The 220,644-nt window shown below is 34.7% G+C and overlaps 2 protein-coding genes across 7 annotated transcripts; both read left to right on the top strand.

The window, feature by feature from the left end:
• The first annotated feature begins 6,906 nt into the window (after positions 1-6,906).
• On the top strand, positions 6,907-100,583 carry LOC126975823 (dual oxidase). 3 transcript variants are annotated; one of them, XM_050823848.1, is made up of 29 exons: positions 6,907-7,055; positions 25,629-25,716; positions 53,876-53,947; positions 58,311-58,472; positions 59,044-59,231; positions 64,574-64,657; positions 66,770-66,884; positions 67,415-67,581; positions 68,859-69,095; positions 69,970-70,166; positions 71,277-71,410; positions 72,548-72,662; positions 73,534-73,735; positions 74,640-74,793; positions 75,809-75,978; positions 77,091-77,246; positions 78,976-79,122; positions 80,246-80,377; positions 81,016-81,219; positions 83,278-83,465; positions 84,756-85,023; positions 85,626-85,854; positions 87,334-87,551; positions 89,235-89,349; positions 90,994-91,177; positions 94,661-94,820; positions 95,880-96,035; positions 97,270-97,398; positions 99,333-100,583. In XM_050823848.1, exons 2-29 carry the CDS (start codon positions 25,653-25,655, stop codon positions 99,459-99,461), a joined length of 4,476 nt encoding a protein of 1,491 aa, XP_050679805.1. In that variant the 5' UTR covers positions 6,907-7,055; positions 25,629-25,652; the 3' UTR covers positions 99,462-100,583. The 3 variants fall into 3 exon arrangements, with proteins under 3 accessions (XP_050679805.1, XP_050679807.1, XP_050679806.1); XM_050823850.1 differs by lacking the exons at positions 6,907-7,055; positions 25,629-25,716; positions 53,876-53,947; positions 58,311-58,472 and having other exon boundaries at positions 59,205-59,231; positions 64,574-64,647; XM_050823849.1 differs by lacking the exons at positions 6,907-7,055; positions 25,629-25,716; positions 53,876-53,947; positions 58,311-58,472; positions 59,044-59,231 and having other exon boundaries at positions 64,595-64,688.
• A 20,661-nt stretch (positions 100,584-121,244) lies between these two features.
• LOC126975837 (dual oxidase maturation factor 2) lies at positions 121,245-218,431 on the top strand. 4 transcript variants are annotated; one of them, XM_050823875.1, is made up of 11 exons: positions 121,245-121,378; positions 141,981-142,158; positions 206,098-206,274; positions 207,929-207,986; positions 208,737-208,874; positions 209,510-209,735; positions 211,115-211,326; positions 212,064-212,244; positions 213,966-214,124; positions 215,193-215,309; positions 216,638-218,431. In XM_050823875.1, the coding sequence occupies exons 3-11, from the start codon at positions 206,110-206,112 to the stop codon at positions 216,684-216,686; spliced, it is 1,305 nt and encodes a 434-aa protein (XP_050679832.1). In that variant the 5' UTR covers positions 121,245-121,378; positions 141,981-142,158; positions 206,098-206,109; the 3' UTR covers positions 216,687-218,431. The 4 variants fall into 4 exon arrangements, with proteins under 4 accessions (XP_050679832.1, XP_050679833.1, XP_050679834.1 ...); XM_050823876.1 differs by having other exon boundaries at positions 121,265-121,410; XM_050823877.1 differs by lacking the exon at positions 121,245-121,378 and adding an exon at positions 121,469-121,650.
• Positions 218,432-220,644: the final 2,213 nt, after the last annotated feature.

Below are 220,644 nucleotides of genomic sequence, written 5' to 3' on the forward strand. Positions count from 1 at the left end.
GTGTGTGCTTCTGTTGATAACTGGCCTCAGTGTATAAAGGACTATATTGCAGACAATGGAGATCACTTAAACTTTAAACTAACATAATGTGATTTTATTTTTCTTTATTTCAGTATTTATGGCAAGACTTATAACCCGCCCCTATCAGACGGAACCCGAGAGGCGCGGGTTCGAGTCCCGCCGTTCATAAATTTTGGTATAAAAGTTTAACTTGTATAAATATGCATAGAATAAACAAACAAAGTAATGATTGATTAAAATAATTATTAAAGTTTTAATATATTGTCGCGTAGCAACGCTTCGACGTATATGGCGAGAGTTGTCAAACGTCATACCGTGCAGCAACGTACATGACGAGAGTTGTCAAACTTCAATACATTGATAATTTCAACAGCTCCGTCAGAAATACTCGTAGCTTTGGCGTAAAAGTGTTTTCTGTAGACGCTGTATCGAACCCTTGTTCGATACACCGACCAGTGTATAGAATTTTTTGGGATTTTGTAAAGTTAATGGAAATATCTAGTAAGTTCAAGATCAAATCGAACAGAAAAAAGGGATGGAAAATGTGTAAGCAGGATAAAAAAAAAGGTTAAAAGAATTTTCTAGTACAATTTAAATTAAAAAATGGGAGAATCATTTTGAAAATAGAACAGATCCGGGGGTATATAAGCTGTACTAAGCGTGGCCTACGGCAGTTCTCGTTATGACTCGAAAGTGTAAAGAAGAAGAAAAGAAGAAGTAGTGATAAGTGGAAGTGTTCCAAGAAGAAGAAGATAGAAGAGACTTAGTGTTCGGTGCGGTGTGACGCGTTGAAGGTTCCGCCGCCCACAAGAGGAACAGCGGCAGACCGGCGAAGTGCAAGTTCAGAAAAAGTGAACGCAAATAAAGACTCGTTCCTATAAGCGGAGTATTATTTCCAATCCCTGACCCACTCTCGTGTGTATTACAGAATTAAGCATTCCTTAAGTAATCCTTCAAATATTTATAAGATTGTACCAGACTGTCTGCTCTGCCAAGAGTGTAACGAAGGTGAAGAAGCATATATAAGATTATTGTATGAAGATAATACGTAAATTATATTCGTAAAGTAAGTTTCTTAAAGAACAGTTAAGTATAAACAATTTGTTGTGTTTAAAGTCTAACCCTCACTTCTAGGATTCTATGGTTAGAGCACCGGCACGAAACGCCGGAGGTCGTGGGTTCGAGACCCGCATCGTTCATAAAATTTTGTTTTTCAAATCTTAACAGATAAGTAGTTGTTAAAGAAGGTTTTCATGGCCAAATAAATAGTCAGGCTATGTTAGAGAATAGAAACTATATATTGAGCTCGTAAAAAAATTTATTTACCGACTTCAAATGTAATTTTTATGTTTTGTTACCACAGAAATGGCGACTTGGTGAACCGAATTTGACGATTCTTTTTTAGTTTGAAAGATGTCCAGATCTGAAAATGGCATCCATAAGAAAACCATAAAATTCTGAAAATTGCATTATGTATTTACGCCACAGGTGGACGAATAACTGAATATCACACCAACCGATTTCGATTATTCTGTTTTTATTAGAAATCGAGGGCATTTTAATGACAGTTTGGTGAGATTCTGAGTATCCTGAGTGAGAGGGATCCATGACAAAGTAACGGAACTCTTCAATTCTTAGGGGCAAATTAACGATATTCAACCATATCTTACCATCATATGATACCCGGATATTTAAGTCAACTACTGTAACGTCGTTATGGTCAAGTAATTGTCGTAGTCGAATATTATCCAATTCACCAAGTTTTCTTACAGTTATGGTAACTGACACAGTAATAGGTAAACTATATTCTACAGACGTTTATTTACCTCTAATTCACCAAGTTTTCTTACTCTTAATCTAGTTTCCAGTACATCTCTGATCTGATCCTGAAACTTCCATCCTCATCCGCTCTCTTTCTGCTGTCAATGTACCTACTGTTGAACATCTTTTCTACCACTACTTAAGCTAGACGCAATGCGAAAAGAAAACCCTTTCTTTTTATCTCTGAGCCTTTACTTTGTGGGTATTGAACGTAACCGAGTTATGTACATTGCTTTGATAGTCTTTTGCTGTTAGAGAACCGATAAAAACAGGTCAGTTTTAATACTTTGGCATAAAGGCATTTATTTTCTCAAAATTGATTCCTTTAGAATTCTTTTTGATGTAATTTCTAATAACTACTAGATACTACTACCGCTTCGGAAACAAATGGCGCTCTGAGAGAGAAGAAGGGCACAAGAAACTCCCAGCATTCTTTTTTTGCGCTCTTTTCAATAAACATATACAATATTGTACAGTCATTTCTATCGCTATAAGATAATCACAATCTAGTCCCAGGCTGTCCGATCATTTAGATATTCAGCAGTGGAGTAATAGGATTTACGACAGAGCCATTTAAAAAAAAAAAAATTATAGATAATGCCTGAACAGTGGCTGGTAGTTTATTATAAAAGTGTATACATTTACCCTTAAAGCTATCATGTATCTTATGAAGCCTACTAGAATTAGTTACTAGCAATCCCTTATTTCTAGTGTTATAATAATGAAAATCACTATTAAGAGCAAAAAGGTGACGATTTTTGTGAACGTATATTAAATTTTCATAAATGTACTGATAATGTACAGTTATAATATTTATTTCTTTAAATTTTTCTTTGAGAGACTGTCTATAACCAAGCTGATATATTTGGTGTGCGTGACAAGCTACGTCTTACACTCGCGATTTGTATGTCACTTTTTGTTAGTGTGCGTGCATTGCTCTAAATAGAGGTTAACTGTCAACTTGAATTAGTTTGAAGTTTTCACCGCTGTCACCTTCTATTTAGACGTATAAATGATCTAAAGTATATTGTAAGTATATGTAAAGCTTCTTCAGGGAAAATTCAAAAGGAGTTACCGGTGGGAAATAGAATACAATTGATTTAATAAACTTGAATTAATTGTTTCTTATGCTTTCACGCCTTAACTAAACAGTCAATCATTAAATTTTAGATACACCTTGGGTAGGAAATTCCAGAGGGTATATTTAAGCCTGGTAAGTAGAATTTGAGTTAGTAAGTCAACGTTTATTTATAAATTTATATTAGATTTATTAATATAGTGTTTTATGTATTTACTTCATTAAATAATATTACGACTCGTCACTTGTCGCGACAGTGTGGTCGCATAGACGGAAACCATTTTGAATACAAACATCATTGACGTATTGGTTACAATAGATAGGTACCTGTTAGTGCGCATTGACAGAAACACTTACTATTCTCTCATATTATTTCCCAAACACGCCATAAGAAGTATAACTTCATAAATTGTAGTGAAAACAAATTTATAAACAACTTACTAAGTTTTAACTCGTAATATATAATATAAAGTTATGTTATGAAACATTAAGTACTTACAGTATATTTAACGTGCAAAAAATCGATATCTTATGTATATATATTTATATATATATATAATGAAAATGGTCTTTGTTTGAGGCTCAATCACGCCTAAACCACTAATCGTATCGACATAAAACTACCACCATTCGATGCGAAATTTCTCCTAGATGGTTTATGGCTCCATATTTTTCGAATTCTATCGTTTCTTCGTTAATTTATTTTCTTTAAAAATTCGCGCAGCGAAGCGGGCGGGAACGGCTAGGTATAAAATAAAAAATAAAGTCTTTTGGCGTTCAAAGTACAGGAGTACTTTAAAGTAAAGGATTTTACGAAGTTTATGCATATATCTTTTTAAGATTTGTCTTTTAATTTTAAAATGTTTCATAATATATGAATATTTACTAATACCAAAACGTTCCTTTATAGAGAGTTTATCACACACAATATCATTTATATAATATTATATGACAATTATTCCTACTAAGTGCTCAGACCCATTTTCGACAATGTTTCCAAAGGTCTGTTAGGTGTAAGTTTTCGCATAACGCAACTTTCAATATAGAAGAAGTGAGGAAATGTAAAAAAATACTCTGTTATCAGTGTTACAAATTAATTTAAGAAGTTCGACCATCTTTTTTACAATGACAGATAACAAAATTTTGTATTTAGGGGTCAGTTTTTCTGGTATCGATAAATAAAAACATTTATATCTTAAAATAATAAGAATAATGGTAACCTTACGACCTGTACACCATACTACTATAGATAATATACTTTATACTAGGTAATAGAAACAGAAATATATTTATTTACCATAGGGAGTGACAATAACATAACATGTTGCACCAACATTTATATATTTCTCGTACGAAAGAAGCATACTTGAATTCGGTTCAGTTGTGTGGAGCCCGCAATATCAGCGTGTATACAGAGTTGTTGGCACAATGATAGCGTCTTACATTAATTCAAGAAAACATAATGAATGGGATAAACATTTGCAAGAATTTGCACACGCAATACGTACATCAGTTCATGAAACTACCGAGTACACACCCTCTTTTTATTCTTTCAAATCAAAATAACTTTATTCATGTAGGTCACGGGAATGACACCTATAAATGTCAAAAAAATATTTTTCTTATTGAATCTCCAGGTTCTAGACTTGAGAAAGTTCAAAATAAATTATTGAAACAACTTGATTACCGCACGGGAAAATTATACATAGACTCTCATGTTTCAGCCAAACGTCATAATATGCTATCACTCAACAGTCGGCGTAGATATTTACCCCCTTATTCATAATGGTCCGCTAACTTTAAACAGCCGCTAAGGAGTGTTTTTTCCTATTCTGACTTAGGTCAATAGAAGAAGACAGAGTGTGAATTAGCAATGCTTTAAGTTAGCAGAATATTATGAGTAAGGTGGTTAGACACGATATTCTTATATAAAACATTAAAATTACATTGTCGACTAAGCCTCTCTAACAAATTAAATGAGCTTTAGAATTCCAAGCAAATCATCTCGTTCTCGCAATTTAATTTTCATAGATATGTCTCATACCAACTTTGCAAATAATAAGCAATATATGATAAATAATATTCATAATAAGAAGAAATATTAACTTGTACAACAGCACTCTTTTAGAAGTTGATATATTTCATCTTTTAATTGGTAAACTTAAGATACATATTATAAGACAAATATTGGACTCTTTTTCGATAATTGACAAACAAAATTGTGATATGTCTATACACTGTTTACAAGAGACGGAAGATATGAAGGTGATATTGAAAGGAGAGTGACTGCGGGAAATTGTGTGAATGGAGCGCTGCATGCCTTTATAAACGGTAAGACTGTGCCAATAGAAGCGCGAATGGCTGTACATAATGGAGTGCTTGTCGCCACGTTAATGTATGGAAGTAAGAGTTGGGTATGGCAGAAGAAGCATAAAAGCAGAAGTAACGCAGTTGAGATGCAATCACTGCGTAGTATGTGTGGGGTAATACTGACTGATTAAGGGTAAACGGTAGACTAAGTAAGAGTAAGAATTCCGAATGCGGTAATACGAGCGCGCTGTGGTTTGAAAGAGGATGTTGTGACAAGGACTGAAAAAGGAATGCTGAAATAGTTTGGACACGTGGAGCGAATGAGTGAAGAAAGAATGACGCATCAAATATATAAGGCAAGTGTGTGTGGGCAAGTCAGTCGCGGGAGACCTCGTAGAACATTCGTCAATCAAATTGGGGACGTTTTGAGAAAAGGAGAGGTCCGAAGCACCCGCAACCGGCGAGCATGTATGAAAAGAGTAATGAATGTAGAGGAAGCACGTGAGGTTTGTAAGGATAGAAGCAAATGGCATTCTATTGTCTCTGCCTACCCCGACGGGAACAAGGCGTGAGTATGAGTGTGTGTGTGTGTGTGTGTCTATACACTGTCTATACTTTAAAAAAATTCTTATTCTGTATGGGACTCATTGTCGAGATTAATTTTACCTATATCATGTATATAATTTGTTAAAGACTGAATGTTCCCTGAAAATAAATAAATAAAAAACATTAATTGGTAAACGTCATGAAACTACATCAGTTCGGGGCTTTGATATGGGGAGAAGAACTATTAACAAACTCCCAGCCCATCTTTTAAATCATATACTCACACTCACATTACTCCACAGCTGAATATCTTTTACTACACAGCTGAATATCTAAGTGATTGGACAGCCTGGGACTAGATTATGATTATTTTATAGCAATAGCAATGACAGTACAATATTGTATATTTTTATTAAAAAGAGCGCAAAAATAGAATGCTGCGATTCTCTCTCAGAGTGCCATTTGTTCCGGAAGCGGTAGTAGTATCTAGTAAATTAGAAATAACATCAAAAATAATTCTAAAGGAATAAATTTTGAGAAAATAAATGCCTTTCATGTCTTTTTATGCCTTTATAACAACTTGATATCTTAATATAAATAACGTGACACGTTGTTTGTCCGCGATGGACTCCTAAACTAATGAACAGATTTTAATGGGGATTACTTCATGGAGTGAAGTTTAGTCCAACTTGAGAGAGATACTTTTATTTCGATTTGGTACCCATATTTATTTTTATTTCCAATATTTGTTTTGTATGTACATATTTTCTATGAGAGAATTTAAAGACGCACGTTTTTACAGTTCCGCTGTGAAACAATTTCATTATACCAACAGGGAGCATTTTTTACGAAATAATGCAAGAAATATGATATTTTGAAATAAGTATTTATTTTTATTATCTACAGAACAACGACTGTCGGGTCGGCTAGTAATATTATGAAATTTAAGTGGCCTGTGCAGAACCAGACAAAAACCATGCATCAGTAACAGTATGTGTCAATCGAATGAGGATTCCCTGCAGAATGGTGTATCAAGAGCTACGGACGTGAGTACGCGTCCCCACCACTCACCAACCGGTGACTCCACAGTACTTTCTCCTCGTGACACCTCCACCAGAGAACGGTACTCACCGACTAGCAACAGTTAGCACACAAACCGCGAACCAGTCGAGCGACTTCGACGTAATCCGTACAAACATAATCGCTACGTGAACATAATACGCGTTTTTAAACAATTTATCAGTGATCTTCTCACGTTTGTGTTGCGATGTCCGAATAGGTGAGTTTACCGTTCTCTTGGTTACGTGGTCAAGTTCGATGATGACATTTAGTGATAAGGAGTACGAATGCCGCGTGGTGAACGCAAGGACATTAACCACTGTCCATTCGACGGACGAAGCCTTCTTCATGTTACATGTTCAATTATTTATTGTTGATATTAATTAATAGTGTTGCATCATTACTTGTTTTAATTAAATTGTGTTTTATTATGTATTGCATTATAACATTTTAAGCTTGATTATTCAAGCCAATATGATTTACAATTGTGGTGAAGTGTTGTCTAATATTTTATATTATTTAAAGAGGAATTCTGATTTAATGCTATAATGACTTATATATGTCTTTTACGTATATTAAGTGAAAGCTAAAACTAACCTTATCAATACACCATACGTTTTAAAATTCGCAAGCAAATTTTTAGGAGCTGAGTTTCTAATTACAGACACTGTGATTTTATGTTATAATAACCTTTTTTTATATCATTATACTTATTGAGAGCAATATTCATAGAAATTAACATCTTGACTGTTGCTTCTCAATATATTCTTGATAATGTAATGTATGTTCATAGGCACATAATTGAATTTGCTAGAAACTGTCATAACCATAATGTTAACACCAGGAACAGACATAAACTTATAATGCCTACTACTCGGTAAAGTCGAGTAAGTAAGTCTTTTGTGGGGCGATGTATATGCTTTTACAACAAGATCCCAGAAAATTTTCAAAACAAAAGTTTTACGTTATTCAAAAGAACTGTTAAAAACGTTTGTGTGGTAAATGTTACTATAACATAAATGACTTTCTTAATGATACCACAGATTGGAAATGGAGTGACCGCCCTCAGGCTATTAAATAATAACATTAATCGTACAAAATTACTTTGTAAACATATTATTTGATGAAAAAAAAAGCCCGTTGAGTTTGTTACGCCCGTTCTTCTCAGGCCTGATGCATTCATTTTGGATTGGGTGGTAGTTTTCTTTGACTTTAAATAAGTGATGTCACATCCTATTTTGAATAAAAATATTTGAATTTATATTAAATGAAAGTTGTGTAACTAAAACTCACATAACTATTAGTTCTAAAATCCGCAATAAAATCAATGTCAAATATGAAGAAATTGTTTACGGATTTACTGAACGGTAGGTAAACTTAAATGAAGAATTGTAAAACCAATGATTCACGTAGGATTCAACATCCTGCCAATGACCGCTTACAATGTACAACACGAGCCTCGTCGTGTACTGTTCATATGGTAATACCTCTCAATGAATCAGTTTTGCTAGTTGACATTTATATCTAAATGATCAAAATTGCAATTGTTAATGACTATATTACGGTATGTTTTTTTACTTCCTTTTCCCTACTAGGTGTAGAATATATAATATAATATTGACACACTTTTTACACAAATTATCTTGCCCCAAATTAGCCTGTGTTATAAGACATCGATATATATTTTAATACAATATTCTATTTACTTAAACATACATAAATACATATTAACATCCATGATTCGGAATCAAACATCCATATTCATCATAAAAATGCTTTCACCTACCGGTATTCGAATCCGGGACCTCTAGCTTAGTAGGTAGGATCGCTAACCACTCGGCTATACATGTCGTCGGAAGAAGTCGGTGTCTATTACACAACCTGATTTAAACGCATCTTATCTTCAAATGACATCCTCACGGCCAGCTAGATATCCAGGGGTTCAAGAGGGGTATGACCTCTTCCTCAGGTATAATAATTTTAAAGCATCCTGTTATTTCTAACAATGACCTTGATTGAGCATTGCTTTCATCTCTTGTCTGGTGAACATTAACTCGAGCAATCCAACGTAGATTACTTTCTTCTTCGTCGGATTAGTCTTGACAGAGCAGTCGTGGTCACGTCGAACGACGAACGATTCTACGCCAGTTATCCCTGGCTGTTGTTTCTCTGGCACATGTTTTGAGGGGAGTATTGGTTAGGGCTTTGATCTGGTCTGTCCAGCGCATAGGGGAGCGTCCTCTTGACCTACTGCCGTTGACCCTTCCGTGAACAACAAGTCTATGGCACGTAGATTACAGAGCTACTCAAATTATCCGGGATCCAATGCCCTGTAAATTGGATCTAGGTGGCTTCTTTGTGTGTCAGTGTGTAATACTGAATACCATCCATATATTATCTTGAGATGTTATTATCTTCAACATGTGCATGTGGTGTTCCTGTGCAGTATGGGATTCAAGGGGCTATCTGCAACGTACAACCAAACTATGCAATGAGCTTCCTTGCGCACTGTTTTCAGGACCACACGACATGGCTACCTTTTTTTTTAAATGAAAATAAAGGATGAGACGAGCAGGACGTTCAGCTGATGGTAATTGATACGCCCTGCCCATTACAATGCGGTGCTGCTCAGGATTCTTGAAAAACCCAAAAAATTCTGAGCGGTGCTACAACTGCGCTCGTCACCTTGAGACATAAGATGTTAAGTCTCATTTGCCCAGTAATTGCATTAGCTACGGTGCCCTTCAGACCGAAACACTGTAATGCTTACACATTACTGCTTCACGGCAGAAATAGGCGCCGTTGTGGTACCCATAATCTAGCCGGCATCCTGTGCAAAGGAGCCTCCCACTGGTAAAACCTTCAAAAGACCACTTATCACGTACACATATCTTGCTAGCTTGTTATTTCTTGAAATAAGGTCCGCTGTCCACTTCCTGTCAGTCCCACTCCATCATTCCGCCTCTTTTAGGGGAAGTTTTAGATACAGTGCCACCAAGTTCTTGAATGATTTACCACCACCTTTACTCAGCTTGAAGACATATCATCTTTTATAAAACAAATATCAATAATGGAACGTTTAAAAATTTTTTTACCGATAGTAGTTACTCCATGGTTCACCAGGGGGCTGCACCAATCAGCGCTCTGTTGATATTATACCAACGCAGCATGACACTGAGTCAGCTCCTTTTGATAACAATAACTGCTACACAGTACTTTTAAATTAAGAACATCACTATAATATTTTGCATTGCAATATTTTTGTTTCTTTTTTCTCAAACCTCTGTAACTCTTTTTTATTTGTAATATTCTGTGTGGTTTGTTTGTTTCATTCATATTTATAAATGGATGTGTCCTGTGATTCCTTTGATGTTGCAGGAGGGTAATAGCAGTAGTGATCACTTACCACCAGGTGACCGGTATGCTCGTTTGCCCTCCTCTTCCATACAAACAACATAGTTAAACTGTTCTTTGGGCTATTTACTATCAAGTAACACATGCCTAATAAGACATAAAAAATATTTTTTTTATTCAAAATAGGAGTTAAAATCACATCTTGAACGTCAGAAAGTAGCCATTCAAAATAGTATGCCTCAGAGAGAAGAACGGGCGCAAGAAACTCAATTCCAATCAGCTCTAGAAACTTAACTAAATTACAGGAATAGCAGTATAGTAGATGATATTACGGATAGTGGAATAGCTAATTAATTTGAATTGAAAATAATATTATATTGAAAATGGTTTGAAGAATCCCTCCCGGTTAATTACCTTCTCTAAAGTTTCCAGCGTTGCCCGGTAATAAGTGACATAAAAAACAGGCTAGAAATAAAAAAGGCTAACTTGCATAAAAAATAAAATTAAACTGAACGGACCACTTAAATTACCCAAAATGTAAACAAAAGGTACCATCGATAAAACCTATTGTTTAAATTTTGAGACCATCATTATATAGTCAAATTATTTTATTGACATAAAAATCAAAAGATTTCTCGTCAACGTCAATGACTAAATAAACAAGTTAGATATATAGTAATTACATAATAGTTTAAACCACGGATGAGTACAAAAATAAGGACTCCGTGTCACCTTACATAACAGTGAGGCACCAAAACAAGCCGGTAAACGTATATATACATAGCCCCATGCGTACACTTACACTAATACAAGCCGATCGGCCGCCATTATGAGATTTTAAGCCATCGTGTGTGACAGATCATTTTGCGTCGCAATAAAATATTTAAAAAAAAGCCGTTGTGCTTAAAAAAGTGCGAAAACAATAATAATAGTATTTGTGGATATATGATTATTGAAGGGAGAAAAAGTTGTGTAACTGGTATACCCCGTAACCGTACATACACTAGCATAAAGGTGCTTCACTTGCTAATATCACGGCGAGAAGTCCTTCTTTTTTTACTAGTCCGTGAGTTTAAACATATACATATTTTTAAAATAATGCAATCCAGTAAATTAATACAAGGCTGAACCACAAAATTCATAAAAAAAGAACTATAGTACATATTCAATTCCACATTGTAATATCGTTTACGTAATCTTCAATACTGTAATAAGCCTTCGAGATAAGTCTGCGTTTAAAGATTTAAATTTATTTATTGATAATTCAGATACTTACACTTTTTGATAATTTATTGTAAATTTAATACCATTGCATGCAATAGAATTGTTTATCTTACAGAGCCTAGTAGGGGGTACTATAAGCTTGTAGTTATTTCTAGTGTTTAAATTATGTTTGTCGCTTATTTTACTGTATAAATTATAATGTTTATGTACGTGCAGGAGATTGCTTCAAACATATTGGCCGTACATGGTCGTAATATGAATATATTTGAACTTTTCCGTTAGAGATTCTCGTGGGCTCATTTGGTATATGGCACGTACAGCTCTTTTTTGAAGTATGAATATATTATTTACATCCACTGCTCTGCCCCATAGTATAATGCCATACGACATAACGCTATGAAAATAGCTAAAATAGACAATTCGTGCTATATCTGTATGTATATGTCAGTAAGTTTATTATATATATCTATCATCATAGTTATTCAAATATTGTTATAGATTGTTTACTAGTATGTTTTAATAGCTTTTGCCTGCTAGTTCGTTAATTTACATAAACACATGCTCCAGACCCAAAGAGATAGCCCAGTAATTATACTAATTAGCGCGCCTTTCAGACTGAAACACAATAATGCTTCACACACATTCAAATTAAAATATTTTTATTCAAAATAGGATTTTAAATAATTTATTGAACGTTAAACACTACCACGCATACAAAGTAGTATGGCTCAGACCTGAGAAGAACGGGCGCAATAAACTCAACTCGAAATACCCTACTCGTTGTACTCGAAATACCCAGCGACCCGCAGCCGGCATTCTGTGAAAAGAGACCCACTAGTAAAATGCACATAATATAAAACTTCCAAACGAATAATTTACATTACTTCTATAACATCGAGGACAGAAAGCTTGGCCCAGTTCCAGCCAGACATGTAATACGAAATAATACACGCAATTAAGTTGGAATCGAAGCGAACCTGCAATATGTTAACATATTCAAAATGTACTTATTGGGATTGCCACGAAGATAAATTAGCGATCGGCGTTTTAATAGCGGAGATGAAGACAGCCTTCGTGTCGATGTATTACTCACAACTGTAATCATAAATTGGTGCAATTAAATTAATTTTATTATAAATGTTAAAGAATTATCGACAATGTTTATTTTATTCATGAACTTAATATATACTTGCGTAAAGATAAACGTGAGAGAGACAAAATAGACGTGTAGCACTCGGGGACTGCCGCGGTAAAGCTATTGTATCGCATTTTTTATCAACTTGTGCAATAATAATTATTTATTTATTGTATTTATGCAGTATTTTTTTTTTGATAAAATTAATTAAAAAAAAAGAAAACGGGTTGTGAGTAAAATTTAACTTGCAAGATTTGATTACAGACAGACAACGAGACATGTGAAACTAAATAAAAATGCTTGTCATAATAATAAAAATTAAAAAAACGTGATAAAAAAATAAAGAACTTAAAAAAAATCAAGACGTACCCCAGGCTCGAACCTGGGACCTTCTACACAAAAAGCATACGTGATAACCGCTGTTCCATGGCAACTGTAATGACTGTTGCGAAATATCTATATATACATCTAGTAAGTAAGTGTTAGGTTATTTTCGTTACGGAATTTCTAGATTCGGTCTCCATGCTCAAGGCCCGCGATAGAATCTATGCAATAGCTTAAAAAAACGTAGCGTAATGAGATACAAAAAAGATGGAGAAGGAAAGATAATCTATTGTTATTATGATATTATCACTGATTTTGCCCTGTGCTGCCCCGGGGCGTAAAAAGAATAGGGTAGTCCCAGGTCCAAGGGTGTCGTAAGAGGCGACTACGGGCTTTTTGAAAGTGGGAGAGTCACGCTGCTGTCTTATGACGTCAGCACAATCGGGCCAGACTCGTCCGGGTTACTTACCACACTCGCACCGAATACCGGCGTGAAGTAGCGGCCTAGTGCCGCTATGTTTCGCATAGGTTAGTGTCGAGAACAGGGCAGCAACACCACGGCACCCCGCTCCACGCTTAATGTTGACTTTTGTAACATCCGGGGAATTCACTCCAACTTAAACGCCGTCCACCACCACCTTGAGATGGCGCAGCCGGCCTTGAGTTTCCTTACGGAGACGCAGATATCTCGACCTAGCGATACGTCATATTTAACGTACCCCGGGTACAAAATTGAGCATAATTTCATGCCTCATGCCGGGGTATGTGTGTACGTTAGGGAGGATATCTGCTGTCGCCGTCTCGGCAATTTTGAGGGTAGGGGCCTGTCTACTCTCTGGCTCCGCGTAGATTTAGAGGACCGCGTCCGCATCTATGCGTGTGTCTACAGGTCCTATAGTGGTAACGCAGAAACGGATCACCTCATGGGCTGCGTTCAAGCGGCATTTGATGACGTGCTTGCTCAGATCCCCTCCGCTGAAATCGTAGTCTTGGGTGATTTCAACGGGCACAATGCCGAATGGCTTGGATCACGTACCACAGACTACGCAGGGCGATCTGTGCATAATTTTGCATTGGCGTATGGTCTGTACCAATTGGTTGAGACGCCGACGCGGCTCCCGGATGTGGATAGCCACATGCCGTCCTTATTAGATCTTCTGCTGACTACACATCCCGATGGTTACCAGGTCTATGTCCGCGCCCCTCTCGGAACGTCCGACCACTGCCTGGTCAGGAGTGTAGTGCCTATCCGACGCCAACGTCGCAGACACCAGCGACCCGCCGCGTTTGGCACTACAAGTCAGCAGATTGGGATAGGATGCGTTCCTTTTTTGCATCCTACCCTTGGGGCAGGGTTTGTTTCCCTTCGGATGATCCTAGTGCCTGCGCCGTTGCAGTAGCCGATGTGATACTGCAGGGCATGGATATTTTTATACCAAGCTCTGTAGTACCGATCGGTGGCAGATCACAGCCCTGGTTCGATGCGTCAGTTAAAGCAGCATCTGACTGCAAAAAACAGGCGTATCGAACTTGGGTTGCGGCGCTGGGCTCAAAGGATCCGAACTGCAAAGTTCTGAAGAAGAAATATAACCGTGCCTCCAGATTTTTTTAGTGGCAAATCGCCCGTGTGAAATCGAAGCACGTCGTCAAAATTGGCGAGCAGCTTTCCAGTTACCCGACCGGAACACGCAAGTTCTGGTCGTTGTCGAAAGCTGCTCTTGGTAACTTCAACCAGCCGTCCATGCCGCCGTTGCACATGAGGAATGACACCCTGGCCCATACGGCAAAAGAGAAAGCCGATCTCCTGTGCACTCTTTTTGCCTCCAACTCGACTCTTGACGACAACGGAAAAACACCGCCGACCATCCCGCGGTGTCAGAGCTCCATACCTGAAGTACAGTTCCGACAGAAAACTGTTAGGCGAGCTCTGTTTTCGTTGGACGTCAGGAAGTCGAGCGGGCCGGATGGCATTTCTGCAATAGTGCTTAGAACGTGTGCCCCTGAGTTGACGCCGGTGCTAACGCGTTTATTCCGGCACTCTTATTCAAAAGGCGTAGTCCCTGATTCATGGAAGTCAGCCCTTGTCCATCCGATCCCAAAAAAAAGAGACAGTTCGGATCCGGCAAACTACAGGCCTATTGCTATTACCTCCCTACTCTCCAAAATCATGGAGAGCGTAATTAACCGCCAGCTCTTGGTCTGCTGGTCAGCTGAAGGTCTGGCAGTTGGTCTGGATATAGCGAAGGCCTTTGATCGTGTATGACACAAGGCGCTCCTCGCAAAACTTCCATCATTTGGGCTTCCCGAGAGCTTATGCAAGTGGACCTCCAGCTTCCTCACTGGGCGCAGCATATAGGTCGTTATCGACGGTTATTGCTCGAATCCCAAGCCCGTGAACGCTGGAGTGCTCCAAGGCTGTGTGCTTTCTCCCACACTGTTTCTTCTGCATATCAATGATATGTTGGACACCGCCAACATGCATTGCTATGCAGACGACAGCACTGGTGATGCCGTATACACGGGCCATGCAGGTCTCTCTCGGGATAACGTCGACCAGTGCCGGGAGAAACTTGTGTCTTCTATCGAGTCCTCTCTCGAGAAGGTCGCGGAATGGGGTAAGTTGAACCTTGTCCAATTTGACCCCCTGAAGACTCAAGTTTGCGCGTTTACCACTAAAAAAACCCCATTTGCCGTATCACCGCTCTTCGAGAATACTTCCCTTAAAGCCTCGCCTAGTATCGGAATACTGGGTCTCGAAATCTCGAGCGATTGCCAATTTCGTGGTCATCTGGAGGGCAAAGCTAAATTGGCTTCAAAGAAACTGGGCGTCATTAATAGAGCACGGCAATACTTCAAGCCGGCCCACATTCTAGCGCTCTACAAAGCGCAGGTCCGGCCTCACATGGAGTATTGCTGTCATCTCTGGTCTGGCGCACCCCACTATCAGCTCGATCCATTTGACCGCGTGCAACGCAGAGCAGCTCGAATTGTCGGGGACCCAGTACTCTGTGAACGGCTGGATCACTTGGCGTTGCGTAGAGACTTCGCTTCATTGTGTGTCTTCTACCGCATTTATCACGGGGAGTGTTCCGAAGAGCTGTTCAAACTGATTCCTGCCGCCGAATTTCACCTTCGCACGACACGCCACAAGTTACGATATCATCCCCACCATCTGGATGTGTGGCGGTCCTCCACAGTGCGGTTTTCAAGGAGCTTTCTTCCTCGTACCACGAAGCTGTGGAATGAGCTTCCTTGTGCGGTGTTTCCGGGACGATACGACATGGGTACCTTCAAGAAAAGCGTGTACACCTTCCTTAAAGGCCGGCAACGCTCTTGTGATTCCCCGATTCGTAAAAGTCGTAAGATTATAGTGTCTGTTTTCATTTTGGGGGATTTTCTATCATAATCGCCACGCTTGGCAGGCGGGTTGGCGATTGCAGTAGATGTTGATGTTTTTCGGAAGGATGCTGCTGCCCATCCTCTGTTCTATGAATCCCTCAGTCACCTCTTACGATATCCACGAGAAGAGATGTGGTGGTGCTATTCTGGTGCGACACCACTCGCACGACAGTTGCCATTCAATAAGTGAGTTGAAGTGATATATAAGTTGAAATAAAATAAACAAACTATTATCAAACACTTTTTGTTGATTCGATTATGTTGGAATTCTATTATTTCAATAAATGTTTTACATTGCTGCTTATTGACCAAGAATATTTTAAACAACTGGAGTAAATGCGGCAATGTATAAACAAAACAGTCGAAGCTTATTATGTTGTAATGTGTGGCATGTTCCATATTTGAGCTTTGTTTTTATACGACGTGATTTGTCTATGTGATTGTATAGAATGACATTGCTATATATACGTATTACTATATATATTCTAAGTCTATTCAGATAGTTCAAATCGCCAGCGACTTACGGCCGTTCCCAATATTCAGTCTATCTCTTACTTGAGATAAAAATCGTAAGTATCGTTGACTTTTCTGTCCCAATAAACTTATCGATGGTAACTCGCCTTATCCGTACACGCTGTCTGTCAATGGGACGACGTAAAGCTTACCAGCAATAGAAGTTTGTATGGAAATTGCAATTCAGGCGTCCCAATATAAGGCGATAAGAATGACTTATCAGGTGTATTGGGACAGCTTCAGATTATTGATAGCTAATTACTGACAGTAGAAGGTAGTAATTAATCTCTATCTGTATATAGTATATTGGGAACGGTCGCTTGTTAGTAGTTGATCAACTAAAATTGCTACATGTGGATACGTCATTAGTTACATAATACGGACAACGGTATTTTTTTCTTTTAATCGAAAAAACACTTAACACTCAGGTGTAAGCCAAGGACCATTAAGTGTCTGAATTGCTGTAAATTATTTACTTACAAATACATTTTTATATTCATTATGCAAATCCACTTTCATATTCAAATTTAGATTCATTAATTTAAAATAATTTATTGAATGTAATAAAATTGTGGTTCTTTCGAAAATTTATGCCTTAGAGAAGAATGCACATAAAACTTCACTACAACAAAATTTAATAATTAAATATCCCAAGTGCGATAGCTCTATTCTCAATCTGTGGCATCCTTAATGATGTGAAGTCATAAATTAAAAGAAGATGAAAGTCATAAATTTACCACATAAAAGTGTTTTAACAATTCTTTTGATATCGTAACACATTTGTTTTGTACATTTTCTAGGATCATGTTGTAAAAGCATATACAACGCCCAATAAAAGACTTACTAACTTGACTTAACCGAGTAGTAGGCATGATAAGTTTATGTTTGTTCCTGGTTAACATTATGGTTATGACAGGTTCGAGCAAATTAACTCTATATGTACTCGTACATAGATAAAATTTATTATATCGTGAGCACCCGTCATAATAATTACAATGTTAAAGTTCCGCCATGATAAAAGTTTAAAAACATATTATAGTATCAAGAATATATTGAGAGGCCACAGTGTTTATTTCTTTAAATTTTGCTCTCTATGTTTCTTTATGACCTAGGTTATAAAAAGCGCAAATAGACCTCTTCTGCAGCATAAATATTATATTAATATCGGCGTGTGAAAGTGAAAGGTCTTATATTTTAGTTCACTAGCAATAATGCTATTTCAATTCTTGTATTTACATTACTAACGATGTATTCTTAAAGGTCGGAACGCATTACAGCGGCGCTGCGCTGCGCGTCGCTTCACATCGCTATACGGTACCTATCGCACTACAACTGCAGTAAGCGTCATTTCTGTAGCACTTTCGCGCGTGCGAGCAACATTTCAAGATGAGCGATAGTGACGAGAATTGGTCTTTATCCCTTATTGTGAGCAGTATAAGAAATTATTAATGGAAGACAAAAAAAAATTCAAAGTCAAATAAATTTTTCTAATTAGGTTTCAACTAAGCGCTTTTGAATCGTCACTATAAATTTTTCTTTTAAATTACTGAATCTATAAAAAACAAAGGACAAACAAGAAATATAACGGCCAATTTTTTCAATCAATTTAGTATTTTACAATGGCTGTAATATACAAAATAAATTAGTTTGTAAGGGTATGCATCCAATCCTATTAATATTATAAATTTGAAAGTTTGTATGTCTGGATATATGTTTGTACTTCTTTAACGCAATAACTACTGAATGGATTTTGATGAAATTTTACAATAATATAGCTTACACACCAAAATAACACAAAGGCTATTATTTATAAAACTATCGCGTGAATTATACTTTATATGGCAAAACAACGTTTGCCAGGTCAGCTAGTATATAATATGAATAAAATAATAATTAAATTATTTTTATTTAGTTATTAAAATTAATTAAATTATAAGACAAAATTCTATAAACTTAACAATTAACAGTATGCATGCTGAAGCGACGTGCCGCGTGCTATAACTAAATAAAAACATTTTAAGTGATAAATTTATTACTTTAATTTAATTAATTATTAATTTTATTTTATTAATATATTGGATGCATAGGGCATAGCATTTGTAAGGGCAAACTAATTTATTTTGTATATTACAGCGATTGTAATACTCTATTTATTGAAAAGAGTGGCCGTGTGTTTCTTGTGTGTTCTTCTCAAGAGCTCTACTCTTTCCGAATATGGTGGTGGATTCAGTAATTTAAAAGAAATATTTATAGCGAAGATTCATAAGCGCTTAGTTTAAGCCTAATTGAATTAAGTTTTTTTGACTTTGAGTTATTTTTTTTTCTCTTCCTTCATTGATTTTTCTTCTGCACACATTAAAGAAATAATGACCAAATCCTCATCACTATAGCTCATCTTGTAATGTTGCTCGCACGCGAACTGTTAGAATAATACAATAGAAATGACGCGAGCTGCTGCTTACTGCAGTTGTAATGCGATAGGTACCGCCTAGCGACGTAAAGCGACGCGCCGCGCATCGCCGCTCTAGTGTGTTCCGGCCTTTAATCTCACGCGTAGGTTTTCGTAAGCATTGTCATCTTAAGCAGTTCGCACGTTTTAATAAATTTTCCAAACAAACAGCACGTAAGTCTTGGAGACGATGAAGGCCAGATTCAGATTATAATAATTAAGGTATAGAGATCTCTATAGAGATGTCACATGTCGATATATACACAATATCTTCTAGGCGTGATATTTGAGTCTATAAAACTACAATAAACTCGCGTAAAGACCAACGAAGCATACGAGATAGAAGAACATATCTAACGGAAATATGGCAACATAGAAAAGGTAGCGAATGTATTGTTAATGTAACTGATTTTGATTCACAAGTCGTAAACAGTCAGCCACGCTTGACATTAGCTGCTGAGGATTTTGTTAATTAAACCACTAGCTAAAGTACAGAATGACAAATATAAGTACACACACACTATTGGGCTGTCAGATCGTCTAAACGATAGTATATAACAAGTGTACGCTTGAAAGCCAAAATTGAACCATTAAAGTACGAATCAGACACACACATAAAGGTTTCCGTAACATCGTAAAAGATATAGCACTAAGTAGGTAATTTTAATTTTGATTTTAACATAAATATATGTTCTTTTTAATATTTGAATGGCACTCGTTTTGGTTAACGCCATCTGACTTTTCATTGTTTGTTGTTAATGCGGGTATACTAAAAAACACTATTAAATTTGCATCTGTCTAACTGAAAATATATTTAAAGCATCAAATTCAAATTCAAATTCAAATATTTTTATTCAAAATAGGATGTGACATCACCTATTGAAAGTCAAAAACTAGCACCCGTTTTAAAATGAATGCCTCAGACCGAAGAATGGGCGCAAAAAACTCAGCGGGCTTTTTGTTTCATCGAATAAATATGTTTACAAAGTAATATTGTACAATTAAACTTATTATTTAATAGCCTGAGGGCGGTCACTCCATTCCCAATCTGTGGTATCATTAAGAAAGTCATTTATGTTATAGTAACCTTTACCACACAAACGTTTTTTAACAATTCTTTTGAATAACGTTATACTTTTGTTTTGAACATTTTCTGGGATCTTGTTGTAAAAGCATATACATCGCCCCACAAAAGACGTACTAACTCGACTTAGCCGAGTAGTAGGCATCATAAGTTTATGTCTGTTCCTGGTGTTAACATTATGGTTATGACGGTTTCTGGCAAATTCACTTATGTGCCTATGAACATACATTACATTATCAAGAATATATTGAGAAGCAACAGTCAATATGTTAATTTCTTTGAATTTTGCTCTCAATGATTCTCTGGGATCTACGTTATAAATAGCGCGAATAGCCCTCTTCTGCAGCACAAATATTATATTTATATCGGCAGCGTTGCCCCATAGCAATATATCTATCATCATAAATCTAATACTGTGTTATTAATAACGGCAGTTACTCCAAGTTTAAAATTACTGGTCCCTGTCATATAATGCTGTAGTGGGAATGGTAAGATAAAAAAAAGGTTTTAATCTTGGAATAACTTTACTTCGCGTCTACTAAAAACACGATTTTGAAGTTGGTTGTTTTTTTTTTTTGTAAAAAATCAAATTTATTACGATATGATAACTCAAATTATAGTGAGCTTAAGCTAAGACAGGCCAAATCAAAAATTAAGTTTGCGTTTTATCACACTAGCTAAGTTTTACGTAAGTAAAGTCGACGCAGAGACTATGTATGCATAGGTCTCCGCCTCAGCACCAAATATTTAGTTAAGGCGACACTAAATGCCAGCGACCTTGAGCGATATGAGTTCACGGCTGCCGGCCCGCCATCTATGTAACAAAGCCAATATTTTCAAAATTCTTGGGTGGAAAACAGTTTATATGCTTACAATCCTCGTTATTCACTACTAATCTGAATAAATGAACCTACACAAAAATGTACAAGCTATAAGAATAACTTTTCTGAGAGAAGTACAAAAAAAATTCGTCACGCCATGCCAAAAAACTTGTTTAACTTCAAAGAAAAGTGGTAGTTCAAAAAGGATTGGCAGTGTTAACTATAACCAACAGCAAGCATTAGCAACCTACAAATAAGACTTAAGGATATGTGTAACAGGTTTAAATAGTGTTCATAGCTCGAAATGCTATACTTTCACCACAAAACTTGGCTAAAAACACCATGTTTGCGTGTTTTCTACTTACTCTTCGCCTTAAAGCATATTTTAAATGAAATACTTTGTAAACTTGGAGTTAATCTGAGTCATGAAAGAATTAACTCTAAGATAAATCAAGTCTACCGGATATGATAGATAATAATCCGTCGGACAGTGGTTTGGTAAGTCGGCCTCGCGTACTAATTATGGGTCAAATCCACGGGCTTGTTGCACAACACTATCGTGTGAGATTATGTTATAATTATTTACTGTTATTCTAATGAATAGTCAACTGTACTCCGCGGCGTTTTAGATTCTACGAGTACCATCAGACAAATGCGGCTATTTTTCTCTATTTCTCATTATGTTATTTGCTTACGGCCATTCCCAATATTCAGTCTATCTCTTACTTGAGATAAAGATCGTAACTATCGTTGACTTTTCTATCCCGATAAACTTATCGACGGTAACTCACCTTATCCGTACACGCTGTCTGTCAATGGGACGACGTAAAGCTTACCAGCAATAGAAGTTTGTATGGAAATTGCAATTCAGGCGTCCCAATATAAGGCGATAAGAATGACTTATCGGGTGTATTGGGACAGCTTCAGATTATTGACAGCTAAGTACTGACAGCAGAAGGTAGTAATATATCTCTGTATCTGTAGATAGTATATTGGGAACGGCCGTTACACGATAAGTATTTATTTATATAATGCTGGAAATTACTTACAGTCTGTCAACATCACTAGGAAGAGGAGGTTTGGCCAGGATGCCAGCTAGATTATGAATAGCACAACGGCACCTTTTTCTGCAATGAAGCAGTAATGTGTAAGCATTATTGAGTTTCGGTTTGATGGGCGCCGTAGCTAGTGAAATTACTGAGCAAATGAGACTTATGTCTCAAGGTGACGAGCGCAATTGTAGAGCCGCTCAAAATTTTCGTATGGCGTATCAAATTGTCCTGCTCGTATCGTCCTATAATGTCATAAGAAAGCTGTCAAAATTAAAATAAATCTCGATAGTAAAACAGAAAAGAAATCCTTTACTGGCCGTTTTATTAAGAAATATGTTAATTTGTAACGTATTATATAATATATAGAGATATATATAGTTATATAGTAGTACGTGTAAATACAAAAGACTTATTAATAGACAGAGATATAAAGACCGTGGAATATCTTAATATATATAAATTACGTGACACGTTGTTTGACCGCGATGGACTCCTAAACTAATGAACGGATTTTTATGGGGATTACTTGATCGAGTGCAGTTTAGTCCAACTTGAGAGATAGGATAGTTTTTATATCGATTTGAGACCCATAATTATTTTTAATTCTAATATTTGTTTTGTATGGACATATTTTCTATGAGAGAATTTATTGACGCACGGTTTGACAGTTCTGCTGTGAAACAATTTCAGTATAACAACAGGAAGTATATATATATATATATATATATATTTTATTTAATGGATCACCAACATAAGAAATAGTAGTTACAGTTTTAATAATTACATTGCATTTACTTATAAAATTTAACTTTTCCTACAATTAAAGGTAATCACAGCATACTTTGTGTTACAAAAATTATTAGTAAGGAGAAATCAAAAGAAAAAAAAAATAATTAAAATTAGTAAATTACGAGCTATTTATATTAATTACAAATCTGTGAATGCAGTATTCCAATCAATTTATTATATAAGACTATCTAGGTATTACATTCTGAGGCTGTAGATAGGTCACACTTAATAAGCTTTATATAAATTATATTTTACGATATAATTCTTGATGTTATGAAATATTATTGACAAATTCATAAAAAATCTGTATTTTATTTATTATGACGAAGTGACATACAAGAAACTAATTAATAACTAACATAATTACATTCTCGCTTATATGTCTAGAATCTAGAAAGACTGTGATAGCTGTGAAAATCGAAAAAATAATGGCGAAGTGTTAACCTCTATTTTCAGCAACGCACACTAAAACAAAGTGAAATACATAGCGCGAGTGTAAAGTTATAAGCCTGGCCTATTGCAATCCATTGCCTAACAGCAAGAGGCTCTATCTAGTCAATGTTCAAATGTTAAATGTTGTTCAAAAACTCTTCTACTCGACAAAAGGAATATTCCTACCATATTTCAAGTCTCTACGTCTTATGGTTCTAGAGATATCGCGATAAGTCAATACATAGGTGGAAATCTCTTAAATCTTATCTTTAAACGAGCAATTCTTGTATAATATGTATACATATATTTATTATGATTATATATATATCTATATACATATATATAATCTGAATCTCGGAAACAGCAGCAAAACACAAGTATTACGATATTCAAAAGAATTGTTTAAAAACGTTTGAGTAGTAAAGGTTACTAAAATATAAATGACGTTCTTAATGATTCTACAGATTGGGAATGGAACGACCACCCTCAGGCTGGTAAATAATAAGTTTAATTGTACAATATTACTTTGAAAACATATTTTTTGATGGAAAAAAAAGCCCGTTGAGTTTGTTGCGTCCATTCTTCTCAGGTCTGAGGCATTCATTTTGGAATGGGTTTTTGACTTTCAATAAGTGATAATAAGCCACATCCTATTTTGAATAAAAATATTTCAATTTGAATTTGAAATTTTTAAACAGATTTATGCGCTTATGTTTGCTAATGATTGTTTTGATGATATGTGTAAGAGTGTATGTTGCGATCACAACGAAAGTCTTGAAATACGATGCTAATTTGAACATCAAATAGATATTTCTCGAATCTATAAACAGCGTTGCACAACACTACTCGACCAGTGTAGGCGAGGTCTTCACGCTCAAACATTTTGAATGTCCTTGCGTGTGAGCATTGGCTATCGATACTTAGATACATACCTACATTCCTGGCGTTAATGAGAAAATTATTTTCGTTACTAGCGAATTTTACCAGTGGGAGGCTCCTTTGCACAGGATGCCGGCTAGATTATGGGTACGCACCAAGGGTTAGCAGTAATGTGTAAGCATTACTGTGTTTCGGTCTGAAGGGCGCCGTAGCTAGTGAAATTACTGGGAAAATGTAAGTCTCATCAACATCTTATGTCCCAATGTGACTCACTCAGATTTTTTGGGGTTTTTGAAGAATCCTGAGCGGCACTGCATTGTAATGGGCAGGGCCTATCAATACCATCAGCTGAACGTCCTGCTCGTCTCGTCCCTTATTTTCATAAAAAAAATATTTTTCGAATTCCGTACCTCAAAAGGATAAAAACAGAACCCTTATAGGATCAATTTGTTGTCCACCCGTCTGTCTGTCTGTCAAGATCCTTTATCTCGGGACCGCGTGGAGGTATCGAGTTGAAATTATAACGATATACTCAAGTCTATAGTGTCTTTAAGCTGCAAAAAAAGTTATCTGTTAAAACTTCTAAGTTAATGTAAAAACGGCTGTTTATGCCCAATATTGCGACACTCTTTAGGTACCCCTTCAAAGATTCGAATGGTCCATGCATCAACTCGTGAACGGGTGCTGCTTGTGGTGCCAGGTCGTCCTGTTATACTTAATAAATCTGTGTATTTGTTGGATGCAATTACCAATTGTGACAGTAATCACGACCATCATGTTCACGAAGCATCCTTACACAAACAATGAATTCAAGCTCTAAAGGTAGATGCATCCAATATACGATAATTTATTTTTATACAGTTTATTCTTTATTACTTTTTATGAAATTATTTATATTATTTGAACTATTTCACTAGCTACGGCACCCTTCAGACCGAAACACAGTAATGCTTACACATTACTGCTTCACGGCAGAAGTAGGCGCCGTGTAGTGTAGTGTATAATAAAGTGTATGTGTGTATGTATTATGTGCTGGGTCATCCTAAATTGGAATCAAATAATGCTTACTGATTAACTAATATAATTATCAAGAACTGTATCTAACGAAAACGGATTGATATATTCTGATAAGACAATATTCAATATATTATATAAATAACCTCTTATAAGAAATATCACAGAAGTCATGTTGCCAATACAAAGAATTGTATATTTTAATAAAAGGTACTAAAATTATGATTTAAGTAATATAAAATATATAGTTTTTATGTACATATAGTTTCTTAATTTTTTTCTGTACGGCCGGGCTTAGATAATATTTACTAAAATTGTTTACAGGTGACATCTATATCGAAGTGAGCTATGACTCGAATTGGGGGATCCTTCGTGCTTCTTCTCGCCTTGGTGTCATGTTCCTGTGATCCTGGTAAGATTATTTATAATCTCATAGTTTGTAATTTACAATACGATAAGAGTGGCAATCAGTTTCTTGCCACTTCTTCTCATTAATGCTCAAATTTTTCGAAATGGTGGTAAAATCTTTGGCAACCATGTGTCAAATGTTGATTATGATTTTTCTTTCTTTCTTAATATTTTTTAATTTTTGGGCTACCTGTTAACTAGGGAACATGTATACGATTTAAAAGAAAATAGTCAAACATTTTTATAAAATTTATAACTTTAGAATAATTAATATTGAGCATGAAATCAGTTCAAAGAAATTGCAACAATTTCTTGAAAAGTCAAATATTTAGCAATGCTATAATTGGTTAGAGTGTCAATTTTCAACCAATGTTCGCTTGTTGCGTGCCAAAATGATAGGCGTTTGTTTCAAAGTGTCAAAAATTTTTTAAGTTTAGAAAGCCATGCAGAACCAATTTGTATATCTATAAAAATGAATTGCTATTCGTTAAAACTCGAGAACCGCTGGACCGATTTGTCTAATTTTGGTCTTGAATTATTTGTGGAAGTCCAGGAAAGGTTTAAAAGGTTAATAAATATGAAAATGCTCGGAATTAAATAAAAACAACAATTTTGATTTTCATTTGATGTGTCCCCCGTCGTTCAGATATCAAATTGAAAGAATAGTTTAAAACGAATAACTAATTAGATTTTTTATATCTTTCTAACTTTCTCAGGAGGTAAAACATAGACTTAATTTTAGCTAACTATAATTGGTAAATTAGCTACAGTTGTTAACTATCTATCAGATTATGTAGACTGCTAAATCTTAAGTTTTGTCACAAATTAAATTTCTGAACCTAGACATAATATTTGACATTTGACAACCAATATCCATCATCTATGTCGATCGATACCTTAGACAAAGAGTGCATCCTTCTGTCGTTGTAAGTGACGATTACCGCTACGTGCTTTTGTTGATCTTTTGTGATTGTTTTGTTGAACTTTTCTCACTTTGATTAATTACAATCAAAGATGCCGAGGAGAATTTGACATGAGTTAGATCGTCGCAATCAATCAAATGTGCGAAGAGCTACCTCACGTGCTAACCGCAATGATGACCAGAGAGAGATAGATAAAGAAAATAGTCGTATTGCTATGTCAGAATTGCGTTCTTTAGTAAGTGACAATGAAGTAGATAGGCTTAGAATGCACAACGAGTTTGTGCACATCAAACACAACTACAGTGACCATGACATAATGAAATTGTAAATAAAATGATAAGGGTGGACCCCTAAATTTAATTTTTATTTTTTTGGCAATTTTTTTAATTTATATTTTAGTATTATTCAGCATTAAAAGTAATGGATGAATGAACACCAATTTTTGTATCCTGATTTTAATATTATTCTATTCCAACCACAGTCTGAGAATCGGTCGTCATAAATTGTTTATACCCCAAAAATTTTAATTATTGATTTTGTTTTATGACTTTATATGGCAATATAACGTTTGCTGGGTCAGCTAGTATTAAATAAAAATGACAATCCATAAAAGGCATTTATTTTCTCAAAATTGATTCCTTTAGAATTATTTTTGATGTCATTTCTAACATTACCACCGCTTCCGAAACAAATAGCGCTCTGAGAGAGAACAAGCAGCGCAGGAAACTCTCCCAGCATTATTTTTTTGCGCTCTTTTTAATCAAATATACAAAATTGCACTGTCATTGTTATAGCTATAAAATAATCAAACAATAATGTAGTTCCTAGCTATCCGATCACTTAGTTATTCAGGTGTGGAGTAGTAGCATTTACGACGGAGCCATTTTTAATAAAACATTTAAATTTATTTATAGATTATGCCTGATCAGCAGCTGGGACTTTATTATAAAAGTGTATACATTTACTCTTAAATCTTTTATTTATTCTATGGTACAGTATCGTCTCAGACCAATCAATGTTCTTGGGGTACATTTATATAATTCTGATGAAAGCTAGTTATCTTATGATCGTGCGCAAAGTTAGATTTTGCGCATGCATTTGCGTTCGCAAAGTTCGTTGACAAGAGCGTGTGGGAATGTATCTGAGCGTGCAGGAATGTGGTGAGCGTGCGGGAATGTTTGAAAATAATTATACTGGTCGAACTTTGCGCAACTTAATAGGAAAAATTGTATATGATACTCGTGCGCCCGTAGGTCATCCTGCACTCGCTACGTTCGTGCGGGAACGACCTACTTTGCGCACTTGTATTGTAGTGTACTATTCCTAGATGCTGGCTGCTTTTACAATGGAACGCACTACATTAACTGAGCATATGAAAAGGTGTTTCAACCTTTCTAGAAGACCCTTTCAATGCACTTTGGAGTTTCTTTATACCTCATTATTTGACGTTAGCCTATTGACATTTACTGAGTGCTAGGGGTTTATTGAATGATGGACCATGAACATCACTTGTCTTTTATTAACCATTGACGAATAACTGCACTCCTAATTATCCCTATTAAAAGGTCGCCAAGAAATATCTGAGCGGCGTTATATATACATATACATTAACTTATACATATAACATTAAAACATTCATTCAAATTAATACCTTATGGCGTGGCAGTAATTTTCAAAGTAGTAGTATACGCTAATTTGAAGTAGTAATACTACATCAATCACGTGAATTGAAATGTAATTATTTAGTAAGAAGATTGAAAACGTCAACTTTGTTACACAAATTTGATAATTTATAGAGTACTTACCTGAAATACGACACTCCATCCTTTATAAGTGTGGATATAATATTATTTGGACAGTTTTTCACTGAACACTTTTTCATTGCGTGGCGTTGTATTCAAAGCGCGGTCGAAACAACTGAACGAAAACTCTGTATAATAGACGCGCAGGCAGAGTTTTGCTTCAGACAATTTTTGAGCGTGATTGTGAGAGTGTCAATAACCAAAAAAGGGATGTCTATTTATAAAACGTATCGTTAATATGCTACTGACGTCTAAGTCAGGTTTTTTTTGGTTGCTGGAAAACAACAGGACTATTCAAAAATCATGCCGAAAATCATGGATGATTATTAATGAAATTATTACAATGTGGGAATCCTATCTGTGGCGGAACGGGGTAGCGCGGGGCGAGGTACTAGCGATCTATGAATTAAATTGTGAATTGATCGAAATTAGTCAATGATTTGCTGTTTTCGTGGAATAATTTTCACAAATGTGTTCGATATACTTTTTTTTGTAATGATAAAATAACAAATATTGAATGTATTAGGGTTTGTACAATTAAATATCCACGTAAAACTTATCGGTAGGAAACAATTTGCACGGACGAGTAAAAAAAGAAGGACTCCTCGCCGTGATATTAGCAAGTGAAGCACCTTTATGCTAGTGTGTGTGCGGTTACGGGGGATACCAGTTACAAATTTTTGTCTCCCTTAAATAATCATATATGGCCACAAATACCTTAATAGTATTGTTTTTACACTTTTTCACAACGCACGACGGCATTTTTAAATATTTTAATGCGACGAAAACTGATCTGTCACAGACGATGGCAAATCTCATAATGGCGGCCGATCGGCTTGTATTAGTGTAAGTGCGTGGGGCTATGTATTTACACGTTTACCGGCTTGTTTCGGTGTTTTTTTACTCGTCCGTGACAATTTGCTTAAAAGAACTACAATTAGCGGATGTTTACTTATTGTATCGTCATAATATTACATACATATAGGTATAATATATGACAACAAGGATGTGAACTCGTTTCTAAAGGTGATTGATTGTGTCTTGATCACGAACAGAACGTACCATAATTATAATAATTACTGTTGCTATGAAGTAAAAGTAACATATTTAACCCCATCTTACTATAACGGAGGACAATTTCATTCGTTGGTGTTAATGAAAGTATGTGTAGTAAAACTGTCCTCAGTAATTGCTGTCGTAAATCAGTTTTCGAGTACTTACTACCACACAAAAAATCGAACTATAAGATTATTTATCGGTTATTAAATACTTATAAAAGTGCTTGTAATCTAATTAATAAATTACCTTACTGTAGCAACAGCAATTTTAAAAAACTTATTCCTAAAACCCTACGTCTTGAAGGATAACATATAACTATGTAAAATGTTTTAAAAAGCCAAAAACGAATGAAATTTAAAACTAGCTGTAAATATGTTTATATAAAAAAATTCACAAAAAAAAGTGTAGTGCAGGGTGTCGTGATGAGATAAACAGTAGAGAAAGACAGGAAGAGGAAAAGGAAGCTTGCTGTTAGACAACCGATAAAAACAGGCCAGGTTTAATACTTTAGTGTGCGTGACAAGCTACTCGCGATTTGTATGACACATTGTGTTAGTGTGCGTGTATTGCTCAAAATAGAGGTTAATTCTAAAGTAAATTTTTCTCGACTTTCTCACACCTGTCAAAGTCTATCTAGAATACATCAATTACGTCTGTTGCATCGATCTATTTTATCTCAGTGATACAGCTCTTACATAATAATCGACAAAAAACTTACTACCCTCACTTTTAGCTCTGACTTAGATAAAGTTTTTTTTATTTGACATAATTTTATGCTATTTTTTTTAATTTTTGAAACACGCTAATATCGTTTCTTTAATGTTTCCAGTAAAAAGTATTTACTTTGCAGTTAATTATAAGGTATTTTTGTTTAGTTATCAAATGTAATTATGTCGATATTGTTCTTTCTTTAATAAATAAACAAATAAATTAAGATCAAAAATAGGAGTTTTTTTTTTTATTTAATGTATCAGGTTATTTTAAATATATTATGTCTACGCTACGACTTATATACATTATACTATCGTATAGATACTACTTTCTACTTAAGGAACTGTCTTCGACGAGCAATCAAGCTGTGGAATGTGCTACTTTGTGCAGTATTTCCAAGACAATACGACATAGGTACCTTCAAAAATAGCATGACACCTCTCTAAAAGTCCAGCAACGCTTCTGTGATTCCTCTATTGTTGCAAGAGAATGTGGGCAACAATTATCACTTAATATCAAGTGACCTGTACGCTCGTATTCCATAAAAAAAAAAAAATTTCTTTCATAAAAAGCCAAGCTTGTAAAAGAGTGAAGAAGATCTCTAACGGAGATTCACCAAGATAGAAAAGGAAATCGAATCTATTGATACTGTAACTGATTTTGATTGACAAATCGTAAACAGTCAGCCACGCATCGGATTCACTCCTCATTTTTTTGTATATTGAATTATCAAAATAAATCACGCATTTTGGGTCTGTCAAGCATATTGATTTCTTTGTAAGAGTTCGCTAAGTAGCAGGTAGGTCACCTGCTCGTTTCCTCCATGTTGCAAATGAACTCTAGATAAATAAGATGTTAATTTAATGAATATGTAAAGTTGTTGTTAGAAGAAGGTACATCGGCGCGTCATCGTTTGCAATTTAAATTCAAACACGGAAATGCTGGCTCATGTTGACTTAAGGTAACGAACTCAAGACAATATTCTTCAACATAATACAATGATTATATTCAAAATACGATGTTGAGTAATAATAATAATAATAAGTTTTTATTAAAGCCAAAATTACCCAGTATACATATTATGAAACAAATAAGTAGGAACTAATATTCTAATATATTATATAAAGATAAAAAGTAAAATATACACAAAACTTATAATCTATCTGGAAAGGTTAATAAAACTCTTCTCAGGCGTCTTGGTCCATGCAACGTCATTTATTTACTATTTTTGTTTTTATGCACAGATAGCCAATATGAAAAAAAAAATTAAAAAGTAATGAAATAAAAAGTTTAATCAAAATGTAAAAACTTACTTCACACATCATCATCATCAGATCAGGTGGAAGACGTCCACTGCCGGACAAACGCCTCCGCTAAAGACCATGATCGGTCCTGCGCTGCCATCATCCAACGTATTCTGTCCTCCTTGACCAGATCATCGGTCCATCCTGTGGGGGGCCTCTAACAAAGCATCTGTACCGGAGTACATGGTCGCCGTTTGAGGACTTTACTGTCTGTCGGACTATATGCCCTGCCCACTGCCACTTCAGTTTCGCAATCATTTGGGTTATATCGGTGTCTTTGGTTTGGTTTGTTTTTATTTAACTCACGGTATGAATAAAAGTTACTCAGCATGCTATGAAAATGGCTTAAGACCCCCATGACTCGTGAGTAGAGATCGGAACACAAATTATCTACGAAGTTCAAAAAATTGAAATAGAAGCTGCCGGAATAAAACCTATTAAAATATAATCAGGTCCTAACAAGAAAAGAATTGTTATAATTTGATTAAAAGTTTTTAATCGGCCCTACTTACGCCGTGTTACCCAATATGTTTTCAATGTCTTTGTCATGTTCTGATCATATAAGCTACAGAACAGATAGCCTCCGCTAGGTGAATGATAATACGGAGAGTAGCTGGCAGCATCTGGAAGAGAACAATTGAACGTAATTCCAGAAAAACGTTCCAAACCACAATCACGTCGAAAACAAAACTGGTCATGTGATGCTGTCACTCTTTAAATGATATCATACTCAAATCTTAGTAGCCCAACCCACATGACGTATGGAATACACTAATATTTATTAAACTTTAAACACGAATTCCTTAAAATGTGATGTTTGTGGCTTGGAACGTTTTTCAAGAACTACGTCCAATTGAAGATCGGGTTCATTATGTTGCATTGAGAGATACCTATGTCTAGCAGTGGACGTATACAGACTGTGTATGATGATTATGAAATTTAGATAAAACTAGGTAAAATCATTTCGTTCGTCAAAAATTATTACAAATTGATAAATGACGGAATTTCATAAGATGGACTCTTCTCTGGTTTGGTGCAGTATCAGCTTGAACCAATTGACCACATCCGACACAGAGCTGTTTGAATTTTCATAGATTCAGTACTCTGATATCGCTTCATTGCGTGTCTTCTTGACTTGTTGACAGCTGTTTGACCTTACGCCTGTCTCCGAATACACAGACAACATATCATCTTCTACATCAGGATATGCAGAGTTCCTCCAAAGTGCGATTTTCCAGTTTCCTTCCATGAAATTCTTTGCGCGGTGTTTCAGGACACGACGAAACGACATAAATACCTTCAAAAAAGTATATACTAATATTAAGCTGACACGCTGGCTTCTCATCTGGTGCAGTAAGTGTGAGAAGCGGTCACGCCAGTTTATTATCCTCTTTCACGAAAAAAATGAACCGAATAACGCAGATAAATTTGTGGGTATAACTATCAAAGATTACTTCGAAATCACCTTCACCGGTTTGGTGATCGTATGATAAGAAAGTTATAAATTAAAATCAAACAAAGCCAACAGTAGACGCGGTGCTAAGTTCTTGACATTTGTTTCGTTTGTGTCAAAGTAGTCAACGATTATGTAAGGGCAAAGCCATACTAAGCGGTTGATGATTTCTCATCAATTATGTTATTAGAATTTTATGATCATTTTTCCTAGCCAATTTCTTATAAATGCAATGCCTTCGTTGGACATTTCAAGCAATAGATTCACATCAGCGTGAAGTGCAGAATAAGGTGGATACGTACGTGATGACATCTGTATGAACAGAATAAGTGTTGATATCAGCGATATTGACGTCATTACATTGAAAAAAGGTACTTTAAAAACAATATTTACTGGCAGTGGATAAAGCGATATCTCTTAGTCCTTCTTATATAATAATAAAAAATTTTACACTTGATGCTAACAGTCCAAATTATTTTATTTTATTTGGACATTAATTTATTAAGCAACGCTACTTCAGCGATCAACATAAGTCCTAAATAAATCCCCTTGTAATTAAATAATAAAAAATATATATATCACAGCCATTGTGTTTATAAAACACATTCTATTATTATATACCGCTTAGTGTGGGTGAACCTTATTCGTGAGACAAGCTAGGAACATTTCGCTGGTGCCCTTGATATTATTTCCGTTTCAGATAAGGTTAAGGTTGCTATTACAAGTAATTTGATACATTTTTCAAAAATAAACAACGTTATAACTATAACAATAACAGAAAGTGATAAATATCATTTACAAAACAAACTTTCACTTTTAATCAAGTGAGTGACTTACCTTACTTACGACTACCGTTTTCCCGTTATAATATATAAAAGGTCTAAATAGCGTATGATTAGCTAAAATAAATTGCTATTTATTGTACAATTATAATAAAAGAATAATATATCGTCTTCCAGACGCCCGTGTCGGGATTATATTATTTAATATTCAAAACTTGGTTATTGCTACTACTTGGTTCCAGGTATACTGAAATATCTGAGATATCTAGATACTGAGAAATTCTGTACTCAGTATTTACCCGAAAGTGTTTTTTAAGTATCGCATTTTCACCACAATCTGAATTTAGAACTTCAATAAAATCATGAAAAGTGTATTAAACTTACACTCTCGTTCGAGACTCCGAAATTTATTAAAAATTCGATTCTAATATGTCTCTATTTTCCCCGTGGACTACAGCCAAGGCGAGGTTCAGTATCGCAGGAAACGCCTCTGTATTGTGCTTAAAACATACTTGGCAATTCTTACTTACTGTGTAAAAAGCTATCTTGTGCTACCAATCAATTCCAAATATAAAGCACCAACCTACACCTATAAAAATTAATAATGACAAACCTGCTGTAGTAGAAACGACAACATTCCTAGGCATTACATTACATATAGCTACAATGGGGCGCTCGTGGTAAAGACTTAAGGCGCTATAGTCCTAAAAAGTAACATTTTTAAAAATCTACTTAAAATACTTTTACAAATACTACGGTTCCAATTTTTTGACATGTTTATCTTCATTTCTTTATCTAAATTATCGCTGTTTCGAGAACACGATTACTAAAAAAAATCTCGATAGATTTATTTTTTGAAAAATAGTCTTTTTTATTTGAATTGTTTATATTATCATAAAACTATGATAGCTATAAACACAAAACTTATTTCATTCGATAGTTTACTAGTATTTATCAGTTATCACTGTGGGATTTATCAATACGCTTTGTGAATTATTTTATATTATTTTTTTTCGTAATAAACCAAACGCGACGCCTTGGTTGCATGCTCGCTCAAGCCAGCAGTACGCCCGTGACCACTGTCAAGGAAGGTATTGTGTTCGTGTCTCTCGGGTTCACATTACGTAAGATTTTAGCAAACAAGTACAAAGCGGGAATCATAGTAAAAAAAATAATGATGATGCGACAGCGTATTTGTTGAAATATATAGGTAAATGTAAGTCGGAAAGTACTAAAATAAGATTTACGTAATATTATTTTGAATATTATGCCACGCGGGATTTTTGTATATATGTACTTTACGGAAGTTAGATAAATCCAAGATGACCACGGCACAAAATTATGATTTCAGCAATATGGATATCGTGTCCGAGGTTCTCGAGGGTGCAGATAACGATTTTGTGATCATTTTTGCAATCCAAGATGGCCGCCGCACAAAATTATGATTTCAGCAATATGGATATCGTATCCGAGGTTCTCGAGGGTGCAGAGAACGATTGTGTGATCATATTTGAAATCCAAGATGGCCGCCGCACAAAATTATGATTTCAGCAATATGGATATCGTGTCCGAGGTTCTCGAGGGTGCAGAGAACGATTTTGGTATCATTTTTGAAATCCGAGATGGCCGCCGCACAAAATTATGATTTCAGCAATATGGATATCGTGTCCGAGGTTCTCGAGGGTGCAGAGAATGATTTTGTGATCATTTTTGCAATCCAAGATGGCCGCCGCACAAAATTATGATTTCAGCAATATGGATATCATGTCCGAGGTTCTCGAGGGTGCAGAGAACGATTTTGGGATCATTTTTGAAATCCAAGATGGCCGCCGCTCGGTTCGTTCTCAGCCATGCCCGACGCCCGAGTCCATGCGTACCTATCGAATCTAACGTTCGCGCAATTTTTACCTAAAGTGTTGGGAAAACCTCGCCTTAATGTAACCCTGCAGTACTTGCGATAAAAAAATTAGGCAGCTGACAGATATTGAAACGGCTAGACTTGATTATAACAGTGTCATATCGTACGGAATTATATTGTGGGGTAGGGCCGCAGATAACAATTAACAACATATTTGTGCTGCAGAAAAAGGGCAATTCGGCCAGTCTATAAGATGCGTTCAAGGGATTCATTAAGAGAAAAGTTTAGTGAAATTAATATTATGACAGTACACTGCCAGTACATATACGAGAACCTCTTATACGCTCATAAAAATATTAATAAATATAAAATGTAAATTTATTATAAATTGGCGGAGCTGTTTACTGATAGTACTGATCACAGTTCTAACCACCAGAATCCTATCCCTAAAAATAAAATTGGCCATCTCTCCAGTCTCAAAAACTTTAGGCCAATTTCGCGAGGTACAATTATCCCCTGAGGTGCAAAGCTGCCACACCGCGCGTGGCGCCCTTGCCATTCTTGTTTACCGCCGCATGACGCAACGGGCTCGGATTACAAAATAATTTATTGCTGTTCAAGTGTTTGGGTTTGTTTATAAAAACGAACGTCGACGGTTTTGTTTTTAAACAAGCTAGCGCTTTGTTAGATAACATTAACAATAGATACTGCATAATTTGAACAAATTTCGTATGAAGTAGGGCTGTCATGCTTTTTTTATGATTTTTTTAGATTTATCTACAGATTAAATTTCGATTATTACTAACGATTGTAGTAATTTTTTATAACTAAACATACTTCAAAGTTACTAATTAGTAATAGAATAGTTAATAAAACATCATAGATAATACAAAAAAAAATCGACTGCTACAGATAATTTTTACGGCTGACCGCATTTTGACGGCTTGTCGTATTTTACACAGCGATAAAGTTTCAAAATTTAAAAAAAAAATCTTTAATAGTCTGTTAAAGGAAAACTGTAGATCTTTTGAGATACTGGTATGAAACCAAACAAATTATATAAACTGGGGCGACGCTATCTCTAATGAATTTGGATAAGAGTGCGGCGTGCGTCAAGGAGGGTTTACTTCTCCGGACCCCTTTAGTGTTTATTTTTGTATCGCGATTCTCATATTATTCTGTTCCATTCACAGATCTGCAAGAGGGTTGCAAGATGGCAATTGAATATAATAATTATACCATATATTTGGTAGGTCTGAGAATCTTTTTATTTATATTGCAATACAACGTTCGCTGGGTCAGCTAGTTATTATTATATTAGCCAATTTAAAAAGAATAGTGATATCCATAATGTCAATAATCGAAACTAACATAAACTCGAATTTGCATCTATAAGGTTCAGTAAAATTGCTGAATGTTTTAAAGTGGATTGTGCTATATTTTATAGTAAACTATCGGATGATATTAAAATATTACCAATTAAATACATTGTACAAAATAATTTAACATGTAAGGCCTATTAAAATTTGAAAGATTATTTGAATGATATAATTGGGATTAATGTTTCTAAATTTATTGTTAATGAATTTTATTTGTCACTCATATGAATGCAATTTTTTTAAGTAACTTTTGTACTTCATCCTGACTTATGAATTTAATGAGTCATTTCAAATAAATACTTGGGTTCCATAAACGTGGGATTTTCACCATTATATTATAGAATCTAGTATGAACTAAATGAATTTTAATATCTTATCCAGTCCCTACTGTTTAACTAAAATATAAGCAGCGTAATTTGCTTAAAAAACGTGAGCTGTCTGCAAATATCACGCCAAAACCGATCCAGCTGTTTCAGAGATTAAGCTGGCACGAAAAGGCTGACAGTATTTTTAATGTTCTAGTGTGTTTATTATGTTATTTTAATATAACAAACAGTGGCTTAATACAGTAAACAATGAGCCAACAGCTATCAACGTGTCAGCCGCTAATATAGCGAGTGTTGCACATGAGGCGGTAGAGAAAGTCACCTCAAGGACCGTGTTACGACACGACGCCTGCACGTCTGTTAGCTTAGGATTGCTTTACTAAATAACTGCTCTAATAAGTTTCCAAATATTGTAAACAATAGTGTAAACATAAGATAATACGAATTACACTAATATAAGATAGCTAATACCAGCTGACCCGACAGATCTTGTTCTGTTCATAATAAAAAAACTCTCGCGGGTGGAATTTCATAAATCACCTCTACTCGGCGACAAGAATATTCCTACACCTTTCTTATTAAAGTCTGGCCATAAATACTGTTACAATGAAAAATGAACAAAATACTACATTTGAATTTGGAATCCATAATTTTTATATGATTGCTCATTGAGTTTTCACATTTTGGCGTCAATAAATGAAATGAAATGAAAATCAATTTATTCACGTAGGTCACGGAAATGACACTTATGAATGTCAAAAAATTTTTTTTATTGAATCTACCGCTACATTAATACATTGTACAATACTTAGCGATATTATAATGGAATTTCGAATCGAATCGCTGTGATTGCATTACACAAAATAGGTATGGAGCCAAATGCAATTTTTAAAACTCTCCATACGCCATGTATTAGTAAAATGTTTGTGTTCCGGGCTATTAGTAGGTACAATGAGACCTCCTCTGTTTGTGACAGAAATAGATCTGGCCGTCCAGGCAGTGTTCGTACGAAATGGGTGGTCAAAACAGTAAAGGAAAGAATTCGATGAAATCCTGTCCGAAAGCAAACGATTTTATCTCGGGAGTTAAAGATGGTAGCTAGAATCATGTCGCGTATTTTAAAAGATGACTTAGGACTAGCAGCCTATAAGAGACCGACATAGTGGTCATTTCTTAACTGAAAGAAAGAACAGGGTGGTAAAATTGAAATAACTACTGAAGCGGTAAGCAAAGGAAGGTCAAAGAAAAATTTTGTTTATGGATGAGATTTTTTTTACAATTGAGCAACATTTTAACAAACAAAATGACCGTGTTTATGCTCAAAGCTCTGAAGAAGCTCCCCAATTAGTCGACACAGTGCAACGTGGGCACTATCCGACTTCAGTGATGGTTTCTTAGGGTATTAGCTATGAAGCAGCGACTGAACCATCCTTTTGTGAAAAAGGTATCGAAACATCGGTACAAGTATATCAAGATTCTTGAAAAGGTAGTGAAGCCCCTTAACAACACCATGTTCAATTACCAAAAATGGTTCTTAGAGCAAGACTCGGCACCGGATCATAAAGCTCGGTATACGCAGTCTTGGTTAAATAACGAACGTTTCGGACTTGTGTTGAAGACTGGCCGTCGTCTAGTCGCGATCTTAATCCGCTGGATTATGATTTATGGTCAGTTTTAGAGAGTACGACTTGCTCTAAACGTCATGATAATTTGGAGTACCTAAAACTTGAGATTGAAGAATTTTCCCATGGAAAGAGTGCGTGCTTCTATTGATAACTGGGCTGAACGTTTAAAGAACTGTATTGCAGCCAATGGAAACCACTTCAAATAAGCTTTTCACATCTTAATTGTTTTATATTTATGTATTAAAGTAATACACTGTTAAAGTAATAGATTCTTTTTTTATTTGTCATAATTTATGGCAAGACTAGGTATACCTAGCTATCGAACGATTTAGGATTATCATTACATATAAATATTTGCATATAATATAAGAGTGTATTTTATTACAAGAAGCGCCAACAGATAATATTTGTATGTCTGAAGAAATTAAATTTATATATGTATGAATTAGTAGGCCTCATAACAAACACAACATAAATATTTCTTTTAAATAGTCGCAATGGCTATCTTTGGGCCTTATCCCCAGAACCACATGGGTCAGAATGAATTGTTTTCATTCCCTTAGTTGGATGCGATTACTAATTACGTCAGTAATCACGACCATCATGTTTACGAAGCATCCTTACACGGTTCCTTTAAAGGTTGATGCATCCAATATAGGATAACTAACTTATTTATACAGTTAATTCTTTATTACTCTTAAACCGCTTTTAACATTGAACATCATTCATAATATTATATTGGATGCAGCACCTTACAAACTAATTTATTTTTGTATATTACAGGCATTGTAAAATACTCTATTGATTGAAAAGAGTGGCCGTTGAGTTTATTGTATGTTATTCTCACGAGCTCAATTTTTCCAAATAGATTGGAGATTCAGTAATCTAAAAGAAATATTAATATTGAGGATTCTAAAACGCTTAGTTTCAGCTTAATTGAATAAAGTTTTCCCGAACCGATACGACTTAGGGACCTTCAAGAAAAGAGCATTTTAACATCATACCTTAAAGGCCGGCAACGCATCTCTTGACACCTGTTGTTGCGGATGTCCATGGGCGGATGCCTCACCTCTCCCCATCCCGTGAGCCTCTTACCCGTTTGCCCCCTCTTCTATATAAAAAACAGCTGCCTTCTGTATCCGACCCTTAATCCAGTTATTTAGCGAGAGCCTCTAGAGATGATGGTCGAGACTCTTTGCTACAAGACCGTTTACGGAAGCGACTATCGGGAGAATTTTTGTTGAATCATCATCCCACATGTCAGTAACCTCGTGTGTTAGGTCTAGATACTTCCACAATTTATATTTCTCAGCTTTTACGATGTTGTCATCACACGGAACGGTGATATCAACAATAAATGCCCGACGCTCTAACCGATCTACCAAAACAATATCAGGCTTATTGGCAATGATAGTTGGTCCGTGATAGTAGATGGGTCCCACTAGAGCTTGGCACGGCTACGGGACATGATTATTAAATAAAATAAAGAAATTATTATTATTATTATTGATTACTCCAAATATACGCAACCAAGTCTAAGCTCAATCAAAATGATCTTGTCATAAAGTCCTTATTTTAGACCAATTATTAGTAATTGAATCACACACATATTTTTTAAATTCTGCACGACCCATCTTGTAGTAGTTTGGGGAAAAAGTTTCTTAGTATTTTATTTGAAAATTAAAAAAATCAGTTTCTTTATTTACTTACAGAATATAATATGTGGCATTTTGTTCGATGACCATTTGCCATCTTGTAGGTATGAGCCCGTTGCTGTAGATTTTAACAAATCGACATATATGTAGATTTTATCAAAACAAATAGAAGAAGACTCAAAATGGCTTTGATTTTTACTTTTACATGCAACTTACATATGACACTTTTCATAAGAAAGTAATAAACTCTGGAGCACCACTCCGGGCTTAACACATTCCAAAACCCAAATCCCCAAGCATTTAACAAGATGGCTGCACATGAGGCACTAGAAGTAGGTAGGAAAACTGTACGCATTTTAACCAGGGCAGTAACAGGACACTGCAGATTTAACAAATACCTCTCAATCTTAGGCTTCAAAGATTGTAGATTCTGTATTAGTGCAGATGAAACCCCGTTACTTGAACCACTTGAGATACGTCAGTTCACCGCAAAGTATATACCGAGATTTATGAAAATAATCCATCTTCTTAGGGAACTATAGTTAACAGTGGCTATCACAATAGATGTCATTGGCCGCAGTGAAACAGGGCTGAACTGAACTATACTAAAGTCTCTTCACAAACCATAATCATACATAGGGCAGTGATATTAGACCACTGTAGTTTTTCAGTTCAATCACGTTTAATCACTACAAACAGTTTTCTTGAAAGTGATTATAAATAAAAATGTAAATACACAACAATAAAGGGTTATAAGTAAGCACAAAAGGTTCTCTCGCCCTTAATCACTTTCATTCTAACTTTAATGACTCGAGAAAGCCGTGTACGTGTTGTAAGCATTTGAACTAAAGCCTGCCATGTTAAGTCCTATTTAACAAAAGACAAATTACTCCAAGCTGAATAAAATGCACATTATGTTTATAGATACAGTTGTATTGCAATCATTGACTCAAGTTTAAGATGTGTTTAGTCAAAGCATACTTGGTTGTATAGGCCATAATAACCATAATAATTTGTAAAGCTTCAAGATGCCTTCAAGGTTCTGTGGTACGGAACTAGAGACGGATGTATGACAAAATAATGAGAGCAAAAAGTACATCATTGATAATCTGTTGCGTGGGTTGGTAATGGCGGAGGATCTTTTTGTAGGTTCACACCAACACGACTATAATTATTTTAATGCATCTACAGGAAAATAAATCAAAATCTTTGATTGACTACAATTATAATATCCCCCTTATTCATAATAGTCTGCTTACTCAAAGCATTGCTAATTATCACTCTGTCTTCTTCTATTGACCTAAGTCAGAATGAGAAAAAACACTCCTAAGCGGCTGTTTAAAGTTAGCGGACCATTATGAATAAGGGGGTAAGTCTTTTGCGTTTCCTTTGAACTTCGTGGACCCACATTGGTTAGGTTTATTGTTCTTAAGTAGGCTTATTTGGTAGTTTTTGATTTTATTATTGGATCCCCTAGGGAAAAGAAATATCCATTTGTTTTTTTTTTCTTTTTCCAATCGTTCGCCAATTTTTGACCTCCAATTTCTACTATGTCTTCGATCTGTCTTTTATTCAGCTTACCAAAGACTCTCTTTCCATTTAATTTCTTCGATTTTATTTTTATCGTCAAATTGTGTTGTATGGGATATGTCTAACGTGGTACTAATACTGGGTTAAAAATAACAAAGTTATTAAAACCAGTAAAGATTATTATCTCGTGATGAATTTCAGAGTGTGTGAAGTGAAAATAACATAGTTTTTTGTTTATTCTTATACTTAAGATTAATTATTTTCTTAATTTAGTACAACAATAAATTATTACTGTGAAACCATATTAATCTACAAATTAATTCAATGGTTTTCAGACCATTTCCAAACCAAGCAAAAATAGGTACCACAAAACTTTTCACTTTTAAACCAGTCTGACTGGAGGTTTAGCAACCAAATTACTGTCCGGAAAATTAATTATGGGTTATTAAATACTTAAAACACATTCTATCAAAATCACAGTCTTATAAATTTTGAAAAAAAGTAATATTTTGTGGTCTTGTAAAGTCTTAACAATGATAAAAATATCTGGTAGATAATAATTTATTCATTTTTTTTTATTCATGTATAGGAAACAAACAGTATTATGATAAATTTTAACAAATCTTAACTTAAGTATTAACACTTTTAGTTAAAAGGTAACCAACGATTTATTATACAAATTACAATAATACATTTATGATTAAGAAAGTTTTAATAATAACAAAAATAAAACCTTAAAATTATTTAAAAAATCAATATTTTACTTGTAAAGGTACACATACACAGACACGCGCGAATTTATTTTATTTTTATTTTGTACTAATATAGGGAAAGAGACTGGACCTCACGACACAGGGAATACTAGTGTGAGGCCAGAATACTTGTAAAATTTAAGTAATTACTTTGTACCAATGTATACTTTGTAATAGATATTTTGTAACAACTATGTAATGGGAGAGTGGGAGAGATAGAATACCAAAAAACTCGCAAACCTAAAACTTATATTTCCTGACGTTGTTAGCTCTCACACTATTAAGAGATTTAAGGATTTAAACAAATTAACATAAACATTTTAAATGCTGCTGTTTATTAGTTAATGTAAGTGGAAAACGTGGTAATCGTGCTGAAGCATATTTGGCCATTAATATTTGTAAATATCAAGCTCAACACGTACAATCTCTTTAATGTAATTGCGTTTGCGATGACTTCCTTATATATAAATACGAGAATTTTATATATAAGATAATCTTACTTGAACATCTACAGAAATATTTCTCGTCACTGAATTTCAAACATACTTAAGAATTATAAATAGAAACGAAATATTTACTTCTAAAATGTTTAATTTACTTTAAAACGAGGTAGCTATAATGGTATATACAATATTATAACTGATATTCCGGTGAAAGGAATAACGTGCAAGTCAGATATCTATACATCTTAATCTTAATATATATACATTACGTGACACGTTGTTTGTCCGCGATGGACGCCTAAACTAATGAACGGATTTAAATGGGAATTACTTCATGGAGAGCAGTTTAGGCCAACTTGAAAGATAGGATTGTATTTATTTCGATTCGGGACCCATAATTATTTTTATTTCCAATATTTGTTTTGTATGGACATGGTTTCTATGAGAGAATTTATTGACGCACGGTTTGACAGTTCTGCTGTGAAACAATTTCATTATAACAACAAGGAGCACATGTAACGAAATCTTGATGTTATGAAAAATTATTGGCAAATTCCTAAAAAACAGTTTTTTTATTATCTACAGAACAATGTCTGTCGGGTCAGCTAGTCTAATATATATAAATTACGTGACACGTTGTTTGTCCTCGATGGACTCCTAAACTAATGAACGGATTTTAATGGGGATTACTTCATGGAGTGCAGTTTAGTCCAACTTGAGAAATAGGATTGTTTTTATTTCGATTTGAGACCCAAAATTATTTTTATTTCCATTATTTGTTTTGTATGGACATATTTTCTTCAAGCCGGCCCATATTCTAGCGCTGGTCTTATCTCTGGTCTGGCGCACCAGTATCAGCTCGATCCATTTGACCGCGTGCAACGCAGAACAGCTCGAATTGTCGGGGACCCAGTGCTCTGTGAACGGCTGGATCACTTGGCGTTGCGTAGAGACGTCGCTTCATTGTGTATCTTCTACCGCATTTATCACGGGGAGTGTTCCGAAGAGCTGTTCAACCTGATTCCTGCCGCCGAATTCCACCTTAGCAGAACACGCAACAAATTAGGATATCATCCCCACCATCTGGATGTGTGGCGGTCCTCCACAGTGCGGTTTTCAAGAAGCTTTCTTCCACGTACTACAAAGCTGTGAAATGAGCTTCCTTGTGCGGTGTTTCCGGGACGATACGACCTTCAAAAAAAGCGCGTACACCTTCCTCAAAGGCCGGCAACGCTCTTGTGATTCCTCTGGTGTTGCAAGAGTATGTGGGCGGCGGTGATCACTTAACACCAGGTGACCCGTACGCTCGTTTGTCCTCCTATTCAATAAAAAAAAACAGTATTTTATTTATTACTAGCTGACCCAACAGACGTTGTTCTGTATATAATAATGTTTTTTTATGAATTTGTCAATAATATATCATAAAATCAAGAATTACTTCTAAAATATGCACCCTGCTATCGTAATGAAATTGTTTCACAGCAGAACTGTCAAACCGTGCGTCAATAAATTCTCTCATAGAAATTATATATGGACACATCAAAGGAAAAACAAATTTGTTGTTTTTATTTAATTCCGAACATTTTCCTATTTATTCACCTTTTAAACCTTCTCTGTACTTCCACAAATAATTCAAGACCTAAATTTGCCAAATCTGTCCAGCCGTTCTCGAGTTTTAGCGAGACTAACGAACAGCAATTCATCTATCTATATATAAATATAGATAGATGTATCTATCTGTACATCGATCTATATATATATATATATATATATATATATAGATGTACAGAACAACGTCTGTCGGTTCAGCTAGTATAATATAAAATGTCGGAAGTATATAAATAAACTAAATGTCATTATAAAAACCTGAACAAATTATTTTATCATTAACAAAATCTTGTATATTATAATATGAATTAGAACATAACAGATCTTTTATCACATTCATAAATTTATTTTCTGGCAAGTATATCTATCCGTGATAATGTTATAAAAGCGAACACCGTTCACAAAAAAATTGTGGACCCATGGACGAGTAAAAGAAGAAGGACTCCGCGCCGTGATATTAGCAAGTGAAACACCTTTATGCTAGTGTGTGTGTGGTTACGGGGGATAACATTTACACAATTTTTTCTCCCTTAAATAATCATATATGGCCACAAATACTTATATAGTGTTGTTCTTATACTTTTTCACAACGCGCAACGGCATTTTTAAAATATTTTATTGCGACGCACACTGATCTGTCAGACGATGGCAAGTCTCATTATGGTGGCCGATCGACTTGTATTAGTGTAAGTGGGGCTTTGTATTTACTCGTTTACCGGCTTGTTTTGGTGCTTCACTGTTTTCTTATTCTAATTAAACGTTGTGTCACCAACCGTTTGCAATCTGTGCAATTTTTTTACGGAGATTTATTATATTTTCATAAATATACTAGCTATATATACTGTTAGAATGTTAACTTCCTCAAATTTTTCTCTTAGAGACTCGCCCGAATCCAAACAATGAATACAGCATATAAATTTTTTTTGGACAATGAATTTTTCTAATTAGAATCATATTTCCGCAACTATGTATGGCCCCAATTGTAATGACTACTTCCAATTCTGTAAATTGTCAATCAACAAAATCTTCTGTTCAATATTTTATTCAAAATATATTTCTGTTAGAATTATGGGTATAAAAAATGGTTGATGGCTTTGATGATTGCAAAAATCAATTAAGGTATCCATATAACAATTGACATGACCTCATTTACAGCAAAAAGGTTTTATTCGTGCAAAAAGTAATGATGCGAACATATTGACGTTAAAATTCATACCGGACCTATGTTTTATGGCTGGTTTTTAGGTTTTGGAATGTATATATCTATATATTACAAAAAGCGCAAACAAGGAGTTGGGAAATTTATTTTTTTTGCTCTTAATAGTTATTTTCATTATTATAGCATAAGGGATTGCTTCCAACTAATTGTAATAGGCTTCATAAGATACATAATTGCTTTAAGGGTAAATGTATACACTTCTATAATAAAGTCCCAGCCACTGTTCAGGCATTATCTATAAATAAATTTAAATGTTTTATAAAAAAATGGCTCTGTCGTAAATCCTATTACTCCACTGCTGACTATCTAAATGATCGGACAGCCTGACACTAGATTGTGATTATTTTATAGCGATAGAAATGACTGTACAATATTGTATATTTTTATTGAAAAAAGCGCAAAAAAAAGAATGCTAGGAGAGTTTCTTGCGCCGCTTCTTCTCTCTCAGAGCTCCATTTGTTTCCGAAGCGGTAGTAGTATCTAGTCGTATTAAGAAATGACATCGAGAAGAATTCTAAAGGACTCAATTTTGACTATGTCAAACTAAACCTACTACTGGTTAAGTTAGAGCTCATCGAGGTGAAATTCAGCTTTCCACAAATCCCGTGGAAGTCATGAATTTCTCCGGGATAAAATGTAGCCTATGTCCTTTCCCAAGCTCTAGTCTATCGCTGTACCAAATTTCATCAAAATCCGTTTAGTATCTCTGACGTAAAAGCTTAACAAACAAACTTACATTCACATTTATAATATAATTAGGGATGATAGATGATATCTCGCTCAGCTCCAGAAACTTTTTTTAACCCCACAGGAGCTACTGGGGGGGAGGCAAATGAGACTTAACATCTTAGTCTCAAGGTGACGGGCGCAATTGTGGTGCCGCTCAGAATTTTTGAGTTTTTCAAGAATCCTGAGCGGCACTGCATTGTAATGGGCAGGGCGTATCAATTACCATCAGCTGAACGTCCTGCTCGTCTCGTCCCTTATTATATATTATCATAAAAAAAGAAAAGCTACATTCAGAAACCACAACCTCACCACTCGCCTGACGATTACCAATATAATTTTGACGCGATTTAGACAAGCTTTTATTATGGTCAATATTTCTCCTCTCAACTAACGAAATATGTCTTCACAGATTTTTTCCGTCCAGTTCCCACAGTTGCAAATGGAAATGTATTAAGTAAGTTTACCAGTGAGAGGCTCCTTTGCACAGGATGCCGGCTAGATTATGGGTACCACAACGGCACCTATTTCTACCGTGAAGCAGTAATGTGTAAGCATTGTGTTGTACCGGTCTGAAGGGCGCCGTAGCTTGTGTAATTACTGGGCAAATGAGACTTCACATCTTATGTCTCAAGGTGACGAGCGCAATTGTAGTGCCGCTCCGAATTAATGGGTTTTTTCTGAATCCTAAGCGGCACTGCATTCAAATTCAAATATTTTTATTCAAAATAGGATGTGACAGCACTTATTGAAAGTCAAAAAAAAAACTACCACCCATTCCAAAATGAATGCCTCAGACCTGAGAAGAATGGGCGCAACAAACTCAGAGGGTTTTTTTTTTTCATCGAATAAATATGTTAACAAAGTAATATTGTACAATTAAACTTATTATTTAATAGCCTGAGGGCGGTCACTCCATTCCCAATCTGTGGTATCATTAAGAGAGTCATTTATGTCATAGCAACCTTTACCACACAAACGTTTTTTAACATATATATTTATACATCACCCCACAAAAGACTTACTAACTCGACTTAGCCGAGTAGCAGGCATCATCATTATGATGGGTAGGCCGTATCAATTATCATCAGCAGAACGTCCTGCTCGTCTCGTCCCTTATTTTCATAATAAAAAGTAATACCTTGCCTTGAAATGGTACAAATCGGCAATTTCTTTAGCATGACGTTTCATTATTAAGTTTAGTGTGTTAATGTGTTATACGTATATAATCGCACTTTCGATGTTGTAATCAATACAATAATGACGTACAATCTCAACAGTTTTTGGGAGCTTCGACACCAGATTTAAAAAAGCGTGGCGCTAATTACCAATGTAATGCGATATGTTCTACTAAGTATACCTTATAATGCATGCAGCATTCTGATGAGACTGCCCAATTATTGCAGTGCGTCGGGCATGTTTGCCAACGTCAGAGTCCCCGATTATTTCGCAGTGATAAGATCACGAGATGCTGCTTTTTGGCCTCACATTCGCGAATCCGACAGCAAAATTCTCAGTGTATGCTCTGAGCACCCAGAGAATCATATACTCCATTACTGGCTTTCGGTGCATCGTGTCATTAACCGTAAATAGTTTTATCAGTACATTACTTTTTGTACGAACTCCCCTTGGGGGCAATTTTATTTTTAAGTTATTTTATTAAGTACTATCATGTATAAAATTTTATTGTTAAGTACATCTTATTCTATTTTATTCAATTTATTGAAATGGGTTTTAAATGACTGAAATAAATGACATATTATTATTATTATAGAAGTCATACTATGCGTTGTTGCTGTCATAGACCGAAAACAGCATTGAACTAATAAAATAAACTATGCATTTGTCATATGTTTTGCGATCGTATCTTAGAGCAATTATCATTTATAAATTATAACACTCACGCGCGTCGCAATACCGATCGTTCGTATATTTTAAATCAATAATTTGAAATACATGTTTGTATCAATTTAACCTAGATTTGCGATGTCAATAACTAAACTTGCGCTGTGCGCACGAATGAAGGCTTCTTATGCCATTGTTAGGTGCAGTACACACTGATTATTTCATTAATATTATTTCTCTTTATTAATAATATTACATATTGAAAGTACTTGTGGCTGTGTAATTGCAACGGCCGCCTTTTTGAAGTTATCTAGTAAACTGAGTACGTAGCAAACCTGTTAGAAACAAAATACTGTATTTTTATTATGGTGATCTAGAATTAACCTTACTTTAATTATTTGTTTTGTGATTAATATTAGATTTAATTAGATTAGGCATGTACTTATTTTATATTGATATCTAGATACATTTCTGAAGTTTTGTTCATATATGTTTGTAATATTTTGCAAACGATACCCTGTATTGTATCTATGGTGTTCATCCCAAATAATGATAAACTTTACTTTTTTCCCTTGTGAGATATTTAAAAAATAAGCTTTTATTTTCTTCTGAAAAGTAACACTTGTTATATTGTATTCCTCTGGCTTTGCCGAGGCAGCGGTGATTTCTTAGGTCCAAGGTATAGTAAAACTATATATAATCCCTATGTGATAGCCTTGATTTCTAGCTTCAAGGGCATGGAAATTGATAGGAAGTGCGCTTTACCCCCCCAATTCATCCACGAATTTAAGTGCTTCAACCCAAACATACTAAAATGTATGTCATATTATTAATAAAAAAATACAACTTGATTTATAAAAATAACACCAATTAGTCCTTTTAAAGTGATACTTTTATTACATCCTCTCAAACTTTTTCGTTTGTGCGTTGCATGTCGCGTGACGGTCGGGCGACGCATATAGTTCGCAGCAGCTGACCGTGTAGTGTATAGACTATTACTTATTTGTGTCAGTGCTCCACGCTATTTTGTTTGGTTTTTAGTTGAATGTCAATAACGTGAAAAAAAGTTTCACTTTTACCGTGGATTCATAAAACCACACTTTAATTTAAAACTGAATTCCTGTTTTTTTACATATAGCAACGTATTTATTATAAACTAGCTGACCCGACAGACGTTGTTCTGTATATAATAAATAAAATAATGTTTTTTTATGAATTTGTCAATAATATATCATAACACCAAGAATTGCTTCGTGAAAATGCAACCTGTTGTTGTAATGAAATCGTTTCACAGCATAACTGTCAAACCGTTGCGTCAATAAATTCGACGGGGGACGCATCAAAGGAAAAACAAATTTGTTCTTTTTATTTAATTCCGAGCATTTTCCTATTTATTTAACCTTTTAAACCTTCCCTGGACTTCCACAAATAATTCAAGACCTTAATTAGCCAAATCGGTCCAACCGTTCTCGAGTTTTAGCTTGAGTAACGAACAGCAATTCATTTTTATATATATAGATAGCAAGCCAAAATCAGTACATTTGTACTGTTATATAAGTGAAAGTTCATTATTTAATTTATATTTATGGCAGAACATATGAGACACGTGATCTTGTGTTTTCTGAACAAGTATTTCGTAAGTGGAGCGCCCTCGTAACTCGGACGCTCTCGTCACACCCACAGTCTGTCAGTACCTCCTATTGATAGATCGTATCTAACAACTGCATGCTTTTGTGTATCTTGATCTTATGTCACTGTGATATTGACTTGTCATCTGTATTGAATGCAACACGAATCATTTTACCGACATATTAATTGTCAATGTGTTTTATTGTTTTAAGCTTTGAAATAACGACACAATTGCAAGTGCCATCCATCTTACGACCGTTCCCAATATATAGTCTATCTCTTACTTGAGATAAATATCGTAACTATCGTTGACTTTTCTGTCCCGGTAAACTTATCGACGGTAACTCACCTTATCCGTGCACGCTGTCTGTCAATGGGACGACGTATAGCCTACCAGCGATATAAAGATGGAAATTGCAATTCACGCGTCCCAATATAAGGCGATAAGAATGACTTACCGGGTACATTCGGACAGCTTCAGATTATTGACAGCTAATTACTGACAGTAGAATGTAGTAATTTATTTCTATCTGTAGATAGTATTGGGGACGGCCGTTAGTAAGTTGTCTATCTATCGTACATAACTTTTTTTATGACAAGTGATAGTACAAGCAAGGGGTTAACCTGATGGTGGTGCGCCTATCTTAAGATTCAATTAAACCCAATATTCTGATATCTTAAATTATAAACTCATACCAACTTATCCGACACAGTTTGTTCGGTACAAATAAAAAAAAACACATAAATTATATTATCACTCATGAATAGAGGTTAAAATTATTTGTATTTTATTTTAAACATGAGCCAACATAACTCTCTATTTGAATGTCAAGCAATTTCTGTTTTTTTTTTTCTAAATATTATTATCGCAGATCTAAATTGGTGATTCGAGATTTTGCTATATTAGTACACGATCCATGGTACGTTCAGGTGATGTCTTTATTCAATCCATGTTTGAAATGACGTATTGGTATTTGTATGTATGTATTTCTAAACTTTAAGGTTTTCGAAATTGAGACATATTGGATTGCAGAAGCATTAACATAAAGCCTGTATTTTACCAAATGGAATACTGAATATGTCCGGTAAACTACAATTTAAAAAAAATTAAATAAAAATTAATCAGAGTTACATTGTGTACACACGACTTTAATAAATCTTTTAAATACCCGTAAATAATTGCAATTTTATTGCTGATTATAAAAACATATACCTCAATATCGAATGACACATTTTCTATTGCCATAAGCAATTTAGTTATTACTTGTGATAGATAAATGAATAGGTATTTGTGTGCGGCAGGTGGTTAATAACAGAGTCTAACATCCGGTTGAAGTACACAAAACTGTTTATTGCCTTTGCCAATGACCGTAGCGAATCGTGACTTTATTATCTGCGAGAATGTCTTCTTCTTAATTGTGCTTCAATGCAACTTAGTTATAACTTAACGATTTCACAATAAACCATCTATAGTATGAACAATGTTAAATCATTATACATATAAGTATAATAACTGGATTAATCGAAATATCTACGACTGTAAATGTGGCACAGTTAACTAAATGTCTTTTGAATAGACTTATAATAAAAAAGGAAGTTTCTAGCACCACTAGGATGTAACAGTGGACGGAATCACATATTTATAGAACAAATTAGCATTGAATTAATTGAAAAGGTAGATAGATCTAAGCATACAATCCACGTTCACTTTAGATTTGTAGTAAGAGAGATCGTAATGAAAGGGCTAAAGTAAGTGGTAGAAGACAGAGAAATACGCTAGGACTAGAATCAGTTTAATACCTACGGAATAGCGCTAGTGGTTTGGGCACGTTAAGCCAATTCCGTTGCTGGGGCTTTTGCTTCAACCGAAGACAGCAAACGTCGCTAATATTACATCTTCGTACTGTTTGGTGTCGAGACACTTTAGTCGTGGGCCCAAGAGGCGCGGAGAATGTACAAAGTACTATCTACGCGTTGGCAGCTATTTCGGTCCACGGATCAGCCTAGCTATCCAAAGTTGAAATGCTGCCAGTATTTTGGTACAATTTAGGATAATTTTTACTTCACGTAATCATAATAAGTATTTTAATATAGTTAATTAAGTAACGTTTTGTTTTAAATAAAGTATTTAATATAAACTATTTGTGTTTATCAAAACTGTAAGCAATAAAGATGCATCGTGCTTGCTATACAAGGTCTGTCTGCAGATGAGTGGTAGTGATGGTACAAGTCAAATAACTTTTAAGACAATCACACACTTGACGACAAATATGGAAATCAGCTATCTTAAATATTTTGATTTAAATCTGCCTACATAACATTAAATAAATCCACTATATAAATAATATATGTTATGGCTATTTCTGTGAGGTATTTAAATGATCGTTCAATAAATATTTTTTTATTAAAAAACGATTCATATGATACAATAATAATATATAAAGTTATCATAGAATCAATAAAAAAAATACATAGCACAAACACGCTATAATATAAGGGTACTGATAAATATTTTAAACTTATAATCTAATGCTAATACGAAATATTATATTGGTCTCAGATATTTATTTATTACCACCAATATCATGTTAAACATGGAGAAGCGGTACAGTGAAAAAAAGTCGAATTTCGGTTTCCCTGCTTACTAGGGATCCCTAAAAACTGTTCAAGTATTAATTTGACCTTAGACTAAAGAAATATTTGTTCGAATTCCCCAAGTTACCAGAATTTGCAGCAGTGCCATCACATTTCTTGTACCTTATAACGTATCTCCACGACAATCGGTCCTGCACTGCCTTCATCCAGCGTATTCCGCCAATCTTAACTAGATCAACGGTCCATCTTGTTCCAACACTGTGTCTTCCAGTACGTGGTCGATATTCGAGGACCTTACTGCCGTCTTCTCATTTCTGATTCGATCACGCAGGGAAACTCCAAGCTTAGCCCTCTCCATTGCTCCCTGAGCGACCATCAGCTTTCCCATCAGGCCCATACTGTAAGTCACCACGGGAAACATACACTGGTTAAAAACCTCCGTCTTTAGACACTGTGGTATTTGGGATGACAAGATTTCACAGAGCTTTACGAACGATGACGCGGACCTCTTTCGCGAAATTGGACCTGCCTAGCTGGATTGTTTGTCCAAAGTAGACGAACTCGTCAATTATAACGTATACAGGAATAATATTACAGTTATCGTTATTATGCCCTAAGACATTGCTAGGTCAATATTGGTTACATTCAACTAACCCTTACCACATGATTCAACCTTCGTAGTTCCTAACAGGTTTGCCTGTGCTTATTTTTGTTTCTAGTGCAAAACGGGACGATAGAATCGGCATACATTCATTATTAATTATATTTATAGATTGACTTTTATGGTCACTTTTAGAAATCATATATAAATATAAAAGACACTAAAATAAAAAAATGGAGCTGAGAAAGAAATCTGGGTTTAAATATGGTCAAAGCTTCTTTTATATAAATTATTGTAATTTTTTATAGTATTTGAATGTTTATTTTATTTAATTTCAGAAGTTTACTACGAGAAGCAACGTTACGATGGTTGGTTCAATAACCGAGCCTATCCTGAATGGGGATCTGCAGGTAAGAAACAAATCTTTTTAAATACACGAACATTTAAGGCTTTCCAGTCGTTGCAAGCTAGATCTGTAGAAAACTACTTAGGTAATTTGTTTCCTTAAATAACTACTTGAGAAATAGGATAGTTTTTATTTCGATTCGGGACCCATAATTATTTTTATTTTCAATATTTGTTTTGTATGGACATATTTTCTATGAGAGAAATTAGTGGCGCACTGTTTGACAGTTCTGCTGTGAAACAATTTCATTATAACAACAGGAAGCATTTTTTACGAAATAATTCTTCATGTTTTGAAATATTATTGGCAAATTCCTATAAAACAGTATTTTTTTATCATCTACAGAACAACGTCTGTTGGGGCAGTTAGTATGCTTAAATAAGTGCATGCATTTTATACCTAAATTATATCAACCTGAAATGGCGTTTAATTCTAATAACTATAAAACTAGTCTGTTTTATAATAAAACAACAATAATCTTAGCAAGTACTCTGACAAATAATCAAAATTTTTTATATTATGTAATACATAAAACATTAGACAGTTACAAATTTGAATCTCTAGTTACGGATAAATTCCTATGACCGTTTACGACGAGATCTAATATATCCATAGTTATGTCTAGTATAGGTTAGATGTTAGACGATAGGTTATTGAAATGTAAGTAAACGTAAAAGGATAGATTTACCTTTAGTAAGTTAAACTAAGGACAGATAGGTTATTGAAAACGGCCGTAAGTTGGGATCAATCCAGATTTCAACGAACATCTGTTCCAAACATCTCAATGTTCATTAAGGCTCTAATTTAGGACCATTATTATTAACACTATTTTATATTTATATAATGTTTGAGGGATTTATATAATTATTTTTAATTTGTATTTACTCAGTCTGAAATGTGTCAATAACTAAGAGAGCCAACTGCTTATTTATTTGCACAAATAACATAAGCCTTACCTTCAAAAAAACAAGATGCTATAATATAATATTTCCGATTTTCTACCATAGTTCACATGAAATATGGACATTATTAAAAATTATTTTAAGATACTTGTATGTAAGATATTTGTGAACACAAAGTTTCAGAATAAAGCTAGTCCATAAAATAAAGCTTCACCTAGAGAATCAATTAACGCTTTAATAATTTATCAGAGTTTATTGAAAGAGCAAGGATGTTTCAAACATTATTATAATTTCACGCAGTAATAACATTTAAGTACAAGATATTAAAAGCGATAACTTTAATATACTTAACTAATTATTTATACATATTAGATTAACATGTTAAAAATAAAATATTATCTGTTTTACTTTAATTTTGTTGCCGAATCTGAGCACACCACCACATATCAGTTATTATCCTCGTCATCATAACTGTCATCTTCAGTTTGGGTTTCAATGATCTTACTTCCAAAGACCATATATATATAGGAGTTTAAAACGGTTACTGTTTGTTATACCATCAAACGCATGTAGCCCATGCTCCAGTGATGCATAAGATCATAGATAGCAGTCTAATGAAAAAAGGTCCTGAAAAGTTCTGCCAACCTGTTATACTGCCTTTGAATTTCACCGCTTGTCGCTTTGTTTCAGGCACATTTCTATATTTGTGTCGTTCACAACCGTCTATGTTATCTTTGTTAAAAGCGAAGAATTCAGTTTAGATTCCTTAGATTCGATGTTCAATCTAAGTCCTTATTCAGTTTTTCTTACGTGTGAAAGTTTCTGCCTGCTTATGCCGATGATACGACAAAGATGATTGACCCGGATTCACTGCGCTCATAGCTCACCTCTTTCAACGAATTGCAGCTAAGCTGCAGGTATGGGGAATAGGTAGCTTCTCAGCACCTTTATTCAGAAATATTTACTGGGGCAGAAACCTGAAAAAATATACGAAAATCGACCATACGCACCTGGGTTTCAAATGGGCTCGTTACCTTTTCTAAATTAATAGTTAATAAATATTTAAAATTTACAATTTTATTTTTGATATAATTGTTTTATTTATCTTCCATTTTCAATTTTAATTGAATTTCAATTGGCAGAGTCATAATATTGGACGAAATTAAAAGAGCACGGCAAAACTTCAACCTGGCCCACATTCTAGCGCTGTACAAAGCGCAGGTCCAGCCACATATTATGGAGAATTGCTGTCATCTCTCGTCTGGCGCACCTCAGTATCAGCTTGAACCATTTGTCAGGGACCCGGTGCTGTGTAAACGACTCGATTACCTGGCGTTGCGTAGAGAAATCGCTTCATTGTGTGCCTTGTATCGCATTTGTCACAGGGAGTGTTCCGAAGAGCTGATTCACCTGATTCCTGCCGCCGAATTTCTTCTTCGCACGACTCGCCACAAATTGGGATATCATCTTCACCATCCACAGTGCGGTTTTCACGAAGCTTTCTTCCACGTATTACAAAGCTATGGAATGAGCTTCCTTGTGCGGTGTTTCCGGGACGATACGATATGGATAACTTCAAAAATGCGCGTACCCTCTAGTGTTGCATAAAAATGTTGGCGGTGGTGATCACTTAACACATGCTCGTTCATTTGTCTTCCTTTTCCATAAAACAATATTATTTCGACCTGTAGTATACAGAGGTTCCTTATGCGGGTTACAAAGTGTATTGGTACACCTAAAGGATTATTTGTAGGTCTCAACTAGAGTTGATATAAATTACTTACCTTATAAAGACGAGAACTGTAAAAGTCATTCTAAGTTAACTTAGTGCCTAAGACTCCAATTATGTACAATTTTTTGTGTGTTATTCTGGTGGTGGTTCTAATAAAATAAAAATAAAAGCACGCTTTCCGATGTCTGTGTAAAAAATAAAGATTGAACAACAATTTAGAATTTACGATTCAACATGATTTTTTAAACATCATGCCATAAATATTTTTCTAGATAACATCGATGCAAACGTCAAAGTTAATTACGTACGACTTACGAGTATCATTGCGTAAAACACACGCTCATATCCTGACCTCAACAGTTCGCTAGATCACCTTTGCACTATCAATCACGAATTATCCAACATTTATTTCAATTTAATAATGGATTTGCTCAATATAGTGTGGGTAATTTGATCGACCGATAATTACATAGGATGCGTTAAAGCAAAAGTTATTTTAGAAACTTTTTTGTGAGCGCGCATATGGGTACAATAATAGATATCTTTTGCATCAACTTACATAATTACTAGCCAATTATGCAAGATACGTAATCATTCTAGTTTTTTATTTAAGGCTATTTTTAAAAGTCATTGTATAAATATAAGGGACGAGACGAGCAGGACGTTCAGCTGATGGTAATTGATACACCCTTCCCATTACAATGCAGTGCCGCTCAGGATTCCTGAAAAACCCAAAAATCTGATCGGCACTACAATTGCGCTCGTCACCTTAAGACATAAGATGTTAAGTCTCATTTGCCCAGTAATTTCACTAGCTACGGCAACCTTCATACTGAAACGCTCATTTCTGCTTAGCGGCAGAAATAGGCGCCGTTGTGGTACCCATAATCTAGCCGGTTTCCTGTGCAAAGGAGCCTCCCACGGTTAATACAGTATTAATAAAGCATCTTTAGTGCAGTAGGTGGAACCGTTGACTGTTACCACTCTGACCCTGGTTCGGTTATTAATTTCGTGTGTATGTTCATTAGTTTGACGGTTTATAAGATCGGCAACGCTTTTGTGGTTTCCTCTGGTGCTACAAGATATTAGGCTGCATGGACCACACACCAGCAGCTGATCCGTGTGTATACTCGCTCGTCCTCATCAGTTCCATCAGGATAACTGGAAAAATACAATCCGGTTCAAGAATCTTACCGGGACAATCTATTTATTTATACATGTATAGGAAACAAACAGTATTTTATTTATTTATTTTTATTAGGCACTTCAACAGAATACATATTAATACATTTACAAATATAAACTTAACATTATTTACAATTCTAATATGCACACCTATGAAAGAAATGCACAGCATTACATATAGAAGTTAATTAAAAGTAACAGTATTATGATAAATGTTAACAAATCTTACAACTGACACTTTCACCAGTGAAGCTCCCAATAATTGTACGACTCTTTTAGTTAAAAGATAACCAACAGTAAGATATAAACAAGAAAACAAAAGTAATACAAATTAACAACTAATTACAAGCTATATGAGTTACACAATACTATACACGCCTATTATACAATACTATAATGAATTAGTTACAAGTTACAATGAGTTAAGGATGCAGAAAAAAATATAAAAATGGGGTTAAAAATACAATACATATGGGACAAAATAATGCAGCGTTTATGATTTTAAATATATAAAAAAATCCTACTAATCATTTTACTTTTCCCACCAGGTAGTCGACTCACAAGGAAGACCCCTGCATCCTACACGGATGGTGTGTACATGATGGCTGGTGCAGACAGACCTGGTGCGAGAGCTCTCTCCAAGCTCTTCATGAAAGGACAGGATGGTCTACCTTCGCTAGCCAATAGAACTGCGCTTTTGGCATTCTTCGGTAAGCATGAAATTTACGCAATAATCTTCCATGACTAAGTATCTCATCAGTGCAGACGGCTCAATATATATCAACTAGCTGTTACCCGCGACTTCGTCCGCATTTTTCAGTGTTACCATATGAGTTGCTGTTCCAATGCTGCCACATACATATATACAAAATAATAATAATATACCTACCTCTCATCGTGCAGACAGCGTCCGTAAGAAACCTTTTCTTTCGACCATTTTTTCTCCGCCTTTGCAAATCCAAATACCACGAAAAGCTCTTTTCATTTTCGTGTTAGAGTATAGCCTTGATATAGGCGCAATTAATAATGAGGCTTTCTATTGGTAAAAATTTTTTCATAATCGGTTCAGTAGATCCAGAGATTACCCCCTACAACTTCACAAACTTTACCTCTTTATAATATTAGTATATATATGCAGCATATCAAAACAACTCCTTTATGGATACGCAAACGAAGGTACAGCAAAAAAAGATCCTTGGCCTGTAGCATTATTTATAGTAAGACTTAGTGACGTGAAGGAGATTACTCAAAAACAAATTATTACTTATTGTGTAATTTTAGGTCAAGTTGTGACTGGCGAGATAGTCATGGCATCGGAATCTGGGTGTCCGATAGAGCAGCATCGTATTCCTGTAGATAAATGCGATCACATGTACGATCCGGATTGCGACGGTGTCAAGTACATGCCATTCCATCGAGCTGCGTATGATAGAGCGACTGGACAGAGTCCTAACAGTCCCAGAGAACAGGTATGCTCATCTTACAACTTTTTGATTTATAACCATTTATTTCAAAGAAGACATTTACAACAATATTTCAACCACATTATATACAAACACGTTTTACACAATTGTGCCACCCAAATACAATACGCAGCGTCTCTAGACTAGACGACAAGTCTTTTCTGCTCAACTAAATAACTAAGAACTTATCCTCTTTGAGTCTAGCCAATCACATCATAACTCACTACCTACCCGGACCGACTTTGTTCCGCCAAAAGTTAATAGTAAAAATTTAATAAATATAAGGTGTTTCGAGTGATCACGTTATTTTTTTTTATGGAATAGGAGGACAAAAGAGCGTATGGGTCACCTGGTGTTAAGTGATCACCGCCACCCACATTCTCTTGCAACACCGGAGGAATCAAAAGAGCGTTGCCAGTCTTTAAGGAAGGTATTCTGTGCCCTCCCTAGAATACGACGGGCAGCCCGAGCGAGAATAAAAACTCTTGGAGTACCGCTGTCATATTTTGGTGGAGGGGGGTGGGATGGCCTCCAGTCCTCGACACTAACTTATGCGAGACACAGCGGCAATAGGCCGCTATTTCACGCCGGTATTCTGTGCGAGTGTGGTAAGTAACCCAGACGAGTCTGGCCCGATTGTGCTGACTTCATAAAACGGCAGTGTGACTCTCCCACTTTTAAAAAGCCCTTAGTCGCCTCTTACGACACTCCTTGGGCCTGGGACTACCCTATTTTTTTACGCTACAGGGAAGGACAGGGCAAATATAGGTAAATATATAGGTTTATTACTTTAGTGTGCGTAACGAGGTACCTCTTACACTCCCAATTTCTATGTTACTTTGTGTTAGTGTGCGTGCATTGTTCAAAGTAGAGGATAACTGTCAATTCAATTTTATCGACGTTTTCACAGCTGTCATAATATATCTAAACGTATAAATGATCTAAGCATTTATGATATATAACGTATATCTACTGGGAATCAAACGCGAAAGACCTACTCCTTCGTCAGCACTAGTAAGGGTCACCAACAACTGGACTATATGGATCATCATTGCCAGAAACTGTCATAATCATAATGTTAACACCAGACACAGACATAAACTTATAATGCCTACTACTCGGCTAAGTCGAGTTAGTAAGTCTTTTGTGGGGCGATGTATGTGCTTTAACAACAAGATCCCAGAAAATGTTCAAAACAAAATTATTACGTTCTTCAAAAGAATTGTTAAAAAGCGTTTGTGTGGTAAAGGTTACTATAACATAAATTACTTTCTTAATGATACCACAGATTGGGAATAGAGCGACCACCGTCAGGCTATTAAATAATAAGTTTAAATGTACAATATTACTTTATACACATATTTTTACGATGATAAAAAAAGCCGCTAAGTTTGTTGCGCCCATTCTTCTCAGGTCTGAGGCATTCACTTTGGATTGGGTGGTAGTTTTTGATTTTCAATAAGTAATGTATCATACTATTTTGAATAAAAATATTAGAATTTGAATCAATCATGATTCATACACACGCAGTAAATGAATGCATGTATAAATAGTCCACGCCTCTGGATTCTAAGCTGAGTGTCTGAGCGCCATATAAGACACATCGAAAAGTTTTAACGGTTTACTATGTTCGACATTCGATGCAGCAGCCTGTATATGATTTATATTTATATGTAAAAGGATCGCCGGTGTAAGACACAAGGTCAAGCAAAACCAATAAAATTTAATGACACCATCTAACCTAGATCTCCGAGCAGGCAGAATATATTATTAACGTATATGTCTCTACGAGTAACATATAAGATATAACATTCCTAGGTGTACATAGCATTTAATCGGTTTCAATTTCCAAATTAAGTTGTTAACTTGTAAATTGATTTTTGATTGCCCATTATAACAAAGTAGCATTTTTGTTATGTTAGGCGATTCATTTTAAAGAAAAGACAATTATTATATTGCTTGCATGTTTGTTTTAATAAATATAGCGCAAAAAAAGAATGCTGGGCGAGTTCTTGTGCCGCTCTTTCTCTCTCAGAGCGCCATTTGTTTCCGAAACGGTAGTAGTATTAGAAATGACATGAAAAAAAAATTTTGAGAAAATAAATGCGTATTAATGTCGAACATTCACCGCTCGAGGAAAATAAATCAGGCGAGACAGTAGGGCTGCGGATTCAATTCGCTCTGTGACATAATATGATCTTAAGTCACATTATGGTGTATATTATATTGTATCATATATTCGCATGTCAGGATTTTAGTCAATCGTTCTTACAAATAAACTTGGTATTAAGTTAAACCTAAGAATAAGCCAAGAATATGCAAAATGCTGACTATATCGCTGACAACACTGTCAATGTAATGATAACTCTGCAGTTTTCTGAATGTCAAGCAGCCTTGCAAATAGACGCGGTAAACGTTATACGTCCGAATAAACCAATCATAACCAAAAGTCTATTTGTAAACATTTTACATATTATTGGTTTATTATCGAGTATAACTTTATAGCAAGTTTATTTTTAAGGCCGGATATGTTCCGGCGAAGCAACGAACCATTGCAAACAGTGAAATTCCAATTGATTTAAATTCCGCGGTAATCAAGATTACAATTACTAATAACTTGTGATGTAAATAAGGCCCTGGTCGAATACTGCAGAAAATGTGGTTAGTTCTGCTCATCGATCAAATATTTATTAGATTTAGCTTTGCACATGTGCACTGTGCAAGAAAATAGCATGTGTTAAGTATGCTTTCTTATAAAGATACACAGATATACAAAAAATTGTAATGTTATAAAAATATTTTAATAAAACTTTATTGAATTGTAAACAATTTGTTATGTTTTTTTTAAAGTGATAACCCTCACTTTTAGGATTAATGCACAAATAAAATTTGAAATCAAAATTTTATGAACGATGTAAAGTAGATCCTGTAGATGAAGCCACAACCTGAGAATTGAACAATGCATACAAGATTTTATGACAATACGTCACTCGAACGGTTAGCTCAGTTGGCAGAGCACTGGCACGGAACGCCAGAGGTGGTGGTTACGAGTCCCGTATCGTTCATAAAATTTTGTTTTCAAATTTTATTTGTTTAATGCATTGCTTTGGTTTAGTTACAACTAGTTGGTAATGAACATGTGACTTGTTGCTCCGCGAAGATTTTATTGCCGTCCATTGATTGGCAGATTGTTGAATAAAAAATATTGGCAAATGGACGTAATATTTGTTTTTAATTGTTAAATAATGAAGACTTATATAACCCAGTGGGTAGTGACACTGCCTACTAAGCTAGAGGTCCCGGGGTCGAATCCCGGTAGGTGCAAACATGATGAATATTGATGTTTGTTTCCGAGACATATATTTTTTTATGTATTTATGTGAGTTTAAGAAAGTATGACGTAATCAAGCAAGAGTTGATCAATTGGCTCAATTTTAAAATAAATATAAATAGCGCGTGCTAATTTAGAATAATTTTTAATCATATTTGTTTTTAATTATAATAATTGAATCAAGTCGAAATTCAAAATTCTGTCTCGATAATAACCTAGAAAATTTCTAAAGCTTTCTATGAGTTCAAAAATTTAAAAAAAAATTACCAGTCTTTACGAAATGACCAGTTCTTAAAAAATCCAGAAATAGCCGAGAAACAATCCGAGAAATCCATTGGAGTAACCCGGCGGGAGCTCCGCTCAGCTTCGCTCAATAACACATTGTATATTATTTTTAGGTTAGGTAGTTACCCGGGTACATTATGTTTTAGTCATGGATTTGTATGTGGGTGTTCGATGATTACTCAACATCATGTTAATAATATCACTTAGCTACTCAAGTCAAGTCAAGTTAGTAAGTCTTTTGTGGAGCGATGTATATATATATATACATCCTTTTAACAGCATGATCAGAAAATGTAAAAAACAAATATGTTACGAAACTCAAATGCATTGCTACAAAACGTTTAGGAGATAAAGGTTACTATTACCAAAGAATATAGAATAGTACAATGCCGATTAGGAATTGAGCGATCACCCTCAGGCTATTTGTTAATAAATTTTATTGTACAATAGTATATATTGACGAAATTATATAAAAAAAAAAGAAGTCTGATGAGCTACTTGCGTACTTCTTCACATGGCTCAGGTGTAAATATTCGAATAGTGATAGGATGTTCAACAAGTGATTTAACATTCTATTTTGAATGAAAAATTTGAATCAGAATGGTTCAGGGCAATAAGAGCACAAAGGTTTATTTGTGCTCTTATTGCCCTGGCTGACTTACTTTTAATATAATACATATTTGATGAAAGGCTCTACTACAACTGAATACGAAATACATTCATACATACTCACGCTTTTTCAGAACGCCACTTGCTTCTATCCTCACAAGCCTCACGCGCTTCCTCTACATTCATTACTTTTTTCATACATGCTCGCCGGTTCCGGACCTTTCTTTTTGTAAAAAGTCCCAAATTTAGTCGACAAATGTCCTACGAGATCTTCCACGATCGATTTGCCCACACACACATGCCTGAGGTATATTTGATTCGTCAATCTATCTCCACTTTTCGCTTCACGAGTCCAAATCTTGTCACAACATCTTCTTACAGACCACAGCGTATTCGGAATTCTAGCAATCAGTCTCATTCAAATTTAAATTCATTTATTCAAAATAAGATATGCCATCACTTATTGAAAGTCAAAATCTATCACCCATTCCAAAAAGAATGTCTCAGACCTAAGAAGAATGGGCGCAACAAACTCAGCGGGCTTTTTTTCCATCAAAAAATATATTTTCAAAGTAATATTGTACAATTGAACTTATTATTTAACAGCCTGAGGGTGGTCGTTCCATTCCCAATCTGTGGAATCATTAAGAAAGTCATTTATGTTATAGTAACCTTTACTACACAAACGTTTCTTAACAATGCTTTTGAATATCGTAATACTTTTGTTTTGAACATTTTCTGGGATCTTGTTGTAAAAGCATATACATCTCCCTACAAAACACTTACTAACTCTATTAGCCGATTAGTACGCATAACAAGTTTATGTTTGTTCTTCGTGTTAACATTATGATTGTCACTGTTTCTAGCAAATTCCTCAATGTACTTATGAACATATAGAACATTATCAAGAATATATTGAGAAGCAACAGTAAATAAATTATTTCTTTAAATTTTTCTCTTAATGTTTCTTTAGAACCTAGGTTATAAATAGCGCGAATAGCCCTCTTCTGCAGCACAAAGATGGCATTAATATCGGCTGCACTGCCCCGTAACAATATACCATAGGACATAATACTACGAAAATAACTAAAGATTACATACATTACGAAATACATTGTTCCAGATCAACCAGATAACGTCGTGGGTCGATGGCAGCTTCGTTTACAGCACTAGCGAGGCGTGGGTGAATGCAATGAGGTCATTTCAGGTGCCACCCTGCAGCCCGCCTGCTCCCTTGTGTACATTCGCATACATAATAACTTACATACCTATTGCTAACGAAAAACAAACCATCTATTTTTTTTATGAAAATAAGGGACGAGACGATCAGGACGTTCAGCCGATGGTAATTGATGCGCCCTGCCCATTACAATGCTCAGGATTCTTGAAAAACTCCTAAAATTCTGACCGGCACTACAACTGCGCTCGTCACCTTGAGACATAATATGTTAAGTCTCATTTGCCCAGTAGTTTCACTAGCTACGGCGCCCTTCAGACCGAAACACAGTAATGCTTATACATTACTGCTTCACGGCAGAAATAGGCACCGTTGTGGTACCCATAATCTAGCCGGCATCCTATGCAAAGGAGCCTCCCACTGGTGAGTAATCTATGATCTAATGTATTATACTAAAGCCAACGACACGAGATAAAGAATGTTAACAAACGGACCGTTACTGAATAACATTATACTAAGTTACATTGTCATAAATACCGCTGATTCGGACTCTTCACGATCTTTGTCTACTATAACAGATGTCAGCGATTAGAATAGGGAACCCGTAATTTATACACGTTGTTACAAAACCAAAGCCGAAAGGAGGTTAAATGGGGCCTTATAACGAATCAAATAAAATAAAAAAAATATTATTATTTTCATTCATGTGCATACCCTATTTCAGTAAAATTAAAGAGTAAACTACGCAGACTTACATTTCTACCTAATTCGCGGAACGACAAAAAATTTAAAAAACCTATCCTAACGAAACAATCTAAACGAACACTTACTTTTTCATAATAAACGTCAAATTTACAGAAACGGCTTAAAGCGTGCTCCGCCTTGCTCAATACACAACCTCGCTCGTCGGGTTATGGCTTGTGTGGCATTTCGCACCATCGTCCGTGTTGATGCTAAAAACAATCCAACACGCAGTTCCATCTCGGCTACATTTGGGCTATCAGAGAAATACACTCTTCACATATTTTTTTCCAACTTGACATTTTTGAAGCCAGTACTTGAGTATGACATCCTAGTATTGAGGTAGCAAACATTTATAAATGAAAAACTATTAAAGTAGACAATTATTAGGTAAAATAGGTACATTGGCCTTGCTGTTTCAATAATCTAGTTCTCTGACATGACAGCTAGGACTAGGTTTGACAATATATTAAATATGTTTTTACTGGGTATTTTGTAACACATTGTAAAGTTTGTGGAAATGAAAATGTTTAGAAGCTCTACAACTTTGTTTACATTCTTTATCTCGTCTTGAAGACCTTATTATACGTCATTATCTTCTTTATGAGAATAAATGACGAGACGAGAGAATGCAGTGCCGGATTCTTCATAAATCTTAAATTATAGGAAGCATTCATAGAAGTGCAATAAACAACTATTGTGTTATTAAAATATGCGAAGTAAAATAATTCCAAATTTAAATCTTTTTGTTTTTGCCTAACCTATGTCACTACAAAATTACATGACAGGAAGACGTGAATTTAAACTTGGAGTAACTTTACACGGTGTTTATTAATAAGGCAGCAAGAGTCTATTTTTTATGAAAATTAGGAACGAGACGATCAGGACGTTCATCTGATGGCAATTATTGATACGTCCTGCCCATTACAATTCAGTGCCGCTCAGGATTCTTGAAAAACCCATCATTTCTGAGGCACTACAATTATCGCTCGTCATCTTGAATTTAGGTTAAGTTTCATTTGCCCAGTTATTTGAGTAGCTGCGGTGCCCTTCAAACTGAAACACAATAATGCTTACACACACCGCTTCACGGTAGAAAAGGGCGCCGTTGTGGTACCCATAATATAGCCGGCCTCCTGTGCAAAGAAGCCTCTCACTAGTATATGTTTTAAGTCGCCTTTTACGACACCCTTGGGCCCGGGACCTCCCTATTCTTTTTAGGCCCCGGGGAAGCAGAGGGCAAAAAATTTAATTACTTATTATAATTTTTATGTGGATGTTAGAAGATCCAAGTTACGAGGCAATATTGTATTGAAATAGATTTCTATAAACGTACATAAAATCTTTGGAATTAAGACATTATACATTAACTAAAAATTAAAATTTATGTTAACATTACAGAACGGTACTCTATTGAGTGAAGGAGGGTTGCCACCGCGGAATAAAAAACGCGTGCCACTCTTCAATAACCCGGTCCCGCATTACATGAGAATGCTAAGCCCTGAACGATTATTTCGTAAGTATAATTTTATAAGTATTACTAGCTGACCCGGCAAATGTTGTTTTGCCATATAAATTATTTTTAGTTTTTTCTCCGACTTCTTTCCGATGTCATTTGTTTTCCGCCGATACGGTCAACTTTTCACCACAATGAGGCGCCTGAACGATTATAAATCAGCACACCACACGGACAATTTCAATCACGGCTAGAGCTTCCAATAACTGCTACACAACTTCATCATGAGATTTAAAGTCTTATTTTCGGCTATGTTCCACGTTGAATGACTGCCATCATTGCAATCAATCACGATGTATGTCAAGCTTGTAGAGATCATGAGTTTCATTGACAGGTCACAATTTAGCTATTAAACATTAACAATAGCTCTAACCGGCGAAGATTGGAAGGTTACGGTTAACAGTTTAAGGTTAAGGTTATGACGTCTTCCAAAAATTGTCAAATACATTCTTTGCTTGACCAGTACTTTACCATGTTTGTTAATGTTAAGTTTGTTGGTGCAACCCAGACTTAATGTCTTATTATTTCAGTTCTAGGTGATCCAAGAACTAATCAAAATCCAGCAATGGTCACGTTCGGGATACTTCTGATGCGGTGGCACAATGTGGTGGCGGCTAGAATACACAAACAGCATCCTGACTGGACCGATGAACAACTGTTTCAGAGAGCCAGAAGAATTGTCATAGCTAGCTTACAGGTACGTTCATTAGATGCCATTTTAATTTAGAAAAACAGTAGGCTTAAGGTCATCTTTCAAATGATTTTTGTCGAGTCTTTAATACATTTAGTCAATCGAGATTTTAATCTCTTTGGAGCTACGCAAAAAATATTTACATATTAAAAAATAATCGTAAATCTATAGCAATAATAGAAGAGAACGATCAACCTCTTTTATCAAATTTGTACAGCTATATGTATTATACAGTGGGTTTCTTAACTGGGACAGTATTATCCAAATCCAGAAGACACACAGAAACTTGATTAGGACTTCCTCATAATTTCCCATTTTACTCTCTCTGTATATCGAATTACAGACCTAAATTACTAAACATGGACCTATGAGTATAATTAAGAAAAGAAGAAAGTCATGACCAAATATTTTAATAAGATAATTATTATTAATTGTTACCGTGTTCACTTTTAGAATAAGCTTTAAGGAATTTTGCGAAATGGGGAAATATTTATCTTATTCCATTATTGCCAGATACGCTTTGCGCGTCAACTTCAAAAAGGGGCTTCCATTTCACGAGAGTATCACCGCTCATGGACTACACTCCTCTCGTAGTATCAGGATAGTTCGTCTCGAAATTTCGAGCTATTTCCAATGACGGGAATTCGGCTTGGATGAAACTGGAGACTTTTTTACGATATTGAGGGACGAGGTGAGCAGGACATTAAGCTGATGGTAATTGATACGCCCTGCCCATTACAATGCAGTGCCACTCAGGATTCTTGAAAAACCCATAAACGCCAAGTTGCACTAAAGCTGCGCTCGTCACCTTGAAACATAAGATGCTAAGTCTCATTTCCCTAGCAATTTCACTAGCTACGGCGCCCTTCAGACCAAAACACAAAAATGCTTATACATTGCTGCTTTACAGCAGAAAAAGTCGCCGTCGTGGTACCCATAATCTAACCGCCGGCATCCTGTGCCAAGGTGTCTCCCACTGGAAACTGGGGATCATAACCACATATGGAGTATTGCTGAGATCTCTAGTCTGGTGCAACCCATTATCAGCACCTACATTTTGACCGCAACACAGACCTTGTCCAAAGGTGGGTGATCGAGGGCCCTGTACAGGACTCCAACACTTGGCGTTACACAGAAAAGTTGCTTCGCTGTCTTCTACCGCATATTTACGGAGAGTGTTCAGAAGAGCTGTTTGACCTCCGTTTATATCAACCCCACTATTTAAATTAGACGGCAAGAATATCCCATTTTAAAATTATTATTACTCTTTTCTGTTTCCACAGAATATAATCTTATACGAATACGTACCATCATTCTTGGGCACACCAGTTCCACCCTACCAAGGCTATCGAGCAGAAATGGCACCAGGAATCACACACGCTTTTGCCGTTGCAGCCTTTAGATTCGGACATACCCTCGTACCTCCAGCGATTCTACTGAGGGACAGAAATTGCAGATATGGCAGAGCACCGGGAGGTCATGATGCAATAAGGCTGTGTCAGACATGGTGGGATGGAAACGTAAGAACATTTATTGAAACTTTTCCCCAAAGATCTCCACGATGACCGGTAGTGCTCTACCCTCATCCAACGTAGTCCAGCGATCTTTATCAGATCATCGGTCGCTTCAATAAGCACTTTACTGCACCAACGGTCACCTGTCCATCGGACTATGTTCCTTGCCCACTGCCACTTCAGTATCGCAATCATTTGGGCTATTTCGGTGACTAATTAATTAGTAATTAATTTCGAAGCCAGTTAGGGTTTGAAACGAAATAATTAGCAGCATACACCGCAACGATAATTTAATTATAATAAAAATATTGCCACATTCTTACATAAATTATTTTGCCCCAAACTAGGCATAGCCTGTAAGTATGGGCACAAGACAACGATATTGAGATATTGCATTTAATACAATATACATACTTAAACAAACATAAATACTTATATACTCTATGACTCAGAAACAGACGTTCATATTCATCAAATAAATGTTTGCACCTACCGGGATTCAAACCCGGGACCTCTAGCAGGCAGTAGGCAGGGTCACAAACCACTGGGCTATAGGGGTTATTTAAACAAGAGTCATAATAAAACGCTACCTTCCTGTAGAAGTAAGCAAGGATAACAATTCTTAAATAGTTTTGACATTCTTTTTCTTTTTAATAAATCTGTTTACTGACCGAAAATAAGTTATCTCTAGCTCTCCAAGGTCCACAGGTCCACACCTGTGCATGACTATACTCAGATGGCGTCTAAGTAACTATTACAGAAAAAATATGTGACAACTTTATGGAAAACGTAGCAGCTAAGGAATCAAAGTGATCTAAGTAACCTTAATTTGATTGGTGGTAACAGAATCATCTTTTGAAGTTTACTTTTGTAATTTCAGGATGTTATGTCTCAAGTTCCAATAGAAGAAGTTCTAATGGGTATGGTGTCACAACTATCAGAGCGCGAAGACGCATTATTGTGTTCAGATGTCAGAGACAATCTATTTGGTCCGATGGAATTTTCTAGAAGAGATCTGGGAGCTCTCAATATAATGAGAGGTAGAGATAATGGACTGCCTGATTATAATACAGCGAGGTATGATATATGGTTTATACTTTTTTATGGAACAGTCGGACAATCGAGCATACATACGTATCACCGGATGGCATATGAGCGGCATCGCAAGTGGGATCGTCCCTTTGAAACATAAAAAAGGCATAAAAAAGACATTTATTTTCTCAAAATTGATTCCTTTAGAATTCTTTTTGATATCATTTCTAATATACTATATACTACCGCTTCGAAAACAAATGGCGCTCTGAGAGAGAAGAAGCAGCGCATAATACTCTCCCAGCATTCTTTTTTTGCGCTCTTTTCAATAAAAATATACAATATTGTACAGTCATTTCTATCGCTATCTGTCCCAGGCTGTCCGATCACTTATATATTCAGCTGTGGAGTAATAGGATTTCTTATTTCTAGTATTATAATAATGAAAATCACTATTAAGAGGAAAAAGGTGACGATTTTTGTGAACGTAATTTAAATTTACATAAATGTTCTCACAATGAACAGTCATAATATTTATTTGTTTAATTTTTTCTTTGAGAGACTGTCTATAACCAAGCTGCTATATAGCACGAATTGCTCTCGTTTGCAGAGGAAACACTATATCAATGTCAGTAGCATGACCCCACAGTAAAATACCGTACGTCATGATGCTGTGAAAATAACTGAAGTACACTAATCTAAGATAAGATGCTAAGTCTCGTTAGTTCAGTATTTTCACTAACTAGTCGTAACTACGACCCCCGTCAAACTGAAATAAATAAAGCATGCCCATTTTTGCTTCACCGCCGACAAAGGTAAAACTTATCAAAGTAGCATCCTGTCCGGAAAAGCCTTCCACTGATAAACACATGAAAGAAAGTTCCTCTCTAGAAGATGGACATCCAGATGGTGAGAAGAAAGAAAGTAATTAGGTCGAGCTGCTTTTCGGAACACTTCTTGTGATAAATGCAAAAGTAGATACATAATGAAGACATATTTCTATGCAGTACTAAGCGTTCGAGCAGTTAACAGAGTAGCAGTAACACAGACCCGATGTCTGTGTTGCACCAGGATAAATGATTCGACTCGCTCGTGTCAACAAAATGTTTTAATTTCGTGTATAATATATACAATATTATTGATGATGTCTTTCAGAACATATTTCGGCTTGCCCAAAGTAAAAACATTCAATGAAATCAATCCACGACTGTTTGAAGAAAACCCAGACTTACTGCAAAAGTTGGTTCAAGTGTATGAAGGAAAACTTGATAATATTGACGTTTACATTGGTAAGTGTGCTTAAAAATTTTTATGATAAAAAAACTACCTCTTATCGTATACTTACCTATGTCGATAAGAGTCAATTGATGTCGCTTTAGAGATACTTTAAAAACATAGACGATTAAGTAAAAAACATAATTATATATCTATAATATTGTATATACAATAGCAAAAGCATGGACATTATTTTTTTGTATTTTATACCTTGTCTAAAATACCTACAAACAGACTTAAACAGGGCCCACCCCACTCCTGTCATTCGTCAATGCGAACATGGTCGAAAAGCTTGTTGTTTCATACAATGCTTTCTATTTATATATTATTAATATTATTCTATTAGTATATTATTAATATATTACACGGTTCCTAAAACTGTTCCACGGTCTAAATTCGTATTAAAAGCATGGATCACTTCCGGAATTAAATGTCGAAAAATGATCCCACTAATCTTATCAAAAAAGTTATATATAATAGATATAGGAATTTTTAAAAACCTACTTAATAGTTCAAGTCTGATTAAAATCACAATAAATTGATAAAAACAAGAATAATCGTAAGTTCTGACAATTCATAAAAATAATTCTATAATAATAGATATAATAATAGCTCAAAATCTATTGTAAGATTCGTTGTACTCCAAGGATTCTTCCAAGCGTTCTTGGACCCCTACTCTTCTTAATTTATGTAAAGGACATGTGAGATTTATTTAGAGCTAGCGATGACGTTGCCTCTTGGGTTAATGCTACTAAAACGACTCTTATTTAAGCAGAGCGGGCACAAAGATCTGTTTTAAAGGTATTGTTTCGTAAACTCTTCCGTTTCAATTTAAAAAATTCAATATCAGACGGACACATAATAATATTATGACATGTAGACATCGTAGTGAAAGTAAACGGTTACACTTATTGCACCGCCAACGCTTCAAAATATTTGGTATTGTTAAAATAAAAATTATTTATGTCTAGATGGACTGTGACAGCTATGAATACGTCAAAAAAACATACAAATCGCGAGTGTAAGACGTAACTTGTCACGCACATTACAGTAAAAAAACCCTGGCCTGTTTTCATCGGTTGTCTAGTAGCAAGAGGCTCTATCTAGACGCATAAATTATGAAAAGTTAAAAGTTTACATTGATTTGGTAGGTGGGATGCTGGAGTCGACAGGACACCCGGGAGAATTATTCCGAGCAATCATTATCGATCAGTTCACGAGGATCCGGGATGGTGATCGGTTTTGGTTTGAAAATGAGGCTAACGGGTGCGTACATTAATTATTTTAATAAATAAACTTTCACCTCTCATTTCTGTCTATCATACATAAGAAACACGAATTGATAGCGGTTAAAGAATTAATTCCTCAACAAATTTACAAAATTCATATTTCGAGGAAACAGTTGGCAGGTCTTTATTTTTATATTATCTACAACTAAAATACGCCGTAGCTAGTGAAATTACTGGGCAAATGAGACTTAACATCTTGTCTCAAGGTGACGAACGCAATTGGACGTAATTCCAGAAAAACGTTCCAAGCCACATCCGTCACATTTTAAGGTATTCGTGTCTAAATTTTGATAAATATTAGTGTATTCCATACATGTGGGTTGGGCTACTAAGACATGTAATTTACAGAGTGGCAGTAGGGCTGCCATTTTTCGTCAGTCCGTAAATATGAATCACGTGACCAGTTTTGTGTTCTTAACTCAATTTCGACATGATTGTAGTTTGGAACGTTTTTCTGGAATTACGTTCAATTGTAGGGCCGCCCAGAATATTTGGAATTTTCAAGAATCTTGAGTGGCACTGCATTGGTATGGGCAGGGCGTATTAATTACCAGCAACTGAACGTCCTACTCATCTCGTCCCTTATTTTCATAAAAATAAATAAAATAAATAAGGCTATATTCTTAGAGCATACAAAATACTAAGGAGCTATTTCCAAGTGTGGCTGCCTGTTTACGACTTCTCATTCAAAATCGGTTACAAGAACTATAGAGTCGCTTTCTTTTTCTCTCTCTCAGGCTTTGTTTCTCTATATGCTAGTATATTGTGAGTTGAGCTATTACAATCCTATGTTAGGAGCATGTTTGGCTTTTAAGTCATATATTTCATAAAGTCGTTTCATTTTGCAGTATATTTACGCGGGAAGAGATAGCAGAGTTACGACGTATAACACTGTGGGATGTGATCGTGAACAGTACTGCTATCGGTCCAGGTGACATTCAGCGTGACGTCTTGCACTGGCGCGAGGGCGACCCATGTCCGCAGCCTTACCAGCTCAACGCCACAAAGCTGCCCCCTTGTAAATACTTGAAGGGATATGATTATTTTGAGGTGGGTTCGCATAACTTATTCCACAAACTTTGTATCTCTTTTTATCTTAGCGCAACTGTTATGTGCAGTGCTCCAATGAGACCAGAAAAAACTCATGCGAAAACGCCCAAAGCTATAATTCAAAGTGACCCCAATTTTATCGCACACAAGTAACATCTGCCATACTAAAACATTAAGATGGAGACAAGTGCCTATAATTTCACCCGTAGCTGCATGCAGCTCCTAAATACAGCTATCACGGCAAGTCTTCCGAATACAAGCCTTAAACTAAATAACCTACCTCTCTATGTGGATGAGCAGCGTTCGCAACATATTAAAGTTCTTTAACAATTTTCTTTATCGCGCAGCCAAATTATCGAATTAATTTTCTCCCAAAGGACCTTACGGTTTTATGGTGGACTTGTTCACTGCTTCTAAAACCGTTTGCTTTATTTGAAGCTATCAATCGCTAATTGGGATTATGGTTCCACATCGCACTAAACTAACCACCTTGCGACGTACATAGGAGGTCATTTTCAATAATATTATGATCCTCAAGGATTTTTCTATCTATGTCAATGAATTTGTGGGTCGATCTTCTTTCTGCCGCATAAACTAGTCTAAATATATCTGTATTATTTGCGAAATGGGAACCTAAAAGGCTTCTGCTTGAAAAACCTTTTTATGACCTTTATGTAGCAAGAATTAGAACATCTGGATGACTTATCAACAGACAACCTTAGGGCTCGCTTGGAATTGCAGTATTTGTCCTTTTTTGAGTCGATCGATTTAGAATCACCTTTTAAAGTTTTTTTTTACTTTGAAGCAAAAGCTTGTAACCCTGGTTGAATGCACTCAAAATGTTTCATTTATAGCAAAATACTCTCTATTAAACAAGATATAACGAGAAAATGTTTTCATTCAGGGTAATGAATTCGCGTACATCTACACCTGCCTGATACTCGTGTTTGTGCCGATACTGTGCGCGGGCGCAGGCTACGGGGTTGTCAAACTACAGAATAGCAGACGCCGCAAACTAAAATTGCAGCAAGAAAATCTGAAGAATGCTCAGTGCAAAGGTAAATACGCCTTTGAGGTTATTTAGATGAGTCAAAGTTGATACTCCCACCAGTGGGAGGCTACTTTGCAGAGAAAGCCGGCTAAATTATGGGTACCACAACGGCGCTTGTTTCTGCCGTGAAGCAGGAATGTGTAAGTATTACTGTGTTTCGGTCTGAAGAGCGCCGTAGCTAGTGAAACTACTGGGAGAAAGAGACTTAACATCTTATGTCTCAAGGAGACGAGCACAATTGTAGTGCCGCTCAGAATTTTTGGGGTTTTTCAAGAATCCTGATCGGTAAGTACTGCATTGTAATGAGCAGAGTGCATCAATTATCATCAGCTAAACGTCCTGCTCATCTCGTTTCTTATTTTCATAAAAAAAATACAAGTAACTCCGATTTACCGTAAAAAGCCGCAGTGTGTTACAAAACGGCCCAAAGATAGAGTATGATATTTATTACGTTTGCTGTTCTCAACAGATCAGAACAGCCTCAGCTCCAATTGAAATATCCTGAACTTGAGAAGGATCCAGATAGGTACAATGTATTAAATATATCTGGCATCCCTGGAAAAAGGCTTTTGCTAGTTTGGTAAATTATGTGTGCCCAAATATGGAACATTGTATCAAAAATACATTGACAATCATCGTTTCTTCTCTATTAGTTATCAAAGCAGTGATAGATATTTAACTCAAAAAACGTGCCTTATTAGAATTATTATTCGATTCAAAGATGTTTTTAATAATTTATGTAATATTTAAGAAAGTATGTAGATTGTATTTAGTATATCGTCTTGCACCGAGGCTATAATTAGTCTGGGGAAAATTAATTTGTGTAAAAGTGTGTCAATGTTTTATTATTATTATTTTCGTTTCTCATTAAGTAAGTCTTAGGCTGGGATCTCTAGTCAGCTAAGGTTTTTTATTTTACAACGTCTAAGTAGCGTACTTCTGTATCTCACCCTTATACTCATCTGTAAGTTTCTAACATACGAATTATATCTGAAAGAAAGTATAATTTGATATTATGACAGGGTCCGTTGATAAGATGGTGTGCCGAGAATGGGTGCACGCGTCACACAAGCGATTGGTGAAGCTGCGGTTGGGACCGGAACCCGCGCTCCACGTGACCGACCGAAAGGGAGACAAGCTACGGACTGTCCCACTGGAGCATACCGACCAGTTCACCGTTATTGAGAGTCAGGTAATTTTATATTGGATGAGGAAGAATGACAATACTTTTACTTCTTGTACCCAAATTCCAAGTAAAATTATAAAAAAAACAACAACATGCACGTTAACATTAATTTTGTTAGAATTATATTTAACTAAAAAAATACTAATTTTTTTTTCACTTAATTAATTAATAATTTGACTAATGCCCGTTTATTGTAAACAAGAAACGAATAGTTTTTGGTACGCCCAGTAATATATACTACGCGACGTATTTGAAAACTCTTTTCTTTAAACACCAACCGTAATGACATATTTTTCGAGATAGATGATCACCGGATGAGAGGACAGCCGATAACTGTTATAAAGATATTTGTACGACAAGAACGATTTAAGCGTTTCTTTAATATTTTTTAACGTCAGTATACTGTTATAGTTACCAGCCGTATTGTCATTCAATAACCGTTCACATTCGGGAAATAAGTTGCAACTTGAAATCTTTTTCGTATGTTTCTATAAATATAATAAGATAATAATAATAAGGCAATGGAGAGGGCTTTGCTCGGAATTTCCCTGCGAGATCGAATCAGAAATGAGGAGATCCGTAGGAGAACCAAAGTCACCAACATAGCCCAAATGATTGCGAAACTGAAGTGGCAGTGGGCAGGGCACATAGCTCGGCGGACGGAAAGCCGTTAGGGTTGTGGCCACCACATACCGGAAGGCGTTGTGTTGGTAGGCCCCCCACAAGATGGACCGACGATCTAGTCAAGATCGCCAGAGTAGGATGGATGAGGGCAGCTCAGGACCGATCGTCATGGCGATATTTGGGGGAGGCCTTTGTCCAGCAGTGGACGTCTTCCGGCTGAAATGGTGAATAAGATAATTGTTTAATTGAAATAAAGTTATACATCGCGTACGTCAATTTTATTTGTATCATTTTGCGCACTTACTATCTTTTTACCTGATATTGAGATCATACTGTTTTAATCTATTTGAATGTTGTCCCTATATTTATCTTTAGATATAAGTTATTATGTGTATCTAGTCACACCCTTTATAATTACAATGCTGTTCAGTCAGACGTAAGGCAGGTTATTGCTTTTACATATTTATATCCTAAGATTATCATTAATATTGCAGGAGACACGTAGCAATAAAAGACCTTTAGTCCTCATCCGTGTTCCTCGAGAGCACGACCTTGTATTGGAAATGGACTCCGTGGCTTCACGGCGAAAATTCCTGCTGAAACTCGACACCTTCCTAGCACAGCATAAGAAAGCTTTAAACCTGACGCAAGTTAGTATAATAATCACAAAAACACACACGTATAAGCTAAGCTTGATTGAATCAGCATATGATTGACAAAAAATAAATAATCCACGTCAGTTTAATGCCTTTACCAATTTTAGGAGGCTCCTTTGCACAGGATGCTGGCTAGATGATGGGTACCACAACGATGCCTATTTCTGCCCTGAAGTAGTAATGTGTAAGCATTACAGTGTTTCGGTCTGAAGGCCGCTGTAGCTAGTGAAATTACTGGGCAAATGAGACTTTACATCTTATGTCTCAAGGTGACGAGCGCAGTTGTAGTGCCACTCAGAAATTTTTGAGGTTTTTCAAAAATCCAGAGTGGCACTGCATTGTAATGAGCAGAGTGCATCAATAACCATCAGCTGAACGTCCTGCTCGTCTCGTCTCTTATTTTAATTTAAAAAAAGCCGTTGTTTTACGAGCACACTATTATCTGTGCTACGTAATGATATTTACATCGTGATTTCTGATTAGCACCCAGCAATATATTCAGCCTCTTCCTCGTCTGGCATTGTATTACTTTTTGTGGTAATGTTTCTCTTTGTATCTTCAAAGAGTCCAGAATACACATCTGTTCTAGCCGCAGATCTAGTGAGGCTATCGCTCATGCACTGGTTCGCCTTCATTATTTCTCGTTGCAGGCTTTACTCTGTCATATGGTATTCTCTGGGTATCAGTAGATGGGTATTGGAAAGTTTTTCCAACTATATAATATATAGAACCTCTACAATTTGATTTAGCTATATTTTAACAACATAGGCCGATATACTATAACAGTAATTTATACTAAATATTTATTTTTACTATTACAATCTTTATTTTGTTGATAACTATATCGCAGTTATGTTTAATGTATGTATATACACATTCGATAAATCTTGACGAGAGGTGACAGAAAAAATACCTTCTTAAAGTCAAAAGGTCAAGAAATTATGTAAAGTTAGGAAATTACTCTAAAATTTTGTTGCTTATCCCTCAACTGAACGCAATTATTTTCAGTCGTCACTAACGATAATTTAAAATTTATAATATGAATGAACGTGTTTATGTGTATAGATAAGCCTTTAGCCTGTACAGGGGCTCTCAATTTACTTTAAATAAAAAATATTATTATAATATTAAAGTTATAAATTGTACATCTACAACAACAGCGATAATAATAAAGAAAATGAACTACTAATACAAAAAAATATAAAAGTACTTATTACAAAAATTGTTACAATAGTTTATAGATTATAAGAATTAACTACTGTTATTGCGTGTAAACATATATTAATAAGTTGCTTGAATTTGAGAAATAATGAAAGGCTCTACGGACGAGTAAGAAAAGAAGGACTCCGCTCCGTGATATTAGCAAGTGAAGCACCGTTATGCTAGTGTGTGTGCGGTTACGGGGGATACTAGTTACACAATTTTTTCTCCCTTAAATAATCATATATGGCCACAAATACTCATAAAGTATCTTTTTTACACTTTTTTACAACGCACGACTGTATATTTTAAATATTTTATTGAGACGCAAACTGATTTGTCACAGATGATGACAATTCTCATAATGGCCGCCTATCGGCCTGTACTAGTGTATGTGTGTGCGTGGGGCTATGTATTTACATGTTAATCGGCTTGTTTTGGTGCTACTCTGTTATGTAAGGTGACACGGAGTCCTTATTTTTTTACTAGTACGTGGAAAGGCTCTTTATTTATTATGTGTTAGGCTCAACGAGAGAATATCTTGACGTCTGCTGAGACCCGCGAAAGGCGAGCGAGGAAACTGGAACATTTCTTCAGAGAAGCGTACGCTATTACGTTTGGTCTAGCGCCTGGGGAGAAACGGAGAAAATCAGAAAATGCTGATCCCGAAGTAAGTAAATACAATTCAATTCAAATATTTTAATTCAAAACAAAATTTAAAACCATTTTTACAACGTCAATACCTACCACCTATTCGAAAAGATATGCCACAGGCTGGTAATAACAGGCGCAAGAACGCCTTTTTAAGGCCATCTGAAAGCTATGAAAATAGAGAGATTTTGGTAGATGTAAAGTATAAATTTAATTCCTTTATAATTCCATCCAAGGACATATATCTTATCTATCTAATATATATAGTATAATGAAAATGGTCTTTGTTTAAGGCTCAATCACGCCCAAACCACTGATAGTATTAACATAAAACCACCATATGATGCGAACTTTATCCTAGATGTTTTATGGCTACTTATTTTTTTATTGTATTTGTAATAAGATAAATAAAATTTAATTTAATTCCTTTTAAAATTCGCCCAGCGAAGCGAGCGGGAACGGCTAGTACATTACGAGTATAAGATAACGTCGGTCTTTATTTAAACTACGAACAATGGAATAAATCACAAAATAAAACAAAAAGGTGCGATCTGCACTTCAACGTTCACGACACTAATAAATATTTTAGTGAAAGGTAGTTCGTTACGCGCTATTATCATATAGCTCATTCAATGACACTACTTCTGTATCACTAAGTTCCTTCTTCGCTTCTAAATTGAAATTTGTCACCACAAACACCACTTCTGCACGAGTTTCTTTCTAACCCTCACTTATTATCTTGATATGTATCTATCTCTCTCAGAGCGCCATTCTCTCTCAGAGCGCCATTTGTTTCCGAAGCGGTAGTAGCATCTAGTAGTTATTAGAAATGTAATCAAAAAGGATTCTAAAGGAATCAATTTTGAGAAAATAAATGCCTTTTATGCCTTTATGTAAGGAAGTTTTTAATTTGCGTTTTGACTCCTTCAAAGCATCGGAATTTAAAACTTTGAACTCTTATCAAGCACCGACAGCAATGCAATAATTTAAATAGTCTGTCCCATCATCCATTAATACCAGGATCTTCCAGATTAGCGATTTTTTCGGAAACACACAATATTATATATACTTATTTAAGTACTTGGTTTTCTCAATATTAGTACTGATTGCTGGCTGTTAAATTTGTAATAATTATTTTTCAGTCCATAGTTATGAGGACTTCATTATCGAAGAGTGAATTCGCAAGTGCTTTGGGAATGAAGTCAGATGCTGTTTTTGTCAAGAAGATGTTCAATATTGTTGACAAAGATGGAGATGGAAGGATATCTTTTCAGGTCAGATAAATTATTATTATTATACTAAATCGATAAGAGTTGTCTGAAAATATTTATAAACCTGTATAAGCTGGTCCAAAATGGGGGCGCTTCTGGCGTTGATATGTAATCTTACTACCATTATATCTTCTCATAGTAAAACTATGAGGATTAAATATCTGTAAGAGAGGTGGTTATTTAAGCATACAATTTTTTTGTAATCACTATATTTGGGCAGTTTCCCCTTAGAATTTACAATAAGTAATGGATACACGAACTTAGCACTCCGGCTGATATAGGTCACAACAGCCAACCGTGTTAAATTAAAGTTAATTTAACAAAAATTTAATAATTATATAAAATAACATTTCTAACACAGTAATATATAACAGCAATTATGACTTATGACTCCATGACCTTGGTAGTGCTGACACATGTTCAATTACTCAAGAACATATTGCTTAGCTATTGAATTAAATATATTAATTGTTCCATATTATATTATATTAGGGTAAAGCCACCTATTGTTGACACTCCACCAATTTATGACACGCTGCAATTACTTATAAATATTATGGTTACCAAACAAAGTATTTTTTTCGGGTAATACCTATATTGGGCATGCTTTTGTATTGATACTAATATTATGTCATTTACAGGAGTTCCTCGATACTGTAGTATTGTTTTCTCGCGGTGCGACAGACGACAAACTGCGTATTATATTCGATATGTGCGACAATGACAGGAACGGTGTGATCGACAAGGAAGAGCTGAGTGAGATGTTGAGGTCGCTGGTGGAGATTGCCAGAACAACGTCTCTGAGAGACGAACACGTCACAGAGCTCATTGATGGAATGTTCTCGGTGGGTATAACCATAGTGTCATTGACTAATACCTTTATTACACGCAAGAAATAAAGTATTGTTTTTGAGAAGATTGATTACTATTGCGTGTATACAGTGCTACATACGCATAGCAAACTGTAGACAATTTCACTTAAAAGGCATAAAAGGCATTTATTTTCTCAAAATTGATTCCTTTAGAATTCTTTTTGATGTCATTTCTAATAACTACTAGATAATACTACCGCTTCGGAAACAAATGATCTTAGATCATTTATACGTCTAGATAGACTATGACGGTTGTGATATATGTGGATAAAATTGAGTTGACAGTTAACCCCTATTTTGAGCAATTCACGCACACTAAAAGTGTCATACAAATCAAGAGTGTAAGACGTAACTTGTCTCGCACACTAATATTCCTGGCCTGTTTTCATCGGTTGTCTAACAGCAAGAGACTCTAAGTATCTAGGCTTATAAATTGAGTTATAAGGCTTGTTATATCTTTTAGGACTTTATTAGTGACAGATATTCCCCGCGCCACTAAATTGTTAATTGTTCTTGCTATAATTTTAATACTACCAATTCATTAAAACAAAACAAATCTTATAATTATATTTACAATACTATGATTACATTAAATTAAAACTATTATTACGGGGAAGTGTACCAAGAATACTGGCAGCATTTTCGCGTTGGATAGCTAGGCTGATCCGTCGTCCAAAATAGCTGCCAGCACTTGGGTTTCTAATAGCCCTATTGAATTTATTATAATTTATTTTAATTGTATATCGTTATAAACCTGATCACAATTTTCCCTTTCCCCATCATAAAACAAGAGAACCTGTTGAAATTGACTCCTTTCTTCTTCTTAAAATGAAAAAACAGAACCCTTATAGGATCACTTTTTTCTCCGTCAGTCAGTCAAAAGCCTTAATCGTGTGAATGTGTAATATCGATATTATAACGTTATAGGTACTGGTAGTGTAGTCTACAGTCTCTTGAACCTGTGAAAAATCAAAGTTCAAAGTTAACGTAAAAGAAAGATATGGCCTTTTATGCCGCAAAAACTTATATAAAACACTCTCAAGAGAATGAATATTCAAAATGTATTTTAAAAAACCGATTTTTTTCAATTGTTTTCAGTTCAATAGTTATTTTTAATCATTTATATTGAGTCTCTGAATCTTTTTTGCGTTTTGTTTGAATCTCTTGTGGCTTCTTCTCAGCTGAGTCGCGACGAAGAAGACGACGACATAATAAAATTTAAATTCTAAGTGATTAAGTTGATCCTACATAATACCTAATCGATCCTACTACTAAATAATTTTTTAATTTTGTTTGTTTATTTGTTTAATTAACGTGAAAATGGTCATATAAGTATTGTTTAGTTTTGGACTCAGTACCAGTGTCAGTATGTTTTAATTTGTTTTCGTTAAAATAGAGTTATTCCAAACAACATGAGGTATCTTTGGGTCCAAACCAAAATCATTAAAAATATTGATTCTTCGTGCTATTTTACGTTTGTTGAAAAATCAATATTGTAAAACATGTATTAAAGAAAATTTATTGATGTAGGCGTTACTTTGCGGAAATCCATAATTATACAAATAATATATATATATATTGTAATATAATTAATATATAATATAATATAATTATATATTGGCGGAATGAACACTAAAGAAAACTCAAATCATTTGTATAAATGTATTAAATAAAACCAATTAAAATATTATTATATTAATAATTTAAAATATCGAGTAACTAATTTTTATTAAATGATTTTTATACAATTAGAAAGAAATTATTTTTGTAACTTGTATGTAAATTGAAATTATATGTTGAAATTGATTTAATTCTCGTCCATTGGTTGTGGTTCAGTAGATATATGAGTTACAAGAGTCTTGGTAACTGAAGTATGATACAAATGGTCTAGTTGACCAGCTAACGTCAGGGTGTCGGATTAGCATGTCAGTGTGGGCGCGCATAGTAAATTTTTCGATATAACAAAACCTTCATTTAATTATATTATTAATGAATTATTCAAATAGAGTACTTAAGTGTTTATTTCAACAGGATGCTGGACTTCAACTTAAAGACCACCTGACGTATTCAGATTTCAAGCTGATGATGAAGGAGTACAAAGGTGAATTTGTAGCCATCGGACTTGATTGTAAGGGAGCGAAGCAGAACTTCCTTGATACTTCTACTAACGTTGCAAGAATGACAAGCTTCCATATTGAACCGTCTATGGAACAAACCAGGTAACTATATATAGACCTAGTCTAAAGAGGTATCTTAATAGGAGAATTTTCTCTCTTCATCTTCTATCGCATGAGTGCTGACTTCCATCACATGACATGAAGTCAAAATAAAATATCATTCCGCATCATGTTGATGCATCTGCTGTTCTACACCCGCACGTTTTGCCAGGAATGTCTAGCGTCGTACAGCCATTTTGTGGTATCAATTACCTGCTGAGGATTTTCGAACCGATACGACTTACGGCCGTTCCCAATATTCAGTCTATCTCTTACTTGAGTTGACTTTTCTGTCCCAATATACTTATCGACGGTAACTCAGCTTATCCGTACACGCCGTCTGTCAATGGGACGACTTATAGCTTACCAGCGATCGAATTTTGTATGGAAATTGCAATTCACGCGTCCCAATATAAGGCGATAAGAATGACTTATCGGGTATATTGGGACAGCTTCAGATTATTGACAGCTAATTACTGACAGTAGAAGGTTGTAATTATCTCTATATATATTGGGAACGGCCGTAAGAGACCTCCAAGCTTAGACTATACTCCCAAATTAAAGGCTGGCAACAAATTTCTTGTCCCCTGGTGTGACATATATACATGGGCGGTTGCCTGCCTAATTTCCATCACGTGAGCCTTTTGCCTGTTGGTCCTCTTTTATATAAAAAAAGAGATTATGGTGTACCTAATGAATTTAAATTTCATCTCGTCTAAATTTAAATAATTAGAAACATTTTCTTAAGACCGTGTAATGCTTAGATTTTATAGATGCATCTACTAGAACTAATTAAAATAATTTGACCTGCGTCATAAATTAAAAAAGAAAATAATAAGGCTAGCTTTGCAAAAAAAAACAATCATGTTTTTTCGATACAGATGTTTATTTAGAGAAACCCAATCTTTAGCATTCGTATTATAGTGTATTTCAACCATCACGTATACCCTACAATAATATATCTATATTTGTTTAAATAATAGTACATTTTATTTACCAACAATTGAAAGTCTTCACAGCGTAAGACAAAGAATGATTTATGGATAATTATAAAACTGAGGTCTGGGTTACATGAGCTTACTGCAGCTGTCATTGGGCTCTCTAGTTCTTTGAAAATAAAAAATTGCCGATATGACTTGTTGATAATAAAGCTTTCTATTGGTGAACAATTTTTTACAATCGGTTCTGTTTTTTTTGTTATATTCCGGAATAAACTACAATTCGTCTGTTACACTTCTACCTTCACGAATTAAAGAGCACTGAATCGTAATAGTAATTTTGTAATCGTTTTAGGCACTGGTTCATCTTGAAGTGGGATTACTTGACGACTTTCTTGGAAGAAAATAGACAGAACATATTCTATTTATTTATATTCTACGTGGTTACGATCGGACTGTTCGTGGAAAGGTTCGCGCATTATTCGTTTATGTCCGAACACCTGGACCTAAGACACATTATGGGAGTTGGTATTGCTATAACAAGAGGCTCTGCAGCATCATTGTCTTTCTGTTATTCTTTGCTCTTGCTCACGATGTCGAGGAATCTTTTGACTAAATTAAAGGTAATTATTATAAATATATATACTTTATGTGCTTCTATTTTAGGAGTTTTTAGACATTGGGCTTATTAAACAAACTAAATGAGGCAAGCACAAAAATAATAATATAGTTACTCATTGCCTAGACACTAATAATGAATTCAATGAAGATTGCTTAGATGAGATGCCCATGAAGCTGGGTACAACGGAAGTATCATTAAAACCAGGTTATCAAAGGACGACTGTACTCAAATTTGTTATATTTAAATTGGCTATCACGAAGTATTCCAAAGATTGTGTCAATATGATTCCTGTGGCAGTAAATAAAAAACATTTGGACTAACGAGCGTACGGGTCAACTGGTGTTAAGTGATCACCGCCGCCCACATACTCTTGCAACACCAGAGTAATCACAGGAGTGTTGCCGGCCTTTAGGGAAGGTGTACGCGCTTTTTTTGAAAGTACCCACGCCTTATCATCCTGTAAACACCGCACAAGGAAGCTCTTTCCTTGACGACCGCACTGTGACACGTTGTTGTTGATGCATTTGTTATTTTTATAATCCTAAGACTTGTGTTGGCATTTAGTTATGGGAACTATCAAACTAACAAATAGTTATTTTTCAGGAGTTCAGTATCCAGCAGTACATACCCTTAGATTCCAGCATCCAGTTCCACAAGATAGTCGCTTGTACTGCCTTGTTCTTCTCACTACTGCACACTGCTGGTCATATGGTCAATTTTTATCACGTCTCCACTCAGCCGATAGAAAACTTGAAATGTTTGACTAAAGAAGTACATTTTACTTCTGACTTTCGACCTGGTATTACTTACTGGGTATTCCAGACTGTAACGGGTAAGTTACCTACTCAATTATTATTTTAATATTAAGAAAAAACTGAAATCATACTTTTTAAGTCACATAAAATAAATATATATATACAAAATTTATGTAACTAATGTTATTATATTACAAACCCGTGTGGTTTTCTAATGCTAGCTACCAGTATTTTCTTTTGTAAACTTTAATGTAAATAAATAATAAATAAAATTCAAACTTAACATCTATTACCAATTTAATATTTATTAAACAAAAATGTTAATATTTTGCTTGTTTACCGAAAAGTAAAGTCTTTTTGGTTCAAAATATACAACTATACAAAAGCAAGTATGGCTGTAGTTTGTGCTGTTTATAATATATTATAGTAGTGATTATTCTTGTTGCGTTTTATTTACTATTTGAGGTTAGATTTTTGTTTTCTAATTTTCTTGAAAACTGTGCATTACCTTGTAATAAGAGCGGTACAATCGTTGTCCAAAGCTCTTTCAACTACAATTTATAAAAATAGGTTAGGTTTTGTTTTGTTCGAACTGTTACCACAACTTGTTGCTAGAACGAATTGTAGGCGTTACCCCCTCCCCCCTTTCCCTTTCTTTTCTCATCATTTACAAGTTACAGAGAAGGAGGACCTTTCCAACCCTTAATAATGTTAAAGTTTGAGGGTGGGTTATAATGCTTTTTTCTGTGGAACGGTGCATTACCTTGTTATGGGAGTAGTATCAGAGGTGAGGGGAATCCCTTGCCCCCTCGTACTTAGGGATACTAATATTTAACCTAATCTTCATTGTGTTATACTCTTATAAGATGGTTTAATGTGCAGTCTCACTTACTTTATTAAATATATGTTTCAAGTATTCATTCCTTATTTTATTTAATTATTCATGTTTCATGTGCCTTAGTAGCGTTGCTTAAGGAAATTACGCGAAAAGAAAAAAACAATTTAAATTTATTTATTAGCAGAATAAAATATAAAAAATAAGAATAATAATACAAGTTTTACTTAAAAGCTAGTTAACACTGTGCCTGAACTAGGTAAACCTGTGTTTCAGGCGTCAAGAGCTTAAACTAAAACTAAATAATCTCAAAAAAGAGAAAGTCCAGCGAGGTCCAGAGATAATGTGGCCGTGGTGTAATCTTAATATATATAAATTACGTGTCATGTTATTTGTCCGCGATGGACTCCTAAACTGATGAACGGATATTAATGGAGATTGCTTCATGGAGTGCAGTTTAGTCCAACTTGAGAGATAGGATAGTTTATATTTCGATTTGGGACCCATAATTATTTTTATTTTCAATATTTGTTTTGTATGGACATATTTTCTATGAGGGAATTTACTGGCTCACTGTTTGACAGTTCCACTGTGAAACCATTTCATTATAACAACAGGGAGCATTTTTTACGAAATAATTCTTGATTTTTTATTATCTACAGACCAACGTCTGTCGGGTCAGCTTATGTATATATATAATAATGACGTTTACTTGGTTCAGGTGTGACTGGCGTTCTTCTATTTATAATAATGTGCGTGATATTCATATTCGCACACCCCGTGATACGTAAACGTGCATACCCATGGTTCTGGCGTGCACATTCCTTATACGTGGCTTTGTATGCATTGTGTTTGGTGCATGGATTGGCCCGACTCACTGGAGCGCCGCGATTTTGGATTTTCTTTCTGGGACCGGCCATTGTTTACACCTTGGACAAGGTAAATGTTTTATTAATAAGTTTTACTTTAAAATAAATCAAAGAATATACCAAAATTAGCACTTATGAATATTATACAATTGATTCCCGCTTCGGTAAAGATGAGGCTATATGAGAAGAAGTATAAAGACTACACTTGTTACTATAGAAAGTTACAATAAAATAGTGTATGCACAATCCCCATATATTATCAGTACCAGTGGGAGGCTCCTTTACACAGGAAGCCGGCTAGATTATGGGTACCACAACGGCGCCTGTTTCTGCCGTGAAGCAGTAACGTGTAAGCATTACTGTTTTTCGGTCTGAAGGGTGCCGTAGCTAGTGAAATTACTGGGCAAATGAGGCTTAACATCTTATGTCTCAAGGTGACGAGCGCAATTGTAGTGCCGCTCAGAATTTATGGGTTTTTTGAGAATCCTGAGCGGCACTGCATTGTAATGGGCATGGCGTATCAATTACCATCAGCTGAACGTCCTGCTTGTCTCGTCCCTTATTATCATAAAAAATGTATATTTGGCTTTTGAAATAAAAAATCTTAACCATTTAACTTGTTGAAATAACAAAAATAAGAATTTATAGTAAATATTCAACAATAGGTTAAAGCCTCCTATATATAAAAGATATTGGAAACATGTTGAGATTTATACTGAGGTTGACATTCATAGGTTACTTTTTTTCTTTTCGTATTTGAAGTCAAATTTTATTATCAATGAGATAAATCTACAGTTTTAGTGCCTACCAGAAGTATTAAAAAATATTCAGATTATCTATGTTTTGGCAGTAAGCTTGCACCGCTCAAATAAAGTTGAAATTACAAAGTCAAACGATAAAAAGACAAACCATACTCTTTCGTAATTCGAGTGGGATCACAGGAGTGTTGCCGATGAAACGAATTGGTCCGCGGCGGGCGAGGCTCGAACCCAGTCCACTCGCAGTATCATTCGCAGTATGATAGCGGAACTTCAAAATTGTGCGTAAAGACAGTGTAAGCACAATTCTCCTTAGTCGTGTGTCAACTGTCAGCTTATTAAGGTGATAGTAGTAATCAGATATCCACGAAATCCGATTACTAACATACTTGTGGAACCAGTAAGTAGGACAAATGCCCTTAAACATTCTCCATTATCAAGGATGTGTTCTGAGTACAATCGATTTTCCGCGTCCATAAAAGATTTTGATATTTTTCATGACACAGTGACAAGTCTGAAAAAAAAACTAACCGCACATTTCTGTTTGTAAATAATAATAATATGTTAGTTGAAATTCATACAAACTATTTCTTCGTTATATTGTATCCATTATTGTTAGTAATCTGCTTAAAATCCTTGTTAAATTTGTAGGTCGAACTGTATTTTGTATTTAAATTAATGTCTTGCAATGAGAGTGGTGTATGCACCAATAACTGGCATTCATAACAGATTATAAACCTATAAGACCATAATTATTTTTAATGTTTTGTATGTAATGCTGTTGGTGTGTCAATAAATAAATTAATAAATAAAAAAAGGTGTAATTTGTAGTATGTTCCATATTACGTATTTGTTATTATACGATGTGATTTAGTCTACAATGTATTGAACATTGGTTTCTACTTAAAATTAAACGTACTTTTGCTACCAATATCACGTAATTATGTTATGTTAAATGGATTGGAAAGAAAGTTTCATATACTGACATTTTGTAGGTGGTTTCACTACGCACTGAATATCTGGCGCTAGACGTCTTGGAAACTGAAATGTTGCCATCTGACGTCATCAAAATAAAGTTCTACAGACCACCAAATCTCAAATATTTATCAGGTAAATTTACGCAACTATTTTAATCAAATATTATGTAGATATACGTAATGCATATTTTATTATGATTATTTTTTAATTATATTTGACAACCCATATAGCCGAATTGTTAGTGACCCTGACTACTAAGCTAGAGGTCCCGGGTTAGAATCCCGGTAAGTGCAATCATTTATATGATGAATATGGATGTTTGTTTCCGAGTCATGGATGTTTATATGAATTTATGTATGTTTAAGTAAGTATATTGTATTAAATATATCGTTCTCTTGTACCCATAGCACAGGCTAAGCCTAGGTTGGGGCAAGATAATTTGTGTAAAATTGTGTCAATATTATTATATTATATTATTCTCATATAAGGTACTCGATACGACAATCATGAAGCTATTGATCAAACACGATAAGATATCGTATTATGAATATGCCCAGGTTTACGAGACTATTACGTACATTATCTGTTTCTTACACTCCCGTAGAACGGAACGTTTATTGAGATGCCATGTCGTGTGTTATTTTCGTTTTATGGGAGCCTCGACTATTATATCAATGTTGCTATAAATTTAGTTCTAATGCGTGCGTTTAATACTCTTAATATTTGCTCGACTGCACACAAATCTAAATAAAGAAATGATCCTAGTAATAATGCTAGTTATTTTCATAGTATTATAGAATAATTAAAGGTAAATTTTAAAGATATAAATAGTTTAGCTGTTGCCTTTCAATATATTCTTGATAATAATACTAATAGCATAGGCACATAAGTAAATTTGCTAGAAACTGTAAAAGTTATTACGATGACACCACGAACAAACACAAACTTGTTATGACTACTAGACTAAGTCGAGTTAGTAAGTCTTTAGTGGGGCGATGTATATGCTTTTACAACATAATCCCAGAAAATGTACAAAACAAATGTGTTACGAAATTAAAAATAATTGTTTAAAGACGTTTGTGTAGTAAAGGTTACTAAATTATATACATAAATTATCTTCTTAATGATGATACCACAGATTTGGAATGAAGCGACGATCAGGCTTAATTATAAATTTACTTGCATCGAAACGTTATAAAAAGAAAAAAACGGGAGCCTGAGTTTCTTGCGCCCGTTTTTCTCAGGAGCCCTATTACCACAATCAAAATACGATGTTTCGATTGACGGATCGTACATTTCCCTATTACGAAAGTGTTTCGGATCCGAAGATCGATACGAAGTTCTCGATTAGACATTTTGTCTTTCGTTTACCTTATTCCCAAATTCAATTGACATTTACTTTTTATGGTTATGTCTATGGTTCCGAAACGAAATCCATCCGCAATATTCGGATCCGAAGTACTTTGGTAATAGGATTTAATTCGAAGTTCGTCGTTCTTTCGTTTCGGACCGAAACTACGGCTTTCGATTTTGGTAATAGACCTCCAGGTCCGAGTCATTAATTTCCGAATAGATAGAAGTTTTTGACTGATTATTAGTATATATAGATTTTAAGACGCACAGAATTAAATCTAATGATATTTAATGAACTCCTTGAATTATTCAAATTATTGCACTGATTGATATACTTCTCATAATACCAAGGCTTAGCAAGACATTATTTATTTATTCTTGATTCATATGTTGTATTATAGTGTGTTTTATATCGAACTGCAGGCCAATGGGTAAGGCTTTCCTGTACAGCGTTCAAAAAAGAAGAATACCACTCGTTCACACTGACATCTGCTCCGCATGAGAACTTCCTGTCATGTCATATTAAGGCTCAGGGTCCCTGGACATGGAAACTGAGGAATTACTTCGACCCTTGCAATTACAACCCCGACAACCGACCCAAAATAAGGTACAGCTTATGACTTTTTTTAAAATTTATTACTTTTAATATGTTACATAGGACTCGGGTCACATAATAGGATCCAATAACCAATTACACCTACTATCCTTCAACGACATCCCGTACTAATGCAGTTCTACGCGCGCCTCTGCCACAATATAAGTAACATAACAGTGACGTAACTAGCGGTCTTCGTGAAATTTATACTTACATCTGGACGGAGCTCTAGGGTTGGTACATACATAAAGATTGATTTCTGGCTATTATTGGCAAGAAGTGGATGGCAAAAAAATCAGCATAGTGATGAAGTACGCAGGGTACTTTAGGTATTTAACATACTTTTTTGTTATAAAAGAAAAAAGTTTTACTACCATAATATTTTATGACGACATTTTCTTTTAATATGTTTAGTTTTTTAAATATTTTATAACGACATTCAGCGAAAAATTAAGTAATTTGAATTACTGAATCTACTTTATGTTCTTAGGTTAGGTGTGCGAACTATAAGTAGGTATAAATATTGAAATAGCTCGAGGAAGATAAATAATTATTGTAAAGAGTACGCGAGGTCGAGTAGTTACAACATGTAAGTAATGTAAATGACTAAAGTAAATATTACATAGGTTTCACTTAGAGTTACACTTCCTTGTTGGTTTTACACATATTATACGGTTGAGTAACTCCGGCACATAATATTTGAAAACGAAAGTGTATTTAGTTAGTCGGGCCGCACACCACACATAATTTGTGGCATGTAAATTGAGACGGCTTATTAAAAGATCACGTTTAACTTACTGCAAACACACCCGAAACATGTATGTAGCAGCTCTGGTGTGTAGCCGGCCTATGTTGTATTTGAAGTTGGGCCACATACAAGACTTGCATTTATGGCGTGTGAATAAAGACGGCTTATTTAATGATCACGTATATCTTACTGCAAACACCCGAAACATGTATGTAACAGCTCTGGTGTGTAGCCTATGTTGTATTTGAAGTCGGGCCCGGATACAAGTCTTGCATTTATGGCGTGTGAATTAAGACGGCCTATTTAATGATCACGTATATCTTACTGCAAACACCCGAAACAAGTATGTAACAGCTCTGGTGTGTAGCCTATGTTGTATTTGAAGTCGGGCCCGGATACAAGTCTTGCATTTATGGCGTGTGAATTATGGCGTCACACTTGAATCACGGCACATAGACGGACCGTTACATATATTATATCGTGTCTCTGGTATGTGTGTCTTATTTATGTGTGACTCTACAGTTTTTATCACGTCACAAATGTATGTTTAGTGTGCGGTCAGATTAACGGCCGTTCCCAATATACTATCTACAGATAGAGATAAATTGCTACCTTCTACTGTCAGTAATTAGCTGTCAATAATCTGAAGCTGTCCCAAAATACCCCATTAATTCATTTATCGCCTTATATTGGGATGCGTGAATTGCAATTTCCATACAAACTTCTATCGCTGGTAAGCTATACGTCGTCCCATTGACAGACAGCGTGTACGGATAAGGTGAGTTACCGTCGATAAGTTTATTGGGACAGAAAAGTCAACGATAGTTGCGATTTTTATCTCAAGTAAGAGATAGACTGAATATTGGGAACGACCGCAAGAGATTTTAAGATTTGCAACACAAACATGTACGTAATATGCAATCGGCCGAAAACGTAATAATAGAGGAAAATCGGTGCACTAGTTAGGTCAAAAAGTGGACTTTTAATTTTGAGCGTATATTAACATGCTGTACATTGTACAATCGGGTCACGAGGTCACTGGGTCAACACTCAATGTTTCAATGAACTTGAATCTTTGCACATCAAAATGCGATGTTGCCACCCCGCGTGCTTCAAAGACGCTGGTCGTTTGTCGGATACAACACAAGCGATGTTGCCTGTTCGCTTCTCGCGGTGACTTCAAACGTAGAAAAAAAATTGCTTGGTCAAGAGGTCTGTTGTTAACGTGTCAAAATCTCTAATAATTATGAAAAGTGGTTGTGTCTATAGGTATACATAGAATATTTTTCTGATATAATTATTGGCGCGTTTATTAATTTTGAGATCTTTGTCAAATCGCAAACCAATATATATTACACTATAACGCAGGTGAGACAAGATAAAAAAAATAATAATATTAACTAAATAATAACGAAAATTAATATAAATTTATAAAAAAATAAAAGTTTCTGATTAGTTATGCCATTAGGGAACTAGGTACTTAATTCTGATCATTAGTCTTGTCGCAAAATAATGTCGTTTATTAATGTTTTAAATTTGCCTCAATCAAAGAGTCAAGTTTATCAACCGAAGTATTATACAGGTGATGATGAAACGCCTCTTCATCTCCTCTGAAATTGCGGCCCACTAATGCAGAAGCGTAACACCATCCTTGGCGACTATACCCTACTCCCAGATGCTGTTTGCAATACTCGTGTCAAGAAGATACTGCGGTTCGTAGACGCGGCAGGGCTTAACGACGAGCTTTAAGTATGAGTGGCGAACACAATAGTTCAATTCTGGACGCGGTGTTACTAGGACCCAATCAGTACTAGCCATATAGCCACCCTCTGCAAATAATAATAATAATTATAGAGGGTGTTGTTCGGCAAGTGCAAACGGCTTTAAAGGCCGGAACGCATTAGCGCGGCGCTGCGCAGCGCTGCACTGCGCGTCACTAAGCGTCATATTATTATTTCAAGCATTTTGTATGGAACATGTCGCACCAGAGCGTCGCTGCACTGCGCGTCACTGCGCGTCGGGGCAGTGTTGCCACCGAGAGGATATTTTGACGCGCAGCGCCGCGACGCGCAGTGCAGCGACGCTCAGTGCGACACAGCAAGCGGCGCGTCGCTTCAGTATGCGTACTTTAATTGTTAAGTCTATAGATTTATGTCTTATAATTTAATTAATTTTAATAACTAAAAAAAATAATTCAATTATTCATTTTATTAATTTAATTTAATTATTATTTTATTCATATATATTCGATGCATACCCTTACAAACTAATTTATTTTGTTTATTACAGCCATTGTAAAATACGTTATTGATTGAAAAAATGCCGTTGTGTTTCTTGTTTCTTCTTTTCAAGAGCTCTATTTTTTCCGAACATTATGGTAGATTCAGTAATTTAAAAGAACAATAATTTATAGTACCGATTATAAAAAGCTTAGTTGAAGCCTAATTGAATAAAGTGTATTTGATTTTTTTTTTGTCTTATAATAAAGAAATAATGACCAAATTCTCGTCACTATCGCTCATCTTGTAATGTTCCTCGCACGCAAACTGCTATAGAAATGACGCGAGCTGCCGCTTACTGCAGTTGTAGTGCGACAGGTACCGTAAAGCGACGTGAAGCGACGCCCAGCGCGGCGCCGCTCTAATGCGTTCCGACCTTAACAGCACGCGTATTCACAGAATGATCATGATAACTATTTTTACATCACTATGACACTTATTTATTGACATAGCAACAATTTGTAATAGGATTCAGGGTCCCTTTGGTGGCGGAAATCAGGACTGGTATAAGTTTGAAGTGGCTGTTATGGTGGGTGGTGGTATTGGAGTGACTCCGTACGCTTCGATCCTCAACGACCTCGTGTTCGGAACCTCCACCAATAGATATTCAGGAGTCGCTTGTAAGAAGGTGAGATCATTTATAAAAATTACTAGGCTCTTGTATATTGTAAAAATTACCTACAGAGACTTAAAGAAGAACAAAGCATGCAAGAGCGATGTACATCTTTAATAGAGACTCAGTCTATTCTATTCTTCTATCAGCGAATCTATTGTTTCTGTAACTGATTTTTATTGACAAGTCGTAATCAGTCAGCCACGCTTAGTTTGGTTTTTTTTTTATCAAAATTGGTAAGGCATTATAGGGCTGTTAGTTCGTCTTTATGAAAATAGTTGTTTTCATTTTATTAACTTCACCTTTATACAGTATCGCTGCTGTCATATTTATAAATATTGAACAAACAATATTTTATTTTAATTTTAATTGATCTCATAATCACTAACACTTTTATCGGATTAAAATTTTACTAATCAACCAAACTGAATGATTTCTACATTTTTCATTTGTTTCTTTATTTACTAAAACTCGTTGATTGCTAACATAATATCATGGTGGTGTTTTTTTTTTATTTAGTAGGAAGCTCACGTCGTGATACAATGTGTTGCCTTATGGTATATTTACACATTTATAACTTATATTATCTAACATCGTATCTAGATGGGGTTTACGGGCTAACTCGACATGCAATAAATTAAACTACAAGTACTTAATAACATTATTAAAATAAGACAATTCCCTTGTTTACTTACTATTTAAACTACTTTATAAAGTACCTACACAAAAATTTATAACAATAAACAAAAAACTAAATTTTATATAATCTTATTTTAAAATATAGCAACTAATATCAAAAACAAAGACGAATGATATTATTTATTTAGATGATTTTTAATATTGCACTTGAAAATCGATGCAGAGTTCTAAAATATGTCCAAATCTGCTATTTTAAATATATTATTAAAAGACATAACATACTGTTAATTGGAGCGGTCCTACCGAGGGTACTCTTTCTAATTGTTGGCCTGAAAGTAATTTTATTTTTAATAATAATAATAAATTTTATTTTTACTAACCTATTAAATATTTGATGTTCACTATAAATAAATTATTACATATTTACCCACCCAGGTGTATTTCCTCTGGATATGTCCATCTCACAAACACTTTGAGTGGTTCATCGACGTGCTGCGTGATGTAGAAAGGAAGGATGTGACCAATGTGCTGGAGATTCACATATTCATCACGCAATTCTTTCACAAATTCGATCTACGGACTACCATGTTGGTAAGTGTAATGTTTAAGGTGTCTGATCAGTATAAGTACTATTAATTGTTAAAGATGTTTCAATATGTGAGTATGTATTTAGAAATATTGTATACCTGTTATATATAAATACTAGCTGACCCGACAGACGTTGTTCTGCACATAACTCAATAAAAAAATGTTTTTATAAAGTCAATAAAATGCTCCCTGTTGTTATAATGAAATTGTTTCACAGCAGAACTGTCAAACCATGCGTCAATTAGTTCTCTCATAGAAATATGCATACAAAACAAATATTGAAAATAAAAATAATTATGGGTCTCAAATCGAAATAAAATTGAGTCCACCGCGGACAAACAATGTGTCACGAAATTTATATATAATATAGTAAGGTATTATAAAGGTACCTTAAAATATATCGCGCCTGTCTAATTTTTGAAGTAAAACTTCTTTAGGCACGCTTGGCTTGTCTTGACTTGTGCAGTGAGCTGGTGAATTCGTGACGAGAGCGTTACGAACTAACACTAGCGTTACGCGAACGGTGATTTCTTAATTATTTCGTTCTTGAACAATTTTTTTCCTATTTCTGCCGTGAAGCAGTAATGTGTAAACATTACTGTGTTTCGGTCTGAAGGGCGCCGTAGCTTGTGAAATTTCTGGGCAAATGTGACTCGATAACTTATGTCTTAAGATGACGAGCGCAGTTGTAGTGCCGCTCAGAATTGTTGGGTTTTTCACGAATCCTGAGCTGATGAACGTCTTGCTCGTCTCGTCCCTTATTTTCATAAAAATAAAAAAGAATAAGTAATTAACTAAAATGTAAGTAAGTAAATAAGTCTTGAAATGGTGATAATGATGAAAATAGTCGTGTGGTCTAAAACAGAGTATTTTTCTTATATTATTTATGTGTTGTCATCGTGGTTGTCACAGATTAATTAAGTTACGACACATATAGCCCAGTAACCGCCGGGCACTAACCTAGATTATTGTGTCCCTGTGGTGCCGAGATTGATTCCCATGAGATGCAAACATTTCTATGATGAATATGGATGTTTTACAGAGTCTTGGATGTTTATTATATATTATGTTAAAGTATTTATATTACTCGTCGTATTAATTTACAGCGCCGTGATCTTTTGACGATCTTAAAATTACATTTGGATATGATTTTCGTAAAATCCGTCCTTTAAATATCAAGTCAATTAGGAATGTCAAATTTATGTCGTGTGAAGATTATATTATTTGATTGTTTCAGTATATTTGTGAGAACCACTTCCAGCGGCTGTCTCGTACGTCGATGTTTACGGGACTGAAAGCGGTCAATCACTTCGGGAGACCAGATATGTCTTCCTTCCTTAAATTTGTACAGAAGAAACACAGTTATGTAAGTACTATAGAGTATATATTGATACAATACTCTGTGTTTCGTTTATAAGGCGTAATACTTTATTTAAACGAAACATTTCGCAATTTATATATATATATAAATTCAGTACATACCCAAATCACTTTTAAGACAAAATTACATAAACATGGTACCCGAAACAATCATAAACTACAACTAAATAAAGCTAGGACAAATTATGGTACGAAAACTATACAGTTTGAGGGAGCCCTACTATATAATGACTTGCCGAAAGATATATTTGAGCAAAAATCTTTTGCTAAATTTAAAGCTAAATTAAAAAAGCACTGTCAATCACAATAGATAGATTGTTATCTTAGAACATAGCGTGTTTTTAATTTATTATTGTTTAACTTTAAAGTCACCGTAACTATAAAACTATAAAATTTATGTTTTCTTTTATATTTATATAGAATCATTGTTCTCATGTAAGTGAACTTTTGTTCTTTTTGAGAAATAAACTCTTTAAACCTTAAAACAATACTATGATTACATTAAGTTAAAACTATCGGGGGGAAGTTTACTCAAAATACTGGCAGCATTACCCCATTGGATATCTAGGCTGATCCGTTGACCGAAATAGATGCCTGCGCTTGGGTTCCCAGTGGCCCTATTGAGACGTACAAACTCCGCGCCTCTGTTCCCTACGACCCAAGTGTCTTGACACTAAACGGCACAAAGTTGTAAGACTCACTGAGACCGATAAATTTGTGACGTTTGCTGTCTTCGGCAGTCGAAGCAGCAATCGGGGTTGCTGAGTTTGTAGTTAGTATATAACAGAACTCTGAAGTGACCCATGGAAATCACTAGGTATATCTAATATTATTATATTTATATAATCGTATCACTCAGTGTTGTCAATATCAATCAATTTAGTAAGAGGAAAAGTGATCACCACCGTCCATCTTCTTTTCAGTGATATCACAAGAGTTCTGCTTACCCATTTACGCTTTATTCATGTAAAAAAACATTTGTAATATATTTACTAAAATTTGTTCTTAGTATGCTAGTTTTATAAAGACTAGTTCTTGAAGTGAAAACTTGCTAGCCATGATGAGCAGTTTTTTTGCTGATATTTAATTAAGCTGAGCCGTCACACTTGGATATGTTCTCGTTTGGGTTAATTGGGCTCAAATCGAGTTAGAGAGTAGCGCTTATTATAGTTGTATTACATATTAACTTCGCGTTGTTATAGTTTTCGAATATTATATAATATTTAAGCAATGCAATATAAAACTAGCTAACTATAAACTAAGTATTGAATAAAGAATATAGAATATTTTAGAGACCGTCGCTATTAAAGCTCATTATAGAAGCTGACGATTCATTTGAAACTTGACTCCTTTCAATGTTTTAATGTCCGCAAGAGACGAGCTAATGTTCCTCATTTGGCTGACATACTCCTATTGTTTCGACTCTTGCTAAAGTAACCGATAAGTAAAGTATTATTCTTGGTAAATTTTCAAGTAGTTATTTTTTAAATATTTGGAATGTGTACATACATAAAGGTCTCCTCTTTCACTCCTATCTATCTATCAGAACTATCCCTATATCACTCTTTCATTACATAGCTTGAAGTGAAAGTCCACTGCCATTCGTTGTATTTTGTGTTGTATTATCTCTAAGCAAAATACTTATAAGCATTTTTATAAGCAATAATTGTAAATATACTTATAATGATTTTAACAGCAATAATAGTAAATACACTTATAAGCATTTTTATGATATTATATTTGTTAATATAATTATTAGATTCTTATAAGCAATAATTATAAATCGATATACTTATAAGCATTGTAATAAGCAATGATTGTAAACATACTTATAAGCATTTTTATAAGCAACAATAATAAATATACATATAAGTACTTTTTGTTGCAATTAAATGGTCTAATTACTACTTATTACTGCAGGTATCGAAAATTGGAGTGTTTTCATGTGGACCCCGGCCACTCACCAAGTCGATAATGTCGGCGTGTGAACAAGTCAACAGAACGAGACGGTTGCCTTACTTTATACATCATTTCGAAAATTTTGGCTAGTTATTATACACTTATAAAATATATCTAAATTATCACCAATTACCTACAAAACTAAACATAGTTATATTTTAACTTTGTTTTATACGTGTTCATACATTTAAATAAATAATTTAGAATGATTTTTTCTTAATTTATTATTATATTACGTTTTATTCATTTTCTTTATAACATTATTATTAGTTTGAATATTATAAATATTGTCTATATTTAATTTTATTTTATTATTTTTATACTTTATCGTTCTTGTAGCACTGCCAATTAATTTCATTTTTATTAACAATTTGCTATTTTTTTAAAGTGATAACTCTCACTTCTAATTGGATTGACTGACTGGATGGATTAATTACACAAATTCAATTTAAAAATTCAATTCAAACAATTGTTTATATTTGAAAGAGTCAATTTTAACATCTCAATTCAATTTCCTAATATGCAAATATTGGGGTTGAGCAGGTTATCAACTGTAAAGTAGATCATGTAGATGAAACCACAACCTGAAAGAAGGAAAACAAAGAAACAGAACAAAGACTCATGATTCATGAACTTCACGTTACTCGAACGTTTGGCTTAGTGGAAGAGCGCTCGCACAGAACGCGAGAAGCGGGTTCGAGTCGCGCATCGTTCATAAATTTTCTTTTTAAATTTAATTTGTGATCATTTTAATTGACTATGGATTCTTAATATAGATCTTTACATATATTTTTTTCAATTGTTACTTACACCATAAATGTCAAATAATTTAAATGTGGTACCATCATAATAATATGAAGGTAAAATTTATAGAGATAAAATTTTATTGAAAAGTATATGATTCAATAAATTCATTCATTTAACCGTTTTATTATATTATTTATAGCTACTTCGAAAACTTTAGTTTAAGTAATGATCTTAAATAGTTATTTATTATTAATTATAACAAACGCGATTGCGTTGTTTTATATGTTTAGTACAAACTTAATCTTGCATTTTATTTTTAATGTACAAAAAGAACAGGCTTAACACTCGATTAGACGCAGATTTATTTTTATAGCCGCTTTGTAAATAATGTAGATAATGAATTTTGAATATTTTATTATTTAAAGAGAATGTCAATAGGTATACAATAAATTTGTTTTCCTATTAGTTGTATATTTTATTGAAACCAAACCTATTTATTAATTTAAGGAGTTTGTTAACGGATATACTTGCTCCAACATTTAAGCGACGCTACTCATCAGTTATATTACTATGGCCGTCACAAACATAATTTTCATTTAAAAATAGTATAGTAAGTACAGTCAACATCAAAAGTAACTTATAAGCCGAACAAAAAAGGTCCTAGCATCATCACAAGCAATGTTGTTCAACGTTCTACAACACCCGCATAATACGAGAATCAGTGATGCCAATTGTATCTGGGGTTTAGATTTAAATAAATGTTAATGATCCTTTAACTATATGATATACTGAAAATAGTTACATATTAGTTATCTACTAAGCTAGAGGTCCGAGAGAGAAGCATTTATGTGATGTATATGTTTGTTTCCGAGTCATGGATGTTTATATTTATTTATGTATGTTTATATGAATATATGTATGTTTAAGTAAGTATATTGTATTAAATATATCATTGTCTTGTAATCCATAACACAGGCTATATTCTTAACTTGTGGCAAGATAATTTGTGTAAAAAGTGTGTCAATATATTATTATTATTAGTTATCTACTAAGCTAGAGGTCCTGGGTTCGAATCCCGGTAGGTGCAAGCATTTATGTGATGAATATGGATGTTTGTTTCCGAGTCATGGATGTTTATATTTATTTATGTATGTTTATATGAATTAATGTATGTTTAAGTAAGTATATTGTATTAAATATATCATTGTCTTGTAACCCATAACACAGGCTATATATGCTTAACTTGGGGCAAGATAATTTGTGTAAAAAGTGTGTCAATAATATTATATTGTATTAAATAAAGTACCTATTTGGATTGATGTCAGTATATCATATGTCAGCTAATTTTTTTTGTCAAATAATCAAGAATGTACCTACCGTGTAATGAAACGTGCATATTCATTTTTGCCTTAGCCCAAGCTCAGCGTACTGTCAGCTGTCAAATTACTTTTTTCAGAGAGTATAATTTATAGTTTGTGTGTTAATATGCTACAGCATTAAGCGGAGGAAAAACACTTTTTGAGTTTTTGTATCTTCTTTAATTTTATTTCATTTGGCAAAACATAAATTATAAAAACTGTTATATATTCAAGTATATTCTATAACTCTTTCTAATCCCAAAAAAACTACCCAATTGATTTCGTTACAATTTAACATGGGCATTAAGTAAGCTAAAGCGCTGTATATGTACCTATAAAATTTGAGGATTACCCTCATTAAGAGATGATTAAATCAGATAAAATTTTACATAGAACCAATTTTTGAGATAAACATTCTTTTAAACGTAAAAATATTCAAATCGGTCCTTGAACGGCGGAATTATCAGGTAACAAACATACAAAAAATATTCATTACAATCGAGAAGCTCCTAGTTTGAAGTTGGTTAAAGTCATATCCATAACAATAGCCACAAATTCTAATCTCTTCAGTAATTCACAATGCTATGTAATTATGATTCACAAAGGCATGTGTTCGTTACAACAGCGATGCTAATTCCCAAACCTTTGTGTTCTCGTCAGAAGCAGTATTATTAATACTATGTTATTACTTTGTAATTTAAAATTGCAATCGGCTTAAGATCTTCTACTGTGGATGACGGCTTGCTAATCTTTGTTTAATTATTGTATGCATTGACTATAATATCAGCATTACATTCAATTAAATTATTTAAATAATTGCTTTATAAATGTCAAATACTTGCTACCTTACATCATATATATGTCGGCGTTAAACCAGGGTTTCCTTGAATGAAATGAGATTTCTTCATGATGGACAATTGTCCATCATGAAGAAATACAACACTAAGAATTTCTCAGTTTATTGAAGCACAACTGCTAGTATAGATATGAACCGTCTTTACATATAACAACCGCTTTTATAGCTTCCGTACAATAGATGAAACAGAGTAGGTACAACTTCTTTTAAAACACAAATAAAATTAGGTATTGTAAAATAATTCCTAAATACAGCTCAATAAATGTGTTAGTGAATTTATATAACTTTAAATGATTTATATAATAGTTTGGTCATTTAATTTGAACAAACATTACGAAGTAAGAAAATGGCTCTGCAAGCAAGTTTCGAAATACAATTAAGAAAGACTTATTGTATAAAACAATAAAGTTTGATACAGAATAACGATATTAATTCTAATACAAATTAATTTGAACATTAACACATTCTATTAAGTACTTTAACAATAAATGAAACATCAAACATCTTCAAACCATTCAAACAGTCAAAACAGTGTCTGTTAAATTAGTTAGACCTTAATAACTAACAGTTTTATGTTTACAAATAGCTATTTGTATTTAAATCTTATATATTTCAGATATATCTATAATAATATATCAATTTTAACGATAAACTAAAACATAAATATCAATAGTTGCAAAAAATTTACGGTAGGAGGGGATTTGCGCCCATATATATTTCCGAGTATACCAAAATTTCATAATACTCTTCTATATGCTATGCAACCGAATGAAATTGTTAATTCGATGAACACCGTCAAGCACTGCCATAATTACAAGCAGTTTTGTGCAAAACATCAAAATTAACAGGATACCAAGAAAATTTTAAGGGAAAAAAAGTGACATAGTTATATTTGCACAGGATATAACACCATAGTAAGTAAGCCAGACCTTCTTCCTTGCTGACTTATTGCAGCGAATACGGCGTTTTTCAAAAAGGAGCCTGAGATGAGAAGATGCCGAGACGAAATTTTAATAGTCTCGAAAAATATGCCGAGACTATTTTTTTTATGAAAATGAGGGATGAGGCGAGCAGGACGTTCAGCTGATGGTAATTAATACGCCCTGCCCATTATAATGCAGTGCCACTCAGGATTCTTGAAAAGTACAAAAATTCTGAGCGGCACTACAATTGCGCTCGTCACCTTCAGACAGATGTTGAGTCTCATTTGCCCATGTTATTAAAATTCCGAATTCACATGCACTTTCGAAACTCTATCGGTGAAGAAAAGGAAGAAAATCTACACACACAAGCGAAGAAATTCGAAGGTTTTGTGTGACCTTATGTAACTTACACTGGGCTTAACTGGCATAAACTGAAGAGCATTTTCAAAATAGCGAAAAGACCTTTATAATTTCCGTTGGATTTTCATGACTACCCAGACTCCAGTTCTTTTTATTAAGGTGCGCACTACGCTCAGGATGTGACAAGCTATTTCATCTCGCCACATAAGCTAAATGTAGAATCTGCGGGACTAATTGAGTCCTGTGGTTTTTATGTAGGTATTTGTTTAGTCTGTACTACAGACTGCAGTAATTTTTGTACTTGTACTCTTATCTGGTCTCTGTTTTAAACAGAGTATATATTAACATATTTGTAAAAATCATCCTCTATATAGTTCCTTTGATAAACGCATATATGCATTACACGGTACGATTTCATATGAAAAGATATGTATCACGTTAGAAGGTAGATAAATATTTCACAATCACGTTACCATGCAATGAATTCGAGAGGAATTTAAGATATGACAATTTATGAGGAGCTTTCTTCCTCGTACTACAACGCTATGAAATGAGCTTCCTTGTGCGGTGTTTCCGGGACGATGCGACATGGGTACCTTCAAAAAAGCCGCGTACACCTTCCTTAAAGGCCGGCAACGCTCTTGTGATTCCTCTGGTGTTGCAAGAGAATGTTGGCGGCGGTGATCACTTAACACCAGGTGACCCGTACGCTCTTTTGTCCTCCTATTCCATAAAAAAAAATATGATTTCTATGAGAAATATAGCTCCGTCTTGGATTGAAACATAATGAATATATTTACACAAAAAAAACCATTTGTCGTATCACAGCACTTCGACAATACTTCCCTTAAAGCCTCGCCTAATATCGGAATACTCCGCGGTCATCTGAAAGGCAAAGCCAAACTTTATCCGAAGAACCTGGACGTCATAAATAGAGCAAGGCAGTACATCAATCAAGCCGGCCCACATACTAGCGCTCTACAAATCGCAGATCCGGCCACATGTGGTGCATTGCTGTCATCTCTGGTATGGCGTACCTTGACGAATAATCAGGGACCCTGGATCATTTGCCATTGCTTAGAGACGTCGCCTAATTGTGTGTTTTCTACCGCATTCATCACGGGGAGTGTTCCGAAGAGCTTTTTGACCTGATTCCTGCAGCCGAATTCCATCTTCGCATGACACTGTACAAAAAAACCAATATCATTCCAACCATCTGTGTGGAGCTGTGGCGTTCATCTACAGTGCGGTTTTCCAGATCGATACGTCATAAAGAGTACATTCAAAAAGAGGGCATCTAACTTTCTAAAAGGACGAAAATTGTCCTGTAATTCCTCAAATGTTATTAGAAAATGTTGTCGGCGGTGATCACTTAACATCAGGTGACCTTTATGCTAGTATATATATATATATAAATATTTTTGTATTATGAAGCTCGCGTCAATGAAGATTTCGCTTCAACTATTTTTTATTATGACCAACATACCGACATAATATAATACTGCTTGCAAGATGTTGTAGTTAAATATTTCTAGCTGAGTTAAATGTCGTTCGGTTAAGAAGCACGTTTATCAAGGACGATGGAATTTAATAACAATGAAGGCTTCCATTCTAAACATAGTGTAAAGTTATTGAAAGGCGAATTAACACTGGTTCCGTTTTGGCTCAAGGATTTAGTTTTATCTAAAACTTGATTATTTGTGTCGAATAGCTAACAGTTTGTTTACCGGTGAGAGGTAAGCTTAGCTCTATTAGTCTTTAATGGTTAAATATATATGTGATAATGGAAATTACTTTGATTGTTAAATAATAATAGACGTTCAGCAGATGGTAATTAATACGCCCTGCCCATTACAATTCAGTGCCGCTCAGGATTGTTGAGAAACCCTGAGCGGCACTACGAATGCGCTCGTCACCTTGAGACATAAGATGTTAAGTCTCATTTGCCCAGTAATTTCACTAGCTACGGTTACAGTATAATATTACAAAGACATTTGATTACAACTGAACAGAAAACGAGGAGGTACTCAATTCGTCGGTATGTTCTTTTCTTTTATGTTTGTTACCTCAAGACTTTCGACTGGGTGAACCGATTTGATAATTCTTTTTTTAATTGAATGCTGGTGCTTCCCGTGTAGTCCCGTTGTAATTTGGTCCAGATCTGACATTGGCATCCATGAGAAAACCATAAAAGTCTTCAATTTATAAATTTACGAATAGCTCAATATCGTGCCAACCGATTTCGATGATTCTTTTTTAATTGGACAGGATATACTTCAAAGATAGTTTGGTGAGGTTCTGATTATGGAATCCATGACAAAGTAACAGAACTCTTCAATTCTTAGGAGCATATTAACGATACTCGGCCGAATCTTTTTTATGCTATCCGGATATTTAAGTCATCTACCGTAACATAGTTATGGTCAAGTAAATTTCGTAGTCGTATATGATGATCAATGGGACTCGTTAACGACTTACAGTAAGGGTGCTTGCTATCTGTGGCAGTATTTCTAATTGTCTGTAATCAAATTGCAAAAGCACTTACGTTCATTGCTGCATTGAAAAATTTAGTATATCTACATATATTTAGACAAATTGTTAGTTAGTGTACTTCAAATTCACTAAAAATCATAAATTAAAAAAAAAAATAACAAAAAATAACCGACTTCAAAAACACTCTTCCAAAACAAAGGATATAATGTGCACTAAAAGTATAAAAATAATTACGTTCCGCTTTTTATACAATCTAATTAATTAATCTTATTCTAGTTACGATTATTGTAATTTTTGAAGTCGGTGTCCTCCAAGATAGGTTTGTTACTTCTTAGTTAGTGTACTTCAAATTCACTAAAAATCATCTTCAAAGTCGGTGTCATCCAAGATAGGTTTGTAAATACACACATATGTAGTTATAGGTGAGATGTGCTTGAGTCGTGAGGAGGCGAGAGCGAGTCGCGGCGGAAGGACACCGATTCCAAAATGAACAATAATCGTAACTAGAATTAGATTAATTAATTAGATTGTATAAAATACGCAATTATTTTTATACTTTTTAGTGCACATTATATCTATTGTTTTGGAATAGTGTTTTTGAAGTCGGTTGTTTTTTTGTTAAAATTTTTTTATTGCGCTGTTTCTTTGTATACTGTTTTGTACATTATTATCTGTATACTCTGTCTCGTATAGTAAAAGAGAACCTAAGAATGAATTTGTGTTACTTAAGAGTGTGGTTTTCCTTTGGATAAAAGACTATTATATTCCATTGATGAATAAAATAATAATAATCTAAATAGATGGTTAAATTAGATTTAATTATCTTAACTTTTTTATCTGCGAATCAATTAGAATGAAACAAACACGTCATAATGATAAGGGATTACATCAGTTAAAAATGCTTCCTATTGAACCGTTTGTAGAATAGCGTGCAAAAACAAACAAATAAAATTCTAAAAACTAGTGTTTCGGCTTCTAGTACCAATAAATTATGTTGTTTTAATCTGTTTATTGGGTGGAAAATGCTGCTTCCCTCCATGGAGAGGGAAAAACTCGTACAAATTACTTACCACCTAAGGGCGGAATGAACTTCAAAAATAGAACTGCTTTCAGCTGTGAAGAGTTTTATGTAAAAAAAAACTAATTACACAAAAAGCTGCGGCCATGTGACTTTCTAAACAGCCAGTGTAAACTTAGCGCAAACTTCTTTGAGCGGAATAAGCAGCAACATTTACGCGGTGAGCTCCATATTTAAAATTTAAAAAGTCGTCATAAATTGTTCTAATTTGACAATTAATTTTAAATATGTACTACTAATATTATCAATAAATGGTTTAGATAAATAACTAGTTTTATTTTCCTCATATTCGAAATGAAAAGTAAAGTGCTTAACACGGGTAAAAGAATCAATTCCTACTCAGACTATAGCCGCCCTTGCTGCGTCTAAATACCTCGGGAATTGATTCTTTCGACCCTAGGTTAACAATCTACTATTTTGCAAATGTATTAAAAACGTAATTAAATACACGTGAGGAATTGTCATTTCCACCGTGCCATATGCTTGTCCATCGGCTTGAGTCAACAAACCGGGATTAAGAAATGGCATACTTTCCACACTTGTACGTTCTATTAAAGCATACAGTCCCGTCCGATATCCAGGCTAAATTAACATATCATATATTTAATTCACAAATCTCTTCTATCGGCTTATCAATTATCTTAAACATAGATCATTTACGGCCGTTTTCAATAACGTATCTATCCTTAGTTTAACTTACTAGAGGTAGACAAATATACATAACGCTTACTTACATTTCAATAACTTATCGACTTAAAGCATTGGACTATAACTATATTGGACATAACTGTGGATAGATAAGATCTTGTCATTAAACGGTGATAGCAATGTATCCGTAACTAGAGATACGTTATTGAAAACGGCTGTTATACGTCTACATAGACTGTGACAGCTGTGAACACATGAAATAATCTTGGCAAACTGTCTCCTATATTTTCAACAACGCACATACACTAACGGCCGTTCCCAATTTACTATCTACAGATAGAGATAAATTACTACCTTCTACTGTCAGTAATTAGCTGTCAATAATCTGAAGCTGTCCCAATATACCCGATAAGTCATCCTTATCGCCTTATATTGGGACGCGTGAATTGCAATTTCCATACAAACTTTATATCGCTGGTAAGCTATACGTCGTCCCATTGACAGACAGCGTGTCGTCAACGGATAAGGTTAGTTTCCATCGATTAGTTTATTGGGACATTAAAGTCAACGATAGTTATGATTTCTTCTCAAGTAAGAGATAGGCTGAATATTGGGAACGGCCGTAAAACAATGTGACATACGTACCGCGAGTGTAAGACGTCACTTGTCGTGTACACTATAGCAATAAACCTGGCCTCTTTTCATGCATTGCCTAACAGCAAGAGGCTCTATCTAGATGTATTTCATCAAACGAATGCAAATCAAAATCACTTCATTCATATAGGTCACGGAAATGACACTTATGAATGTTAAAAAAATATTTTTTCTTATTGAATCTACCGCTACTTCGTAAAGGGTTGAGCTAATGAGAAGAAGTAGCAAGAAACTCATTGCTACTCTTTTATTTATCAAGATTTACATTTTCTAAGATCTCATCACATAAATTATCTGAGATCTTAATTAAGACTTAGAGTAGATTATGATTATCTCTACAACAGCAAATAGATTGCATTATTATAAATATGTTATTTTGCATGAATGATCAATGAAAGATAAAATATACCTTTTTAATAAACTACTTATTATCTTGTAGATAATAAAACTACTAAAACATGGTCGATAGTAACACTAACATTAATTAACATGCTCTGTTTACGGCGTGTTATATCACACGCTCTCGTTAGTGGAATCAGACTCAAGGTTCGTCGTATACTTTACATCTAGCGATTAAACAATTTCCAAATAACATTTATTGATGCTAATTGCTATTTGATTTTTTTTTTTCATTTATTGTTCAAAACAAAGCATACAGTAAAATTTCTACATTTATATACCACGAAAACCCCTAAAGGGATTATCTGGGTAAGTTGTCGCTCGCTATTTCAGCGTTAAATTACTATAATTATAATAATTAAATAATGGACTCTACTAAAGCGAAAGGTTCGAAGCCCAATTGGCTTCGCAGAAACTGAAATATTATGGTGTCATCAACAGAGCTAGACAGTACTTCCCGCCTCGGAGCAAACGCAAAAATCGAATTATCACTGTCCAATATCATCCTCAGCTTTTGCAGTTGTGGCGTTCCTCCACAATTAGATTTTCAAACTTTGGAATGAACTAGGTTGTGTTGTATTTCAGGTCTTATTTGTCTATTCCATCAAAGTCAATTTTTTAATCTTATAAGGTAAACCTTATTAATATTCTTTAAAAAGAATTAATGCTGGGGTTAATTGAATCGATTTGTAATTAGAAATGAGTTGTTGGCTTTAATAGGTAGCTGTTGGAGTAATAATATTCTGACATAATCTCTATTATATTATCTTTTCTAGTCTCTACATTATTTTCACATTTGCATTAACTTTACATATTCTTAATGCAAGCGTGCATGTGTTAATGTAATCCGATTACGTATATCTATATCTCATTGTGTATGTTATGAGAACGGCATACTATGATCATTCTAATAGCAGTAAAACCGTAGCTATATCTAAGTTATAAGTCAAGTAACTACACAATATTCTTGTGCGAAACTAACCAAATTTTCCAAATGTTTTAATTTTTATTGAGTGTTGATTCCGCTGAGTTTTGTCTTCAATTCGACACGTGTTTCGCCTCTACACGAGGCATGCTCAGGAGAAGTTGACTCGCCGAGTCTTGCTGGAAGGAGCATTCTTGGTTATGTAACATGGTGTTATTAAGGGACTTCACTACCTTCTCAAGAATTGTATCTTGATACACTTGTGTCGATGTTTTGATACCTCTTCCACAAAAGTATGGCCCTTCATAGCTAATACCCCACCAAACCATCACTGAAGTCGGATAGTGCCCACGTTGCACTCTGTCGACTAATTGAGAAGCTTCCTTAGAGCTTCGAGCATAAATACGGTCATTTTGTTTGTTAAAATTCTGCTCAATTGTAAAAAAAATCTCATCCGTAAACAAAATTTTTCTGTGGCTTCCCTTTGCGTACCGCTTCAGTAGTTGTTTCGATTTTACCACCATATTTTTTATGAATTAAGAAATGACCAGTTCGTCTCTTATATGCTGCAAGTCCTAAGAAAGTAAGAAGTAAAGTTTTAAAAACCTAAAATAAACGACTCACCAAAGAAAAAATCTTTTGCTTTCGGACAGGATTACTTCGAATTCTTTCCCTTACTGCTTTGACAACCTTTTTCGTACGAATACTGTGTGGTCGGCCAGATCTTTTTCTGTCACAAACAGAGGAGGTCTCATTGTACCTATTAATAGGTACACAAATATTGTACTAATACCAAGCTTAGGGAGAGTTTTAAAAATTGCATTTGGCTCCCGTACCTATTTGTGTTTTTTTTTATATTATTTGTTACTCTACACCTATGCCTTTAAAATAAGACCAAAAGCCCTCACAGGACGTAGAACTTAAACTGCCGTTGTTTTACAAATTAATGTGAATTTTGGTAAGATAAAATTTTTAATTTTAATTATAAAATTAAAAAGTATCTGCAGACTGGTAGAGTTTTGAAATTGACCCCCTATATGTGACATTTGAATCGAATAAATAGTTCCTAGTTACTACTCCTAAAGTTTTATTATTACATGCCGGGACACATTGTTTAAGTAAGCACTGTGTGCTAAATTAAATAGATATTAGGATCTGTAAATTTAACAATTCTTTTGCATGCGATGGTATTAAATTTTACCATAAATTACCAAAAAGTGTATCATAATTATCAATAAATAAATTAAAATCTTTTATTAAACGCAGATTTATGTCGAAGGCTTATCACAGTATTGAAGATAACGTAAACGATATTAGAATATGGAATTGAATAGTATTATAGTTGTGTTTTTATGGATTTTATGGTTCAGCCTTGTATTGTTTTAATGGATTGCATTATTTTAAAAATATGTATATGTTAAAACGTTTGTGTAATTAATATGTATTTATCTGAATTGAATTCTTTGTGATTGTCATTGACGAGAAATCTTTTGAGTTTATGTTAATAAAATATTTTTGAGTTTGACTTTGACTTAAATCGTTAACTTGCATCAGTAGTACAGTCTATAGCCTACAATGGGGCCAGATAATTGTGTGACCTGTACAACTTTAATATAACTTTCCACAACTTTGATAACATATTTATGTAGTAAATCAACGAAACTATTATACTATTTACTGCTAAATCATAACTCACAAAGGCTTTTAAGATAAACATCTGCAATCAGCCGGCTCACATCTGGCCACTCACTCAACAACTGCTTTTTGCATGCGCTCACGGAATTATACAGTAAAAAAGTAATTGTGACTGTTTTAAACGCCCACGTCTTATTAAACCCGTAGGTAAAGACTTCGCTTCAAAGAAATGAATGTGGGTTAGTGTTATGTCCCAGAACTTGAACAATGATATGATTTTATCGTCATCTTTTTATGTCAAGAATGAATTGAGAGGGGTCTGCTGACAATGCCTTCAATTATTTTATATATGTGTGTCCTAATTATTTGATTGATATTATAATAGGTAGGTTTATTCACATTGTCAGGAAGCTGAATGAAGTTTGTTGTTAAAGACGAGTTTAAATATAACCAATAACATCGTATTTTATAACAATGCACTTCATATAGTCTGCAGCGTAACGCGGTAGCGTTTGGTCAGTTGTAAGTGTGTAATCGGTTTTTTACGTTTATTTAAAACTACCCACTATGGTTGTTAAGAAGTGCTTAAAATGCAAAAAAAATATCACCAAAAAAGTGCCAGGCCTGGAATGCAGTAGATGTGACAAGATTGTACATGCTGATCCCGAGTGTTCCAAGCTTTCCAACAAGCAACTGAAAACCCTTCGTCATTCCCCTGGAATTGAATGGTGCTGTGAAGATTGTTTAAAACAAATTTCTCGCCGGTCGTCTTTCATTATTCCAGATAACAGCGGTGATGACGATGAATCTGATTCGGAATCCATCGCGAATGTTCAAACTATTAATACGAAAAAATTAATAGAGGACATTGGTCGCGAGGTGAAAAAAGCATTTCGAGAAGAACTTGTTAATCTTGAGTCGTCACTGGAGTACCTAAGTGAACAAATGAGCACAATGCAGCAATCTATGAAAAAGCAAGATACCCTTATCAAAGACCTACAAAACAAAAACCTTGACCTTCAAAATTCCAATAAAAATATGCAATTAAGAATATCGGTACTGGAGCAAGAGATTAAGGATTTTGAACAAAAATCTCTTTCATCATCTTTGGAAATAGCTGGGCTCCCCGAAATTCCTCCGAGCAGCATAGGCAAAGTGGTGGAAACTGTGGCTTCCAAATTGAACGTTGACCCAGCTGATGTCCAGTCTTCACAACGTCTACCGGGTTCAAAGTCTAGACCAGGAGTTATCCTACTGGAATTAAAGTCGAATGTATGCCGAAAAAAATGGATTGATGCTGGAAGGGAGAAATTACTCACTGTTGGACACATAGTACAGGGCGTCCCGAAAGAAAGCGTTGAAAATCGTGTCTATGTACGGGATGCGCTAACTAAGCACCTTAAGTCACTATTATTCAAAGCGAAAACCCAACTTAAAGAATCCTTTCAGTATATATGGTGCAAAGATGGTAAAGTGTGTGTTAGAAAGTGTAGTGATAGTAAAATATATTATATTCGTTCAGTGCAAGACATAAACCTCCTTGAAAAGCAGTGTTCGACCTCATCTAATTTTGAAAAGAAACTGAAAGGATCTACCCCTCAATAAGCTATTAGGTACAGTTTTTGTTTCTTTTTTCCTTACATTTGATAAAAAAGCTCATTAAATTCTCGCCTGTATAAGTTTGAATTTATATAAATATATAATATGGATACACATATAAAAGAAATACGAGATTGTAACACACTTAATAATTTTTTACAACATATACCGCCTAAAAATACTTTAAAACTATCATGTCTACATTTTAATATCAGGTCTTTAATTAAAAATTTCAGTAAATTAGAACAAACTATTCATAAATGTACTTTTCCAATTGATTTAATAGTGTTGACCGAATGTGGTATCTCGAATAAAATTTGCCATTTGTTTAACCTTCCTGGCTTTAACATGTACTCACAACTACGGAAAAATAAAAAGGGAGGCGGCATTATGATATACATCCGAAATCACATAAAATTTACAAAATTCAATCATAAAACAAGCACTTTTGAAAGTCTAACAGGGTCGTTTAAAATAAATGATTGCCAAGATGTAGTTGTTTGTGCAGTTTATCGCCCACCATCAACAAACAAGAATAATTTTGTAAAAGAACTAGGTAACTACCTTTCTATATTTGAGTCAAAACTAAACTTACTAATCATTGGTGACATAAACATTGACCTAAAATCTTCAACGACATATAAAGATTCATATCTAGCAACACTCAGCGAGCATGGATTAATGTGTGGTATATCCGATTATACGAGAATTGAAATGAAACAAAACTATGTAACCAAATCTTGTATCGACCACATTTTTGCACGCTTCCCCACATTAAATCCGTACTCGGCGGCGTTAGATATTGTACTGGCGGACCATCGAGGCCTTGTCTTCGCTTGCATTGGCGATGCACAGCCCGAGCGTACACGGGGTGATATCAAACAAAAAATTAACTATGACATTCTTTTTCGGGAACTAAAAAACGTTAAATGGTCTGTGAGAAACGACATGAAATCCCCGTATGATATTTATAATTTTATTTGTCGATCCTTTCATAATGCTAACAATGCGGCTACAAGTACTGTGAAAAAAAGGATAGGTTTAGATAATGGTAAAAATAAATGTAAGCTGCCTTGGATCGATAATAATATCAATGAACTTTGTAAAAAGCGTGAGAAACTCTTTCGCAAATGGAAAAATAATGATTACGATCCTAAATTAAGATTAGAATATAATAAAGTTCGTAACAAGATAAACAAGGTTTTAGAAGCTAAAAAAAATTCATATTACCTAAAAGAAATTAGTAATAACTTTAGAAATACAAAAAAAAATGTACCAAATAATAAACCTAATGTTAGGTCGTGTGTCATCATCTATTGATTTAGCAATTCTTAAGGCATTCAATGCGCAAGGGTTGCATACTGAAATCATTGCAGATAACTTTGCGAAAAGCTTTGATAATGCAGTGAATGATATTAGTCCAACATGCAACATAAAACTTTATAAACAAAATAATTGCCGCCAACCAAATGATTCCAGTATCTTTTTAAAAAAAGCTTCAAGCGATTCGGTCTATAAAATTATACAAAACTTAAATTCACGTAAGGCACCTGGTCTGGATGGTATCAAGGTATCAGATATTAAATTAATTGGAAGAGATGTCTCCACGGCTATTGCAAACTTAATAAATTGCAGTGTAAGCAAAAGTCATTACCCAAATGAATTAAAAGAAGGCTGTGTGAGGCCTATATTTAAAAAAGGTAAACATAGTGATTATGATAACTATCGACCCATAACAATACTATCATCGATTGATAAAATTGTTGAAAAGTTTATATGCGAACAAATACATGGTTTTTACAGGAAACATGAAGTACTACAACAAAATCAATTTGGATTCCAGGCTGGTAAGAGTACTTCAATCCTTTTATCAAAATTTACTGACGAAGTGAATAGCCACTTAGATCTTAAAAAACACGTTTTAGTATTATTTATAGACTTCTCTCGCGCCTTTGATACTTTGTTGCATAATCAACTTATTCAGGAGTAAGACTTTTGTGGAGTCCGTGGTCCATTACTGGAATGGTGCAGTGACTATCTAAAAAATCGGACATACAAAGTGAAAATAGACAACACGTTGAGTAAGCCAGTCATGGTGAGAAAGGGCACCGCTCAAGGTTCAGTATTAGGGCCGCTTCACTTTCTTTCATACGTCAATAACATCAAAGATTGTATAAAAAACTGCACTTGTTTCCAGTTTGCGGACGACACTTGTCTCGTAATCGCGGACAAAGATCCAATAAAGGCTTGTGATTTTATGCAACAGGACCTCAATAGCCTTACCCGGTGGTGTCATGATGTAGGCCTTGTTCTTAATCCAAATAAAACTAAGCTCTTATTGATAAAATCACCGTTTATTAAGAAATTACCAATCAAAAACATAACAGCTCACGAACATGTCTGCCTACATAAAAACTATCACTCATGTAAATGCACACCCTTGGAAATAGTTAGATCTCACACATATCTTGGGTTAATAATAGATGATAAATTTAAATGGAGTAATCATGTGGACTATGTATGCAACAAACTTAGACAATTCCTTGCAAGTATCTCAATTCTTAAAAATCGCATACCCTATAAAGTCAAAATAATGCTCTATAACGCGTTAGCCGAATCGTACGTTCAGTATGGACTGAGCAGTTACGGTCGTACTTACAATTCGTACCTTGACAAAATTAATAAAATTCAAATTCAAATTATTAAAAAAATAGTATCAAATCAAATTAAACGTAAATTTCAGGGTAACGAAAGCGGGCTATTTAAGCATTGTCAAGTGTTGTCAATATTTAAGCAAATTGAATATGCAATACTAAAAGAAAATTATTTTAATAATAAATTAAAAACAGCCATAGATCACCCCGTGTATACGCGCGCTGTTAGTCTAAACCGGCTGCACATGCCTCGGGCATCCAATGCGTTCGGTGAAAGAACAACAGCTTACATAGTACCTAGACTGATTAATAAACTGCCACGTGACTTGACCGACTCGTTGACTGAGACTAATTTTAAACAGAATTTAAAAAAATACTTTTTAAGACTTGACTGACCACCGATCAACTTATCGTGCTTAACTATTAATTGTATCAAGTACTTTTACTTTTATTTGTATAATTATAATGTATAGCTAAGTGATTGTGAACTATTTTTTCTTTTATTAAAATGTAAAATTTCAATGTAAAATTTGTTTTTTATTAATAAATATATAAAAAAAAAAAAAAAAAAAAAAAATATAAATAAAAGATTCACTTCTTATTAGAATGTCATCTTTTATGTAGATAATATGGATTATTGGGTACAATTTTTTGATTTGGAGTTAAATTTTTTTTTATGGAATAGGAGGACAAACGAGCGTACGTCACCTGGTGTTAAGTGATCACCGCCGCCCACATTCTCTTGCAACATCAGAGGAATCACAAGAGCGTTGCCGGCCTTTAAGGAAGGTGAACGCGCTTTTTAGAAGGTACCCATGTCGTATCGCCCCGGAAACACCGCACAAGGAAGCTCATTCCACAGTAGTACGAGGAAGAAAGCTCCTTGAAAACCGCACTGTGGAGGACCGCCACACATCCAGATGGTGGGGATGATATCCTTACTGGTGGCGTGTCGTGCGAAGGTGGTGGACAGCTCTTCGGAACACTCCCCGTGATAATTGCGGTAACATAACTTCATAACAATTTAACTCCTGCATTGGCCATATCTAGAGTCTACATTTTTCCAATTTCTGTTATCTTAAATGATTACATTAAAGTTTAAATAATAAATCTAAAGATTGTCTCCGTGCAGCCCTTCTTATACACTTAAAAAGATGACGTGGTTAAAGTTAATTAAAGTTTATTATATTTTTATAATTACTTTTAAAGTTACAAAAAATCAAAAATTTAATTAAAAATAATTTGAATTATTATTATAAATAAAATAATAATAATATTGATACACTCGCACACAAATTATCTTGTCCCAAACTAGGCATAGCCTTGTCTATGGGTACTTACAAGACAACGATATATTTAATACAATATACTTTCTTAAACATAGATAAATACAAATTTAACATCCATTACTCGGAAACAAAAATTCATATTCATCATATAAATGATTGCACCCACCGGGATTCGAACCTCTAGCTCAGTAGGCAGGGTCACTTACCACTGGGCTATAGGAGTCGTCAATATAATAAACTTTGATTTTTATAATCGCGTGATGATCAGGAGGTCTACTCTAATTCAACGAAAAACGAAGTTTCGATTGAAGTTTCGGATGTTTCCTACTACGGATCCATTCGTTTCGAAGTTTCGTCCCGAACGTCATTGCTTGACATTTCGAATTTATAAACCAACTCTAATTCATTTACATTCCGAACGAATATGAAGATGACAGCTGTTTTTTCGGAATTTTAACGTCAATTTGACGAAACCAAAGATGTTTTTCAATAATGATTTTCGTTTGTGTGTATTTGGTTGCAAATTGGCTTGAAATGATTTCAAGAATGCTATTAATAGTGGCTGCTCTACATGAAGAACATCAAGAAGTAATCAATTTAATATTAGTGAAATTCCCTACTTAAGAGTTTGTAGGAAATTACAGAATATAAGTGGAAGTGGTACTTACAGCAATTTTAAAATTTTTAACAAAAAAACAACCGACTTCAAAACAATATTTATAACATGCACTAAAAAAGTATAAAATAATTGCGTATTTTTTGACAATCTAATTAATTAATTTTATCTAGTTACGATTATTGTCATTTTTGGAGTCGGTGTCATTTTTTTAATTTATTATTTTTAGTGAATTTGAAGTACACTAACTAAATTTGGCTAAATATGTGTAAATATACTAAATTTTTCAATGCAGTAATGAACGTAAGCGCTTCGTTATTTGATTACAGACAGTAAGAAATTCTGCCACAGATCGCACCCTTACTGTAATTCGTTAAGGAGTCTCATTGATCACATATTCGACTACGACAATTACTTGGCCATAACTATGTTATGGTAGATGACTTAACTAACCGGATACCATAAAAAAGATTCGGCCGAGTATCGTAAATTAGCTCCTAAGAATTGAAGAGTTCCGTTACTTTGTTTAATCAGAAATTACGGAATCCATGACAACCTAAACTAACTCTCACCAGTTTGAAGTATATCCTTTCCAATAAAAAAAGAATCATCGAAATCGGTTGGCGCGATATTGAGTTATTCGTAAATTTATCATCCACTTTGCTATACGTATGTATACCAAATTTAAGACTTCTATGGTTTTCTCATGGATGCCATTGTCAGATCTGGACCAAATTGACAATGGGACCACACGGGAAGCACCAGCTTTCAAATAAAAAAAATAAGAATTATCAAATTCGGTTCACCCAGTCGAAAGTTTGGAGGTAACAAACAATAAAAAACATACCGGCGAATTAAGAACCTCCTCCTTTTTTGAAGTCGGTTAAAAGTTAATGTTACATAAGTTATGTATCAGGGGTGGTATTAATATTCCCGAGTTCACAGAGGATGAACTCCAATGTTAAAGAAGCAGGCAGTTTCCCTTTTAATCAGCTCCATCTTCACGTCAAGCTCTACATGCAGGTCGAAGGCCATGAACTGCATTAGTACAACTGTTAGAAAGGATAAAGGTAGAACTTTATCTTACTTATTCCTTTCTAACAGAGTGGTATTCCTATCTTTAGTGATATTTTAAAATAAGTTTCATTTTTGTTATCAATAAAAGAACTAAATTTATTTTCTATTTTATTATAAAAGGAAAACTAACTTACTGCTAATTCAGAGCAGGTACTCAGGCATATAAATTAAAAGATATAGCTTCATCATCGTATGTGCAGCAGCAAAAGATGTACCTATAAAAGGATGATAATATGTAGAGGGAATTCTTTTAGTGAAAAAAAAAGCAAATAAACTGTTATTTACTTGAAACTTTCTTATATAATGAGTAGGTAACGCGTCTGCGAGGTTTGTTAAAAAAGCACTTTAAAAGATCATTTATTAGCACCATAATTGAGAACTCTTTTTAAAGAATTCTAATAAAAAACCTTAAGTACTAATTTGACATGTTTACATTGCGTCTGTAATACAAAAATTTTTGGTTGTCATAAGTTACTACCCAACGTTGGAATGAATTAGAACTCTTCAAATTACTTGGATTAATATAATGTTCATTTCAATCGTTAACCATTCGTTCACGAATATTGTCTATTGTCCCGAACTTCGTCGATGTGTCCGAAAGCAAAATAGGGTAGGGTCACTCCCGAAGCTTCGTTTAAATTTCGTTCCTTTACGAAGTTTCGTTTCGGAGAAAGAGAGTAGACCCCCAGGTGATGCTACATTCTTATTTTCTGCATCTGAAAACTTAACATCAATAGTAATACCAACTTATCTGTGAAGTGGCAAAAATAGGAACTACAGTCGCCTCGTTGAAATGTCATTTGACTGTCAGTGTCTACTACTTTCGAGTGTTCCATTCAAATCAAAATCAATATTCATGTAGGTCACGGAAATGACACTTATGAATGTCAATAAAATATTTTTCTTATTGAATCTACCGCTACTTCGTAAAGGGTTGAGCTAATGAGAAGAAGTAGCAAGAAACTCAGTGCCACTTTTTTATATCAAGATTTACATTTCCATCGACGATGCAACAAACATACTCAAACGTCAAATACTCAATGCCTTACGAGTAAGTCATAAAAGTAAAAGTAAGTTAATACAAAAGTTATTGAGTACAGTAGCTACAGTAGGTAGTTCCATGTGTTTTATTTTTTATTATTAAAAATAAAATTGTGTCGACTTTCCCGATTTTTGTGCACATTAGAATTAATTAGCAACACTGAAATGACGATGGCGACATCCTTCAGTTCACAGATAACGTGGTAACACTGTAAGAGCAACCAACAAAAAAATGCATTTATAATATTAGTGAGTTTATAATGAATGTTTTGCATTTAACGTCAAGAACGTCAACAAAAACTGACATAACAATATATCTTTTAGTATCATTTATATACTCCTAGACCGAGCCCTCCAAGATGTTTGTAGAGGGTTCAATGAAAGAGTTGAAGTATCATGCTGATGGAAGAAGGTAGAAGAAGAAGGTAGCTCCGTAACGTATTTTCGTAGAGATGAGAATTAGATCAATTTTCGCCCATTGAAAACTGCATATAGTTTTATCTAAATCAGTTCACCCCTTTTCGAGATATATGAAACATATACAAGTATTAGTCGGAAAATGGCTGTCATTTTATGTAATTCCATTAGTTATATCATGAAAAGATAATATTGAGGCTTAATCTTTAATCATCCAAGTATGAAATGAAAGAAAAGCGGAAAATGAATTATGAATGGGTTATCGCACGACTCACAATTTCCTCGTTCATAATTATCACTTTCGCTGACAACGGGCTGACTCAAATGGTACCTTACCTGTAACTGTTAATAAGCATCGGTGGTGCAATAGTTTGAACCGTTGACTGTCACCACGCAACCCCGGGTTCAATCCTCTCCCTCCACGCCGTTTTTTAATTACTTTTTTGATGGTTCTCGAATTCATATATACGTTTATACGACGATATAGAGAAAAACTTCACTATATGTATATAGTGAAATGCCTGAAATAAATGATTTATTATTATTTTATCTATTATAATTATATAATCTGTGGGTTCCAATAGGTATATTCCGTTATGATAGGTACCTTAGTTAAGTTATAAACTGTGTATTTTGACAAGCATACTTATTGTGTTTTTTCTTCATTTAACTATGAAGCATTTTACAAACTATCGAAATACTTAAATAAATTCACCAATGAAATCAGTATTTTAGTAAAATATAAAAAAAACTCAGGAACTTTCTAACGAAGACATTTGGTATAAAATTATATACAACTTTGTTTTTTTATCAATCACGAAAATGCGATTATAACAGAAGAAATATCGTAGCGTTGAATTAGTGGTTACACATCAAATTTATGCTAGAAAGAAGAATACTTAAAATATTGATTGAATTTTGTTAAAATAAATACTAAATATCACTTTCTATAACGCAAAATACCCCTGATTTTTGTAATGTCGATACAAAATACGATTTCGCGCTACGAGTGAAAGAAACAACCAAATAGCTCTTTCCCTGTCGCTTTCGTTCCGCTGAGGTTCAGAGGTAGTCGCGACTCGCGGCCTCAAGAAAGTGTCTAGTGCAGTTTTCATTAAACGCGCGGGGAAGGCGCTCTCTAGCGGCGACCTCCGGGATTACGTAATCGTGACTTGTTCTGTAAATAGTGCCAGTGTAGTGATTATAAATTACTATGTGGGTTTAAGGAATGCCAGAAGGTACTATCTGCTTTCTATCACATTAATTTAAAGTGAGTCCTTTGTAGGGCGATGTATGCTTTTACAACATGATCCAAGAATATGTACACAACAAATGTGTTACGAAATTAAAAAAAATTGTTAAGAGACATTAGTTTTGTGGTAAAGGTAACTATAATATAGATGACTTTCTTAATGATACCATTTATTGGAAATGGAGCAATGTATGTTATGAAATATTATTTTAATAAAAGAGAAGAAGCCACTGAGTGTCTTACGTCCGTTCTCTTCAGGTTAGACCTAGTCATAAATTTTCGAATGGGTCTATTATTATTATATTATACTACTTACATACTTATATTATACTATTATTATTCTTATAAGTTGTCTTTGACGTTCAATAAGTGGTTGCATATCCTATTTTGAATAATAAATATTTGAATTTCAATTCGATAAACGTATGGGTTTGAGTATCGTAATCCTTGTCCATGGCAATTATATTTGCAGCGTATCATCTTTTAGTTCAATAAATTAGACATAATTGCAATTAATAATTACTCACACGTTTACGATGTAACACTAGAAATATGATATGCAGATCCATTAACGCTGACAGTATGAACGCGTTGATGTCTAATACATAACAAAAGTGCAAATCATTTTCCATGACAATTTCTAAGTTCCATTAAAAATATGACGAGCGAATACTTCATAATAGTACATTATTTTTTTGTAAACTTAGGCATTTTTTCCATTCCACGTACTATATAATCATACATGAAAGACAATTTGATTGAAAAAATGACGACCGATGTAGCCGAATGGTTAGTGACCCTGACTACTAAGCTACAGATTCGAATCCCGGTAGGTGCAATCATTTATATTATGAATATGGATGTTTGTGTCCGAGTCATGGATGTTTATATGTATTTATATATGTTTAAGTAAGTATATTGTATTAAATATATCGTTGTCTTGTACCCATAGTACAGGCTATGCCTAGTTTGGGGCAAGATAATTTGTGTAAAAGTGTGTCAATATTATATTATTATTTTTCAAATCCTTTAATTATATAAAAATATATAATGACTTGTTTAATATACTCTTTGCCAATCTTTGTAATTTTCATTTGATAAGGTGATTATGACATCCATAAGTGTTCATACGTTCACACTTAGGTTTACACATGTGAGGAAATTATAAAACCATTATAGTTAATACACTAAATAATGCGTGATGTAATTCAGGCTAATTGGTTACATCTAAGTGCTTTGTTTAGAAACAACTCTGAAATATTGACCTTTGAAGTTGATTGTTGTTGATTTATCTTCAGACAACAATAATATTTATATAAACATTTAATTGATAAGCTCAAAAATAACATTAAAAAAAACATACTGACGAATTGAGAACCTCCTCCCATTAGAACTTCTTCTATTGGAACTTGAGACATAACATCCTGATATTTCAAAAATAAACTTCAAAAGATGATTCTGTAACTACTAATTACATTAAGGTTACTTAGAACACTTTGATTCCTTTGCTGCTACGTTTTCCATAAAGTTGTCACATATTTTTTCTGTAATAGATACTTAGACGCCATCTGAGTATATGCACAGGTCCACCCTTGGAGAACTTAGAGATTTATTAAAAAGAAGATCCTTGCTTACTTCTGCAGGAAGGAAGCATTTTATTATAACTTGTTTAAAATGACGACGTTGACGACCCATATAGCCGAATGGTTAGTGACCCTGACTACTAAGCTAGAGGTCCCGTAGGTGCAATCATTTATATGATGTTTGATTCCGATTCATGGATGTTTATATGTATTTATGTATGTTTGAGTAAGTATATTGTATTAAATATATCGTTGTCTTTTACCCGTAGTACAGGCTATGGCCTGGTTTGGTTCAAGATAATTTGTGGAAAAGTGAAAATATTATCCTCCTTATTTGAAGTCGGTTAAAATTGTAAGAGTAACCACCGTTAATAAGAAATAAATATTATTCAATTAGGTTAATAGCGAATACTTTATCTGTAATAACTTCTAAAAGTCAAACAGTAGTTATATAATTTAATGGACGGCAATTATCCCCATTAAAACTAACTATTATATACATACGAATAATTTAACGTACAAGAGAGGTTTTATAGCGTATGCAACCTACTTAAAAAACAAAACTCTAAACTATTTATGTTATAACAGTGCACGCGTGTTACGAAACCATATCCTTTAGTGTACTGAAAGTAGACTGAAAATAATATAATTATATTACTAATACCAGTGGGAGGCTCCTTTGCACAGTATGCCGGCTAGATTATGGGTACCACAACGGTGCCTATTTCTGCTGTGAAGCAGTCATGTGTAAGCATTACTGTGTTTCGGTATGAAGGGCGCCGTAGCTAGTGAAATTACTGGGCAAATGAGACTTAACATCTTATGTCTCAAGGTGACGAGCGCAGTTGTAGTGCCATTCAGAATTTTTGGGGTTTTTCAAGAATCCTGAGCGGCACTACATTGTAATTGGCAGGACGTATCAAGTACCATCAGCTGAACGTCCTGCTCGTCTTGTCACTTATTTTCATAAAAAAAAAACAGGTTGACCTTTCTATCTGTTAGAGTTATCATATACATCATAGTGGATGACGTTTCTTTGAAGATGAAGGACTTGCCTCAAACGTAGATTTAAAAAAACCTCACCTTGAATAATGGTCCGTCGAATTGTCCAAAATGAAAACTTTTTGTTAGAATTGTAAATTATTTCATACTCTACCTCAAACGGCACGTGTATTTATTATAGGTATTGCAAATGTCCATCAAACGCTGTCTTCCCTTCAATTAGATGCTCCATTTGCCCTTTCGTACCCTAACTAAAATATCGTAATTGTTGTCAAATTTTGTTTTTCTGTTTAAGTTTTGTCCCTCAAAACTTTCATCAACAGATGGTTATTTATTTAGTCGTTAGCCAAAATAATCGATAAACGGGTGATGTTTAATTTTACATGATAAAATCCTCTAAAGTAATATTTTATTGAATATCAAAGTTGGATTGTATTTCGGTGTAGAAGCGTATGTCTTCGTCCGCGTCATCCAATAAATTATTTAATAATACATTATCAGTTTGGATTTTAAAGCGTATGGGATACAAAGTAAATGATTACTGGAGCTACGATTATTGAAGAACGTTTTGCGTGAAGATAAAAACTTGAGATCGCAACTCCGGTGAACGGCTCATTCACCGGTGTCATTATACTTCTTCTCTTTAAACGTTGAATATTATTGCAATTTTTACATTCACAAATTTTCTGCTGACTATGAATGGTTGTCCTGTTAATACGACAAACAAATAACAAAACTCTACATTTAATAGCAATTATTAAATATGTCAGTGATAAACGGGATACAAGATCTAAGAAGAAGAATCAATAAGAATGGGAAAGGAAAAGATATTAATGTTAATTATCATAATGAGAATGTTAAAGAAGCACAACTTGTCAATTTTCTTGGTATTACTTTAGACAGCAACTTGTCCTTCAAGTCACATGTTGACAAAATTAGCAAAAAAATTAACCAACATGTATTTGTCCTCAAACGCGTATCAAAAACAATAGGTGAAAAAACAGCGCTAATGGCATATCATGCATTCGTGGTTTCAGCTTTAAGATATGGATTGGCCATATGGGGCAACTCGGTGAGCATAGGGCATTTATTTATTGGACAGAAGAAGTGTATCAGGGCGGTTTGTGGAGCCGGCCCCCTAGATTCTTGTCGACCGCTATTTAAAAAATTGAAAATTCTATCGCTGCCATGCCTATACATTTATGAGATAAGCCTATATGTTCAAAAACATACGTGTGATTTCTATACAAAAAAAGCCAGTAGGTTTTAAACACAAGGTATCCAAATAAACTCATAATGCCCTTCTGTAGAACTGCATCTTTTAGTAGAAATTGTTACAGCATGTCTGTGAAAATATATAATAAATTGCCCAATGAATTGAAAGATTTACCGTTCAAAGTTTTTAAAAGAAGACTGCATCAGTGGTTAACAAATAAGTGCTTCTATAGTTTAAATGACTTTTTCAATACAAAATGAATTCGTCTATTTGATAATAATATATGTAAATTAATATACTTTTATGACATTGAATTTGTTAATATTATACATAGGTACTAAATGAATTATTAAGTTATTTACGTCTCATATTATAATATCTTAAAATTTCATTTTATAAATATTATTGAAATCATTGTAAAATCCGACATGTTTCGGTATAACAGTACGAGTAGTGTTTAGACAATTTTGTAACATATTTTGCATGTCAATTGACGAAACATATTGGATTATCCATTATATTGTTAACATCTTAAGTACAATGTTTCCTGCAAATAAAATTTCATTTAATTTCATTTCATTTCATTACAAGGGTTGTTTTTAATTTATTTAATCAAACGAAAACACGTTTTATTTAGTACTTTTCCAATATAATAATCCTTAAAATGTATATGACATTTTGATCCTTCGAGCCGAAGCTAATCAGAAACAGCTATTGAAACGTGTAAGATAAACTTTACAGCATTTGTATTTGTCAACTGCGTTGAATGTATGACGCACATATTAATAAAACGCTCAAACTTACCAATTTCATAACAATTACCATAACGGTTTTAACTTTACAAAATGTTTCTACGATTTCACAACAACGCCATATTAATATTGTAAGAACACACCGCCTTATCATTTCAGTATTCAAATTGTCTTCTAGCAGGTCATCGCATTCAAATCAGATTCGCATTACAAAATCTATTTCATGTCTCATAATTTACCATGCTGGATTGACAATTACTAGTTTGGTAATTAAAAAGACTATTGTTGTCGTTGCCTCGACGAAACTATTACACTAGTTTATATTGAAAAATCAATTTTGTCCGTGTTTAATGGAAACAAATGGCCACCCAAACTTCAGAAGTCGCTGTAAAGTTATTAGGTATGGTATTTGATTTAAAACGAGAATCACAAGAGCGTTGTCGATCATTTATAGTGCGTGAGGATTGAACCTGGAAAAATACATAAATATATTTATAATTAATTATTCTTCTTCTTTGTTCTTTGGTGAATATATATAAATTAAACAATCAATAAATTATTTAAATTTATTGATTCTACATACGTGTAACATAAATTGATTAAGATTAATTTTATTCGTCTATAATCTTCTCTTTATGTTTATATAAACTTTAAATATGCCAATACTCCACTATTCCGCCCGCGTAATGTTCTTTAAAAGGTTCTGAAGTTTTTGCTTCAAATATTAGTGTAATATTTTTTTACACTTAAATAGTGACTAATGGAAATACGCGATGATCCTTTGTGATGACGCGGCAGAGACTTAAAATATCTCCAAATCACATTAAGTACATTTTTTAGCTCCCAACCAACTCAGAAAACAGGAATTAGCTCTCAATATGGATGCATTTTCGGTATGTTTGTTCACTCATTTCATTAAAAGGCAGGTGGTTATAATATATAACGTTTTTCAACAATAATTTTATCAGGTGAGTAGTTCTGATGATGAAGACTACAAATGGCCAATGGGAATTTTTTATAGTTAAGTATTTGATGTGTGGTTACAATATAATAAAGAAACTATAAAAAAACAATTTGAAAGGGAATGAAAATAGTATGTTGTATGTATGTATCTTATTAGAATTGCCATGAGACGTACTCTTTCCTTAGAATTGTCATGAGACGTACTCTTTGTTTAGAGTTGTCATGAGACGTACTCTTTCTTTAGAATTATCATGAGACGTACTCTTTCCTTAGAATTGTCATGAGACGTACTCTTTGTTTAGAGTTGTCATGAGACGTACTCTTTCTTTAGAATTGTCATGAGACGTACTCTTTCCTTAGAATTGTCATGAGACGTACTCTTTGTTTAGAGTTGTCATGAGACGTACTCTTTCTTTAGAATTATCATGAGACGTACTCTTTGTTTAGAGTTGTCATGAGACGTACTCTTTCTTTAGAATTATCATGAGACGTACTCTTTCCTTAGAATTGCCATGAGACGTACTCTTTCCTTAGAATTGTCATGAGACGTACTCTTTGTTTAGAGTTGTCATGAGACGTACTCTTTCTTTAGAATTATCATGAGACGTACTCTTTCCTTAGAATTGCCATGAGACGTACTCTTTCCTTAGAATTGTCATGAGACGTACTCTTTGTTTAGAGTTGTCATGAGACGTACTCTTTCTTTAGAATTATCATGAGACGTACTCTTTCCTTAGAATTGCCATGAGACGTACTCTTTCCTTAGAATTGTCATAAGACGTACTCTTTCCTTAGAATTGTCATGAGACGTACTCTTTGTTTAGAGTTGTCATGAGACGTACTCTTTCCTTAGAATTGTCATGAGACGTACTCTTTCCTTAGAATTGTCATGAGACGTACTCTTTCCTTAGAATTGTCATGAGACGTACTCTATCTTTAGAATTATCATGAGACGTACTCTTTCCTTAGAATTGCCATGAGACGTACTCTTTCCTTAGAATTGTCATGAGACGGACTCTTTCCTAAGAATTGTCATAAGACGTACTCTTTCCTTAGAATTGTCATGAGACGTACACTTTCTTTAGAATTGTCATGAGACGTGCTCTTTCTTTAGAATTGTCATGAGACGTACCCTTTTTTAGAATTGTCACGAGACATACTCTTTCTTTTTATTGTGATGGTATTATCTCTATAACAACATCTGCGTCACTTGTACTATTCTCGTATATTGTGGAAATGCTTATGTGCACTTGATATTTTATAATCTAATGCCGTAACAGGCCAGGCCAGTAACTTGAAGTGTAAAATTTATTATGAACAGAAGAACAACGTCTGTCAGATCAGCTAGTCATAAATATTTTTTTTAAACTCATATCTGTCTGTTATTAGAGCAATAATTACCCGGGTACAAAAATCCTACTTTTAAGGAGGTGTAAATTTTATAAAATCATTACTTTATTTTTCAAGTTGATTAAGTAAAAGACATAATTAGTTAACCCGAGTATGTGCGAAAGTGTTCTTTCTACAGTGTTGTTGTACAATATTGTGGTTTTGTTATAACAAGTTGGTTGCACATAGCACCGAGCATTTTGTTGAAGTTTCGCTCGTACAATGGTTTATAAATTCATAATTCTCACGTACACAATACAACGTTGCCTCGGCCATAGCTAATAGAATCTTCGAGGTATGACGTAAGCATTATTGTCTTTGGTCAGCAGTGTGTTCGTGTTGTCGACCCTGCTTTTAACAGAATTTATGCAAAGAATGCGATATGTATAACAAGGCTAACGTAATAAAGTCCACTGTCATGTCATGCGGTCTGTCGTTGTCCATTTCGGAATGACGTCACTAAAATATATTTTCTAGAATGTATTGGCACGTTATGTATAATTTTAATCCAACCCCAAATAAAAGTCTCTGCGTGGGTATTACGTTATGGACGCATTGCTGCTAAAGACAGTGTACCACAAATATTTTTATATAAACAAACATTGATTCAAAAGTTTGAATAAATTATCGTACATACACTTGAAAGAATAAATATCCGAAGAAAAAAGAATAAGTAAATTTTTCAAAAGTTTGCAATTATTTTCAATTTTCGGTTTTATAAATGGCGACGAAAAAGCTAAAATAATAATATAGGTACCTAATTATTTTGGCTTCCTGAATCTATTCTTATTAAACTTAACAAAATCACACGACAAAATTGTATATATACTATTTTATTTAAAAAAAATTGTAGATAATAGAATAATTATATATAATATGGTATATGTAATATGATAAATAAATAAAAAAAATTGTAGATAATAGAGTGTTGACAAAAATAATTAAAAAAACTTCAAGTAGAACATCCTCCCTACTAGCGTTGTATTGTGCGGGTTTTGCGCGCCCGAACTCACTCTCCCGCTCAATCGGTGTCGCCCTCTTCTTGAAACGATTTTCATATCACATCATTATTTCATTCACTTAATTGCGTTTCATCCGTAAAGATTTTACCCTCATGCGCGCAAAGAAGTTTCACTTCGAAAAATATTGGTAGATATAAAACAGCCGGTGTTTAACTCGTTGTACAGTAATATCACCGGTTACGGCTTTACTGCTTCATGGCAGAAAATCGCAATCTTTATGAGCATAACATTAATATACTGACATAAATAAGAACACATGATGTTGCCTTTCACATTTGTCAAATCGAATATTGCAAATCATGTTTGACAATGCATTGATAGGCTCCTACTGTGTCTCATTAGAGCCTCCATTGAATAATAAATTATGTTCTGGATATTAACGACATGCCATTTCGAATATAATTTTAGTAGTTCTTTTTATCTTCTTATCTTAAATTACTTTTAAATCTGTTTCTTTTATTTTTTTTTATGGAAATACGGGAGGGGCGAGCAGTATGTTCAGCTGATGGTAATTGATACGGCCTGCCCATTACAATGCCTTGCCGCTCGGGATTCTTGAAAAGCCCAAAAATTCTGAGCGGCACTACAATTGCGCTTGTACTTGAGACATTAGATGTTAAGTCTCATTTGCCCAGTAATTTCACTAGCTACGGCGCCCTTCAGACCGAAACACAGTAAAGTTTACACATTACTCCTTCACGGCAGAAATAGGCGCCGTTGTGGTACCCATAATCTAGCCGGCATCCTGTGCAAAGGAGCCTCCCACTGGTAAAACTCCCCTGTTGGGGTTACATTAAGATACAATATTACGAATGATTCGATGATTTTTAAGAATCCCGGTATTACAGCGATGTTTCAATCGTCAGTGTTACGTGGTTAATGAATTCAGTCTAATGATTGGTGAGTATTGGCAAAGATATAGATCAATCCTCTTCCTCAGTATTTACTGCGTCAAAAATTGTTAAGTATTCCGTTAATAGTATATTATTATGAGGAGTAATATGCTCGCCCGCAGGTTTTCAAGAAGCCTAAATAATGTTAAAGCGTTATTATTCAAAGCATTCTGCCAGTCTTTTTACTCGAGCGGCTTGTGGGTGTTATATTCGCGCGGGGCTTATAGCGTTCTACATGTCACATATAATAATGCGTTTAGGAGGCTGTTGGGGCTACTATGGCATTGTAGCACTTCTGGAATGTTTGGTGACGCATCTGTGGATGGTTTCCATGCCATAATGCGCAAAACAGCGGTTTCCATGTTGCAGCGTTTGCGTGTTAGCATTAACAGCATCCTAAAGATGATTGCTGCCAGAGCTGACTGTTCCTTCCAGAAACACTGGATACAGTTAGCTCTAGGTTTGTAAATATATTTCACTAATAATACTAACGTAGTTCATAAGAAATATTGTTACTAATACATTTACTAATATATATGGAGATCTCTCTGAATTAAATAAATAAATAAATTAAATAATACATTTTGACCAGCAAATCTACCCACAGTGCGATTTTCAAGTATCTTTCTTTCAAATTCAACCAAACGGCTATTTTTTTATTTATTCTACGGCTACATTCCAAAAAATTATCTCCTCCATTAAAATATGCCAACAAGAGTGTTGCAATCTGTTTTATTCTTCTAATAAAAATTTATAAGCCAATCCTCTTCTATAAACCACTGGAAGGCTGTCAAAGGGCTTTTGTGCCCGTTTTATATTCGCCATTTTGTCGCTGTTGGCCATGTAGCGACAGTCTGCGGTACTAAGACTAGTCATGACAACCAAGTGAACAACATAGATGGTGGGAAACTATTTACAAAAAAAAAATGTGTACTTTATTTCGTTGATTCTTGAAGTTAAAGCACACGGAAAACGAACGAAATTAATTTATAATGTAAAAATACTTCAGAGTATTGTACGTTCCTTCGTAGCCATTTGTATTATACGTCAAAATTAGTTCTCTGGACGCTCTCTAGTGGCGCTTCGAATAGGCATAAATAAATTGTTGTCAAACATATGGAACAGCATGTCCAGAGGTCTTTATACAGGTCAGTATAAAAAATAAATACGAATTTCAAGTCTTTTAAATGCCTACCTTCAAACAAAGACGATAATTATTTAACTCTTCATAAAATCCCATTTGTTTACCTCTACTGACAGGCCTCGAACCTATTTCACAAACTTGACATTTGTAATAACATTTTATATATTACTAGCTGACCCAGCAAACGTTGTATTGCCGATATTAAAATCGCGATACAAAAGTAACTGTTGATCGTAGATGGGTGAAAATTTGAAGTTGTATGTATTCTTTAATGGTGACTCATAATCAAACACATTAAAAAAAAACTTGTGGACCACCCGTAACATTTAGGGGGATGAAAAATAGATGTTGTCCGATTCTCAGACCTACCTAATCTGCACTCAAAATTTCATGAGAATCGGTCAAGCCGCTTCGGAGGAGTTCAAAGTTTAACACCATGACACGAGAATTTTATATATTAGATTTATATTTCTTAAATATATTTGCTTTTAATTCTTGACACGAGAACGGAGTTGTGTCAGAAGTGCGTTACAATTGCAGCGTGCTCGTTATTAGTTATGCATGGTTTTTGATTGTTACACGCTATCGCAAAACAAAAACTGTACTAGTTTTTATATAGAAGAGTATATAGAAAACTGATAAATTTCTCCTGTGAAATCAGTAGCTTTACGTTTAAACTAAAATTCCGAATAAACAGAATCATTTTAGATAATTTAATAAATAACATATGTGTATTTAACTTTTATTAACAATAACTCTAGTGTTGTAAAATAGGCCCTGAAATAAATAAATCAAGTAGATGAGAAAATAATATGAAATGAAAGAGACGATTTTACTGTTTTATTACTCTACAACACTAAGCCCAAAGTTATAATTTAGTTTAAGAATTTTAAAATCGTAAAGAAACATGCAATAAAAACAAATAATAATTGAAAACAAGTAATACTAAGATAACTCGAAAGATGTTGAAACATAAAGAGAAATGAAAATGTTTTAAATACCAGAACCCAATGGTTATCAACCGCTGACATATTCGCAAGACTCGTGCAAGGTTGAAGTGACCGATGTTTGAGAAGTATTACGCTAATACTGCTAAAGCGGGGTTTACACTATCCAAGTAAACAAGACAGGATTACTCGGATAACGACGCAGACGCTACTCGTAACGCGTAAACGTGAGAACTCGCAACGACGGCACCCAAATCAAGTAGAGTTACTGGACAATTTGTTTTGTTTTAAAGTATAATAATAATCATCACTTCTGGGATACACAAATAAAATTTGAAAAAAAAATTATGAACGATGCGGGACTCGAACCCGCGACCTCTGTAGTAACTATACGTAATTGTAATCCTACGACTGTGTCGTTTATAGAAAAGTAAAATAAACTCTTAGAAAATTGACTATTGCAAGTATAAATGAATGTCTACTTTCCGTCTTTTTAGTGGCATTTTTCGGATCCAAGTTTCAAAAAAAAATAAAAAGAACATCATCATTATTTTTGATGCGGGATGAATTTTGTTTGAAGCATTGGGTATTCACTTTTAAAATATATATATGAGTCTGAATTCTCATTTTTTCTCTTTTATAATTTAGTACTACAACCATTACTGACTACTTGTTGATCGTGCCAGGAGGCGGACAACTTGGCCGCGTGACATTGGTGTTTGTGAATCATAATCAAATTGTACTTTTTTATTGCCGGAGTTAATACGAGTGCACTCAATCCGTATGTACTCGAATAGTGAAAACCGTGCTTAATGGGAAGCGACCGAGTTGTGACACTAAGTGCTAGTTCAATATTTGAGATATTATGATATTTCTAGATGAGGGGTTATCTCTGTCGTGTGAGCAACAACGGGTCGTTATTTATATTCGGTCACGTCTGTGGTACTATTTCCTCAGGTCTAGTTCCTATTCTGATATGGCATAGTAACACTCCTCTACTAAGGGACGCACTTTGTGACATTTCCTGAATATCCTGACCCTTTGGAAAGTTTGAATAAATGTCAGTCGATTGTGTAACTGGGTGCGGACTCATTCTCACTTGGAAAAGTTTTAAGTGACCTGTAACTTTGTGAAAGTGAAGAACAATCGAGCATACATACGGGCATACACATAGCTTCATCACGTTTACCAATTAGTGTTGTTGCAATATGTTATGTTATTGTCACTTCCTGTGGTAAATAAATATATATTTCTTTTTCTATCATATCTTATAACTCCAGAACAATCCCAAGAGCGTTGGCGAGAAAGCATCGAATAAACGTACATAATTATCACGGGGAGTGTATCGAAGATCTATTTCACCTGATTCTCAATATATTCTTGATAATGTAATGTATATTCATAGGCACATAAGTGAATTTGCTAGAAACTGTCATAACCATAATGTTAACACCAGCAACAGATATAAGCTTATAATGCCTACTACTTGGCTAAGTCGTGTTAGTAAGTCTTTTGTGGGGCGATGTATATGCTTTTACAACAAGATCCCAGAAAATGTTCAAAACAAAAGTATTACGTTATTCAAAAGAATTGGTAAAAAAACGGTTGTGTGTTAAGGTTACTATAACATAAATTACTTTCTTATGATACCACAGATTGGGAATGGAGCGACTGCCCTCAGGCTATTAGTAATAAGTTTAATTGAACAATAATACTTTGTAGACATATTTTTTAATGAAAAAAAAAGCCCGCTGAGTTTGTTGCGCCCATTCTTCTCAGGCCTGAGGCATTCAATTAATTCCTGCCGCCGAATTCCACGTTTGCACGACACGCCACATATTAGGATGTCATCCCCACCATCTGGATGTATGGCGTTTCTCCACAGTGCGGTTGTCAAGGAACTTTCTTCCACGTACAACCAAGCTGTAGAATGAGTTTGCTTGTGTTTCCAGGACGATATGACACGACGATAGTACACCCTTCTAAAAGATCAGCAACTCTCCTGTGATTCATGTGGAACATGTTGCAACAGCAAGAGAATTTGTGTGGCGGTGATCACTTAACACGTGATGAGAGTCTACGGTTTTTTATCGGTACTCGAAGTTAAAAAAACTCCATGTTCTCAATTATTTAACAAATTAATTAATCAGAAACATTGCAAACAGTAGCGTACGATCTCATAATAGCTTTTTTCTAAGCTCTAAAGTAATCAAGTCATGACTTAACACAATTATGAACACAACAGATCCATTACTTCAATGATTAATAACGAATTATTAAAGTTTAAATAAAGGTGACTGTTCACGGACCACTAGCGTACGGCGCCGGGAATCCTACAGCCTTTGTGAAGGTTATCTTACGCAATGTAAACTTAAAAATTTATTCCGATTATAAGTTCAACTGCATGCAGCACTTACAAATATAATATTACTTGCAACGATGTTTTATAAAAGCTGACATTAATTGAATCTAACTAATGCACCAAGGATTACAAATAAAAGGATTGTGTGGTTTTATGAAAACACGTTAAAAGTGAAACTTTTTTTCACATTATAGACATTGAACTAAAAATTATTGTAATAATATTCAATTAAGGATATAAAAATCGCTTTATCAATCTTAATTTTATACTTGGAAAATTGGAATGATAATGGGAAATAATAAAAACAAACAAAATAGCGTGGAGCACTGGCACAGATGAGTAATAGTCTATACCCTACACGGTCAGCTGCTGCGGACTATAGGCGCCGCCCGACCGTCACGCGACATGCAACAAAACAAACGAAAAAGTTTGAGACGATGTAATAAAAGTTTCACTTTAACAAGAATAAATATTTTCAATTACTTTTAAATTTAACAGCAGATTTAATTGAATTTAGTTACATGATTCATCATTGATTTAATACCATTCTAAATTACCGTACTCGTAGCCGGATTTAGCTTCTATTGTTATAAAACCTTTTGTAATCTATTCATATAAATAAAATTCAAGTGTCTATTTGTATTTACGAAACAACCGTGGATAATTACACCTTACCTTCTCACTAAATGACTAATATGATGCTTTAACAATAATGTTTCATGCTTTTTAGTTCAATTAATTATAGTTTTTATAATCGCTAATGAAATGCTCGCAAAATACCTTTATTTATTTACGATGTGTGTGTATTGTTCTCTACTGTACTCAATATCTCTTTTTTTTTAACCGACTTCAAAAAAGGAGGAGGGTCTCAATTCGTCAGTATTTTTTTTATGTTTGTTACCTCAGAACATTCGACTGGGTGAGCCGATGTTGGTAATTCTTTGGAGTCGGTATCAGTCAAAGTAGTTTTGTAACAACATACATAGTTATAGGTAAGATGTGCTTGAGTCGCACGCCCGACGTGAGGAGGTGAGAGTGGGGCCGCGAGGTGAGGACCGATTCAAAATTACAATAATCGTAACTAGAATTAGATTAATTAATTAGATTGTCTAAGAATACGCCATAATTTTTATACTTCTTAGTGCATATTATATCAATTGTTTGGAATAGTGTTTTTAAAATAAAAAATAAAAATGAAAATCATTTAATTCATACCATTATAAATCCGTATATTGTTAGTAGAGTAATACTTAAAACTATATTAGTAAAATTAAAAATTAGCAAAAATTTTAGATTCGGTTGTATTTTTTGCTATTGTTTTTATCTTGTGCACACAGCACAAGCGTTCATAATAAATGTCTCAATGCTATAGAAATCTGATGAATTTTTGACGATTCCTATTCTTCTGGTAATAACTGTTAACGGTAGTACCCACAAATTTATACTTAAAATGACGATAGTGAGTACACTATCGTCTAATACTAATATAGTTTAATACTAATAGTAGGTATATTAGGATGAACCTACATTGGTTTTGTACATAACTAAATTTATTGGTTAATAAATATATTTTGAACTTGAATAAAAAATCTGATACAATAGATTTATCTCTTATAAACTTACAAATCTACGAAAATGTAATATTCCAAACAATACACTGAACACATACATTGAAATCATATAAAAAGTATGGCGTAATCAAAATAAGAGGAACTATTTTGTCGCGCGATAACGTTAATAACTTTAAAAATAATAGAAGTGAAAACTTGAACATTAACGTTGCATTTTTTCATATTTTGGAATGATTATGGCATTATTATGCATTAATGTGGTTTAATACAATATTTATTGCGTTATCGTACACAAAAATGTATATTACATAAATTGAACACTTCAGAACTATTACAATTATTTTACATTAAAAAGTTTATCTCTCATTATTAATCAACTTTCATCTATAATAAACTGTTAAAAATATATCACGGCTGAGATTCGATCCCTCGACACGATATTGAAATAGCCGAACTATAATTAGTAAGAAGTATAAATCTTTCATCCATAATTTTAATAAGTGTCTTACGAATTTTCGTTCAGGTCACGTGTCCTGACGCGAGTTTAATATTTTATACGCATCCCAAGTAAAGTGCTCAACGCCGTTAAAGAAATCTTCACTTCATAAACGCGCGGTTGTTAAACAACGTTATTGTAAACATTTGTTACATACTGTTAAATCCTGCGATGAACTTGCTATTATCAGCTATTATGTTATCATAAGTATCTCCTTTTTTAATATATCATTATACATTTAACCTTGTGTGTTTGCCGGTATTATGCCAGATATGGATTTATGATCAATTTAAAGATGAAAATACATTTATTTCAAAGTCGCAAAGTCGCGTTCTTGTATACGCTCATTGGAATTTGATTTAGAGTTTGATTATGGCGCGAAAGAGACAAGAACAATTTGAATGTAGTTATTTAGCGAAATGATAAAAAAACGTCAAAATGTTACACAATTATCCATTTTATGTCCGAATATGCTGTTTTTCACTGAACACTTTGTCATTGCGTGGCGTTGTATTCAAAACGCGGTCGAAACACAACTGAACGAAAACTCTGCTTATTAGAGGCTTAGGCAGAGTTTTGCTTCAGACATTTCACAGCGTGGTAGTAAGTCTAGTTATTTATTGTAATACAATGCTAAAGAAGTATAAACAATGGCTGCCTGAAATAAACTAAAAATAATAATTGTTAACGTTTACTATCTTAATGTGTCCTTGATTGTTTATAGTACTAACAACAGATTTATGATCCTTATTATTAACGTACTTTAATGACGAAATGATTTTATGTGTACAATAATAAGTGGTAGCATGTAATTACATTAAGCCGACATTGACATGAATTTTGAAGTATTTGATCGTTAGCTTTTCTTACTTCGTATGAATTATCTGTTGAAGTTATTTTTGTTTGTTTTGGTATTTCCTCATAATGCCTCTACAGCTATATTATTTTTTAATATAATCAATTAAATATTATGGACAATGCCACGCTCATGTAGTAAATTATAAAACGTCGAAACTAAAGGTCAATTTATTATTAGATAATCAAGTGGAAATCCTTGATTACTTGTTTTCTTAGAATTATAATATAATTAATACTTAGCTGGCTGTATTTACGTGAATTTGACGAAATAATGTTAACGATCAATAAGGATCGATAACAATCTCATACTTGACCGGTGACCGGACGGTCTACTAGGAGTAATAATAATAATAATAATAATAGCCTTTAATAACAATCTTTACATAGTTTTAGATTTACATTTAGTTTGCAGTAGACATCGGCACAGATTGTTTTGCTTTCGCATAGGCCTCCAGTGTTCTCGGTCATGACATGATCTGCTCCACGTCACACCAGCGGCATCTTTTAAATCGTCGCTCCATCTACGACTCGGTCTCCCTCTCTGTCTTTTTCATTCTCTAGGATACCATTCTATTACTATTTTGGCCCATTTTTCTTGTTTGCCTCGTATATATATATATTACTAGGAGTAATCTCATGTAATATGGCCGGAATCGGAACGGTGTAGCAGATATAATCTCATACTTAATCGGTGACGGAATAGTTTATTAGGCGTTATTTTACCTCATACTTTTCAAGACAAAGACTATTTTATGCCTGACCCGATCCTAGTATGGTCATGTTACTTACATTATAGTGCATAAAATTGAGTTTAGATTCAAATTTTTTCACAAGTTTTTCTTTGTATATTTCATATTCTGGTATCGGATATGTATAGAAGCACACAGTGGTCCCCAATAATAAGTTAAGGCGAAGAGTAAGCAGAAAACACGCAAACGTGGTGTTTTTAGACAAGTTTTGTGGTGAGAGTATAGCATTTCGAGCTATAAACACTACTTAATCCTGTTACACATATCCTTAAGTCTTATTTGTAGGTTGCTAATTCTTGCTGTTGGTTATAGTTAACGCTGCCGAGCCTTTTTGAACTACCACATTTCTTTTAAGTTAAACAAGTTTTTTGGCATGGCGTGACCCATTTTTTGGTACTTCTCTCAGAAAAGTTATTCTTATAGCTTGTACTTTTTTGTGTAGGTTAATTTATTCAGATAAGTAGCGAATAACGAGGATTGTAAGCATATAAACTGTTTTCCACGCAAGATTTTTGAAAATATTGGCTTTGTTACATAGATGGTGGGCCGGTAGCCGTGAACTCATATCGCTCAAGGTCGCTGGCATTTAGTGTCGCCTTAAACAGGTGTTGCAATTGTGCTTAATATTATATAAGTACAATAAGCACTATATCTCGTGAAAGATCCTGTGAACAGCGAGTTACTTCCAACGACTTTTAAAGTGAACAACAGTTCGAAGAATTAATTCTTCAGGGCTTCACGGTCGAACCCCCATTGTGCAATTTTATAGGATTTTTCTTTCAGCTTTACAACCTAATTATGGAAAAAATTTAGTTTCGCGGTTTTTTTTTTGGTCAGAAAGCCTGATAAAGACAAATGTGAATGGACACTTTAATGAATTGATTAATCTGGTATTCCAAGATGTTATAGCTGCAGTGATCATAAAAGATCGCGTATGATCACACTGAGCCGTAGCCTTGTTTGTTCTTTTAATTTATCAAAATATAATATATCTACAACCAATTAGTAACCTTACTAGAAAAAGACCTAATAACTGTTCAGTAGAATAAAAAATATATAAAAAATAAGCCTTGGAAAAAAGGCACACTTTCAACCTCATATTTAAGAGGCCGCTACGAAGGATTTTCAAAGAAAAGGTATATCAAAGTTGGGAATAGCCTATGAAACGTATAGTTAGGGTTAAGCTTAAATTATTACCAGTTAGTTTGAATGACGGAACCCTAATATAATTGAGATGATTGATGAGGTCAGTGGTCAGTCGGACTGTTTGGCCTTGTTTTACATTTTATAACTAAATCCATACAGATTATCTTTCATATGTTTTTGTGTTAAAATAATCAAACTTTTTGCAAATTTATTAACATCATAAAAATAGCTATTTCTTTTTCAGGTGTTTTTTGTCGTTATAATGAATAATAATACATGGGGCACACTAAAAGTTTTGCACTTCTACCTAATCGGAACTATTAAATTTCGAATGTTATATTTTTTGAAACGTTGCAACCTTCTTAGTAACAAAAAAAACAATTGGCGGGAAATCGGAAATCATTTGTCAATTGTTCAACATCAAAGTTGTACGTACGCAAAAAAAATGATTATAAAAGTTCTCTCTCTCCGCAAGACTGTGCCGCTCGTCTTCAAAATGCTTTTGGAATAGAAGCATCTTGCTTGAGTATCGTGAGGCGATGGTTTGCTGAATTTGAGAGTAGGGTTTCTTTACATGACGAATTTTGTGAAGGGCGGCCTTCAACAGCCATCAACGAAAATAATGTGTTTACTGCTAAGCGGCTAATTGAAGAAAACCCGCGGAGAGATGAGACAATTCGAGGACTATTGGGGATTGGTATGAGCCAAATTCAGAAGATTTTACACGAAGAATTGAAAGTTCAGAAACTTTGTTGTCGTATGATCCCTCATGAACTGACAGCGGAGCAGAACCGGTCTCGCGTGGAATGGTGATCACAGATGCTAATGAAGTACGACCACGGACATTCTAATCTCGTATGACATTGTCACAAGAGGTGAAACGTGGATTTATTGTTTTGAACCCGAAAAAACAGCAATCTTGTTAATGCGAGTTTGAAAATGAGAACAGGCCAACAGTAGTAAGACAGGCGAGAGACGTTGGTAAAAAAATTATCACATTCTTTTTCTCAGCGGCGAGTCCCATCTGCTCAATTCCACTTGAAGATCAAACGAGTGTTAATGCCGAGTGGATACTACTACTTATCACGACCTGTATAGCCGAGTGGTTAGCGATCCTTCCTATTAAGCTAGAGGTCCCGGGTTCGAATCCGTTGTCTTGCAACCCATAACACAGGCTATATATGCCTAATTTGGGGCAAGATAATTTGTGTAAGAAGTGTAGGTATCAATATAAAAAAAAATACTACCATTTGTTTACCCAGGGTGTTAAAAAAGTTCGCGAAAAACGACCAAACAGCCGCGTTCTCCTACATCATGACAACGCTTCTTCACACACGGCCAACAAAACTAAGTCATTTTTAGTTTCCGAAAAAGTACAACTCGTCACCCATCATGCACATAGCCCCGATCTAGCACCCTGTGATTTCTGTATTTAAAGATTTGATGAGAGGTTTCATTTTTTCAAATTCCGAAAAGGCAGTGATAGCGTTCCATCAGCACGTAGAAAACAAGCCTTCCGATATGTGGTTCTCCTGTTTTAAAAAATGGTTCGATCGCATAAAAACATGTTTAAAATGTAAAGGAGAGAATTTTGAAAAGCAATCAACATAATGTTTTGGTTATAACATGCTGTCTTTTTAAGTTACGCAAAACTTTTAGTGTGGCCTACGTATAAAATATAGTGGTGATGTAAACGAAAATATTAAATTTGTTGTTAGAACAATACCTAAGTCATTATTTAGCTTGTCAGTATAAGTTGGCCTACGGCAAAAACACTAATGGTTTTTATGATTAATTATTGAATGTATTTACATATTTAATTCCACAATGCAGCCATAGCTTTTATCGCAATTCTGCAAACATATTTAACCCTTACTGCTATATTTTAATATATAGAATAAGGTCGGAAAACCAGAACATTTAGCACCAATTAGTGCCAACTGGCAGCGTACACTGGACTGAACTTCTTCACGTGGTGTGAAAATGTCAAACACCAATGTTATACGGCCGTTTTCAATAACGTATCTCTAGTTACGGATATACTGCTGTCACCGTTTAATGACAAGATCTTATCTATCCATAGTTATGTCCAATATAGTAATAGTCCAATGCTTTACGACGATAGGTTATTGAAATGAAAGTGAGCGTAAAAGGATAGATTTGTCTTACCTCTAGTAAGTTACACTAAGGATTTATAGGTTATTGAAAACAGCCGTAAGACTAAAACTAAATACCCGTGTACCATGTGAGCGACTGATGCTTCGGTACCACATTACATACGTACAATATCACAGGCAGTACATTTTACAATCTGAAAAAATATAAATAAAACGAGTATCAAAGTAAAAGGAACTGGTGTCACTGAATATATTTTCAATTTCAAAAAGCTATCTAAAAAGTATTATTCATTGTACAATATCTTATCGCAAAGCATAATTTTAACGAATTTTCTGTCATAGAAGTTCTAATTGTTGTAAATTTTTCATTCATTTCAGGGCTGATAACAGGTGCAGTGTAAAAGCGTGAACGAATGATAAGTTGTTAAGTGACAAGATGCTGAATACACACCGGAGAGAAGATCTAAGCCTGACTCCGGTGATCACATTTACCTCGTGACTGGCTCACTGTGGAAATGAAAAGAGAAAAATACAAGAGATCCATTTGTATATTTCGGTGAGTGTCTAAAGATAATTTAGTAGAAAATATTAGAAAAATATTCGTCTAGGTATTTACGTAACGTACAATAATAGGTATTATTATTAAGTTTTAAAGAAAATGTTCGGAAAAAAGGTATAAATCCTGATACAAAGCACATGTAATATTTTTTTTATGAAAATAAGGGACAAGGCGAGCAGGACGTTCAGGATTCTTGAAACCCCCAAAAATTTTGAGCGGCACTACAACTGCGCTCGTCACCTTGAGACAATATGTTAAGTCTCATTTGCCCAGTAATTCCACTAGCTACTGTGCCCTTCAGACCGAAACACAGTAATGCTTACACATTAGTGCTTCACGGCAGAAATAGGCGTCGTTGTGGTACCCATAATCTAGCCGGCATCCTGTGCAAAGGAGCCTCCCACTGGTACAACCTTTCGATACAATATGCAAACTTTATAAACCCTAAATCCGTACCGTTACATATAACAGCATATAATTACTATGTATTGAACAATAATACAACATACAACAATATATATTTTTAATGAAACATAATAAATTGCTATACTCTCATAAATTTTAAACTGGCAGATATTTATTCATCGAATGATTACTATGATTTAAATCAAATCAAATCAAAATCACTTTATTCGTGTAGGTCACGGAAATGACACTTATGACTGTCAAAAAACATTTTTTCTTATTGAATTTACCGCTACTTCGTAAAGGGTTGAGCTAAGGAGAAGAGGTAGCAAGAAACTCATTGCCACTCTTTTATATCAAGATTTACATTTCTATCGATTTATAAATCATTTCAATTACAATATAATATGTAAAGTGATGCAACAAACATACTCAAACGTCAAATAGTCAATGCCTTACAAGTGTAAGCCAAAAAAGTAAATGTAAATTAATACAAAAGTTATTCAGTACAGTAGCTGCATCATCCACACACACCGTAATTATATAAAAGTATTCTGTGAGCGTTTTATAAGCGATTATAAATAAAATATATATATACTAGCTGACTCGACAGACGTTGTTCTGTAGATAATTAAAAAAAAACTGTTTTATAGGAGGTTGTTTCAAAACATAAAGAATTATTTCGTGAAAAATGCTCCCTGTTGTTAGGTATAATTAAATTGTTTCACAGTTGAACTGTCAAACCGTGCGTCACTAAAATCTCTCATAGAAAATATGTCCATACAAAACAAATATTGAAAATAAAAATAATTATGGGTCCCAAATCGAAATAAAAAGTATCCTATCTCTCAATTTGGACCAAACTGCTCTCCATGAAGTAATCCCCATTAAAATTAGGAGTCAATCTGGGACAAACCACGTGTCACGTAATTTATATATATTAAGATTAGAGAAACACGGTTTAATTAAAACTCTTATCAAGTTCTATATAAATAGTAGTATTGTATAAATAGTAGTAGTGCAAGTTTTTAAACAATGAGACACGAAATGGTTTGAAGATTAGTTTAAGTCATTGATAATTTAAAATTTTATGTAAGGTCATGTTATAGTAATCAATTAACACTACCATAAATAAAATTATTACGCCTATCTCATATAAATAATTGACTGTGAATTTCATATTGGAAATTCTTTGCATAAGCCTCGAAGACACATTGTGAAATATTTGTATACTCACTAACCGGGGGACACCATTGTGCAAGACAACAAAATGACATTTACGATGTGATAAGATCCGCTTCGATTATTCTAGAAGATTGACAGCGTGGTAATTCTTTTTATATCAGTACTTATAAGTTATTTACTGTTTACTGCGCCTTTCTTATAACGTTTGTGATGACATACATAAATACATTACGAGAAAATCTTTTTCTGTAAAGTTTTATTTGAATACAATAATGTCAAAATGTACGCAGTCTACTAAGTTTTGCTTACACCGAGAAAATGCTTATGAATCTTGATATAAAAGAGTGGCAATGAGTTTCTTGCTACTTCTTCTCATTAGCTCAACCCTTTACGAAGTAGCGGTAGATTCAATAAGAAAAATATTTTTTTTTGACATTCATGGGTGTCATTTCCGTGACCTACATGAATAAAATGATTTTGATTTGATTTGATTTGATTTGAATCTGTCAGTGATATAGTTAAACTAAATACGTCTTAGATCATTTATACGCGTAGATAGACTATGACAGCTGTGAGAACGTCAAAAAATTGAGGTTGACTGTTAGCCTCTATTTTGAGCACTGCACGCACACTAACACAAAGTGACATACAAATAGCGAGTGCCAGACGTAGCTTGTCACGCACACAGTCAGCTAGGTTATTTATAACTTTATACAAATTTCTAGCTGCTGTCTCGTGAACTGTTAAAACATAAAATATTAAGTTTCGGGTCAGTAGCGCACAAAGACAGGTCTACATAGCTACATATTTCGCGATGATATAATTACTCACAGATATGACGTAAACTCTGTTTAAACCCAGTCAGTGAAAGCGACGTAAGATAAACTTGAACTGGACATGACCCAAATTACCATTGGTTAAGTGATATAGCTATGTGTCAAGAAAATGTCTATACTTACATTTATAAGGAAGGAGTTTGAATTCTCAATGTTCGTTTGATCTTTCAAAAGGACGTTTTTTTATGAGAACAAGTATTAGGTTTATATAACTTTATTCTCATTTACCTATTGTCACTTACATGTCACCTATATCATTCACATATACAGGAAGCCGGCTAGATTATGAGTACTACAACCTATTTTTGCCGTGAAGCATTAATATGTAAACATTACTGTGTTTCGGTCTGCAGGGCGCCGTAGCTAGTGAAATTACTGGGCAAATGAGAATTAAAATCTTATGTCTCAAGCTGCTCTAGCTGAACGTCCTACTTATTTCGTCCCTTATTTTCATAAAGAAAAAAAAAGAAAACCTACTGTCACATACATGAGAAATTAATATTTTAACAATTAAAGTAGGTACCTACAAACAATGATTTTGGTTGGTACAGAATGCAATACAATGTTAGGCGAATAGATAAGACACAAAACAACCCACTTATGTTATTGAAACGTTTCATAATTATTGAGTATATGCTTTTGGAGGCTCGCTTTAAAAGAAGTCAATGTTTTGGCATTTCTTATTTCTGAGGGCAGGTTGTTATATATCTGAACTCCCTCAAAGGTTATTGTCTAATTCAAATTCAAATATTTTTATTCAAAATAGGATGTGACATCACTTATTGAAAGTCAAAAAAAACTACCACCCATTCCAAAACTGCCTCAGACCTGAGAAGAATGGGCGCAACAAACTCAGCGGGCTTTTTTTTCCTTTCTGTTTTCCATAATTACGTCTCACCATTGGCAGCTCAATATGACTAGCTCTTCGTGTAACAATTCTGGTTCAATCCTGTATTTAAATGAGCACCACAGCATGTTAATCAAATTTCAAACAGTCAAAAACTACCCCCCATTCGTTGAAGGATGCCTGAGATCTGAGTAGAACGGCCGCTAGAAACTCAGCGGGATACATCTTTATTTTTTTAATTTCGATACAATAGAATTTACAACGTTAATAGCCTGAGGGCTGTCGCTCCATTTCCCGTTCTGTGTTATCATTAAGAAAGTCATTTATGTTATAGTAATCTTTACCACATTTATCTTTAAACAATTCTTTTGAATTTCGTAATACATTTGTTTTGAAGATTTTCTGGGATCTTGTTGTAAAAGCATATTTAACGAAATCCGACGATATTTAACGAAACAAACATGGGCGAAGTGGCGGTCAGCTTCTGATTGTTAATATTTAGAGAGATGACAAATCGATTAAAGTCTCAAATTTAGTTATTAACAAAAAAAATATATATTTCAAAGAGAATGTGTTTGTGCATGTTCACTTCAAACTGAAGTATACAACCCTAAACTGTGGTTAAATGTGTAAAAAGGTCATATTTACAACAAATCAAATAGTTAATTAAGGTTTTCCAACGTTTGAACAAAAAATTGCATAACGTTATGTACAAGGCCTCTTATGTTGACGCACCTTTGTTTTACTCTGTATTTACTAATGGTCATGGCCTTATATTATTATTATTATTATCTGACGTAAATGTCCGTAAAAGTATTATTAACCTACCGTCATTTGTTCTGTTATGTTGACTGTTATTGTTAAATGTGTACTGCTATGTTTGTTATGTTATTATATGACTATAAGGGACGAGACGACCATATCGTTCAAATGGTGGTAATTGATACGCCCTGCCCATTTCAACGCAGTGTGGCCCAGTATTATTGAAAAACCCCGATTAGTTTGAGCGGCTGTGCAAAGCTGCCGCCTACTGGTAGTTTTATTAGTGATTTATACATTAGTATTCCAATACTCTGATTCCAAAAATCTCTTCTTCTGCTTTTGTGTCTATTAGCTTACTAATTAAACTCTTTTGCCTTACATCTTTAAATAAATAAATAATTCAAATTTTCTATATTCAATGCTTAGTAATCCTATAAGAGAGTTACAATATTATTTCTCAGTAAATTCAACCGTGATAGAAACGCAAACGACCCCAATGTCCAATCACATTGACTTCTGACTGAATGATTCTCACAATAGATGAGATATAACTTCCTGACACGCAAACAAATGGTCATCACGAATGCAATAACAAACTAATCACGTTTTCCAAACTATTATCTAAGGTCATATTAATCAATATATATTCTGTGATATAACTGGAAAAGCTAGAATTACAATACTATTGGTTAAAGACGGAGTTGACCTGAATTCTTCGACAGAATGAGGTGGTTAAAACATTGGAGATGCAGTACTTTGAGTACGGCTTGACTGGTTGGCGTTGCGTAGAGACGTTGCTTCATTATATGTCTCCTACCTCCTCCTACCACATTTGTCACAGGGAGTGTTGAACCTGACTCATGCTACCGAATTCCACCATCGCACCACGCAACCCAAACATATATATGATTCTTACCTCTTTTTTTATGATAATAAGGGACGAGACGAGCAGGACGTTCAGCTGATGGTAATTGATACTCCCTGCCCATTACAATGCAGTGCCGCTTAGAATTCTCGAAAAACCCAAAAATTCTAAGCGGCACTACAATTGCGCTGGTCACCTAGAGACAAGATGTTAAGTCTCATTTACCCAGTAATTTCACTAGCTAGGCGCCCTTCAGAAACACAGTAATGCTTACTCATTACTGCTTCACGGCAAAAATAGGCGCCGTTGTGGTACCCATAATCTAGCCGGCATCCTGTGCAAAGGAGACTCCCACTGGTAAAACCTCTGAATATCTTCTGTGTTTTTGTTTGCACATTTCCTATCTTGGCTCTAAATCCCAAACGTGTGAAATATATGCACATATACGACGACCTGTACAGCCGAGTGGTTAGCGATCTTATTAACTACTGTGCTTTGTATTCTCAATTAAATAATAGGAAGTAAAGGTCTGAACCCGGTCAAAAGAGATATGCAGACGCCAATTTAAGGTCATCCTAAAGTTGCAAAAAATTCCCAAAATTTTATGGAGAGACAGGATCAGAACGAGATGGTTTTGAAGTTAATGGGAAAGAAACTCGAAGTTCTTAAACATGCTTATATTTTTTTATGTAGTATCAATCGTCTTGAGAAGTATCAGTTGGATACGACTTATCGTGCATGGAAATGTCAAAAAAAACGCGAGAGAGTTTTTGCTTGAGCTCATGATCCCTGTTCCGTGAATACAACCATAATGATAGAAACCTCCCGCTGTGGAAGAGGACACAAAAACGATCACTTGCCTCTTCATACGGCCTGCCCTGCATGCAATGCCACTCTGGATCCTTGAAAACCCTAAATATTCGAACAGCATTACCACTGCGCTTCTCACCTTTGGAAATATTATCTCTTAGTAAGACATTTATTCAGTGCCCTTCTAGCCGAAACACAAATACTGCTTAGCATCAAAAATAAGCTGCTGTGAAAAGGATTAACCATAGATTAGTTCCACATTCAAATATAACCATAGATTAAAATATAGTGAGCAGCGACATTGAATACTAACGAGAATATTTCGCGTCTCCGGTAAACCCTGACGTAAAACGTTGCGATGGCGATAAACACTTTATCACACTATTGCGCAAACCGTGACTTTTCTATTCGATTACAGAACTATTACATGCGGCATTAAAGCAATCAATGTCGAAAGACAATACCAAATCTATAATAAATTTCTATAATATCCATTGATGTGTCGCTGGAGGTTATTATGCAATAGTGAAATTTGGCAGACGACTGCGTCGTCATACGGGCATTATCGCAATCAGTGTTGTAATTTACATGACATTCTGTGACAAATCGTGTTTAAAATTAACTATTGTTTTGTTTTTACATACATTATTTTATATCGTGCTGCTGCCCCAGTTAATTTGTGATTATTGTCAAGATATGAATGTCAGTATTCAAAACGTGATATCAGGTATAATAAAATCTATATACGTGATAGGCTAGTGGTAAAATCACTAACCTGTATAGATACCACTGGTCAGGTTGTTCCATATGTTTGACAGCAAATTTTTTGTGTCTCTTTGAAGCGCCACTCGGGAGCGTCCAGGGAACTAATTTTGACGTATAATACAAATGGCTACGAAGGAACGTACAATACTCTGAAGTATTTTTGAATTTTGAATTAATTTCGTTCGTTTTCCGTGTTATTTATACTTCAAGAATGAACGTAATAAAGTACAATTTTTTTTTTTGTAAATAGTTGTCCACAATCTATCGATGTTTGCTGAGGTTGTCATCACTAGGTTTAGTACCGCAGACTCTCGCTACATGGCCAACAGCACCAAAATGGCGAACATCAAACAGGCACAAAAGCACTTTGACAGCCGCCAGTCCAGTGGTATAAAGTAGAGGTCAGTGGGTAAAATAGTTACAGTAGTACTCAGACAATTATTAAAAACATTAATTAAATTATCTACTCCATTGAGTCAAATAATAGTATAACAATAGTCGAGTATGTATTTGTGTTTTAAGTTGAAATTAGCCAAAAGATTCCAAAAATACTAAGGATTTAATTAAAATTTACACACATTTTAAATTCTATAGAAAGATATTTATGTAATTTATGGAGTTTTACTTAGAATAGCGTGTTTGAGAAAAAATATGAGAGTGATTATTGACAATGCGCATATACAGCAACAAAAAATATCCAAAACCATGTAGTCGATAAATTCCGTCTAGTGTAAAGTTATATCCAAAGATAATTTAACCACTACGTTCAAGTGACGGGAGTGCCATAGAAAATGATGAGAAATATAGTGTTACAGGAAACATTGAAAGCGTGCGCTATTTGATTTGACCAATGAGAGCGCCTGGTTGCTGAAAGATGGCAGTGAGATGGTGCCAAGTACAAACGCTTTTTGCGTGAGGTTGGTACCACAACCATCTGATGGCCATCATAGTGTATGCACGTGTGTGACGAGAGGAGGAAAACGTATCAGCTCTGCACAAATACTGTAGTAGTATTAAATGTGAGGTTATATTTATATATGCAAACTATATTAATAATTATATATACTTCTAGCTGACCGGACATACGTTGTTTTGTATATAATAAAAAAATACTGATTTTGAGCAATTTGCCAATAATATTTCAAAACATCAGGAATTATTTCGTAAAAAATGCTCCCTGTAATAATGAAATTGTTTCACAGTGGAACTGTCAAATCGTGCGTCACTAAATTCTCTCATAGAAAAATTGTCCATACAAAACAAATATTGAAAATAAAAATAATTATGGGTCCCAAATTGAAATAAAAACTATCCTATCTCTCAAGTTGGACCAAAATGCACTCCATGAAGTAATCCCCATTAAAATCCGTACATTAGTTTAGGATTCCATCGCGGACAAACAACGTGTCACGTATTTATATAATACTAGCTGACCCAGCAAACGTTGTTTTGCCATATAAATTATATTAGAGTTAGACCGTTTCTTGTTTTATTTTATATTTATTTTTCTAAATTACATCAGCTACCTACCAATAAAAGTCCCCTCAAAATCAGTCCAGCCATCTCAGAGATTAGCCGGAACAATCAAACAGACAGACAGACAAAAATTGTAAAAATGTTATTTTGATGTAAGAACCGCATATATATTCATATACTTACATATTGTAAAAACGGTTATTTCTATATTACAAACAGACACTCCAATTTTATTTATATGTATAGATATTAAGATTAAGCGTCAGACAGTTGATGCGAGTAAGTCATATTTTTGCATAATTGTTAAAAATAATAAATACTTATAATTTTCAATAAACCTTTTAATAAATATCAGACTCAACTTGACATAGGTACCTACGCCGCACATAATTAATGTATCCTTTTAAGTTAATTGTTTACTTTCAAAGGCAATTTTACAAAACGATATCGTTTACAGATAAATGCCTTTTAGCTTGTATCCGGTTGTAAATTCCCAGCTGTATTTGATAGCTGTTCTGTCATTATCATCTTATTTAAGATGATATGGTATATTATTGGCATTTAAATGTCGTTGTGGATTTTCTGTTAGGTTATATTTAATCGTTATAGTTTTATATATATTGCTTTTGATTGATAAAATATTTTGATGATCATTTTTGCCACAGTTGATAACTTAATCGATGCTCGTTTCCACATTCAAATCTATACTAATATTATAAAGCTGCAGTGTTTGTTTGTTTGTTTGAACGCGCTAATCTCTGGTACTACTGGTCCGATTTGAATAATTCTTTCAATGTTGGGTAGTCCATTTATCGAGGCTATAAGCTATGTTTTTTTTTTTTTTTTCAAAATTAGGGATCCGTAATAAAATTGCTATTTTGTAACACAAGGTGTAAAATCGAAAACCTATTTTTGCGTGCGCTGCAAAAACTATTGACAATAGAACAAAATGATGTACAGGCTATAATATAGGCAATATTTTATTACTTATAAAACTATCGCGTGAATTATACTTTATATGGCAAAACAACGTTTGCCGGGTCAGCTAGTTATTTATAAATTGTTAATTTAACTTGTGGTTAGCAGTTATTCTGTGAAAATTTTCACGATTTTATTTTTTCTCCACTCTCGATTGATGTACGTATCATTGTCATCATCATCATCATCAGCTGGAAGACGTCCAAGATTTCCATGACGATCGGTCCTGCGCTGCCCTCATCCAACGTATTCCGGCGGTCCATCTTGTGGGGGGCCAACCAACATTGCGTCTTCCAGTACGTATGTATACCCATGACAAATTGTACATCTGTTACTTATTGAAGGCTATTCAGTTCAAGTAAATTTCCTAACTGATATTTTTTTGTTTGTTACGCCTTCACGCCCAAGTACCCCACTGGTCATAGTGAAAAATTACACTAGCGTTGTCAGGGATAGGTACACCTAAAATACACCCTGCTGTGATCAGAGACGAACAAGAAGCCAGCGACGTATGCCATTACAATGAGCTCTATGGTACAAATTCAAATTAAAATTCAAATATTTTTATTCAAAATAGGATTTAAAATCACTTATTGAACGTCAAAAACTACCATCCATTCAAAAGAGACTGCCTCAGACCTGAGAAGAATGGGCGCAAGAAACTCAGCGGGCTTTTTTTCATATAAAATATGGATTACAATGTGATATCGTACAATAAACATTTATAATTAAAGAGCCTGAGGGTGGTCGCTTTATTCCCAGTCCGTGGTGTCATTAAGAAAATCGTTTATGCTTTAATAACCTTTCCCACACAAACGTTTTTAACAATTCTTTTAATTTTCGTAACACATACCATGTAACATAAACATGGCAGCAGTGGCAAATTAGCAAAACTCAATATAAAAAATATCAATATTTATAGTCTTTTTGTTGCTAATTAGGACTTTAAACTAGCAGTTATCACAAACGGCACTAGCAACTAAATTGCTGCTTAGGGTACTAAAAAGCAAAAAAAAAGTTACAAATTTTTAAATTTTTTAACTTGAATTTGCTTCTTTTCCACTACTACCTGGATTAGCTATTATAGCTATTACAATACAGTATCGCTCAGCATTTTTGAGAAACCCAAAATTTAGAGGGACATCGTAGAAATAAACAGTTAAATCATAAATAGAAACGAAAAATTATATCTTGCGTATCTCAGAAGCGGCTCTAAAGATTTGAATGAAATTTACTACAGGGGAATTTTCGAGGGCAAAAAACAGATGCAGATAGAAATCAATCAAGTGTGAGAAAACATTTTTCCGAGTTTCCACATCGAGCAGAGCCCACATCCTTATAACTGAAGGAATAATTTGTTATGTTTTTAAAGTGATAACCCTCACTTCTAGGATTAATACACAAATATTATTCTTAAACTGTAAAGTCGATTCTGTAGATGAAGCCACAACCTGAGAGTTGAACAAAGCATACAAGATTTTATAACGATACGTCACTCGAACGGTTACCTCAGTTGGGAGAACACTAGCTCGGAACGCCAGAGGTCGCGGGTTCGAGCCCTGAACTGAAGAAATATTGAAGATTCAAGTTTAATAATCTACAACATCGCTCAACACTTGAGATATACATTAGAGTATAGTTTACCCGGAAATTAAAATTAGCTAATAAGATAAAGCTAGAGTTTAAGCAAATTTGTAGCATTATTATATATTTAACTTACCTAATAATAGGGCTCAAGATAATAACATTAAAGAACCCAGTATTTTAAGCAACACACCATGATAAGATACCAATCACGGCGCCTATTTCTGCCGTGAAGCAGTAATTTGTAAGCATTACTGTGTTTCGGTCTGAAGGCCGCAGCTAGTGAAATTACTAAATGAGACTGAACATCTTATGTCTCAAGGTGACGAGCGCAGTTGTAGTGCCGCTCAGAATTTTTGGGGTTTTTCAAAAACCTGAGCGGTACTGCATTGTAATGGGCAGGGCGTATCAATTACCATCAGCTGAACGTCCTGCCCGTCTCGTTCCTTGTTTTCATTAAAAAAATGACAATTGTAAGATGCGTTAAATCGTTCGATTCTTTCTCCCCATTCTTAGGCAAAACAATTTACTACAATAACTTATTATAAAATTTCGAGGATAATGATTATCCCCACCCCAATGTCACCCATGGAAATATGCTTTTACATAAGATTACTTGAGTTAAGCATATTTTTTATGACGATTACGTCGTAAACAGGCTTCATACAACTCACTATGGGAGAAACTTTCTTACGCAACTCACCGCGTGCAATTGTTGTCAGCACTTTCATAAGTTGCCAATTGACATGTCAACTTACTGGGAATCAATAACGTCACATTGACAAAAATATATCTATAACTAGCTGACCCAGTAAACGTTGTATTGCCGATATTAAAATCGCGATACAAAAGTAACTCTTGATCGTAGATGGGTGAAAATTTGAAGTAGTATGTATTTTTAATGCTGACATAATCAAACAAATTAAAAAAAATTTGGCGTGGACCACCCTTAACATTTAGGGAGATGAAAAATAGATTTTGTCCGACTCTCAGACCTATCTAATGTATTTTGGGACCCACTGAAAGAAGTCGCGTACATCATGGAAACTTATTAATTATTGTAGAACGTAATAAAATTAAGAAAAAAGCAAATCGTAAGTAAGCCTAAAAAAGTGGGAGAAAATAGATATACCTAAAAGTAAAATATAACCTAAAATTATTAAACGATATCTTTTGTTTAATCAATAATTTGTATCTTATGTCTATGCCTATTAATTGTCTGCTAAAAGATAAAATATATATTATGTCGATATAAGAAATATATATAGTTGAGGATTCACAATTCATTCTTTTTTCAAGCACGTATCGATACTTTTAAAGAAGTTACCTACTCATTTAAGTTTCATATAAATATTGACAAGGACTGTCATGTCAAAATAATGTAGATATCAATTGAGCAAATCGTTCTGTTAGAGCAAGATGACTTATCTATATATATATAAAAATGAATTGCTGTTTGTTAGTCTCGCTAAAACTCGAGAACGGCTGGACCGATTTGGCTAATTTTGGTCTTGAATTATTTGTGGAAGTCCAGAGAAGATTTAAAAGGTACTTAAATAGGAAAATGATGCTAAATTAAATAAAACATCGTATAAACTTATGTTTATAATTAATATAAACTTGTACTACTACGATGCTTCCTTAATTTTTAAAATAAGTGGTTTTCTCATGGATGCAAGTGTCAGATCTGGACCAATTACAATGGGACTACACGGGAAGCCGCAGCTTTCAAATAAAAAAAAAATTATCAAAATCGATTCACCCAGTCGAAAGTTTTGAGGTAACAAAAGACATACCGACGAATTGAGAACCTCCTCCTCTAACAAATACTCTAAGCTATCTTAAGGTAACATTGGGTACCTTGTGGTATACCTTCCACAGAAATCATAGTACGAAGAATAGAATAGAATAGAAAATTATAAAAAAAAATTATTAACTGTCACGAATTGAAATCAAAACTATCCTCTCTCAAGTTGGATCAACATTGTTGTACTGAACACGTAGGGTGCTTTAATTGGACTGCGTAAAAAGACTGGAAGTATGCTCTAAACAGAGTTATTTTGACCTGCATTGTACACAGTGCTAATCTCCAACATGTTACCTCGGACCGACAGCGCCCTACGCTCCCGTACCATGTCACTGTCGTCACCGAGACGTTCGGTCACTACGTGTCCAAGGTACCTGAACTTAGATACTTGTTTCAGGGCTCCACACAGATGTACAGTAGCAGAGGATATGACTTTTTGTTCCTCCCCCTGAAAATAATAAACTCACTCTTTTTTGAGTTGTAAATGAGTCCATGTTCCTCAACAGAATATCTTCGCATAGGCGCAGCAACTTACTAAGACCAATATGCAGATGACAAGGTTCTGCATGAACATCATGCTGACACTATCTATCGAGCATTCGACACCTGTCCTACTGAGCCTCTCGATCAGCTTGTTTACATATAAATTGAATAGCCTCGATGACGTCAGTCCTCCCTGTCTCACTCCACAACCTAGTCTGTATGGGTCACTGTATTCGTCACCCCATCTGACCACATTAGATTGTTTACGTACCAGTACTCCAACAATGCCTACACTTCAGGACTTAAGCTTGTCTCATGTTTAAGCTTGTGCCATAGGACGTCATATGAGATTAGATCAACAGCTTTAGACAAGTCCCGCAACATCTGAAACTTCGCGATTATTGTAGCAAGAAATACGGTCCTGTAATTGGACTTATCTGCCGCATCACTAGTCCTATTATTGATTATTGGCACAACCACTGTCATCATCATAGCATCTGGCAGGTAAGTGTGGCCCGTACACAGGTTAAAGAACAATTTGAGAAGACGTGCACACAAGCATATAGTAGGTACTCAATGCTCAGTGCGTAGTGACCCGGTGATTTCCCACGCTTTATATTTCTGAGAGCAGTGTTGTCTTAAGCAGAGACTAAATAAATTGAGCGACTTGGTATTACACGGATCTTACAACTTTTTACAGTAGAAACTGTACGGTACTTGTTTTTTTAACAAGTTATGTTTTTGGTGGGATCTCATTTATTTTTGTAGATATTCTTACATTTTTCTATTCAAGACTTGTGACTCTCGAAAGTGACACGTAAACACAAACACTTACTGCATAAATATCTTTGTAATCTGATATGTATATATATGGGACTCCTTTTATATTCTAAATTTGAAGCTTCTATGCCTTCTAGAAATGTCTTAAACTTTTGATGATCGGTCAGACAGTGAGTGACATAATTATGAACAAACTTGGACTTATTCTAATTTTTAACCTACTGGTTCAAATTGAATGAAATTTTACATATACCATGTTAATACAATATATACTCGGTAAAAAAATTCAGACTTTTTCTATCTACAACAATTTTATAATTGTATTCAATATCGCATATTAGAGCTAAAACGCCCATTATCTCTTCGATAAAGCTGACGTGACTTATAGTAGCTAGGACCCTTCTATAAACCTATTTTAAGCGCTCGAACGCAAAAAAACATGGCCGACATCGATCAGCTGTTCGTTAAATAATAATGTGTATAGCTTCCTGCTCTAAGTTGTTGGATAGACATAGTCATAGATTGACAACCGACAGACTTCAAAACTTTGATTTTTGAAGTTTGAAATATTTTGACATCGACTTTTGACAACTGACAAACCATTGATATTGAAAAGATGTCTGTTTCATTGACGGTTCCTCATTAAATTAGTTAAAATCATGTTTTTTTGTACGAAATGGCAACATTGCGTACTATAGAGATGTATTAGTCATGGGAGATTTATGTAACGAATATGAATAAGGAATTTATCGAATGTTCGATAGGCTTAAAACACGTTTTAACTAATATAGCTTTATACCTTCGAAAAGCGTTTTATTATGAATAAGGCAGTACCTCTATAGTAAAACTGTCCGATGCGATCACGCTCGATTTTCCTCCTATTCTTATAAAAAAAGTATTAAATACACACGAAAACGCGGACAAAAGTGTCGTATTATATAATAGTTCGCTTACAACACCAATTAATAATAACTTTGTACTACGTCATTAAATTCGGTACATAATTTATTACTTGCGATCCAGTTGTCTCCCACGGTACAAAAGGCCTTAATGGTGGATGTACCGCGATGTGTAACACGATTACTTAATCCTATCTTGATTATCTATTAAAATCTTTACACAATTATAACAATAGTCTAATAAGATTTAAGTACAACATAAAGATGTACAGCTGTAAATACTCAACGATTTGTGATTGCTTATTTGTGGAATTTCACAATAAATTGCGTATATTTTTGCATGCCTTTTTCCTGGCGATATTATGAATATGGAATTCAAATTCAAATTCAAATATTTCTATTCAAAATGGAATATGAAACCACTCATTTTAGGTCATAAACTAGCCATTCGAAAAAATATACCTCCGACCTGAGAAGAACGGGAAAAAACTTATTTTTTTTATCGTACAATAAAATGTATTATTTAATAGCCTAGCCGTGGTCGCTCCATTTATGTTATAGTAACCATTACCACTAAAACTTTATTTAACAATTCTTTTAAATTTCTTAATACAGTTACAAGCATATACATCTCCCCCCTAAAGACTTACTGACTTGACTTAGTCGAGTAGAAGGTATATAATGTTAATTTATAAGTTTATGTCTGTTGATTAGAGTTAAGCAATTCGATTATTTATGTTGTATGGATGTTGCTGCACTGTTCATATTATAGACGACCTGTATAGCCGAGTGGTTAGCGATCCTACCTACTAAGCTAGAGGTCCCGGGTTCGAATCCCGGTAGGTGCAAGCATTTATATGATGAATATGGATGTTTGTTTCCGAGTCATGGATGTTTAAATGTATTTATGTTTGATTATATGTATGTTTATATGTAATTATGTATGTTTAAGTAAGTATAATCTATTAAATATATCGTTGTCTTGCAACCCACAACACAGGCTATATATGCTTAATTTGGGGCAAGATAATTTGTGTTAAAAGTGTGTCAATATTATTATTATATTAACTCACGCTTTTTTAATTAATCTTAAAAAACAAAGCTTAATCTAAATACAAAAATAGAACGTCATTGTACAAAATATATTGTTCTAAATCATTTCTGACGACTCCGAGATACACAAAAGTTAATTCATTTCTATACAAAAATGGCTTGTTTAATACATACGTGTATGTCAACTTAGAGAAAGCCTCAACAATAATATTACTGTTTTAATATGAATTTTGCACTCAATTAACTATATTATAATGATATTTTTATAGATATCTAGAGAATCATTAAGAGAAAATTTTAATAAATTAACATAATATTTCGTATGGCATCATAATATTATATTATAGTAAAGTATTCTAGAATATAATGAAATGCTTAACATTGTGATTCTTTGAATTTTTAATGTTACAGGTATTTGCGGTATTATATAAATTATTCTTGAAGCTAAGAAGAAAGAAAGAAACACTTTAATTAAGACAAGAATCAAATAATATAAAGTTGTTGTGCCTACTTGGAAAATCAATCTAAATGTTGCGAAATTAAAAGAATTGTTTATAAGCGATTGTATGCTATTATAACATAAATGACTTTATAAATAAGTTGCTGTGACATACTGACGGACAGACAGACAGACAGACATGAACGAATCTATAAGGGTTCCGTTTTTTGCCATTTCGCTACGTAACCCAAAAAAACTGCACCATGGGAATGGAACCGTCGCCATCAGGCTATTCGTTGAAATAAATATTAAAAGCAATGTTCATCTTAAGAAAATCCCCGCTGATCTTCATATTTTATTCCTTCTAGATGGTAGATACTGACTTTCAAAGTACAAAACTCCAGCATTAACTAAAAATATGTCAATTACCATGATAAATATCTAGCTGAATACAGGTACTGACTTTTACATATTATCCGTTTTTAACATTTAAGCCGTAAATATACAGATTTTTTCGCATTAACAAGCTTTAAACCATAATTATACGATTTGTTCTGAAGCCATATTTAATCTCGTTGCAAATGTTACGATTTAAAAACTCCGGTAAAAATCAATTTAATTTCTTAGATCATTTACGGCCGTTCCCAATATTCAGTCTATTCTTACTTGAGATAAAAAATCGTAACTATCGTTGACTTTTCAGTCCCAATAAACTTATCAACGGTAACTCACCTTATCCGTACACGCTGTCTGTCAATGGGACGACGTATAGCTTACCAGCGATAGAAGTTTGTATGGAAATTGCAATTCACGCGTCTCAATATAAGGCGATGACTTTTTTTACCTAACTTATCGGGTATATTGGGACAGCTTCAGATTATTGACAGCTAATTACTGACAGTAGAAGGTAGTTATTTATCTCTATCTGTAGATCGTATATTGGGAAAGGCCGTTATACGACTATATAGACTGTGACAGCTGTGAAAACGTCGAAAAGAATGAAAGCTGACAGCTACCCTCTATTTTAAGCAATGCACACACACTAACACAAAGTGACATACAAATAGCGAGTGTAAGACGTAGCTTGTCACGAACACTAAAATAATAAACCTGGCCTGTTTTTATCGTTTATCTGGCAGCACTCTTGTCGTATATATTATCTAAGTTTAATTCCTTAAACAACAAAATGCTCAATATTCAGGTCACGGTACTGTTGGGAAATTATTCGTCAGCCCTGTTCAAAGACATTGGCAGTTAATTACGGACACAGTAGAACACCTAAGTACTTAATTGTCTTGTCTACTAAATGCCGCAGGTGCGCGGAAGCATACTGTTTCCTGTCAATTGTACTTGATGAGGTCATCGAAAGGTCGAGCTCAACTAAACATAGATCTTCAAGGCGAACCGCTACGAACAGCTCTAATACTTCTAACTTACCTCTATTTATGATAAATAATTACCTATATACATGGGGCACACTTAAAAGTTTTGCACTTCTAGCTAATCGGTACTATTTGAATTTCGAATGTCATATTTTTTGAAACGTTGCAATTTGCAACCTTATTAGTAATAAAAAAAATGGCGGAAAATCATTTGTCAATTGTTTTTTATCACACATCAAAGTTCTATGTAGGCAACCAAAATGGAATCAAGTCGAAAAGATTTTAGAGCGATGATTATTATGATTTTAAAAGTTCTCTCTCCGCTAGTCATTAAAATACTTCTGGAAGAGAAGAACCTTGCTTGAGCACCGTGAGGCGATGGTTTGCTGAATTTGAGAGAGATCGGGTTTCTTTCCATGACGAATCTCGTGAAGGGCGGCCTTCAACTGCCGTCAACGAAAATAATGTGGCTACTGTTAAGCGGCTTATTGAAGAAAACCCTCGGATTACCTGTGAGACAATCCGAGGACTATTAGGAATTGGTATGAGTCAAATTCAGAAAATTTTTCACGAAGAATTGAAAGTTCAGAAACTTTGTAGTAGTTGGTTCCCTCATGAACTGACAATGTGCTCACATATGCTAATGAAGTTTATGAGATTGTCACAGGAGACGAAACGTGCATTTATTATTTTTAACCCGAAAAAAAAACAGCAATCTTGTGAATGGGTGTTTGAAAATGAGAACAGGCCAACAAAAGTAAGGCAGGCGAGAAACGTTGGTAAAAAAATTATCGCATTTTTTTTATCAGCCACGGGTCCCATCCGCACAATTCCACTTGAAGATCAAAAGAGTCTTAATGCCGAGTGGTATTCTACCATTTGTTTACCCAGGGTGTTAAAAAAAAGTTCGCGAAAGACGATCCAAAAAGCCGCGTTCTCCTACATTATGACAACGCTTCTTCACACACTGCCGACAAAACTAAGTAATTTTTAGCTTCCGAAAAAGTATAACTCATCACCCATCCTGCACATAGCCCCGACCTAGCACCCTGTGATTTCTGTATTTTCCCCAAAATCAAAGATTTGATGAGAGGTTGCACTTTTACCAATTCCGAAGAGGCAGTGATAGCGTTCAATCGGCACGTAGAATACATGCCTTCAGATCTGTGGTCCTGTTTTAAAAAATGACTCGATCGTATTAAAAAACATGTTTAAAATGTAAAGGAGAGTACATTGGAAAGCAATAAACATAATATTTTGGTTATAATTTGTTGTTTTTTTAAGTGACGCAAAACTTTTAGTAGGAGTTTAGTGTGACCTACGTAGAACATATCACTCCGGCTTTGTTCAAAATAAACTTGATAGTTTAATAAATATAAAATAAAGCCTAGCTCTTTTTAGTAGAGAATTGTTGCCAGATAACATTTGTTACGTAGTTTACATAATTTTACATTATTGCAATTTGCAAACGATGGGGTTTAAATTTTTTTTAAGATAAAGCATTTAACTCTTGTTAGTATATCGTTATAAGAGTGAAAGAATTTTTAAAATCAGTCAGGCGTGTATTTGAGTATGTTATTACAAACACACATAGAAATACAAAACATTCTTCATTAGATTATAAGTGTGAGCATACAAATTGCGTATAAAATGAATAAGGGAATAAATTGATTTTATCTACGTGAATAAATTTAAACAAATGTTAGAAATAACAGAAACTATCGTGCCGCAATGAAAAACATTATTGGAATAATATATTACTTTGTAATTTGTATAAATAAATCACGATTCCATGCGATGTAAACTGTACATGCAAACAACTTTACAATATTCCATGCTAGGCTAGAAATACTTATTTTTGATGTTATCTTTTGTTTCAATTAATATTTAATGTTATGGTGAAAACATAACCTTTATGATAATTGTTCTGTTAACAAACCTCTGCCTACCAAATTATCATCCAACATATTCATAAAAGTCATCCCGTCAGAGCTGAAAGCAATCTTTAGATATCGATCCATCATGGCATCGTTAACATCTGATCTCGGGCGTATCACTGACACAAACATAATGAATTAAATACTTAAATTTGACGTCGTTTATACGTAACCTAAGGACAATACGAAACTCATTCTAAGTATAAATCTTATCGTAGGAAATATGAAATATTTCATATTTTATTTACCTTATCTATACGACATTGGTACCTGAGAAAAGCGCACATTAATCTAAAAGGATGGCAACACTCCTGCTATTTCTTATTTTATTTTATTTTATTAGGGTTGACAACAGCTTAATACAAAATAATCACTTATAGTTAAAAAACAAAAACATAGCCAATTATAGTCTACCACAGTTTACCTAATGGAAGGAACAGCAGTGTTTACAATAATAAAGAAAAAAATGAACAACACTTGAGACGACCGCTCAGCATCATGTAAGAACATTATGTCCGAGACAGTACGCCTTTCCTGCAATGTCAGCAGATTGTAATAATAATAATAATAATAAGCCTTTTATTTCATGCAAAAACGTAAAATACATACATAGTTTACAAAAGAAAAAAAATAATTAAATGAAAGTTTATGATGTTATTTACACGTATTTGTTTAGGTCTGGATAATAATAATATAAGTTTGCTTGCATGAACCCCTCTTCAAGTGAGGGTGAAGGCCTCCTCTAAAGAATACCATGTGTCTCTATCTTGAGCTATGTGCGACCAGCAGGTACCACCTATTTTTATCAACTCGTCTGCCCATCTCGTGTGGGGTCTGCCTTTGCGACGTTTGCCGATTGGACCCTTCCACGTTGTTACCCTGTTGGTCCATCTCTCGTCCTTTAGCCTCGCTACCTGTCCGCAGCAGATTGAATAATGCGACAATTGTCTTTGTAGTTGGATGCAACTTTCCGGAATTTATAGTTAAAGTGTGTTAAAAACTTTTTCTGAATTCCTTCCAACCTATTAATATATATGGCGTAAAATGGGTTCCATATCACGGAGGCATACTCTAAAATTGATCTAACGTATGCGTAATAAACTATTTTTAGGGAAAGTGGATTTTCAAAATGATGACAAGTACGCATTACGAAGCCCAAATTACGATAAGCGCGATTTATTATGCAATCTATGTGATTTGACAAATTCATTTTGGAATCCAGGAAGACACCAAGATCTCTAACAACATTAACCCTTTGTATTAACTCTCCATTAAAACTGTAAGAGAAAATTATTGGTGTAGGTTTGCGCGAAAAACTAATGACCTGGCATTTTTTGAGGCTGACTGTGATATTATTATTATTATAGTAGGTGTATAAGTTATTGAGGTCATGTTGTAATAATTCTTTAGTGTTTGTTTGAAGATTTATTTTTTTTGAGAAGAAGAGGTAGGAAACTTATTGACTTTCTTTTAAGTCTGTATTTACCGTTTCAGAATTTTACATTATATTTTATACAATATATGTAAAATGATGTCAAAGTCACCGGCATAGCCCAAATGAATGCAAAACTGAAATGGCATTGGGCGGGGCATATAGTTCGACGGATAGAAGGCCGTTGGGGCACTAAAGTCCCCGAATGGCGACCATGTACCGGAAGACGTAGTGTTGGTAGACCCCCACCCGATGGACTGACGATCTTAGTACGAGTTGATGCAACTTGACTCACAACCTCTGAATTTTAAGATACAATAACACATTTGTGCGTGATGGGTGTGGCGCCTACCGGATGAGATATAAGTTATAACGGCCCTTGGGCGGCAGTTCTTTTTTTTATGGAAAAGGAGAACAAACGAGCGTACGGGTCACCTGGTGTTAAATGATCACCGCCGCCCAAATTATCTTGCAACACCAGAGGAGTCACAGGAGCGTTGCCGGCCTTTAAGGAATGTTTACGCGCTATTTTTGAAGGTACCCATGTCGTATCGTCCCGGAAATACCACACAATGAAGCTTATTCCACAGCTTTGTAGTACGTGGAAGAAAGCTCCTTGAAAACCGCACTGTGGAGGACCGGCACACATCCAGACGGTGGGGATGATATCCTAGCTTGTGCCGTGTCGTGCGAAAGTGGAATATATAATATAATAAATAATAGCGGCGGCAGGAAACAAGGTAGAGGACACACGTCGTGCATATTTTTACATCATCATATCAGCCGGAAGACATCCAACTGCTGGATAATGGCATCCCCCAGCATTTTTGCATTCGTAAAAATCCTGTTTTTTAAAAAAAGTTACAAACTCATTTAAATTGAATTCACTCAAGAAATAAGAATAAATTTTGTAGAATCTGTGGAACGTTGTTTGAAATAACATAATATTTTTCATAAAAATCCGAATGTCACGGATAAGAGGTATTAAATAATATAAGTGATGATTCAGACCTTCAGATATCGAATTAAAGATTTCATTATTCGTCATTTCTTTAATGGATATTACAATAGCATGGAATTAACTATTATTTCATAATGTAATATTCGTGAGTTACAAATGTAGAGCGAATTATTAAGTGCGCACTTACATGTTGCTACTAAAGATACGGATACAGTTGCAGACGAAAGATGCCGCTTGACGTCATAAAACTCATCATTATCCTTTCTGGTATTACGAATACGAATTTGTCTGTTTGTCACGCTTTCACGCCTTAATTAATCATGAAATACTCGGTTAGGTCGAGTAAGTAAGTCTTTTTTTGGGCGATGTTTCTTTGCTTTTACATCATAACCCCAGAAAATTTACAGAACAAATGTGTTACGAAATTCGAAAGAAATAATTTATTGTTTAATTATTTATTAATACGGCTTTACTCACGTTTTTGTCGGTGTCGGTACCGACTAGTTTCGGACAGGAACGGGCTCGTTCCTACCAGGCGCGCACTACGAGCACAAGCCCACAGTAAGAGGTGGGACGTTATCGCGAACCCACCACACTCACCCTGATGAAGGACCTCCGAATGGGCCGAAACTAGTCGGTACCGACACCGACAAAAACGTGAGTTATTACTAAATAATTTATTTATGACTCACGAAAGTTAGTGAATTATTAATTCAAAAGAAATGTTAAAAAACGTTCATGTGGTTAAGTTTACTATTATAACATAAATAATTTTCTAAATTATATCACCCATTGAGAATCAAGCGAATAGATTTTATAGTTGCGAATTGTTAAAATAAAGCCCGCTGAGTTTCTTGTTTCTTCTTCTCAGGCCTGAGGAATACATTTTTGAATGGATAGTTCTTTTGACGTTCAAAGTGTGATTAAAAAATCTTATTTGCACACACGTTTTCAGGTGGTCTGATACCACCTGGTAGATTAACTGCTAGTTGCAGAAAGCATCCTTAACGTATTCACGTTCATTATCACGTTCATTAGAAATAATACAGTCACTTTCTTTTTCATTATGACAGTTAAAGATAGCATGACATAAGGTTGACAGTAAATCTCTATTTTGAGCAATTCATGCACACTAACATAAAGTGTCATACAAATCGCGAGTGTAAGGCGTAGCTTGTCACACACACTATAGTATTAAACCTGGCCTGTTTAATCAGTTGTCTAACAGCAAGAGACTATCTAGACGTATAAATTGTCTAAGCTAAGAAAAGATCTTGGTATGATTTATAGTATCAGACTTGTTAAAGACAGTTACCATAGTGGGGCACCCTGTATAACAACCTCTTGACATCGTTTACCTATATTGTATTAAAACATGCGACATTTCGTAATTGCTTGATTAACATCGATTCCTTAAATATCAACCAACCGGTGTACATTAAAACGATATTTACAATGTTGACATTCCGATTGTGTTCTTTATCGTGCGATTTATGAAACTAAAATGATCATGTAATAGACTAACGGCCTTATAAATAAACCTGGTATAAGGTTATACCTGAGAATAAATCAACAATATACAAAAAGTTCGCTATATCGCTGATAACACTGACAATACAATGATAATTCTGAAATCCGAATGTCACGCCTTGCAAATAAACGCGGGAAACCTTATACGTCCAAATAAACCAATCATAAACATGTTTTGCATACTCTTGGGTTATTTTCGAGTATAATTTTATACCAAGTTTATTTGTAATGCCGTAAGTCTATTTTTATTAGATACAACGCATATGTTACCTATTATCAGATTATTGCTTTCAAAATAGCTTGCAGAAGGCAAATAATTTTTCAAGGTATTCGACGTTTGAGTATTTTTGTTGCTTTACTTTACACATATTGTAATTGAAATGATTTGTTTTCACAATTCTGATGATTAAGTTGTAAAAGTAGAATTAAAAGAGTGGCAATGAGTTTCCTGCCACTTCTTCCCTTTAAATCTCATCTTTTTCCGAAGTGGTGGGAAATGTAAAAAAAACTTTTGATAAGTATTATTTCCTTAACGTGCACGAATAAAGAATTTTGAACTACCAACATGCGGCAAGGTCACTCAGGCACATATTGGATGTTTTGTATATTATGACGTCATGATTTTGCGCCGTCTAGCACTTCAGCGCCCTCTGGTATTGTTACAATGTTTCGTGGTCAACAGCGCCATACTGACCTGAAGTATCGTAATATCATATTACATAATAAACTATTGTTTATTACCTTATTATGTACAATGTTGAATACATAACATTTTTGTACACTCATTTTTAGAACGAAAAGCAATAGCGGGAAAGAACGAACACTGGAACTGCAACATATTTAAATTTATTGTTCTTTTTTCAAAATAACAGCCATATGGCGGTAAAAGTCGGGTGCGTCGGATTTTTTTTTTAAATTCATATAGGTTGAGCCTTAGTCAGAAAGCAAATTTGGCTGTTTGTTATGTAGACCTTTAGGTGTCTTTAGCTCAACTGGCGATGACTAGCCCATGCATCATGCTCGTGTACTTCTTGTGGTGGCAGGTCATCCTGTTACCAGAAACTGCTCGATGTATTTAAAATTTAAGTTAGTTATTTTATTTTTTATAATCGCTAATTAAATGCTCGCAACATATCTTTATTTATTTACGATGTGTGTGAATTAATACATCTACTGTACTCAATAACTCTTGTATATATACGTATTAATTTAAATTTACTTTTTTGACTTACTCGTGTAAGGCATTGACTATTTAACGTTTGAGTATTTTTGTTGCATCACTTTACTTAATATGTTGTTATTCAAACGATCTCTAACGGCCATTCCCAATATTCAGTATCTCTTACTTGAGATAAAAATCGTTGACTTTTCAATCCCAATAAAGTTATCGACGGAAACTCACCTTATCCGTACACGCTGTCTGTCAATGGGACGACGTATAGCTTACCAGCGACAGAAGTTTGTATGTAAATTGCAATTCACGCATCCCAATATAAGGCGATAAGAATGACAGGTATATTGGGACAGCTTCAGATTATTGACAGCTAATTACTGACAGTAGAAGGTAGTAATTTATCTCTATCTGTAGATAGTATATTGGGAACGGCCGTAAAACGATGAAGCTGTAAATGTTGATTCAAAAGTTGAGTTTCTTGCCATATCTTCTAATTAATCTTTTTAAGCTCAATCTTTTTCGAAGTGGTTGTAAATATGTAAAAGAAAAGAATACTTTTGACATTCATAAGTGTGATTTTATTGACCTACATCAATAAATTGGAATTGATTTGTTTTGAATTGGCTTTAGTGGTCGCAAGACACAGATTGTGTGTATAAGTAACGCCCAATTTAAAATTTCGACCCATACAGCCAAGTGTTTAGTGACCCTGCCTACTGAGCCAGAGATCTTGGGTTTGAATCCCGGTAGGTGCAAGCATTTATATAGTAATAATAAACTTCTTTATTGAGGCAAGATATTTTATACCCATATTTTGTTAGTTACAGGCTTAAAAACTATGTTAGTAAGTTACAATTTAAACAATTTGAGATTATATGATTAACTAGCTGACCAGACGGACGTTGTTCTGTACATAATAAATAAAATACCGTTTTTGATGAATTTGTCAATAATTTTTCATTGTAACATAATAATATGCTCCTTGTTGTTATAATGAAATTGTTTCACAGCAGAACTGTCAAACCGCGCGTCAAAAATACTCTCACAGAAAATATGTCCAAACAAAACAAATATTGGAAATAAAAATAATTATGGGTCCCAAATCGAAATAAAAACTATCCTATCTCTTAAGTTGGACTAAACTGCACTCCATGAAGTAATCACCATTGAAATCCGTTCATTAGTTTAGGAGTCCATTGAGGACAAACATTGTGACACGAGATTTATATATATTAAGATATGAATGTTTGTTACCGAGTCATAGATATTTATATGTATTTATGAATATCAAATAGTACAGCTGTGCCTAGTTTGGGGCAAGATAGTTTGTGTAAAAGAGTATTAACAAGTTGATAACCATTTTATTATTCCGACTGAAGGACTAGTTCTGTGGTCATGAAAGAAATTAAAAAAATGGGTTGATATGAAAACCACTTCTCCAAATCACAGTGTCTTTATATTAATTATTACTTATTGTATATCTAATTGTAATCGTAAATAAACGACCATAGATTACCGGAAGTAGTTTGACTCAGCGTGTTAACATCTGGATGACCTTTCGGTCTATCGGCTATCTATAATATATGACACAGCATAACATTAAAATCTACAACAACTTCCTCTTCGCGCAAGGCTGAATAACACACCAATTAATTAAAAGATTTCTAATATTATTATTATATAAAACACTCGCTTGTGTATTTCGTTTATTATTCACAAGACTTTAAAAGGCATTTATTTGCTCATAATGTATTCCTTTAGAATTTTTTTTGATGTCATTTCTAATATGATGCAACTACCGCTTCGGAAACATATGGCGCTCTGAGAGAGAAGAAGCGGCGCAAGAAACTCTCCCAGCAATCTTTTTTTGCGTTATTTTTAATAAAATATACAATATTGTACTGTCGTTGCTATTGCTATAAAATAATCATAATCTAGTCCCAGGCAGTCCGATCACTTAGATATTCAACTGTGAAGTAGTAGGACTTACGACGGAGCCATTATGTATCTTATGAAGTCTACTAGAATTAGTTATAATCCCTTATTTCTAATGTTATTATAATGAAAATCACTATTCAAACAATTTATGTTTTTTTTTTAAGTTATAACCCTTACTTCTAGGATTAATACACAAATAAAATTTGAAAACCAAATTTTATGAACGATGCGGGACTTGAACCAACGACCTCTGGCTAGAGCACTGGCACGGAACGCCAGTTTATTTGTGAATCGCTATTCAGAGCAAAAGGTGACGATATTTAATCGTGTAGTAAATATACTGACAATGAACAGTCATAATGTTTATTTCTTTAAATTTTTCTTTGAGAGACTGTCTATATCCAAATCAATATATAGCACGAACAGCTCTCTTTTGCAGAGCAAACACTATATCAATGTCAGCAGCATGACTCCATAGTAAAATACCGTACGTCATGATGCTGTGAAAATAACTGATGTACATTACTTTATGCGCAATGTTGCCTCTTTGGACTTCAATAGTCCAAGCATGCTAACCTATCTATGTAATTGGTTAGGTTTATATACTGTTTGTTTGCAGTTTTTTTTAACAACAGATAAGATAAGTCAAATAGTCGAAATCCAAAATGGGCCCCATGCAAAGGCAAATTTCGGACTTGAAATTTGTAAGCTAATTAAAATAAAACATTGTTTTCTGCTTCTGTTTTTGGGCTGCTGGCAATCCAGTAAATGCTGTAAATTGTTCACACCAGCAGGTGATCATCTCGAGGTAACTTGGGCTTTCTGCAACACATTTATATTTTTTTTGTTGAATAAATGAAGCAAATGGGCAACCGAAACTGCAAACTCGTTAGGCACACAGTTTCTTCTCAGATGACTTTTGGAACTATATCACATAATATAATCAAATCAAATCCGTATTCGTGTAAGTCATGACACATGGGCCAGCCATCGCCTCCTTGGATCATATTTTAGGGAAGGGAACGACCCGTCCCACGTCGACGCCACAAGCATTCAGCGAGCATGACAAATAACAAAAAAGAATGTTCATCTACATAATATTATGTAATACTCTACCTCTACTTACCACTTGACCATTTCGTTATTATATATATATATATATATATATATATATATATATAATACTATCATATTATATAGGTGTATAGGAAGGTGATATTATGTGACCTTCTAGTGACTTTGCATTCAATATCCCGCTCCCTCGGGAACTCTTCAAAACTTCGGGAGAAGGTATACTCTTTTCTGACAACGTGTATCCTTTTCATTATGAACGGTCAAATAGTTTAGGCGTGAAAGTGTAACAAACAAACAATGAAATAACTTTCACATTTATAATATTGTAGTAAGGATGTATATGTATACTACTCGGTTATTAGACTCTTGTCTGCCCAGATCCCTTGTTACATTTTATTAATTCCAACTACTTTAAGTTTGTTTTCTGTTATTTAGCAATCATTTGGAGTATGTAGTGATGTGCAATGATGAATGTTGTCGATGTTCATGTTGTTTCGTCACGAGAACGTGCGTCACGCGGGGACCTGCTCGTTACAGGATATACGTGACCAAGTGCACGCCGCGTGCCAACAACACCGACTCTATGATACTACATAAAAAGGCTAGCGACGGAATTGGCTCAAATACTCAGTTAGTTATATTCTTGTATCTATATATATATATCAATTGAAGGTATGGTATACGTGGGTAGTTATATAAATAATTTTTATATTCGTTATTATTAAAAGAAGCCCGCTGAGGCATACTTTTATGAATGGGTGGTAGTTTTTGACGTTCAGTACTTGATTTTAAATCCTATCTATCTATATATATATAATATATATAAATGAATTGCTGTGCGTTAGTCTCGCTAAAACTCGAGAACGGCTGGACCGATTTGGCTAATTTTGGTCTTGAATTATTTGTGGAAGTCCAGAGAAGGTTTAAAAGGTGAATAAATATGAAAATGCTCGGAATCAATTAAAAACAAAATTGTTGTTTTTCGTTTGATGTGTCCCCCGTCGTTCAGAGATCAAATTGAAAGATTTTTTTAAAATGAATAACTAATTAGAATTTATTAATAAATATGTTTCTAACTTTAGGAGGTAAAAAATAAACTTAATTTTGTATACAGAACAACGTCTGTCGGGTCAGCTAGTTTTGAATAAAAATGTTTGAATTTGAACCAAAGTAACAAATTTTTATTGAATGGTTAGAAAGAACTACGAAAACTAAACCGACACAAGTGAAGCTGCAGGCAGATCCTAGCTAACAAATATATATTATTTGGTATCCTAAGTTTAACTTTGAGTTTAAGTTTACAAGACAAGGTCGTCCCTGGTGTTGTTTCATAGTTAAACATTATTTTAAGCTTAGGTGGGCCACTCTTGTTATTTTAAATCCTATTTTGAATAAAAGTATTTGAATATGAATTAGCGTTAAAATTCACTATCAGCTTAAACTACGCAGAAACAAATACACACACATTATGGATGAGTCGGACCAGTTAATGTTCTATGGATCACAAAAGGTAACAACGAAGCTATCTGTTTGAAAACATCACATCCATTCATAAGTTTATAACAATAACAAATTCTTACAACAACAACTATGAACAAATTCATAACATTGTTACTACCTGTGTGTTATCAGTAGCAGTACCTACAACAGGGGTGCTCAAACGGTCGATCGGGATTGACGGGTCGATCGCGAGTGCTTTTTGAGTCGATCTTGAGAAAAAAATCCGGTATAATAAACTAAAATCGGTAATTACGTACCATCGGGCATCGTATGAAAATTATGCTCAGGGCATGCAGTGTCACGCTTCAACACCCAAAGTTACACCCATTCTTTAGTTAAGCTTAGAAATTTAGAACGCGTTTGTTTTGTAAGAACCAATAAACTCGCAATTTTGAATAATAATTATGAGTTTTTTCATTGACATTTAAGAGCAGACCTACACAGTTATCGTGACACTCTACCTAGACGACAATCCATCATCACACATACTTGAAGCCTCTCAGAGCCGATCGATCGTAGTCTAACAATTTTGAGGTAGATCGCCAGTAATTCAAGCTTGAGCACCCCTGACCTACAACTATTCGTGACCGAGTTGTGTTTTATTACGATCTTCATAAATGTATATTTAAAAGAAACAACAGTACACTTGTATAACTTGATTATTACGCTTATCAAAGATTATAACTGCTACTGGAATAGGATGCTCGGCGCAGTAACTACCTAAGGTGATAGTAAGAGCACTTAGCCGGTCCGGTTGGCTTTATAATATCTATGCCGATGTTTTAAGCCTTGCAGATCAAACTGCCAACCGCATCAATAACCAATACATCGTAAATCGTCATAGATACTGCCAACCGGACCGGCTAACCGCTGAGGTCTACCACATGGCACTATCACCGCCCTAACGTAGTATTGTGACTTAGATCCGTACTTTAAGTGTCTTTTTTTTCGAGAGATAGAAAATACATTTACGTTATTTAGGTTCTGAAGCATTAGTCGGGCTCAGGTTTCTACAAACGCGGACACCCCCTACCTTTCCTGTGCTGGTAGCTCGAGAGCTTTTCCAGCGACGGGACGGACGGAAGTTGGGGGCCATGAAGGGCACAACTACAACACAATTATCGCGGGAGTCTTTTGAGGAGACAATATAGTATTAGAGCAGAACTTTAACTTCATATAGAGCGCTCTAATCGACGCACGCACCCATACAAACGATTTACACGGCCTCTTAGCAATCTTGGGAAGACAAAATGGCGTGGTACTCAAAATTGTGCCAGGCCGTACGTTGTCTATACCGGTCGCGTTCCGAGTTAAATTAGCTGCACCACGTCGTCCACATCACCATTTTTTTGTATGTACCACTCACACATAGGTATAAATTTAAAGAAGACCGCTGAGTTACTATTGTGCTTGGGGGAAAGTATGCAATGCATAAACTGTGATTGTATGACTGCAAGAGTATTATCCGTCTGGAAGACCAAGCTTAACTGTATAACTGTGTCCATCGACAGTCCTGCCACTACTATAAATACAATATATGAGACACTCATTCATTATTGTAATGTAAATAAATATTAGTAGTTTGTTAATACAGACCAAGTATTCCGTATTATTGACCTCGCCTAATGATGGAGTTTTCACTTCGGTCGGGTCCACTTATGTACACACCAACTTTTTATCGTAGTAATCTTCTCAAATCAAACGCAAACAATTTCTTCGTAAACTCTCGTATCTGTAGAAGAAATAGAAATTATTTTCATCACATCTGAACCAACATTTTTACTATCTCAATTGGTTGAGGATAACTGATTCAAAATGGAGAAGATAATCAAATATTGATTGACTTTACAATTATATGCTCTATTCAAATCAAAATAAATAGGGTTATGAATATTTGTGGATATGACGTACAGTTGTCTAAATGTTTTTAAGACGCAGTGTCGTTGAGCGTATGACGTCACTACACCACACTTGAAACTTATTGTTGCAACAAAAGTACTCTTACCGTTATTGAATAAGAAACTAGTGTATTTCTAGGTAGTTAGGTTAAGACCTAAGCGTAAGCGTAAGCGCTCATAATGTTTTTAGTGATTTGAGGAACTTAGTGATATTCAACATTTAGTTACAAGATGAACCCGACCAAAACATAAATTTTTTTATGAATATACGGGAAGAGACGAGCAGGACTTTCAGACGATGGTAATTGATACGCCCTGCCAATAACAATGCAGTGCTGTTCAGGATTCTTGAAAAGCCCAAAAATTCTGAGCGGCACTACAATTGCGCTCGTCACCTTGAGACATAGGATGTTAAGTCTCATTTGCCCAGTAATTTTACTAGCTACGGCTTCATAGAAATAGGTACCGTTGTGGTTCCCATAATCTAGCCGGCATCCTGTGCAAAGGAGCCTCCCACTCGTGCAAAGGAGTAAAATTGTAAGCCTTTAAGCCCACCCCATACCACATGACAGAATCTTAAGCCATTCAATCAAAGACAAGGAGCAAGTAGATTAAAATCGCCGATCAAAGGTTAGTAAGTACAACAACCCTGGCTAATCAACTTTTAGATCCACCCACATAAGGACGCCAATTGCTGCATTTAATCAAGCAAGTAAGTCACTGTTATATCAAGTAGTTCCTGTCTCCTCTCCTGTCATGTTATCTTATTTATTTATTTAAAGATCCAACAACACATACACATTCTTAAATTTAAATATTGCACAAAAATAGTTCCAATGTATGAGTCAATTACAGGTGCACACAAAATAAATGAGAATCATTTCTATTGGGCACTTATATATAAGACAAAGACTTATACAGTATATAAAAATATGATTATAAAATAAAATATGATAGTAAGTAATTAAAGAATCATACTATAGTTGCAATACCTTACGTTTAAATGCTATGAGTCTATCGCAAAATGGATCAGCCCCGGATCTTATTGAAGTGATAATTTCTTATGGAAGGTTTACGATGCTAGTTTGTCTATCTTCCCTTTTCCTCACGCATACGGCAGCAGTAAGTAGGCTCCTCCTCTCTCACTCTAACCAATTGTTACTTATATTAAGTAATGATACTCAGTAATACTTAATCTATATACAAAAACTTCGAATGTACGTATTCGTTCTATATAAATCATTTAGCCCATAGTAGCCCTTGTAAGACTGTGCAGTCTGTTCATATGTCAGCAGGTTACATCTCGTTAATAATATAATCCAAAATGGCCACCATGAAAATTATATAAAAGCATATGAATAATACGAGAGCTCTTCGTGTGAAAATAGAATATCCATCGTTGTTTGCTGAATTAAAAAAAAATGGTGTAAAAATTTACTATAATGTTGTGATGTAGTTAATTTATATTAGACTGGTTCCAAGAAGCTAAAAACTTTTAGGTATTTTACTTAAACTTTTATGTTGTCATTTATAAAACGTAAATAGAACTTGCTCACCGTAGGAATTAAATGATAAATCTGGGAGACAAATCAAGTTTATTGGAAATACCTTTTCTTTAAAAGGATGTTTTCTCAAAATTTGTTGAGTATTAATAGCTTTTGAGTAATTCGCCAAAAATAAAATACAATAGAAAAATAAAAGTAAAATATTGACGTAGGCGTTATTTTGCGGAAATCCGTAACTATCAAAATATTATATACTAGCTGACCCGGCAAACGTTGTTTTGCCATATAAAGTATAATTCAGGTGATAGTTTTATAAGTAATAAAATATTGCCTATATTATAGCCTGTACATCATTTTGTTCTATTGTCAATAGTTGTTGCAGCGCACGCAAAAATAGGTTTTGATTTTACACCTTGTGTTACAAATTAGCAATTTTATTACGGATCCCTAATTTTGAAAAAAAAACATACCCTATAATAGCCTTCCTCGATAAATGGACTACCCAACACTGAAAGAATCATTCAAATCGGACCAGTAGTACCAGAGATTAGCGCGTTCAAACAAACAAACAAACAAACAAACAAACACTGCAGCTTTATAATATTAGTATAGATTACTAGCTGACCCAGCAAACGTTGTATTGCCGATATTAAAATCGCGATTCAAAAGTAATTGTTGATCGTAGATGGGTGAAAATTTGAAGTTGCATGTATTTTTTTATGCTGACTCATAATCAAACAAATTTAAAATAAAATGTCAAAAAATTTAAAAAAAAAGTCGTGTGGACCACCCTTAACATTTAGGGGGATGAAATAGATGTTGTCCGATTCTCAGACCTATCCAATATGCACTCAAAATTTCATGAGAATCGGTCAAGCCGTTTCGGAGGAGTTCAATGTTTAACACCATGACACGAGAATTTTATATATTAGATAATAATATGTTTTGTTGAGAGTTAATTCTGGCACGAGACTAACTCGTGCCTCAGTCTCATTCCAGAATTCGGCGAGTTAACATCTCCTGAGGCTGCCTCTTGTGGAAATTCGACCCGTGCGAATTGTTTAAAGACAATTAATCTAGCGGAATTAACGCTAAAGAAAACTTATAGCTTTTGACTGAATAAAAATTACAATTTTATACATATCATCGAGGTACACTTTTTAAATTGTAATTCCGAATCGAATGGGCTATTAGAAGGCTTCAATTTCACTCTTGTTCTTGTGGGTGTTGAATGAAAATGATCATTAGACATATAGTCAGCAAGCCAAAAGAAATTTCACTGTAAAAGCACGTTTAATTCAAAAAATTACATGTTGATTAGTATTTTTGGCAGTTTGAAACAGCACCCCTCTTGAGCCCTTTTCTCTACGGAAGTAAGAAGCCCCTGTGACTTGTAAATGACCGCAAATTTCCGCACGGGCGTGATAATTTCCGCTAGACACACGTAATGTAATAGTCGGCGAGTGAGTCGTGAACGCCGCCGGATAAGCCTCGCTACGTGAGCCAGCCGCGGCCGCCACGACCTTGACTACAGCTCCTTCCCTCGGCATAATAATCTGTTCAGTTTGTTGCGAGCCTTTAACGAATCAACACTCGATACGAATACTCGAGTACTCGACGTAACGAGTTACGATGCACCCCGCGATATCGCGCAGTGAAACTCGTGTGCTAACTTAAATAACAAAGAATTGTGGAAAGTGTGATGTTTTGTGTACACAATATACTTTGTGCCATATACATATAGTTATAAGTAAAAGGTAATGTAGGTTATGCTTAAGATTTATCATTTTTCGTGAGCATGCCAATTTTAATCGTAGTTATTTTATATAGTGACTTTTTTTAATGAAAATATGGGACAAGACGAGCTGGACGTTCAGTTGATGGTAGTTATGGTTTCATAGGCTATTCTCAACTTTGATATACCTTTTCTTTGGTAAACTTTAATATGAGGTTGTAAGTATGGGGGTGAGGTTGTAATATCTGTCTCTTTTCTGCAGTAGACATACATATTTTTTTTTTAAAAATAAGGGACGAGACGAGCAGGACTTTCAGCTGATGGTTATTGATACGCCCTGCCCATTACAATGCAGTGCAGCTCGCGATTCTTGAAAAATCCAAAAATCCTGAGCGGTACTACAAATGCGCTCGTTACCTTGAGACATAAGATGTTAAGTCCCATTTGCCCAGTAATTTCACTAGCTACGGCGCTCTTCAGACCGAAACACAGTAATGTTAACACATTACTACTTTACGGTAGAAATAGGCGCCGTTGTGGTACCCATAATCTAACCGGCATCCTGTGCAAAGGAGCCTCCCACTGGTAAAACCGGACAACCTGATACCGGCGACTTCTTCTATATTTACCAGTGTTACAATATCAGTTGGTGTTCAAATGCTACATACATGTATACAAAATAATCATACATCTAATCGTTAAGGCATCGTTCGTAAGAAAAGTTTTCGTTCGACCGTTTTTTCTCCGACTAACTTTGTAAATCCAACTACCACGAGAAAGCCTTTTCTTCATTTTTATAATGTGGCTTTCTATTGGTAACTGAATTTCCAAAATCTGTTCAGTAAATCCCGAGAATACCCTCTACAACCTCACAAACCTTACCTCTTTATAATATTAGTAAAGATTAAGAAGAAGAAATGAACAAAATATAGTTTTAGTAGTTTTCAGTGACTAAAGCTCTTTGTGTATATTAAACGCGGTGTTAGAAACCAGTTATTGTTTTAATCGATTCAAGTCCTTAAAATTAGCCAATACTAGACATTGATAATGTGCAACTGCCGGAGCTGGTTTGTACTATGAATCATATCAGTTTGTTGGCGAATGGCTTGATCTGAATTTAAAAAAAAATACATGTGAAAACTTCGAAGTTTTATTATTGAAATTTGAAATTTATTTTTTAAATCTTATTTTCAATAATATATTAATCAAACAAAAACACTATTTCAACAATTTTCACGAAATCCATTTTATTTCAATTGTGAGAGAATATACGCAGCACTAATTTTGCACAATACGGCAGCTGTATGGCTACAGATATACTGCTTAAAGCATGTCGGGGACGCGAACTCACGAGATTTCACCCATCCAAAAGGTGTCTAACGATATTTATAGTTGTATTTATTTTTGAATTACTTAATTATCGCGTGCGCCAGTCATGAGCATGTCGGTGACGAGAAGGCATAAAATTTTCCACAATTAAAACGTGCCCAACTTTTTCACTTCAAAATCTAGATATTTAGTTTCCTTGAAATTCACTATATTTTAAAATCGTAAATTGCCTCGTGATTGTTGAGCTGATTGAGTAGATTGCAAGGTCTGTTCTAATACATTATATTACTTCGTTTATTTGTGTTTAAATATTTGCCCTTTCTTATAGGCCTTAAACAAACCAAGCCTTCAAACTTGGTGAACATGCCAGCCTAATTTCGCAGTATATCAATAGTATCCCATAATTATTCATCTCAACTAAACAATATCAAAAATTTATTAATATTTAGTATTTTTGTTTGATGAACGCGAGTGTTACAGATTTAAATAAAACACTTTTTAATGGATTAAAACGTGTGTATTTGTGAACGTTGTTTTTAAAATCAGTTTTTGCGTGAAAGTTACATTTTCAGTCTACTCTGAAAAGGTCACCAAACGTCGGGTTAGCTAAAATATAACTTTTACGCAAAAACTAATGTCAAAACAGTTGTAATAACATGCCTTTTAATGCTACAAAAAGTGTTTTACTCAAAGGATGCAAGTCAGTTACAAGTCTTACTAAACAGTCAATGATTATGATGTCCTTAATAACTTGGGTGTCCGAGTGACTGTTTACGATCACCCGGCAAGCAAGGTTGGCCTCTGCGAATCTGGTGTGATCATTAGAGCGGGGAAATAATTCACAATGAAGAACAAAGTCGTACTACTATAATTAATATTGTTATTTGTAACCGAAGCGACGGGGCATCCGGCCATGTTGGAAACGAAGACGACAGTGGCGTTTACGAGTAGAAGGAAGATTGCACAGGATGCCGGCTAGAGTATGGGTACGACAACGGCGCTGTTGCTGCCGTGAAACAGTAATATGTAAACATTACTGTGTTTCGGTGTGAAGGGCAAGTAGTTAGTAAAATTACTGGGCAAATAAGACTTAACATCTTATGTCTCAAGGTGACGAGCGCAATCGTAGTACCGCTCGGAATTATTGGGTTTTTCAAGAATCTTGAACGGCACTGCATTGTAATGGGCAGGGCATATGAATTACCATTAGCTGAACGTCCTGCTCGTCTCGTCCCCAATTTTCATAAACAAAAACACCTCAGACTGGAATTATGTTCCAGTCCCTACAAAAGTGTTAAAGTTCCGCGATGATAACAATGATTTAAAAACACATATTTGAGGTAGAGCTTCTTTTGCTTGTCTGCACACACTCACTTCTGTCCGTACCCACTCACTTCTGTCCGTTAGTGCTTAATCTATTTCAAACTTTTTGATCCTATCCTATCTCTTATTCCTACATTAATTACTTCCGCTGATTTTTATAAGCCGGAACTTGCAAGAGTACTTGGCCTATGCAATAGCAAGACTAGAGTAGCAAGAGTAGTAACTATCTGGAGACCAGATCTCTCATATTATTTGTATTAAAAAGAAAAAGGATATGCCCTGCCTGCATTCCGATGTCACACGCGCTCAAAACACTAACACACATAGGTAATTTAGTTATTAAATAAATTTCATTATGATATATTTATTTTTGTATATCCATTTCATAATCATACCCATGTGCTTAGGTGACCCGGTGACTTGTAGCACAGGTTTTCATTACCTTTTTCAAGCACCGGTTTATCGAATTAATCTTACTTCTGGTATACGGATCTTAGTTCGTCTTGTGTCAAACGCTGTACCAAGTTGAATGCAGCCTATCGACTATAATACTTTCGGTGCATCTGTAATGTGCATTTTATCTGCAAATGTAGCTCAAAATGGAACCGGAACTTTCGGTTATTTTAGGTTAAGTGGTACAGATACATAAAAATATTCATTATTCATATTTACTTAGTCATAATATTACAACATGTTTAAAATATAGTTGTATTAATTTAAATAGTAATTTGATACATATTTAACTGGAATTTTCAAAGTAAAGCTGTAAACATGTTAAACTATTGTAGCATTCATAAAAAGTTATCAAGTTGTTATAGAAAAATAATAATATAAAAGATATAATACATAATGCACAAAAAATATTAATGAACACAGTCAGTTAAGTATAATAGTTATTAACCTCAAACAAACCAAACAATTAAAAAAGGCAGCTGTCCGAGTTCCATAAACAAAAAACAAATAAACGCCAAGTTTAAATAAAGAATCTGAAGTCATTTTAAATGCAAAACAATTTTACTCCAAGACTCCATACGTCATTCGGCCTTACAGCGGCCTCGCATCCGCAACTACCGAAGCTAGCACAAAAACTGGAATATTCATTGCGGAAATTATCAAGTAAAGTATCAACATCCGGTCTGATCTTATGATACTACAGTATATTTTTCGTTTGCAAGGATACAAAGATCCGTGATGTACCTACGTAAAATACGTTAAGAGAATGTATAAAATAAAAATTCTGGTTTTAAATCAGCATTTGATTCATCAAGAGACCTTCATTGAATTCCTTCGCGTGGACTAAATTCTCAGAACATATTTAAATGATCGGACACAAAATTCTTTATAAACTTTATGTATTAATACTTTTTTTATTAGTTTATAGTTAAATTTAATGAGAATAAATAATATTGTCATGGCGAGTTAATAAGTCGACTAGTTTAAAACGGGACAGTATAGTTAGCCTTCATTGAAAACAATGAATTTTGATGATGCCCTTTAGCAACAAAAATGCATTCGTAATATTGACACATATAATATTATTTATATTATTAATTGTAGCACCAATCGTTAGAGTCATAAAAGTATTTAATTTAAAGAAAAAGCTTTCCTTAAGAGGGCTTTTAGGTACCCACTATTTTTTTCATTAGCATTCAATTAAATTTAATAATCTCTCAATGCCTTTATGTATTTTATATTCTGCTTCATTTGGAATTTAAGACTTAATGAAATAAAATCTGCCATTATTTCGGTTCCGGTTTTTGCAACCGTAAAAATTCATATACAGTCATATCTTTCCATTCTGTATATTTAAACAGAACAGCTATCAATTACTAAGTGTAACATTATGTGTTCAAACAGCCGTAGTTATTCTTTAGCTATTTATTATCAATGGGCCTTGGCTTGAATACCAACTGTCTGTTGTTTTTGTGCCGAGCTGTCATTTGAGAAGGTTGCACCGAGCCAGCGCTCAATGAAAACATGTTGGTTTAGCACGCCAGCTAATGTCAGCATCGGTCACTGGAAAAAATACTGGTTGATTGAAGAACGGTCGAACTGCCTCTAAATAAGTTTTCGTAAGTGTTAATATCTGGATGACCAAGCTTTTTTTATGTAAAAGTTCACCCTCGTCCTTATTCTCTTGTAACACCAGAGGAATGACAGGAGCGTGGCCAGCCTTTTAGAAAGGTGTACGCGCTTTTTTTTAAGGTACCCATGTCGTGTAGTCGCGGAAACACCGCACAAGGAAGGTAATTCCACAGCTTCGTTGTGCGTGGATGATAGTTCCTTGTTCCACACATTCAGATGGTGGGGATGATATCCTAATTGTGGTGTGTCTTGCGATGGTGAAATTCGCCGGCAGGAATCAGTTGAAACAGCTCTTTGGAGCATTCCTCGTGATAAATGTGGTAGGCACAATGAAGCGACGTCTCTACGTAACGCCAAGTGATCCAGCCGTTCACAAACTACTGGATCCCCGACAATTCGAGCAGCTCTACATTGCACGCGTTCAAATGATTCGAAAAGCCTCTTCTATATTATTCCAACTTTCTCTATCTTGGCCTGTTTTAATCCATTCCTTTTCCGTTATTATGTTATTATATTATTTACCAATGGGAGGCTCCTTTGCACAGGATGCCGGCTAGATTATGGGTTCCACAACGGCGCATATTTCTGCCGTGAAGCTGTAATGTGTAAACATTATTGTGTTTCGGTCTGCAAGGCGCCGTAGCTAGTGAAATTACTGGGCAAATGAGACTTAACATCTTGTGTCAAGGTGATGAGCACTTTTGTAGTGCCACTCAGAACATTTGGGCTTTTCAAGAATCCTGAGTGGTACTGCATTGTAATGGCTGCAGTTACCATCAACCAGTTACTTCAGCGTCCATCATTTGTCTTTTACTTTGGATAAGGAAGTCTATTCGCTAGTATATTCGCTAGTATATTCGCTAGTATATTCTAAGAATATAGTTTATAATTATTATATTCTATGCCTATGTTGTCGTATAACCCTCTTTTTCACTCTGCTTGCTTCGTCCAACTTATCAACTCAACAATCAAGCATTCATCATATCAAACGACGTCTGCTTCTGAACTACGGCCTTCCCCTAAGATCCACACAACGATCGGTCCTGAGCTGCCCTCATCCAACCTATTCCGGTGGTCACCAGCTAATCCGAGGACCTACCAACACTGCGTCCGGACGTGGTCGTGATTCGAGGAATTTACTGCCCCAGACTGCTATCATTTGGGCTATGGCGGTGACTTTGGATCTTCTACGGGCTCCTGTACTAATCTTAGTATTTTGTGCCACTCACTGTCTCACTCACTCATCTGTGATTACTTTAGAACATATAATTAAATTTATTTATGGTTTATCGCCCTGATCATACTCTTGACCGCTGTTATGTGTTCCTTGACCTACAAGATATCGTGAGTTTCTTCTCTGTTGCTTCTTCTCTAATATAGGAATGTGTACAGCTACAGTAAATACACCTTTGGAGTTCAAGCTATGATTTTTTTATAATATGAACGTAGGTCGCTTAATTCGGTCTTTTTTTTAAAACGTTAATTGAAATTATATAAAATTTAACTGTTACACATGATAATCAAGAAAATATTATTTTTATATTTTTTGGGTTAACTTAAATTCGTCCTAAGAGTGAGCCACTAAAAACCACATGTATGAACATGTGTGGTACAACAAATATTTTGGAGAAAAATTGATCGCATAACTGTTATCTGATATGGTTCCTTTTTTTTTAATAAAACGGACTAGACTTTTAGACTTACATAATTAATACGTCAATATAGAGCCTCCTACTGTAAGACAACGCATGACAACAGGCCAGGTTCACTACTTTTATGTACATGCTACGTCATACACTTGCTATATTTATGTCACTTTGTTTTAGTGTGCGTGCGTTGCTGAAAATAGAGGAGGGTAATAGTTAACCGCTATTTTTCGACGTGTTCACAGCTGTCACACTCTATCTGGGCGTATAATCATTTATATTTTTATATATTCAGATCATTCTGAGGATTCCGATTTAAATTTTGGCCAAAAAAATATAGAACACAATACAATTGAATGCGCGAGTGATAACTTTCGATTTTTAAAACCTGCGTTTCAAGTATAATATTAGGTCCTTAATTATACAAATGATTTGAGTTTTCTTTAGTGTTCGTGTCTGGCACGAGACTCGTGCCAGATTTTGGCGAGACAACACGTCCTGAGGATACCTCGTGTAGAGGCGAAACACGTGTCGAATTGTTTAAAGACAAATATTGGCGGAATTAACACTAAAGAAAACTCAAATCATTTGTATAATTATGGATTTCCGCAAAGTAACGCCTACTTCAATAAATTTAATTAGGTCCTTAGATATGAAATTGGCGTTTTGTTGTACTGACCACGTTGATCTCAAATATTGGAAATATTATTATGGGATTATAAAATTTGGTAATAATTCCAAATTCACTTTTAAACAGCTATTCACTCATGCATTTGGGTTTACCGTAATTCATTTGTTTTTCATCTTTGCGTCTCTCACTTTGCTTACAAAATTGAAAACTTGAAATATCGTGTTATTTACGAGTACGAGTTCCACAACAAATTGCCATTTTTTAACGAAATTTGGATGACTTCTTGCAAGAGAAAAAATTCAACTCCAGTCCAGCAGTCCAAATATTGAAAATAAAAATAATTATGGGTCCTAAATCGAAATAAAAGCTATCCTATCTCTCAAGTTGGACCAAACTGTATTCCATGAAGTTATCCCCATTAGAATCCGTTCATTAGTTTAAGAGTTCATCGCGGACAAACAACGTGTCACGTAATTTTAGATATTAACATATAAAAAAATCGACTATGTTCCGACCACACAGAAAGCCATTTTATATGTAAGGACTATAAGAATATTTGTTTAAAAAACAAGTATTCAAAACAGGTTTAGGAATGCCTATGATTAGAATGGTCACAACACAATTGATTATCCGGCATATACTCGTTGGCACATATATATTATATACACATATTGTGATATGATCTAAATTGATTTTGCGAAATGATATGATGTATAATTGAAAATGTTGATGTATAAGGCTCATTTATATAATGTTGAAATCATTAAAAACAAATTGTAGTCTTATATTCGTTGTTGATGGATTTCTGAGGGACATAAACAATTCTACTACTAATCAAATCAAATCAAAATCACCTTATTCATGTAGGTCAAGGAAATGACACTCATAAATGTCAAAAGTTTTCTTTTCTTTTTATTTTTCTCCTTCTGGTTGAGTTGTTCATGAGAAGAAGCGGCAAGAAGCTCATTGCCACTCTTTTAAATCGACATTTACATCTAATTTTCTTACAAATCAAATACTTAACGCCTTACACGAGTTAGTAAAAAAAAGTGAATGTAATCCAATGATATATTATTACAAACATTAATTATTTTTATTTTCTTTTACTAATATTATATCTGTTTGTATTGTTATTGAAATGAAATGCTATCGTTATCGTTATGTTATTGCTATCGTTATTTTCTAATTTTTGTTTTATTTTATGTTAAAGTAAAGACTGTGCATTCTGTGACACGTTAATTTGTAATACATTTAAAAATATAAGAATGTTACAGCTACTGGTTGTCCAATAAATAAATAAACAAAAAGGACAAGACACATCCTTAATGCTTGCATAGTATGTATCTAGTATATAAAATTCTCGTGTCATGGTGTTAAACATTGAACTCCTCCGAAACGGCTTGACAGATTCTCATGAAATTTTGAGTGCATATTGGGTAGGTCTGAGAATCGGACATCTATTTTTCATCTCCCTAAATGTTAAAGGTGGTCCACACGATTTTTTTTTTAATTATTCTGATTTTTTTTTAATTTGTTTGATTTTGAGTCAGCAAAAAAAAATACATACAACTTCAAATTTTCACCCATCTACGATCAACAGTTACTTTTGTATAAAGATTTTAATATCGGCAATACAACGTTTGCTGGGTCAGCTAGTTATTATAAATAACTCAAGAGGTTAATTCAATTCATCATTAAGTATATAGCTTAGGAGAACCTAGCATTTTATATTTGGGGCAGTGAATGAGATTGTGATGTCACGCTTGTTTGGGTAGTGAAGGCTCGTATTAACTAACGGAACGCGATCAAGCAGAGCCAAATTTACGAAAACATAATCGCCTGCAAAGTAATATCAAGTTCTTTCCTACGTTTTGATATTTTATAATAATTGTATTGACAACCCTAGCACATAATCCATCTTATGTTAAGCACATCATGTGTCTATCGGCCGTTCCCAATATTCAGCCCATCTCTTACTTGAGATAAAATCTTAGCTATCGTTGACTTTTCTGTCCCAATAAACTTATCGACGGTAGCTCACCTTATCCGTACACGCTGTCTGTCAATGTGACGACGTATAGCTTACCAGCTATAGAAGTTTGTATGGAAATTGCAATTCACGCGTCCCAATATAAGGCGAGAAGAATAACTTATCGGGCATATTGTGACAGCTTCAGATTATTGGCAGCTAATTACTCACAGTGTAAGGTAGTAATTTATCTCTATCTGTAGATAGTATATTGGGAACGGCCGCATACTTATACGGCCGTCAATATCTGTCGTAATGGATCACAAAGCGGACCCGATTACATCACACTGTCTGTGCCCGTCACCTTGAGATTTAATATCTAAAGCACGTTACAACGACACCCACACCCTTCAAACCGGAACAACAGTACTATTGCACAGCTGCAGTACATCATCCTGAAGATGAAGCCACAAACTGACAGTTGAACTAGACATATCAAGATTTATCAACGATACGTCACTCGAATGGTTGGCTCAGTGGAAGAGCGCTCGCACGGAACGTGAGAGGTCGCGGGTTCGAGTCCCGCATCGTTCATAAATTTTGTTTTATTTAATTTGTGTAATCAATCCTAGAAGTGAGGGTTATCACTTTAAAAAAAATAACAAATTGTAAATAATTCCATCTATTAATAAGAATTGAGTGTTTCAAATTAGTTTATTGATGCATTTAAGTCTGTTGTCAAAATGGCGTATTCATAGTTGTGCATAGATGAGACAGTACACATGATAATGTATTCCGTAATGAGAAGCCTTCAGGATTCCTCTCACAACTTATAACTTAATGGTAATGCTAGGCTTTATATTTAAATGTCTGTGCAAAATCTAGTTATCGAGCAATCACATAAAATTTTATAACTCAGGAAAAAAACCGTGAAAACAAATATTTACGGCAATAAATTTAGACTGTTAGTGTCATTTCTATTTTTATTCATTCTCAGGACTCGGCAATATTTTATTTTGCCAACACAATAAAAATAATTTAATGAACCGATTTGTTGTATGTTTTCGATGGATCTCTCCGTAACTATTGTATATTTTTTGAAGTCAAAACTTTAGGTGCGCTGAATACTTTATTTTGAAGGTATTGAAAAACATTTAGGCAATAACGAGTTCATTCGGAGCGACTTTAGTTGAGCAACTTTTGTTGCGAATATCCGCCATATTGAAATTTTCCAGTAGTATGTGATTATCAGGGGCGTAGTTAGGGGCCTTGGCGGGGCCCCCTATAATATATATATATATATATTCCTATATTTCCGCCGAATTCCACCTTAGCACGACACGCCTAGTTAGTTAGGATAACATCCCCACCATCTGTGTGGCGGTCCTCCACAGTGCGGTTTTCAAGGAGCTTTCTTCCTCGTACTACAACTCTGTGGAATTAGCTTCTTTGTGCGGTGTTTCCGGGACGATACGACATGGGTACCTTCAAAAAAAGCGCGTACACCTTCCTTAAAGGCCGGCAACGCTCTTGTGATTCTGGTGTTGCAAGAGAATGTGGGCGGCGGTGATCACTTAACACCAGGTGACCCGTACGCTCGTTTGTCCTCCTATTCCATAAAAAAAAATTGCTCGGGGGCCCTTTTTTTTATAAGATTTCTAATAAAAGAAATAAAATGGTTGTGTAAAATTAAAAGAAATATTTATTCGTCATAATTATCTTACATTAAAGACATTGTTAACTTATATACTTAAACTGTAGATTAATTTATACCTTTTTACTTTATCAGGTTTTTCTTTTTTTTTATTGCTCATTATTGATATTTACGCCTGAAGGATTACCTAGTTCAGGCACACGTTAACTAGCTTTTAAGTAAGACTTTTGCATTATTATTTTTATATTATAATTTAATAATAAATTAATTGAAATTGAAAAATCTATCTGTTAGTTTTTCCAAATTTTCTACAAACAATTCAACTTAAATATATACTCTCCTTGACTTTTAGAAGCGAAAGTTTTTATTAATTTTGCTTACGTACGTCCCGACGTACGTAACCCCCGGGTTATTCGGGTCCCCGGGGCCCCGTATAATTGATACGGAGGTAGCTACGTCCCTGGTAATTATTATTGTAATTGTTATTATTAGAGAATACTCTCGTATAAAACCGTTATTGGATTACGGAGTAGCTTCAGAAGATGTCTCTGAACATAAAAATGTATGTAGCGGTTTTAGGATGCAGCTCTTATGATAATCATTTTGTTGGATTCTTTCAGTGTGAGAAATTATTGTGTTGTATATAATAAGTACTCACAAGGGTCACCTAGTTTAAATATTATATTATTAATACATATACACATAGCGGCCGTAGATGAGTGTGAGACTTTCTTATTTATTATTTATTTAAGTTTACATGGATAAGAAGTGCAATCATTTATTACGGTCAACAATGTCAAATAAGAGTTTTTTTTTTAATGAAAATAAGGGACGATACGAGCAGTTCAATAACCTTCAGCTGATGGTAATTGATACGCCCTGCCCATTCCAAAGCAGTGCCGCTCAGGATTCTTGAAGAACCCCAAAAATTCTGAGCAGCATTACAACTGCGCTCGTCACCTTGAGACGTAAGATGTTAAGTCTCATTTGCCTAGTAATTTCTTAGTAGAAACACAGTAATGCTTACACATTAGTGCTTCACGGCAGTAATAGGCGCCGTTTGTTTTAATAATCATAATCTAGCCGGCATCGTGTGCAAAGGAGCCACCCACTGATCATTAATTTATTATTATTATGATGAAATTGAATGTTAAAAGATTACAAATGAATTTTTTTCTGCTTAAATTAAAAAAATAACATATATATCTTAAAGTTGTTTATTAATTAGAGTAAAACAGAGCGACCTCTAGGTGATGTAAATACAATTTAATACATTTCAATCTGATAAAGCGTGTTATTAAGGATCAAATTGTGTACATAAGCGGTCAAATTTAAATAAAAGAAGATCAAAACTTTTAGCTAACAAAAGTTTCACAACATTTTAAAACGAAAGTAAGTACCCAGAGTAGGGCCTTGACGGGCTGTTTCAAGTTGATGACCGCACGAAGCAGGTTCATGATTTGGTATTCTTATTTTGTATAATGATAGTGTTAACATGATCGAAACAAATGGTGCATCTGAACAAGGTCAAGTTCTGGTCGGACCGGAACATGGGCCAGTTATGTAACCACGGTTAACTTACGACCAAAACCACATACCAGCAACTTGTAGCCTACTACGCTATAAACAGAATCATTTATTATATAACTTTATGTTATCTATACCGGCTTTTTCGATGCATTATTTTTCGTTGATAGCTATAGGCTTATGGCCGTTTTCAATAACCTGTCTATCCTTAGTTTAACTTACTAGAGGTAGACAAATCTATCCATTTACGCTTACTTACATTTCAATAACCTATTGACAGGTATATTGGATACATTGGACTATAACGGCCGTTCCCAATATACTATATACAGATAGAGATAAATGACTACCTTCTACTGTCAGTAATTAGTTTTCAATAATCTGAAGCTGTCCCAATATACCCGTAAAGTCATTCTTTTGGCCTTTTATTGGGACGCGTAAATTTAAATTTCCATACCAACTTCTATCGCGGGTAAGCTATACGCATAGCATTGACAGACATCGTGTACGGATAAGGTGATCTCCGTCGATAAGTTTATTGGGACAGAAAAGTCAACGATAGTTACGATTTTTATCTCAAGTAAGAGAAAGACTGAATATTGGGAACGGCCATAAGATTTATGGCCGTATATTGGATTATGTCCTATAGAAAGATAAGATCTTGTCATTAAACGTCGATAGCAATGTATCCGTAACTAGAGATACATTATTCAAAACGGTCGTTAGATCATTAAAAGGTCTAGATGACTACGACAGCTGTGAAAACGTCAAAAAAATAATTGTGTTTAGAGTGGTTAACTCTCCCTAATTCTGAGCTTGCACGTACACTAAAGTATTAAACCTGGCCTGTTTTTTTCGGTTGTCTTTTATCAGCAAGAGACTATCTACGGCCGTTTTCAATAACGTATCTCTAGTTACAGATATTTTGCTTTTACCGTTTAATGACAAGATCTTGTCTATCTATAGTTATAGTCCAATGCTTTATGTCGATAGGTTATTGAAATGTAAGTAAGCGTTAAAGGATAGATTTGTCTACCTCTAGTAAGTTAAACTAAGGATAGATAGGTAATTGAAAACGGCAAGTATATTATAAATTAACTAAGATTATAGACATAGTTATTCTTTGTTGTTGCTTTAAATTACTTGTATTATTATAGCCACCACAACGGCGGCTATTTCTGCCGTGAAGCAGTAATGTGTAAACATTACTGTTTCGGTCTGAAGGGCGCCGTAGCTAGTGAAATTGCTGGGCAAATGAGACTTAACATCTTATGTCGCAAGGTGACAAGCGCAGTTGTAGTGCCGCTCAGAATTTTTGGGGTATTTCAAGAATCCTGAGCAGCACTGCATTGTAATGGGCAGGGCGTATCAATTATGATCAGCTGAACGTCCTGCTCGTCTCGTCCCTTGTTTTCATTTAAAAAAATGATGTTTTCTTATGACACTATCACGTAAAATTATCGTCCGTAAACCGACTTTACAGCCAAACAATTTCGCTTACGTCCTTTGTTGAATACTTTTAACGCTACATCTTAAAAATATTACAAATTTAAATGAAAGCGACTCCTAGTAGGTAGTTATAATAATTGCCCGGACATTTAACTCATTGTTCCAATATAAACAAATAGAATACATTATTTAACATGTCTATAAATATTCTGCACACGTGACGTCCAGTTATGGAGTCGTAAACCTCAAGATGAAGGTCGCCTCACCTCAGAAGGAATCACCATCATGATCATTTGTCACCATCGTTAGAAGGTGTCCTTGCGAGGAGTACGAGCAATATGTACTTCTTGAGGTAAAGTATCAAAATTATTTCAACATAAACTTTAATCTTTGTTTTATTTAGACGCTGATATACCTATGTAGGTATATATCTAGGTATGATCTATATTATTGGCAGAAATGACAGATTTATAAGGTCTGAATGACCTGGCACCACTGACCTGTATAAATACCACTGGACAGGCTGTTCCATATGTTTGACAGCAAATCTTTTATACCTATTTGAAGCGCCACTCGCAAGTGTACAGAGAACTAATTTTGACGTTTAATGCAAATGGCTGCAAAGGAACTTACAATGCTCTGAAGTATTTTTTGCATTTTGAATTAATTTCGTTCGTTTTGCGTGTTATTTATACTTCAAGAATCAACGTAATAAAGTACACATTTTTTTTTGTAAATAGTTTATCACCATCTATCGCTGTTTGCTGATGTTATCTTCAGTAGTTTTAGTACCGCAGACTCTCGCTACATGGCCAACAGCGCCAAAATGGCGAATATCAAACAGGCACAGAAGCACTTTGACAGCCGCCAGTCCTGTGGTACATAGCAGAGGTCAGTGCCTGGCACAGTTACATTATAGTTTGGAAAATCCATAAGTTATAAAAATCCATTATAATTTTCCACAATATTCTAATTAGAGGAAAAATAACTATCGGTTAATTTGTGAAGTTTGATAAATTATATTATAAATAAAAATTAAACGACAATATACGCTCATATCAATTGAGATAGGCCACAGTATGAAAGAAAGATAGAAAGAAAGAAAGATAGAAAGAAAGAAAGAATGTTTATTGACGTCATTATACATTTTGATCATAGTTCTAAAAGTTATACTAATCTAATTATGATCTAATGACGCCAATGGGCCCTCCAACTCAGCATAGTTGTGGTTTCGAAAGAATCCATAACGCTGGTCTTCCGTGGAAACCCAGAGAGCGCTACTAACGCACAGTCCTGTCACACGAAGGTATACAAACTATGAATTCTCTATGAGCACAAAACACAAAAAATAGTGAAACTCGGATCTAATTAAAACTAACAACAAATAAAAACAATTAAACTTGATTTAAACTTTCCATTGCCACACAAAACAAACAATTTTTTTTTTAATATTTTAAATTGATTTTTGGACATTAATAAGATATTCCTTGTATTTTAATTTAAATAGCCCTAAACTAAACTAACACATACGGACGCGGACATCCAGAAAAGATTATTTTTAATGTTATTATTTACTATGTTACCAGAATTATTTGAATTGATATAAGTGCACTCGTATTAACCTGTAGGTGCGATACAAGTGAAAAAAAATTTCACTTTCGAGAAAACTTTTTTTTACATGGCGAGAGTAAAGCACCAGGTACGACAACGTTTCACTTATGAGGCGTTCGGCGAACACTTTGAACTTAGTTTACGCGATTAAATTCGTATTTTAGCCGTTATAGCCTCAACGCGTTGAAAATCTGTCTAATTATAAGTTTAAATTAAACTAAATTAAAAATATATATATATATATAAATATCGAAAATGAAAATACTAAAGAGAAGGCTGTAAGGCCCCTGGCTTTAACCATTCACAAGAACGAATTTAAAAAAAACGTACTCTGTGCTCCTGTCAAATCGTGGTGGTGCGTTCATAACTCGTTTTAATCAGTTTATTTTTAGGTCCTGTTGAATTAAAATAGTCTTTCAAACGGTGTGAGGCTATCATCATTCGAAGTTCACTACAAAACATATCTGTTGTTATTTCTCTACCGGATCTGAGAAAGCTTTAAAAAATTATAATATGAAGTGGCCACCAAATAGTTACCATCACGTTTCTATGGGGTAACGTCGTTTTAGGGCATTGCTGGGTGTTTGAATTGAAGTAGGCCATAACGATCTTCAAATTTTTGTATAATATCATCTAGTTTCTAATTTAGAACCCTACTAGTTTAAAATTCCAAAATTTTTGAGGTGGTTTAATATGATTTACACTCATTTTTTAAGCTTCTTATTTTGCTGATTAAATTCAAATGGGTCAAAGTTGTACGTATGCCAACATCAAAACGTGCTGGTAATTCCGTGATTGGATGCGAATCGGTTTCTACCATCGCATTCAATTCGTCACAAGCCGTAGTTTTATCTACGGAAACGATCTCACGAGCTCTCCAAACACAGCATTTACCTACGTACGTAACGTACTTAATACTGTATATAATAAATAAATTCCACGTCGAGAGTTGTACCTATTCTTAAATTACTCCAATTTTTGAAAATTGGAGTAAACTTTCAAGCATTGATGCTTGAAAGTTAAAATCGAATGAAAATTAATTGAAAGTTCAAAAATAAAAATATAGAAATAAAAATTATTATAGACACACTAAACGATAAATGTGAAAAAAATATATAATCCAAAGTATTAAGTCAAATGGCAATTTCAATTTAAACCAGTTTTATATATACCAAAATCAAACAACATTAATACTAAAAGATATATCTTGTTGAATAATTTAACACGACACAACTTTGCTACAAAAATTACCTTTGAAAACTAATAATACAATTATTCGAACATAATATTTAATTAAATATAATGACCACACGTTTACTTGGAGGCATTTAGAAACAGATCTTCCTGATTTTCAATCGTATTTGACCATGACTTGATGTTCGCCCTTGCTATCTCCTACGTCTACGGCAACTGAAGGTCGCCTATCCAATGCTGACCTTAAGAGGCGCAATGACCTCACTTCCGGGTTAGGGCAACGTCTCACTCATTAACATGCCAATTAAAAACTGGCAACACAACGAAAAAGTAATCACATTGCCTTGATTATTGTTTACGAAATTATCGACTGTTTTGAACCGCGTCAAATGCAATCTGGCGCTCAAATTACATACTTACTTGAACATGGAATAAAATTATAAGGAATAAATATATTTTTTAATTAGATAATATCTTTGTTTAATTAATTTATTAAATTACTAGCTATAAACGAATCGAGTGGTGGTATTACTTATTAAATATATAATAAATATGATATTAGAGTGCCAACTAATGCCAAAACTACAATTTACACTTCGCAGTTCATATTGTAAGTAGGTATTATATATTGTTGCCACCCGGGAAACGCTTTTGAACAATAGCTGTTGCCTTAATATAAAAAAAAAATATATAAAAAAATACCGTCTTTAAACATAATTTTAAAAGTAAGTATATTAAAGTCAACATATAGATCGGCGGTAGATACCTTCTAGTTTCATTAGAACACTTTAAATTTGATTGGCTACGAGTAATATCATTAAAATGTTCCAGTCGTCATTTCTGATATTCCTCATCATCAGTTTCTAGAAATTATACTTACAATATTTATTACAATTACACACAACAAAACCGCTTCTTTGATATCACCTCGCAAATTATTGTGCTCGGGTGATTTTTGGAATTGTGACCGCGTTTTATGGCGCGAAAATAATTGAATGTATGTGGGGTATTAGGTGCGATGATTAATGAAAATGATTAAAAGTGAAAAAAAATAATAGTAGCATGAAACCCATTGAAAACGGAAGAGAATATAACAAAAATGAAAGGAAAAATAAATTACGCGCGATCTGAGGTCGGGAAGTGGAAAAGGGGGGGTGTTTTAAGGTAAAAAACGGTTTATCTCGATTTCCGGCAATACTGCAAATCTGCAATAAAAAGATCTACAACTTTCGTATTTACAATTTTTTCAAATAACCTCAAAATTAATGTGAAAAATTGAATAAACCAAGTTTTTTATTTTTATCTTTTCCAAACTACATTTTTTTTCCACGAAATTTGGTGAAAATTTACCTGTTCATGTCCCAAATACACTTTAATTTATTAGAATTGAAATATTTATTTTTTCACCTTATTCTGAAAAATCAAAAAAGAACCCTTATTTTCAAAACAACAAACTTTAAAAAACAAATTTTGACTGCATCCTTCTTTCATTGAGAGCAGTTATAGTGATCTGTTATACGGCTAGATTTAATATTTCACGTTAAATTATTTTTCAATTATTAACGTGAAAATCCGTACATTTGTAATTCAACAGAAATATGAAGAGAATATGATATCATCGATAGATATATATAAAGTCAATTAACTAAAATAAATATGCCAATGACTAGGATTAATATAAAACTTTATATTATGGTAATGTTATGTTTCATCTCCGCTGTTTTTATTGTATAATCTAATCACGCTGTGTCTCTACAACTATAGATATAACATTATGTATAACTAGCTGACCTGGCAAACGTTGTTTTGCCACATAAATTATTTTTAGAGTTAGACCGTTTCATGGACATTGCAACATTACTTTATTTTTTCTAAAATAAACGTAGCTTAAGTTACTCCTTATGACATCAGCTACCTGCCAATAAAAGTCCCGTCAAAATCGGTCCAGCCATTTCAGAGATTAGCCGGAACAAACAGACAGACAAAAATTGTAGAAAATGTTATTTTGTTGTATGTACCGTATGTATATTCATATACGAGTACATGTAGTTAAAAAGGCTTATTTCAATATTACAAACAGACACTTCAATTTTATTTATATGTATAGAAGATTAATAATCACTACTACTTGCTGGGTTCCTGCGAAACAAACAGTGACAATTCTTATATTTTAACAAATTCATTATTACTTAGGTATATATACTTATTTATAACCAAGTAAATAAGCAAATTGTTGTCAACAAATTTTACAAATTAAGTGGAGTTTAACTAAAAATGTGTCCATTGGCACTTTTTTTGTAAATTTATTGAATTAGGCGTTACTTTGCGGAAATCCATAACTTACAAATGATTTAAGTTTTCTTTAGTGTTAATTCCGCCAATATTTGTTTTTAAAATATTCGCACGGTCGTGCCAGATTTTGGCGAGACAACACGTCCTGAGGATGGCTCGTGTAGAGACGAAACACGTGTCGAATTATTTTAAAAACAAATATTGGCGAAATTTTTGTTAATTAAATTGCTAAAGAAAACTTAAATCATTTGTATACTTTTTTTGTGTATATTAAGGAGAAGAATGTAGATATGTTGTAGTAATAATATGTCTAATAACTAGCCAGGAAAGGCCAGGTAGCGCATTAGGAAATCTTAAATATATGTTTGAGTTTTGTAACAACGCGTTATAAAATGTAAGATGTATACAGGTCTATTTTTGTATTGTATATCTATGCCTTGATGCCTTTAAATTTTTATACGACTTTAGGTTTCGTAAGTTTGAAAATATAAATATAAGTAGGTGTAGTGATTTTAAGACAGTACATGGATTAACTTTAAAATAAAATATTTTATTTGATGAGAAATTATTTTTCAAGTGACATCAAAAGTGGATGGATATTCTCAACTATTTTTTATATATTTTGCTTAACTCATAGGTATATCTATATTATTATTGTGTAGATTTTGTAGTTATGCGAAAACCGTTGGTATTTAAATTGAAGTTCTAATATTTTTATTCAAAACAGGATAAAAAATCACTTATTGAAAGTCAAAAACTACCACCCATTCGAAAAATGCCTCAGATCTGAGACGAACGATTATGAAGTACATATTCTCTGTCTACTTGGAGACACGAGTGATGTATGTTTGTACGTATGTAGGTATGTGCATTTGTTTTTAAACACTTCACCCTTATTGTCCTAAAGTAATAATTGTGTAAAAAAATGTGTCTAACGGCCGTTCCCAATATTCAGTCTATCTCTTACTTGAGATAAAAATCGTAACCATCGTTGACTTTTCTGTCCTAATAAACTTATCGACAGTAACTCACCTTATCCGTACACGCTGTCTGTCAATGAGACGACGCATAGCTTACCAGCGATAGAAGATTGTATAGAAATTGCAATTCACGCGTCCCAATATAAGGCGATAAGAATGACTTACTGGGTATATTGGGACAGCTTGGGATTATGGACACCTAATTACTGACAGTAGAAGGTAGTAATTCATCTCTATCTTAAGGTAGTATATTGGGAACGGCCGTAAATTACTTGAACCAGAACGAGAACTGCTCGAAAATAACGTTTGATTTAAAAAAGTTAAGTTAATTGAAGCGAGAAAAAACAATGTCAAATATAAAATAACTTCCGTTTATATCTGACGAGAAATATGTGTCAAGATCTTGTACTCACTCCAACAAAGGTCGACAATACATTATATCTCGTAATTTACACTTTTAAATGAGTTTTGAATGCGCACGGTATTGAAAACACGATTGTGGACCATGTGAACGTAACAATTATGTACGTCGCCACAACTCATTCTATGAAACATAGACAATCTGAGTAAATAGAGGTTGTGAATATTTAGAAGAATAAGAAAAACTGACGATAGACGTCGTTGAGCTGTTGGTTCTTGATAAGCCCGTTACAAGCTCAGGGGGCCTCCTAAAATTGATATTCGATACATCGTGGCATTAGTCGTGTCGAATCCTACTCTTAGTTACATCGATGTCGAAACGATGATTAAACGAACGAAACATTTTTCGATATGATCGGTCCTAACCCTACTCTCAGTTGAAAATGTCAGAGACGAATATTCGAATTTGACAAATAATCAAACGTCACTTTTAAGATAATATCAATGACACCTTCTAGGCTGTCGTTGCTATTATCGTTTCAAGTTGTATAGATATATTTGCCATACAATATACATACTTACTAAATATTATTAAAATAATCATATGTGATTTACTATTCAACAGGATTTTTTTACTACCAAATAATGCAAATGGCCGCCTGAGAAATAGGAAGTTGACAGGAAGGGATGAGTTACTTTTTTTACATTTTATTATCCGCAAGTTTTGTATTATTTATTCAATTTTAAATGGTCATATTATCTTCATTACATACTTTTTTAATATTTATATTTTGTGTAAATGATACCAAATTGGTGGTGCAGAGTCTGGTATGGTTCTTAGCGCCTAAACTATGTTTTGACTTAAGACACTTAACAGCGACATAGCACAGATAATATTTAGTTTTTCAAGGTTTGCGCATAATTCATTCACTCTAACATCGTAAAAAAATCAAATTAGTCTATGGTTACGTTGTTGTTAAGATAAACGATATGGAATACGAACATTTGTTAGAGTGTGCGATATATTCGGAGTATTATCGTATCGTTTCGAATATATCGTTGTCGTTTTTGCGAGTAGACCTCCAGGATTCTTAATAAGTACAAAATTCTGAGTGACACTGTAATTGCGCTCCTGACTTTGAGATTTAAGATGTTAAGTCTCATTGGCGCCCTTCGACCTTCAAATAGTGTTTGCGCAGTACGACTCGACGGCACAACAAGGTAACACAAGTAAAGTAACAATATCATTCGAGCTTGTTTTAAGTATTATCTTTGATAAACTGTATATGAGGGTAATGAAAGAAGTAGGTATCTAATATAAATGTAACACAAACATCAAGTATAATAGTTATAAATACACGGCTTTTAATTCTTTCGTCCTCCTTAAATTCGGCGGTACTAACAGCGCTGAAGGGTACCACCTACAACTCAGCACTAATACACGGGTGTCACCAAACCCTGGAACAAGTTGCCTCTTATAACCGGGTAACTCTGCAATGGATCAAGGGAAATAGCGGTTCGTTGGGAAATGATGCAGCGGATGAGCTTGCAAGGCGGGCATCGGCAAATCTAGTGACTGGTCCATTGCCACTTCTGCCACTGCCCTTCAGTCAAATGCGTTCATGGATATGCTCTCTCACCAACGACCTACACAACACCCGATAGATGAATGTCTCAAGCTGTAGACAGTTGAAGGAGGCGATACCTGCTGTGTCGCCCAAACTGACACGTATACTTATCAGCCTCAACAGACATGACATCCGTACAATGGTGGGCTGGTTGAAATAACTGGCCATTACTGCACGCAAAATGGACCCATGCTAGTGGTCTAATTGCGGAAACAGGAGCCCCTATACCATACCATACCATACCATACCTCGTTAAATTCGCATCGCAATCATTAGTCATCAGTATAAAAGTACCATTTATCCATTTCTGTACCCCAGATAATGACTGTAGAATATTTTAATGAGGATTTACTTATGTACACATTTCTACAAGTTTGAGCCACAGTTAATTATTTATTTAATTCGGTTAAGTATGCTGACTTTTTAATGAATATAATGGACGAGGCGATCATTACAATTAGTGCCGCTCAGGATTCTTGAAAAACACTAAAAATTCTGAGCGGCACTACAATTGCGCTCGTTACCTTGACACAAGATGTTAAGTCTCATTTGCCCAGTAATTTCACTAGTTACGGTGCCGTTCGGACCGAAACACAGTAATGTTTACACATTACTGCTTCACGGCAGAAATAGGCACCGTTGTGGTAACCATCCACGTGAAAAGGTGCCTCCCACTGGTAAGCCTCGTCTTTATTAAGTTTTTACTTCCTTATTGTGGTTTAAGAACACAATGTTTTTATTTTAACTTTGACTTTATGTTGATTGACGAGCCTTGTAGAATGGAATTTCAGGTTTTATTTCGAGTTTGTGTATTATTTTTGATAAACTCGGTTGCTGTATCATTAATGCTTTAGTTACCTAAGGAATTGGAAACCTACCATCAAGTAAGACCTAGGAATCAATCATATGTAAAGGGAATAAGATGAGATAAATGTATACTTAAGTCTAGTCCATATATAACGAACGACTGTGAATGGACGCTAGAAATAAACAGAAAGTGTGTGTGTGCGTGGTTCATCGAAGGCGAGTGAAAGATAAGGGAGACTTGTTGCTGGGTTTTGTTGGCAGTTGCTCTCTGTATATGGACAAGACCTTATGCGAGGCTAACTTGGAGATTATACTTTTTTTTAAGACGAGCTTCTAGGTCACTACACAACAAGTACAATTGAAGAGCGCTTTTATGGTTTGATATTTATATATCTGAAATTCATTCGTTGATTGATTTGATATGGGTTAATAGCAACTGCGGGTTTGGTGCGCAGGATCATCGATTTGTTAAAACATATTAGTTAATGAGGCTGTAGGTACACACTCTCTCTCTCTCTTGTCTCTCTCTCTGTTTGCTTGTACACGTTTATCTCTGGAACTACTGGACAGACTTCCGTGAAACTTTCACGAATGCCTTCAGCGAAGCCTGGAGCAACATTTAGGCTATTATTGATCAAACTCGACGCACGACAAAAATATTATAGTTTTGTTTACATAGTTTACATTAAAAATAAGCATTCCTGCAAATGTACTCTTCTTTGAGCATAGTTTGCTATATATAAAACTAGCAGTCGCAGCTTCGCTGAGCGAATTTTAAAAGGAAATAAATTAAATATTATTATTCGTATTATAAATACATTAAAAAAAATAAACCATCTTGAATAAATTTCGCATCGAATGGTGGTAGTTTCATGTCGATACGATCAATGGTTTAGGCGTGATTGAGCCTCAAACAAAGACTATATCTAATAGTTCTTGATTGATCTCAATCTAAAGTTAACAACAATATCTTCAATTACGAAATATAATTATCTATCTATCTATCGCACAAGTCCATCAACTCAACAAAGCGTGATGCCAGTTCCACAACAATTACTTCCACCCAGACCAAGGATGTTCAGATGTGGCTGTACATCTTTAGCGTTCCTTACGCCAAGGGCAATGATCTTTTTAGCCATTTTAAACAATTCTTATGTTTTTAAAGTGATAACCCTCACTTCTAGGAATATTAATACACAAATAAAATTTGAAAAAGAAAATTTTATGAACGATGCGGGACTCAAGCCCACGACCTCTGGCGTTCCGTGCCGGTTTTCAAATTTTATTTGTGTATTAATAATCCTAGAAGTGAGGGTTATCACTTTAAAATCATAATAAATTGTTTAGATTTATAAGAGCGACATCTCAATTCAATTTCCTAATATACAAAAATTGGGGTTGAGCAGGTTATCACCTGTAAAGTAGATCTTGTAGACGAAGCCACAACCTGAGAGTTGAACAAAGCATACAAGATTTTATGACGATACGTCACTCGAACGGTTAGCTCAGTTGGTTAGAGCACTGGCACGGAACGAGAGAGTTGGTAGGTTCGAGTCCCGCATCGATCATAAAATTTTATTTTTCAAATTTTATTTGTGTTTTAGCCATTTTACCATTTACCATCACAACGGGAAAGGTTGAGTTTTTAGTAAGAAAAACTGGCAAGAATCTCATTGTCACTCTTTTAAATCAACATTAACAGCTTTATCGTTTTACAAATCATTTCAATTACAATCTTTGTGAAGTGACTAAAGTTGTAAATACGTTAAAAATAAATGTACATTTATCAAAATTCATAAACAATATGACATAGAGGTGAATACGTAAGTATCCATACCTACTCTGTAACATTAGTATTTTCAAGTCTAACTAAAAGTACTCTGTGATTATTACCTATAATTTTATATATATTTTTTTTCTTTTTATATCTGTTTGCCAGTCGGCAGAGGCCCCTTTTACCACTTCCATTCCAGTCTTTCGTTTGTATCTCTATTCCACATTACCACTTTTCTCTGTTGTCATCTTTTTTGTGGTCTGCCTCTTTTCCGTTTACCTTCATTTAATTGTTACTATCTGGTAACAATTTTGCTGAATTCGTTCCATTTTTCTTGTTGTTTTATCATATTGTGCCTTGCCCATCTCCATTTCAGTTTTCTGATTTTTAATGTTATCTCCAGAACTTTTTGTTTTGCTTCTGATGACAGCATGCTATAAATCTATATACACTGGCCTGCAAAAGTAAGTATCACACTTTTCAAATTAATTTTTTTGTGTCTCCAATCTCTTCGTACCTTCGCTTTACCTTCTGGACCGTTCGTACCGTCACACCCACCATTCTTGCAGTACGACGCATACTGGTGCCTAGTTGCAGAAAAGCCATGATCCTAGCACATTCTTCAACTGAAAGAGGCATGATAAATAAATGTTATGTGCTTTTAGCATAAATTTTTAAAACAAGACCCATCGATCTTGAAAAAAATTTAAAACAAAGAAAAATGTGAATGGTAAAATTGTAATTCGGAAACGTCCACTTTGAAAAAGGAATGGTTTTGTTTTTTTCAGCCAATTCTTAAAAGAATGTTACCGACTATAAAGTTTTTATGTACAAAATTAAATTTTCTTTGGAGTCCTTTTTATTTCGAAAGTATATCTTGTGAACTTAAAACGTTATCCCAATTTTAAAAGTGTGATACTTACTTTTGAAGGCCAGTGTATATAAAAATGAATTGCTGTTCGTTAGTCTCGCTAAAACTCGAGAATGGCTGGACCGATTTGGATAATTTAGGTCTAGATTTATTTGTGGAAGTCCAGAGAAGGTTTAATGAATAAATAGGAAAATGCTGCTAAATTAAATTAAAACAACAAATTTTGATGTATGGACACATACATAAATTCTATGAGAGAATTTATTGACGCACGGTTTGACAGTTCTGCTGTAAAACAATTTCATTACAACAACAGGGAGCATATTTTACGAAATAATTCTTGATGTTATGATAAATAATAATAATAACTGACAATTTCATAAAAAACATTATTTTATTTATTATATGCAAAACAACGTCTGTCGGGTCAACTAGTATAATATAAACTTGTATTTTTTTTTTCAATTATTGTGCTAATATAAATATGGTATTTTGTGAAAAAAAGTTTCCCTTGCATCGTGGTTTCAAAAAACTACTCAGCTGCTTTTTACTATCTACAAATATCAAATTTTACAAATGAAACAATCGTAAATGCCATGCAAACAAAACAAAAGGACAAGTTTAGCATTATTTTGCAACCACATTCCAAGCGTGTTAAGATCATTATTAAATGGAGCTCACGTAGCAAACTTTAAATGATTTTATAGTATATGTAATACGGATTCATTAAAGAGATTTTCATATACGGCTATTCACATTGCCGTGCAAGTGCTTTATGGTTATGATAGAGGCATTTTTGAAACCACAGAATTGACATGCCGGGAACAAATCACAACATCAACATCTTCGCATTGTGTGCAATAACTAAATTTCTAACTAGTACGAGTATATTATTCGGCATCTACTAGTAGGTATCTACAGTGCCAACCCTGCTAGGGGGCATGCTTCTACAACTACAACACTAGCTGAGTGGATGAGATCTCAATTTCAGCTGACTCATGAAATCATATCCACCATGATCTTTCAAAACTAAATTACTGTAATTAAAACAAGCTGGTGGCTGCAAAAAGCGTCGTAAATTGAACTAGAACGCCGTATCTGTGTCAAGAACAAAGCATAAAGAACAAAGTAATTAAATATTGTATCGACATTTACTGCAGTGTTTTTAAATAATTGACAAAGTGCGCGTGAGTGGCCTTACGCCTAGTTGTTACTGGCAAAGCTAAAAACATAACATTACGTGCACAAATATATCTCCTAAGGAATCTATTTTGTGTTATTTTAAATAACATAGTTTCTGAAGACGAAGGTTTTTAACCAGTGGTTGTTGCCAGTGATGATAAACGGAACGGAGACGTAGACAACATAGCCCAGATGACTGCAAATCTGGATGGATGGAGGGACGATCTGGTCAAGATCACCAGAATACGTTGGATGAGGGCAGCGCATGACTGACCTTCGTGGAGACCTTTGGAGGAGGCATTTGTCCAGCAGTGGACGTCTTCCGGCTGAAGTGATGAATCTGTATAACGAATGAGAATGTATGATATGTTGCCGGATTCTTTTGTTAATACTAATTTTAGCTTTTGTCTTCACCTTCTAGCGTAGTACACTTGGAATATCTTTTTTGTTAACTTAAAATTCCTTTCTTATAAAACTGTTCACCCTACACACCTAAAATTTTCTGTACTACGGCTTGATCTTTTTGAATCTCTGTCCTTTCAAATAATCCTTCAACTTTTGGAAAAAGATCGATTTCTATCTACCCGAACTAACCCCCAGTGAAGTCACTGGGGGCTAGTTCTGCTCAGAGCTATTTCTGCAACAGTCACTCATTAACCAGAGCGTTGCAAGCGTAAACAATGTAATGCACGTATAACTAAGGCGACAGTCATTCCGGAAGCAATTAGCACTAATAATATATATATTCCTATACCTCATTATCCTACAATAAGCAACTAGACTCAGAATCAGCTCAAAAATTGTCTGAAGCAAAACTCTGCCTACGAGTCTTTAGGCAAAGTTCAGTTGTGCTTAGACTGCGCTTTGAATACGTGTTGTATTGTACACGCAATGACAGTGTTCAGTGAAAACTGTCCAAATAACAGCATAATATCCAAACTTAAAAAGGCCCTAAGTTGATGCGTATATTGCAACAATTTTAAGAGCGGTTAAGAGTTTTACCAGTGGGAGGCTCCTTTGCACAGGATGCCAGCTAGATTATGGGTACCACAACGGAAAAATAGTTTTTCTGCCTTGAAGCAGTAATATGTAAGCGTTACTGTGTTTAAGTCTGAAGTTCGCCGTAGCTTGTGAAATTACTGGGCAAATGAGACTTGAGAACTTATGTCTTAAGGTGACGAGCGCAGTTGTAGTGCCGTTCAGAATTTTTGGGTTTTTCAATAATCTTGAGCGGCACTGCATTGTAATGGGGAGGTCGTATCAATTGCCATCAGCTGAACGTCCTGCTCTTCTCGTCCCTTATTTTCATAAAAAAAGGTGACTGTTTTGCAGTATAAAATCGTTCATATATTTGTCCTAAGCTAACAACTTTACATTACTCAACTGAATAGTTTATAATCTAATCATGTTTAGCCGTGAGAATGCGAATTAACTAGCGACAAATCTAAGACGCGCGCTCATTTTATACTTTACTCAAGGACATAACACGGACGTACAAGTACCTAATAGCAATATTTTCTCAGATACGTAGATTAAAACGCTTAAATATCTTAATATATTTTCGAATGATTTTTTTTGACATGATTTTTGTATATTTATTGAAGTTATACTTCTTTTGGCCCGTCAGGGGATAATTGGACGTACCTAGTTCCTGAAAAACGTTTCAAGCCACAAACATCACATTTTAAGGAATTCGTGTTTAAAGTTTAATAGATATTAGTGCATTCCATACATGTGGGTTGGGCTACTAAGTCATGATGTCATTTAAAGAGTGACAGTAGGGCTGCCATTTTTTGTCAGTCCGTTAATATGGATCACGTGACCATTTTTGTGTTATTAACAAAATTTTGACATGATTGTGGTTTTGAACGTTTTTGTGAAATTATCCAATTATCAAAAAAATATCCAATTATCAGAGTGAATTAGTAGGATGTACACGAACACTAACAATCCAAAATTCTTTCAAGCCCTATATATATGGTCTGACTGGTCAAATCTGTAATTAATCGTATAACATTTTTTTCGACTTTTTGAATTACACGTAAATTTGTTAATCAAAGCCGAAATATATCGGATTGACTAACGACCGTTCCTAATATACTATCTACAGATACAGATAAATTACTACCTTCTGCTGTCAGTAATTAGCAGTCAATAATCTGAAGCTGTCCCAATATACGCGATAAGTCATTATTCTTATATTGAGACGCGTGAATTGTAATTTCCATACAAACTTCTATCGCTGGTAAGCTATACGTCGTCCCATTGACGGACAGCGTGTACGGATAGGGTGAGTTACCGTCGATAAGTTTATTGGGACAGAAAAGTCAAAGATAGTTACGATTTTTATTTCAAGTAAGAGACAGACTGAATATTGGGAACGGCCGTAAGAGCTCGGTTTTGTCTATAGTCTATCCGTACCTAGAAGCACAGGCGGTTCAAACATATAAAATACTAATTGTTACAATAACCAGTATAACCATATTAGTTGGTGTTCCAATGCTGCCACATACATATATGTGTATACATGTATACACAATAATTATAATATCTCTCATCATCAAGGCAGCGTTCGTAACAAACGTTTTCGTTCGACTGTTTTTTCTGTGACTTTGAAATCCGCCATGATAAAGTCGTATACTTTTCAGGTTAATATTTATAGCCTACAACAGTAACAAATTGTGTAGCTTTTATGAATATTTAAATCTTTTTTAATCGGTTCAGTAGAGCCAGAGATTTCTCCCTACAACCTACAATTTATAATATTAAGTATAGAAAATAAATTTTAACATATACTTATCATAACTAGCTGGAGACCAAAATTTCAAAAATGCATAATATAACATACATACGAAAATTGTAGAACTTACAATAATTGTTTTGTTTTTCCATGTTCTTGTAATGAATAATGACACATCAGAACTGTGCGTGATAATATTATCTCATAGAATTTTTCATACAATAATAAAATTTGATCACAAATTGAAATAAAATCTATCCCATCCCATATCATATATCATATCCTAAGTTAAATCCAACAAACAGTTTCCAAAATTTGATTAATATCGGATCAGTAGTTTAGGAGTTTATAGATGGGGAAACAACGTGAGATGAAATTTTTATCTATACTATATTATAATATTATAAAGCTGCAGTGTTTGTTTGTTTGTTTGAACGCGCTAATCTCTGGTACTACTGGTCCGATTTGAATGATTCATTCAGTGTTGGGTAGTCCATTTATCGAGGAAGGCTATAGGCTATATTTTTTTTTTTCAAAATTAGAGATCCGTAATAAAATTGCTATTTTGTAACACAAGGTGTAAAATCGAAAACCTATTTTTGCGTGCGCTGCAAAAACTATTGGCAATAGAACAAAATTATGTACAGGCTATAATATAGGCAATACTTTATTACTTATAAAACTATCGCGTGAATTATACTTTATATGGCAAAACAACGTTCGCCGTGTCAGCTAGTAATATATAAAGTTAATCTAGCCGGCTTCCTATGGAAAGGAGCCTCGCACTGGTGAATTGATTGACTGGTGCTATTATACTCTAGTTAATGTTATCTGTGGTTTCCAGGCTGGGTGAGCGATGAAGGGGTGGTTCGACGCTTTCCGCGAGGAAGGCGGGCCGACCCTGTACGCTTACCACAACCGCACAGCAGTAGCTGCCGACCTCCCGGCCCTGGCGCTCGTGGTGGCAGCCCTCACCATCTACCTGGCATTCCTGGCGGTGTTCCCCGGCGTCAGGAAGGAGGTGAGTTACGGTAATAATCTGTATGATATTCTTAACTTATCACAATAGTACTTTTTTTATGAAAAAAAGGGACGAAACGACGTTCAGCTGATGGTAATTGATACGCCCTGTCCATTACAATGCAGTGCCGCTTAAGGCATAAGATGTTAAGTCTCATTTGCCCAGTAATTTCACTAGCTAGCTGGCGCCCTTCAGACCGAAACACAGTACCTAATGCTTACACATTACTGCTTCACGGCAGAAATAGGCGCCGTTGTGGTACCCATAATCTAGCCGGCATCCTGTGCAAAGCAGCTTCCCACTGCTAAGTACTTCTGATTTAGACGCGTTAAGCCTTAATTAAAAAATACGGTTTGCACTCCGGGAGTGCCGGCAGAAGTGAAAACTTGAACATTAAAGTTGTGCAATTATTCTTGAATGGTTAAGGAATAATTTCAAACGAATTGCTTTATTTATCAGTATAAAAGTACTAGAATTTATTTGGTTAAATACAATATTCATTTATTGCGCTATCGTACACATAAATGACAATTTATATTACATAAAAAATTTAACGCACATAGATAATTACGGGTTATATGTGATATTATGTAAAATTAGGTAATTATTACCTAGTACGTGATTTGTATGTAAATAGCAACATAAACTTATGTACAGGTGTGTTAGAGCATTATGTTACAAACTTAACTACTTAATATTTTTCTCAAATTAGACTCCTTGAGAATTCCTTTTGACATCAATTTAATCACAACTATCGCCTCGGAATCAAATGGCGCGGTGACAGAGAAGAAACGGCGCAAGAAAGTCTCTGCTACTCTGCTGCTCTCTTAAATAATACATTTTATCCAATAATAAACCTGGCTGTCTGATCATTCAGATATTCCGCAAATTAATTTTTTTCTATAACGCCTGAAGTACTTTATTATAAAAGTGTATGCGTATACCAGATTTAGTACCTAATGAGCAATTCTTTATTGCTAGAGTAGTACACGGACGAGTAAAAAAAGAAGGACTCCGCGCCGTGATCTTAGTAAGTGAAGCACCGTTATGCTAGTGTGTGTGCGGTTACGGGGGATACAAGTTATCCAATTTTTTCTCCCTTAAATAATCATATATGGCCACAAATACTTATATAGTATCGTTTTTACACTTTATCACAACGCACGACGGCATTTTTTAATTATTTTACTGAGACGCAAACTGATCTGTCACAGACGATGTCAATTCTCATAATGGCCGCCTATCGGCCTGTAGTAGTGTAAGTGTGTGCGTGGGGCTATGTATTTACACGTTAATCGGCTTGTTTTGGTGCTACACTGTTATGCTGTTATGTAAGGTGACACGGAGTCATTATTTTTTACTAGTCCGTGGAGTAATCACGATGACACTAACTATTAAGACACTAGATCTTAATGTGAAAGCTTCGCTGCGAGGTTTATCTATGGCAACGCTGAACACCCAGATAATAGTAAAAAAGGGATATTAACGTGATGAGAAAGAGTTATTCACAGAATACCAGCTACTGGAACATAGACACTTCGAACAACCTTGCACTTGATCAAATATACATTAATATTAGCATAAATTTCCTTCGAGAGGTCCTCTCAAAGCTTTAGTTTGACCATGTTTTTTTACTATTGCGTTTTCATTTCAGAGATTTTCAACATTCACTATAGTCTCACTCAGCCTGTTCGTTGGAACTGTTATCCTAGGTAAGTACATAACTTAACACATTAACGTTAATTTTGTTAAGTTACACTCATTGTCTCAAGCAGAACGAGGTTAATGAGCTCATTATATTGAAGCGATGTTCTTGTACAGGTGGACATAATTTATGCTTTGATTAAAGAGATAAGTGGCCTACGAAGATAACAATAGACTGGCTATGTTAGTTAACTTAAAGTTAAACTACTTTACGCGCGCTTGACTTGGGGAGTAAGCTGATGAATGAGTGACGAGAGCGTTAAGAAAAGTGTGATCGGGCGAGGCGAACGGAAGATGAGAGGGTGATATAAGTTAGTGAAGATAGAAAGAAAGAGAGTTAAGTTTCGTATAACTGTAGGGGCAAGAGAGAGAGGTGTGAGCAAACATTTTCTCTCTCTCTTTGTCTCATAGCCAGTTACGTTTCGTATATCCAAGACATTTTTCCAAGAAACTTTTTTTTCATTATGACAACACTCGTTTTGTTTTAGTTTAATTTAAATCATAAAAATGGCGTAATAGTCCTTATATTGACGTCAATTCACTAAAATGTATTTTACAAGTACCGTTTATTTCCGAAGCGGAGGACTACCAAACAAATAGCGTAGGAGAGAAACTTACCCAAACTAATTTTTTGCAGTTTGTTATTGTAACTTTGATTTGGAATAGGTAGTTTTTGACTTCCAATAAGTGATATCATATGCTATTTTGAATAAATATATTTAAATTTGAATTATTATTGAGCGTTGTAATATTTTCAGTGTCCAAGCACGGTTCCTCATGGCACGTGGCAGGGACTCGCATCGCTCGCGCGGCCTACAAAGCATTCTCAGCAGAACGACTCGACTGCTGGCTCGCAATACATGTCGGACTTGGACACGTCAATGTCACCCTCACAGGTTAAAAATGTATTTCAATTAACACATGAAAACCCGGATCTTAAGGGACTGCGTGCCATCCAACTCATCCAGAAACTTCCACAACCTTGGAAGGAGGGCCTTCCGAAAGACCGGTAACATATTTGCGGTGCAAAGATGTGGGGCCCAGGAAGCCGCTACACCTGGACAATGCAAAAGTAGAATCGCAGCTTCATATTCTGCCTCAGGCTCTGCACGGCTGTCAGTTGAAGACTTGGCTTAAACGCGTGGTAGCTTTCGCTGGGATGGGATGATGATGGGATGATTCACGTTCAACTAATGGTAAGGGATACGCCCTGCTTATTGCAATGCTGTGTCTCTCATTATTAGTGAAACACGCGATTACAATTTGAGACATTATGATATTCAGTTTCAACCCAGTCATTTCACTAATCTTGGCGCCATTTAAACTAAAACACGAAAACTTGCAAAATACTTGATGGCAGAAAAAAATGGATGGACCAGGCTTGTATGGCAGGACGTGGTAAATAGAGATACACCATATCATTGGGAGATGGGAGCAGTTATATTGATTCTTATACTCTTATTAGTTTAGCGCACTATATTCGAGGAAATATAGTACTAATTAATATGCACAATATTTTGATTATTTTCAGCACTATCCTGGGGAAACATATCAAGAGGTGACCCTGGTGTGGACTACAACGAACAGTTTCGATGGGAGGAAGCAGGAGCTATCCAGGAGTTCTATCACGAGGGTCTGCTGCGAGGTCTTCCGTATCCGTTGCTGTCGGTGGCCGAGCACTTCGCTGTGGAGCACGATGGGTTCGAGTGGGGTGCTAAGTATAGAGCTGCAGGGTATACCACCACGACTCTACTCTGGTATGAATCATATCTTTTTTTGCAATGTCTCTGTTTATGATGACTAGTCAGTTAAATATTATACACAAATTATCTTGCCCCAAACTAGGCATAGCCTGTAGTATGGGTACAAGACAACGATATATTTAATACAATATACTTACTTAAACATACATAAATACTTATAAACATCCATGACTCGGAAACAAACATTCATATTCATCATATAAATGTTTGCACCTACCGGGATTCGAACCCGAGATCTCCATCTCAGTACACCGGGCTATAGGGGTCGTCAGTTAATGTGGTATTGTCATTTTTCAATTATTGCTAACATATTTGTCGATATATCCTTTATAAGCTTTACTTGGTGAAAGGTTTCCTTGATCACCCCTTCTCACTATATTAATAATTGGCGTTGACAAAGAAAAAGACCCACTTACATGAAAACACCATATAATGTCAGTATGTATTAGTATGAATTAGTCGCCGCTTAATATAACATTAGTAATTTATTTAATGAAATTATTTATTTTAGTAGGCTATAAAACAATTATTTGTTGAATAGAGAACGATGGAAAAAGGTGGAAAAGGATTTTACCCGAAAGGGATTTAAATGAATTCAATAAGAATTATATTGTGTACTTAGTTATAAGCAGAGATTTTAAACCTATTTTAAACTAACACACTACTGAAATTTAAACACTATTTGGGAATAAATAGAGCAACTGTAAAACAATTTATAACTTCGAGTACTAGGTAGATTTAACAGCTAAGATTGTAAAGTCATTCCGCGATTTACAAACACTTCATATTTTAAATGCGGTTCTTAATTTTGGTTTTAAATTCAACTTTGAATATGTTTTGGACCAATATGAGTAAAATATCTTTTTATGAAACCAATATTTCAAACAAATAATGAAACATCAGATTCAGATCAGAAAATGGTAATTTGTAGTACTTAAATATAATTTCGTCGGACCATACTTCACTTAGTTTTGAACATTTTAGAAAATGCGCAGACAGACGATGAAACACGAAATTTATGTGTGTTTTTGGTATAAAACAAAATAATAAGATGAATTTGACACAGAAAAATTACAATGTACTGGGCCTCTGCAACGTCATTTAACATATTTTTTTATAATTATAATATGTGTTTTAAATTTATGTGTATATTTTTTATTAGTTAACAAGTTTACATGTATTTATCTAAGTCGTGATACTAAGATAAAATTATGTATTGTATTAAATAACTCTACATTTATTTTAGTTAAATATCACGCCATCATAAGAATTTCCATTTAATTGACCTATAATATCTTAATCAGGGTTAACTTAATGTTGTTTGGGAATCAATAAATAAATAAATATGATTGACCATTCAGATGTCATTTCAGGACCGCATTCGCGTTATGGCTCGTCATGAATCTGTTGCTGGTAGTTGTACCTCGGTACGGGGCCTACGCGATGACTACTCTGGGAGTCACGCTGTGTACGGCTGCGGGAGGCTACTGGGCATCTCTACCATATGACCCACTAGTGGTCAGGTTGGATGGAGCCATGCTGTTCTTTTCACTAGGATGGTGCTTCTGGCTTGTCCTGATAGCAGGTATTTTACCCTTCGTATGATAATTCCTTAGAAAACCTGAATAATTTTTTTTATGGAAAAGGAGGACAAACGAGCGTATGGGTCACCTGGTGTTAAGTGATCACCGCCACCCACATTCTCTTGCAACACCAGAGGAATCATAGGAGCGTTTCCGGCCTTTAAGGAAGGTGTAAGTGTTTTTTTGAAGGTACCCATGTCGTATCGTCCCGGAAACACCGCACAAGTAAGTTCATTCTACAGCTTTGTAGTACGTGGAAGAAAGCTCCTTGAAAACCGCTCTGAAAAAACATGAATATGTTATAATAAATGTCACATCACTATTCGTTTTCCATAAAAAAATCTGAAGAGACGACAAATAATTAAATAATTCACTTATGGATGTTCAAATTGTTTTTCCCATAGTCAGCTTTCAGTTTTAGAAGTAGTCAGCTCATTGCCACTAACGGCCGTTCCCAATATTCAGTCTATCTTACTTGAATTAAAAATCGTAACTATCGTTGACTTTTCTTATCCAATCGGTAACTCACCTTATCCGTACACGCTGTCTGTCAATGGGACGACGTAGCTTACCAGCGATAGAAGTTTGTATGGAAATTGCAATTCACGCGTCCCAATATAAGGCGATAAGATTGGCTTATCTAGTAAGATGACTAGAAGGTAGTAATTTATCTCTATCTGTAAAAGTATATTGGGAGCGGCCGTAAGACGTTAAAATCATATCTTTTTGTATGTTTCAGGTTGCATTTGCGTAGTAGTAGGGTTATTTATAGCGATATTGGATCTCGTATGGCCGCACCGGTTCTCCACAGTATTAGAAGTAGACTACGACACTCCGTACGACAGACACGTGCTAATCGTGGACAGCAGGCAGCGGGCCAGACCTCAAACACAAGCCTCCTTACCCACTAGGATACTGAGGTTATACAAATTATTGACTATCACTTGTGTTAAAAAAAAGCCCGCTCAGTTTCTTGCGCCCATTCTTCTCAGGTCTGAGGCAGTCTCTTTTGAATGGGTGGTAGATTTTGACGTTCAATAAGTGATTATAAATCCTATTTTGAATAAAAATATTTGAATTTGAATTTGTTAGTATAAGAACTGGGAGAGCGAGTATACTTTATAATTGAGAGTAATTATTAAGAAACCTGTTAGCAATACCCTTTCTCAGCGGTTGATTTACACAAGGGGCAGTTAGGGCAAGTGCCCAGGGCGGCAAATTTTTTAGGGCGACAAAATTTTGAAAGGGATTTTTTTTTAATATTATTAAGATTGCTCAATATAATTAATTAATTCTGTTAAATATTTTTTTTTTTTGTTTAATTGATAATTCATTTTATCCATTATTTGTAAATTATAATATTGGCACGTTTAGTAAAAATTTATAATAAAAACGATGTAATCAATTTGTTTCCTTGGAGATTTTAAATAATAATCGATTTTTTTATTTTCTAGAATTAAAGAAATTTAATTAGTATTTTTTTTTTTGATAAAGTTTCTGCAATAAATTTGTTATTTTATTTTTTAAAAATAAAATATATAAACTATATGTTTAAGTAAAATTACAGTATTTGGGCGGATTTTTTTCCGGTGCCCAGAGGCGGCATTAAGTTTAAATCCGTCCCTGCCCTTCCAAAAATGTGTTTTGGACTTTCCAGCTCGAGAGATATCATGATACCTTGTACCATGATTGGCTGGAAGTAAATCTCGTTTGTTTGTTTATATGAGCTGAAGACTGGCTCTCGTCTAGCTCAGACCTAAAACCCTATGCCTATAAATTATGGTCACGTTTGGTAGACACGGCCTCATTTGCGACACGCCGACATGGAATCGCTTAAAAATATAACAGAACTAAATTAGCCATGGGATTGAATCGTAGACCCATAGGATATAGAATAATTAAATAAAATTTGAAAGCAAAATTTTATGAACGATGCGGGACTTGAACCCACGACCTCTGGCGTTCCGTTCCAGTGCTCTACCAACTGAGCTAACCGTTCGAGTGACGTATCTTCATAAAATCTTGTATGCTTTATTCAACTCTCAGTTATTTCTTCTTCGTTTTATCTACAGGATCTTCTTTACACTTGAAAACCTGAAAACCCCAATATTTGCATATTAGGAAATTGACTTGAGATGTCGGTCTTCTACTCGAACGGTTAGCTCAGCTGGTAGAGCACTGGCACGGAACGCCAGAGATCGTGATCGAGATCGCATCGTTCATAAAATTTTGTTATCAAATTTTATTTGTGTATTAATCTAAGAAGTACCCTCACTTTGAAAACATGACATTGCTTAGAATAATTAAAGTCAAGGGTAGTGAGTTGGAATAGAATTATTTTTTATTTATTGCCGAGACTTCAATAAATAAATACAAATAACTTTTATTAAGATTACATTAATAATTCAGTTCAAGAAAGTTATAAGCTATGTCAAAATTTTGCAAACAATTTAAATAACACCAATACAATGCCATAATATAACTAATAGTATGTTTTGTTTGTCAAATAGACATACATATTGCACATTGTAGTTAGGTTAGAAGAAGTGAAGTTAATTGAATAATTAGTAAACCAGCTCAATCTCTCCTCTTTCTTAAAGAAATGATCTAAAAAAGAGCAAACTGATGATTGAACTTTCAGGAGGCTATCATCCAAGACCCGTGACCCTGAGCGGCAGGTGTCCATGTCAGTGGTGAATGAGAACGGAGAGAGAGGACGTGACAACCCGGCATTCCACCATGAGGTCAGGAAGCCGAACTCCCCGTGGCGGTACCCGCTGTTCAGGCGACAAATTGATCGGTGGGGTATTAGTTTTATAATCAATATACAAATGATTTAAGTTTTCTTTAGTGTTAATTCCGCCAATATTTGTTATTAAACAATTCGACACGTGTTTCGCTTCTATACGAGGCATCCTCGCCAAAATCTGGCACGAATTGTTTAAAAACAAATATTGGCAGAATTAACACTAAAGAAAACTTAAATCATTTGAATAATTATAGATTGCCGCAAAGTAACGCCTACTTCAATAAATTTTCTTTTATAATCAATGATATTTACTAAAATCTATATTCAAAAAGTGCAGATAATAAGTTACAAAGAGTCCTTATCGGGATCAATCTTGACTGAAACTAATGTATTTTTAACCTGTCAAAAAACTTTGCAAAATCTATTCCACAAATTTCTATCCACAATAAGTCATAACTTTGGTATTTCAAACTTAGAGCATACTCCCTACTTCAAATGAAAACGTTGCGAATGTCCATGGACGGTTGCTTCACCACTGTTTTTTTTTTGTGAAAATACGGGATGAGACGAGCAGGACGTTCAGCTGATGGTAATTGATACTCCCTGCCCATTACAATGCAGTGCCACTCCGAATTCTTGAAAAGCCCAAAAATTCTGAGCGGCACTACATTGTGCTCGTCACCTTGAGACATAAGATGTTAAGTCTCATTTGCCCAGTAATTTCACTAGCTACGGCGCCCTTCAGACAAAAACACAGTAATGTTTACACAATACTGCTTCACGGCAGAAATAGGCGATGTTCCTATGTCCTGTACAAAGGAGGCTCCCACTGATATTATAGCTGCTGCACGTCAAAAGTCTCTTTAGAACAGTTTGTAAATAACGCGTCCAAGCAAAAGGCGTGAAATGAAACGAGGTTTAATGAAATATTAGATAATATGAAACCTAGTTCTTACAAAGAAATGAATAAATTATGTAAACAAGGACCGCAAGTTGTTGTGGCAATTCTTACCTCTCAGACCACTGCTAGTTTTCCAATCCTAATACTATAGGAATTCAATCTTAATTTATTTTAAGAAGAAACAACAATTTTTAACTCTATATTATTGAATATTACAGCGTGGATTCTGCATCAAGCTTAGGATCCAGTGTAGCCGGGAATACTTCCGGTATCAAAATGTCGCCTCTAGTCCGGAGTTCCATGTCGGCTTCCCGATCAAATTTGCCACCGCACCGGTAAGATTTATTATACTTTCAAAATTTATGAAGCTACTTTATTATTTTTGATTTATTATATACGGCTAGTACATTAGCGATAAACAGAATTAAATTAATTCGACAGTTTCACTTCACAAAACTTTTACGTTACTTCACAGCTTTAATAGATTACGTATTACGTGGATTTCTCGACATGCACGTGGGACACAACGCTTCGCTTGATAGTTCTTCACGTTGCACTCTGTCAACTAATTGGAAAGCTTCGTTAGAGCTTTGAGCATAAATACGGTCCCTCTGAAAATTTCCTCATCCCAAAACAAAAAAAATCTGTGAGATCCCTTTGCGTACCGCTTCAGTAGTTGTTTAGATTTTACCACCCTATTCTTTCTTAAATTATCAGTTAAGAAATTACCAGTACGTCTCTTATAGGCTACAAGCAATCTTCATCTCCCGAGAAAAAATCTTTTGCGGACAGGATTTCCTCGAATTCTTTCCCTTACTGCTTTGACCATCATATTCGTACGAATACTACGAACCAGACCACGACGGCGAGATCTTTTTCTGTCACAAACAGAGATCTCATTGTACCTATTGATAACCCGGTACACAAAACATTTTACTAATACCAAGCATATGGAGAGTTTTAAAAATTGCATTTGGCTCCATACTTTTTGTAATGCAATCACAGCGCTCTCTTTTTCTTTATCACCCCACTGCATTTAATATCGAAAAATATTGTACAATGTATTGGCGCCAAAATGAGAAAACTCAATGAACATATAAAAATGACAGATTCCAAATGCAAATATAATATTTTGTTTATTTTTAATTGTAATAGTATTTATGGCCAGACTAATATCTAAAGAATTCCTCATTCGCATGACATGCCACAATTATTAATCATGTCTCCAGTGCGGTTTTCAAGGAACTTTCTTCCACGTATAAAATCAAGCTATGGAACCAGCTTTTCCTTGTGCGGTGTTTCCGGGACCAAACGACATGGGTACCTTCAAAAAAAGCGCGTACTTACAGTTTTCTGAAAGGCCGGCAGCAATCCTGTGATCACTTATTTTTTTTTCAAAAATTCTGAGCGGCACTACAATTGCGCTCGTCACCTTGAGACATAAGATGTTAAGCCTCATTTGCCCAGTAATTTCACTAGCTACGGCGCCCTTCAGACCAAAACACAGTAATGCTTAGACATTACTGCTTCACGGCAGAAATAGGCGCCGTTGTGGTACCCATAATCTAGCCGGCTTCCTGTGCAAAGGAGCCTACCTTTACCTTAACATCAGGTGACCCTACGCTCGTTTAGCATAATTTAAATTACATCCAATTATTTACAGATACCGTCCTCAAGTGCCTGCAACTGAGCGAGTTAAGGACATGTGGTGATCAAGATCAATGCAAGTGCCAATTATTAAAACTATATAGAACTGAGTGCTGTGCAAAATATTTACGATTGGTGTGACTAACTAAGTGTATAATCATGTAAATATGTAAATTATTTTAGAATTAACTTACTAGTGTGATCCGGTATTTCCGTCCAGTGTCATAGAGATAGGTTTCAGATCAAAACTGTATATGAATATCATGTAATAATTTTGCTAAGTAGGAAATATTTTACAAGTATAGTCAGCTCAATAGTAAGATTATCAATTTTTTAAAGTAAAGAAGTTTTTATGTATGCTTTGTCAAGAATTTTGAATGCCAAGCAAAGGAGTCGATTTGTTTGATATTGTATTTGACGATAAACCTTGTATAAGCGTTGAGCGCGATCGGCGCATGCGACACATTACAGAGTAATAGAACAGTACTGTAGGTAAATTCATATCATAGAGCGCTTGAATCGACGCACGCACACATACACACGATTTGCATGGTCGCTAAGCAATGTTGGGAAGATAAAACTATTGCGTGACATGCCGTACGCCACCGAGACTGGTCGCTTTCTGAGTTTTATTAGCTGCGCCGCGCCGTCCTTGTCGTCAATCTTTTTGTATGCACGAGCCCTAACGCTTGGCCCAGATAGGCCCAGGTAGAAATTTCGAGTAGATTGTTCTATTACTTCTACTGTGCATGAGCGGCGTGTCTTCCACAACGAGAGTTTTAACATCTGCCGAGTGCCGACTTTAATAACACCACTCATGTCCGTCTGTAAAATAATATTTTTACCTTTCCTTGTATTTTGTTAACATTAAGCAGTATCTGTAATATTTAATAACCACGACACAAGTGAATAATTTGTGCCATGTAACACACATACCTACGTAGATTAAATAATTTTAGATAATTAATTAAATATTATTAAAATGTAACTGTCAGTGATATTGTTGTGTTACCTTTTATATTAATTATATAATGCAGAAAAACATGTAAGATGTTTTTACATTTTCAACAGATTTATTGAGTGTATTTAAATAATTGAGTAATAAAATACAACATTACAATTGAACGGCCTTACAAATAAACTTAGTATAAAGTTATAACTAAGCATAAACAAAGAATAAGAAAAATGTTCACAATATCCTTGACAACACTGTCAATACAATGACAATTCTGAAGTTTTCTGAATGACAAGCTGCCTTGCAAATAAACGCGGGAAACGTTATATGTCCGAACAAACCAATCATAAGCGAAATGTCTATTTGTAAACATTTTGCATTTTCTTGGTTTATGATTAGTTATCATTTTATGCCATTTTTATTTGTAAGGCCGTAAATGTATTTTATCAAATGGAAGCTGAAAGTGTTAATGCTAATCGATACGAAAATCGGAATGTATTAAGTATTATTATTTATTAAGATTAGGTACATAGATGTAAAATAAATAAATACAAAAAAAAGCTCTTAAAGTCAATTAGGTTTAGATGCAATTAAAATAAGTTATTTATTTTGTTATTTCCTTCAACATAATACACTTCTTTTTCTATAGTTTTCATTATTTTTATTTCAGATATTAATTCCATTCAATCGCAACCATTTTATTATTTATCTATAGGTACACCTGGTCGACTTTTCTTGATTTCATTTCGATTTAAATTGTAATATTTTAGTACTTATAGGTTATTTGAAATTGAAAAGTGAGAATAAAAATGAATAATATTATTAAGCGATATAAAATAAAAATATCGAATACCACTTTGTATTTTAATGCATATATAGCGATACCCATTGTGTGAATGTGTGGCGTTCCTCTAGTGTGGTTTTTAACTGTTTTGTGTTTTCAACGAACTTTCCTTCTACACTTTCACTTTCCACCTACAACCAAACTATAGGTATAGCTTCCTTACGCGTTTTTTTTTTTATGAAAATAAGGGACGAGACGAGCAGGACGTTCAGCTGATGGTAATTGAGGCGCCTTGCCCATTCCAATGCAGTGCCGCTCAGGATTCTTGAGAATCCCCAAAAATTCTGAGCGGCACTACAACTGCACTCGTCACCTTGAGACATAAGATGTTAAGTCTCATTGTACCAGTTCACTAGCTACGGCGCCCTTCAGACCGAAACACAGTGCTTACACATTACTGCTTTACGGCAGAAATAGGCGCCGTTGTGGTACCCATAATCTTGCCGGCATCCTGTGCAAAGGAGCCTCCCACTGTTTCCAGGATGCTATGACATGGGAGGCCTGCAATGCTCCTGATTCCTTGGTGTTATGGGAGAACGTGGGTGGTACTGATCACTTAACATCAGGTGATAGTTGCCACTGTTATGGCTGATGTCACCTGACTCCTATTGCAGCAGGTACAGCCATTTATTCCCTTAAAAACATTAAAACTATTTTAAGTAATTGCATCAATATGGGAGTTGAACCGCAGTTGATCCCTAACGAGGTTCACTTCAACCAAAGCAAAAGCAATAACATAGTATGTTCTCGAGGATAAATTATTTTTCTGTCTACTAAAGCGGATCACGTGACATTTATCAGTGTTTTTTCCTGACACCAGATTACTCGATTATCTAAGTCATTTTGAAGAATAAGAGTATCATCGGCCGAGTTACCTTCTCTGAAAAATTTAAAGATCGTCAGCGAATAAATAAAATCAAGAATTTTCAAAGCAATTGTAAAATAAGTTGAAAAAACATGGAAGCCCTGTGGGACACCTGACAGAGTGGTAAAAGGCTTAGACGAATAGCCTCCAATGAGAACAGAAGATTACGGTTAGTTAAAAAAGATTTGCACAATCTTAAGAAGATACCATCGAATCCAGAAGAATAAAGCTTGTAAATAAGTAGTTAGTTATGATGAACATGAACTCGAAATAGTCTAGATTGTTGGATAGGACACGTAGACAAACTTATATAGATAACATTAAAACATTAATTCAAATTGAAACCTTAATTCGTGGCAGTAATGTTCAAAGTCTATCGTAAGCGCTTATTGGAAGTATTTGATTGATATTGTTGCACCAGATTTAGCTGTAATATTTAACAATTGTATAGAAAATGGTGAATTTCCTGACCTAATGAAACAAAGTAAAGTAGTTCCACTACTTAAATCAGGTTGTACCAGTGATCCTACTAACTATAGTTATTATATTATTTTTGTAAACGCTTATAAAATGCTCGCAAAGTACCGTTATTTATTTACGGTGTTTGTGGAAGATTACTGTATTGATATACATTTATTTTGACTTGCTCTGCTTTTTCTGTTGCATCACTTTACATAATATATTATAATTGAAATGATTTGTAAAACGATGAATATATTGTTGCGTAGCAACCCTTCGAAGTATATGACGAGACGAACTTCAAGACATTGTTAATTTCAACATTACTCGTAGCTCAGCGGAAAAGTGTTTACTTTAGACGCTGTAGACCCGCGTTCGATACACCTACCAGTGTATGGATTTTTTTGGGTTTTGTGAAGTTAAAGGAAATTTCTAGTTAGTTCAGGATCAAATCGAACAGAAAAAAAGGGATGGAAAATGTGTAAGCAGGATAAAAATAGTTAAAAGAATTTTCTAGTACAATTTAAATTTAAAGATGGAATGGGAGAATCATTTTGAAAATAGAACGGATCCGGGGGTATATAAGCCGTACTAAGCGTGGCCTACGGCAGTTCTAGTTCTGACTCGAAAGTGTAAAGAAGAAGAAGAAGAAAAGAATAAGTAGTGAAAAGTGGAAGTGTTCCAAGAGGAAGAAGATAGAAGAGACTTAGTGTTCGGTGCGGTGTGACGCGTTGAAGGTACCGCCGCCCACAAGAGGAACAGCGGCAGACCGGCGAAGTGCAAGTTCAGAAAAAGTGAACGCAAATAAAGACTCGTTCCTATAAGCGGAGTATTATTTCCAATCCCTGACCCACTCCCGTGTCAATATTATAAATGTTGATTTAAAAGAGTGGCAATGAG

Source organism: Leptidea sinapis, chromosome 38 (genome assembly GCF_905404315.1).
Source record: "Leptidea sinapis chromosome 38, ilLepSina1.1, whole genome shotgun sequence".
NCBI classification, from domain to species: Eukaryota; Metazoa; Arthropoda; class Insecta; order Lepidoptera; family Pieridae; genus Leptidea; species Leptidea sinapis.

What these genes read in the sequence shown, in the direction of transcription:
- LOC126975823 (XM_050823848.1), top strand. Translation starts at nt 25,653, where the DNA reads ATGACTCGAATTGGGGGATCCTTCGTGCTTCTTCTCGCCTTGGTGTCA. An exon ending in CTAACAGTCCCAGAGAACAG is followed by an intron (nt 59,232 to 64,573) that starts GTATGCTCATCT and finishes ACATTGTTCCAG; the next exon opens with ATCAACCAGATAACGTCGTG. An exon ending in AGACATGGTGGGATGGAAAC is followed by an intron (nt 69,096 to 69,969) that starts GTAAGAACATTT and finishes TTGTAATTTCAG; the next exon opens with GATGTTATGTCTCAAGTTCC.
- LOC126975837 (XM_050823875.1), top strand. Translation starts at nt 206,110, where the DNA reads ATGAAGGGGTGGTTCGACGCTTTCCGCGAGGAAGGCGGGCCGACCCTG. An exon ending in TTACCCACTAGGATACTGAG is followed by an intron (nt 212,245 to 213,965) that starts GTTATACAAATT and finishes TTGAACTTTCAG; the next exon opens with GAGGCTATCATCCAAGACCC. An exon ending in TCAAATTTGCCACCGCACCG is followed by an intron (nt 215,310 to 216,637) that starts GTAAGATTTATT and finishes AATTATTTACAG; the next exon opens with ATACCGTCCTCAAGTGCCTG.